The 288,358-nt window shown below is 41.0% G+C and overlaps 1 protein-coding gene across 2 annotated transcripts; it reads right to left on the bottom strand.

Annotated features, from left to right (window-relative positions):
• Positions 1-100,294: 100,294 nt before the first annotated feature.
• LOC126237280 (uncharacterized) lies at positions 100,295-257,469 on the bottom strand. 2 transcript variants are annotated; one of them, XM_049947217.1, is made up of 16 exons: positions 257,414-257,469; positions 236,882-236,950; positions 223,689-223,866; positions 216,894-217,062; positions 193,927-194,195; positions 184,050-184,525; positions 174,876-175,037; positions 170,949-171,124; positions 157,003-157,117; positions 147,325-147,457; positions 140,239-140,384; positions 127,091-127,297; positions 121,652-121,798; positions 121,288-121,442; positions 111,687-111,915; positions 100,295-101,179 (listed from the first exon to the last, which is right to left on the bottom strand). In XM_049947217.1, the coding sequence occupies exons 2-16, from the start codon at positions 236,919-236,921 to the stop codon at positions 101,037-101,039; spliced, it is 2,745 nt and encodes a 914-aa protein (XP_049803174.1). In that variant the 5' UTR covers positions 236,922-236,950; positions 257,414-257,469; the 3' UTR covers positions 100,295-101,036. The 2 variants fall into 2 exon arrangements, with proteins under 2 accessions (XP_049803174.1, XP_049803173.1); XM_049947216.1 differs by lacking the exon at positions 257,414-257,469 and adding an exon at positions 257,244-257,376.
• Positions 257,470-288,358: the final 30,889 nt, after the last annotated feature.

Raw genomic sequence — 288,358 nt, 5'->3', positions numbered from 1 at the left:
ATTTCATAGATTGCAGGACTGACTGTATTTCATTACTTAGGAAATAACATTCAATTCAATAGCTACAGTAAAGTACAGAAGAGCAATGGCAAATTCAAACCGAGTGGTGTTTAGTGAGTGACTGTGGCTGTACAATGAGTGAGAATAGATACGTAAGGTAATAATTATTGCTGGTAATTAAAGTATAATAAATCAAGCGTTTATTAAATAAGTGTTAATATCATTTAAGCTCATCGTTTTAAGGCTAGTACATATTATGCGAACAGAGGTAGGTGTAGACAGGACACAACAAACTTTCAATAGTAAACTGAAAAAGAATGTATGAAAGTCATCGAAAAGGAAGAAAGTTTTGTTGTTAGGCAGTTCTCATGCCAGAGGTGTAGGCCAACTTCTGCAGGAGGAATTAGGACCAGAATACCAGGTCACAAATTTTTTCAAACCAAGTGCTAGTCTGGATCAGGTGACAGAGGATTTAGGTTCACTCTGTAAAGGATTTACCAGGGAAGACACCGTGGTTATTGTGAGAGAGCCAGGGAACAGCATAGACAGAGATCCTGGGTACAGTATAGAGTGTGACCTGGTAAAGATTACGTCGGCATCGAGACACGCCAATGTTGAGTTTTTATCTGTCCTGAGACGCCATGACTGGCCCGGCCTCATTTGAACTCTTCTGTTGGGAGAGTTAATTTGGAGTTGGAACGGCTGCTTGAGTCGGGTGCGGGGGCTCATATTGGTGTGGTTCCTGTTGATTCTCTCAGTAGGTGGGACTATACCAGGCACGGCCTACATCTCAACAGGAAAGGGAAGGGGAAACTGGCTGGGGTAATAGCAGGAAATTTAAGGGGGGAGGCACTGCCATGAATGGTAAAATACCAGTGGTTATAGGTGTTGGAGCAGCGCCTTTTTTAGGATAGGTAAGACAGAAAGATGTCAAGTTCTACGAGAGGTCAGGATTGAAACAAATCTTCAGTTTAGGAAAGAAATTAAACAGCACAATTCTAGCACATGGATCACCAATCACAGCTGTCAATTATAAATTTTCACCAATCACCAGAAATTTTATCTCCACCAAGTTGTATCTCAGTCCTAGGTAATTGGATTGATGAATTAAAGTCACCCAACCCAGTTGACATAATCTGCCTCTCTGAACACCATGTGACCACTGGTATAGGAACTAGGCCTAACCACAATGAGAAACTCAGACAGGAGAGTACTGCAAATGTTAGAATAAGGAAAGGTTCTCATAAAAGTATAATTAAAAATAATGTAAATATATTTCATCAAAATATTGGGAGTTTAAAGAATAAAATAAATGAGCTTCTGGTGTGTTTAGAAGATTTAGAAGCTGAGGATGAAATAGATATACTATGCCTGTCTGAGCATCACATTGTTACTGATATGGATAAGGTAAACGTAAGTGGATATAAGCTCTCTGCACATGTAATGAGAGAAAATATGGAGAAAGGAGGAGTTGACATATATGTCAAAAGTTATCATTGTGCAAAAAGTATAGAAACAAAAAAGATTTGTGTAGAGAAACATATAGAAGCATGTGCCTGTGAGCTTAAATTAAATAAAGGCACATTTATAATTGTAACTGTATATAGGTCCCCATCAGGAAATTTTCATCTATTTCTGAAAAATTTGGACTCCTTGTTGTGCTATCTGTCAGACAGGGGGAAGCAAATTATTATTTGTAGGGACTTCAATGCAGATTCTCTGAAAGAGGGTAATAGGAAAAATGACCTTGAAGTATTACTTGGTTCTTTCAATTTGACACCCATTATTGATTTTCCTACTCGGGTGGTAAAGGATAGCAGCTCACTGATAGATAACTTCTTTATAGACCAAGATAAGTTTAACCAGATAAATGCTCAGCCTGTTGAGAATGGTCTTTCTGATCATGGTGCACAGCTAGTTACAATATATGACATAGCTCCATTCAGCAATACTAAACAGTCCTCCAAAGTAGTACGTTCAGTCAACGATTTAACAATTGCAAATTTCAGGGAAAGCCTACAGCAGTTAGACTGGGATGAGGTGTACCGTGAACCTGATGCCAATTTAAAATATAAATTATTTCATGACATTTTTGTAAATGCATTTGAAAACTGCTTCCCCAAGAAAATAGTTAAATATACTCGTAAGAAACCTTGTCAAAAACCATGCCTTACTAAGGGTATAAAAAATCTTGTAACCGGAAAAGGGAAATGTATCTGACAGCAAGAAAGAGTAGTGACCCAGAAACTATCAAACATTATAAAAACTACTGTGTTATATTAAGAAAAGTTATTAAAAAATCCAAAAGTATGTGTATCATGTCTGAAATCAGCAACTCTGATAATAAAATTAAAACAATTTGGAATATTATTAAAAGAGAAACAGGTCAACCAAGAGCACAGGAAGACAGTATTACCATCAAATTGAATGAAAACTTTACGAACAAAATGTCAGAAGTTGAAAATATTTTTAATAATCATTTTCTAAATGTTGTGGATATACATTCCTGGAAATGGAAAAAAGAACACATTGACACCGGTGTGTCAGACCCACCATACTTGCTCCGGACACTGCGAGAGGGCTGTACAAGCAATGATCACACGCACGGCACAGCGGACACACCAGGAACCGCGGTGTTGGCCGTCGAATGGCACTAGCTGCGCAGCATTTGTGCACCGCCGCCGTCAGAGTCAGCCAGTTTGCCGTGGCATACGGAGCTCCATCGCAGTCTTTAACACTGGTAGCATGCCGCGACAGCGTGGACGTGAACCGTATGTGCAGTTGACGGACTTTGAGCGAGGGCGTATAGTGGGCATGCGGGAGGCCGGGTGGACGTACCGCCGAATTGCTCAACACGTGGGGCGTGAGGTCTCCACAGTACATCGATGTTGTCGCCAGTGGTCGGCGGAAGGTGCACGTGCCCGTCGACCTGGGACCGGACCGCAGCGACGCACGGATGCACGCCAAGACCGTAGGATCCTACGCAGTGCCGTAGGGGACCGCACCGCCACTTCCCAGCAAATTAGGGACACTGTTGCTCCTGGGGTATCGGCGAGGACCATTCGCGACCGTCTCCATGAAGCTGGGCTACGGTCCCACACACCGTTAGGCCGTCTTCCGCTCACGCCCCAACATCGTGCAGCCCGCCTCCAGTGGTGTCGCGACAGGCGTGAATGGAGGGACGAATGGAGACGTGTCGTCTTCAGCGATAGAGTCGCTTCTGCCTTGGTGCCAATGATGGTCGTATGCGTGTTTGGCGCCGTGCAGGTGAGCGCTACAATCAGGACTGCATACGACCGAGGCACACAGGGCCAACACCCGGCATCATGGTGTGGGGAGCGATCTCCTACAATGGCCGTACACCACTGGTGATCGTCGAGGGGACACTGAATAGTGCACAGTACATCCAAACCGTCATCGAACCCATAGTTCTACCATTCCTAGACCGGCAAGGGAACTTGCTGTTCCAACAGGACAATGCACGTCCGCATGTATCCCGTGCCATCCAACGTGCTCTAGAAGGTGTAAGTCAACTACCCTGGCCAGCAAGATCTCCGGATCTGTCCCCCATTGAGCATGTTTGGGACTGGATGAAGCGTTGTCTCACGCGGTCTGCACGTCCAGCACGAACGCTGGTCGAACTGAGGCGCCAGGTGGAAATGGCATGGCAAGCCGTTCCACAGGACTACATCCAGCATCTCTACGATCGTCTCCATGGGAGAATAGCAGCCTGCATTGCTGCGAAAGGTGGATATACACTGTACTAGTGCCGACATTGTGCATGCTCTGTTGCCTGTGTCTATGTGCCTGTGGTTCTGTCAGTGTGATCATGTGATGTATCTGACCCCAGGAATGTGTCAATAAAGTTTCCCCTTCCCGGGACAATGAATTCACGGTGTTCTTATTTCAATTTCCAGGAGTGTAGTAGGATCCAGGTGTTCATTAGAAGAATCTAGGCTGTTAATGGAAGAGGCCATACCTACGCAATTTGATACAATTGAAATCTCACCCACTTCTCCCTCTGAAATTAGGAAATTAATAAACTTGCTTCAAAGCAAAAACTCACATGGAATTGATGGCATTTCCAGCAAAATGCTAAAAGCTTGTTCTCAACAGATAAGTAAGATTCTCAGCCACCTGTGTAATAGCTCTCTGGAACAGGGCATTTTCCCTGATAGACTGAAATATCCTATTGTTATACCTTTGCATAAAAAGGGGGATAGATCTGATGTCAACAATTACCATCCAATCTTCCTTCTAACAGCTTTATCCAAAATTTTTGAGAAGGTAATGTATTCAAGAGTAGCTTCACATATCTGTAAAAATGAAGTACTAACAAAATGTCAGTTTGGTTTCCAGAAAGGTTTTTCAACAGAAAATGCCATATATGCTTTCACCAATCAAATTTTGAATGATCTGAATAACCGAACACCACCCATTGGGATTTTTTGTGATCTCTCAAAGGCTTTTGATTGTGTAAATCATGAAATTCTGCTAGACAAGCTCGAGTATTGTGGCATGAGTGGGACAGTGCACAAATGGTTTAATTCGTACCTAACTGGAAGAGTGCAGAAAGTTGAAATAAGTAGTTCTCATAATATTCAAAGATCAGCACATTCCTCAAACTGGGGAATTATCAAGAATGGGGTTCCACAAGGGTCAGTCTTGGGCCCTTTGTTGTTCTTAATATATATTAATGACTTGCCATTCTATATTCATGAAGAGGCAAAGTTAGTTCTCTTTGCTGATGATACAAGTATAGTAATCACACCTGACAAACAAGAATTAACTGATGAAATTGTTAATACTGTCTTTCAGAAAATTACTAAGTGGTTCCTTGTAAATGGACTCTCACTGAATTTTGATAAGACACAGTACATACAGTTCCGTACAGTGAATGGTATGACGCCATTAATAAATATAGACCTTAATCAGAAGCATATAGCTAAGGTAGAATATTCCAAATTTTTAGATGTGTCCATTGATGAGCGATTAAATTGGAAGAAACACATTGATGATCTGCTGAAACGTTTGAGTTCAGCTACTTATGCAATAAGGGTCATTGCAAATTTTGGTGATAAACATCTTAGTAAATTAGCTTACTACGCCTATTTTCACTCATTGCTTTCATATGGCATCATATTTTGGGGTAATTCATCACTGAGGAATAAAGTATTTATTGCACAAAAGCGTGTAGTCAGAATAATAGCTGGAGTACACCCAAGATCATCCTGCAGACATTTATTTAAGGATCTAGGGATATTCACAGTAGTTTCTCAGTATATATACTCTCTTATGAAATTTGTTATTAACAACGAAACCCAATTCAAAAGTAATAGCAGTGTGCATAACTACAATACTAGGAGAAAGGATGATCTTCACTATTCAAGATTAAATCTAACTTTGGCACAGAAAGGGGTGAATTATACTGGCACTAAAGTCTTTGGTCACTTACCAAATAGTATTAAAAGTCTGACAGATAACCAACAAGTATTTAAGAAGAAATTAAAAGACTTTCTGATGACAACTCCTTCTACTCCATAGAGGAATTTTTAGATATAAATCAAGAAAAAAAGAAAAAAACAAAAAATATTTTAAAAAAATAAAAAATAAAATAAAAACACAAAAAAATAAAAAAGTTGTTATATTAACTTAAAATGTTGTTAAATTAACTTAATTGTGTCATGTATTGGAAAATTTGACTCGTTCCACATCATTACGAAATATCGTATTCATGATCCATGGAACCAGTATTAATCTAATCTAATCTAATTTAATCTAATTCGTATGCGCACGAGGAGAAATGTGAGGGAGGGGAAGAGATTTGCCACTCTAGCGGATTAGAAGAAGGGGTTCGAGGCGGCAGGAGCATACACAAAAAAATGTAAGTGGGTTTTATTTTGCAAGCATAGACACATGAAATGCATAATTTGGAAATAAATAGTAGCTTCACTGGTAAGAAGACGTTCACAGATCTTTTAAAGTACAAAGGGCGTTCAAAAACTTTTGCACAGTCGTTCCTATTTCTTTTATATTTTGCAGGAGGAGAATGAAATTTTTTATTAACATACTTGGAACATTTAACGATAAGATGGCATATAAAAGCATTTTCTTTTATTTACAGGTGAGCCATAATGGACCGTGAAGTAGATGTCAGGTTGCAACAACGGTCGGTGATGCAGATTCTCTTCAAGACCGGCGACGACTCTGCCACATTGAATCACAGGAAGTTGCTCCCTGTTTATGGGGAAGACACATCGAATCGCAGCAGTATACAGCGGTGGTTGCAGAGGTTTAAAGAAGGTGATCTCTCTCTCTACTGGACAATCCACGATGCGGTAGACCATCGATGGTAGTGAGTGATGTGAATAAGGAGACCATTGATCAAATCATCCAAAATGAGAGATGTGTGACGACACGACAGCTTGCTGAAATGCCTCGTTTGTCATTGGATAGTGTGGTATCACTGGTAGAGTCACTAGAGTAGAGAAAAACTGTGCACGTTGGGTGCTTAGATTATTGACAAGAGAAATGAAAACGATGAGGAAGAGTGTGGTTCAAAAAATGGTTCAAATGGCTCTGAGCACTATGGGACTCAACTGCTGAGGTCATTAGTCCCCTAGAACTTAGAACTAGTTAAACCTAACTAACCTAAGGACATCACAAACATCCATGCCCGAGGCAGGATTCGAACCTGCGACCGTAGTGGTCTTGCGGTTCCAGACTGCAGCGCCTTTAACCGCACGGCCACTTCGGCCGGCGAGGAAGAGTGTGTGCGAGGGTCTCATGAAGACCTTTCCTGAAGAGTGGAAACAGTGTTTTGACGGCGTCATTACCCAGGATGAAACATGGTTGTTTTTGTCCGAACCTGAGAGCAAAACCCAATCCATGGAGTGGCCTCATCCAGGTTCCCCTCGGAAGAAGAAACCAAGAGTTTCACGAACAACAGGCCGAAAGGTGGTGGCCTCCTTCTTCTGGGATCAGTGTAGTACCATTTTCATTGACTTTTTGGAAACTGGCTCCACAATTAACCGAGACCGTTACTGTTTGTCATTGGACAAACTGCGACGTGCCATCAAGACCTACAGACCACAGCTTCAGGGTCAGCTCATCAGACTACATCATGACAATGCCAAACCCCATACAGCCCTTATGATGCAGGAGAAAATCAAGAAAATGGGTTGGAAAATTGGTCCTCATCCTCCCTACAGTCCGGACTTGGCTCCGTCTGATTTTTACCTCTTTGGTCATCTCAAGGCCCACCTACGCGGTAAAACATTTGATAGTGAGAAAGACCTTATTTCCTGTGTCAAGCTATGGTGTAAACGTCAATCAACAGAATTTTACCAAAGTACGAGGGGCGTTCAGAAAGTAAGCTCCGATCGGTCGCGAAATGGAAACGACTATGAAAATCCGATAAAGCTTTGCACAGATGTGTTGGGTAGTGTCTCTAGTATAACCCCAGTTAGCATCACGTCGCTCTCCTCATTTCTGAGCTCACAGTGAGTGCGTAAAGATGTCTAGAAAATAGTGTCTGCCGCCAAGTACGAGGGCCTGGTGAGAAATTTCGCCTGAAGCTATGCAGCTAACATTACATAACTGTCGTGCTGTTTCTTCTTCAAGACAATTCTCAGCCGCATTCTGCAGGGGCAATGAAGATGCTCCTGCATCGTTTTCAAATGGAAATGTGAGATTACCCACAATACAGTCCGCAATTGTCCCCCCCTGAGTTTCATCTCTGGTCACATGAACCGCTGTCTTTGAAGACAACATTTTGACACAGACAACGAGGTGTAGGCCAGCGTGGAGAATTGGCGGAAAGCACTGGCGGCTGCCTTCTATGATGAGGCTATTGAAAAGTTGGTACAACGCTATGACAAAAGTCTAAGTCAGAACGGCGACTACGTAGAGAAGTAGCTGAAAGGTGTAGCTAATTGTTACAAGTAAAACATTTCTGATGTTCACTGTGGTTTCAATTTGGCAATCAATCGGAGCTTACTTTCTGAACAGGCCTCGTACATTTACATCATGGAAAGAACGTTGGGGCAGATGGAGGATACATTGAGTAAGCTCAATGTATAGCTATATGTTCCAAGTATGTTTCCTTCAGTAACGTGTCCATTCTGAATGTCACATTAGGTTCAGCAACCCCGTTCTTGACTCTTGCCCACATCATCTCTTTAAGGTCAACTCTGGGTGGTATGGAGGAAGTCGTAACGCTGTCTGTCCATGTTCTGTTAGAACATGCAGTCGTCAACCTACGCCTACGACGCGTCCATCGCTTCAGCCTGAGAATCACAGGACGTCGTGTCATCTGACGGTACATCACATGCGACATACGACGGTGAACACGGCGGTGTCGACGTATCCATCTCCTCCTTAAGGGGAGACTGTACTTTATATACTTATAATGTTAAATTTGTCAGTCCCATAGTGCTCAGAGCCATTTGAACCATTTTTTTGTTAAATTTGTCAGTTTTAAGTACATTTATCCGGTGAACGGTTCATGATCATGTTACAAAATTTTAATGGCTGGTGGAGGAAGAGTCTCTCTCCATTGATCTATTTTTGTAGATAAGTCGCTTGCATAATTTATTTTTTAGAGAACTTTTTGCAAGTTGTAAAATTTTTTCCACATATTTAAGCTTTATTAATTCATAATTTCTACAATATTAATCTGAACTTCTTTTAAAAATGCATAATTGATATTAAGCCCAGTTTCTGTAGGTTGTGTGAGTTTCACTACTCTATGATGGTAAGTTCCTGAAAAGAATTTACCTAATCATTAAAAATATAAAATCCCATGAATCCAGCTTTAAAGATGAACATAGTTTGTTACTGACCTTTGAAAATCCCTGCACCATATCCTGGGTCATCTGCATTTTCTTCATGCTCCCTGGATCTCTTTGCATTCCTTGGGTGGATTCTTGCCTTTCTAGCTACCATAGTCACATCATGATCTTCTTAGTTCACACGGACAGCATCCAGTTCGGAACATGCCATCACCATATTTTCGCGAGGTTGTATGACTAACTTTTGAAGCAGTCTAACTCTCCCCACATTGCCATCATTAAATGAAAGAACTGCATCATAAACGCCCAAGTTGAATGTATCTTTACCTATAAACACTGTTGTAAGAATTCTAGACCATATTACACTGTTAAATGATTCATTTGGGTTCTGGAAGGACAAGGAACAAGTGCATGTAGCGCACGAACAGGGCAGCCAACTGTGAGCTCGAAATATTTTCACAAATCAGCAAATAAGGTTTTTGAAGTTCAAGAAGTTAACAGAAAGCAAAAGGGGGGTGTGGCAATATGTGCTGTCCTTAAACTAAATTAATATTTAAAGCCTTTAATGGCTAAAATGCGCTTAGAAAACGTATTTCTCAAGTAAAATACACTCCAAGGAATGTTTAAGAGCCAAATTTTTTTTTATATATTTGCCCCCTACGAAGGTACAATGTCCCTTAACAGAGAAGCAATGACCTATATGACATCACTTGTCAAATGATAAGTGATGTAGCCTGGTTTGTAGATTCTGACCAGTGAATACAACTGGGGTCCCAGTATCTACCTGCAGAAAACAATTCCCATTTCGGTTCACCAGAACATCTTTTCTCTCTTCATGGAATTTAACATTGGAGCATGAGCCAGTTGGTCATTGTGGTAAGTGATATTATCTATAACGAGGATAGGTATTAACCACTCCTGAGCCATTTTTCATAGTTTAAGAAGTTCATGTCGCGATAATCCCTTGTTTTCTGGCCAGATTTAAACCTTATGTAGGCATTCGGTACATAACCGTCCTCTCTGCCAGCACGGATGATGAAAATTCTGCTACCTCTCGAAACAGGTTTCAACAGACCATGCAGTGAATCGTCACTCCATCCGTACGATGCTATCTGACAAATGTGATTTAAGGTCTCGTCCACACAGACTATTGGACGACACTCACGTCTAAATTCTCGGATACTTTTTAAGTAAGCAATTCGTTTTGCCCCAATATTACTTTGTTTCTGAAGAACTTTTCGACGTCTGCTTCCATCTAAAGCCTAGAGTGCGAAGAACTTTACGAAGTGTGTTTATACGTCCTTCAAAATGTATTAAATTCTGTAACTTTTTATGAATATCCCTCGTAATTAGTAGTTATTCAGCATGCGGCGAAGGACTTGCTCATTAATATTGTCTAATATGGCCTTAGAGCTTCCGGGCCTTTTCTTATGATGTGTTGAAAATGTCGACGATTCACTGCGTGGACTCTTACCAGTTTTCTCTTGATTCGCCGAACGGAAGTAAACGTTACACCCGTTGCTACGGTCACTCGTTCTTACGTGGATTTTAGTTTCAATGGAGCACAGGTTCTTTCTTCATAAACTGGTAGACTTTTGAAACTTATAAGTCGGCCGCGGTGGCCGTGCGGTTCTAGGCGCTTCAGTCCGGAACCGCGAGACTGCTACAGTCGCAGGTTCGAATCCTGCCTCGGGCATGGATGTGTGTGATGTCCTTAGGTTAGTTAGGTTTAAGTAGTTCTAAGTCCTAAGGGACTGATGACCTCAGATGTTAAGTCCCATAGTGCTCAGAGCCATTTGAACCATTTTTTTGAAACTTATACTCGATGTTTCTCTTTTTAGAAACGCTACTCTTGTTCCGCCCTGTCTGCATTTTATAGCCTCTCTACTTTGGCTTTTGTCAGCTATTTTGGTACCGAAATAGCAAAACTGTCTATTGCTTTTAGTGCCTCAATTCCCAAATTTGATTCCCTCAGCATCACCTGATTTAATTCGATTACATTCCATTAATCTTTCATTTACTTCTGTTGGTGATCACCTTATAAACTGCTTTCAAGATTTTATCCATTCCGTTCAACTGTCCTTCCAAGTCGTTTGCCCTCTCTGACAACATAGCAATGGCATCGGACAGGTTAATTTTTTTTCTTCTTTCTGGACTTTAATTGGTTCAAATGGTTCAAATGGCTCTGAGCACTAAGGGACTTAACATCTATGGTCATCAGTCCCCTAGAACTTAGAACTACTTAAACCTAACTAACCTAAGGACAGCACACAACACCCAGCCATCACGAGGCAGAGAAAATCCCTGACCCCGCCGGGAATCGAACCCGGGAACCCGGGCGTGGGAAGCGAGAACGCTACCGCACGACCACGAGATGCGGGCGGACTTTAATTCCCTTTCCAAGTTTGTCTTTTACTGCTGGCTCAATGTACAGACTGAATGGCATTGTGGATATGCTGGAACAGTATCTCTGTCTCCTTCTTAATTACTGCTTTATTTTCATGTCCGTCGACTCTTGTAACTAGTCTGGTTTCTGTACTTGTAGTAGACAACTTTTCGCTCCCTGTATTTTATCCCTGCTAACATTAGAATTTCAAATAGAATATTCCATTTAGCACTGTCAAAAAACTTGTCTAAATCTGCATATGCTATATATGTAGGTCTCTCTTCCTTTGGTCTGTCTTCTAAAACAGTATATCATGAAAATTTTTAATATGGGTGTGCTTCAGCAAATCTGCACGTTGAAATTTTATATGGCTCGATAATAACAGCCAACCAACTGCAGAATTAAAGGTTTATTAGTCCTTTACCGTGGTTTCGACAAATATTTGTCTTCTCCAGAATGGATTGAGCCTATTGAACAAATTATTACAACATAGTTACAAATGCAAATAGAAAAGAAACCAAAATCGATAAACAACAAACCCGTAGATTCACATATTGACAAACACAATGTGCATGTCAGCTGCAAATATCAACAGTTAAAATGCGTAACTGAAGGTAGTATTCAAATGCCGAAGGGCTTTTTCGCAAAGTTTTTAAAATAAAACACATGTACCATTGGATCTGGGCGACATTTAGTGTGGCACATACACTACGTGATCAAAAGTAACCGAACACCCCCAAAAACATACGTTTTTCATACTAGGTGTATTGTGCTGCCACCTCCTACCATGTACTCCATATCCGCGACGTCAGTAGTCATTAGGCATCGTGAGGGAGCGGAATGGGGCACTCCGCGGAACTCACGGACTTCGAACGTGTTCAGGTGATTGGGTGTCTCTTGTTTCCTACGTCTGTACGCGAGATTTCTACACGCCTAAACATGCCTAGTTCCACTGTTTCTGATATGACAGTGAAGTGGAAACGTGAAGGGACACGCGCAACACAAAAGCGTACAGCTCGACCTCGTCTGTTGACAGAGACCGCCGACAGGTGTAGAGGGTCCTAATGTGTAATAGGCAGACATCTATCCAGGCCATCATACGGGAATTCCAAACTGCATCAAGATCCACTGCAAGTACTATGACAGTTAGGCGAGAGGTGAGAAAACTTGGATTTCATGGTCGAGCGGCTGCTCATAAGCCACACATAACGCCGGTAAATGGCAAACGTTGCCTCGCTTGGTATAAGGAGTGTAAACACTGGACGATTGAACAGTGGAAAAACGTTGTGTGGTGTGACGAATCACGGTACACAATGTGGTGATCCGATGGCAGGATGTGGGTATGGCGAATGCCCGGCGAACGTCATCTTCCAGCGTGTGTAGTGCCAACAGTAAATTTCGAAGGCAGTGGTGTTATGGTGTGGTCATGTTTTTCATGAACGGGGCTTGCACCCCTTGTTGTTTTGCGTGGCGCTATCACAGCACAGGCCTACACTGATTTTTTAAGCACCTTCTTGCTTCCCACTGTTTAAGATAAATTCGGAGATGGCGACTGTGTCTTTCAACACGATCGAGCACCTGTTCATAACGCACGGCCTGTGTCGGAGTGGTTACACGACAATAACATCCCTGTAATGGACTGTCCTACACAGAGTGCTGACCTGAATCCTATAGAACACCTTTGGGATGTTTTGGAATGCCGACTTCATGCGAGGCCTCTCCTCAGTGCAGCATTCCGTGAAGAATGGGCTTTAATTCCCAAAGAAACCTTCCAGCACCTGATTGAATGTATGCCTGCGAGAGTGGAAGCTGTCATAAAGGCTAAGGGTGGTCCAACAACATACTGAATTCCAGCATTACCGATGGAGCGAGCCACGAACTTGTAAGTCAAATGGTTCAATGGCTCTGAGCACTATGGGACTTAACTTCTAAGGTCATCAGTCCCCTACAACTTAGAACTACTTAAGCCTAACTAACCTAAGGACATCACACACATCCATGCCCAGGGCAGGATTCGAACCTGCGACCTTAGCGGTCGCGTGGTTCCAGACTGAAACGCCTAGACCCGCTCGATCACAACGACCGGCTCTTGTAAGTCATTTTCAGTCAGGTGTCCGGATACTTTTGATCACATAGTGTACATGGCTTATATGAATGCGTGGTGTCTGTGCTTTTGGACATGTCTGAAAGAACAGACATCGCGTGGAATCCGCAGCTGTGATACGTATTATGGAAATAGAAGTTGGAAAGGGGAGAAAGGAAAGGAACGGGAAGGTACTTCTGATGTCAGCTGCATTGGGACTTCACGCAAATCAGCTGAAACGAGTTAAAATGCGTGTCGGACCAGGATTCGAACCCGGAATCTCCTCCTTACTAGCCAGTTGCATTAACAATTGTGCCGGCCGAAGAAACAGACGCCACACAATCATATAATTGATTCGCCTCGATGGGCAATGAATCCACGACCTTCAGTGCGGATGCACTTCTTCGCCCTCCTGTGGTAGTCTCAAAGTGGCGAGCATGGAGGACATGGACAGAGACTGCACGCAGGTGGCACTAGGTGGGAGTGTGGGTGCCGAGATAGTCCGCGCAGATGGGTAAACACTGTGTCCGGGTGGCGCAGTGCTTAATTAATGCATCTGCCTAGTAAGCAGTAGATCCCAGGTTTCAATCCCAGTCTGGTACACATTTTCACTCATCTCCGCTTATTCTACATTAAGTCCCAATGCGGCTGATATGAACAGTCGCTCCCCTTTCTGTTCCTTACCTCCTGCTCCACCTTCACTTTCCAATGTACGAAGGTCACTCCAAAAGAAAAGCATACTATTTTTTTAAATCCATCTTTTATTCTACGTGTTTGAAAGTTTTACAGTGTGTAGATACATCCGTTAGGAACAATATTTTCATTTATCCACATAGTTTCCATCCCTCTCAACTGCCTTGCGCCATCTTGGAACCAGCACCTTTATACCCGCACGGTAAAATTCTGGACCAACCTGTTGGAGCCACTGTTTGGCAGCGTGCACAAGGGAGTCATCATCTTCAAACCTTGTTCCACGAAGAGAGTCTTTCAGTTTCCCAAAGAGATGATAGTCACAAGTAGCCAGGTCAGGTCTGTAAGGCGGGTGTTTCAGTGTTGTCCATCCGATTTTTGTGATCGCTTCCATGGTTTTTTGACTGACATGTGGCCGTGCATTGTCGTGCAACAGCAAAACATCCTGCTTTTGCCGATGTGGTCGAACACCACTCAGTCGAGCTTGAAGTTTCTTCAGTGTCGTCACATATGCATCAGAATTTATGGTGGTTCCACTTGGCATGGTGTCCACAACCAAGAATCATTCGGAATCGAAAAGCACCGGAGCCATAACTTTTCCAGCAGAAAGTGTGGTTTTGAATTTTTTTTCTTGGGTGAATTTGCATGCTGCCATTCCATTGATTGTCTCTTCGTATCTGGTGAAAAATTATGGAGCCATGTTTCATCACCTGTCACAATTCTTCCAAGACATTCATCTCCACCATTCTAGTACTGTTCCAAAAGTTCGTTGCATACCGTTTTTCTTGTTTCTTTGTGAGCCACTGTCAACATCGTGGGAAGCCACCTGGCACAAACCTTTTTTTAACGCCAACTCTTTCAGTATTCTGCAAACACCTCCTTTCCCTATCCCAACGTAGCGTGACAATTCGTTCACTGTGAGGCATCTGTCAGCAGTCAGCAATTCGTTAACTCTCTGCACATTGTCTGGAGTGTGTGCAGTACGAGGCCTGCCACTGCGAGGACAATCCTCAATATTGCCGTGCCTGCTTTCATCACGTAACCTGCTTGTCCATCTAGTAAATGTACTCCGATCGACAGCAGCATTTCCATACACCTTTTTCAACCTCTTGTGGATGTTTCCCACTGTCTCGTTTTCACAGTACAGGAATTCTATGTCAGCACGTTGCTTCTGACGAACGTCAAGTGTAGCAGCCATCTTGAAGACATGCTATGCTGTGACGGCGCCACTCACGGGAACAGGTTGAACTAAGTTTGAAAACAAACGGGAAGGATGTATCTACACACTGTAAAACTTTCACACATGCAGAATGAAAACTGTATTTTTACAAAAATAGTGTGCATTTCTTTTGGAGTGACCCTCGTACATGCATGGCAAGTGACATGAGCTAAGTGGCTAAGATGTGCAGACACTCATAGCCGCTCTGAGCAGCCGATGTATGATTCAGCAAATAAAGTAATTAACAGCTAAAATTAAAACAGAATATAACTAATGAAAGTAGGGAAGGGGGGAGAGGGGGGGAGGGAGACATTAAAGTCATATGCCAGGTAAAAAGCAAGCAGTCTAATTATTTGTATGTGTGCGCGTAAAAAAGTACGAGAAGCTTGTAAATAAATTAAAACATGTTAATATGATGTAAAACAGGCATAAATACGTAGAGGCGTATTCATCTGTGCATAACGACCATGAGTGGACAGTTATTTATAAGAAAAAATGTAACAGATTGAAATCCAAGCAAAAAAGCCAATGGGGAGAGGGGGAGAAGGAGGGGGGATGGTTGTAACCAATGAAGTAGCATCCCGGGGATATTAGCCGTGAATGATAAAGCATGCTATGTAAATAAATGAAAGTCAGATGTAAGCAGCATTCTGAAGAAGGTAAACCAAACTGGAATAGTGAATGATAAAAAATGCATAAAATCGCATTGAGCATTACGTATGTACTTAGAAAAACAGAATAATCAAAAAGGATGTAAGCAGGTTAAATTATGATAGAAAAGGGAAAGGGGAAGAGGGGGAACAAGGTGGGACATTAAGTATGAGATATTAAAACAAAGAAAGTAGCTATGCATAGCTAAATATACTACATGAAATCGCAAAACTGAAAGTAGGCTTCACAAATGGAAATAGAATTCTGAGGAAAGCAAATATCACGTTGAGACCAACAGCGAGCAGTAAACTTGTCTACGCAGCCAGAAGTAGCAGCTTACAGCCTTCAAGGAAATGTCTACTTGCAAGCTGGAGCTGATCATTAAAACTATTGCTACCTTTTTTCCCTAAGTGTAAACCTAAATATCCGCCCTTTTACCTCGTAAGGCGACAAGATTTTACAACTATACATGAATAATTTTGACGCTTTCCTTCCTATGGCATCGTACTTTAGATGTGGTTATCGAAGTATTAATTATTCATTGGTTGATACTGGGTAGCCTCATACTAACGTTTCTGTAGAGTTGCGTGTTTGGAAAAGTAATTTCGGGCTGGTTCTGACACCAGGGATGAATCGAGGGCCTCGACAGTCTTCAAAAGAGACATGGTGCGCGATGGATAGCGCTGGAAGTAGGGCAGTTTTCTTGGCTTCGCAAGGAATGGTACAATGGGATAGTTTACTGCCTAGGTCCACAACACCTTCGAGAAGCCAGCGGAAGGGGCTAATGGCGGGGGCCAAATCATCACTAGAAAGAGTCGCGGACGAGGTAATGGCTGAAAGCTTAAGATGGTAGAGATAACATCTTACAGGCGTGGCCCCCAACCTCTGTAGCGCAAAATAATGTACGGGGGACACCTCCCGCAGATGTGAGCTAACGGCTGCGGAAATTCTGATGCAAAACGCCAATCCGTGTTCCTGTCATAAGACTGAGATATGAATCTGATTGGCTCTTTTTGTAGTTGTAGGAGGAGATAGAGAACGTTCTAGAAGGTTTTTCCACATTGAGTATGAGTTGAAGGTAGTTGGCTGACATTTCATGGCTTGCAGGTTGGGAGGCATTCTGTTTGGTATGGGCGCAATTATGGCCGCATAAGGATGTATGTCTCTTCTAACTTGGAGAACGGCGCATCAGGTATTCTCTGGTGGGTGTCAAAGGACACACATCGCTGGTGGGCTTTTTGAGACATTGCTGGAAATGCGCCAGTGAACATTCCTACTATTGTACTTCATAAAGTGCTGATTTCGTCAATAGAAGCGGAAGCATTCGTTTCTAGGTGAGCAGAGAAGCTAATCTGTGCTTCTTTGTGGAGACTAAGACTTTTGAAGTGCTTCTTTACAACCGCAAACGTCTCTGCTCCTGGCTTACGAACAAGCAGAATCCTTTATTCGTAGTTTCAACCCTAGGAGTTTTCGGACGCTATTTCACATCCTCTATGTAGTCTGAATTTACAGCTAACGCACTTCGTCTGCTCGGCGGCCGGCAGCACTGAGGCGCCTACAGACTTGCCCTTTCCAGCACTTAATACGGTGATACATGCACCGAGGCTTGGCACACACGGAATCGTTAATAGCAAATGTGCTAAGTTCCATTTCCTTAACCTCAGAGCTCTTTACTCTCAGTGGTAGTCAGCGTGGAGGCTTTCGTAACTTCGATGGTAATCAGTATCAACCACTTAGTGTTTCTGTCGAATTAAGAGGGGCTCGATTTCAAGTCACGTCGTGGATGTTTTGCCGATAACGAGTGGGAGTTAACGTTCTATGTCAAGACCTGTTCAATTTACATTTTTGAGTGTTTCTTTTTACAATAAAGAGCGTCACAGTAACCAGTTGTTCTGCTTTCCTAGGATTAGAGTCCAAGTGCCAAGTCTTATTAAGCTAAATATTATCACAACTTCGGGACTTATTCACACATTATTTTCAGTTACGGCTGGTCAATGGCAGGGCTAATTTAATTCATTTTTAGCTGTGAGCATTCCACTGCAAACGCAACACTGACAACTATCGCACCTACGCACGCAATATGTACGAGCACACCCCGAGTAGCACTGGAACCTCTTTGTGCAGAATTACGGTATCCTCTCAATTCCTCGGAGGATGATCAGCAATAACGAAATGTTCAGAAAAGTAGGAATTGTGAATATTACGACCTTATAGATGTTCTTCGTATCTCATTCCTGAAGGAGGTAATTTATATTTGTTGAACAAGTGGTAAACAGTTCATAAAACTTTACACGTGCATCTGTATGGCTGTTATTTTTCAGTCGTATCAATTTTCAGTACATTATTGTTATTGTTCACCCAGTACGTTGTCCTCGATGGTGAGTGTTCATCGGAGGTGACGGTATCATCTGGAGTGCCCCAGGGAAGTGTGGTAGGTCCGCTGTTCTTTTCTATCTACATAAATGATCTTTTTGCTGATGATGCTGTGGTGTACGGGAAGGTGTCGTCGTTGAGTGACTGTAGAAGGTTTACAAGATGACTTGGACAGGATTTGTGATTGGTGTAAAGAATGGCAGCTAACTCTAAATATAGATAAATGTAAATTAATGCAGATGAATAGGAAAAAGAATCCCGTAATGTTTGAATACTCCATTAGTAGTGTAGCGCTTGACACAGTCACGTCGATTAAATATTTGGGTGTAACATTGCAGAGCGATGTGAAGTGGGACAAGCATGTAATGGCAGTTGTGGGGAAGGCGGATAGTCGTCTTTGGTTCATTGGTAGAAGTTTGGGAAGATGTGGTTCATCTGTAAAGGAGACCGCTTATAAAACACTAATACGACCTATTCTTGAGCGTTTGGGATCCCTATCAGGTCGGATTGAGGGAGGACAAAGAAGCAATTCAGAGGCGGGCTGCTAGGTTTGTTACTGGTAGGTTTGATCATCACGCGAGTGTTACGGAAATGCTTCAGGAACTCGGGTGGGAGTCTCTGGAGGAAAGGAGGCGTTCTTTTCGTGAATCGCTACTGAGGAAATTTAGAGAACCAGCATTTGAGGCTGACTGCAGTACAATTATACTGGCGCCAACTTATATTTCGTGGAAAGACCACAAAGATAAGAAAGAGAGATTAGGGCTCGTACAGAGGCACATAGGCAGTCATTTTTCCCTCGTTCTGTTTGGGAGTGGAACAGGGAGAGAAGATGCTAGTTGTGGTACGAGGTACCCTCCGACACGCACCGTATGGTGGATTGCGGAGTATGTATGTAGATGTAGATTATTTATAACAGTAAACACAGAAAATCCGTTCACTGTTGGTTTCCGGCAACTTTTTCTGGCCCATGACCCCACTAATTCTTGCCACCGGCAGAGGGCCGTTTTCGCAAACGTTCTAGTGCTACCATTCATGGCACATCGTCTTTTTGCGACAGCTCAAGATATTATTATTATTATTATTATTATTATTATGCATTTGAACCCAATTGGAATATGCAGAGCCTAATAAATCAATTTTCCGTGTTTCTTGTGTCTCTGTCAACTCTCTTTCTTTCTTCAGTCCATTTTATTTCTGTTTCTTCGCAGTTCGTTCATCGTCTGCAGTTCTCAACTGTCAATTTATTGTCTGTACGAGTTTCTGTTGAAATTTTTGAAGAATTCGTCCATACCTTTTCTAAATATTTTTGATTTGTGGAATTCAGGGTGTAGTTGTCAGTCGTTCCTACATCTTCCTCTTCTTTTTCTTCTTGCGGATTGCCTACGGCTGGCGCCGCTTCTCTGCCATCACTCGCCGTTTTCTTCTGTCTTGACATTCCCCCTGACTATACTTACTGACGACTTCTTAACTTTAAAAAGAATAAATGCAGACGATGACTAGCCACAAAAAATAACATGGTTTTAGGAGAAGGTAGCCATGTTTGTATTCCAGACGAATCAGCCAGTGAAGTGCGAAAACATTTTGTTAGTGCAATGAAGCGGGCAAAAGAAACAGACGCTACAGTTTCATCAGTTTATGCTGAAAAAGTTGGGCAGCTCTTCTATCGAGGCCAGGACTTAGTAACATCGTTACCATCACACAGAAGTGGGACACAATCGCTACATCGCTTTAGGCCAAATATATGGGACCTACACAAGATCCCACCCATTCTGGAGGAATATTCTTCCAAGAAAATAATTTACTTTTGAGTGACAGTAGCAATTTTATACATGCAGATCACAACAGGGGACTCAATTACAGGATACTGATGTTTGCCAACGTAAAGGGAAAAGCATGTTCACCAAATTGCGAATCATTCTTTGTGGATGGAACGTACAAGAGTTTGTGCAATCAGCTTAGAAAGTTGTTTATACCCCACATCGACCTTAAAAGTGCTTGGGAGGAGACAAACACCATTCCAGTTGTTTACTCTTTGCTGCCAAATAAAAAGCGAGAAACATACGAACATTTTCTTCGAAACTCTTAAAACTAACGTGCCTGGATCGAACCCTTCATCTCTGACGACGAAATTCGAATTGCCATCGTCGAAGCAGCTAACAGTTTGTTTCCTGGAACGGAGATTACTGGCTGCAATTATCATTTTAATCAATGCTTATGGAAACAAGTTCAATGTTGCGGCCTCGTGCCGACCTGTAAGGGAAACAGGAAATTTGCTATCACATACGAATTTGTTCTGCTCTAGCACATCTTCTCTTGGCAATATTGGATCATGGTTGGCTGTGTATTCAGGAGAGCGCGCCTGAAAACCAGAAGCTTCAGTACTTTCATGACTATTTTGTGGACCAATGGCTCGATAATGAACATACGTCAAGAAAGATGTGGAATTGCAGTGGAAGGCGGTATCGCGCTAATAACGTCTCAGAAGGATGGAATCGAACAATAAATACATTAATATCAAAAGTTTATCCGAGAATGTTTACTCCTTAGCGAAAAATCTTCGAGAAGATGGAGAGTACAACGACCACCAGCTCGACCCACTAATTTTATACTTTGATGGGATAAAAGTCAGCAATGAAGACTGGCGAAACGATTGTAAAAGCTTTAAAAAATCGAAACTAATGGGAATTTAAAATCATTTATGACTTTGGTGGCCTACCCGTAGAAGTTACAATGACGAAAAAGAATCATAATCTTGGAAAAATTTGGAAATATTGAAAACTAGTTTGAAATCTTATAAATACTGTAGATAAATTAATGGGGGACGAAAAGGGACTACCTCCTCGTGATGTTCCCTGGAAATGACACAAAGTAGGCTAAACCTCTCTTGAATTTTGTAAAATATTCCCTAATGAACACTGACAAGACTATCTCAAGGCCAAGCCTTTTCTAGGAAGCATTTACTGCATTTTTATATTTTCTCCTTTCATCATTTAAATTCAGTATCTCTTCTGTTACTCAAGGATTTCTACTAGCTCCCGTCTTTTTACCTACTCGATCCTCTGCTGCCTTCACTATTTCATCAGTCAAAGTTACCCATTTTTCTGTTACTGTATTTCTTTCCCGTTCTTGTCAATCGTTCCCTAATGCTCTCTCTGAAACTCTCTACAACCTCTGGTTCTTTCAGTTTATCCAGGTCCCATCTCCTTAAATTCCCACCTTTTTGCAGCTTCTTCAGTTTTAATTTACAGTTCATAACCAATAAATTGTGGTCAGAGTCCACATCTTCCCCAGGAAATGTCTTACAGTTTAAAACCTGGTTCCTAAATCTCTGTCTTACCATTATATAATCTATCTGAAACCATCCAGTGTCTCCAGGCCTCATCCACGTATTTTCTTTTCTTTAATTATCGGTACATAAATATGATGATAAAATAAACAAATGATATTTCAGACAACATTAATGCTTAGAAGTACGCAAACACATCAAAACTACTTTCTGCAAAAATTTCATTCAGATTGGTTAATATCTATGATAAAGTTGGCACTGAACTTAGAAAAACAAACGTATGGTGAAATGGATTTTAACATTTTATCAAAAAATGATTGTTACTACAAGACATGTATTCATTAAAATTTACCGGCACCGGAACGATTGCCCTTCCTGCTTATAAGAGGCATCTTCTTGTAGTATGAAGATCAGGGTAGCCTTTTTCTTCAATTTTCTGAATAAAAGTCTACTCATAGTCTTCTTGAGGAGATGTCGTGGTAGGGATATCTGATTGTAGGTTAGTGCCTGTCCCTTGGAGCTTGTTGGCTGAACAGAACTTAGATGTACCCTCTAAATTTATATTTACACAGTCAACAGGTAAAGTAATTGATTTCCAACGACTGGCTGCCAATTGTTACGCTTCGGTTTTCCTGGAACTTTCGCAACATTTTTTCCCAGTTTCATTTTATCGCAAGTACAGATTAAAGATGGTTCTGTTTCTTGGTGATAGAAATCAGAAATTATTATTGGCATTTGTCGATGTGTCGCAGCCCCTTAAGTAGTCCGTATTCCAAACAGTTCTTAGACGTACTTGAGTTAGACCTTATATATCTACCATAGCAAAATTTGTCTCGTAGACTTCTGTTTGCTCAATGTATATTTTCACGACTTTACGAGTCTGCAGCTACGATTATATCGATGTTTAGACTTATACGTACATGCTGCTTTTTTATGCAATTATGGGAAAAAAATCCACTCACAAAGCTCACTGGCAGACTTCAACTTATGAGCTTGTCTGTGGATAAGGTTATTCCAAAAACTGCACCAATTATTGATCCTTTAGTGAAAAGCAACATAAGTAATATTCATCTATATTCTGTGTTTTTATGTTTAACTTTCAAATAAAATGTTAACGAAATTCAAATTACAAATTTATATTTATATTTGACAATTCAAAATTTTGTCCTAAAACTGTGATCATCAGGAGGCTGCAACAGTTGGAAGAATTACCATGTTTCTTACTTAGCTGCCCCCTGTTCTTTGCAGCATCCAAATTTTAAGAGAGATGTTGAATTGTATTGTCAGTTCTCATTAATACCACAGTCTTAAAAATAAATTTGCCATGAAACGCGATAATGAGTCTCCCTGAAGCGATACATGGTTTCTCACTGCTTTGTTGTGAGCGCGAGCCAGCTCACACGAGCATCTATGCTGACCTGCTGGGCTTCTTAGTGCGGCTGTATCTGCGAAAAGCCGGTTAGCCAGCAAGAGAACCGGGCTCCGTGCAAGCGTCTCTCCGTGCAAGTGTTCCAACCCATTGTAGCTAGTCCCCCTGATACAGCGATTGTTCAGAATATTTCAGTTTATAGTAACTGATGTGTTGGTGAATGTGCCAACACCTTGTAGATAGAGGAGGCCGAAAATGCACGCTATCTAACGCAGACGGGCGTGAATTCTGGAACAGGATAAGTAGTGAATTCTAATAAGAAAAGTACGTAGCTCCTTTGGTACTTATCTTTTAATCCATCCTTTGTATACATCGTTCTTTATGAGACATCTGGAGATTGTGGCGATACAAGTGCGACTCTTTAGATACAAGCTATCTAAGGCTAATGGCGCCTTGCTAGGTCGTAGACATGAACTTAGCTGAAGGCTATTCTGTCTCTCGGCAAATGAGAGCAAAGGCTTCGTCCGTATAGTAGCTAGCAACGTCGTCGTACAACTGGGGCGAGTTCTCGTACGTCTCTCGAGACCTGCCGTGTGGTAGCGCTCGGTCTGCGATACCCAGTGGCGACACGCGGGTCCGACATGTACTAATGGACCGCGGCCGATTTAAGCTACCACCTAGCAAGTGTGGTGTCTGGCAGTGACACCACGGTAACAGAATACATGCTGCTACATAGCGAAAAGAAAACAGTGCGTCTTTGAGAAATTTTTAATCCTTTCACATTTAATAGGATTTGTTGGGCATTGTTAGCACTTTAAAATCTATAAAACTGTTGAGAAACGGGATATCGTTAATTGAAAAATTTAGTTCCCAACAAGCAACAAACTACAGGCAGGTAAATGCCTCGATGAATAATTCATAGAAACAAAGCTACAAATAATACTCTTCTTGGGTTTGCCGTCGGATCGTATTGTGCATAGCCCACAATATTACATCGATACAAGTGTTCAAGATCTTCAGGTGATAGTAGTTGGTGTTGTCACTGCCTGATGATAATCCTGCAGAGGCATCGAAATTTATGAGGCCAGGATCAGGCAATATGAGTGCGCGGGAAGACGCTCGCAGTTGGAGGAAAGTGACGCTTATAGTGTCTACTGCCGGAAGCCGTAGAAAAGCCTACCGTTGTGGACAATGACTGCGCTGCTGGACGCTCCTGTAGTTAAAAGCGGAATTAAATCTCAGCAATGCGATGCGTCCTATCGTGAATCGAAAGTTCTTGTTTCTCCTGGTAGCCAGGCGGCGCTTAACTGAAAACCTGCATCCCTGATGACAAGATTGTCCCATTAAGAAAACAGTCCCAGAAATATTCCGATGAGGACAAAACGTCAGTCTTTTCGTAAAACGTGCGCTGCCCGTGTCCAGGCAATGTTCCGCTACCTGTGATCTGTCAGGTTGGTGCAGGCGTGTATGGCGATGGAGTTCAACACAACGCTCTTGCGCGGTTCGGCATGTCTGTTCAGTATAAGATTTCCAATTTGGCCTGGGATCTTTTATATATGTCTCGTTTCCTAAGGCCGAGATCGTCTATGACCGAGCACAACGGTTGGTGGCAGAAAAACAGTTGATATCGTGTCTCTCGAGGATTCTTTCTATTCTTGAAGACATGCCTCCAAAATACGGCAAGAACGCCGTTGCAATGGGGAGTCCTCTGTCTCGCATGCTAGCCAGCTATTTTATGGAAGACTCTGCGGAAATTATCCAATCTTTCTGCTTCTGACGGTATGCAGGCACTACAATAGTGGTGTGGCCCCATGGAATAGACATTACCTATGTTTCTCCGTCATTTGAACTCACTCCACTCGAATACGTAGTTCACCATAGAAAGAGGTGGAATCTTACCATTCCTGGATGTCATGGCTAGCAGAAAAGTTAACGGAACACTGGGACACAGGGCCAACAGAAAACGAACTCATGTAGAGTTATACCTACAGATCGCAAGCTGTCATCATCCTACACAACGCAGTAGTGTCTTCCGCTGTTTCCTACGTAGACCACAAGTCTCAGAAATCAACGGTCTGCCTTGTGAGCTACAAAACTCAAGAATCGTGTTTCAACAGAATGGCTATTCTGACAGACACGTACGCCGTGCATTCCGTTCCAGTCAAGTTCAATGTAGCGATGTAAGTGAAGATGCGGAGACACCCATTGCAACGGCGTCCTTGCCGTATTTTGGAGGAATGTCTTCAAGAATAGAAAGAATCCTCAAGAGACACGACATCAACAGTGTTTTTCTCCCACCAACCGTTGTGCTCGGTCATAGACGATCTCGGCCTTAGGAATCTGTTGTGCTAGGTCATAGAAGATCTCTGCCTTGCAACGCAGCGTACATATAAAATCCCATGCCCATGTGGGAAATTTAGAGCAAACATGTCGAACCCTGCAAGAACATTGTGTTGACCGTCAACGTCATACACGGCTGGGCAGCAGATGTGGTAAGGCCGCCTAGAATGGAGTCGTTTGTTCGTCTTCCACGAAGTCTGTTAATTGCTCTGAACTGGAGTATGTAGTGTCTACCTCGAAGAGAGAAAGCTGCGGGAGCTAAAAAACGTATTCCATAAGGTTACGTACAGAAGATATATAATGCATTGGAACCACCCACTTTCATTATTCCGTTTGCTTCGCCTCTCAAAAAAGGGGCTATTCAGAAAGCCGATCCCTCAAAAAATTGGTCAACAGTGCTGTCACCAGTACCTGCGAATGTAAGTGCTGTTGCAAAGTCTCTGTTATAGCGAAACCTACAACTTATAGCACTCCTGTCTGCTACTACTGTACCATAACCTTAAAACTGGAAACAGGTTATGAAATAAAACTATTTTGTTAAAGCAATTATGGTATATAGCAACAGAGCAGTGTTACCCTCTGAGAGGAATTTTGTTAGGCTGACCGTGCTGTACCTAACGGGAATGGCTTATCGAAAATGAAAGTCAGAATTACGTAAATATTTGAACAGTACGAACAAAATTTTGTCTATCTGTACTGTTCAACTGAGAAAGAAAACGGTCGCCAGCCTAACTAGGCAAGAGAATGATTAACATTCTCGTTTAAGAAAATAGTTATCAGTAGCTATAACGGATCCACACAACCTATACTTTGTCACACGCGAGTGCAGTGAACTATTACACTTACATATGTTTACGGTAAGATTGGAACTAACAGAGCAGCAGAAACAATTTGCAAAATTATAACAGCTACCGAAACACACTATTACTTTCAGGGCTTACACAAAGTGAATGGTCTTTATAACATTACTATTGATATGCACTTCTAATACACCAGAGAGACAAACACTTAGTGATCATGAACATATAATTTCCTACTATGCAGTTTTCCACTTTTACTACCGTGAGACATAAAATTAACACTTATGTAAGATACTGACTCACTTTCTGCGATTAACAACAGGCAGTAATGTGATCATTTACTAATCAAAACTTCATAAGCCTCAGTCTGGAGAAATTTTAATTTGAAGTTGGCAACAACACAATAAGCAGTTTTACTAGGAAAATTATTTCAGCAAGCATCATTAACTTTAACTCACTCTCTTGCCACATTAACTTTAACTTTCTCTTTACTATGTTCAAGGGGCATTAATTAGAAAACTGGACTTTAATGTATTTTCAGTAAGGACACTCGGTAATAACTTTAGTTCAAACGGAGAGGACCCTGAGAGGTGTTATGATGAGAAAAGTCAAGGTAGGTACATAAATTCAGATATAAATTACCTTATATTTCAGCACACTAACACATCCAGTAAACTGATCCTTCACTGTACGTCATTATAGTATTACGTTACAGTGATTGCGCAATGTGGTGGCAACTGCATGTAGGGTAGGTGGAATTGCAGGCAGAATTGCTGGACTCGGTCATTTCTTGGTGGCGATGATAGATACAAATTCCAGAATATTTCCAGCTATTTATCCATCCATCCGAGGCCTTGGAAAGAAGCAGGAAAAGCCTCTCTCGAAATCAGCACAATATGCCTCTTTTACATGGCAGTGCACGGACTGGTGGCTCGTCCCCGACTCGTTGCTCGTCCCCGACTGACTATCAGTTCCACCTTTTCCACCTAGGCCAACCACAATTTGCGCGCGCTACACAGTTCCGTTCCCGAGGGGAACCACACTACCTCTTATACACAAAATTACTAAGATTCCTAAGTGAGGATCAGCAGTTTACATAACAGCAAACAAATGCATTGAATAACACAGAACATTTGCACATATTAACGTTTCTACCAAAAATTATTCACACAAAATTACAATCATATACAGTAAGTTTTGTTCCCTCCAAATGGGACAAAGAATATAAATTGCAGATACACTACTTTGCATTGAACCAAAACATGACGTCAAAGTCTGTACAAAGAAAGGAGTATACAATTTTATGTTATCGATTCAATCACACACATTTACAGAAGCACAGCAATGTAACATTAAAAGAAACAAAAGCAAAATAAATCAGTACAGCATTAGAGCTATGGTGTTACAAACTCTGTCCTGATCAGAATAGGCAATGGATGTCAATAATGCACAGCTTTCAGTACCTCCACAGGCAGTCTCCTCCGACAAACAAACCAAAAGGTCAGTGTCAACCACAGAAGAAAACTGTCAGACTGTGCAGATCACATTTTTCCTGACAGTCCTAACGAGGCCGCTTTAGAGACGATGGAATATGACGTCTGCCTCAGCCAACCATACAGCGCTATTGAACACCCAAACATTACAGAATAGTCACCCTGGCAGAGAGACAGACTCGTGTGAAAGAACTAAAATCCTAGAATTACTGACGTCCCTGTACTGCAGAACTATATCACTATATCCTCCACCACAAGGATGATGCGACTGGGGGCTGAGCGAATGATGAGGTAGCTATGTTTGTCAATAACATTCACTACTCCTCTGATTACTTACCTGCAAGTAGTTGCAGCTGAAATTCGTGTGAGTCAAAGGGTCACTATATGCTCTCTATGCCTACCACCACAAGAAACAATAGTCTGACGCTCACGAAGGCCTTATAGAACAACCCTTCCGACAATTTCTCCTACTGGGAGATTTCAATTCCCATAATGCACTTAGGTCCTCGTACTCTATTTGTCTCAGGGACCTATGTTTTGAGTACCCCTTGATGTCTCGTGATCTGTGTATCAACAACATAGACAGTCCCACTCATGTTAAAGCTGCTAATGGTTCGTCCTCGCCTATGCACTTCTCTTCCTTCTCTCCAGCCTTCGTAGATTCTGACCACTTCCAATGGGTGCATCTACCAGATGGAGCCGTACTCGAAAGCAAGCCACCAACATGGATGGTAAGCAGAGCAAACTGGTTGTTGTTCAGCTAGCTGACTGTGTTTCAACACTGGGGCAACGTCCAGGAATGGCTGGACCACATCACAACTGTGATCCATCTGCCACTGACTTACTCATCAGAAAGTCGCCAGGTCTTCCTGGAATGCGGCCTGTAGTTTAGTGGACCCCGATGAATGCCGCTCAGCCATACAGGTCTGTCTTTGAGGTCAGCGACGGTTTAAATGCTGACCAAGACAACAAAGCCTCCCAGCTTTTCGATTAGTGAGAAGGAATGTTCGACGTATACTCAAAGAGCGCAAGAAAAAATCATGGCATGTGTTCCTGGACTTCATCAACGGCTCCACTTGTTATACCAAAGTATGGGAAGCTATGAGGAGGATTTACTCTAAATACCGTCAGTTATTTACAGCAGCGGTGCTGGAGCAGAGGTGAGACATCGCCTAGACAATGAGCTTTTTGCCAGCCAGGATACTTCGTTTCGCCGTTACCACATGATCACAGAGAGGGGTCAGATGGACTTCAGATCCAATAATTCTGAGCGTATAACTGCCCCTTCTCCACACAGAAGATGGTTTCGGCAGTGCCTCAGGCTCGTGAAACTGTGCATGGTCACGACCAAATCCAACACAGCATACTGCGAACTTTGCGAACTGAATCACAAGAAATCTTCCTAGATTGTTTTAATTAGATATGAGAGGGCAGTTCCCTAAATCGTAGAGTGAGACCACTTTGGTACCTATTTTCAAAGCAGGAAAGGACCGAAATTGTCGCCTCTGTAGGAAAGACCTTGGAGGGAATGGTCAACGTCGCCTGATGTGGATATTAGAGACCAGGCAGCTACTTTGACACTATCACTGTGGATTCAGAAGATATCGATGTACTGTCCACAATCTGATCCTGCTCTAGGTGGCTCTCCAGCAGGTTTTCTATGTGGACAGCATTGTATCATGGTTATTTTCTAACACTAGTTAGGAGTACGACGCTACCTTGGGGCACAGTATTCTAAAGAAGCTGCATTATTGGGGCTTTCGTGGTGACATACACATAGTCATTAGCCCTTTCTTGTTAAAACGTCTTTTTAGGTGCCGGATTTATGACGTACTGTCAAATAGGTTTGAGAAGAGAACGGCGTTTCAAGCGTAATCTTTTGTGCCGTATCCACAAACAGGGAATCAGCTACGGTAGGGAGCACAGTGCACTGCTTCTCATTTCTGGACGATTTTGCAGTTTTCTGTTCCTCCTCCAACACTGCAACGGTGGCTCGTCTGTTACAACTTACAGTTAAAACAGGTTGAAGGAGTGAGCATCAAAGACAGATTCTTAGTTTTTTGCGTTTTAGTGTGTGTGTGTGTGTGTGTGTGTGTGTGTGTGTGTGTGAGAGAGAGAGAGAGAGAGAGAGAGAGAGAGCCGTGCGCGGCTCATGTTCATGCCGTTTATATCTTGTCACCTTCTCTTGTGGTACTGCCACTCGTTTTCTTATTCCATTTACTGGCGTCACTAACTTCCTGCCTTACCTGCCCATGAGTGGCAGCAGCAGCGCTTATCAAGTGCACTGTCGTACCATCTCTGGAGTGACCGATAGTATTTTCAGCTCGTCGTGTGTCAGGAGTTCAGTTGAGAGCTCAGTCGGGACGCAGCAGCAGTGAGTCGGTGAAGGAGCCCCAGTAAGGTGCGGACAGACAGTGCTCGCCGACCGCTGGCGACACGCATGAACTGTCTGACGGAAGGAGATTGGAGTGGGACGACCGCTGATTGGTCGTCCGGTAGGTCGTCTCATTGAGCGACATGTATTGGGTCTTTTGATCATTTCTGGGCCTCGTTACTTGCTCATCGTGCCGGAAGTGAGTCGGTTCCTTCCTTGCGCAGAGATGTCGTGGTCAATGGGTAAGAGTTACCTCTGCATGGATGGGTCCGAGCCAGTGTGCCCTGGTCGCCGTGTCTTCGAGTTCCGAACGGACATCGAGTTGAGTCGGATTGGAGCTGCAGTCACCTTCGGACAGCCAAGATTCGCCTGACCGTTGCCGACACACGAGTAGGAACGACCTGGGTTGGTCGTCCCATCGGACGACGTGTATTTGGTCGCCAACCGCTTGTGGAAATTCTCTGTGTGTCGAATTTATTCATCTTTGTTGTTCCACAGTGATTGCTTTACGATTGTTCGGGTTCTCGTGCAAGTGTGTTTGCGCGGAACCGTGTGTAGCTTCTGTGATTTCCACTGAGCAGATGAATGCTGTCTGCGTACTGGAGTAGTCAGTCGCGCGGTTGAAATAGAGCAGCGAGTGTGTCGGGTGGAAGGGAATCGATTAGGCTGTTGGTTGGTTCCTCAGCCGTCCCTATGTCGTGTTGCCACCCGATTGTTCAGTGCTACGCTTGGCTGCCTGTCTCACCTAAACTGTGGTTAGTGTTTCTTCTCCAGGCCGACCCTTGGAACACTTCTGAATACCACTGTTTGTTGTTTGTGATTGTCGTTTTATTTGGTCGCAGGTAATGTGTCAGGCCTTCAGCCATGTATTAATATTGTCTGTTTATGTTTAGTATATGGCCTTTAACTGAACTTCATGACAACTATTTTAAGATTAGGCCTTCAGCCGTGTTTCATTTAAAATTCTTGTTGCTCCGTATTCAGGCCTTCAGCCGCGTTTGTTTCAGAATCTGTGGCTCTAATATGTAAATCCTTGTCTGTAAGGTTTCTCTTGAATTATCTGGAATTCTTGAAATGGCCTTCAGCATCCGTGTTCTGTAAATGTTTATCTTAAGGTGGTCTCTAATTATTCTTGAGTAATTGTTTGGGCCTTTAGCCGACAAGATACTTCAAGTTTTCTTAAGATGTTTTTCTGTTGCACTGTGTAAAGGCTTATCTTTAAAGCCTCTTTTATTATGTAAAAAAAAATTGGGCTATCAGCCGAACAATTAATTTGAATTTTCCTTAATATGGCCTTTAGCGGGAATTTGTAAATGCTTGACTTTTAAAGAATTTCCTTATTTGATCTGAAATATTATTTCGGCCTTTAGTCGAGAAGATATTGCAGTTTTACTTAAGTAAGGCCTTCAGCCTTTACTCTAAATACTGGAATTTTAAAAGAAATGATTTAAACTTATTCTGGAGAAGTTACTTGGGCCCTCAGCCTGAATTGATCTTGTTTTAAAGAGAAAACTGTGCATCGGTTTGAGGAATAAAGTTGTGTGTTCTTGTGTAACTAACAGTAATTGACCTTGGTCCCTTTCGACAACCTGTGCAGCCAAACACCGGGTTCCAGTGAGTGCTAATTTTAATTCTTCCAGTCTTAATTTTAATTTACCTAACTTGCTTATGAGTGACACCACTATACATCTGAAGACTTGGGTCTCATTATTTATTCAAAATTTTTGCAGATAAAACACCTCAAAGCAAGGATTCACAAAGCCACAACTCTTGGAGAGAGTACAGAACGGACAGGGCTTTGGTGAGACCGCGCCTAGACTAGGGATACACAGTATACGGATGAGCGAGGCTTTCTTACCTGAAGATTATCTACACTATCGGCCAAGGGGGGATCAGGCTGGCCACAGGTACCCCATACCCGGTCTCTGTGCTAAGACCGAATAACGGCCACTCACCATCCGGTAGCACATCCTCATAGTGCTTGAAGCGTATAAGATCATCACTGCTCCAAATTCAGCAGCATACCATACTGTTGCACGATCGGCTATGGAGCACCTTGTCTCAAATCTTCCACGAGCAACAAGGCCGTTAGCAGTCCGCGTGAAGCATGTCCTGGAGTCACTTGATGTGAAACCAACACAAATTTGAATCCAGGTTTGGATCCAACTGCCATCCTCGGTACTGCAAAGGCTCAGAGTAAGTTTAGATTTAGTGCGACTCAGGAAAGTTTGCACTCCAGTCTATGTCTCACTACATTTTTTTTTTTTACATTTTAAATGAACACCACGACTGTAAAGCTGTATTCAAGGATGTGCCTAAGCACGTGGACTCTGTTGGCTGCACTGAACGTGTTCTTAAGATCCCCGTACCTCAAAAGTTCAGTGTACGATGCTGAACTATACGCGCTGTTGAGGGCTCTGGACCAGATGAGATGCGTGGCCACTGCTAAATTCCTCGTCACTTCCGATTCGGTGAAGTATCCTTCAGTCTCTACACTTGTACCTAACAGATAGAGAAGAACAGAATATTCAGGACGCGCTTTCCCAACTACAAAGACCAGGGTGCCAATCTGCTGGGCAGGAGGGCACGTGAGTATTAAGGGAAACGAAGCAGCAGATGTTCAAATGGGTCAGAGCACTATGGGACTTAACTTCTGAGGTCATCAGTCCCATAGAACTTAGAACTACTTAAACCTAACCAACCTAACGACATCACGCACATCCATGCCCGAGGCATAATTCGAACCTGCGACCGTAGCGGTCGCGCGGTTCCAGACTGTAGCGCCTAGAACCGCTCGACCACATCGGCCGGCCGCAGGAGATGTAGCAGCCAAGAAGGCGTGTAGCGACAAGAAGATATTTCAGTGTGAAGCTGCCCAATATCCTCTGCGTTGAGGTACAGAGTCATGCAAAGAAGGAAAGACGAATGGAAGTGGCCGATAATAAACTGTGTGTAATAAAGTGAACAACTCGGCCTTGGCGTACCTTCTCCCAGCCATACAGATGAGATGAAGTTCTTCGCTCTCGTCTTCACATCCTCGATATCGAAGCGACGTTAATCTTCGTTCGCCTTCGCATACGACGCATCCCTGTGATACATGGCTTCTTGCTTCAGCGAGACGAGCCTCTGAAATGTGGTGATTGTGCACCACATTTGAGTTAACTGCATTTTATATTAGTATAAGGAGCGATCAAAACGTTTTCGTTCGAAAGCCGTGTATCTCAGAATCGGTACGCCATTCAGCTGTATTCAAGGATATGCCTAAGCACGTGGACTCTGTTGGCTGCACTGAACGTGTTCTTAAGATCCCCGTACCTCAAAAGTTCAGTGTACGATGCTGAACTATACGCGCTGTTGAGGGCTCTGGACCAGATGAGATGCGTGGCCACTGCTAAATTCCTCGTCACTTCCGATTCGGTGAAGTATCCTTCAGTCTCTACACTTGTACCTAGCAGATAGAGAAGAACAGAATATTCAGGACGCGCTTTCCCAACTACAAAGACCAGGGTGCCAATCTGCTGGGCAGGAGGGCACGTGAGTATTAAGGGAATCCCACCGATGCACAAGGTTGACGACGTTCGTTTGGTAAAACGCTGTGTCCTCCTACGTGAAGAAGTGCGTACTGCCAGCTGCACATCCTCGTCCGACAGGGACCGTGGACCATTCAAGGACGTTTTTAAGCCAGAGAAGGCGTGATAGTCGAATGGGGAGAAATCAGGACTACAGGGCGGGTGTTCGAGCGTCTGCCACTTGAGTCGACATAACTTCTGCGTTACGACATCTGCGATATGTGGACGTGCGTTTCACGAAGCAGCAGCATCCCTTGTCGCAGTTTTCCCGAACGTTTCGCCTTAACTACACACGCATTGTTCGTTCTCCGGTGTTTGGCCTTCGGCAACGAATAAAAGAATTACAGCAGGCTGGTCCTGTTTGGACGCATTTGGTACAACGTCGCCACAGTTCATGTTACCGCATTTACCACACGCACGTCGGGGAGTCATGAACGCCAGTCTACTGCCTTGCCTACATGTCAGAATCGTGCTACGTTGCACACACGTTGCAGCAACGCCCTCAGATAGAAACGTTTTGATCACTTGTTATACAACAGGGTAGCAGCCAATTTACCTACAGATTTTCCCTCTATTTCAAATGACAATGAGATGATTGCGGTAAGACTGTTAAGACTCTGTGAAATGCCCGACTTGTTTCCTAAAATTTTAGGGAGTATTTTTAATTTGAGCAACGGCCTTGCCGCAGTGGCAACACCGGTTCCCGTCAGATCACCAAAGTTAAGCGCTGTTGGGCTGGGCTAACACTTGGGTGGGTAGCCATCCGGTCTGCCGAGCGTTGTTGGCAAGCGGGATGCACTCAGCCTTTGTGCGGCAACTGAGAAGCTACTTGATTGAGAAGTAGCGGCTCCGGTCTCGTAAACTGACATACGGCCGAGAGAGTGGTGTGCTGACCACATGCCCCTCCATATCCTCATCCAGTGACGCCTGTGGTTGAGGATGACACGGCGGCCGGTCGGTACCGACGGGCTCACCAAGGCCTGTGGACGGAGAGAGAGAGAGAGAGTTTTTAATTTGGCTGGCTCTCCCACGTTTTTGCACGTGATCAGCAAGCCACATATCGCTATGTAATTACACTCCTGGAAATTGAAATAAGAACACCGTGAATTCATTGTCCCAGGAAGGGGAAACTTTATTGACACATTCCTGGGGTCAGATACATCACATGATCACACTGACAGAACCACAGGCACATATACACAGGCAACAGAGCATGCACAATGTCGGCACTAGTACAGTGTATATCCACCCTTCGCAGCAATGCAGGCTGCTATTCTCCCATGGAGACGATCGTAGAGATGCTGGATGTAGTCCTGTGGAACGGCTTGCCATGCCATTTCCACCTGGCGCCTCAGTTGGACCAGCGTTCGTGCTGGACGTGCAGACCGCGTGAGACGACGCTTCATCCAGTCCCAAACATGCTCAATGGGGGACAGATCCGGAGATCTTGCTGGCCAGGGTAGTTGACTTACACCTTCTAGAGCACGTTGGGTGGCACGGCATACATGCGGACGTGCATTGTCCTGTTGGAACAGCAAGTTCCCTTGCCGGTCTAGGAATGGTAGAACGATGGGTTCGATGACGGTTTGGATGTACCGTGCACTATTCAGTGTCCCCTCGACGATCACCAGTGGTGTACGGCCAGTGTAGGAGATCGCTCCCCACACCATGATGCCGGGTGTTGGCCCTGTGTGCCTCGGTCGTATGCAGTCCTGATTGTGGCGCTCACCTGCACGGCGCCAAACACGCATACGACCATCATTGGCACCAAGGCAGAAGCGACTCTCATCGCTGAAGACGACACGTCTCCATTCGTCCCTCCATTCACGCCTGTCGCGACACCACTGGAGGCGGGCTGCACGATGTTGGGGCGTGAGCGGAAGACGGCCTAACGGTGTGCGGGACCGTAGCCCAGCTTCATGGAGACGGTTGCGAATGGTCCTCGCCGATACCCCAGGAGCAACAGTGTCCCTAATTTGCTGGGAAGTGGCGGTGCGGTCCCCTACGGCACTGCGTAGGATCCTACGGTCTTGGCGTGCATCCGTGCGTCGCTGCGGTCCGGTACCAGGTCGACGGGCACGTGCACCTTCCGCCGACCGCTGGCGACAACATCGATGTACTGTGGAGACCTCACGCCCCACGTGTTGAGCAATTCGGCGGTACGTCCACCCGGCCTCCTGCATGCCCACTATACGCCCTCGCTCAAAGTCCGTCAACTGCACATACGGTTCACGTCCACGCTGTCGCGGCATGCTACCAGTGTTAAAGACTGCGATGGAGCTCCGTATGCCACGGCAAACTGGCTGACACTGACGGCGGCGGTGCACAAATGCTGCGCAGCTAGCGCCATTCGACGGCCAACACCGCGGTTCCTGGTGTGTCCGCTGTGCCGTGCGTGTGATCATTGCTTGTACAGCCCTCTCGCAGTGTCCGGAGCAAGTATGGTGGTTCTGACACACCGGTGTCAATGTGTTCTTTTTTCCATTTCCAGGAGTGTATTTTAGTTGCGTTTTAATTCAGAATTTAGGGTCATTTGACCAATGTTATCGTATCGTAAAGGATGTGAGATAGTGCCGGTGAAAGTGTGTAAGAGTGAGAATCAGTGGATTTCTTTAAGACTGCATCCACTTGAAGAAGAAAATTTTAGACGTCTCAAACGTATTTCTTTCTACCGATGTTAGTAAGGGTGCTGATAACATCCACACTTTTCAGGCCCATAAACTGCGAACCAAAATTTCTCCATCGTAAAATTCATGCATGGTTGAATTGGATTCGCCAGTTATATTTTCATCGTCATTAATCACTAAATGCTTGATTAATTAATGCTGCGCACACGTTCACCGATCCGCTACGATGTCATGCTGCCAGCAGTGAAAAACATGACGTCATAGTCACGAAGACTTGTGCCGGTACGTATTGGTTTACATTAAATCTTGTGGTTTTATTGTTTTGTTTACTTGAAATTATGTTTCAGAAACCCGATTTTCAGAAGAGTATTTCGTAAAAAATTTGTTCTCATTGTAAGCTTTATCACAAGCTTTCAAAAATCGAAAGTTGTGACTTTTTATGGTGGGGTAGAGAGAGGATGGGGCTGAGGGGGCCTGTACAGACACCTAAAATTTTAGAAATTAAGAGCAGCATCTACGTCTATACTCTGAAAACAGCTGTGAAAGTGAATGGCACAGTAGGCTACCATTTGTGTACGACGCGCGGGAATAACTATTGTATAAATGACTGTGTGTGCACAGTGTTGGTATAACCTTGGATTCGCAGTCCTTACGGGTGCGATAAACAGGAGGTTGTGGTACACCCCCAGTTTGTTCGCTAAATACTGGTTCCTGAAATTTTATAAGTAGAGTTATGTAGGATACTTCGCGCCTATCTTCAAGTGTCTCTCAGTTCATGTTTTCCAGTTTCTCCGTGATACTCTACCGTGAATCTACATCTACATGGATACTCTCCAAATCACACTTCAGTGTTCGGCAGAGGGTTCATCGAACGAGCTTGGCAATAATTTTCTATTGTTGCAATGACGAACAGCGCGCGGAAAAAACGAACATCTATTGTTTTTCCGTGAGAGCTCTGCTATCCCTTATTTTATTACAATGATCGTTTCTCCCTATGTAGGTCGGCGGAGAAAGTTAGTGATAGAAATTTGGTAGGTAGATTCCGCAAGAACTAAAAACGTCTTTGTTTTATGTTTACCTCAGACCCTGTATCATGTCAGTGACACTTTTTCCCATATTTCTCGATAACACAAAACGTGCTACTCTTCTTTAAACTTTCTCGATGTACTCCGTCAATCTTATCTGGTAAGGATTCCAGACACCACAGCAGTACTCCAAAAGAGGACGCACAAGCGTAGTGGAGCCAGTTTCTTTAGTACACCTTTGCACCTTCTAAGTGTTCTGTCGATAAAATGCAGTCTTTGGTTCGCCTTCCCTACAACATTTTCCGTGTGTTCTTTCCAATTTAAGTTGTTAGTAAATGTAATTCCTAGGTATTTAGTTGAATTTGCGGCCTTTAGATTTGAGTGGTTTGTCGTGTAACCGAAATTTAACGGACTGCTTTTAGCACTCATGCTGATGACCTCACACTTTTCATTATTTAGGGCCAATTGTCAATTTTCACACCATGCAAATATCTTTTCTAAATCGTTTTGTAATGTGATTTGACTTTCTGATAACAAGACGATGAACGACAGCATCATTTGCAAACAACCTAAGAAGGCTGCTAAGATTTTCTCCTAATCGTTTAAATAGATAAGGAACAGCAGTTGGCGTATAACACTGCCTTGAGGAACGCCAGAAATCAGTGTTTTTTTTCGATGACAATCAATGAACTACTACGGTCTGTGACCTCCCTGACAGGAAATCAGTCACATAACTGAGACGATATTCCATAAGCAAGGAATTTGATTACAAGCCGCATGTGAGCACAGTGTCAAAAGGCTTGTGGAAATCTATAAATGCGGAATCAATTTGAAATCCATTATCAATAGCACTCAACACTTCGTGTGAGTAAAGAGTTAGTTGTGTTCCACAAGAACAACGTTTTCTAAATCCGTGTTGACTGTGTGTCTGGTTCTCTTCGAAGTAATTCATAATGTTCGAACGCAATACATGTTCCAAAATCCTGCTGTATAATGATATGGGCCTGTAATTTAGTGGATTACTCCTACTGTCTTTCTTGAATATTGGTGTGACCTGTGCAAACCTTCCAGTCTTTGGGTATGGAACTTTCGTCGAGTGAGCGGTTGTATATGATTGTTAAGTATGGAGCAACTGCATCAGAATACTTTGAAACGAACCTAATTGGCGTTGTACTAACTAACTTGTGACCACTCGTGCTGGCTACTGACTTTCTTTGCGTGGGTCTACCCTGTCTGAAAGGGATGCTACAGACTTGACCAAAATTTTAGAATGGATCGCGTGAGCAGTCACATTAATCAAATCTTTGGTCACAGTTTACTGTGTTCCAACACAGTTGTGGTTTATTGTCTACTATGAAGAAAACCATTTAAAATCTAATAAGCTCCAATTACCATAAATCAATCTACTGACTGAAATACGGACGGTAAAACTTCCACCTTCGCTAAAAAATAATATTTTTTAATAATATGCACGATTTATTCGGACCATAAAACCTCATTTTTAGAGATTAACATCATAAAGTCGTCTCTCAACATATTACACATATAGAGGTTAGCGTTATGATAATATAATTATGAGAGAATCATCCTTAAATACTCGCGCTGGAGTACTGCATACACTACTTCTCCATTTCTGCGTATCATATGGAGAAACTGTGTTGTTCGACCGTGGCGATTCACCTGTCATATCACTGAAGTTTGCATCATCCTCTGATGATCGAAACCGGTCACCTTGTAATAAATGCGCCCTTGCGATCTATACTGTTTTATAATTAATTTCAAATATTCTGTTTTGATCCCTGACTGAGTCCAGCAACGTTTTTCAAAAATTCGTCCTGCGTACAACTAAACAGTTGTTAATACTTCTTTTCATGGTACCAACACGTACTAATCCACAATTACAAGGAATTTTGTATACACCAGGTTTTTTTATTATTATCGTATACATCAATTACAGTAATACACATTTAGCAAAACAAAGAAATATATATAAAAATGAACATGTGAAATTATATATAGTACACAAGTTTTAAAACGGCTCAGACCACACTCGGATGTTGATGGACTCGATCCAGCGGAGTGCCTCGTGGGATGCTTGATGGAGCTTCTCAATGCCACCAGGGAAGCGTCTGATTGGACAGTCATTCACAAAGTCGCTCATTGTTTGGGTGTCACCACAGTCACACACACTGTCACTAGAAAAGCCCCACTTGTGTATGTTGTATTTGCACCTACTTTCTTCGGTCCGATATCTGTTTAACTGCACCCACACCTCCCTTGGTTGGTGGAAGCGTGGAACTTGAACTGTTGGATTGTCTACAAGTTCGTGGTTTCGGGTTCTTGTAGCTTGCCACTCACGTTTCCACTCTGCGTCCTGGTCGAATCCTGTGGATAGCATTTGGATTCCCATTTCATATGCTGGTCTTCTAGATTTGAGGCATTTCAAAAATATTCAAATGTGTATGAAATCATATGGGACTTAACTGCTAAGGTCATCAGTGCCTAAGGTTACACACTACTTAACATAAATTATCCTAAGAACAAACACACACACCCATGCCCGAGGAAGGACTCGAACCTCCGCCGGGACCAGCCGCACAGTCCATGACCGCAGTGCCTGAGGCGTTTCCTGGGCAGTGATAGCAAATCGTCATGAAGAGGGATCGAGTTGTTTTCAGAAACTTGCTGACAGAGGTTGTAAAGAGCAGCCTTTCGGCGGAGGTCTGGTGGACATATGTTTGAAAGCACTGATAGCCAGCAAGTAGGTGTCGACCGAACTCGTCTGCCGCGCCGGTACCTTTGTGCAACACATCACCCTCCTCTGGCACTAACTGTAGTAAAGAACTTGGTGTTAAAGAGGTGCTCTTAGTTCATTCACAACGTACTGCGACGCCTGCCTTGTGCGGTTGAAACGTTTCTGATAGAAGGGAGACGAACGTGTTTTGAGTTTGGTCATACATTGTAGGCTTTCACGGCAGGCTGATACACCATGTGTAACCAGAGAGACGAAAACATCGCACTATCGTGCGTGCATGTTATAGAGAGGCTACTGAGATTTATAAACACCGTAATTATTTTAACAGGAAAGAGGAAGGTGTCAAATTAGATAAAATATGAGTGTCGATTTTTCACCGCCAGAATGACGATCGATTGCTTTCAGTCGAGAATTTTGGCACTACCAAAGATAATCGCATAGCCTGAGTCACTTGATAGACTGTGATGCCCTCTAAGCCACCTACATATTCGGCGCTCCCTCGAGTTCTGATTGCAGTTCGCCGCTTCGCCTCCGGCAACCGGAAACATTAGGGGAAAGCTTAACATATCGACCACGGCCTGTCAGCCCGTAAGTTTTAAGAGGGGTAGGATGTCAAACGAGCCGACTTGGAGCAAGAGAGGCACCACAGGACGTTTTAATTCCTACTGTCTATACTTTTACAAATACATTCATAAAACTTTGTCAGCATGACCAGAAAGGATTTAGGATTCACACTCGTACCAGTGGGAGTTCAAAAACATAAAAACATAAATTTTTTTTACATGTGAAACTTCATCATTTTTTTCATATGCTATTGCCAGCAGGTGTTGCTATAGGAACAGTTTTCTTCGTAAGTAAGAGATATTCTACGATGAATTTTGCACAGCACACAAACCATACTCACAGGTGTATGAAACTCTAGAATTTTCAAAATCTATAAAACCTGCGGTCAAAATTCAGATAATAAACTATAGAATTTGAGTTTTTTCTAAACATGAAGTTTAAAATATAACAGCTCATTCATTTTTTCGTAAACTAAAGAGATTCTAGAGTTTAATACCCCTGTAAATATGGTTTGTATGCTGTGCAAAATTCATCGAATAATCTCTCCTGTTTATGAAGAAAAGTGTACCTATAGTAACAAATGCAGCCAACAGTAAGTGAAAAAACGATGAAATTTCAAACATAAAAAAACAAAATGGTTACGTTTTTGAACTTCCACTGCTAAGAGTGTGAATCCTGAATCCTTTCTGGCCATGCTGACAAAGTTTTATGAATTTGTTTGTAAAAGTATAGACAGTGGAAGTTAAAATGTCCTGTGGTGCCTCTCGTTCTCCATGTTGGCCCGTTTGACGTCCTACCCCCCCCCCCCCCCCCCTTAAATGAATTTAACAGCGGCCCTGAAAGCCTAAAATGTATGATCAAACTCAAAACACGTTCGTCTCTCTTCTATCAGAAACGTTACAACCGCACAAGGCACGGGTCGAGGTACGTCGTGAATGAGCTAGCAGCACTTCTTTAACGCGAAGTTCTTTACTACAGTTAAGTGCCAGAGGAGAGTGTTGTGTTGCTGATGGTAACCGCAGCGCACAGTTACAGGCGCGGCACACGAGACGGTTACCGGCGCGACTCCAGGAAAGACAAGAGGCGCTCGTCCGCTCTCCAGCACCCCGTTCGTGTTCCCGGCAGAGCTGACGATGATTGTGGAGCAGGCGGCGCCGCCGCTCCCACCCTGAAAAGCGACTAATGGCCGCCAACTCGTCAAAGGGGCGCTGTGGCCTGCCAGGCACTGGGAGCAGACGGCACAGGCTGCACGCGTGCCCTCAGGGGCAGCCAGTCTTTTCCCGAGACTTTCGCCAGAGTAGAGTGAACACACTGCGCGACTCCGACGGCATTCATAGCTTCCGCACGAGAATAGTCGAAACTTGCCTCTGCGGAGGTCTGTGACGAAAAGGACTAGAAATAACGAGGGTAATACAAATTACAGCATGGAAAAAGGTGGAGTCAACGCAGCCAACTTGTAAATAGAAACGTGGACGACCAACGAGGTAAACTTATGTGCAAATCTTAAGGATTAAAGTAACTTTAGGATGGTGTATCACTGCCAAGTAACAAAGCTTAAAGATATGAAGATCCCGAAAGAAAAGATACCATTGATGACAGTGCAGCTTCTCTAGAATGAGTGATAATTAAATCGAAACCCTTAGCTGCCACCAGATATTGTTGATATACATCAATGGGGACAGCTGAAAATGTGTGCCCCCACCGGGACTCGAACACAGGATCTCCTGCTTACATGACAGACGGTCTATCCATCTGAGCCAGTGAGGGCACAGAGAATAGCGTGAAAGGAGGGACTTATCCCTTGCACGCTTCCCGTGAGACCCACATTCCCAACTGTCCACAACCTACATTCGTAGTGTTTCTAATAGATATTTGCCCGTTCACTCATTACTCGCGCCAGACTAAGCTCACGAGTCCCGTAAGCGTTGGGGCAAAGCCTGCGCATTCGCACAGAAAAAGGTCAATGGCCGGGTTGTTGTATATCAACATCTATCGGCAGCTAAGGATTTCTATTTAATTATCATTCGTTCTACAGAAGCTGCACCGTCATCAATGGTATCTGTTCTTCCGGGATCAGACATCATCTTCATATATGTAGTTAAAGGCTACCCGGCCATTGACCTTCTTCTGTGCGAATGCGCACGCTTTGGCCGAACTCTTACGTGACTTGTCAGCTTAGTCTGGCGCGAGTAATGAGTGAATGGGCAAATATCTCTTAGGAACACTACTGAACCGTGGTATTACTTTCAAAATCTTTTCTTAAAGAATTTACTTCACTTGCTAGCGATTCATCAAGAACATTAACACATTTAATCACACTAGGTGAGCGTGGAAGTAGTTGCCAGGGAGTAACTGATGAAAATGAAATTACCTTTAACAAATGGGAATTTTATTTATAAAAGCCTTTTTAAAAACAGATTTAAAATTTATAAGCAGTAAAGCACCCTCGAAATATCAGGTTACAATTTTATTTAGAAGCAGAAAGAACAATATTGACAGTATAAGCCTTCGGTCTGAGAAGCTTGCCGCTCCCTTTCGACATGGCCGTAGTCACGACCGCTCACAACAACCACTGAAAGACTACACTGGCGCAAATCTGCAACACACCAGACTACTGTAAACTAAAAATTTCAACAACTCACACAACACATTAACTATGCACCCCGTAAGAGGGATGGAAATGGTACAAACACTCACACTAAGAAATTATTTGCCACCGAAAGTGCAATTTGTTTTTAAAAGGACTCTTACGGTGGAAGGGTGGCAACTTTATAAAAATGACTATTTAAATAAAACCCATGAAATTCAGACAAACATAAAATGAACAACATGCTCTACATTACACATATACCGCCTCGCCAGATGATAGTCAAGATAAAAACATATTTCAGGAATTCGGCCTTTACACCTTAATTCTATATATTCGTTAACGCCGAATCCGACAAACATGACAGAGGCAGCTATTAACGTACGGCAGACCGACAGACAGACGGACAGACAGACACTAAATGCCTAACAAATGCGGACGAGAGACAAACGAGCAAGCTGGGGACGAGAGACTGACCAAGAAAACAGGTAGAATTTAATAAGTAAATGAAACAACATAGCAGCAGTCACTTAACTTCTAATAAACGGCGATGTCTGGCGAAGACCTGGCGCAGCACCCTCAAAACGGTCTCCCGAACCGTCTGCTGCCAGCCGCGTCAACAGACGCAGGAAGGCGCGCCGATCTCCCGTGTCACGGCGTCGCAGCTCGCGCCGGCGAGACCGATGTCGTGGGTTGACTCCCGTTGCTCTCGCGTCGGCCGCGAAGCCACTACCCCTCGCCATACGGCGCGGCCCACCGGACTCTCGCGGCGACCTCACATACGCCGACGCTCAAGGCGAACAAGTCCGCTTGTGTCCCAGTGCGCGACCGACCAACCGATCGACCCATCCGCCAATGACCACTGCCCGTACAAGCTCGAGCAAACTGGCGGCCCAACACATACTAGCACTGCGGACGACAGACAGACACTGACTGCCTCACAAATGCGGCGAGAGGCAGACCCAGACTGACTTGGCTGACCAACTGACTAGACTTCCTAGACTGCACCGACTCAGACTGACCCAGTCTCACTCCGACTGACCAACTGCCAAGGTTTTTTTTTGTTTTTTTTTTTCTTTATTGATTTTCAGGCGGGCTGGCAGCAGCTTACTACGCTGCTCTACAGCCTACAGACTTTTTTTAAAAAAAAGGAAGAAGAAAGAAACAAGAAAAAACAGGCGATAAAATGGTGATTTAAAGTGGAAAATGGCGTAAAAATGCGGAAAGTTAAAACAGAAAGCAAAAGGGGACGGCAATGTTGATAAAATACACAGGAATCAGACAAGTAACATAGTAGACACACAATTAAAAAACATGGCGACAGTCTAGTTTCTGTTTGCAAGTGATAAAAAGCACACCCAGCGACAGTATGATGGCTGTTCGCTACACTTCCCAAAAGACACAACACGGAGCACACACTGGAAAAACACACTGTAAAACACTGCACGAAAAAGGCGGCACTCCCGACCCAAGGCAGATGGGGTGGGGGGGGGGACCTGGAGTAGGGGGAAAAAACAAGGAGGTAGGAGAGGAAAAAACGAAAAGGGGGGGGAACCAAGGAGGGAGAGGACTAATAAAGGGGGAGAAGGGCAGACGCGAGACGGAAAGAGAGGGGGCAGAGAAGGGAAATGTAAAAGGACTCGGGGGAGAGAAGGGGGCAAAGAGAGGGGAGGTGTGGAAGAAAGAGGATGGACCGGGGGGAGAGGGAGCCCGGGAAAAGGACAGAGAAAAGGAGGGGGAGTGAGGATCAGAGTTGATATGAGGGATAAATGGAGGGAGAGATGGCATCATCCGGGAGGGGGAGTGGATGGAAGCCACCTTGGGAAAGGAACTGCCAAGCTGATAGCGCCCATTAAATGCACCTGAACAGGCAACCTTTCCGCTTTCCCACCAGAGGGAGACACCAAAGCTGCGATTGCCACAGCGGCGGCACTGCCAGAAACAGAGGGCTACTGCTTTACACTACGCGTTGCGGCGCGCTCTTCAAAACAGCAAACTTTACCACGGCTCACCTACGAATGTAGCGTAGTTGGGAATGTGGGTCTCACGGGAAGGGATAAGTCCCTGCAGTCGCACTATCCTCTGCCCTCGGTGGCTCAGGTGGATAGAGCTTCTACCATGTAAGCGGGAAATCCCGTGTTAGAGTCACGGTTGGGCCACACTTTCAGCTGTCCCCATTGATGTATATCAACATCTGTTGGCAGCTAAGGGTTTCGATTTAATTATCATTCTTGGACCATCCACAGAAAGAGATGCTAAGTATATTACAGATGGTAACCGAAATAAATATGCAACGAGACGAACAGAAATGACGACTTTATTCAAAGACCGTAGTTACATTGAAGGATCCGTGATTTATAACGGCCCCTCGGACATTTCAAAAGGCGGGACATCGTTCTTAATAGAGTGCGTGATCACCATGGACGGCAATGCTTGCTCTCCACCGTGCTCCTATGCTCGCCACAAAGTGGGTAGGAGTTCTTGTGGTCGGGCGTTTCATTCCTCCACCAGCGCAGATGACATCTACAGGATGGTCGTTCGTGAATGTGGCTGTGCTACAGTACGTCTCTCCGACTCATCCCACACGTGCTCCGTGGCATTTAAGTGTGGGGAACGGACAGGCCAATTCATTCTTCCCTCCGTGGAATTTAAGTGGGGGGAACGGACAGGCCAATTCATTCTTCCAACATCCTCTCGTTCCAAGAGCTCCTCCCACGCTGGTCAGCGCGTGCATGCAGTGTCATCCAGAAAAATTAATTTAGGTCCGAATACACCCCTGGAAAGACGCCCATGGGGAAGGCGTATAGTGTTACAATAACGCTTACCATGGAGCTTATAGTGTTCAAAGATTTAGCGGTCTGTAATTATTAATTTATTGCTTATTTAGAGTGACCAGAGTAGAGCCTTAAGGTCTTCTCTTACATCTGACCAGGAGCAACACATTCAAAAGATTTTACAAAACTTCCCAATAATAATAATAATAACTGTCATGAATGACAATACAAAATAATAAGAATTACAACAGTAAAGCGCATTTAGAACGATACACACTCCTGGAAATGGAAAAAAGAACACATTGACACTGGTGTGTCAGACCCACCATACTTGCTCCGGACACTGCGAGAGGGCTGTACAAGCAATGATCACACGCACGGCACAGCGGACACACCAGGAACCGCGGTGTTGGCCGTCGAATGGCGCTAGCTGCGCAGCATTTGTGCACCGCCGCCGTCAGTGTCAGCCAGTTTGCCGTGGCATACGGAGCTCCATCGCAGTCTTTAACACTGGTAGCATGCCGCGACAGCGTGGACGTGAACCGTATGTGCAGTTGACGGACTTTGAGCGAGGGCGTATAGTGGGCATGCGGGAGGCCGGGTGGACGTACCGCCGAATTGCTCAACACGTGGGGCGTGAGGTCTCCACAGTACATCGATGTTGTCGCCAGTGGTCGGCGGAAGGTGCACGTGCCCGTCGACCTGGGACCGGACCGCAGCGACGCACGGATGCACGCCAAGACCGTAGGATCCTACGCAGTGCCGTAGGGGACCGCACCGCCACTTCCCAGCAAATTAGGGACACTGTTGCTCCTGGGGTATCGGCGAGGACCATTCGCAACCGTCTCCATGAAGCTGGGCTACGGTCCCGCACACCGTTAGGTCGTCTTCCGCTCACGCCCCAACATCGTGCAGCCCGCCTCCAGTGGTGTCGCGACAGGCGTGAATGGAGGGACGAATGGAGACGTGTCGTCTTCAGCGATGAGAGTCGCTTCTGCCTTGGTGCCAATGATGGTCGTATGCGTGTTTGGCGCCGTGCAGGTGAGCGCCACAATCAGGACTGCATACGACCGAGGCACACAGGGCCAACACCCGGCATCATGGTGTGGGGAGCGATCTCCTACACTGGCCGTACACCACTGGTGATCGTCGAGGGGACACTGAATAGTGCACGGTACATCCAAACCGTCATCGAACCCATCGTTCTACCATTCCTAGACCGGCAAGGGAACTTGCTTTTCCAACAGGACAATGCACGTCCGCATGTATCCCGTGCCACCCAACGTGCTCTAGAAGGTGTAAGTCAACTACCCTGGCCAGCAAGATCTCCGGATCTGTCCCCCATTGAGCATGTTTGGGACTGGATGAAGCGTCGTCTCACGCGGTCTGCACGTCCAGCACGAACGCCGGTCCAACTGAGGCGCCAGGTGGAAATGGCATGGCAAGCCGTTCCACAGGACTACATCCAGCATCTCTACGATCGTCTCCATGGGAGAATAGCAGCCTGCATTGCTGCGAAAGGTGGATATACACTGTACTAGTGCCGACATTGTGCATGCTCTGTTGCCTGTGTCTATGTGCCTGTGGTTCTGTCAGTGTGATCATGTGATGTATCTGACCCCAGGAATGTGTCAATAAAGTTTCCCCTTCCTGGGACAATGAATTTACGGTGTTCTTATTTCAATTTCCAGGAGTGTAGATTAGTTCAGGACATTCGAAATCACGTTGATTAATCGGGATTCTGAAGGTTATTTGCGTCTTTCCTGTACGATATTTCAACTGCGTGACCCGCAGTCTTCTTCAGGTGCTGCCCGATACTGATTCCAGTGTGGAATCAGATTGTCGTCATTTGAGTCCTTCTGTGAATTAGGACGTTCTGTTACCGTGCTGTGTCGTGTTAGGTGTTCCGTCCGAAGTTCTTGCCCCCCACGAGAGGCTGCAGCGTCATTTTCAGGCCGATTGTCTTCAAGACGCAACATCCAGACCCGAGGGGACACAAGTATAAAGATGGAATTAGAGATGACAGTCCAGTACATGTAACTAAGGACGTACGTGAAATGGCACCTCAGACAATAGACAAGTATCTGAGGACGCTCTTCCCGAGTCTCGAACGACACAGCACGGTAACAGAACGTCCTAATTCACGGAAGGACACAAACGACGACAGTCTGAAGATAAAACGTCTAGCACAGCTTGGACGCCATTCAGAACTTGATTCAGCTATACTGACGACGGATAATAGCCACAAAGTACGTGCACAGCGTTCGGAACAGCCGCGGCTAGAAGAAAACGCTACAGCCGTTGCCATTGGTCGGCGAACACCACGGACAGAGCGCCAGACGCGGCGCGGACCGCAGAGGGAACGCCTAGCACAACGTAGGCATAAATACCGGACTCGTTCCACATTGTAATCAGTATCAGACAGCACCTGAAGACGACTGCGAGTCACACAGTTGAAATATCGTGCAGGAAAGACGCGAATAACCGGTGAAAACCCGATTAATCAACATGACAACGCATCGCCAGGGAAGCTTGAAGAATTACATTTGAAATAATGTTTAATGTTATCAGAAGCGGAATGGCTAAAGGAAAAATAGAAGATTGGAGTGACAGTGACAGTGGCTGTTAGGAAAGAACAGGGTATAAAAAGTGAGCTCTGCCGAAAAGAAGTAGGGACAACTTCTGGTGGAGGGGGACTGACGTGAATGAGCTGCTCAGAATGCAGGAGAGATGGCTTCTGTGATAGAAGGTGGACCATTAGCTGTCACTGGAAGGAAATTAATTTCTCTGATATTTTGAGGAAAAGTGTTCCAAAGACGGATTTCTGACACAAAAAATGATTTGGAGAACATGGCAGTGCTCTTTGATGGTACGTGGAAAATTTTACTTTGTTGAGAACGAGTATTTCATCTATGCTACTTAGATAGTGTAGTAAGAGTGGAAGACAAATAAGAGGGAGTGCAATGATAGAGAAGACGATAGAGCAACCACTGAGTGTTGCTTATCGGCACGTAGTCGTAATAATAGTGGTGTGGTATGGTCGAAAATGCATACATCACAAATGTATAGTACACGAGCATTCATCGCCAGTTACACGCTGCATGAGTTTCCATACGAAAGTTCTTGGAGGACGGCATCACCATGGTCAAGTAGAAGGACTATTCTCTCCAGGTTTCAAAGGAAATACCTTTTTGTATTTCTCTATTGAGTGAAGCAACGCTGACACTTTCTTACTGATTGCAGTTGTGTGCTCATTCCACTATAAATGATGGTCTTGAATTATCCCCAAGTTCGTTTCTGTGCCATTTAGGATTGGTGGTGGAAGACATACTCTCAACTGAGTATTTATTTATTTATTTGCTTATTTAACCTGACCAGATAAGGGCCTTAAGGCCCTCTCTTATATCTGACCAGGAACAACACATACAGATATATTACCAAAACATTCATGAAAATTATAACAATCTTAGAGATGATAAGAAGCATAATAATATAATAATAATAGTTGACAATAATAAAAGTAAGGATAAATGGCAATAATAACAGTAATAAAAAAGCAAAGTGCATTAAAAATAATATAGACTAGTTTAGAACAACTTAAATCATGTTTAGTATTGTCAGAAAAAGAAAGGATGAAGAACAAGAAAATTGGAATGACAGTAATAGTGGCTGTTAGGAGAGGACTTGATTTAAGTAAATACTCTGTAAGCGAGGAGAAGGCAAAAGTTGTGGGGGGGAGGGGGGATTGAAGAGTGTGCGCTGCAGACCAGTATGTGGGAGAAATAGCTATTGCGAGAGAAGGTGAGCCATTAGCTGCTTTTTTGAAGCCTGGAATTGATTTAATTTCTCTGAGATTTTGCGGAAGATTGTTCCAAACTCGGGTTCCGGATACAGAAAATGATTTAGAAAATATGACGGTATTGTGTGCTTGTACTGATAGGATCTTACTTTGTGGAGAACGGCTGTTTCTACTGTGCTGTTCAGATAGTAATGTCATGTTGAAGATAAGTAAGAGGGAGTCTGAGGATTGTGAAGACGATGGAGTAAACATAAAGTATGGTAGTCCCTACGTTTATCAGCACGTAGCCACGATAATTGTTCATAGGCTGCAGTGATATGATCGTAATAACGAACGTCACAAATATATCGTATGCATTCATTCATAGCCAGTTCTAGCCTGCGAGAGTTTTCGCACGAAAGTCCTTGAAGAATAGCATCGCCATAGTCGAGAATAGGGAGTGTTAGAGATTCTACGAGCTTCTTCTTAAGCTCGAATGGAGATGCTTTTTTATATTTCTGTAGACAATGAAGGGATGCAGAAACTTTTTGTTATAGACTGCAGTAGTGTGTTCAGTCCAGTCTAAGTGGTGGTCCAGGATTGTCCCCAAGTTCTTTTCAGAAGGAGAAAAGGTTATTTCGGCGCCATTTAAAATCAAGCATGGAAGAAATTCTCTGTGCTGTGTTGTAATAAGTCTTTTGTGGGCGACTAAAATTGCTTGCGTTTGGGAAGGGTTTAGTTTCAGACCTAAGTTCCGCGACCATTCTGATAAAGCAAGTCAGTCAGCATTTACATCATCGATGGCTGTGTGCAGGTTTGCCGGACTTGCACTGAGATATAACTGAAGGTCATCAGCCTATAGGTGGTATCTGACGGAACATAATACCTCCCTGCAGCACAGCACCCGGAAAACCAAAACGACCATGTTCGACAATGCTGGACGAACTCTCACATGGCCAAGGGTGGGAACACAGAATGCACCCAGGAGCACTGTCGAACATGATCGTTTTGGCTGTACAGCTGTTATGGCGTGGACAGGCATTATCATGTGTAGTTGCACTCACCTCCAGGTCTTCGAATCCTCTACACTGACTGGTCAACTAGTTGTGACACTGTATACATGTGCTTCTTCCCAGTGATGCATTCAGTCCTCACTTCATTTTTATGTATGACAATGCATCGAACAACGCAGGTGGAGGAATCTTTTGAACTAGAGGGTATTCGGAGAGTGGACTGACCTGTCCGTTCCATCGACCAAATTCCATCGAGGACGTGTGGGATGCGTTGGGTAGACGTATTGAAGGAAATCCACATGCAAGCCCCCCCCCTCCCCCCAATGAACCATGGACCTTGTTGGGTAAAACATTCCGGAGGTAAAATAGTCCCCCATTCGGATGTCCTGGCGGAGACTACTCAGGAGGACGTTGTTATCGGGAGAAAGAAAACTGGCGTTCTACGGGTCGGAGCGTGGAATGTCAGATCCCTTAATCGGGCAGGTAGGTTAGAAAATTTAAAAAGGCAAATGGATAAGTTAAAGTTAGATATAGTGGGAATTAGTGACGTTCGGTGGCAGGATGAACAACACTTCTGGTCAGGTGAAACAGGGTTATAAATAAAAAACCAAATAGGGGTAATGCAGGAGTAGGTTTAATGAAGAATAAAAAGTAGGAATGCGGGTAAGCTACTACAAACAGTATAGTGAACGCATTATTGTGGCCAAGATAGATACGAAGCTGATGCCTACCACAGTAGTACAAGTTTACATGCCAACTAGCTCCGCAGATGACGAAGAGATTGATGAAATGTATGATAAGATAAAAGAAATTATTCAGATAGTGAAGGGAGATGAAAATTTAATAGTCTTGGGTGATTGGAATTCGATAGTAGGTAAAGGAAGAGAAGGAAACGTAGTAGGTGAATATGGAATGGGATTAAGGAATGAAAGAGGGAGCCGCCTGTTAGAATTTTGCACACAGCATAACTTAATTATAGCTAACACTTGGTTCAAGAATCATAAAAGAGGTTTGTATAAATGGAAGAAGCCTGAAGATACTGGAAGGTGTCAGATTATATAATGGTAAGACAGAGATTTAGGAACCAGGTTTTAAATTGTAAGACATTTCCAGGGGCAGATGTGGACTCTGACCACAATCTATTGGTTATGAACTGTAGATTAAAACTGAATAAATTGCAAGAAGGTGGGAATTTAAGGAGATGGGACCTGGATAAATTGAAATATCAGAGGTTGTAGAGAGTTTCAGGGAGAGCATTAGGGAACGATTGAGAAGAATGGGGGAAAGAAATACAGTAGAAGAAGCTTTGAGAGATGAAATAATGAACGCAGCTGAGGATCAAGTAGGCTATTAGAAATCCTTGGGTCACAGAAGAAATATTGAATTTAATTGATGAAAGGAGAAAATACAAAAATGCAGTAAATGAAGCAGGCAAAAAGAAATACAAACGTCTCAAAAATGAGATCGACAGGACGTGCAAAATGGCTAAGCAGGGTTGGATAGAGGACAAATGTAAGGATGTAGAAGCATTTATCACTAGGGGTAAGATAGATACTGCCTACAGGAAAATTAGAGAGACCTTTGGAGAAAAAAGAACAACTTGCATAAATGTCAAGAGCTCAGATGGACACCCAGGTCTAAGCAAAGAAGGGAAAGCAGAGAGGTGGAAGGAGTATATAGAGAGTCTATACAAGGGCGATGTTCTTGGGGACAATATTATGGAAATGGAGAGGAGGCCTTACCTGCGTGAAGAGTTTGACAGAGCACTGAAAGACCTAAGTCGAAACAAGGCCCCAGGAGTAGACAACATTCCATTAGAACTACTGATAGCCTTGGGAGAGCCCGCCATGCCAAAACTCTACCATCTGGTGAACAATATATATGAGACAGGCGAAATACTCTCAGACTTCAAGAAGAATATAATAATTCCAATCCCAAAGAAAGCAGGTGCTGACAGACGTGAAAATTACCGAACTATAAGTTTAACACGTCACAGCTGCAAAATACTATCGTGAATTCTTTACAGACGAATGGAAAAACTGGTAGAAAACGACCTCGGGGACGATCAGTTTGGATTCCGTAGAAATGTTGGAACACGTTAGGGAATACTGACCCTACGACTTATCTTAGAGAGTAGATCAAGGACAGGCAAGCCTACGTTTCCAGCATTTGTAGAGTTAGAGAAAGCGTTTGATAATGTTGATTGGAATACTCTCTTTCATATTATGAAGATGGCAGGGGTAAAATACAGGGAGCGAAAGGCTATTTACAATTTGTACAGAAAGCAGATGGCAGTTATAAGAGTCGAGGGGCATGAAAGGGAAGCAGTGGTTGGGAACGGAGTGAGACAGGGTTGTAGCCTATCCCCGGATGTTGTTCAATCTGTATATTGAGCAAGCAGTACGCGAAACAAAAGAAAAATTCGGAGTAGGAATTAAAATCCATGGAGAAGAGATAAAAACTTTGAGGTTCGCCGATGATATTGTAATTCTGTCAGAGACAGCAAAGGACCTGGAGGAGCAGCTGAACGGAATGGTCACTGTCTTGAAAGGAGGATATCAGATGAACATCAACAAAAGCAAAACGACGATAATGGAATGTAGTCGAATAAATCGGGTCCTGCTGCGGGAATTACATTAGGAAATGAGACGCTTAAAGTTGTAAATGAGTTTTGCTATTTGTGGAGCAAAATAAATCACGACGGTCGAAGTAGAGACGATATAAAATATAGACTGGCAATGGCAAGGAAAGCGTTTCTGAAGAAAAATTTGTTAACATCGAGTATAGATTTAAGTCTGAGGAAGTCGTTTCTGAAAGTATTTGTATGGATTGTAGCCATGTATGGAAGTGAAACGTGGACGATAAATAGTATGGACAAGAAGAGAATAGAAGCTTTCGAAATGTGGTGCTACAGAAGAATGCTGAAGATTAGATGGGTAGATCACATAACTACTGAGGAGGTATTGAACAGAATTGGGGAGAAGAGAAATTTGTGGCACAACTTGACTAGAAGAAGGGATCTGTTGGTAGGACATATTCTGAGGCATCAAGGGATCACCAATTTAGAATTGGGGGGCAGAGTGGATGGTAAAAATTGTAGAGGGAGACCAAGAGATGAATACACTAAACAGATTCAGAAGGATGTAGGTTGCAGTAGGTACTGGGAGATGAAGAAGCTTGCCCGGATAGAGTAGCATGGAGAGCTGCATCAAACCAGTCATCACGAATCACAGTAACTTCAGTGTAATTGTTGCCTTGAATGAAAGTGTCATTTCCGTTCTTATCACTGAGTATTTCTTTCAGCTACCTCTTGTACTATATTGTAACAGTATTTTCTAAGTATGGCCCAAGTTTCTTCGAGATATGTTATTTGGTAGCGATATATGATGCGACAATTACTTTCGTCCTTAAGTTTTGCACACCACTATGTTTAGGACTTGAACCGAAAACAGAGACAAACGAGTGAATGGTAAAAAGATATTTTCAAAGAATGTAGTGTAGTTCTTAAGAAATAATAACCAATTTGAATAGGCTGTATTTTGTTCTTATCTTTCTTCTTCCATCAAGCAGTACATCCCGTGACTAGAGCTATGCTCGGATGTGGATATAAGCGAACATATCCACAGATTTCCGGAATTATAATTTCTTTCCAGGTCAGAACCTTTACCGTTGGGCACATCTGCGTGTGTGTAACACGAGAGTGAATAAACGGAAAGCCATAGTTATCTATTATTATCGAAATGAGGTAATACAGAAAAATTACAGATATATAATTTTACGATGTAGCCCCCATGATGTATAACGCACGCATTCAGCCACTTCGGAAGCGTGTAGATACCTCGGGAATAGAGTTATTTTGGTTTTTGTACGCATCCATTCGAAAGCAGCATTTTCACCTCTTCATCGCTTCTAATATGCTTGTTTCCCAACCGTTCTTTGTATCATCGGAAAACATCTGTTACTCGGGACGGAGTCTGGTGAGTAATCTGAATGTTCAAGATACTGAGATTTCGTATCTTGTCCTGTTGTTACGGTTGAATAGGCAGTAGCATTACTGCAGTTCATCATTTGACCTAAATCCGTTGTCAGCCACGAACCTAAAACTTATCAAATCGCGTGTCTGGTGGTATATTATCATAGAGATACGTGAATTTTGTCATCTGTTGTGGACTTTCTGTTTCCATCCTGTTTATTTCCACGTAATCTACGAATATCAAGTCAAGAGACTGGCATACTTAGCCTATGCAGACGACATCTGTTTACTCTCTAGGTCGGAAGAGGAGTTGGAGCAAATGACCAAAGCACTAAAGGAGACTGCCAGCAAATTTGGGCTAAACATAAACGAAGCTAAGACAGAGTACCTCGTTATGACGCGTGGTCATTGTCAGACTGCTGATCATCTACAATCACTGCAGGTTGGGGACCATTCCTACAAGATACCGAGCGAGGTGGCGCAGTGGTTAGACACTGGACTCACATTCGTGAGGACGACGGTTCAATCCCGCGTCCGGCCATCCTGACTTAGGTGTTCCGTGATTTCCCTAAATCGCTCCAGGCAAATGCCGGGATGGTTCCTTTCAAAGGGCACGGCCGACTTCCTTCCCCGTCCTTCCCTAATCCGATGAGACCGATGACCTCGCTGTCTGGTCTCCTTCCCCAAACAACCAACCAACCATTCCTACAAGAGAGTGCAAGAATTCAAATACCTAGGGGCACTTTTCACTGAGAACTCGTCATGTGAAGCAGAGATCAATGCCAGAATGCAAGCAGGAAACCGATCTTACCACAGCCTAGCACAACTGCTTCGGTCCAAATCTCTCTCCAGACAGTTCAAGATTCGACTGTACAAAACCCTGATCCAGCCTGTTGTTCTATATGGCTGTGAGACATGGAGTATCCAGAAACAGGACTTCCATAAGCTCCTTGTCTTTGAGAGAAAAGTGCTTCGGAAGATCTTCAGTCCGGTTCTGGATGCAGATACAGGGGAATGGAGGATCAGATACAACCAAGAGCTTAAGGAACTATACCAGCAGCCCAACATAGTAGGAACTGTCAAAGCCAAAAGAATGCAGTGGGCCGGCCATGTGGCCCGGATGGAGGATCACAGATGGCCTCGGAAGCTCCTGGATTTCACACCTACAGGAAAGAGACCGCCAGGGAGACCCAAGAAGCGTTGGAGGGATGGACTCCATGAAGATTTAAACCAAGTGTCAATAGCTGTGGACGAATGGCGGATAGCAGCAATGGACAGAATACAGTGGAGGAGGAAACTTGTAGATGCGTGCGGTCCACTGGGCCTGATCACGTAGTAGTAGTAGTAGTACTCTAAAAATATCTACGGAGCCAATATCATTTCTGAAAAATATCGATTCACAGCCTTTTGAGGAATGTTTGTCTCCAGAGTCTGCTTGAGTTATACACTCCTGGAAATGGAAAAAAGAACACATTGACACCGGTGTGTCAGACCCACCATACTTGCTCCAGACACTGCGAGAGGGCTGTACAAGCAATGATCACACGCACGGCACAGCGGACACACCAGGAACCGCGGTGTTGGCCGTCGAATGGCGCTAGCTGCGCAGCATTTGTGCACCGCCGCCGTCAGTGTCAGCCAGTTTGCCGTGGCATACGGAGCTCCATCGCAGTCTTTAACACTGGTAGCATGCCGCGACAGCGTGGACGTGAACCGTATGTGCAGTTGACGGACTTTGAGCGAGGGCGTATAGTGGGCATGCGGGAGGCCGGGTGGACGTACCGCCGAATTGCTCAACACGTGGGGCGTGAGGTCTCCACAGTACATCGATGTTGTCACCAGTGGTCAGCGGAAGGTGCACGTGCCCGTCGACCTGGGACCGGACCGCAGCGACGCACGGATGCACGCCAAGACCGTAGGATCCTACGCAGTGCCGTAGGGGACCGCACCGCCACTTCCCAGCAAATTAGGGACACTGTTGCTCCTGGGGTATCGGCGAGGACCATTCGCAACCGTCTCCATGAAGCTGGGCTACGGTCCCGCACACCGTTAGGCCGTCTTCCGCTCACGCCCCAACATCGTGCAGCCCGCCTCCAGTTGTGTCGCGACAGGCGTGAATGGAGGGACGAATGGAGACGTGTCGTCTTCAGCGATGAGAGTCGCTTCTGCCTTGGTGCCAATGATAGTCGTATGCGTGTTTGGCGCCGTGCAGGTGAGCGCCACAATCAGGACTGCATACGACCGAGGCACACAGGGCCAACACCCGGCATCATGGTGTGGGGAGCGATCTCCTACACTGGCCGTACACCACTGGTGATCGTCGAGGGGACACTGAATAGTGCACGGTACATCCAAACCGTCATCGAACCCATCGTTCTACCATCCCTAGACCGGCAAGGGAACTTGCTGTTCCAACAGGACAATGCACGTCCGCATGTATCCCGTGCCACCCAACGTGCTCTAGAAGGTGTAAGTCAACTACCCTGGCCAGCAAGATCTCCGGATCTGTCCCCCATTGAGCATGTTTGGGACTGGATGAAGCGTCGTCTCACGCGGTCTGCACGTCCAGCACGAACGCTTGTCCAACTGAGGCGCCAGGTGGAAATGGCATGGCAAGCCGTTCCACAGGACTACATCCAGCATCTCTACGATCGTCTCCATGGGAGAATAGCAGCCTGCATTGCTGCGAAAGGTGGATATACACTGTACTAGTGCCGACATTGTGCATGCTCTGTTGCCTGTGTGTATGTGCCTGTGGTTCTGTCAGTGTGATCATGTGATGTATCTGACCCCAGGAATGTGTCAATAAAGTTTCCCCTTCCTGGGACAATGAATTCACGGTGTTCTTATTTCAATTTCCAGGAGTGTACTCCTGCGAGAAAGGATATTGTGAGTATTCTGGAAACGATTCTTTAGAGTGTGCTTAAGCCATTTATAGAGAGTAGGAGCATGGTTCAAATGATTCAAATGGTTCTGAGCACTATGGCACTTAACATCTATGTTCATCAGCCCCCTAGAACTTAGAACTACTTAAACCTAACTAACCTAAGGACATCACACACATCCATGCCCGAGGCAGGATTCGAACCTGCGATCGTAGCGGTCACGCGGTTCCAGACTGAAGCGCCTAGAACAGCACGGCCACTGCGGCCGGCAGTAGGAACGTGGCCTCAACGGTTGTCGGGATAGCGTGGTGTGGAGTGAAGGGCTGGGCATCACTTGGATGTCCGGAGGCGTTAGTACGACATTGTAAACAGAATACACATTCACTGTTCACGGATACACAGTTGTTATTTTTATGGTATCAGAAGCCAGGCAAACAGGGAAGCTTACGCAAGACCAGTATGGACTAACGTCTACACGCCTAGTAGTCTCGGCCACTGCAGTGACGGAACTACACACGCAGCGAGCGCCTGTGTCACTGGATGTTGCTGGTGACCGGACGCGATGCGGATGTTGTCTGCGTGGTTCTGCTAGCCAGCAGTATAAGTACCAGTTTACCAGAGCGCTTTGGGTTGACATCGTAGATGGCGCCCTGGAAAGAAACCCAACAGTTCTACAAGAGGTCGTGAAGAGCTACACCATGGCCTCTCAGCAAGAGAACAGCCAATGACGCCTGTGTCTGCTTGTAACAGCTACTGTACTCCCCTGTGATGGTGATAGTTTGGCAGCTCACCCAGTCCACCAGCTAGGACCACTGAGGCCAGGTTTTAGGATACACCGAGGTCTTCTCATAAGCGAAGCGAAGGCAAAGACTTAGCAGCCCGTGGCACCCAAGTCCTTCGCGATGGGTTGGCTATTGCATCGTAGATCGGAGTCACCTGGGCAGACTGCAGGTGGAGTGTCACATGTCCGACCTCAGGACTGGTTAGCTGCATACTGGATTCGCAGTAATGCTGGCAACTAATGGGCTATGCATTGGGATCGTATCAACCTGTACCGCATCAAAACAGCCTGAAGAGAACGCAATGAAGCGTCGAAACTGGTAGCGACAAAATAAAATAAAATCATAAGGACGGTTGTAGGTGTTTTTATTTCTTATCACGATAGTAAACGACCGTCGTCCCAGAGACGTCTTTGCTAGAAGGATGGACATACAAAAGATTGCACGGAGGTTGTCTAAGTTGTCTAAGAACTGTGCTCTAAATCAGGCTTACGTTTGCGAATTACATCGCTAAATAAATAATATTAATAAATTTCTTAAGGCTTTGCAGATGTAATGATTTTCAATATGGTCCTTGCGTTTACCGACGTATTTTGTTATTGTATTTCCACAATAACTCGACGTAAAAACTGTTCATGTTCACCAGATGGTGTAGCAATTTTTTTTTTAAATCTCAGAAACTGCGTACACGAGTGAAAATTGGATTCACACTGTCACTGATTAATCTACAAACACTCTGAGTCGGCCGCCATCGTGCAAGCGTTCGTCTGTCGTCTGCGTTTCACTGTATTTTTTTTTTACTTATAAATTAGTCTATGTTATTCCTTAGAGTTCAGACAAGGTGTACATATCGATACTATCCCGTGGCGTCAAATTTGGCAACGGAACTCCAAGTTTCCGCCAGACGCCGATAGCCGTGGCGTGAAATCTGGCGGACCAAATGGTGTACGTGTTGTCAGCCACGCCTCCAGTGGCTCTGTACAAGGACCGCTGATATTTTCTAAAATATCAGGTCTATAATATATATCGATATTTATAGAAGTTAAATTATCCACTCTGCATAAATCGAAAAGTCTCGATATAAGGATCGAAAAAGTTTCGACGTACTGGCCTTCAAGAATAAAATGGTTCAAATGGCTCTGAGCACTATGGGTCTTAACATCTGTGGTCATCAGTCCCCTAGAACTTAGAACTACTTAAACCTAACTAACCTAAGGACAGCACACACATCCATGCACGAGGCAGGATTCGAACCTGCGACCGTAGCAGTCGGGCCTTCAAGAATATCTGCTGCACATTGTAAATTAACAGCTTTAGAGCTGTGTATTTAACTATTGATTTATCATTAGATATTCTACAATGAAATTTTCACTCTGCAGCGGAGTGTGGGTTGATATGAAACTTCCTGGCAGATTAAAACTGTGTGCCGGGCCGAGACTCGAACTCGGGACCTTTGCCTTTCGCGGGCAAGTGCTCTACCATCTGAGCTACCCAAGCACGTCTCACGCCCCGTCATCACAGCTTTAATTCCGCTAGTACCTCGTCTCCTACCTTCCAAACCTCGCAGCTCTCCTGCATACCTTGCAGAACTAGTACTCCTGGAAGGAAGGATATTGCGAAGACATGGCTTAGCCACAGCCTGGGGGATGTTTCCAGAATGAAATTTTCACTCTGCAGCGAAGCGTGGGTTGATATGAAACTTCCTCGCAGATTAAAACTGTGTGCCGGGCCGAGACTCGAACTCGGAACCTTTGCCTTTCGCGGGCAAGTGCTCTACCATCTGAGCTACCCAAGCACGACTTACGCCCCGTCCTCACAAACGAGGTACTGGCGGAATTAAAGCTGTGAGGACAGGGCGTGAGTCGTGCTTGGGTAGCTCAGATGGTAGACCACTTGCCCACGAAAGGCAAAGGTCCCGAGTTCGAGTCTCGGTCCGGCACACAGTTTTAATCTGCCAGAAAGTTTCATTAGACATTCTGTCCATCAACAAGCTAGCAGTCTGCTTATCCTCCTCACAGGAAGAACTGAAAGGACAACGATGCACGTTCCTGCTGGGCGATAACTACTTTACTAACAATGGTGACTGCGTGTAAGCGGCATAGTAAAAGGTGTCCGATGAGCCGCTGTTCGGTTCCGTCACATCGGACTTGTCCAAAACACTTAATGTCGACTTTCCTGTTCTCCCATTTCTGCCAACGCCAGCGACCTAGCAGTCGTATTGTCAAAATTGCGTGGTGAAAATAAACGTTGCAGTTTCTAACGGTGCCGTCGATCGCCGATTACGCAGCATTTCCCTTCACATGTCTCCGCCCACCACAAAGACCAGTCTTGTCATTGCGATTTTTGTTCATCATTTTCAGCAACTGTTTCTCAAGAATGCCGATGTGAAGAAATATTTTAACGCAACTGGCGTGCTATTTCTTCACATCGGAAATCTCGTTATTCCATTGACAGCGCCCCCCCCCCCCCCCCTACCCAGTACAATCGAACTTCTTTCGTGCCATCAATACTTGCTTCACACACTCAAAGAGAAAGATTGGACTGATTGGACTGATGAAAGCTCAAAAAGTAGTAGTACTCCATCACGCAGTGAAAGTAAAATTATGTTCTACTACAATTTCATCTGCATACGCATGTGACATAGTGCTCATTGAAAACAGTGAAATAGAGATTAGGCAATTATTTATGGAGCTTGCAACAGAAGCATCTAGACGTAAACGAAATACATGATGGTTCAAAGATGTAGAGATCAATGGGATAACCAATCACATCTGATAAATGGTGAACACAAATTCGAGCGTGTTGAACAGTCCAAATTTCTGGGATCAGTGATAGATGAACAGAATCAGAGATGGGTAGAAATCTTAGGGTCCAAACTGCTGGCTATGGAAACTGGAATGAAGTTATATAATACAATCATCAGATCAGTTCTAATCTACGGGCGGAAACATAGAGCCTAACGAAAACCGAACACCGCCATTTACAAGTGTTTGAGAATAAAGTTTATAGAAAAATCTTTGGTCCATATTATGACAATGAGTCACAATGCTGGAAGAGAAGACGTAACATAGAAACCCAGGAGCTATCACAACAAGCAACGATAGTAAACATAATAAATTCTAGAAGACTGCAATGGGCTGGACATCTGGTGAGAATGAAAGAAGACCAAATTGTGTTAAGAATATTCAGGGAGAAGCCATATGGCAAAAGACCAAGGGGGAGACCCAGGAGTACTTGGAGCAATGAAACTAATTGTATATGCGGAAGATTGGGAATAAATAACTGGCAAGAGGCAGCGCAAGACAGGAGCATCTGGAGGAATCATGTGAGATCGGAACGGGAGCTTCTAGTCCCTTAGAAGCCTACTACTACTACTACCACTACAATTTCAAAAGAACAACTTCAAATACTCACCGAAAATCATGAAAAAATATAATACTAAATAACAATATCGACACGATATTGCTGTTTAATATTGATATATCGACATGAAGGTAGAAAACTAGTCTCCGCACATGTCATAATTTTGAAAAAATATCGATTAATCGATATTTTATCAACAGCCCTACCCTGTACCACGTGCGCCTTCTGCTGATGCAATACGAGTATACGCAGCGACACGGCCCATTACACTTGGTGACTCTTCACTACTGATGCCTCCTAGTCACTGCTGCGACACCATCTTTCGTGCTTTATTTTCAGAGAGCCTCATCCTTGTTGACACTGAGAGCTGGACTCTATTTCTTCCTGCATTATTTGTAATAATTCTTCGTATACTTGGAGAAATACATGTTAAGCAAATCTTCTGTTTACTGTATTAAATTGTTTACTAATTATTTCTGCTCCTGTCCAGATTTCCTACAACGACAGTTTACACGCCACTTTCTAGCCCAGCTCTCCTTCCATGGTGTACAAAACATTACATAACAATCTCCGTACCAAGTTTCATCAAAATCGGTTTAGCCATTTAGTCGTGAAAATGTGACAGGCGGAGTTACTTTCGCATTCATAACAATAGCATGGATTAAAGGACGTAGTCAGTCTTTGCACCACTTTGAAATTTAATCATAATCACACTGATTTTTTGTGCAATAATTTTCAGACAATACTTCAATATAGATAACTACAAAATTCGCAAAATGTCTGATGTTGCTATTAATGTTGTGTGCGAAGTCATTGTTGTTGTTGTTGTGGTCTTCAGTCCTGAGAGTGGTTTGATGCAGCACCCCATGCTACTCTATCCTGTGCAAGCTTCTTCATCTCCCAGTACCTACTGCAATCTACATCCTTCTGAATCTGTTTAGTGTATTCATCTCTTGGTCTCCCTCTACGATTTTTACCCTCCACGCTGCCCTCCAATGCTAAATTGGTGATCCCTTGATGCCTCAGAACATGTCCTACCAACCGATCCCTTCTTCTAGTCAAGTTGAGCCACAAACTTCTCTTCTCCCCAATCCTATTCAATACCTCCTCATTACTTATGTGATCTACCCATCTAATCTTCAGCATTTTTCTGTAGCACCATATTTCGAAAGCTTCTATTCTCTTCTTGTCCAAACTATGTATCGTCCATGTTTCACTTCCATACATGGCTACACTCCATACAAATACTTTCAGAAACGACTTCCTGACACTTAAATCTATGCTCGATGTTAACAAATTTCTCTTCTTCAGAAACGCTTTCCTTGCCATTGCCAGTCTACATTTTATATCCTCTCTACTTCGACCATCATCGGTTATTTAGCTCCCCAAATAGCAAAACTCCTTTACTACATTAAGTGTCTCATTTTCTAATCTAATTCCCTCAGCATCACCCGATTTAATTCGTCTGCATTCCATTATCCTCGTTTTGCTTTTGTTGATGTTCATCCTATATCCTCCTTTCAAGACATTATGCATTCCGTTCAACTGCTCTTCCAAGTCCTTTGCTGCCTCTGACAGAATCACAATGTCATCGGCGAACCTCAAAGTTTTTATTCTTTCATTAATACCCAATATGAACACCAAGGGAGGCAACACACTTCCCAAGAGCTCTCCATCCAACAAGGTAACAAACTGTGTCCTCCCTTCCAAGAAATCCACCAATCCAGTCACAAATATCGTTTGATACCCCGTATCACTCCACAGATATTTCTAATCTATAGGTTTTTATCAGGTTGTTGTCCTTTAACTTTGCAGTTCCGAGAGAAGTTACTACGCTCCTATATCTCGGAACTTGCAACCAATGTGGAGCGCGTCCTGTGCAGGCTGCAGAAAATTATTCCACCTTCGCTGAAACTCGCGCGTTAAGCTGTTGCAAAAGCACGGTGACAGTTGAATAGCGCGGCGCATGCGTACGGGAGGGGAACACACGTGCTGCGGTAATGAGACGCTGCCGTATGTATTCCCGCAGGCCCGGCAGTTCCCCAAACAATGCCCCGAGAGCTCGCGCAATAACGGCCCCTAGAAGGCTGCGTTGCCTGAAGTTGTTCTCAGTCGCAGCGCCTCCGTTGCCCGGTTGCGCCTTGTTCAGCGATCAAGAAGCGACACGGCGTGCTGTTGGCCCGTAAAAACAAAGCACCCGTCCTCCTTGTAACGCAATTTCTCGGGCACCACACCGAGACCGAGGGCCGCCCTTACCTGCATTCGCAAGTTGCGCCGGCTAAAGCGTCATTTTTAAAACTACCTTGAGGCGCAGCAATCTCCCGGAGTGCTGCTCAGGAAAATGCGAGGGAAAATTCGCTCGTTTCTGCCGCCCGGTGGAGCGTTACGTATCCTCTGGTATTGTCTAGGTATTACTCCTCCCAGGTAACTTTCGCATCCGGGTTCCAAAACAGGAGACAGGAGTCACTTGCGTACAACTGTGCAGCAGGGTAGCTTGTTAGGGGAAAGGTGGCGGGGGGGGGGGGGGGGGGGGAGGCTGAGACAAGAGTGCCAGGAGCTTTAAAAAAATACATAAAAAAGACATTCTCTTCCAGCAGATCGGCCAGTACTTCCTAGTTCAGTGCAAAATTTAATTCTGTTGAATTCTCCGCTGTTTTCGTCAAAGATTTATCGCAAATACGAGATCTTCATCTAATTGTTTGCTTCAGACGGAAGGCTCTTCGTTCGCCACAACAGGGATTGGGGTCCAGAATGAGATTTTCACTCTGCAGCGGAGTGTGCGCTGATATGAAACTTCCTGGCAGATTAAAACTGTGTGCCGGACAGAGACTCGACCTCGGGACTTTTGCCTTTCGCGGGTAAGTGCTCTACCGAAAGGTAGGAGACGAGGTACTGGCAGAAGTAAAACTGCGAGGACGGGGCATGAGTCGTGCTTGGGTAGCTCAGATGGATGCCGGCATGGTAGCTCAGCGTGCTCGATCAGAGGGTTAGCTGCCCTATGTAATAAAAAAAACTGAGTGACTGGATCAATAATGAACTTCAACGGGCGTCGGGGGAGGTCCGCCACGAACAATTACAACGAACTATAACGAACAAAATGAGATTACAAAAAAAAGGTGGTAGAGCACTTGTCCGCGAAAGGCAAAGGTCCCGAGTTCGAGTCTCGGTGCGGCACACAGTTTTAATCGGCCAGGAAGTTTCAAGGAGCGGGATTTTTACGACCTAAAAAAAATTGGCCAAGTGAGAGTGGGACTTGCGCATTGAGGGTCCATACAAACTTAATTATCTATATAGAAAGCTTATTCATTCCGGGATTCGAAGATGTTGTCAGTTTTGGCCTTTTGTCAACAACGATGCTGGCAAGATATCGGTCCCAGGTATTCCAAGACTTTCGAGAATATTTTACTTTCAAATTTGAAGTTAAATAACAAACGACAAAAGAAATATGTTTTTATGTGATACTGTTTCAAATTAACAATTTGAGGTTTTTTCCCTTTACCTGTATTGCAAAAACTAATATCTTGCCAAATTTCATGATTCTATGTCAGTAGGAAGAACACAATGGGTTTTTATGAGTTAACGAGTATGAAAATATGACACATAAATGGCCGTATCTTTTGACTAAACCGACTTTGAAACTTAAAACTGTTACACCGCCAAGGACCATAGACCTTAGTATCCGACATAAATTTGAACTTGATACGCCGGCAGAAGTGGCCGTGCGGTTAAAGGCGCTGCAGTCTGGAACCGCAAGACCGCTACGGTCGCAGGTTCGAATCCTGCCTCGGGCATGGATGTTTGTGATGTCCTTAGGTTAGTTAGGTTTAACTAGTTCTAAGTTCTAGGGGACTAATGACCTCAGCAGTTGAGTCCCATAGTGCTCAGAGCCATTTGAACCATTTTTGAACTTGATACGCTTACATATTCCAGAGAAAATCTGGACATTCGTGTTAATAGTACATGGTTCCTCATTTGCACATATAGGCTTGTTATTAATTTATTGTCTTACATATTGACTACAATATAGCAGGTCAGCAACTGGAAGCAGTTAATGCAAAAAATTATCTGGGAGTACACATTAGGAGTGATTTAAAATGGAATGATCATATAAAGTTGATCGTCGGTAAAGCAGATGCCAGACTGAGATTCATTGGAAGAATACTAAGGAAATGCAATCCGAAAACAAAGGAAGTAGGTTACGAAAAATGGCTCTGAGCACTATGGGACTTAACATCTATGGTCATCAGTCCCCTAGAACTTAGAACTACTTAAACCTAACTAACCTAAGGACATAACACAACACCCAGTCATAACGAGGCAGAGAAAAGAAGTAGGTTACAGTACGCTTGTTCGCCCGCTGCTTGAATACTGCTCAGCAGTGTGGGATCCGTACCAGATAGGGTTGATAGAAGAGATAGAGAAGATCCAACGGAGAGCGGCGCGCTTCGTTACAGGATCATTTAGTAATCGCGAAAGCGTTACGGAGATGATAGATAAACGGCAGTGGAAGACTCTGCAGGAGAGGCGCTCAGTAGCTCGGTACGGGCTTTTGTTAAAGTTTCGAGAACATACCTTCACCGAGGAGCCAAACAGTATATTGCTCCCTCCTACGTATATCTCGCGAAGAGACCATGAGGATAAAATCAGAGAGATTAGAGCCCACGCAGAGGCATACCGACAATCCTTCTTTCTACGAACAATACGAGACTGGAATAGAAGGCAGAACCGATAGAGGTATTCGAGGTACCCTCCGCCACAAAGGTGGCTTGCGGAGTATGGATGTAGATGTAGAGCCTCAGTGTTCGATTCTTGCGTCTGGCAGCACTGGTTTTTTTTTTGTTTTTTTGCATTGTTTTATATAGTTGTGAGCTTACACTGAGGTAAGATTTGTAATTTTATTTACTTGTCTCGCGGTTTCCGCTGGTCAATTGCGAAGTACAGTACAACAAGATCGTGCCGTTTCGTGTCACAAGTAAGCTTCCGAATTGCATCGCTGCCAGTAAATGACGTACGAGTTCTTTACTAAATAAAGACTGTAAACAAAAGAAGAAGGTACAAAAGGAAAGAAACAGAAAATAAAAACAGGTTTTACTTGCTTACAGCGAGGATAATAATTTTTTAGCTTCTACTTTTACAATACATCACATTTTCAAAAGGTGTTCGAAAACCATAGCGTAGTGATGTGTAGCACTGTCCCCTACCGGAGAGGGTAGGATCGAAAGGCACGTGCATTGACGTATATTCTACGGTGACGTCACATGTTCCACATTTGTTATCCACTATAGGGGTACTTCTCGACAATCGCGACCCCATCTGTCTTATATTAAATTACTTGTCTCAGCGTCATCTACGTCGCTTCAGGGGTTTTCAAAAGTTAATAAGACTCATTCTGTATCCAAGCAGCCAACGGCCATCGTGCAGTGGTAACACCGGTTCCAGCCAGATCATCGAAGGCAAGCGCTGTCGGCTCAGCTGGCATTTGGATGGGTGACCGTCACGGTCTGCCGAGCGCTTTTGACAAACGGGGTGTGCCCAGCCTTTGTGAGGCCAATTGAGGGGTTACTTGACTCAGAAGTAGCGGCTCCGCTCATGAAAACTGACAACGGCCGGTACAGAGTTGTACTGACCGCATGCCCCTCTATTCCCGCATCCAATGACGCCAGTTGGCTGGAGATGACACGGCGATCGATCGGTCCTGGGCCTTCCGAAGACTGTTCGGAAGGAGAGAGTGGAACGTGATGTACGAAGAACTTGTGACGCTGTTTGGTTGCTTCCAAAATATTCAGATTCTGTTCACGTAATGTGAGTGTACTGTTCTCAAACTTTAAAGAGTTTATCTCTGGCATGTACGTGGCGTAGAATCATTTACATTTTCACGATTCCTTGGTAGTTGTGATATTATTTTCATGCTCAGCAGTGCACCTATTTCGTGGCCTAATTTTCCTATAAGTTTAGTGTTTAACCACGCCACCAGTGCATGAAGTAATTTCGGTATTCTGTCTCTCCATCTTTGCCTCTCTCTTTTGCCTGCCTCTAAAGACAAAAGGCCCATGCATCAAGTGCCGAACTGCTCAGCGCGGGATTAAGATGGGGTTGGGGCGCAATGAATCAGAGCTCCGCGCTCTCTCGCAAAACAAGAAAAAATAAGCGCTGTAAGGGGTGGGGGAGATGGGTATGGAGAGGGGGAGAGCGGAAAGGGGCGGCGCAACGACGAGGCGCCTGGGGAAATGAAAACACGATGGCCTGCGAGCCTACCCACACTACACCACACCTCGCAACTTTCGTCGCCCCCTCGTTCGCACTCCGCCTGCTTCCCATTATATTACTCCACACACCTCTCTGACTCCTTTGTCTGCCTACACTTACTCTTGTCTCGAAAGTACTGTTTCCTGTTAGCAATACTGGCTCTAGCCGTATGGGATAGTATTTGAAAACAATGTATAGTTTTTCCCTCCCCTGCCCCCTCTATCACTAGGATTTTAATAATAACAATAAAGAATGCAAAATCAACGTGTATAATAAATGTAAGCATGGTTTTTCCATGCATTTCCTTATAGCTCCGCAACCCACCTCCGCAGTGCTGTGGTTGTAGCGCTACAGTTTGGAACCGCGCGTAGCGCTACGGTCGCAGGTTCGAATCCTGCCTCAGGAATGGATGTGTGTGATGTCTTTAGGTTCGTTAGGTTTAAGTAGTTCTAAGTTCTAGGGGACTGATGACCTCAGAAGTTAAGTCCCATAGTGGTCAGAGCCATTTTTGTGGTTGTAGCATGGTATGGCAGCACTCCATCGCCAGTACGGACCATTCGAGAATAGTCACTTCATGCACTAGAAAGACTTATGGACGTTTATCTTACAGCACTAAGAGATATATGGAATTTGGATATTTTATTTATGTACAGTGTATCAGAACTACAACTTCGTGTATGCTGTATGTGTTTATGTTCATTTAAATTATCCTGTTCCACGAGTTAGTAATTTGCTAATGGAGGTTTAGTTTTTAGTCTGACTAATATGCCCCATTAGGATGTTCAGCGTAGTTTTTAACGGTGTTAACAGGACAATGAATGTTACATTTGTATATGTAGCATGACACATGATGTGTGAGCTATGAATCAGCTAGTACCATAAGACTTACAAGTATGACCTCTTAGTAAGAATATTTTCCTCAAAACTGTAGCTACAACTTCCATTTTGTATTAAGTTGTATAGTAATTTAGACGACAATCCAAAGTAGGTCCCTCCTCCTTCACATAACACCTGTATTTTCTAACATATTTACTGTAATATGTACTGACATGGTGTAAGCCAACTATGGCTTTCCAGTTTTATTATAACACTGTATAAAAGATACAATGGAGAAAATGCGCCTAGTATATATATAGTCTGTTATCGGTTCTAATTTACCACATGTCGTATTTGTTATTACACCACTATTATTTTATTTTATAAACTGAGTGGCACACCTCATTAAAAGGTATACTTTTTTGTAATCTGGACATTGTACTGTAATTTCTGATGTTACATGTGGCACGAAATAAGCTGTGTGATTTTCGATCCACTACTTTTAATAAGATAGCACATGTGAGAATAACGAACCAAACAAGCTTGTGAATACTGTGCCCGTAGCTTACTTAATGTTATCGACCGTCCACAGATAAACGAGTATTTTCCAAACTTCTTCAGTCGTACCATAACAGCTGCACCTATACTATAATGACATCTTTCAGTTTGTGTCGACTAATGGACGTAGTCATGAACACTGATGCATTATTTTCGTCACACATCCGCTCAGAAAAAAGATGTATATCTTTTCTCGTGTACCAGACATGTATTACAGTGTGAAATGAAGCTGGAAGTTTAAGATATGTAAATAACTTGTATTATAAAGTATGCGAGAGCTTGACAGCTGATGTATAAACCAATGTCACCATTTTTACAGGTCTTGAAAATGACCCACGGTTGAAACGGGTCCATTCGACAGATAGAAAAAGGAATACAGCCTCCTTGGCCGGTGTTTTCATTCACAAAGTACATTGAGGCTGTGAACCACCAAAAAGAAGTTCTAGAAAATTCCAAAATTTGAAATGTTCCAGAAGGTTCGAGAATGTTCTAGCATTTTTCAGAATGTTCTAGAATGTTCCATAATCCAGTTGTGGTGGGGACAATTTTCAGCCAGGAGGCTATACAAACGATTGCGAAACGCGTGTGTCAGTATGCGTTTGGAAATCAATTATAGCCGACCAAGGAAAAGTGAGCGTGAAGTGAAAATTAATTGTTTAAGGCAGTGAGCACAGTATTGAGTGAAATTTTAGTGTGGTGAGTAATATTAATTTATAACGGGACGGCGAAACATAAAAGATAGGTCGATCTTACGATGTCTTTGGAGGACGAAAATCTACTCCATAAAAATAGAATTTCGCAAACATAGATCTTTCGAAAGTCAAGCTCGTTCTGTTCTTCCATCAGACCGACGGTGGTATTGACATCAGCGCTCAGATTGACGCTGGGTTTCTAGACTTAAGGAAGGTATTTGACACCAACCCGCATTGCCGTTTAGTGGAAAAAATATGAGCTTGCCGGCTATCAGAGAAGAGTGGCGACTGTGTTCAAGACTTCCTTGCAGAGAGCACTCAACACGTCGCTCTTAACGGAACAAAATCAGCAGATTTAAAAGATAACTTCAGGGGTACTCCACGGAAGTGTGTTAGGACCATTGCTTTTTACAATACATATAATTGATGTAATTGGAAATGTCGTATGCTCCATAACGCTATTCGCAGCTGATGAGGTTGTCTACAAGAACGTAGAAACGGCAGAAGACCGTAGCGATTTGCAAAAGAACTTGCGGAGCACTGATGAATGGTGGAGGGACCGCCAGTGACTTGAACGTGAATAAATGTAACACATTGTGCATGCTTGGAAAAACAAAGCCACTACTGTACAACTGCGCCATTGATGACAAATTGCTGGAAATAGTATGTAACGTAAAATATCTAGCAGCAACCATCCGGATAACATTAAATAGAATGATCACATAAAACTCGTCAGGGTAGCCGAGAGCGCTAACGCGCCGCTTCCTGGACTCGGGTAGGCGCGCCGGCCCCGGATCGAATCCGCCCGGCGGATTAACGACGAGGGCCGATGTGCCGGCCAGCCTGGATGTGGTTTTTAGGCGGTTTTCCACATCCCGCTGGTTGAATACCGGGCTGGTCATCATGTTCCGCCTCAGTTACACGACTCGCAGACATCCGAACACATTCGCACAATTCCATGGATTACACTCCAGACAGCTGGGGTACACTAATTCCGTTACGGGATGGCGGCAGGAAGGGCATCCGGCCACCCCTTAAACATTAAGATGCCAAATCCGATCAACGATGGCTGACCCTGCGGGACAAGGCTCAAGCGATAGATAGATAGGTAGACAGAATGATCACATAAAACGAATAGGAGGAACTGCAGATGCTGGACTGAGGTTCACAGGAAGAAGCTTCAGAAATGCAACGCATTCTCGAAATAAAAGGCTTACAGATCACTGTTTGACCGGTTCTTGGGTATTGTTCATCTCTCAGTGACCATTACCAAGTAGGAATAATAGAAGATACAGAGAAGATCCACCGAAGGGCAGTGCGTTTCGTCACAGGGTCGTTTATTCGGAGCTAGAGCGTTACAAAAGGCTCAGCAAACTCCAGTGGCAGACACTACAGCAGAAGCGTTGTGGTTCACAGAGTGGTCTATGATTGCATTTCCGAGAGTGCACGTTCCATGAAGAGTCGGACAGCATACTACTTCCTCCCACATACGTCTCGCAAAATGCTGACGGCGAGAAAATTCCAGAAATTAAAGCTAATACCGAGGTTTACCGACAATCATTCTTCCTACGCGCCATTCGTAATGGAACGAAGAGGGAGGATAAGATAGCGGCACTAGAAGTACTCTTCGCCAAACACTGTCAAGTCACTTGCAGATGCAGAACTTGTGTGGATGCAGAACTTGCGAGTGGTAAATGGAAAAGAAGATAACGAGAAGAACAGCGAAGAACTTAAACAGTTGAGAAGCGAGAAGTGCATTTAGCTTCACAACGGAAGAGAACAAATACAGTGAGACAAAACTTAACGGATGAAATCAGATAACAGGTTCGAATGAGGCACTCAGCAAGCAGACCTAGAGAAACTTCTGAAGAAACATGATTACTACAGACCTATATCATTGACGTCGGCCGGCCGCGGTGGTCTCGCGGTTCTAGGCGCGCAGTCCGGAACCGTGCGACTGCTACGGTCGCAGGTTCGAGTCCTGCCTCGGGCATGGATGTGTGTGATGTCCTTAGGTTAGTTAGGTTTAAGTAGTTCTAAGTTCTAGGGGACTTATGACCACAGCAGTTGAGTCCCATAGTGCTCAGAGCCATTTGAACCATTTTTTGAACCATTGACGTCGGTTTGCAGTAGGGTTTTGGAGCATATACTGTATTCAAACATTATGAATCACCTCGAAGGGAACGATCTATTGATACGTAATCAGCATGGTTTCAGAAAACATCGTTCTTGTGCAACACAGCTAGCTCTTTATTCGCACGAAGTAATGGCCGCTATCGACAGGGGATCTCAAGTTGATTCCGTATTTCTAGATTTCCGGAAAGCTTTTGACACCGTTCCTCACAAGCGACTTCTAATCAAGCTGCGGGCCTACGGGGTATCGTCTCAGTTGTGCGACTGGATTCGTGATTTCCTGTCAGGAAGGTCGCAGTTCGTAGTAATAGACGGCAAATCATCGAGTAAAACTGAAGTGATATCAGGTGTTCCCCAGGGAAGCGTCCTGGGACCTCAGCTGTTCCTGATCTACATATATAAATGACCTAGGTGACAATCTGAGCAGTTCTCTTAGGTTGTTCGCAGATGATGCTCTAATTTACCGTCTAGTAAGGTCATCCGAAGACCAGTATCAGTTGCAAAGCGATTTAGAAAAGATTGCTGTATGGTGTGGCAAGTGGCGGTTGACGCTAAATAACGAAAAGTGTGAGGTGATCCGCTTGAGTTCCAAAAGAAATCCGTTGGAATTCGATTACTCGATAAATAGTACAATTCTCAAGGCTGTCAATTCAACTAAGTACCTGGGTGTTAAAATTACGAACAACTTCAGTTGGAAAGACCACATAGATAATATTGTGGGGAAGGCGAGCCAAAGGTTGCGTTTCATTGGCAGGACACTTAGAAGATGCAACAAGTCCACTAAAGAGACAGATAACACTACACTCGTTCGTCCTCTGTTAGAATATTGCTGCGCGGTGTGGGATCCTTACCAGGTGGGATTGACGGAGGACATCGAAAGGGTGCAAAAAAGGGCAGCTCGTTTTTTATTATCACGTAATAGGGAGAGTGTCTAGCAGATATGATACGCGAGTTGGGATGGAAGTCATTAAAGCAAAGACGTTTTTCGACGCGGCGAGATCTATTCACGAAATTTCAGTCACCAACTTTCTCTTCCGAAAGCGAAAATATTTTGTTGAGCCCAACCTACATAGGTAGGAATGATCATCAAAATAAAATAAGAGAAATCAGAGCTCGAACAGAAAGGTTTAGGTGTTCGTTTTTCCCGCGCGCTGTTCGGGAGTGGAATGGTAGAGAGATAGTATGATTGTGGTTCGATGAACCCTCTGCCAAGCACTTAAATGTGAATTGCAGAGTAATCATGTAGATGTAGATGTAAATTACGAGATGAACTAATTGTGAGCAGAATTACAATGAGTGATGTTTGTAAAAGACAACAATTGCAAGCACATACACTAACTTTAGTGTACGAGAAGCGCAAAACAGAAGAGGAAGAGCTTACAGCTTGTCAGGTGAAGCGTTTCGTTATATTCCCAGTAAAGAATACAACAAACACAAACACGTTTTCATTGTCAAAATGGATCATATCTGTCCACTCTGTACCAAGAAACTCGGCAGAGAAGCACCAAGAATGTTGTTGCTTTAGTGGAAAAATTCTATTAGCACCACTGGACGTCCGTCCACCAGAATTATTTTGTAATGTGGCTGGAACCAAAATGTTTTCCACAAAATATGAGAGCAAACAATGTCTGCTTTAAAATGACATCATTTGGTGCTACTTCCACGAACAGAAAAGAATAATCAGTTCAGGCCTGTCTTTCAGATTGTTGTGGAGATCTGAGTGAAGTGGTTTAATTTCAAAAAGGCAGACTGGCAGAATTTAAAGAGCAATTGGACGAAGAGATTGAGAAAATCCCTCCTCGACCAGATGAGTACGGTAGATTTATCACTCTTGTGAAAAGGATCTCAAGGAAAAACATCCCAAGGGGTTGCCGTACCCAGTACATCCAGGGTGTGACCGGCAGCAGCAAGGTCTTACTTGACAGGTACCAAAAGCTGTTCACTCAGGACCCCTTCAGCGAAGATACGATGGAGGCTTGGGAGGAACTAATGCAGGCTATTGCTGAGGATAAGAGATCACGGTGGTGCAAACTAGTCGAGAATCTTGACATGAAACAAAACAGCAGACGTGCATGGAAATTACTGAAAAACTTAAGTGGGGACCCAACTGACAACCAGCAGAAGAACAACGGGGTAACAGCAAACCAGATTGCTAGCCAACTTCTGAAGAATGGGAAAACCAAAGGGAAAAGAGAAAGAGAAAGGGAAAGAGTTATACCCCAAGAACAAAAAGATTACGGACTCCTCAATGCTTCATTCACAGCAACCGAACTGGAAGACGCCATTCAGAGTATGAAAGTGAATAAGGCCGCTGGAACTGATGACCTTAGAACGGAGCAGATAAAACAGTTTGGGGCCAAGGCTCGAAACTGGTTACTACAAATGACGAACACCTGTATTAAAGAGCTGAATATTCCAAAACTATGGCGGCAGGTGAGAGTGGTGGCTTTACTAAAACCTGGCAAGGAGATAAAGGGCCCCAAAAGTTACAGACCAGTGTCACTTCTATGCCATCTCTATAAGATACTGGAGCGGATGATTCTCAACCGGGTGGCAGAAACTATGGATGGAAAGCTCATAAAGGAACAAGCCGGTTTCAGACCAGGAAGATCTTGTTGTGGGCAAATACTTCATCTGACGCAACATATAGAAGACGGGTTTGAAAAAAAATTAATAACTGGAGCAGCTTTCATAGATCTTACTGCTGCATACGACACGGTAAACCACAGAAAGCTATTGCGCAAATTATATCACCTCACAGGGGACTGTAGGTTGACGATGGTTATTGGTAGCCTTCTGCAGAATCGAAGATTTTATGTCTCCCTAAATGGCAAGAACAGTAGATGGCGACTGCAGGAGAATGGCTTACCACAAGGAAGTGTACTTTCTCCCATCCTTTATAATGTGTACACTAATGACCAACCTATACCTCAAGATGCAAGACTGTTCGTATATGCTGATGACACAGCTGTGGTGGTCCGGGGGTCCAATTTTGATGCAACATCTGGAAATCTCTCTAGAGCTCTTGAAGAACTGGCTCAATACTACGACGCCAATCACCTCAAGCCAAACCCTGACAAAACCCAAGTATGTGCTTTCCACCTGCGCAATAGAGATGCTGGAGTTGAGCTCGACGTTACATGGCAAGGTAAGAAGCTAAAGCACTGTCTAACACCTAAATACCTTGGGGTTGTACTTGACAGAACGCTTTCCTTCAAGTAGCATTGCCAAAACACCAAGGCTAAAGTCTGCTCCAGGAATAACATCATCCGCAGGCTGACAAACTATGAATGGGAGCTCAACCATCAGTACTGAGAACATCAGCACTTGCTCTGTGTGTTTCTGCACCAGACTATGCAGCGCCAGTATGAGAAGCATCTGCACATGCTAAACAGGTTGATGTAAGTGTAAATGAGACAATGCGAATTGTTACAGGCTGTCTCAGACCCACACCAACGGGTAATTTGTACCTACTTGCTGGAATTGCCCCATCCAAGATCAGAAGGCAGGTGGCAGCAGACGCTGAGGGAACAAAGAAAGAAACAGATTCTCGACACCCACTGAATGGGCACGTCACTCAGGCTCGGAGGCTTAAGTCTAGAAATAGCTTTATTGCAAGAACCAAGATCCTCGACGGTTCACAGGAAGATAATAGAGTCCGTAAATGGGAGAATGAACAAACCGCACTGCAGATAATACCAAAAGAGCAAATGGCACCTGGAAACAAATTTCCTTATACAGTGTGGAGAACACTAAATAGGCTGAGGGCTGGTGTACCCAGATGCAAAACTAATCTGTGCAAGTGGGGACTGCTGACTAACGATGATGACGTTTTTTGCGGATGCGGAGAGGTACAAGACGAGGCACATCTGCTCATGTGCCGACTACTGCCGGAGCCCTGCAGTTTCAGTGACCTGCTACAAGCCAACGACAAAGCCGTAAAGGTGGCTAACTATTGGAAAAAAAAATTTGGTCTTGACACGGAGAAGTAAAGTAAAGTAAGTGAAGTGGTTACCATTACACTGCAGTGATCATTAGAACGTCTTCCAACTACTCGCATTAATGTATATTTCAAGGGAAAAATTTTAGATTTAACTATAACCTTTCTCAGCTACAAATATCAGTGAATGTTAACTAATGTTTTCGAATGTTCTGTAATATTTCCACTATTATCGAATGTTAACGAAAGTGGTTAAATGTTCTAAAATAATCTTGAATGTTCTGATTCCTACTCCAGAGCATCCAACATTACCTCAGACTGTTCCTTGGCGTTTTAAAATGTTCACGAATGTTTCAGAATGTTCTAGAAAATTCCAGAGTTTTCTAGAACGGTCTCGAATATTTGTGGATGTTTGGAATGTTCTGGAATGTTTTGTAAATTTGTGGTAAGATCTTATGGGACCAAACTACTTAGGTCATCGGTCCCAAAGCTTACACACTACTTAATATAACTTAAACGAACTTACGCTGTGTACAACACACACATCCATGCCCGAGGGAGGACTCGAACCTCCGACAGGGGGAGCCGCGATGACCGTGACAAGACGCCGCAGACCGTTCGGCTACCCCGCGCCGCGGAATGTTTTGGAATCCTCTCTGTGTTTTTCACGAAATGTATAAATGAGTAAGAAGGCACTTGATTTCAAATGGGGATTGTTGAATACTTAAGTGTTTTTAAGACTGCTGAAGAGTATTTTTGAACATTCAAGAGTATTTTTCAATGTGAAATACAAACATTTTACGACTTTTTTGATGATCATTTTTACGAGCTTCTCGAGTTACCTGGAACATTCTCAGCAAACAAATGAAAATAGATACCAAGAGAAGCTGTTTTTTTGCAGCTAGTTTTTTAATATACCCTTAATAACAATATTCTGGTTACCTTCAACTGAAGACAGCTGACCAACTGCGTGTCAGTACATGAGTCAGTTAATTTTGCGTTAATGTTTTTGGTCACATGTCTGAGCGGAGCGAAAACGAAATTCTCTAGGAATTACACAATAAACTTTTGCCAATATTTTTATAGTCAAACAAGGAGTGTAAAATGGACATGAAAGTAATCAGGGTAATTAAGAAAAAGTTATTTAGCGATTTCAGGGAAAAATTTTGTCCGTATTTTCATAGTGACACGAAGAGTGAGGAATGGACAAATTAGGTGTCAAATTCCCAGCGGTAGTTATAGTTTTGCAACAACAAAAAATAGTTCAAAGTAATCCATATAATTAAGAAAAACCTAATTAATGGCTTGAGGGAAAATTGAAATATTTCACGAACAACTGGTGCCAGGTATGTAAATGAAGTGCCAGAAACATGATAAATTGAAATTTCTCTGCTTTCTGTTGACCTATATATTTACTTCTAATAATAGTAGAATACCGATCAATATTTAAATTTATTATATTTCATGCTTTCTGAACAAAACTTACAGATTAAAAAGTTTAAAAAAAGGGTCAAATGTTTTGTGAAACGATTTGTCAAAAGTAAAAAATAGAGTAACTATTTCGCACGTTTGTATGAAGCTCGAAATCATGTACAGCAAATGAGGTGCCAGTAGAGACTTTAAAGTTCAGTGTTTAAGTTAGAATTTAAAGAGTCGTTGAGGACATATGTCTGCTGGAATTTCAGTCACTGGTCACCTTACGTCACTAAAATATGAGCATATTAGCTGCTGTACGTGATTTCGAGCATCATTCAAAGGGGTATCAAATGTCAAATGTTTCTCCAGTATATTATAATAATTATTTTTGGGCAAATCATTTCACAGAACATTTGTCCGTTTTTCTTTTCATTTTTTATTGAACAAGTTTTAAGGAGAGAAAGTGTCTTACCGAAGCTATGTTGGTCATTGTCGATAGGCTTAGCGATGCCACCCTGAGCTGAGGTGGTGTTGGGACAGCACCTTCCAGCTCGCTCGACCCGTACAGTCGGCGCTTACATGACGGTGAATCGCAAACAGTTGCGTGACCAACAATTTCTAGACAGAAGGAGATTGTGGGTACTCTACGCATGGCTGTTGCCTTACGTAGCAAAAACAGATTTTCACCCACCGCCGAAAGTACATGTAAGCCATCACGGTCGCCTCGTCTGTTGGGACTGGGGCCGATCTTCTGAAAGGTTCGGACAAGATAAGACGGTGGGAGCTTGAACTCTAGGCAGGTGATGGAGCTTCTTACACAAATAACGGGCGTGTTGGGAAGAAAGGTAAGTGTCCACTGCGTTTGCTTGTAAGATATGGAGGAAACTATGCCGACAGTGAGTGTCTCTCTGGATGCAGCCAGCTGCAAATCGTGGCTCGTGTCGATACGAATGGCGCCTGCCGCGTAGTTTAAAACGACACCATATGCTACAGGCCTGGGACAATCTCGAGAGTGTAACATGACATCACCTACATTAGGCTGGCTAAACCCTGAGATAGCGGTGCTCGTGGTGGTAAAAATAAGAACCTCTAGCGACACCAACATTATCAACGTTAGTAACCGATATTTTCTGAGGAGTACACGCACTGTTTGAAATTATTTAAAATATAAAACATTTCAATAAAAAGTAGTTTCCAACATACAAAGCTCCATTCAGCGGACAACTGGCATGAGAGAAGTCTGTGGTAGATTCCATGTTGTTTTTCTTTGCACATGGCGTATTAAACAGTGTTTTTCTTTTTCATGTTAGCGGCATGTACACTTCCGTTTGAACAGTGTGTCATCTGGCTTTGTTACGTGTGTGTGAAAATTCGGCAGAATAAATTTCGAGTTATCTACATATTTACTATACCTGGAGTACAGTGTTTCCGTTCCCCTAAGACGATGGTCTTAACCAGAAAGGGGTAGTTACCATGCAGTACAGCGAAGCTGTTTTCAAGGCTGTCGTTTTTACGCGACGACACTTTGGCACAAGAAACCATCCTAAAAATGACACGTTTTGGAGAGATCTTATGCCATGTACCACCGAAAGTGTATATTTTTGTAATTCGCAAGTGTAACTACGAATACCATCAAATACAGCATGTTAGCTTTTGCAAACACTGAACTCAACATGCCAGCTGCTCGGTTTTGCTTCTCTCAATAGTCGCAGCACAGAATACTTGATCTTGTAAGCAAACCACAGCACAGGATGCGTGACCGTGGTTGTAGCTGGGTTGGGAGCTAATACCACAGCTTAAACTAAATTAATGATCTTGGTTGTAACAAGTATTTGACTGCTTTTGCTCAGAGCAATTTAAGCTGTGCTTTTAGGTCCCATCCTAATGACAGCTTCGTAATTCGTGACGCATTCAACTCGGTCATGCTTTCTGCGCTGTGACTGGCTGAGAGAGGCAAACCTAGCAGCTGCAATACTAATTTCAGTTTTTGCAAAGCTAACATGCCGTATTTAGTGGTTTTCATATTTATACTTGCTTATTAGGAAGGTATACAGTTTCAGCAATAGACTGGATGGGAAATCTCTCCAAAACGCGTTTGTTGTGCTAAAGCGTCGAGAAATGTGATGTCCACACGCAGAAACGGTAGCTTTGTAAGTTAAACGAAATTCGAAACTAAGCTCCACTGAATTGTTCCACCTTAGGAATCCCTGGTCACACATCTTTAGCTAACTGCAACACAACATTCAAATGATAATTGGAAACGAGATTCATACTATCACATATCTTCAAAGGGACTTGTAGCTTCCATTTGCGTAGAGGATACTGTCTGCACTGACAGTACAGACGTATTTGGCTTTATTTTATTCGCCTCAGAGTAGGAACTGTTCCACCGATTTCGCCCAATTGCCAACCATCTGTCTGCCTTCATTGTGGTTATGAGTGGTGGGAACGTTTAAGAAAGAAGGACTTAGAAAGAGCTAGTGTAGCAAGTTTAGAAACTCAGACTAGTATGAACATGAAAAATACTGTGTAAACTTTAAGGGCTTTCTTCTGTGTTTAGAGAGCATGAAGCAACCCAGCCATTTAGGTATGATAAAATCAGGATCTGTCATTAATTTTGTGTTTATAGAAACAGATATTGCCCCGTTTTTGCATTCATTTGTGAAGAATAGTGAACTTGAAATGACAGTCCATTCGGGCAAAACTTAAATATCAAAGTTACATTCAACGTGAATGATGTAACGAGTGTTCTTGATATCTCGGCAAATTTCATTTGGATGAACGGTGATATTGATCTAACAGACCACATATAATTCATCACAAATTACTTGAAAAGTGTGGCATGGGTTTTTAGTGACATTCAAAAGAGCAAAATTACTCTTATATGTGAGCAGTTAAGTTTAGCAATATACAGAAGAATCACTGCAAATATTCCTCAATTTTTACTGCATTCTATAGTATTTTGTATTCGATTTCACCATATCTTTCACCACATCCCTACAAGTTCGTAAGAGACTCACAGGGTATTGTGGTACTTCATCCTAACAAGGTGGATAAAATCTGTTCAATCGTCCAAATAAAGACAGAAATTTAAATATCTCAGTCCATGATATTTCATTTATTGTTGATTAAATTCACTCGAAACCTTATTTAGATTTTCCCAGTGGTAACCCTTTACATTGGTGCTGCATCCAAATGAAAAAATTTTGCCACAGGCACTCAAGTAGTTACAGAGCAGTGTTTATTGTCACAGACCAAAGATGTGGGCGACATTCTTCCTATGAAAAATACGAATGACGAAGGACTCCTCATACACATTAGGAAATTCTGTTTAGAAACAACTGGACTATACAAAATACGCTGCTTAGATACTTCCGTTCGCTCAGTTTGAACCTCCCCCAAAAGTGCACAGCTGATTATGGCCAAGTTCTCTGCAGCGAAAAAGCTTCACGACAAAGAATGTGCACACCTATTAAAATAAGCCAATAAGCTAAATGTAAAGTATCTCTTTCCAGCGAACTTTGAAGGACTTGAATTTAAAGAGGTGATAGTTCAAGGTTTTGAGCCTTAGAGCAAGTTCTCCATATCAGCTATTTTCAGATTACTAATGACTTTATTATACTAATTTGTATATGGTGGAAAACTGTAAATAAACACTGAGGTGACAAAAATCATGGCATAGCGATACGCCCATGTACAGATGGCAGTAGTGTCTCATACACAACGTATAAAAGTACAGTGCATTGGCGGAACTGTCAGTTGTACTCAGGTGACTCATGTGAAAAGGCTTCCGACGTGATTAAGGCCGCACGACGGGAATTAACAGATTTTGAACGCGGAATGGTAGTTGGAGCTAGACGAATGGGACATTCCACTTTGGAAATCTTCAGCGACTCCATTATTCCAGGATCCACAGCGACAAGAGTGTTCCGAAAATACCACATTTCATGATATATCCCTCACCGTGGACAGCGCATGGCCGACAGCCTTCACTTAACTACGGAGATCAGGGCCACATATGTAGAGCTGTCAGTGCTAACAGATGAGCAACACTGCGTGAAAAAACCACAGATATCAATGTGAGACATACGACGAACCTAATGTCTGATTCATAAACTCTTAAACCTTACATTTGTGTTGTAAATGGTCTCACTTTTGGGTCTATGGAACGAAAACTGAATGTAATCTAACCTAATGTCATGTGCCAGAAATGGATTTTCAGTAGCACTTCTAAATTCCTTACCATCTACTACTTTTAAAAGCTGTAAATTAGAAAGGATCTAAATGCCAAAGTAAACAAATGTCAGTTAGATGGTGTACAGATACGAGCTGCGCGAAATACTTTTATAAAAGGTTTATAGCTTCTACGTTTTTCTTGTAGTTTTTAATGTCCTCGCAAGATGGCAGGAGCTGTATCTCCACCGGTATGTTAATACTCCGTTCATCATAAAAATAAACCTGATGTAAAAATTACGCCATGTATTCTTCCGCATTAGCTTGAACCTCATTGGATTTCGTTTCATGTGGAGCGGAAGCCAAGTTGTAATCAGTACAGTCAAGTACGATCACAAGGGTACGTTTTATACTGTTTTACACGCAAGTAGACTGGGCGGTAATGAGCGGGACAACAGCTTTACCGACGCATTAAACTTGGACACACCGGCCAACCAGCGGTCCAACTAGCCTGCACTGATGTGAGCAGTTGCAGTTCAGACGTAAAAAGTAACGGACAAAGAAACAATATAGCTTCGAATGACATTTAATTTTTAAAGAGAATGAAATAATAATCGCTAAAACCCCAGCACTACCGCGCGCTTCTTAGGAGACCAGAAGTAAAGTATAAAATGCTCTCGTTTTCACCTGACCTAGTATTCTAATAACAAACAAGAGTGATGAAAATTCCTAACTTAAACACAGGGTAATTTTTCTGAGCGAGCTATGTGTGATGCAAAAGCATACTGCAGCGATTACACCCTACTGTTGAAGGTATTAAGTACAGTCAGAAAGACATATTCGTGTAGTACGTAAAGAAATATGAATGTTTTAGTTGGACCACTTTATTCGCTTTGTGATAGATGGCGCTGTAATAGTCACAAACGTATAACTACGTTGTATCACGTAACATTCCGCCAGTGCAGACGGTATTTGCTTCGTGATACATTACCCGTGTTAAAATGGACCGTTTACCAATTACAGAAAAGGTCGATATCGTGTTGACGTATGCCTATTGTGATCAAAATGCCCAACGGGCGTGTGCTATCTATGCTGCTCGGTATCCTGGACGACATCATCCAAGTGTCCGGACCGTTCACCGGATAGTTACGTTATTTAAGGAAACAGGAAGTGTTCAGCCACATGTGAAACGTCAACCACGACCTGCAACAAATGGTGATGCCCAAGTAGGTGTTTTAGCTGCAGTCGTTGCTAATCCGCACATCAGTAGCAGACAAATAGCGCGAGAATCGCGAATCTCAAAAACGTGTTGAGAATGCTGCATCAACATCGATTGCACCCGTACCATATTTCTATGCACCAGGAATTGCATGGCGACGACTTTGAACGTCATGTACAGTTCTGCCACTGGGCACAAGAGAAATTACGGGACGATGACAGATTTTTTGCACGCGTTCTATTTGGCGACGAAGCGTCATTCACCAACAGTGCTAACGTAAACCGGCAAAATATGCACTATTGGGCAACGGAAAATCCACGATGGCTGCGACAAGTGGAACATCAGCGACCTTGGCGGGTTAATGTATGGTGCGGTATTATGGGAGGAAGGATAATTGCCCCCATTTTACCGATGGCAATCTAAACGGTGCAATGTATACTGATTTCCTGTTTAATGTTCTACCGATGTTACTATAATATGTTTCACTGTATGACAGAATGGCGATGTACTTCGAACATGATGGATGTCCGGCACATAGCTCGCGTGCGGTTGAAGCGGTATTGAATAGCATATTTCATGACAGGTGGATTGGTCGTCGAAGCACCATACCATGGCCCGCACGTTCACCGGATCTGACGTCCCCGAATTTCTTTCTGCGGGGAAAGTTGAAGGATATTTTCTATCGTGATCCACCGACAACGCCTGACAATATACGTCAGCGCATTGTCAATGCATGTGCGAACATTACGGAATGCGAACTACTCGCTGTTGAGAGGAATGTCGTTACACGTATTGCCAAATGCATTGAGGTTGACGGACATCATTTCGAGCACTTATTGCATTAATGTGGTATTTACAGGTAATCACGCTGTAACGGCATGCGTTCTCAGAAATTATAATTTCACAAAGATACATGTATCACATTGGAACAACCGAAATAAAATGTTCAAACGTACCTACGTTCTATATTTTAATTTAAAAAACCTACCTGTTACCAACTGTTCGTCTAAAATTGTGAGCCAAATGTTTGTGACTATTACAGCGCCATCTATCACAAAGCGAAAAAAGTGGTCCAACTAAAGCATTCATATTTCTTTAAGTACTACACGAATATGTAATAAAAAATGGGGGTTCCTATTTTAAAAAACGCAGTTGATATCCGTTTGACCTATGGCAGCGCCGGCCTGGGTGACCGAGCGGTTCTAGGCGCTACAGTCTGGAACAGCGCGACCGCTACGGTCGTAGGTTCTAATCCTGCCGCGGGCATGGATGTGTGTGATGTCCTTAGGTTAGTTAGGGTTTAAGTAGTTCTAAGTTCTAGGGGACTGATAACCTCAGAAGTTAAGTCCCATAGTGCTCAGAGCCATTTGAACCATTTTTTTTAACCTATGGCAGCGCCATCTAGCGGGCCAACCATAGTGCCATCTGGTTTCCCCCTTCAAGCTAGACAAGTTTCGTTCCTTGTAGTTTTTTCGTTTGGCGATTATTTCGTGAGATATTTGGCCCGGTCACGATCAATGGACCACCCTGTATAATGTAGTAATATTAGATCAGACGTCAGTATAGTTATAGCTATACTGACAGTAAACCTATTTTGTGGATTTCTGATTGAGGTATAGTACATTAAGGTATGAAGTTTATCATCCAGTAATCCATTTGAGGCGCTGACAAAGGAAACCGCCATCACAGCCCCCTCAGATTTAGTGGTGGGATGGTCCAGTGGATGGCCTGTCAAAAACTGAAGCTATTCCGGCTTCACGCGTCGGCCGACTAGGTTGTGCTATGAATTGCGCCTCTACTGTAGCGCTACGTGTTTCCCTCGTGTCCGTTTAGTGTCGTGTTGGTCTTCGTGCGCGTCGCATCGCTGGTTGTCGGCTAGTGTTTGGTGTTCGTGCTGCCCATCCTGTCGCGGCGTCGTCTCGCGCAGCGGTGTCCCACGAAAATTAGGCGTACAGGTACTGTCAGCTTCACCTTCGACAAATCCACGCGTCACGTCCAGCCCTGTTCTTTGGAGATACATGACTGGTTAGTCGATACAATTAGAGTCACTAGTGATCAGGTGCATACTGCAATGCGAATTATAAGTGTTTTTCGTTAAGTTTTTTGACCCGCTCCAGGTTGATAGGATACTTTCTCGTCGCTGTTCTCAGGTTCCCTTTACGCACCGTGATGGTTCCACTAGTATGGTTCTCTTGGCAAATGCAGAAGTGAAATATACGAATGTCCGAGTGTTTAACCTTCCGCCCGAGGTAGACGACTGTTTTCTGAGGCCCGTTTGGCTTCCTTATGGGGAATTACGTCATATTCGAAAGGAACACTGGTCTGCTCAGAACCGCTTACAGGTCTATAGTGGTATTCGGTCCGTGGAAATGGTGGTCAAAAAACATATTCCTTCTCTTCTTGATGCAATAAGTTACCAACAGCCGTATGTATTGCAGAAATTTATTTAATTTTATAAACTTCTATGTGCTACCAGTTTCAGCATTATATTGATGCCATCTTCAGGCCCCTGTACAATGAGAAGAAGAAATGTATTATTATAAGACTATGCAACACATCAAGTATATTTGATATGTTGCATGGCCTATTACAACTGTGTGGTATGGTTTTATGAATAATAGCGTATACATATGTTCATATATCATGCTATACTCGAGTAAAACAGTGAAAACTGTTAACAACAGTATGACATTGCCAGAAGCATATGTGCCCTAATGTTACATATCGTTTTAGTGATATACAATATGTATTTTTGAGCCACTTAAATAGTTAACATGATACCTGTCAATTGTTAACGTATGTTCAATATTTTTTATAATAGTACATTTCTTCTACTCATTGTACAGGGGCCTCAAGATGGCATCAATATAATACCGAAACTGGTAGCACATAAAAGTTCATAAAATTAAATAAATGTCTACAATACATACGGCTGTTGGTAAATTATTGCATCATGAAGTTCATGCCAGCCGTCATCCCACGATCCATAATGGATCAACGAAGAAATTCCATCTCATCTACAGGTGCGTGTGGTTATAGGGTCCATATTAAGTATAGCCAAGAAGGAACTTCAGTTGTGCCCCAGGGCAGCGTAATAGGTCCTCTGCTTTTTACGATTTACATAACCGATCTGGTTGGTGGTATTGACAGCGGCCTTAGACTGTTTGCCGATGATGCTGTAGTCTACAGGAAAGTAATATCACACGAAAGTTGTGAACAAATCAATGAGGATTTGCAGAAAATAAATGCATGGTGTAATGACTGGCAGTTATGTCTCAGTATTAGTAAGTGTAACCTACTGCGTATAACAAGGCGAAAATCCCCATTAATGTACGAGTACAAAATAAATGCCCAGTCTTTGGAAGCGATAACGTCCGTCTAGTATCAGGGTGTGATTATTCGAAATGATCTCAAATGGAATGATCAGATTACACAAGTAACGGGTAAGGCCAACTCTAGCAGTCCTTCAACAAGGGAAATAGCTTACAATACGTTAGTTCGTCCAGTATTGGAGTATTGTTCGTCTGTATGGGACCCTTACCAGTTGGGTCTGATTCAAGAGATTCAGAAAGTCCAAAGAAGAGCGGCAAGATTCGCGACTGGTACATTTAGCAATTGCGAGAGCGTTACCAATCTCATAGAAAGTTTGTAGTGGGACACACTTGCAGACAGACGGCGCGCTAAACAGAAGGCGCTGTTCACTAAATTCCGAAATCCGATCTTCACCGAGGATATATATTATTGCCACCAACTTTCAAATCGCGCAATGGTCACGATTCAAAGCTAAGTGAAATGAGAGCTCGTACTGAGGCGTTCAGACAGTCGTTTTTCCTTGGCGCGATCCGCTAGTGGAACAGAGGGGCGGGGAAAGGGGGGGGGGGGAATATGACTTCGGGGCGAATTGTGCCCTCTGCCACACACCGCCTGGCGGCTAGCGGAGTATATGTGTAGATGTAGATGTAGATGTTATTATTATAATCAAACCGGTCATTTCCGTACTAACCGTCCGCGGCGTGTGGTGGTATTAAAACCTACATACGAGCAACGTAAAAAATAGACTTTAGCTGATCCCGCAGGGAACTCAGACTGAATCGCTCCCTGTTCGAATCCTGCCTCGGGCATGGATGTGTGTGATGTCCTTAGGTTAGTTAGGTTTAAGTAGATCTAAGTTCTAGGGGACTGATGACCTGAGCTGTTAAGTCCCATAGTGCTCAGAGCCATTTGAACCATTTTAGCTCCCTGTTACTGAGGGACGCAGTGATCTGTTGACCGACACCACCCGCGATTTTCCCCTGCTATCCTTGCGCAGGGATGTCGATGCCGTTAATTCCGATGTGCCCGCCATGATTTCTCACAACAAGCGTCGCCGAACACAGGATGATGCCGCTGATGAACCTTCCCTATTGGCTCGCCCTTCCGAAGGGCCTCCAGTAAAGGACCCTCTTTCTCAGTCTGAAATCGTGGATGAGGACGCCACAGGTGCTTCCACCTTATCTGGCGTCGTTCCTGTCGTAGAGGCCGCCCCTTCGGAGATGCCCGTGGAGGAACCTGCTTCCGGTCCCCACGTGTCTTCTCCGGTTCTCTCGGACACTTCTCCTGTCGACTTTGTTTACCATCCCCCTTCTGCGACTTCTGTCGCCCCCTCTGGGTCACAGCCTCTTCCCATGAAACAACTGATTGATTCTCAAGAGCCAGTGGATCCCGTTGTTGCCGGCCGAAGTGGCCGTGCGGTTAAAGGCGCTGCAGTCTGGAACCGCAAGACCGCTACGGTCGCAGGTTCGAATCCTGCCTCGGGCATGGATGTTTGTGATGTCCTTAGGTTAGTTAGGTTTAACTAGTTCTAAGTTCTAGGGGACTAATGACCTCAGCAGTTGAGTCCCATAGTGCTCAGAGCCATTTGAACCATTTTTGGATCCCGTTGTTATTCACCAACCGTCCCTCCGTGAACCCATGTCTGCTGACGAGTGCAATGTAGAGGCGTCTCTCTCGCAATCTGAAACGGAATACCTACATGATACTCCCACGCGACCGAACGCGGCAGCGTCGGCGCCGCGGAGCCGCACTAGAATCCGTAAACAGCCACAGAGAGCCGCGTCACGGCCGGAGAATAAGCAGTGGGAAGCTGAGGGTTCTGTTTCGTGGTTCTTCTCTCTTTGGTCCAGCGATTGATTCTGGTATGGTTACTTGTATGTTGCTCCGTCAACTGACGGATCTCTTTTCTGGGTTAGAGTTCCATGCAAGCATACACATTTCTTTTTTTTTTTTTTTTTTTTTTTTTTGTCATCAGTCTACTGACTGGTTTGATGCGGCCCGCCACGAATTCCTTTCCTGTGCTAACCTCTTCATCTCAGAGTAGCACTTGCAACCTACGTCCTCAATTATTTGCTTGACGTATTCCAATCTCTGTCTTCCTCTACAGTTCTTGCCCTCTACAGCTCCCTCTAGTACCATCGAAGTCATTCCCTCATGTCTTAGCAGATGTCCTATCATCCTGTCCCTTCTCCTTATCAGTGTTTTCCACATATTCCTTTCCTCTCCGATTCTGCGTAGAACCTCCTCATTCCTTACCTTATCAGTCCACCTAATTTTCAACATTCGTCTATAGCACCACATCTCAAATGCTTCGATTCTCTTCTGTTCCGGTTTTCCCACAGTCCATGTTTCACTACAATTCAATGCTGTACTCAAGACGTACATCCTCAGAAATTTCTTCCTCAAATTAAGGCCGGTATTTGATATTAGTAGACTTCTCTTGGCCAGAAATGCCTTTTTTGCCATAGCGAGTCTGCTTTTGATGTCCTCCTTGCTCCGTCCGTCATTGGTTATTTTACTGCCTAGGTAGCAGAATCCCTTAACTTCATTGACTTCGTGACCATCAATCCTGATGTTAAGTTTCTCGCTGTTTTTATTTCTACTACTTCTCATTACCTTCGTCTTTCTCCGATTTACTCTCAAACCATACTGTGTACTCATTAGACTGTTCATTCCGTTCAGCAGATCATTTAATTCTTCTTCACTTTCACTCAGGATAGCAATGTCATCAGCGAATCGTATCATTGATATCCTTTCACCTTGTATTTTAATTCCACTCCTGAACCTTTCTTTTATTTCCATCATTGCTTCCTCGATGTACAGATTGAAGAGTAGGGGCGAAAGGCTACAGCCTTGTCTTACACCCTTCTTAATACGAGCACTTCGTTCTTGATCGTCCACTCTTATTATTCCCTCTTGGTTGTTGTACATATTGTATATGACGCGTCTCTCCCTATAGCTTACCCCTAATTTTTTTAGAATCTCGAACAGATTGCACCATTTTATATTGTCGAGCGCTTTTTCCAGGTCGACAAATCCTATGAAAGTGTCTTGATTGTTCTTTAGCCTTGCTTCCATTATTAGCCGTAACGTCAGAATTGCCTCTCTCGTCCCTTTATTTTTCCTAAAGCCAAACTGATCGTCACCTAGCGCATTCTCAATTTTCTTTTCCATTCTTCTGTATATTATTCTTGTAAGCAGCTTCGATGCATGAGCTATTAAGCTGATTGTGCGATAATTCTCGCACTTGTCAGCTCTTGCCGTCTTCGGAATTGTGTGGATGATGCTTTTCCGAAAGTCAGATGGTATATCGCCAGACTCATATATTCTACACACCAACGTGAATAGTCGTTTTGTTGCCACTTCCCCCAATGATTTTAGAAATTCTGATGGAATGTTATCTATCCCTTCTGCCTTATTTGACCGTAAGTCCTCCAAAGCTCTTTTAAATTCCGATTCTAATACTGGATCCCCTATCTCTTCTAAATCGACTCCTGTTTCTTCTTCTATCACATCAGACAAATCTTCACCCTCATAGAGGCTTTCAATGTATTCTTTCCACCTATTCTTTCCACATTTCTTACTCTGAATATTAACAGAAAATGTTCTGACCTTCGGCTCGCCGCTTTGCGACAGTTTATGGATCAGTCTGTGGCAGATGTTTTTTTTTTTTTTTTTTTTTTTAGAGGAAGTCTTATTCGACCAGTTTTCCATTCCTGGGTTCTCAACCTTTTTTAATGTCGCTTCCGAACTTTCTACGGGCACTGCCTTGTTTTATAGGAAAGGCATTCCGCTGATGGATTTCGAAGTACTGGACAGTGGAAGGGGGATCGGGTGCACATTTTGTGATAGTTTACTCCTTCTTTATGCCCCTACTGGCACAGGTCGCACTAGCGCACGTTCGAGTTTCTATAAAGAAGAAATCATTTACCTGCTTCGTAAATCTCCGACAAAGATTATCTTAGATAGGGACTTCAATTGTTTTCTACGGCCGGTGGGTCAGTCTCCTAATTTTAATTTCAGTAAAGAACTCGACGACCTGGTGCGCTCCTTTCGCCTGCGTGACGTGTGGGTTTCTCGCTACCCTACGCTTGTGCGACACACATACTTTACTCCCACGTCTAGCAGTCGCCTCGATCGCTTTTATCTTTTCGATTCCTTGTGTGGGCAACTTCTGGATGTTGATGTGGTACCAGCCTGTTTTACTGATCATTGCGCCGTATCCGTCACATTAAATTACGAGCAGCAACCGGTACAATTGTTTCGTCCTCCCTGGATGCTCAGTATAGCCTATTTGCAAGATACTTCTCTTGTTGTCGTCCTGGAGGACGTATGGGTTCGTTGTTCTCGTACTATTGGCCGGTACTCGTCTATTGTGGCATGGCGGTCAGTGCATGCTAAACCACAAATCCGTAGGGCCCTCATGCGCTTTGGAGCAGCGAAGGTGGCAGACCATCGACGAACGCTAGAACTTTACTACTCAGTCTTACGTCAGCTGTACGATAGTGCTACGCATGCTCCCCTACAGGTCACTTATATACAGCGCTTCAAAGCCAACTTGCTGCAGCTCAAACGCATTCAAATGGTGGAACTGCGGACGAGGTCTCAACCACGTTCTCTTTTACAAGACGAACTGACGTCACTAAACCATCTAGTCCGTTTACGGGCGCGCCGGAAACGTGTGTGCCTTGCCTCCCTCCCAACCGCTGACGGCCGCATGTTCACCTCTCACCGTGACATTTCCAACTTTATTTACACCTATTTTACTGATCTGTACGATACCTATGTCCCGGACGAAAACGGGAACTACAGAGACTACAGGATGATGGAATCGTATCTCCCACAGCAAGCAGTAGATGGACATCGCCAATCGTTACAAAGAGAAACCGAATGGGGCGATCAGAATCTGCGGTGACTTTAAACGCACCATCAACGCATAAACTGTCACAGAATCCTACCCTACTCCAACGATCGAAGAAATTGTCAAAAAAATGGTTCGGTTCTGAGCACTATGGGACTTAACTTCTAAGGTCATCAGTCCCCTAGAACTTAGAACTACTTAAACCTAACTAACCTAAGGGCATCACACACATCCATGCCCGAGGCAGGATTCGAACCTGCGACCGTAGCGGTCGCGCGGTTCCAGACTGTAGCGCCTAGAACCGCTCGGCCACCCCGGCCGCGAAGAAATTGTCACTCGACGTGTTGGAGGAAAAATCTTCCCGAAAATATACTTAAAAGACGCATTCCTACAGCTGCCGATCGACAAAGAGACACAAGAAAAACTAGTAATCAACACACCCTTTGGGTTGTTTCGATATAACCGCCTAGCATTCGGAATCTCTAGTGCTCCGGCGATTTTCCAGTGGTTCATCGAACAACTGATCCACCACATCCCGGGCACAGCATATTATTTGGACATCATTGTCACAGGCCGGAACACAACGGAGCTGATAAGGACCCTTTCAGAAGTATTTGCGGTATTTCAAGAGGCAAATCTCAAATGTAACGTGGAGAAGTGCGTTTTTGGGGTGCCACAAGTGGAATACTTAGGCCACATATTTAATGCTTCAGGCATACAACCCAATCCGGCGTACATAGAGGACCTCCAGAAACTGGCGCCACCCACGGATACCACACACCTCAAATCAGTGTTGGGGAAAATTAATTATTACAGGCGGTATATCCCGCACGCTGCTGCAGTAGTGGAACCATTACACCACCTTCTCCGCGGGGGGTTAAAATGGCACTGGTCATCCAAGTGTGATAATGCTTTCCAGGCTTTAAGCAAGGCGCTCCTTAAAAACTACATGTCTTTGTGCATACGATCCGACACACAAGCTGGTACTAGCAGCAGATGCCTCCGATTATGGGGTCGGAGCAATCCTTTCCTATGTGATCAATGGTGTGGAAAGACCAATAGCGTTTGTCACAAAGTCTCTCACGCCAGCTCAACGCAATTACAGCCAAATAGAGAAAGAAGCTTTGGCTATAGTATTCGGAGTAAAAAAGTTCCACGAATACCTGTATGGACGACATTTTGTGTTGCAGACAGACCACAAGTCTCTGGTAGTACTGTTCCGAACGTCGGCCAACATACCCACCAGGATGGCTCTCCGAATTCAGCGATGGGCCCTATTCCTTGCAGAGTAGAACTACGACATACAGTACCGCTCATCAGCATGACACTGCAAAGGACGATTCAGTATTTGACGCGGACCCGGTCATCTGCTGCCAACTAGAAGGGGACGAAGAGAACCCATTGCCACAGCTTCCGCTGGATGCAAAACTCATTGCCAAACGTACGGCTGAAGACAAAGTCCTATCAAAACTTCTCCGATTCTTTAAGACCGGCTGGCCAGGCAACAGGAAACAGATACAAGACGCAGACCTTAAGGCATACTGGGACAGGCGACATGAATTGTCTACCCAGCAAGGAGTCATACTTCTGCGAGGTGAAAACCACATCACTAGGGTAATTATTCCGGCTGCCCTGCAGAAGAAAGCACTGGACCTATTACATAAAGGACATTGGGGTGTGGTACTGACTAAACAGCTGGCCCGCAAACATCTCTACTGGCGTGGGATGGATTGTGCAATTTCTGACACCATTGCCACCTATACGACATGCCAGCAACACCAAGCAGCTCCCCCTAAGAAATATTTCCCGTGGCGCACGGCAGGAAAACCATGGTCTCGGATTCACATCGACTATGCAGGGCCTTCCCTCAGCTACTACTGGTTAATCGTCGGCGACTCCACAACGGGTTTTCCTTACGCATCACAGATGACGTCCACAACCTCAGCAGCAACAATTCAAGCATTAGCGCGAATTTTCGCAATCGAAGGGCTGCCCAACACGTTGGTATCGGACAAAGGGCCCAATTTTTCTCTGAGGAATTTAAGACATTTTGTACCTTAAATGGTATCCAGGTGGTACGCACGGCACCATTCCACATGGCCTCGAATGGTTTCGTAGAGCAGTTTGTGCGAACATTTAGGGCACAAATGGCAAAACTAACTAACCATTATGCTCTGCCTGCTGCTCTATCATTGTTCTTGTCGTCTTACAGATGTTAACCTAAGGAGAGTGGATCACCAGCAGAACAACTACATGGAAGACAACCGTGATCCACACTCTCTTTACTGCAACCACCAGACAGGCATGAGCAGCAGCCAACCCAGTATCGGACAAAATATCAGCCTGATCAGAAAGTCTGGGTCAATGTCCATACACGGGGGCATCACTATTGGATACCAGGCTTGGTCGCTCATACCAAAGGACGGACAATGTAAGCGGTCGTCTCATACATATTGGACGCCAGAACCAAATCCGGCCACAAAGGGACAACGACCTCCCACCTCAAACCCCACATGCTGGTGCAAGTCGCACCTGGAAGAACGTCCACAAACCAGCCAACACGGAGGCACCCCCTGCAGGACCCAGCCGATGGACATGGATTCTCGCCCAGGCTCGCCTTTCCCAGGCATCGAGGACATGGACACTGATCAGGACGAATAACTCAACCTCGGTGTCTCTGTCCTCAAGGGGGGGGGGGGGGGGGGGAGCAATGTCGTGGCGCCACACAGCCACACAAATGCAATGGTTGGCTACCGCGCAACTTAGTGCCGGTGCGTTCCACCAGCCGGCACTAGAGGCGTTCCCGCCTAACATTCAATCAGCGATGAACTACGCACGTGCACGAGCCTTTTTCCACTGTGGATGGTCACACTATGATATCACCATCCACCAGTCAGGGATCGCCAATGGCCGCCAATCATCACTCTGGAATCAGTGGAAGAAGACTGGAGCCGCCGTGTTAAATAGCCGGAAGAAAGGGAAACAGGCATCTTTCGACCCGCTGCGGACTGCTGCCCGGAAGATACTTTGATGCAGCTGGAACGTACAGGTGGCACGTCTTCACTACGCCAGAAATCAACCCCAGACTCTGCACCCGTCTACTTCCTCGGCATCCGCTGGAAAGCATCGAGAGAAAACCTGACAAAGGAACGTAAATGCTGTTCAGTTGCTAATATTTCAATTCAATAAGGTGTCATATTCTTTGGCTTGTTATAAAATTTTGGTAGGAGAAGAAGCCTTTTGTTTTTGAAGAAAGTTTATCTTTTTGTAAAATTAAGATGTGGTCTTGCTCCAACTAATAAAAATTTTTGTTCCAACATGGGTGTTAATCTGTGGATATAACAGTAGATATAGTTTTCTCCAACTTCTACTCAGTTCCGACCTTCATTGGAACGATCAATGTGCAGAGCTGCAGGGATGGTAGTGCAGAGTCTGAGGGGTAGTTGCAAGATGCATAGCGACTACCTAAAACCACGTTGGAATTTTACTGTAGCAGATAAGTTCGAGACAGGTGACTCATTTCGAGATATGAAAGGCCAGAAATATGATTCACTAGTGGTTGTAATCATTAAAGGACTTCTCCATTCGATACAATGCAGGTATGTGGTTAAATGGAAAGACTTGATTCTAAATCATAGACATCATTTCTACTGAAAGCGTAGCACTAGAGATCTGAAAAGCTTGTGTACATTTCTTATGACCTCAATCAGCATACCATCTACTATTGTTTGTGATCCCTCTCAATCAACCCTCGCCTATAACACAGTGGATATATCACAGAACCTCTGACACGGCATCGAGAAAGAATGCATTGCAAATACTGGATAAATATCTAGCAGTGTTATGAGGGAGTTGCAAATACCAGTTTCATACCATGCTCCTTAGCCGAATCACTTTCAAAAGTTCGGTAATTTAATAACGCGGATGCACCATTGGCAATGTTTGATGGCACTGCTGGTCTGATAATATAAACTCCTATGATCACTGTCTATATTCAGTGTCGCGGTATTTGTCTGGGAAAACCACGTCATTCAGAGGTAATGCCATACCTCGATTTACAAAGGCATGGATACTTGTGTGCACCTGTACAATCAAGACCGCTTGTGACAGAAACATACAGTAGTTGTTGCATTCTTTTTTTTTTTTTAACATCTGACGGTTTGTAAGACGATTAAGCCTCTGTTTCTAAGACATAGTGGTAGCAATCACAAGGAAAACTTATGAGACATATCCACCCACCGCTGATTTTCTCTCAGTATTACTTCATATCGTCAGTAGTCAGTTATTAGTACTAGGTCATAAGAATGGTACAGATATTTCTGTTTCCAGGCCTGCTGCCATCAGCAGGGTGAATTTCCGGTACTGCGCTCATCGTTGAATGTCATTCAATTAAGACCACAATCGTAGCATTTAATTGTAAGTATCGTGATCAAATATGTCTGTGACCAATTTCCTGGGACGATTCTGTCTAGGGATGCGTGGCGCACCGGCGGTGGCCTGTGGCAGGAATGATTCACGTTTCTGGCTAACGAAAGGAGCTGTCCAACTGGAGAGGGCTGTAGGGATGCAGGAATGTAGCTGACTTAACCGCATCGTCCTCTAGACAGCCAAATAGTGAACTAACACTTAATATGTGTTGGACAGCTTTTGTGCTCATGTGGAAATTTCAGAAGATTCAATATGGATGTGTGTTTGCGCTGCACTACTATTCCCTCCCAAGTAAATTGTTTGTTGACTGCTTCCACACATTTCGCACCTTTATGTAGTTGAGGGAACATCGATTGTGGTGTGTGCATCTAGCAGGTGAAAGAAAGGTGGAAGACACGTTTGCTGGTTCTCTAGACATGAGAAAAAACTTAGTTGACTTTGTAAGTTATAGGGATAGTTTCGAGTCTGTTACATCGCTGATATTGGTATTTACAAGTGGAAATACGTTTCCTCAATTTTTTTCGAGTATTCACATAAAGGTCTTCACATACAGGATAAGTATCTAGTTACTCAGTAGTTTACAGCACGCTACACCTCGCTAAGTTTTGGTTTTCTAGAGAAATAATTTCCGGTCTATATCTTTGGAATTATGTTGCGTGAGCGATACTGTTATGCAAGCAATATTGCTATGTGCTTGATATCGAGAAGTATCCTGAAAATGGTATGATATTCTGGCAAACCATGCGAAATTACGTATGTTCTTGTAATCCCAGAGGCTGGAGATGGATGTAGAAAAGCAAGCAAGCAAGCGGGTCGGGACCAGAAACAGTAATGCATTTGTGCCGAGGGGAGCCAACCTTGAAATTGTAGAACAGCTCTGAGAGTGACTTCGGTCCACTGAGGGCACTCTGGTCACACTTTAGAGGAGGATGACCACCCGAACTAGTGGGAAATATCTAGTGCAGCGAGGAGTATACCTATTATGCATGTGTTTATGCTCTCTGTCTTCATGGTATATGTATGAGTGTCTGGCGGTTGATAGCTATATGAATTTTGTAAAAGGAGCGATTTTGTGTGGTGCAGGGTACAAATTGTATGTTTAATGCATCGACATGGTATGCGGTGATATACTGCCGAGTTGGAGATCGAATTCACGCTCTAATATTCAAGCTCCCGCCATCAATGGCAGAGCGGTGTACTTGAGTAAGAGTGTTTCTGTATTTGATGATCTGTAGGCAACTTTGCAGGGTTTAATTGTCGTTGCAATATGGTGATATGTACAAAATAGTTTTTGCCACTGAAAGTCTTGTCTGCAGAAAGGAGAGTGCTTCCACACCAGTGGCATCGATAATTCAGCAGGTAAATTCAATAAGAGCCAGTCATAATGCTCCATTCATTCATAAGGCATCCTTTGTGCTGGGATGTAGGAGCCTCTACATAGCAGTGAGAACATTTGCATTTTGGAGATGTTTGTTGAAAGCAAGTCTATTTCCAAGAAGGGTATCAATTGATGGACAGGGTGCCACAAGGAATGTATTCGGCGTTATTCTGCGCTATTTTCGTAAACAGGTTCTGTTAGGTCAAGAATTTCCATGCAGTCAAGCTGAGACTTCACGAACGCTCCTACAAAAGCGACTGTTAGCTATTTCGGGGACACTATACAATTTCTGAGAGGTCGACTTGGCTCTTGTTTTACATAGCCATGTGATATCAGTATAACATTGAGAACCATTTAGATGCACTTGCGATGGCATGTATGTGAACATTTCCCGGAAATGTGTCAGCCACACTTGGCTGCTAAATCTGTGCATGGCTAGACGCAGCTCGCATGTCCCATTCGGATTGCTAGGAACAATACAACCTGTGCTATTGTAGGAAGCAAGGGAATGTGTTTCTGCAGTGTCTTCAAGGGTGAAACACTCAGCAATTAGGTCTTTGCTGGACCGCAGGTAGATAGAGGGATTGCTCCAGCAATGGTGAATAGGTGCGTGCGGTCCAGAGGGTGACTTGGCTCTTATTTACATAGATATGTAACGTCAGTAAACCACTTGAATAACTCTAACTGTATACCCGAAAATAGACATGACTTTCACCTGCCGTCGGCAATGACTCCCGCTTCAGTGCTTCTTTGCCTCCGACTGGCCTGCAAAGTGCGTGCACATGTTGGAACAGTTCGCTGATATGCTGCATTTTTACATGCACTGAGTGTTTGTGCAGTACATTACTTTCGGGTGTTTAAGCATTGTGAGTATGTTTGAATAACATTAAACATGCATTATTTTTTGACAATTTACGAGTTGTGTTCATGTCTGTTGCATTATTTTGTGAACAGGTGTGCAGGCTGTGCAATGTGTGATTTCAACAGTTCACGATTAGTAAGTGCATTAGGAGAGCCTCTTACATGCATTATTTTGACAATTTAGCAGTTGTTTGCGTGTCTGCACATCAGTGTACTGCATTATTTCAGTGATTTAGGAGTAGTTTGGTAGTTAGCAGGTCTGTAGACTATTTACTGCGACCTCAAGCAAGCCAGGTTGAGTGTTTTGTATGAGTGCAATAAATAAACTATGTGAAATCTGCCCCTAAAAAAATTGTATGCATTATTTCGACAGTTTATAATTAGTGAGTGTGTCTGAACATCAGTGAACTGTATTACTTCGGTGATTTACGAGTAGTTTGCAGATTTGTAGGCTGTTCAATGCATCATTTCGACAGTTTACAATCAGCAAGCGTGTTTGTAGAGTATTATTTTGACAATTTACGAGTTGTATGCGTGTCTGTACATTAACGTTTGGTATTATTTCGGTGATTTACGAGTAGTTTGCAGTTCTGTAGACTGTGAATTGCGACCCCAAGCACGTCAGAGCATGTGTTCTGTATCAGTGTAATAAATAAACTACGTGTAATCTGCCCCTAAATAAATTGTTTCAAAATAAGTAAAATACACTCCTTCCTCTCCCCAGCAGCCCAGCACAGGCTGTATCTTTTTCCCACCAATTCCTAGGAAGATGTGGAGGTCGGATGGCTTAGGTTAGTGGAGATAGCCCAACTGACCTATTTTCCTGCCAAGATTTGAACTTCCCGCCATGACATCATTGCAGTGTTGCCATATCTATCGCTGCCATCTTGGATCCCCCATCCTAAAAAAATTTGGCACCAATGTAGAGTTGGGTGACTCTCTCTTCATTGGACTACTGATGTGGTGTATCTGCCCATTGCAACGTCTGAAGTGACAACCACCAGTAGAAGAAGATTACACTGGCAGTTACTAATCTCTGGCTTTCACCGAACACCAGTTGTCATGACTCTAATTAAATGAAAATCTGTATATCTCTAATGCAAATGTAACATTGTAGTGAGTTAGTCCATCTGTTGACATATGCTGGTCAAGTTATGCACATTATCTACTGTACCAGAACGAAAATAAATGTACATATGCAGAATGAAGAGATGAGTGAAAATTTGTACCAGAGCCAGGATTCCGGGACTCCTGCTCACTAGGCAGATGTGCTAACCACTATGCAGTTTAGCACAGTGGCTTTGCACAACTGCTTGGGCTATCCTAGCATGCCTCCCTCATCAATCCAAATTTCCATTCACATCTCAACCCACTTGGTATCCTGGTTTTGGTATAAATTTTCATTTGTCACTTAGTCTGCATATATACATGACTAATGTAAATGGAGAATGAGATTTTCACTCTGCAGCAGATTAAAACTGTGTGTCAGACCGAGACTCGAACTCGGGAACAAGGTACTGGCAGAAGTAAAGCTGTGAGGGCGGGGTGTGAGTCATTCTTGAGTAGCTCAATTGGTAGAGCACTTGCCCACAAAAGGCAAAGATCCCAAGTCTGAGTCTCGGTCCGGCACACAGTTTTAATCTGCCAGGAAGTTTCATATCAGCGCACACTCTGCTGCAGAGTGAAAATCTCATTCTCCATTTACATTAGTCATTTGAAATTGGAACATAAGTGGACTTGAACTTTATTAACTCTCAAATCAGTGTTCTGCATCTACCAGTGTTCTGTACCCAAACTGGATGTCAAACTGCAGTTGTCCACACATGCTGGCCAAAGATCTGATACTTGCTGGTCACCATGTTGTAGTCAAGCTCCCTTTACACAAGCAACTTTCTTGTCTCGACCAACTCCATGTGGCAAGTGAGTCTACTGCAGCACATCTGGCATCTTATTTCTATACTGAGCTTCTCCTGTCATGATAGCTTGTTTCCCTTTATACGTCAGCACAAAAGTTGCTTGTGTTGTGAGAGCCATCTGCTGCAGCTTGACACATGAATGGTGAAAGTGAGATTATGAGGGACAATCCTCCTACCTTCCACACTGTAGTGATATCTTCCTAGTCCTCAGTTGACAGATATAGGACACTTATGAGAAAATAATATATTTGCTATGGCACCCACCTTTCATCCTATACAATCAACAATACTGTTCAAAGCAACGGCTCCTTTGCTGCACGCAAAATAGCCCTCGTGATGGTAATTATATGAATTGAGGGCAGTGTGGTCATTAAAATCATGTCAGGAATGCAGGTATTTCTCATTATCATTGTTACATTTTACCTTTATGGCAACTTTGGTAGAAATAGTGCTGTGACAGGAGAGGATATTTTTCACATTATTGTCCTAGGGAGAAGCTTCCCATTGATGTTTACGAAAGAAGAAAATACAAGAGATGAAACAATTTACATTCCTCTCCTTGTCACTGTTTTGGCTGCTTGGAAATTGTAAATCTAAGTGACATGTAACATCACTAACAATAAAGTTTTTATTTCATTACTGACAATGAAATGTGAAATTCTTAAAATGTAGAAGAAAAGGAAAGGAAGAAGAGAGGGTGGGTTATAGTTCTTGAACCTAACCCTATTACTATTCTGTTTTCCAGATAAATATCATCAATGATGGAGACTTCTGGCAGGTGGACAATAATGCCTTGGTTGAAGTCAAGAACATAGAGTTTATTAAAATATTAATGACAAAACAAACATTAATTAGACATAAGTAACACATATATTACAGCAATTTAAGTTTACATAATAATTACTTACACCAAACACTCACTTATAACTAAGGCAGGAATTACATTTCTCTATTTTAAACATAACTGACATAGTTTTACCAGTAAAAGGAGAATGTTTAGGGTCAACAAATATTTTTCTCTCTCTTCTCTTTCTCAGCTGTTCAGAAATGCTGCTTGAATTATTAGATGATGTAAAGGTTGGTAACACATTTCTAAAGAGGAGGGAGGAGGGTGGAATGGGGGTTGATGTAGTTGTATTCCTGACTACCAAATTTGCTTAAAATATTCATAAATTATGTCACATCACATGTCACATCTATTACAAATGTGATTCTGTGTATTAAACACCTTCATAATCAAATTAAATTCTACCTCTGTGAAACAAAGTTTTATTTGCCTCACAGGTAAATTCATAAAAAAATTTTGTATTGCGTGTTTAAGAGTGCATACAAACACACACACACACACACACACACACACACACACACACACACACACACACACACACACACTGATACACTGTCAGCTTATCTTTACATAACACTGCTTGCTTCTAAACAATTACTGTTCTTCAGTATGAACAGTTTATTGAACACCTGGACTTGGCCATTTCCATATGGCCATGAGTTTCTTGGAAACCAATTGCCACACTTTCAGTTTTATCTGTTGAGTATGGAACGTAACAACACCAGGAACACAACAGTAATTAACATCTTATTACCCAGTATGTGCGAGACACCACAAGTTAGCCCCTGATGGCTGATCTTCATCTGGATATCAGTAACATCTACACACCCTTTCACTGCAAAATAAAACATAAAAAAGTTAGAAGATTAGTAAATACAGAAATTATGTTCTCACAGGACAAAACAGTTGGTGCTTATGTGTAAAAATTTTTAAGAGGTTTTGAGTAGTTTTAAAAAGCTGGATGTTTTGCCACAGTATGGGGTAACTGGAAAAAATATACACATTTTGACAGTAAATGTTCACAGCTAGCTGAAAATAAATTCCTTTTCAGCTTTTTAGCAAGAATAATTTCTCATAATACATTAATGTTGTATAGACACTGTATATCAAAAGGAGATTTCAATTGAGGAAACTGTAAAGTTACAATAACAGGCTGGTATTCACATTTAGAAGGTGAAACTCTAGAATTTCTAATAGATCAAATGAAAGTAGAACAAAATTTACTGTAGTTTTTGGAACTTATCACTCCTTCATCAGGAAGAAAAGAGAGACAGGTTTAGGAAGGTTAGAAAGGAGGGGCATATCACTCTGATGCCAAGAAGTGAAGGCCCTACCTAATACGTCTTATAAGGTTATTAAAGGCTCTTTGGGTGTGGCACTGTGAATAAGAGAGCCTAGAATTGCTTTCTGTCTGCATTTCTGTATTGTTTTGTGTAGAGTCTCCATAAGTGTCTAAGTTCATCTGGTTTTTGGATGGTAACATGAATATGCAGAGCATCACAATCAATAAAAAAAATGGTCTTTCCAAACTGTTATAGACATGAAGAGATGGAATATTGTAAAACACACAGAAAAAGTTCTCCTCCACTTAAACATTACATTTTTACTTTGTACATAACGACATATCTTAAGCCTTTGTCTGTGCTGATTTCATTTCTTGTTGAGCAGTTTTAATGCTAGTCACTTCTACAGATATATGTATGAAAAAGCACTCAAAGCTGTTCATAAATATGCTCTTGCACTGCTTTTGCAGGCATTTGCTAGCAAAGCTGTGTTTCATATAATACAATTACAAAAATAGAAAAAAATTGTCCTATTAAACTTGTCTCTAACTGTAAATCTATCTGGAATAATTAAAACAAAATGTTTTCTAGAAAAATGTAGTGATACTTGTTTTACAAGGTGAATGTAAAACCCAGGAATGAAAAGTAATCATTTTCACCTGATTGTAATGGCAGGATCACATTCAAAGCTTTACTTTCTTTATAGATCAGTTGGCACACAAAAACTATGTAACAAAGAAAATTATAAAAAAGTTTATCAAAGTAGGATATGGAAGGTCCATTACAACACAACAGGGAGATAACTATGAAATTACCACTAGTTCATAAAAAATAATATAAAAAAAGACCTCAGTGGTACAACACTTGGAAAAATTAAGCTTTAAATCATATAACAGAGTCAATGTAGGTAAAGAGCATGACACAGAAACAAAATAGGAACGTTTACATTCAACTGGAATCATTATAACATTTTAAAAATTGAGTTTTTATGTCAAGGGAAGTCAGATTTTTCAGAATTCTTTCAGATCTAGTATAGTTTTAGCATGAAATGAAAAATTAAATGAATGCAGTAAATGATGTTACTAATAATAAAGTCATTGAACTCAGAACTTAGATCCAATTTGTGATGTCAAATATCATTCTGCTGGATTAGCTCCTTTATAAACACGTGTCATTCTGCATGTGACAAAATGCACTTGCAGATCAATGTACAGTAGATATGAAGGTTGACTTAAAAAGTAATGCCTCCACCTTCGTAACGATTAAACAGTTGGCAGCATTGGTATGCGGCAAGTACTGGCTTTTTCCGTAGCCTCTTCTCTACAGCTTCAGTTGCCAGGAAGCCTTAGCATTGAATGGTTGTGTTGTTACAGTGTAAAGTATGGAACCCTGCACAGGTGGTCGGTCAATGCAATTTAAACAATGTGCAGTCACTGAATTCTTCACAGCAGAAGGTGCCACCCCAAAGGAGATTCATCAGAGAATGACAGCAGTTTATGGCGATGGTGTTGATGTGAGTACTGTGCATTTTTGGGGAATAAGTTTAAAGATGCTGAGGTGGGAACATCTGACCTGCATCACAAACAAAGAATTTGACATCCTGTGACAGCAGCCACCAAGTTTCGCAAGCAAAATGTTGACAATTGATTCAGGACGATTGTCAGATCACTCAGACAGAAATTGCAAGCACAATTGTCATTCCACAAGAACCTTTGGGCCACATTATTGCTTTGCTTGGCTATTGGAAGATCTGTGCATGATGGGTACCCCGGATGCTGACTCCTGAAATGAAAGTGCACAGACTTGAAATTTGCCAGGAACTTCTCTCGCGTTACGAGAATGAAGGTGACACCTTTCTCAAATCAATTGTGGCAGGAGACAAAACATGGTTACACCATTATGAACTGCATTGATGAGGGGTTGAAGTGGAAAAAACACACAGAGGGTCTGCTGAAACGTTATTAGGGTCATTGCAAATTTTGGCGATATACATCTGAGTAAATTAGCTTACCAGCCTATTTTCATTCTCTTCTTTCGTATAGCACCATATTCTGGGGTAACTCATCATTGAGTAAAAGAGTGTTCATTGCACAAAAGCGTGTAATCAGAATAATTGTTGGAGTTCATCCAAGGTCATCCTGCAGACACTTATTTAAAGAGCTAGAAATCTTCACTGTAGCCTCACAATATACACTGCTGGCCACCGTAAATTCAACACCCTGAAGGAAGCATCCGAATCACGTGAAATTTACACCACGGGTTTGCAGCGATGTGATATGCAACTGATTAGAATTTCAGCGCAGACGCACATCACGCACGCCTCTGGCGCCACCTCATAGCACCATTTAAGGCTTGGCGATTTCAACGAGTGTACGTTCAGCATGTGTGTTTACCTTGTGGTTGTTTCACAAGACGATCAGTTATGCCTCGTAGACAACAGCGAACATCGTTTGATCAAGTATCCGAGTTCGACAGAGGAAGGATAGTGGCTTACCGAGATTGTGGATTATCATACAGAGAAATCGCTAGTCGTGTTGGACGAAACCAAACAACTGTAATGCGGATATGTAACCGTTGGATGCAGGAGGGTACGACGGACTGACGTGGTCGATCGCATTCACCTCGGTGCACCACTGCACGTGCTGATAGGCAAATTGTGCGCATGGCAGTGACGGATCGCTCAGTGACATCCCGAACCATAGCACAGCACATTGCGTCTGTAACGCATCATCCAGTGTCTGCGCGTACCATTCGACGCCGTTTACAGCAGAGTGGTCTGTCCGCAAGACGTCCATTGCTTCGTCTACCATTGATGCAGAACCACAGACGTCTCCATCGCCAATGGTGTGATGACAGACGGATGTGGACGGCAGAATGGAATGACGTTGTCTTTATTGACGAGGCACGCTTCTGTCTGCAGCACCACGATGGTCGGATTCGAGTGTGGAAACACCGTGGAGAGAGGATGCTGGACAGCTGGATTATGCACCGCCACACTGGTCTTGCACCGGGTATTATGGTATGGGGCGGTATTGGATATTACTCTCGCACGCCTCTAGTACGCATTGCCGGTACTTTAAATAGCCGGCGCTACATATCCGAGGTGCTGGAGCCAGCTGTCCTTCCTTACCTTCAGGGCTCGGCCACAGCCATATTTCAACAGGATAATGCGCGACCACATGTGGCACGCATTGTCCAAAGCTTCTTCGTCAATAACCAGATTGAATTGCTTCCCTGGCCGGCTTGCTCTCCGGATCTTTCGCCGATAGAAAACATGTGGTCCATGGTTGCTCAACGAGTGACCCAGATTACATCCCCAGCTGCCACACCAGATGATCTTTGGCAACGTGTGGAAGCTGCTTGGGCTGCTGTACCCCAGGAACACATCCAACTTCTCTTTGACTCAATGCCGAGACGTGTGGCAGCAGTGATCTCCAACAATGGCGGCTACTCTGGCTACTGATTCTGGCAGGAACCACATGTCACAGACGTCTGTAAACTTAATCATTTGATACTTGGTCAACATGTTATCTACAAAATAAATTTTGTTGTGCTACCTCTTGTCTGTCTTGGTGTTGCATTTACGGTGGCCAGCAGTGTATATATTCACTTACGCAATTTGTTGTTAACAATCCGAACGAATTCAAAAGTAATAGCAGTGTACATGGCTACAACACTAGGAGAAAGGATGATCTTCACTACTCAAGGTTAAATCTAACTTTTAGCTCAGAAGGGGGTAAATAATGCTGCCACAAAAGTCTTTGGCCACTTACCTAATAGCATCAAAAGTCTGACAGATAGCCATATAGCATTTAAAAGGAAATTAAAAGAATTTATTAATGGCGACTCCTTCTACTCATTAGATGAATTTCTGGATATAGTAAGTGGGTAATTTCCCAAACCCCACAAAAAAAAAAAAAAAAAAAAAAAAAAAAAAAAAAAAAAATGAGTGTCATGTAATTTTCGTGTAATGTAATATCTTATATAGACACCTTTTATTAACCTGACACGTTTAACATCATTGCAGAGTGTCGTATTCATGATCCATGGAACAAGTACTAATCTAATCTAATCTGCTCAGGTAGCTCAGATGGTAGAGCACTTGCCCGCAAAAGGCAAAGGTCCCGAATTCGAGTCTCAGTTCAGCACACAGTTTTAATCTGCCAGGAAGTTCCATTATCCATGTTGATTTCCTTGATCATGGAACAAAAATAAATTCAGAACATTACATCACAATGCTGCAATCTCTGAAACGATGGCTAACAAGGGTCTGAAAAGAAAAGGGAAATGTTTTTCTGCAGCATAACAATGCCAAACTATACATTTCATGTGCCACCATAGCAGAACTTCAGAGACTGAATCTCACCACCGTACAGCATCCTCCATACAGTCCCCATTTAGCACCACCTGACTTCCACCTGTTCCTGATAATAAAAGATGATCTGCAGGGACATCATTATGCTTCTGATGAAGATCTTGAGAGAACTGTGAGACTGTGGTGTGGAAACAGAGTGTCAACTTCTTCAGAAAACTTGTTCATAGTTGGCAGAAATGTATCCAGTTGGCTGGTGATTATGTGGAAAAGTGAATATTGGTAATTAAAGGTCACATTCTAAGGATTATTTCTGCATTTGATTTATTAAAATATTCCCATCCAAACCTAATTAATGAAGGTGGAGGCATTACTTTTCATTCAACCCTTGTATAATGAGAAGATATGTACAATACCTAATATGTGAGAATGTGCCTATTCACAGCAAGTTGCTAAATCTAAATTTCATGAGAAGGTACCAAAAAATAATTGGAATTTCTTTGTAAAAAGCATTTACTTTATTATTTTTCAAATACAGCCTCAATCTCCTTAAAAAGACTCTCCACAAACATTAATGCACTTGTCGAAACATTCATTTCAGTGTTGGAAGCACCTTTGAAATTCTTCCTCCCTGATATCTGCTGGCACCTTCTTCACACAGTATTTTACATCTTTGACATTGGCAAAATGCTTCCCTTTCTAGTCTCTTTTCTTCCTCAGGAACAAGAAGAAGTCCAAGTGTGCTAAATTTGTCAAATAGATTGTGTGGGTCAAGGTAGTCATCTTCGTTGAGGCCAAAAACTGGCAAACACTGAGAGTCGTGCACAGGAGCATTGTCGTGATGCAGGAACCACTCATTGGAATTCCACAAACCCTGATGTTTTCACATCAATCTTCTGAGCAGATTTGTCATAACCTCCAAACAGAATTTCTGGTTTACTGTCTGGTTTTGAGGAACAATCCCTTTGATGTAAAAAAAAGGATCAGCATTGTCTTCACATTCAATTTCACCTGCTGAGCTTGTTTTTGAATGAGGTGAGACAGTTGACTTCAACTGAGTTGACTGTTGTTTACATTCTGGATCATACCCATAGCACCTTGACTCTTCACCTATGATGATTTTGTTGAAAAAATTTGGATCGTCTTTGATTTCTTCCTTCATTTCATGACAGGCTTGAAAGTGACAATCCCTTTGGTCGCTGATAAGAAGTCTAGACAAAAACTCTGCTGACACTCTGCATCCCCAAATCAATGGTCAAAATGCACTGAATTGACCTCCAGGATGACCTGGATAAGCCCTTGAGATGGTCAATTGTCCTATGTCAATCTTCATTGACCAGGTCATAGATTTTGTCACGGTTGTCCTTGCTTTGAGCAGAAAGAGATTGATCTCCAATGGCCATTTCTCCCTTTCTACATGGAGAAAACCATTTGTACACTTTAATTTTACTAAGAGCACATTCTTTGTAAGTTGTTTGCATCATCACAACAGTTTCCACTGATTTCTTGCCGAATAGAAAACAAAATTTCAAAGGTGCCTCTTGATCGTAATAAGTATACCCATTTTCTCGTGTCAAGTCTGCACTGTACAGAACTGTGAGAGAAGCCACACTAGTTGCTGATGGGTGATGCCACCTGGTGGAATGACTCAGGAGAGGACCTACAACAACCCTCTGGTGGTGCAACCTGATACTACAAGTACATGATGTGAAACATTATGATTCTGGTTATTTCTGGGTCCCCCCTCATACATAGATACAAACAGTAATGAAACTATGTGTATGACATTACTGTCTGGGAGGTCTTGACAGGTAGTTTTTTTACATCTCATTGGTTAGGAGTTTCTTCCTCTACATGAGGGCGCTGATGACATTGATGTTGAGCGCCCATAAACCCCAACACACACTCCTCCACATGACACAGTGGCATCTTTCCTTTGTCATGTGAGATTTGTATGATCAGCATGTATGCAGAGTGTCAGTGTGCTCTATGGTGGTGAGAGAATTGAGAAAGGAAAAGCCAGTAACAAAACATAGCCTACTCTTCTCATATAGCACCAACGAGGGAACTGCTAAACTTAATGTCCACCTCCATTGACAGTAATATGTGCCCTCATTCGATGAGACCTTCAGAAAGATTTAAAATTTGATCCAGAAAATAGTTGACATAAATAGTCAAGGAAGTCTTCAAATTAATCAATTAATCAAAATTTTGTTCAACTACAGCTAACTCATTCGGAATTTCTATGACAGGTGCATGCACTCTGATAAAGACTCATTTCCATTTGAAATATTTCACAGTTTCTTACTGTTCATAATGGACCTATTTGAGAGTAAATATGTTAAAAATCCCCCCCCATGAACCATGGACTTTGCCGTTGGTGGGGAGGCTTGCGTGCCTCAGAGATACAGATAGCTGTACCGTAGGTGCAACCACAACAGATGGGTATCTGTTGAGAAGCCAGAAAATTGTGTGGTTCCAGAAGAGTGGCAGCAGCCCTTCCAGTAGTTGCAGGGGCAACAATCTGGATGACTGGCTGACCTGGCCTTGTAACATCAACTAAAACGGTTTTGCTGTGCTGATACTGCAAACGGCTGAAAACAAGGGGAAACTACAGCCATAATTTTTCCTGAGGGCATGCAGCTTTACTGTATGGTTAAATGATGATGGCATCCTCTTGGATAAAATATTCTGGAGGTAAAATAGTCCCCCATTTGGATCTCTGGGCGGGACTACTCAAGAGGATGTCGTTATCAGGAGAAAGAAAACTGGCATTCTACGGATCGGAGCGTGGAATGTCAGATCCCTTAATCTGGCAGGTAGGTTAGAAAATTTAAAAAGGGAAATGGATAGGTTAAAGTTAGATATAGTGGGAATTAGTGAAGTTCAGTGGCAGGAGGAACAAGACTTCTGGTCAGGCGAATACAGGGTTGTAAATACAAAATCAAATAGGGGTAATGCTGGAGTAGGTTTAATAATGAATAAAAAAAAATATGAGTGTGGGTAAGCTACTACAAACAGCATAGTGAATGCATTATCGTGGCCAAGATAGACACGAAGCCCATGCCTACCACAGTAGTACAAGTTTTTATGCCAAGTAGCTCTGCAGATGACAAAGAGATTGATGAAATTTATGAGATAAAAGAAATTATTCAGATAGTGAAGGGAGACGAAAATTTAATAGTCATGGGTGACTGGAATTCGATATTCGGAAAAGGAAGAGAAGGAAATGTAGTAGGTGAATATGGAATGGGTGTAAGAAATGAAAGAGGAAGCTGCCTGGTAGAATTCTGCAAGAGCTAACACTTGGTTCAAGAATCATGAAAGAAGTTTGTATACATGGAAGAAGCCTGGAGATACTGGAAGGTTTCAGATAGATTATATAATGATAAGACAGAGATTTAGGAACCAGGTTTTAAATTGTAAGACATTTCCAGTGGCGGATGTGGATTCTGACCACAATCTATTGGTTAGGAACTGTAGATTAAAATGGAAGAAACCGCAAAAAGGTAGGAATTTAAGGAGATGGGACCTGGAAAAACTGACTAAACCAGAGGTTGTACAGAGTGTCACGGAGAGCATAAGGGAACGATTGACAGGAATGGGGGAAATAAATACAGTAAAAGAAGAATGGGTAGCTTTGAGGGATGAAGCAGTGAAGGCAGCAGAGGATCAAGTAGGTAAAACCACGAGGGCTAGTAGAAATCCTTAATTGATGAAAGGAGAAAATATAAAAATGCAGTAAATGAAGCAGCCAAAAAGGAATACAAACGTCTCAAAAATTAGATCGACAGGAAGTGCAAAATGGCTAAGCAGGGATGGCTAAGAGACAAATGTAGGGTGTAGAGGCACATTTCACTAGCAGTAAGATAGGCATATCTCACTAGGGGTAAGATAGATACTGCCTACAGGAAAATTAATGGGACCTTTGGAGAAAAGAGAACCACTTGTATGAATATCAAGAGCTCAGATGTAAACCCAGTTCTAAGCAAAGAAGGGAAAACAGAAAGGTGGAAGGAGTATATAGAGGGTCTATACAAGGGCGATGTACTTGAGGACAATATTATGGAAATGGAAAAGGATGTAGATGAAGATGAAATGGTAGATATGATACTGCGTGAAGAGTTTGACAGAGCACTGAAAGACCTAAGTCGAAACAAGGCCCCAGGAGTAGACAGCATTCCATTAGAACTACTGACAGCCTTGGGAGAGCCAGTCCTGACAAAACTCTACCATCTGGTGAGCAAGATGTATGAGACTGGCGAAATACCCTCAGACTTCAAGAAGAATATAATAATTACAATCCCAATGAAACAAGGTGTTGCCAGTTGCAAACTATCAGTTTTATAAGTCATGGCTGCAAAATACTAACACGAACTCTTTACAGACGAATGGAAAAACTGGTAGAAGCCAACCTCAGAGAAGATCAGTTTGGATTCTGTAGAAATGTTGGAACACGTGAGGCGGTACTGACCCTACCACTTATCTTAGAAGATAGATTAAGGAAAGGCAAACCTACATTTCTAGCATTTGTAGACTTAGAAATAGTTTTTGACAATGTTGACTGGAATACTCTCTTTCAAATTCTGAAGGTAGCAGGGGTAAAATACAGGGAGCGAAAGTCTATTTACAATTTGTACAGAAACCAGATGGCAGTTATAAGAGCTGAGGGACATGAAAGGAAAGCAGTGGTTGGAAGGGAGTGAGACAGGGTTGTAGCCTCTCCCCGATGTTATTCAATCTGTATACTGAGCAAGCAGTAAAGGAAACAAAAGAAAAATTTGGAGTAGGAATTAAAATCCATGGAGAAAAAATAATAACTTTGAGGTTCGCCGATGACATTGCAATTCTGTCAGAGACAGTAAAGGACTTGGAAGAGCAGTTGAATGGAATGGACAGTGTCTTGAAAGGAGGATATAAGATGAACATCAACAAAAGCAAAATGAAGATAATGGAATGTAGTCAAATTAAGTCAGGTGATGCTGAGGGAATTAGATTAGGAAATGAGACACTTAAAGTAGTAAAGGAGTTTTGCTATTTAGGGAGTAAAATAACTGATGATGGTCGAAGTAGAGAGGATATAAAATGTAGACTGGCAATGGCAAGGAAAGCGTTTCTGAAGAAGAGAAATTTGTTAACATCAAGTATAGATTCAAGTGTCAGGAAGTCGTTTCTGAAAGTATTTGTATGGAGTGTAGCCATGTATGGAAGTGAAACATGGGCAATAAATAGTTTGGACAAGAAGAGAATAGAAGCTTTTGAAATGTGGTGCTACAGAAGAATGCTGAAGATTAGATGGGTAGATCAAATAACTAATGAGGAGGTACTGAATAGAATTGGGGAGAAGAGAAATTTGTGGCACAACTTGACAAGAAGAAGGGATCAGTTGGTAGGACATGTTCTGAGGCATCAAGGGATCACCAGTTTAGTACTGGAGGGCAGTGTGGAGGGTAAAAATCATAGAGGGAGACCAAGAGATGAATACACCAAGCAGATTCAGAAGGATGTAGGCTGCAGTAGGTACTGGGAGATGAAGGAGCTTGCACAGGATAGAGTAACATGGAGAGCTGCATCAAACCAGTCTCTGAACTGAAGACCACCACCACCACCACCACCACCACCAAAAAAAATAATTTTCAGAAATCAAAATGGGTCTACTGTGAAGAAGGAACCTATGTTTTCCCCACATGTAAGTAAAGCTGAAAGCACAAAATAGTATAATTTATTATGTCATGTTTATAGCTTACCTGTACATTCACTACCAGTTGATTGTTGCCCCAAAATTGCAATATATAATGGAGGGCAATACAGTATTTTTTCATATCCATTGCAAGGTGATGAAAGAGAAATTTCCTTATCTCCACCTTGGCCTGTTATGCATGTTACATCATTACCATTTGTTTGTGTATTATTCATTGGAAACTCAATCCTTCGTGAATAGCACACCTCAACTGTGCCATATTGAACATTTTGCACCTTAAGAAACAGAAGGAAAGAAATCAAGATTATATTTTCTAAACTGCCTTTTCACTTACAGTTTGAGATTCATAGAGTGAGTCAGAAAGAGTACAGTTAATGAAATAACAATATGAAGTACAGTTCATAGTACAAAATTATGATAAAATATAAATACCTGAGAAAAATGTAAAATTACGAAAAACCAGAATGGCTGGCCATTACAAACTTTCAGGAGGCAAAACACAAACTACTGCTAGTAGGTACATAACCCAGCTGTTGAAATTGTTGGTTAATTCCTCTTGGAGGAAAGAGTGATAAGTCTGGAAGGATGGTACAGGATCCATGTTGAAAGGAAGCCATCTGTTATGAGGAAATGGAGAAAAGATGGAGGCAATTTGAATTATCTACTCTTTCTTTCTAACTTTCCCCGATCTATCCCTCTTTCCTTCCTATAGAACAAACTGCTAAGTAAATTAACATTGTAGTGTCCAGTTGTGTGAAAGATGTCAGTAAGAAATCCTGACAACTGCAAGCTACATGGTGTGATCCGCTGCCCACTCACAGAAGGAATAACACCTACCAAATTTTTTCGTGAATCAAAACAGTTTACGATAAAGGTGTTATGAACAGAATCAGTGTGTTTACGTGGTGTAGGGAGGTTAGTGGAGGCAAAAAAAATGTTCATGACAAACAGAGGAGTGGAAGATCTTCCATTTTGACTGATGAATTGGTGCAAAAAAATGAGGAAACTGTTAATGAAGGCCCCACTGACAGTGGATGAAATTTGTGCAATGTTTCCACAATTCAGCAGAACTCTCTAAAAAAGAGGCACTCATAGAAACTCTGGGGTACCGAAAACTGTGTGCAAGATGGGTCCCATAACAGCTGACAGAGCAGCACTGGAATAATCAGGTCAGTAGCACCCATGTTCTTCTTGAGTGACTTGGAAGGTGAGTATTTTATGACCTCTATCATGACTATAGATGAAACACTGGTGACTCATTAAGTGCCTGGACAAAAAGACAGTCATCACAGGGGCTGATGAGGGGAGTGTGCTTGTTGCATGACAATGCTCATGCTCACACAGTCTTGGCCAGCAAGGTGCTCTTGGACTCATTTGGTTGGAATGTTTTGAACCACTTTCCACATTCCCCTGACTTGGTGCCTTCAGATTACCATCTTTCCACCGCCCTGAAAGCACAAGTGGGGGGAATTAAATTTTCAACAGGTGAGTAGGTGCAGAAAGAGGTTCTGAAGGGGGGGGGGGGGGGGGGGGCTGGCGAAAACGTTCTTTCAGGACAGCATAAAGAATCTTGTGGCATGGCTCATCATAAGCAATCAGTAGGATGGCAGTTATGTGGAGAAATAATCAACAAGTATATAAACAATATCCCGTAATTTTTTTTTCAAATACACTTTTTCTAAACTAATGTAAAACATCTAGTATACTTACTTTCTGAATATGCCTCATATTATCATGGTGTCACCACTCCCAAAGGAATTCTAAATCTTCTGCCAGCTTCCTCATGGGAGAGATAAATGTACCCCTTCTGTTTGCATCTGGTGTAACTGCATGTTCAAATGTGATAATGTTTTTCAAAGTGTTTGCTCACTTTGTATCTGCAGTGAGATGTGGGAACTAGACTGTCATTTACTTTAGCAGATGTGGAAAACTGCCTAAAAACCAGGCTGATAGCACATCAGAATCAGTGAGGCAAATTTGTGAGAGAGATTCGATCTGATATCAGTGTGTGAGGAAGGAACAAATGGTTAGGTAACAGTTTAATATTACTTCATATAATATACAGCTGTACTTCTTTATTTTTATTACGTAACAGTAAAAAGGTAAAATTAAAGAAGTATAGCTGTCTATTTACAATGTAGTTTTTAACCTTTATCAAAGCTGTCCAGCACCATCTACACAAAATAGTTACATAATAGATTTTTCTGCATTTAAATGTGTTTAGAATACTTGTATTTAGCCTCTTGAAGGTAAGTAATTATCAGGCCTTCAGCCAACCTGTAATTCTAAAATATAAATAGGCCTATTGATATACAGCTAACATTTACAAACAGACTGTCACAACAGAAAACATAACATAACTTACTAAAAGATTTCAAAGAAAAAAGACTATATCACTAAAATATCTAAGCTGTAATGTGACATTGGTAAATCTAAGTTTGTGTAATACCAAAAGAAACAAAAGATAAAAATCATTTACTAATATGCCACTTTATTTCATCAAAAATTGCTTTCTTGTCAAGCATTTAAGCAAATTATGGGGATTCTCTATCATATGCGGCATCAAACAATATATATCTTCGTAGCTCTATTGTGAACAAAAAGAAAGGAAAAAGTAATCTCGAAAAGGAAGATATGATGCACAAGGGTATATTTCATTTTCCGTAACTATTCATTAACGTGATGTGTCTTCAGAACATTCATTTAGTTAGTTTTCAGCACAATCATGACTGGTACTGGTATCCAGGTATTTTGTGAATGTTGGTGTGGACTTTATAATTCAAATATTGTAGAAATATATTATTTTCTCTTAGTCTCTTCTACATAAACATCGAGTGTGAAACTATGTCTTCCACATTGTTCTTAAATATTGAAGTACTTCTCCTTTGTTTGAGCTTGCAGTAATAACAGATTCTATGAAATTTGGGATGTGATTATTAAACTTATGAGTTATAATGTAAATAATTTAGGGGTAAAGGTAAAAACTCACAGCATAACAGACAAATTGAGTCGTCAGTACATAAATATGACTGAAAACATTGCTAGCTTCTGGACAACCCTCTTTTGAGTTACAGGACACCCACACACCCACATATGAGTTGTGTTGGGTGGAGTGGGTGAGAGAGGAAAGGAGGCAATGAATGAGAGGGAGAGATAGAGAAGGGTGGCTGATCTTTCAGAGGGGTCCAGCACATACATAGGATAGAAATGCAACAAACAGACACCGGCACCAGTGAGTTTGTGCCGCTCATGACTGCAATATATGCCTTTCACCAAAATATTAGATGAAATAGAATTTCTGCAGTTACATGACTAAAATCTAATTGATCATTCACTGTGCAATGAAAATATGAAGAAGCACATCTTCGTTACAGTGAACAGCTCGTTGGTGGTCACGCCCACATAAAATACTGTGCAAAAATTGCAGCAGAGCTGATATGTGACATAAATTCAAGGACATACCCAGAGTGAACCAGGGGATGGTAACTGCCCTCCTCCCCCAACTTGATAAAATAATTAAGATCCTTGCAAATTGAACTTAAACTTTGCAAATGATTAATGATAAATGTATTATCTTATTTATTTATTTTATTTACACATTAAGTACTGTATGACCAAATTGAGGAGCAAATCTCCACGTTGATGGAACATGTCAGTACATGAAATTAGAAAATAAAAGTAATAACAGATAAAAATAAAATGTTTATGAACCTGAAAAAAGTCAAGCCATAAGTTTAAGTAAATGCAATCAACAATACAACAAGAATCAGCTTAAGTTTTCAAGGAACTCCTTGTCAGAATAGAAGGAGTCACCCATGAGGAAACTCTTCAGTTTTGGTTTGAAAGTGCGTAGATTACTGCTAAGATTTTTTTAATTTTAGTGGTAGCTTATTGAAAAATGGATGCAGCAGTATACTGCACACCTTTCTGCACAAAAGTTAAGAAAGTCCGATCCAAATGCAGATTTGATTTCTGCAGAGTATTAACTGAGTGAAAGCTGCTTATTCTTGGAAATAAGCTAATATTGTTAACAAGGAATTACAGTAAGGAATAGGTCCGCCCCGGTAGCTGAGTGGTCAGCATGACAGACTGTCAATCCTAAGGGCCCGGGTTCGATTCCCGGCTGGGTCGGAGATTTTCTCTGCTCAGGGACTGGGTGTTGTGTTGTCCTAATCATCATCATTTCATCCCCATCGACGCGCAGGTCGCCGAAGTGGCGTCAAATGGAAAGGCCTGCACCAGGTGAACGGTCTACCCGACAGGAGGCCCTAGCCACACGACAAAAAAAAAAAAAAAAAAAAAGTAAGGAATATATATATATATATATATATATATATATATATATATATATATATATATATATATATATATATATAACAGAGGGAAACATTCCACGTGGAAAAAATATATCTAAAAAGAAAGATGATGAGACTTACCAAACAAAAGCTCTGGCAGGTCGATAGACACACAAACAAACACAAATATACACACAAAATTCAAGCTTTCGCAACAAACTGTTGCCTCATCAGGAAAGAGGGAAGGAGAGGGAAAGACGAAAGGATGTGGGTTTTAAGGGAGAGGGTAAGGAGTCATTCCAATCCCGGGAGCGGAAAGACTTACTTTAGGGGGAAAAAAGGACAGGTATACACTCGCACACACACACATATCCATATGTGTGGATGGATATGTGTGTGTGTGCGAGTGTATACCTGTCCTTTTTTCCCCCTAAAGTAAGTCTTTCCGCTCCCGGGATTGGAATGACTCCTTACCCTCTCCCTTAAAACCCACATCCTTTCGTCTTTCCCTCTCCTTCCCTCTTTCCTGATGAGGCAACAGTTTGTTGCGAAAGCTTGAATTTTGTGTGTATATTTGTGTTTGTTTGTGTGTCTATCGACCTGCCAGCGCTTTTGTTTGGTAAGTCTCATCATCTTTCTTTTTAGATATATTTTTTCCACGTGGAATGTTTCCCTCTGTTATATATATATATATATATATATATATATATATATATATATATATATATATATATATATATATATATATATATATATTGAGTGGCCAATGTCAAAATACCCAGACTTGTAAACAGGGATCGACAAGAGGTTCATGAACTTACACCACTTATTGCCCAAACTGCCCATTTCTGAGCCAAAAATATCCTTTTAGAATGGGAAATGTTACCCCAAAATATAATACCATATGAAATAATCAAATGAAAATAAGCAAAGTAGACTAATTTTTGTGTCGAATGATCACTCACTTCTGATAATGCTTGAATAGTAAAAATGGCAGCATAAAGTCTTTGAACAAGATCCTGAACATGGGCTTTCCATGACAGTTTACTATCTATCTGAACAGCTAGAGATTTGAAATGTTCAGTTTCACTAATCATATGCCCGTTCTGTGAAACTAAAAAGTCAGGTTTTTCGAATTGTGTGTTATAAACTGTAAAAACTGAGTCTTACTGTGATTTAGCATTAGTTTATTTTCTACAGGCCATGAACTTAGGTCATTCGAAATGGGGTCAGTGTTGCACACAACATCCTTTACTACCAAGCTAGTGTCGTCAGCAAACAGAAATATTTTAGAGTTACCCATAATACTAGAGGGCATGTCATTTATATAAATAAAGAACAGGAGTGACCCCAAAACTGATCCCTGGGGCACCCCAAACTTGACCATACCCCACTCAGACCCCACATCACAGCCATTCTCAACCTTGTAAATAATGATTTTTTTACTGTCTGTTGCTAAAGTAAGAGGTGAACCAATTATGAGCTACTTCCCGTATTCCGCCAAGGTCCAACTTCTGGAGCAATATTTTGTGATCAACACAAACAAACACCGGAGTTAAATCAAAAAATATGCCTAGCATTCAAAACCCTTTGTTCAACACATCCATTACCTCACAAAGAAAAGAGAAGGTAGCATTTTCAGTTGTAAAATGATTTCTAAAGCTGAACTGTACATTTGATAGCAAATCACGTAGTATAAAATGACCAATTATCCTTACACACACAGCCTTTTCAATAACTTTAGCGCTGATGGCATAGAAATAGGCCTAAAATTGTCTACAGTATCCTTTTCTCCCTTTTTATTCAGCAGCTTTACTACTGAGTACTTTAATCGTTTGGGAAACTGACCATTCCTAAAGGAAAAATTACAAATATGGCTAAATACTGTAGTGCTTCAAGAATTTCCGCATAAATTCTAGAACCACTCATCCTTCTACTGTCTTGAACAATGACATTTTAAAAATAAGTGTGAGAGAATGTACATACAGTGTGACACATGTTTGTGTGCAGGCTGAAAAGAAGTCATGAGCACAAGGTAGACGCGATGGACGAACGGCATCGACAAGTGTTTGCTGCTTGTGCCACAGAAGTCGTATTGGAAGAACAAGGAGTGTTTATGTATCTTATATTGTTTTATAGTGTTGACTATTGTAATGAGTAAAAAGAACAATTGAAAAAATATTAATTATAATTAATGTGTTGGACTTGCTAGAAGCAAGACGTGTTAATAAATTATGTGGCTGTAAAAACTATACTATTGTAAATGTATTTAATCAAGTCTAATGCTATATGAATTGGTTGACTTGCAAACATTCAAATATTTATGTGAGAAATGGTGACTTTGTTCTTTGTGGAAGTTGAAATATACCAAGACTAAACTAAAAGTATTCTCCGAGTATCCAATTATTTCATGGAGACAAAGAGAGAGAGAGAGAGAGAGAGAGAGAGAGAGAGAGAGAGAGAGAGAGAGAGAGAGAGTTATAAATCCTGTTAACCAGCAGTATTTTTTGGAGAAGAAGTTTTTTTGGAGGTCGGTGTAGCTGGCTATCCAGAGAAGAAGATCGGTTGTTCATACCACGTAAGTCAACTGATGTGAGAGAGGTGTGAATTTTGCAGGCAATACAATTTCGCCTCACACTCCAGGTCATCTAAAGTGTTAGAACACAGGGCTAACATGTGCAACACAGTACTTTAATATGCTGTTAGGCACTCCATCTATCCATGAGAGTCATTAGTCTTCAGTGATTTTATTATTGATTCAATCTCGCCCTTGTCTGTATCACAGAGGAGTATTTCAGACATAATCTTGGAAAGGCATTTGCCAAGAAAGTTATATGATTCCCTGTAGAAACTAATTTTTTTTAAATTCACCAGCAATGCTCAGAAAATGATTGTTAAATATTGTACATAAATCTGATTTATCAATAACAGAAATATTTTTACTATGAACTGACTTTATATCATCGACCTTGTGCTGCTCACCAGACACTTCCTTCACAATTGACCATATGATTTTAATTTTATCATGTGAAGTATCTGTTCTATTTGCATACCACATACGCCTTCCTAATAACATTTTTAAGCACCTAACAGCACTGTTTGTAATGGGCTACTGTAGCTTGAATGTGACTGCTTCTAATATTTTGATATAATTCCCGCTTTGTTCTACATGATATCCTTATCCCACTAGTCAGCCACCTGGGCTGCTTATTACTGCTAGTACCCTATTTAGAATGTTCTAATGGAAAGCAACTCTCAAAGAGCATGAGAAACGTGTTAAGAAAAGCATTATATTTATCACCTATGTTAACGGCACTATAAACATCCTGCCACTCTTGTTCTTTGACGAGGTTTAAAAAACTCTCTATTGCTGTTGGATTAACTTTCCATTTATTATTTTATTTATCTATTTCTTTTTGAATTCCAAGGATCCTTGATGTGAGTGTATGGATAGAATGTAGAACATGTCACATTAATAGCTACATGTAAATGGTCATGAGACTTATAATCTAAATCATATGTAAACAGATAAATGAGGTTCAAGTAATCAAATAACAACATAGATTATGTTAGTAATAATTGTTAAATAAAGGATATAGCTAACAATCTAATTCATATAAGATGGACTGTCAACAATTGATGTACAGCCTTACCCAGTCAGAATAGAAATAACTATTCAAAAGATACAGTTTTGGCTGTTTTTTGAATTTAGTCTTATCCCCAATCACTAATTTAACATGAATTGGAAATTCATTGTGTACTTTCATGCTTGAATAATGTACGCCTTTCTACATCATGCAGGGATTTGTTCATTTTTGGGAAGATCATGTTTACGTCTCGTATCATGATCATGATATTCACTGTTTGACCTGTACATTGTATGATTATTTTTCACAAAGTACATTAGTGAAAAAATGTATTGGCATGGCTTGGTGAGGATCTGCAGTTGTTTGAATAAATTTGTGCAAGAGCATCTAGGTTGCACTCTACCCATCCACCACTATCTACTACATAAACTGAGTTGCCATCCCATAGCTCAGATACTACATATGTTATTGTATAAATTCATTAAGTTTATAATTGTTGTCTGATCCATTATCTGTTATATGCATTACCGCCCTTAATATTTATTAAGCTCTTGCTAAAGCTGTTTGCTGAGAATCTAATGGTGTTTTCTTCCTAATATCCCAGTATCAGTGTCTGTGTTCTCTCTTGTGAGTGATTGTGAATAATGGCTGGGGGAGGCCATTTCTAAGTGGAAAAATGTTGTATTTTTATTTGTCTTGTCTGATTTTCTGGAAACACCCAAAATGTTTCCAGTGGGAATCTATAAATCCTAATTCTTATAAATTTGCTAACAGGCAATAGTATTTTGCATTTATATGCTTTTATGTAGTTGCTTGAGCTATGATAAGACAGCCTGTTTGTTGTTCATAATCATCTGGAGTCAAAATTAGAATTCATCTCCCTAAGATGTGTTCATCAGGGTGAAGTAAATAAATATCCAGAGGTTATAAGCAATTTGTATGTATAAGTAATTAAAATACAAGTTTTCTTAGCCTTACAGGACTGTTCACCAGTTGACATTCTACAACTACATCTATACTCTAAAAGTGCATAGCAAAAGGTAACATGGAATCCACATTCAACATCAGTTTATTTGCTTTTCTTGTTAATGTTATGAGTAGTTACTTGACTTCTTGTGTGTCATTAATACATCTAGCACATGGAAAGTTGTTCACATTGTAACAAAGAATATAATAATAATATTTTTAATAATAATAATAATAATAAGAGGAAGAAGTTGCCAGCCAGAAATACATAGTAATAATATTAATTCAAAAGAGTCTCATTGGTGTCCACCAAGATTGATTCAAGTTTTTACTAACAATAACTTAAAATCTGCCACCCTCTTACTATGTACTATTGTCCAGAGCCTGACAAACCCAAGTTTCTTAACAAGGTGTTACTCAACTGGGACATGATATAAGTGTAATCAGAATAAATGGCTCCAGGAAGCATGATTGGTGAATGAGTGTGAAGCAGCTGTTGAGTCTAGAAGAAAAATGCAGATCTGACAGACAACTAAGAAATAAAAGAAACTGAAAATATGTGAGACAGTGAGAACAATAACTGCCAAAATAATAAGAAATGCCTGGAGAACCAACTGGAATGAAAAGTTGGGAGACACCAATGGTGCACTTAAAAATTAAGTACGAGCATTCCACAATTAGACCATTTTTTCACTTGTGGCTTTTTTTAAGATAACAGTTAATACAAAAATACTTATTTAGAGAAACAAGTATTAAAATTACATTACTTAAAGAAACAAATAGTAAAATTACGAATTACCTTTATACGGACTGAACTTGCACCAAAAAGATATTTCGAGTTTACTTTGTAATAGCTGATATAACCTAGCTGCACATAATCAACAAACTCTGCAGATGAGTATGACTGTGTATTTTTATTATAGCTGCAGATGGAATTTGTAATCCTCTTGTGCACTAAAAAGAAAGAAATATAATCAATACTAAAAATATAATGCAATCAAAGTCAGAGTGTAAAATCTTATTAAGTTCACTGTTTCTGCAGTTTCTAAGTTCTAATAAGGAATTCATGATCAAGAACTAAGAAATAACATACTTGGGAAAGAAGGTGTTATAAATAGATCAGCAGTAAAAGTTTATGAGGTACAAATTGACTGCTAATTTACCTTTCTTTAAGCTTGTATCAAGAGCATTGAGATCAAGTTTTTCAGTTCTGGTAGTTGGCATCGTATAAGTAATTACATCTTCTTGTGACAGAACAAGTGACTGAACACGGTCTGCCCCACTTGTTACCATATACCGAAATGCAACATCTGAAGAAACAGAAAACAAACATAAATGCTCTATACTTGTCATTCAGGAAGATAAAGTGAATCAGTGAAACAGTTTCATACTTCCATAATGTTCTACAATACAACATAAAAATCATAACAAAAAGGAAAATTATAAAAATACTTTTTTCTTTAAAGGAGAATCTGGTTGTTTTAAATGCTCTGTAGTCAATTTCCTGAGTGACTCTACCTTTTCATAGCAGTGGCTCTCTAATACAAGTCACTGGATAAAGGCCACCTGTTCACTGCTCACTGTACTACTACCTTCAGCTACAAGCATTTAAGCTGCCCTGGCAAATGGTATCTACACTCGACCTGTTAGATAATCGGCCTTTGCTCATCTCACAGAATCCAATGAAGACTTCTTTGGTGTACCAATAATCCATTTATCTGGCTACATGTCCCATCCATCTCCATTCTATTTTCACACAATGATCATAGCTACTTTGTCCATACCAGTCGTTCTTTTAATCCATATGTATGCTTCCCTCCTTCTCTCAGTAATTCCTAAAATGCATCTATCTGTTTCTTGCACGCCAACGCTGGTTTTCCAATGGTTTTCACAATAAAAGTCTATATCTCTTTGCCTTAATTAAAACTGATAATACACTGAAATTGTAAGCTTTTTCTTTATGACACACTTGGAGCTTTGTTTTGAAAACCCTGTTTCATTTACTAAAAGTAGCTTGGGCTATTCTCACTCTTCTGTTTTCTTGCTGTCCACTGGTAGTTTAATTTCCACTATCTAAAATACAAACAAATTGTTGACTGGTCCTATGGTTTCATTGTTAATTTGTACTCTTTCTTTTCAATATGTTGGTTATTAACTGTTTTAGTCTGATTACAAATGACTTTCAGACAAACTTCTGTAGTCAAGTTTTTCTGTTTGTTGTTGAACTTCATCTGCAGAAGAGCCAATCAATACAGTATCAAAAAATATCATTCAAATATGTCCCATTAACCCATATACTTCCTTCTGAAAAAAACTCCTCTACAAAATAATCCTCTATGTCCACTGGAAATAGTTTTGCTCATATTTGTCTTTCAGCACTGGAATTTTCACTACCATAATGAATTTTGATGTAAGATGTAGCAATGACCCATATCTCTTTTGGTATATTCAGATTGCCTGGCTCATTGTCTTGTTTCTCAAGGGCTGTCAGTACAAATTACACTGAAACTGAAGCAAAAAACTTTTTGAAACCTGTAATCCAAACGAAAGTGGTAATTCGTAACCATCAGTTATAATTCATACTAAGTACTCCAGTCTATAAGTTTGTTAATACTTTGCAAATGGTCCATTGTGCTAACATCCATTTCCAGAACCAGATTTTTACCACTGTCTTGATATTTCTGGATCAAAAGTAATATTAATACTTTACTTTCCATGTAATCAAACTGTAGTATAACCAAATGTCAACAACCAATAAAAGCTACAATCTTTCACCTGTCTTGTTTACAGCCCTTTTCCTTAGCAAAAAATATAGGAGATAAACTAGGGCTTGCCTTCAGTCTGTATGAGGGAACAGACCAAGAAAAGTTTATCAGATGGACAACAATTAAGTTTAACATTCTACAAGCAGAGGCATGGGATGATACAAGCTTGAATAGTATGAATAAACTAGAAGAGAAAAATGGAGATGGTGAAATTAGTATGGCTTAGCTAAGTGAAGTGGGAGGAAGGCTCAGGTGATTACAGCACAACAGCAACAGCATTATCTATGGTATTGCAATTTCTTTAGTCAGAAGGCAGGCTATGGAATAAGTAACTTTTACCAGCATAATGACTAAACTAATCTTCTTGGGATTAATCTGAAGCCAGTGTCAACCACCATTTTATGAATTTAAATGTTCACATCTAAAGCTGATCATGAAATAGACAGAATTTAAAAAAATTAGAAACTAATAATATTTGTTAAGAAGCTCATGAAATTTTGGGTGAACTGACAGATGTTAGTATATTGCTGTCATGGCATTTCTGTTTTGGTGCAGAGTCTTCTGACCATCCTCAGGTGTATACTGTAAATAGTTCACTAAGTTCCCGTATTTAAGACCCCCACCAGTAGAATATCCAGTGGTCACTGGGTGTGCATTACTTTGAGTGGGTGTACTGCTGCTGCAGATCTCTGCATTGCTCTGAACAGTCTCCATGATGAAAGTTTGCCTCCTCAACATCAGATTGATCATCTTCATAAGGGAAAACTACAAAATTGTGATAATACGAGAGAAGGAAAGTTGCTATTCACCATATAGCAGAGATGCTGAGCCGCGATAGCCACAATAAAAACATTCACACAATGAGATGTGTGTGCAAGTTGTGCTTGCATAAGTGTGTGTGTGCGTGTGTATATGTGTGTCTACTGCTGACAAAGGCCTTAATGGCCGAAAGCTATGATTGTGTGAATCTTTTTATTGTGCCTATCACGGCTCAGCATCTCCGCTATATGGTGAGTAGCAACTTTCCTTCTCTTGTATTGTTACATTCCATCCTACAAAATTTTGATGTTTAACAGAGCACAAGGTTTTTCTATCAGAAGATCCATACAGTATTTAACAGTAACTCACCATCCTGATTGATAAGGGCCTCAGATAGTCATATTTCCACTGATTCACTGTTAATGCAGGATAAACATCCTATAGTGTTGGTAATCTGAACAGTATAATAGTGGCAGGAAAGAGAGGCAAACTAATTGGAGCTGATAAATGAACATGGAGAGAAGCTTTTGCAGTATTGTAATGGCTTCCAACTACTTGTAGTGAACGCCCATCTCAGAACTACAAGATAAGAAGATGTTGCGTGACATGGAAAGATATTATTGTTAGACAAAGATTTACTCAGAGAAGGAAGGCCAATAGCAGTAACCAGAAAACTCTAGGACAGGCTAGATGTGATCAGTAACTACACATGTGGCAACCTATACCTGAACCATGGTAGCTTGCTTAGCCAATTTCTGTCACTGGCTGAGCCCGCATGAACTGCTTTTCACACTTATGGCAGTGCTCTTCACTCCTGTGCTTTAACGCCTTCAAGCCGCTATCGATACTGTCTTCTGATGGGGATATTAAATTGCTACCTCCTGAAATCAATGCATAGGGCTGAAAATGTCCTGGTTTGTGTCAGAATCAGCAGCAAGTGATGGGTGGAATGGCAGAGCTCTCCAACATCAGACAGAACAATCAGTTTGGGGCTGGCCCCACCCAGAGGCCCAAGCCAGAATGATTGTAGCACAGGTGGCAAAATTCCCATGGCAGTAGACTGCTCTGGTGCCATGGGGTAAGACAATGTTGGGATGGAGGGAGTGGTTCCGTCTCCATGCACTCCCAAACTGTGAACCCCTTACCCACCCACCAGCAAGTGGGGGCATGAGGGCAGAGGACGTACTAATGTGTAAGAAGCATGTGGAGAGGTCAAGAGATCCATCTGGCAGTGACCTTGTTGTATGTTCCGGGGGTCAGAAGCAAACATGAGGGTGGGGATGCTGATTGTGACAGCAGTCATGGCTGTAGTGATGGGTGAGGCAGGTGTTCCTGGCCAAAACGTCGAACAGCTGAATTCCCGCATGGCCTATGATGAAACTTTGCATCCAACCTGGATGCCAGCTGAATGTGTGTGCCTACACACAGGGGGCCTACACAAAGGTGGACCCATATGGAGGATGAGCATGCTGCGTGAGACACAGGACATCCAACAGTGTGCAATCCTCTCACCGAGCAGGATTTTGGCTGGGCTGATCCTGGTGACAGGAGTGAATCTATATGTCACAAGGAAGCTGTACAAGGCATCCTTGCTCAATGATGCTTGCAAGGCCTTCTGCATCTGGGTCTTGAATATGTGGACCATCAGCTCAGCCTCCATGGTGGAGGTAGGGTGAAAAGGGGTGGTGGCCACCCTTCTGGTGATGGAAAGCCTCGAATTGAGTTGATGTAAATTGAGTCCTGTTGTCCAGGACCAGCGTTGTGAATGATAAGCACTGCTGTTATATTTTAAATATTTAATATTGAGGAAAGAATTCAGCTTTCCAGATTTCTGTAGCCTTTTCTCCTGCCAACAATTTTCTTTCAAAAAGAATTAGCCAAGCCTTGATTCTTCGACTTAGTGTTTGAATTTAAAGGTTGATGATCAATATTGTTATGGAATACAGTACATAAGGAATACATGCTAAAACACAAGACTGAGTTAAGATGAGACTGAGTTATAAGTGGCACAAGAAAAGGTGTCAGCTGGACCCTTTCATCACATATTGGCTCAGTCCAGAACACTTAAAGCTGACTGTCCTGTTGTTCCATTGCTGCTGCAACCTAGCAGTAGTTGTATCATGATTGTGCAAGGAAGCTAAATATTGCAACTTGTGTTGGCACTGCCAATTGTGGATTATGTCAGTATTTCCTCTCTCACGTCTTCCCTCTCCACAAGGGCCTAAAATATTCCCTTAATTCTGCCACCACCCATTGTTTGAACTGACTGCCTTTTGTGCCACTTATAGCTCATACAGTCACATCAGATGTCTATAAGAAGAAAACAGAATGAAGTTAAGTGATAGGTCAAGTAAGAACGTAGTATCGAGATAAACCGTACTAGGAAGAACTATAAAATCAGTGAATTTTTCTTACTGATCTTATGGTTTTTTCACAGGAGCAGCATCAGTTTTGAGTTTCATACAAGACATTGCCAAAATCAATTCAGACCAGTACCAGTACAAGGAGGATACACTCCAGTATTGAGTTTCATAGATGACATAGTGAGTTTAGCCAAATGTAAAGAAGACTTAATATAACTGTTGGCCTATTTACCACATATTTTTCTGTCATGGTTCAACAAAACTGAGATGAAGGAGATGAAAAGCACTCCATAAAAAAATATCTACTTTGTAAACATCAAATAAGGGTAAGTAGTCAAATATTTCTCCTGTCTCAGAAGCAAGTTTACATGTCCAACATATGTTTTAAATATTTTACTTTGCTTTCTTGCTTTTATCTTTCTAACAAGTATTATGGAGAAATACTACATTGATGCTGGATAAAGAACAGAAAATAATAATCTCCTATAAAAAGGATTCTGTTCATTATTATATTTTATCTTCAACGTAGTTGAGGTTCAGTCAGACAGAAATGAAGTGTAATATGCAATGTAATATTGCATACTCTTCTATACTATTACATGTACAGTGTAATATTGTATACTATTCTATACTATTACATACAAATATACAAATAGGGTTAGAGCTCAGAACAAAAGTACTGTAAATGCCTTCTTTGTACTCAGTTACCATTTACCTGGCATATTATTCCAGAAATTATTGACTGCCTGTTGAGCTGCATTCAGATCTGAATCACTTATGCTGACAGCACCATTAGGCACAAACAAAACTACAGGAGCTGGTCCTCCTGCTGATCCAGTCTCTTTCCATTCATCATACATGTTTTGGAAGAACGACTTGATGTGAGTCTCCAAAAGTGTACGGAGTTGAAATCCAGTATCCCCTGTGAACAGAGAGTACTACATTTGATTTAAGAAAGAATTAAACAATTCAAATAAAACATTTTCCTCAACACAGGCAGGAATATGGTAAGTCTGAAGTCTGTATGCATGTAAAAAACACATCTGTTACATAGTGACACTAAGAGAACAACAAATTAGGATGCCAGCTCATTATTCTGGGTACCAGTTACCACATTATTTATTAAATGCTTGGCTTCATTTACTAATAAAATGAACAATTTCATTCAACACTGGTGTACTGCACTTTTCAAAGAAAATCATTTCACAATGTTCTCATGCGTTTCTCCCTTTCTCCATGAAAAAGTTATTTATAATTAGAAAGAACGTAGCCTTTAAAGAACAACATCAGTTCCATCATGGCATTATTTTAAAACAATACTTTATTAAGTAGTAGTAACTTTCAATAATTCCTCATTCTCAGGTACATAAAAGATATTGATACATCATCATTGTGAGGCACATAAAACAGAAATCACATTGTCATGCACAATTACACATACGATGTTCAACAGTCTACATATCCTTGGAATGTTTATCCACATACCACAAATACATACAGCTATTTGAAGTTCCACTACATCTGTTCAAGTGTGTGTGGAAAAGTTTCCTGTGTCCACTTGTACACATGTTCCATAACTGCAAATGGCTGTGAGTATATGTCGTTTGTTGATACATAAGCCAAGTTTGTGTGCACTGAGGACCACGATATAATATGTAACTGTGCATGACATACGATTTCAGTTTTATATTTCTTACAAGGATAATGTATACAAATTTGTTATGCACATGAGAATGAGTAAATCTTGTAATTAGCTAGCAGAATGGTTAGTAAAGTATCATTTTAAAATAAGAGCCTAGTGTAAATTATGTTGTTCATTAAATTTATCGAGGTTATGGTGCCCATCCAGAAGAAATAAAATAAAAAGAAAAGGACTTAATGTACATCAAAAGGAAATAGGGAGATCCTCACTTAGTTTTTGGTATGTCTGAATCACTTTTGCAAGATTCTTGGACTTAATTGATTCTTATGTAATATTGTCACATCATACAAGTTCTCATAAGCATCAACAACAAAAAACCTAAAAAAAGAATGTTTGTGTGTGCATACGACGTGGAATCCAAAATTTTCAGGACTGGTGCTGCCTTCTGGAAAGTAGGAGTAGTACTTTGCACTGCTAGGTGGCAAGAGCTGCATACCTGATGAGTCAGTGTGTGGAGTGGCATTCAGCTGGGAGGATGTGTTTCGTGTCCACAGTGATTTCCATAACACTCTATGTTTGGTTGCATGGCAGTTTTGCAATGGATCCGCAAATGGAACAGTGCATGTGTATCAAATCCTGTGTGAATCTCAGGAAAAGTGCTACAAAGACCCTTGCAATGATTCAACTGGATTTAAGGCTATGACCCAGAGACAAAGCAACAATCGTCGCAGTGGAAGAGCCTGGGCTCTCCAAGACCCAAAAAAGCGAGACAGGTGCAGAGCAAAGTGAAGAGCATGATCATGGTTTTCTTTGATACCAAGGGAATTGTGCACAAACAATTCATCCCACCCAACCAAACAGTGAATTCTGTGTACTACTGTGATGTTTTGTGATGGCTCCATGAAAACGTGCGGCGACGATGGCCCGAATTTTGGCATCAAGGGAACTGGCTGCTGCATCAAGACAACAAACCCTGTCACATGTCCTTGCTCACCAGGACCTTTTTGGCAAAAAACAACATGGCGGTTGTATCCCACCCACTGTACTCGCCAGATTTGGCACCTTGTGACATTGAGCGATTCCCAAAGCTGAAACTCAAGTTAAAAGGCCATTGGTTTGACACTCTAGAGAGGATTCAAGAAGCATTGCTGGTGGTGAAAAACACCCTCAAAGAACAGGACTTCCAGAAAATGTTTGACCAGTGGTAGAAGCACTGGGAACTACTTCGAGAGTGATGGTGACCATTAGTCCAAAGGTAAGGTTTTCAACAGATGGCAGCACCAGTTCTTAAATTCCTGTGGCATAAGTCAACACATCCTTGAGATGCCCTCTGAACAGCTCTCCCTGATGCCAGTTGTTGTTGTTGTTGTTGTTGTGGTCCTGAGACTGGTTTGATGCAGCTCTCCATGCTACCCTATCCTGTGCAAGCTTCTTCATCTCCCAGTACTTACTGCATCCTACATCCTTCTGAATCTTCTTAGTGTATCAACAACAACAACAACACAAATAAGTATAATCATAATGAATGTCCACTACAAAATCGAAAAATCAGTCTCACAGGACAAGAATTGGAACAATTACTAGATTAGCTTTTAAATTTCTTAGTACAAATTTTGTGCAGAGCATTCATTTCCCCAAAACATATCAACAGTAGCTTGTAGGGTGGAAAATTTCAAATATTGCAAAATTTTGCAAGTCATTTATGTGACTCATCATTAAAACTGCCAATCACATTGCTCCTAGCAATAACACAAAATTCTGTCAGTTACCAATATAGGTATTTATAAATATGGGAGGACTCTCTGTGCACTATATATTCACATTATCAAATAGTTTCTATTAGAAAGTCAAACAGATTCAGGTCACCTATACACTTGCTTTCTCCTTCAAACAAGAAGAATGAAAATGTTGATTAAATTTTAAATATTATGCATGCTCAAATTGTTTAAGAGATTAAACCTGCATATTGCACTATGTTCTGAACCCAGACTCCTGCCTTATAAAAACAATACTCTTACTGACTAAGCTAGCTAGGTATGTTCTGTCATCATAGCATCAATTCTGTCTGTATCTTATTCCTTCTCTCCAAAATTTTTACAACTGAATTATTTAATCTATTTCTCCTTATAAGCATTTCACAGTGATTAGTTACTTTCATGTGTCACAAGACAAACATTTTTATTAATTCTGTCTTCAAGAATAATATTAATATACTAATGGCCTTGGCATTATACAATAAAGAAATTTGTTTCACCATTTCTATCATGATAAGACAGTGGCATAACATGTTACAAAGTAGACTGCTAGTATTCAAGAATAAACACTTTTATTTTAGTGATAATCACGGGAAAATAACAAATAAACCCCAAAGGAAAGCTACTAAAATGTAAAAATGAACATAAATACCAATATTCATGAGAGACAGCAATACACTTTTCTCACACCAGAAGAGGAAGCCTTATTTGAGCTGTAAAAGACATATCTTATGATGCACTTCTAAATATAGCATAAATGGAACAACAACCTTTTTTTGTGTTATGTGTTTTCAATATGTTTAAGAATTTGCATCACTACAGCCATTACATGAGAGAAAGAAGAAAGATTATCCAGTCATAAGCATTATCTTATTTCATTACACAGCGTAGCCCATGATTAAATTGGCCACCAACTATAACTAAGCAGCATTCTGCTCTCTTATGGTCTGTTTGATATAAATGAACCATTCAGTCTCCAGCCTTCACATATTCTCTTTGGGTTTCAATTACTTTAGAAATCCTGAAGACTTATAAAAGGACTTATTTAGTGTCACAATAAAAAACAGAGTAATCCATACTGTTCAGGTCTCCCTACACCTAGCTTGTCTACCCATAATGTAACATTCATGACTTACTCATTGCAACACCTTACTTACTGCAATGTTCAAAAAACAAAATGCAAGTGGCAGCTTTTGGAGACTCTAAGTGCTTCAGTATGTCTGAGCTTACAGCTGATACCTGTAATACGTAATGGCATGCAGTGTCAGGAAACAACTTTGACATAAATCATGAAATATTTAACTTCACTGAGAGACTCATTAACTTAGATGACAAATACACTCCAAAAAAACTGTAAGTGATGGGATAACCTGTACCATGGCTTACCAGTCAACTCAAACATCTTACTAGCATCAGAAAGTCAACACATAGGAAATATAAATGGCACCCAATATCTGAGAATCATCTCACTTACAACTGACTACGCAACCAAGTTAGTTAGCCTGTGAGAAAACCAAAACTCAGGTTCGCCCACTCTTTCACTGAGGATTTTCATGTTGTGGAAAAATCTACAAGATCTGGGAATAGGCAAATGCAAATTTACAGCTGAACCTCTAGCTCCTACTGAAGATCTAACTGAGCATTTTGCGACAGCAACATCTTTACTTGGCCAAGATGATGACTTCCTTCACTTGACCAAGGCACAAAAGCACAAACTATTGATTCTCTTGAAGAATTGGTGGTTGGTACAAAGGAATATTTTTTTTTACATAGCCTTTAATCTTTAATGCAGTCAGGAAATCAACTGCACAAGTTCCTTCGGCAGTTGCAGGACATATCGATATTAGAGTGCAAATGTCCAGTTTCCTCACTGATCTACTACTGCCTTTAATAACAGACTTTTTAACCATTCTCTGACCACCAGTATCTTCACAATAGCCCCAAAGTTAGGACTCATAAATCCTCTTCCCAAAAACAATTCTGCCAATGAAACCTCAGACTACAAGCTCATTTGCATTCTACCATTGCTATCTAATGCTTTAGGATACACAGTTCATGAACAGCTTACAAATTACTTAACATCAAATAATCTTCTAGATGAATACTAGTCTGTTTTCCAGGGAAAACACAGCAAGACAATTGTACTTATGAAAGGGACTAACAAACCGAAACAAGCTATGGAGGAACACGAGGTGACTATTATGTGTTTATTGGAATTCAGCAAAACTTTCAGCATTGTCAACATTGATATTCTACTTACTAAACTCAAAAGTCAAAATTTTTCTTCATTTGTGTATAATTATCATGGTTAAGTGCTGATAAGCATAGTGATTATCATACCCTGTGTTTGCTCTGCCATCTTCTCATTTGTTGCACTCCCTCTTTATCTTCTGCCCTTACACTACTATCTGAACAGCTCAGCAGAAATACTCATTTTCTACAAAGCAAAATCCTCTCATTGCCATGTTCTCTAACTTTGTAACATTCTTTCTCAAAATATTAGAGAAATTAAAATCCTTCCAAACTTCAACAGACAGCTAATAGCCCATCTTCTATCACTATAGCTATCTCTTCCACACACCTGTCTGCAGCTTACTCTCATCTACCCTCCCTTCCACACCACTTTTCCCTGCCCCATATCTACCTGTTGAAATTCTGTTCTTTCCTAACAGCCATTGCCACTTTCATTTAAATATTATCCTCTTTCATTATCCCTTCCACTTCCAATAATACCAATCAAGGCTTCAAATGTGTTATATTTTACCATTATTATTATTATTATTATTATTATCATTATTATTATTATTATTGCCAATTATTATTTTTATTTATACTGAAAATTGTCCGCCGCTCATTGTCTCGCGGTAGCATTCTCTCTTCCCGAGCACGGGGTCCTGAGACCAATGCCCGGCGAGGTCAGGGATTTTCAGTTGCCCCAAGATGACTGGGTATTGTTGTGTCATCTTCGTCATCATCATTCATGCCCATTATGGTCAGAGGAAGGCAACGGCAAACCACCTCCATTAGGACCTCGCCTAGTACGTCGGTGCAGGTCTCCCGCATTGTTCCCCTACGCTCTGTCAAGAAGCATGGGTCCATTCGACACTGAAAATTATTATTATTGTGGTTGTAATGCAATAAGTAATCAATATAATTGTTAATGCCCCATTATTTTATTGCTACTATTAGCATTATTATAATTATTATTAAACAATGGAAACTCCAGGTTGGAATATCAACAAAGAAAGTAAAAGATAGATTGCTACTTACCGTAAAGATGTCACATTAATTTGCAGACAGGCACTCTGGTCTGAGCTGCCAAAGATGGCAGATGTGAATGAACATGTGTGTGTGTGTGTGTGTGTGTGTGTGTGTGTGTGTGTGTGTGTTTCTTTTTGTGACTTTTTATTATTGCCAATTATTATTTTTATTAATAATGCAAATTATCATTACTTTGATTGTCATATAATATTTTTTGTTCCTTTTAGATTAATAGAGGGCCTTAAAGCACTAATCTGGTGAGGCTAAATAAGCAATAAAATAAAAAATTAAATAAATTCAAGATTTGCTGTAGAATTGGCTATGATAATAGCAATAGGCATTCTACAACTAATTCAAGAGGCTGATGTCATCTAGAATCACTAGAAAATGTGTAGCCAGCTGTTAAGAACACTCAAGTAGAAGTTCCATTTTTCTTACTTCTCTAAAATTTCATTCTCCTTCACATCACTTTCTTAGCCAGTGTGAGCCTCGGCAGTGGATTTTTTTAATCATCTACACTCAACAGCAACACATAAGAGACACTACACAAACTCAGGAAAGAGAAGGAACCACTATGTACAAAGAAAAAAAAAAGCCTCACAACTAAGTAGCTGGCTGAAGGTACTCCTTGGAGTGTCCTAGAGAACAATGCTTTTTATCTTCCATTTTTGTAAGTCATAATGACATCTGGCAAAGTTTCAGTGCCAGTGGATTAAGACTGTATAAGATACAGACCTGCATAGTGTAATATTAATACTGTTAAGAATTGCATTATATGATACACAAAAGGATCAGATGAAACAATGGAAAATCCAGGATGGAATAATTACAATATTATGAAGAGGACAGTTGCTACTCACCATATGCCGGAGATGCTGAGTTGAAGATAAGCACAACAGAAAGACTCATTTCCCTTTATATATAGAGATTAAGTATAGTTTCAGAAAACATTTTTTCACATAATTCATCCTTCAGAAGTAATAATATTAGAATAATTTTGTGGATGTGGTCGTGTACAGCTTTAATGAGTGTTAATAACTGTGTCATGCATATATACAGCTTATCAGCAAATCAAGGCTGGTAACATTTCTGATGTTCATGTTCAGTATGCTTTGTTACTGTTTTCTAGTATCCACATTTAAAAGCTGGTTCACTGATTTCAACCATTTTTCGGAACCTAATAGCTTTTTGTTCAATGTCTCGTGTAGATTTTGAGAAACATATTCATGTAATGTCTACTGGATTATCTTGAATAGCCTGACGAGACAGTAAACCAGCCACATAAACTCTGGTTTTCTGACCTACAGGGTATTAACAGACAGTGAACATTTCTGTGCTCAGATTGCAATACATCTTGTGCTGCAATCTGGAATGTGGATAAGTGTCTAACTCTCAACCACGAAGTTTAGGCTAGGTTTCATATAAAGTCTTATCATAATTTTAATGAGGTTCTTCACATAGTAAATTCATTTGCAATTACATCAGAGTTTACAGCATTCATTTGGCATCACCTCATAAGCTGCACAATGTGCATCTAACTTTGACTTACAAAAGACAACTACTCACATATAGCTGACTGATGTGTGACACATAGAAACACGCAACAGAAAATAATATTAACCCTAGTATTCAGGCTCTTATTCTTTCTGTGGTAGACATCCACACATTCACACACAACCACATACGCACCCAAATGTACATTCTTGCAGGCCCTGCAAGGCAATGTTGTTCTCTAAAGTCAACTGATGACAGAACAATATCATCATCTGAGGATTCTAAGGCACCATTACAGAAATGTGCAAATAAACACATTATGACTGTAGTTAGAAATTATCTCTCAATGTTGGCTCAAGCAAAAATGCAACTTCATGTAGATAGAAATTCCAGTAGCAGCAGTGTTAGTTGACATAGTGATGTATCACAAACTGGAGCAAAAACAAGGAAATCCTGCACTGACTGTTTCTGCAGTCACAGCTCATGCAATTATTTTCAGAGCAATGCTATGTGTTTTGAGTTCAATAAATGTGAGCATGTGGCTGCAGTCTGTCAAAGTTACCCTTGGACTTCACCACAGTGCATAACATCTTACCAGTGACCTTGCATAAGACCAAAACTCCATTAAAACTTACGGACACTGCTCATCAGTAACCTGAATGTGGATTTTCAAGTGGTTGTGTATCCAAAATTACTACTGAAACATACTGGTATATCAGTTTACCTGCAAGATGTATGTGGACCAAAAACATTTTTATTGGCATTTTTACCAGTAGCAATTACCATTTTCTGTCTAGGTACCTCTATCAGCTCTGGCTTTCAAATACACGATTCAGTCAACATCATCTCTAACAGTACTTCATTTAGTGATTTGGATGCTTTATGTAATGAATACTGTGGTTTATTTAAACTGAATGTGTGTTGTGAATAAGATTTTAAAATACATGTACCATTAAAACCTAATGCTGCTGCTTATTTTTATCTGTGCCAGAGTCATGCCTATTTCTACACAGAAAATAGATAAAATCAAACTTGATTGTCTAGAGGCATCATGTGTTGTGATGCAGCTATAGGTGACGCCCATTATTATAAATAAAGAGCCTAATGGCATAATTCAGAGTTTGTTGATTTCAAAGCATCCATGAATGCTGAATGTAATGTAAACAATCTACAGGGGTTGGGCAAAAATATGGAAATACCACAAGAAATGCACACTTGATCATAAATGCACATGCTAGCCAAACCTGTGGGTGGTGCTGTTGTATTTGACCATGAATAGCACCTGTGCATTGACCTCAATATGTTGCAAGTACCAGTAACAGTCAGAATAGTGTGTGTGTAGTTCCGATTGCAATGTGTCAGAGCTAAGTGTTTCAGCTGCAGGCAAATTGCTGATTCTCTTATGGTGGGTGTTTCCATAACCAAGATAGCCAAAGTGTTTGGTGTTTCAAGAGGCACAAAGATTTATTCCATGATCAGGGAGAGCAGAAAAGCACCATCTGCTAAGTCCCAACACAGATGAAGGATTGTGTTGAGTGATCGTGATCGTGACAGATGGTCAATGAAGAGGATTGCGACAAAAAAATAAGAGGCTGACAGCTGCAAAAGTCACCACAGAATCAAATGTTATACTCGCAAACCCTGTCAGCACCAAAATAACAAAAATAGGGCTCCATAAGTGGAGAATTGCCGGGCAAGCTACAGTTCCAAAACTGCACATCAGTGATGCAAATGTCCATAATAGGAAAATTTTGTGCCAGACACATAAAACCTGGACTTTGGAGGAATGGAAGAAATTCATTTGGTTCGATGAGTTTTGTTTCATATTTTTTCAAACTTTAGACATGTTTATGTATAGCATACACTGTCTTAAACCAATTATGTAGACTACTTTCTGCAAACAATTGAAAATGGCACAGGTTTGATGATGATTTGGGCAGCCATATCATGATATTCTACAGTGAGCACGGTTACTATACAAGGTCACATTACTGCCAAGGATTAAGTAACCATTTTGGCTTATCAGGTCTATTGCCTGATACAATATTTCTTCTCCAATGATGAGGCTGTGTTCCAAGACAACAGGACCCCTGTTCACAAAGCTTGCAGGACTGGTTTTGTGAACATGAGGATGAATTGTTGCATCTCCTGTGGCCACCACAGTCACAAGATCTCAATATTATCGACCCTTTGTGGTATACTTTGGAGAGAATCGTACGTGATTGCTATCCAGTTCTGTGATCATTTACCTGAATTTGCCATATTTTGCAGGAAGAATGGTGTAAGATTCCCTTGAAAACCACATGGGACCTCTATTCATCCAATCCAAGACAGTTGGAAGCTGTTCTGAATGCCAACAATTTTCCTACACTGTGTGAGGCATGGTAATGTGTTGTGTTTTTGGTGTTTCCATGTTTTTCTCCACCACCTGTAATTCCATGTCAAGAACAGCTTTTGGGAAAGTTATCGGGGAATCAGTTATTTTCTGAGGCACATTTATCTGACCATAACCTAAAGTTACCATTAAATCCATAATCAGTGCCTCTTGGGCTGTTTCATTATAATAAGGTAACCTTCTGGTATTTCAAAGGTTCCTGCAGGCTTTAAAATGCTTAAGGCAATGACATTATAGTTACATGATCTACTGGGGAGCATCATCTCAGCAACTTACAGCAGCTATTTAAAAATCTTAGATTTAGTGAGCTCGAATTTAAGTGAAGCAAGTGTAGCTTTTCCACCAAATCAAAGTTCAGTACCTCAACCACATATTGGACAAAGACAACCTCAGAATCCTTGAGAGACCACATCAAAGCAATACACCATCTCCACCCACCTAAAGGTTTGCAGAAACCTTGGACAATATGGGCAAAATAAATTTTTATAACTAACTCACAGCTGCCAACCTTCAGATGAGTCTATCACGTCAGTAATCATATGGCAAATATGAAGGGATCCACTCTACTCTCACCCCTCCCCCCCCCCCCCCTACCTGCGGCCAAAAAAATTAAAAGTTAGAAGTCTGATTTAGGTCTTTTAAGTACTACATTTCAGACATTTTCCTACCGTAAATAAAGAGGATATATTTAACTGACCATACATTTATACTCATATTAAAATCAATCCAAATTATCATTCATGACATAGAAAACGCCTTTGGTCACAGTTTCACCCACACCTACAATGAATGTGACAGATCACTCTCCATTTCATGACCCCCTGCCAAATCCTACATACATTGATTTCTGCCTCACACAAAGGGTCATATCCCCCCCCCCCCCTCCCACATCCCAACACCCTTTCACATGGTGGCAGCTTATGTAACTTGCTTGCAACTATTTTTTCCAAAGTCACATAATGAATCCTGTTATTGTTGCTGCTGCATTATTGCAAAATAAGAGACTTAATATTTTTATCTATATTACTGCTGATGATGTGAAGCCACACAGCAGTTTTTTGTAGGGAGTCATGTTTCTGATAACTATTACTCCAAACATTCTAGAGGTACTCCTCTGCCTCACAGACAGTGACAAATTCACTAATTTTCATTCTTGTCCACTCCATTTCTTAAAGGAACAAATGTAAAGACAATATGCAACACTATAGACAGAGCCAAAGCAAACACTACCACTGCATCATGATATTTAGTGGTAGCAGTCCAGCTGTGAAACACTGTTCTTGTGTAGCCAAGATGTTAACAATATGTTGCAAACATTGGTACTCCACTACTAGCTGCGAACAATACTACAGAACAATTTTCAAACACAGTGTATATAAGCCTTTAGTAAGTCATGGTGATGAAATCATTCATAGACAGGTTTTCTGTGTGCTCAGGAAGGAAATCACCACTTTCTAGACAGTATTCCAGATGCTAAAATAGTGTCTGAAGCCTGCTCCCTGCCCTGGCATATTTACACAAGGGAACTGTATAGTCCTTGTGAAAGGCACTTTGTAATTCTGGATTGGTGCTGTTCTGTCATATAAGTCTCCTGATAGTACAGAACAAGTAACTGCATACACATCTAACACACAAATAGTGGCACTGGCAAATTATAGCCAAATAAATGTTTGCTATTACTGAAGGTATCAAAAAATGCTCTGTTTTCATTTGGAACAAAATTCCACCACATCGCAAACAAGAGATTCATTATTGGCCCACTGCTCATCATTCTAATTCAAATGTCCTGTCATACCTACTGATGGGTCCTGATCACAAGTTTGATAAGCACGAGGAACTTGGCTTCCAGCATGAAAAAAATATCAGGGGCAAGCTGTACGAAATCCATGTGGCAGCCCAAGAGGTAGCTAGACTCACAGACTGGGACCTAAAGTTTCACAAATTAGTACACTATGTATGTTGCAGAATGGTGAGAGCACAGCCAACAGCCACATTCCTGTAGCCAGAAGTGGAAGAATCTACTGCTCAAACGCGACTCAACTGCGCATGTGCATGAGTCTGCTCATAACTGCTACAACGAATCTAATGTAAACAGTTGTGACTTCATGCTCATCAGAGGCAATTTGTTATTATGAAGCATTGCATAGCCTTCCTAAAGCCTTTGACACATTTTGCTGTTGGCACACGATTGCATGAGCACTGTGTGTTTTTGTTGTATATGGCACATTTCCTTTGCAATTTAATTTATTTTCGTTTTTTTTTCTCTCATTTATGTTTTATTCTTGAAGTGTTATTCTGCAGTAGTGGTATACAGTAATATCCTTTGTTAGAGTATCGGTTCTTACCAGTCAAAATTACAAAAATTTCTCAGAAAACTAAAACACTGAAATATTCCCGGAATTCTAAAAAATTCCCAGGTTTTTCCCAGTTTTCTCCCAGATGAAAAAATTCCCGGGTTGTTCCCATATCTCCCAGTTGTCCAGGCTTGTATACGCCCTAATAATGAAACAATGGAAACTCCAGGTTGGAATATCAACAATATTGAAAAAGAAAAGATGAAAGGCTGAGCTGCAGACAGGCACTACAAAAAGACTGTTACACATTAGCTTTTGGCCAAAGTCTTCTTCAGAAAAGAAAGCACACATACATTCACAAAAGCAAGCACATTTCATGCACACTTGCTCAAAATCTCTGGCAAGCTGCCACAGACAGCAGTCATGTGTGCGTGAGGTGTGCTTGTTTGTATGAATGTGTATGCGTGTTTTCTTTTCCGAAGAAGGCTTTGGCCAAAAGCTATATGTGTTACACTTTTTTCAATGTGCTGACTGCAACTCAAAGTGTCATCTTTATAATGAGTAGTGATCTATCCATTTCCTAATATTGTTATTGTCCTTAATGATTTTACTTCACAAATACATGTGCAAAAAAAAATGAAATTTAGACCAACTTGGCTCAAAAAATGTGAATAGCATATAGTAGCCACTACATAAATTATTATTATCCTGGACTGGAGTCAAATACTCAGTTTCTATACCAAAATTGTTTTTATCCGTACACATAGTCTCATCATGGTGAGTACTTTTTTAAGCACTATGCTATTGTCAAGTGTTCCAATATCATCATTATTTCATGAAATTATGGGACACAAATTTGTGAGAATGTGGAAATAATCTCTCAGGTGAGTAGCAAATTTGTCTCTATTTTTTTTATTGATTAATCTTTTAGGAACATTGATGCAAGAATGAGCAATTTGTCTGAAAGGAAAAAATATTACATAATCTTAGTGGGCAAAGTTCTGGTAAAGTAACAAAACTTACCAACTCTCACATATGATGACTGGTTGAAATTTTGATAGAATTCTATAAAACTCATTGTTCCATTCCAAGGTTTGAATGAATTGCCAGTAAACACACTTATTCTGCTTCCACGTATACTGTTCAGTTTAATCATTTCTGCTATTGAACTGAAATAAAACTTAATTGGTTACTATGTAAACATTATTTTAATTAAGAGTTTAAAAATTAAATATTAAAAAGTTGAACAAAAATACAAAATGACTAAAATAATTTTGATATATGAGGTAGCAGACACACATGGAAAATAAAGATGACAAAAAGACCAGCTTCTAGAAACAAATGTTTCTGATTCAGCCAAAATATAAAAATATTACGGACACAATGCCATTTAGCAATAGACTCTCTAGTAAGCCAGATGAAGAAATGGACAGGAGGACAAGATAAAGACAAATTGACAACAAAAATTAATAGCAACAGACTAGATTTGAATACAAAAAACGAGTAATTTGGTTCTACAATAACAGTTATTTAATACAAACACATACTCTGAAAAAGTCCAACAACAGAATCAAGCACATATGTAACATGACAGTATTTAGTGTATAGGTTTAGGTCATTCGACAGTGAGGTTATTACTGATGAAGGCAAACAAATGGAACGCTGGGTTGAACACTACCTTGAGTTGTATGCAGTCGAGAATGAAGTTAGCAAGGATGCATGTGACGCCATCAAACAAATGCCAGTTATGGAAGAACTAGATGCAATGCCTACTATGGAAGAACTTAGTAGAGAAATAGATTCTCTTGCTAACGGAAAGGCCCCAGGTGAAGATGGGATCCCTGCAGAAGTTATTAAGTATAACAAGTCTGTTCTTCTCAAACATTTATATTCACTTATCACAACCAGCTGGGAAGAAGGTTATGTCCCGATGAGTATGCGGAATTCGAGGATAGTTACTCTATATAAACAGAAAGGGAACAGAAGTGACTGTAACAATTACCGAGGCATTTCATTACTAAGTGTAGCCAGGAAAGCTTATGCAAGAGTCATCCTTATGCGATTACAGATCTTAGCTTCCAGAATCTACCCAGAATCTCAGCGTGGCTTCAGGCCCGGCCGATCAACCGTAGATATGATCTTCTCCTTAAGACAGCTACAAGAAAAATGTCGTGAGCAGCAGAGGCCACTTTATATTGCTTTCATTGACCTTGTTAAAGCATTTGATTTAGTGAGCAGAAATGGGCTTTTCAAACTGTTGCAGAAGATTGGATGCCCACCTAAACTACTGCAGATAATTGTCTCTTTCCATGAGAAAACACAAGCAACAATTTGCTTCAACGGTAAAACATCAGAAGCATTCCCTGTTAATAGCGGTGTGAAACAGGGGTGTGTGTTAGCTCCTACATTGTTTGGGATTTTCTTTTCCCTTCTGCTCAGATTTGCCTTTGGAGACTGTGAGGAGGGAGTGTATCTACATACGAGGTCTGATGGAAATCTTTTCAACATTGCTCGCCTCAAGGCCAAGACCAAAGTAAATACAGTCGTTATCCGTGAGTTGTTATATGCGGACGATGCAGCTCTAGTAGCGAACACAGAAGATGTGCTGCAGTATATAATCAACAAATTATCAAATGCCTGTGAAAAGTTTGGTCTACTCATCAGACTTCAAAAGACTAAGATCATGGCGCAGAGCACTACCAACCTTCCATCCATTAGCATTGATGGCAATCCTCTCCAGATAGTTGATGACTTTACCTACTTGGGATCCACAATATGTAGCAACTTGTCCATGGACACTGAACTTACTAACAGAATCGCAAAGGCATCATCTGTCATGGCTAGATTGAAAAACAGAGTATGGAACAACGGACTGCTTACCACAAAAACTAAATTAAAAGTCTACAACACTTGTGTTATAAGCACCCTTCTCTATAGCTGTGAGACATGGACAACTCTTTCTAGGCATGAATCTCGACTCAACAGCTTCCATCTCCGCTGTCTCCAGAAGATCCTTCAGATCTCTTGGGGAGATAGAGTACCCAACACTGAAGTCTTTCATTGTGCAAGCACAACCAGCATCTTTGCATTCCTGAGTCATCGACGTCTAAGATGGTTGGGACATGTCAGGCGCATGGATCCTGAACGGATACCGAAACAGCTGCTGTACGGCGAACTTCAGGAAGGTGTGAGGCCAGTGGGATGACCGCATCTTCGTTTCAAGGATGTCTGCAAGAGAGACCTGACCAAGACCAGAATCAATCCAAGTCGCTGGGAAAGCATTGCAGATGACCGTGTCAAGTGGCAAGTAACTGTGCGCAACGGCGTCAATCTCTCAGAGGACGAACGCACACAGGAACAAATCAGGAAGAGGACAAAGCGAAGAGACAGAGCGGCTTCTGTTCGAAGTCCCTCAAATTTCACATGTCCAAACTGCAGTAGGGACTGCCACTCTCGAGTGGGACTTTTTAGCCACAGCAGACGCTGCAGACTCTGAACCAAACATGCTACACCATCATCCCTCAAGGATGGACGGATGCCATTACCATTATTATTAATGTAAGACAGATAAAACAATAATGTTATAATGCATGTACATAAAAGTAAATGCTTTATAATATATATATCATTCATCATTCATGTTATGTTGCAAACCAAAATAAAAGTAAAAAACTAAATTTAGAGCAGAAGGCACTAGAGTTACCTACTGGCGTAATTACAACAACTGGAGGTGATAAATTTAAAAAATTCAAAATCTAATTAATTTTGAAGCCTTGTAACCTTAAGTTTCTTCATTAAAAGAAAGATGAAGAAAATAAATAAAAAGAAATTAGAGAGGGCAAAGGAAATAAATAAACAGAAATTAGAAGGAGCAAGATGGATGCTCCCAGATCTGGATCAAGAGTGTCACAGTGTGAAGTGAGTCAAAAGAGAAGGGGCATTAAATGTGAAGACATGTTATAATCAACTTATACTGAACTGCTGCTAATCAGTTAGCTGTAAGTGAAGACTTAAACTAAAAGGAATCGCAAAAAGTAAATGGGAATGAAAGATAAAAAAGTGAAAAAGGAGCAATAAAGGTTATGTTTGGAGCTGGGGAACAAAAAAAATAAAGAATCATATATTAATGATATTGACCTTATTATTTAAGACCTTTCCAATGTGATAATTGTTGCCCACACTTTTAGACATTAAGTTGCATAGTAGTCTAGAAAAATGTGGTTTAATTCAATGAACAACTTATTCACCATTTTCAGGAGAATATGCTAATTATGAGCAATTCCCAAGAGTCTCATCAACAACATGGAACTTGCAAAACAAATGTTCAGTGGAAGGAGAACTATGAAAGAGAATGAAGAATAGTGAAATATTTATGATGGAACTACTGTGGCCTGTTCTTGTGTGTACAAATTATCGTACTTGTCATTCAATCACTGAAACATTCATTTTTATAATTTTTTTGTTATAGTAATATCCTGTGAAATTCAGGTCACATTAAGAACCCTCTGGAGTCTAAATCAAACTTTTTACACCATAACAACCAATAAATTTCCGTAGTAGTGAATTATGTTTGTCTTGTCTGTTGAAAACTGTGCCCATGCTATATCATCTAATTTAGGGATGTTTTAGATCATAAGTGAACATAAAAAATTATTACTATGAATTACTCCATGTTGGTTTCCATGGTGTTGTAAACATACATGAGTCTGAAATGCACTGTTGAGATGGTGAACTAAGTCTTTTATGCTGTGCTATTGTAGTCTTAGTATGGACCAGAGAACCAGTTTTATGAAATGGAAAAATTAGGGCCCTTGAGGTTGAGCTGTAGAGAAGTAGGTAATACTGGAAAAGAAAGACATGGAGAAGAGTAAATAGATGTTAAAAGTACTAGCAGGCAAGACTAGATATGGAAGAGGGACATTATCTGACTGTTTTGTCATAACAAAATATAATTTTGTCCTGCTACCTCAACTGGAAGGCTTTTTGACAGATACAGTTATGATAATGGAAAGTCACTGGTGGAACATAAATAATGGAAAGGTAACTCACCAAATAGTTTAAGTGCTGAATTGTCAATAGGCACATAAACAAAACTGAAATCATTATTAGTTATCAGATGAATTCTTCTTCAGAACTATAGAGTACATATACACACACAACAACTGCATGGTTAATTTGTCCCAGCTGATTACACTATGCCAGCACTGCAGCTTGAGTGAGCTGAGGGGCTGTGCTAAGTGGTGAGCAGTTTAGAGAGTAAAAATTGTAGAGGAGAACCAAAGCTTGACAATGGTAAGCAGATTCAAATTGATGTAGTTGCAATAGTTGTATAAGGATGAAGAGGATTACTTGGGACAGACTAGCATGTTAAGATGCATCAAACAAGTCTCTGGGCTGAAGGCTATATCAATACAAGGATTTCCTTGTGTACATTCATTTTTATTTGACATAACAAGTGCTTTACTGTTAAACTATTCTTGAAAATCAATTTGACATACTTTGCTGTAATCAGATAGAACATATGATGTTCGTTTTCTCATTATCATATACACTGATAAGAAGTAAAAACTATTAATTAGCATAAGAAATTATCTCTGTTTATACACAAACTCTTTGAGAAGATTTTAAAATATGATTAGATTTTTATGGAATAAGCACACTATGACACAATACTTTTCTGTAGTGTTTTAAGATGGTCAGTTCCTATAGTGTCATGGGAAATGAGAGCAATGAATTCAAGATCTATTTAATACACACACGACTCTTGCATTTTGTCACCTGGATTTATTTTACTAAAAACAAATAGGTTGGGCACAACCAGAAAGCAGAACAGTAGTCTTACTTATTACAACAACAAGGAGATGGTCTTTCCTGGGATGAGAAAATCTTGGCTGTCAGACAAATTGTCGCAAATATTTGTATTACCTCCTTACGTATTATGTCAGTGGTTTTGTGCAAGTAAAAGAACAAGACTACAAAGATGATGTGACTTACCAAACAAAAGTGCTGGCAGGTCGATAGACACACAAACAAACACAAACATACACACAAAATTCAAGCTTTCGCAACCAACGGTTGCTTCATTAGCAAAGAAGGAAGGAGAGGGAAAGACGAAAGGATGTGGGTTTTAAGGGAGAGGTTAAGGAGTCATTCCAATCCTGGGAGTGGAAAGACTTACCTTGGGGGGAAAAAGGGACAGGTATACACTCACACACACACACACACATATCCATCCGCACATACACAGACACAAGCAGACATTTGTAAAGGCAAAGAGTTTGGGCATCTGGTGTGAAAAAAGGCGAAAAAGTGTTGGTTAAAGCTGGGCTATGTTGATCCTGTGGTGAACTTGGGTTGGTAGACGACGATGTGCACAAAGGTTAGGTGGTTGTGTTGCCGCCAAAACACGTAAAAGAGTGGAGCAATTCAAGAAAATTTCGAAAAAACTGCTTGTAAATGTATTAAAAGGAGTGGTTTTCTGGTGGCAGATTGTGAAAATGAGGCTAACAATTGTCTGACAAAGAAATAATGATGTTAAAACCTGTGGGAAGCTGCTAAAAATGATCAGTGATGTGGGAAAAACGGAAATGGAAAAAAAGCAAAAGTTATTAGAACTAGCTGTTTAATAGGTCAAAGGAACTGTTTGTGAACTGGAAATGGTGGATCTTATAGCAGCGGTAGTGTTGAAAGCGGTTTTTTTTTTTTTTTTTTTTTTTTTTTTTTTTTTTTTTTTTTTTTTTTTTTTTTTTTTTAAGTGGGTTACGTATTATTGAGTATATATAGGCGGGATAAAATTGTATGGTAGATTCGGTAAAAAGGGAGAAGGTGAATACAAAGTGAAACTACTTACAAAAACAGAAAGAGAAAATAAGATGACAGAAAAGATTTCGAAATGCAACAGTGACAATAACAAACGTAATTGTCGGGTTCAAATTAATTATATGAATATAATAGAGAGAAACATTCCACGTGGGAAAAATATATCTAAAAACAAAGATGATGTGACTTATCAAACGAAAGTGCTGGCAGGTCGACAGACACACAAACAAACACAAACATACACACAAAATTCAAGCTTTCGCAACCAACGGTTGCTTCATCAGGAAAGAGGGAAGGAGAGGGAAAGACGAAAGGATGTGGGTTTTAAGGGAGAGGGTAAGGAGTCATTCCAATCCCGGGAGTGGAAAGACTTACCTTAGGGGGGAAAAAGGACAGGTATACACTCGCACACACACACATATACATCCGCACATACACAGACACAAGCAGACATTTGTGAAGGCAAAGAGTTTTATACCTGAGTATAAATTTAATTCATTTAATAGCCTGGTGGGACAAGAGAAATATTGAATGTCACATTGCTCTCAACTTGACACAAGCCTTTTGGTTTGACATGATACAGTATTTAGTGTGTTAATATTGCCACTTGGTACCATTTAATTCAGGTTCATGAGGACAAGATGACTTCCTTCCAGATATTGACGTCCCGTAAAAATGTGAGTTGGACAGCAGGAATAAAATATATGCCTCTACAACAGGGGCCAGTTTATCTTGGGAACAGTCAGTAAGATGAAAATGTTAATCAGTTAGTCATATTTTCAAATTCATATCAGGTTCTAGGCTCCCCCTTCCTCCCCAAAAAAATAATTAAATTCAGTATTATAATTTTCTGAAGTCAAACTTTTCAAGTACCAGTTAACCACCAATTTAGTTTCTCTTAGAGAGTTAATTATTTCTTCTCATTATTGCCTCAAAATTTAGAATTTATTTACAGATTCTCTGAATATTTCCCCGTACGTCCATCACAATGCTGAACATTGATGACTAGTAGTGTGAGTCTTCAAGATAACTTATGAAATTATAAGTCTTTTAAAAATTTGTCTTTTCTGCTGTTAGCAATGACATTTCTTTCTTTATGATAATATATGTCTTGTGTAATAGCAAATAATGATTCTTATGTCTAAGCTCTAATAAACAAGCCACTAAAATTAGATCTGTATTTTCTTGCTTGTTACTCTAGTTGCTCCTGCTATCTTATATAAGTAGTCAAAGGTACAATATAGCCACTTTTCTTACTCCATAAACCTAATTAGTGAATCTTCGACTTACACTAAAATACGCTGAATATCAGTAAATTGCCATGAACTATCAATCACAACAAAAAGATCCACTTCTGCAGCAACAGATGTATTAGTTCCAGAATTTTGTGTTGTGGTGCTGCAAGATGTTGAATCCAGAGAAGCTGAAAAATATAGAAAAAAAAACATAACATGAGATACACTTTCAAAACTTTCAAATTACAGGGAGCAATAATGTGGTAGCACAAGCAATGTGGGGAATTTATAAAATCAATTATATTTTTGAATTATTATTAGTGTGAGAAATTAAATTACAAAATTTGGTTATGTAAATTAAACTCTTACATTCTATGAAGAGCATTAATGTCATCTTGAAGTAGTATTACATACACACAAAATGATAATTACTTTGACAGTTGATATTAATAATACCCTACATTTAAATTGGAATTCAACCTTTTTAGTGCTATTCATTTCTCAAACAGTCAGTAAAAAACTGCAATGGAAACTTTTGTTACATTTTTAAACATTATAAAACTTGCTAAAACTGAAATCATTGAGAAATGTTGCTTCATTCTCTTCCTCCCTTTGTAGGCAATATCTTGGGCGTCATTAATATATGAAACATTTTTAAACATTTTATGAAACATTTTTAAACATTATAAAACTTACTAAAACTGAAATCATTGAGAAATGTTGCTTCGTTCTCTTCCTCCCTTTGTAGGCAATATCTTGGGCTACAATAATATATGAAACTTTCATTATTATAATAAATATGTTCAGAAGGGAAAACATTTTAATGAAGAGCTTTAAAGAAAACATTTAAGACTTCTGATTTAATTGATGTTCATATGTATAGCGATATCTTTTGTTATTTGTTAAATGTATACTTTCTTCAGCTGGAAACAAATTATCAGCTTCTGTGTCACCCTTTTGAAAATTGGACTCAGAAGTAACTGGTGACAGAAACGTTAACAGTTATGCTGAGTCTTTCATGATTAAATATCACATAAATTAAGATCTGAAAGCTTATTTGCACAGTCACAAATTTTGTGCAACATACCTAGAATAGAACAGTTTTCTAAAGTGCACTCAATGTTCACCAAATATGTTGCTAGCTGATAGCTTGTTTCATACTATCTCCATTATTCCTTATTATACACTCATCACTCCAAGTAAAAAAAAGGCCAAGTCAACATCAACAAAGTGTATTCATAAATCAGAGCCACTCTTTACAATATTACAAATCAGGATGACTTGCAGTAATGTTCACATTATTATCAAAATATCATGTGATCAAATGAAATGTTTTGCCTAACAGTACCATAGAGTGATGCAAATGTAACAACAACATGAATGTTCGAAGGTGAAATCAATCAGTATCTCACACTTCAGTCAAAAAGAAGCACAGAGGAAGCTGCTTTTGATATCCACAATTACACTACCTACTACCTAAGATTTGTAGTCTAAGGAATTTGGAGGGGAGGACAGAGGTGCGGACTGAAAGAGAAAGAAAGAAAATGAAGTAAAATAGGCTGAGAAATGAGACAAGATTAGAGTGTTGCTAACACGTTTTGCAGAAATATTGTGCTTCACTATTTGTTGTATTCATCACCAAATGGTGAAGTAAAAGGCTCGTATTCTCCACCTTGCTCCTATGGTCTATGGAACAGCACCTTTGACTGATAATAAAATTGCACTTGGTCCTGGGTTTGAACTCATTGGTTGCTTATATCTTCAATAAAATCCTCAGCAATGGTGGCTCAATACTTCCAAAGTAAGTGGTTACCCTCATTCTACCAATGGCCTTGTCCAAGAGGGCAGAGGAGCAGACAGAGTTTCAGGGAAACCTCTTGCCCATGGGGTGGAAAATTGCCCTAAAAGACGGAAGAATCAGCAATGATCAATGGAATTAGGATGCAGAAGGCAATGTCACCACTAGATTAAAGAAATATAATTTGTATCCACACAATATGTGGCCTGTAATTGAAAAAGTGCCATGATGATCTCCCCATTGGCAAAAGTTTCAAGATTAGTTCCCATTTTGTGTCCCAGGGAAGGGAGTGCCATGGAGGTGGTAAGCATGAGAAAAAGATTAAAGAACCTATAAAGGGATAAGCTAGAAAATAAGAAAAGCAAAGTGGAATGGCTCAATCTAGATTTATTGGAGATCAGTGAAGAGAAAGGGAAAGATGATAAGAATTTATTGTCACAATAATATGGGGTAATATCAACAGCAACAGAAAATGGTACAATGGGAGTTGGTTTTGTTGTGGATAGGAAGGTAGGGCAGAGAGTGAGTTACTGTAAAGAGTGAGCTACTGTGGACATTTCAGTGATAGGCTTCTTCCCATCAGAATCAACAGCAAACATCAATAACATTAGTTCTGGTATACATTCCAAAATCACAGGCAGAAGATGAAGAGGAAAGGTATATGAGGACACTGAACATGTGATTCAGTATGTACAGGGAGTTGATACTCTAGTAACCATGGAGGATTGTAATGTGGTGCTAGGGAAAACAACAAAAGCCAGAGTTACAGGAGAATATGGGCTTCATGGTAGAAGTGAGAGAGAAGGAAGGCTCATTGAAATTTGCAATAAAGTTTAGTTAGTAACAGTAGACACACTGTTCAAAAATAGGTATACTTGGAAAAGGCTCAGAGACTTGGGAAAATTCCACCTGGATCACATCACCCTCAGGCAAAGATTATGAAATCAAGTACTGGATTGTAATATGTACCCAGGAGCAAATACAGGGTCAGATCACAATTTAGTAATAATGAAGAATAGACTGAAATTTGAGAGAATTGTATGGAAGAATTAAAATGGAAGGAAATTTGAAACTGAGTAATAAGGAATGATGCATGTTTGATGCTCTCTAAGGCTGTGGTACAAAAATGTTCAAAGGAAGATGGGAATATAGCAGAATAAGTTATTTAGGAATTAAATAAATAAGAAGTGTAAGGAAGCCAAGATAAAACGTCTGAAGGAAAAATGTGAAGAAACTGAAAAAGAAAAGCTCACCGGATGGACTGATTCATTATACAGAAAAGCCTTCATTGGAACTAAAAGCAAGGCTGTCAACATCAGGAGGTAAACTGGAATTCCACTGTTATCTGCGGAAGAGAGAACAAACTGGTGGAAAGAGTAAATTGAAGGCTTTTACAAAGCAAAGGTTGTGTCGAAGCAAGCTGGGATATTTTTCACTTCCCCTCTTGTTTTGCCATCTGCCTCCTTAAAATTCATTTTTTTCAGTTTTAACTAATTACCATTAACATACGTGACTACAATCGCCATTTTCATAAAAGAGAAAGGTTGTCCATCAGTTTTAAATAATATAACACCAGATCTAATTTTGTGCTTAGTTTTATGTATGTAATTGAATTTCTAATTTATTTTGATTATTACTAGTCAGTATCTTTCATTATAAGGTGAAATCAGTAATTGTTTCGTAACTTAAATTCTATTGACAAACTGCCTATTGGCTTCTGTCTCGGGTTCTTCGGCCGACGTTCATCTAATGATTTTTCTGACGTTTCGCCAGCACGAGTGGCTGGCATTGTCAAAGCTTCACCCTCCATTGCCGGTGGTGAACTGGCAATGGAGGGTGAAGCTTTGACAATGCCAGCCACTCGTGCTGGCGAAACGTCAGAAAAATCATTAGATGAACGTCGGCCGAAGAACCCGAGACAGAAGCCAATAGGCAGTTTGTCAACAAGTGGCCACGAAAGCCTTAACAATTTTGTATTAAATTCTATTGTTGAGTTATAGACAAATATAAATTCTACACTAATTATCAACATTTGGAAGACGAAATGCTAGTATTCTTAGAGGATCTATTTGGCTCTATTCGAAAACATGTTAACAAAACCAGCCCTTAATTAATTCCAAAGTAATTAACAGTTTTGTCAAAAGTATTGTTGGCATAACTATAAATATATTAATTACATGATTTAAACAAATAATTTGGCTTAACCCTTTTAGTAGAAGAAACTGTTAAAAAGAACCAATTTTTCGATTTATCCAGTTAATCGAATGACTTAAGTTTTAATTGTGATTTCTTTAAATTAAACATCAAACAATATGTAGTTTCAGCACCTATTATTGTGATGATATTATATAAGAGCCCAATTTTTGGTCCTGAGACAGTCAGTCCATGGCAGAGTTTCAAACGAGAAACCTCTGTTGGTTAGAACAACAACAATGCTTCAACTTAATTGTGAAATATGTACTACACAATTAGGCCATGTGTTAAAACAATGACAGTGCCTGCTCCGTATGTACCTTTCCTGTTCTTCAAGAACTGTGAACTTTGTGGTTAGGTTTTTACTGCTCGTAGATATTCATCAGTAAACTATTGTAGCAGTATTTGGATGTTCACCCAAACTATTAATGAGGCTTATGGAAAGTTCAATCAATAGAGCACTGGCCACATACAGGGTGGTCCATTGATAGTGACCGGGTCAAATATATCACGAAATAAGCATAAAATGAAAAAACTACAAAGAACGAAACTCATCTAGCTTGAAGGAGGAAACCAGATGGCGCTATGGTTGACCCGCAAGATGGCGGTGCCATAGGTCAAATGGATATCAACTGCGTTTTTTAAAATAGTAACCCCCATTTTTTATTGCATATTCGTGTAGTACGTAAAGAAATATGAATGTCTTAGTTGGACCACTTTCTTCGCTTTGTGATAGATGGCGCTGTAATAGTCACACACGTATAAGTACATAGTATCATGTAACATTCCACCAGTGCAGATGGTATTTGCTTCATGATACATTACCCGTGTTAAAATGGACCATTTACCAATTGCAGAAAAGGTCGATATCGTGTTGATGTATGGCTATTGTGATCAAAATGCCCAACAGGTGTGTGCTATGTATGCTGCTCGGTATCCTGGATGACATCGTCCAAGTGTCCGGACCGTTCGCCGGATAGTTACATTATTTAAGGAAACAGGAAGTGTTCAGCCACATGTGAAATGTCAACCATGACCTGCAACAAATGATGATGCCCAAGTAGGTGTTTTAATTGCTGTCGCAGCTAATCCGCACATCAATAGCAGACAAATTGCGCGAGAATCAGGAATCTCAAAAACGTCGGTGTTGAGAATGTTACATCAACATCAATTGCACCCATGCACCAGGAATTGGATGACAACAACTTTGAATGTCGTGTACAGTTCTGCCACTGGGCACAAGATAAATTACGGGCTGACAGATTTTTTGCATGCGTTCTATTTAGCGATGAAGCGTCATTCACCAACAGCGGTAATGTAAACCGGCATAATATGCACTACTGGGCAACAGAAAATCCACGATGGCTGCAACAAGTGGAACATCAGTGACCTTGGTGGGTTAATTTATGGTGTGGCATTATGGGATGAAGGATAATGGGCCCCATTTTATTGATGGCAATCTAAATGGTGCAATGTATGCTGCTTTCCTACATAATGTTCTACCGATGTTACTACAAGATGTTTCACTGCATGACAGAATGGTGATGTACTTCCAACATGATGGATGTCCGGCACATAGCTAGCGTGCGGTTGAAGCGGTATTGAATAGCATATTTCATGACAAGTGGATTGGTCATCGAAGCATGTTCACTGGAACTGACGTGCCTGGATTTCTTTCTGTGGGGAACGTTGAAGGATATTTGCTATCATGATCTACTGGCAACGCCTGAGAACATGTGTCAGTGCATTGTCAATGCATGTGCGAACATTACGGAAGGCGAATTACTCGCTGTTGAGAGGAATGTTGTTACATGTATTGCCAAATTCATTGAGGTTGATGGACATTATTTTGAGTATTTATTGCATTAATGTGGTATTTACAGGTAGTCACCCTGTAACAGCATGCATTCTCAGAAATGATAAGTCCACAAAGGTACATGTATCACATTGGAACAACCAAAATAAAATGTTCAAACATACCTACGTTCTGTATTTTAATTTAAAACCCCTACCTGTTACCAACTGTTCATCTAAAATTGTGAGCCATATGTTTGTGACTATTACAGAACCATCTATCACAAAGCAAAAAAAGTGGTCCAACTAAAACATTCATATTTCTTTACATACTACACGAATATGTAATAAAAAAGGGGGTTCCTAAATAAAAAATCACAGTTGATATCCGTTTGACCTATGGCAGCACCATCTAGCGGGCCAACCATAATGCCATCTGGTTTCCCCCTTCAAGCTAGACAAGTTTCGTTCTTTGTAGTTTTTTCATTTGATGCTTATTTTGTGAGATATTTGGCCCAGTCATGATCAATGGACCACCCTGTATATATAACTGTGTATTATTGGGGGGTTGTGAAAAGTGAAAGTAAAAGACTGTGAAACGCAACTGTGCATCTGATGGCTACATCATTTACAGTAGACAGTAGTTACATTTCCACCCCCTATATTTTTCAGCCAGTATGTCGACACTGAGGACAACAAACGAAGAAGAATTAAAGTGGGCAAGCACCATCACGAGGTATTGTCTAATGACATGGTAGATACAAAACAAAATGGGAGCTGAGATAAAAGACATTGTGAATCAAGTATAATTATAAGAGTTTAACTGAGCTTTGGAAGGACAGAAGGTCAAATAAAGCAGAAAGATTAAGATAACATACCTTCAGGATTTCTACAAATGTTGGGGGAACTGGCAGCTAACTGTTTATTCATATTGGTGCTTAGAATCTATGAAAGCGGAGACTTACAATGAGGCTTTCAGAAAAATACCATCCACATAATTCCGAAGATAGCAAGGGCAGATAAATATAAGAATTATCACAATATAAATTTAACACCTAGCCAAGTTGTTGACAAGAATAATATACAGAAAAATAGAAAAGAAAACTGAAGAGCTATCAGATGATGATCAGTTTGGTTTTCAAAAAGGTAAAGGAAGCAGAAATTCATTTCTGATTCTGCACTTAACAATGGCAGCAACACTTATGAAAAATCAAGACATGATTATTGGATTTATTAACCCAGAAAAAGTGGGCGACTGAGTAAAATAAGGCAAGATGTTCAAAATTCTGAGAAAAGTAGGAGTAAGGTATAGGGAACTACATATAAGATACCATACCAGCAACTACAAGGCATACATTGCATTACTCAAAGTGCTGTGCTAAATAAACCATACCCTGAGCAGTGTCAATATAAGCAAAATGAGTCTATTCCTAATGCCTTGGAATATGCTGTTCGCAGTTCTTGGTCTAGAGGTTAGCTTTGTTGCCTCTGGATCACGAGGTCCCGGGTTCGATTCCCGGTAGGTCGGGGATTTTCTTCACCTGGAGACTGGGTGTTTGTGTTGTCTTAATCATTTCATCATCATTCAGGAAAGTTGTGAGACTTGACAGTGTAAAGATTAGGAATTTGTGCAGGTGTCGATAATCTTGTCATTGAGTCCCCCACAGACCAACATAATCACCATGGGAATATGCTGTATATCCACCTTTCAGTGCACTTCTAGTGTCTGAATCATTTGTCATTCATTTAAATTCCAGGCTTACAAGTGTTAGCCAATTGGCAGACATCATTTTTTGTCAATTTTATTATAGTTCAAAAACCTTCATGAGTGTGTGTACAACTCCCCAAAGCTTCACTAAAGACTGGTGAACTGTATAGGCATGCATACAGGACAAACAAAGAAACATTCCTTACATATACAGGGTGTCCCAGCTATCTTGTCCACCCAAAATATTTCTGGAACAATAACAGCTATTGGAAAACGACTTTCACCGGTATCAATGTAGGGCTGGGGCCCATGAATGTACAAATTTGGAAACATTCTAAAACCAAAGCATATGTGATTTTTAACACAAATTTATGCTTTTTTAAATGAACCTCCTATATTTTTTCTTCGGCAATCCATAGCATGACAAAGCACATACACAATGGCGTTGATTGCATCGCAATATCCCATTACATCCCGAGATATTAAGACACGAAGTTGACGCTTGAAACACCCGACATGCGCTGCTAGCGCACGTCCTGAGGCTCAGGCGTGAACCCCATGCTGACCGTAATCGCGATGTGATTGACATGCATAATCACACTTCCATACTTATCAAGAGGTCCGAAACGAATAATACGGTCTGCTGCCATCCTGCTGCGATTACGTGCGGCATGGGGTTCACGCCTGAGCCTCAGGACGTGTGCTAGCAGCGCATGTCGGGTGTTTCAAGCGTCAACTTCGCGTCTTAATATCTCGGGATGTAATGGAAATATAGCGATGCAATCAACGCCATTGTGTATGTGCTTTGTCATGCTATGGATTGCTGATGAAAAAATATAGGAGGTCCATTTAAAAAAACGTACGTTTGGGTTAAAAAACACATATGCTTTGGTTTTAGAATGTTTCCAAATATGTACATTCATGGGCCCCAGCCCTATATTGATACCGGTGAAAGTCGTTTTCCAATAGCTGTTATTGTTCCAGAGATATTTTGGGTGGACAAGATAGCTGGGACACCCTGTATATGGAATTCCATTACCTTGGAAGCAAGATAACATGCTGAATGAAGCAAGGAGGACATAAAAAGCACACTACTAGAGGCAAAGAGAGCATTTCTGGACAAAGAAGTCTACTAACATCAAACATAAGACCTAATTTGAAGAAGAAATTGCAGAGAATGTATCTTAGGAGCACAGTATGTGTGGTAGTGGATCATGATCTGAGGGAACACCAGAAAAGCAGGGAATAGAAGTGTCTAAGATGTGATGATATAGAAGGATGTTGAAAACAAGATGTACTGATAAGCTAAGGAATGATGAGGTTCTCCACAGCATCAGGAAAGAAAGAAACATGCATAAAATACTAATACAAAAACAGTATGATAAGACATATGCTAAGCCATCAGAGAATAATGTCAATGGTACTAGAGGAAGGTTTAGAGAGTAAATACTGCAGGGGAAGACAGAGATTGGAATATATGCAACAAACAGTTGACGATTTAGAGTTCAAGTGCTTTTCTGAGATGAAGAGGTTGGCACAAGAGAGGAATTCATGGTAGGCTGCATCAAACAAGACAAAAAAAACCTCATTAAATATTCCCATCCTTCCCCTAAACTACACATGCACATAATTTATATCCCATACAACTGATGCATCAGTTCATCACCTTTCCATTGTAATATGGGTTCATATTGCTACCATTCATTCTGAGCAGTACACATATTCAATAAACATTGATGAGTATGGAAGGAAAATCAGTAAAGCCACTCATAAACATAATTTGTAGCTTCTGTGTCAATATCATGGCTATGCAACCTGCAGATCCACTTTTGGACTCTGTGTATCTTAACTAGAACTGATATCTCTGATATGTTACCCATCATGTATGTTTCATATTCTCAGAGATGGTGGAAATGTGTACACTAGAGTTGCCTCTGGGAGGATAAGGCCTTAATTTCCCATTCACTCTTTATTTCCCTAAGTTGCTTAAAGTCAATTCTTAGTATTGACATTTTGTATATTCCATAAGAGTATAATGTTTTAATGGTTTGAGAAGCATATCTGTAGTAAGGAACTGCTTGATGATTACACACTGAAATAAAAAATTTAGTAACAATCTGATACAACAATTTCTTTTGATGAAGATTATTATTATGAAAAGTTATTTGGGACAGCTACTCTGAGCCCTGTCACATAGTTACTTTTATGAACTTTATATTTAGGAGTACATTGTTACTTACTAATGTAAGAGTGCAGAGCAGAAATTGCGTCTGCTGAGAAACTTTTCACTGCTTCAAGTTTCATTGATGTTGCTAACGGTGCAGAGGTATATAAAGTATATGCAAATGCATCTACCTGTAACAAAAATTGAAGATCAATTATTACTTAAAATGCTGCACAGGGTAGCCATGCGGTCTGAGGCATCTTGCCACAGTTCACGGGGCTCCCCCCATTGGAGGTTCGAGTTCTCCCTCAGGCATGGAAGTGTGAGTGTTGTCCTTAGCATAAGTTTGTATAAGTTAGATTAAGTAGTGTGTAAGCCTAAGGACCAATGATCGGCATTTTGATCCTATAGGAACTTACCACAAAAATTACTTACAACGAAACATATCTATAAATACAGGCACTTTAGTTATACTGGTAAGTTTTATACTTGAACTGAACTAAAGACTTTTCCAATTAGTAACTACATGGAAATTCATGTCATGAGTAGACTTAGTTTCTCTCCTCTGTTAAATATGTATGGGATTTGTACAATACAAACATACATAGAAATTAGTGGTTCCAATTTCCAAGCAAGTTATTTTTTATTAGCAATGTCACAAATTTTATCAAAAAATAAAGAAAAAAACACAATTTAATTCTTGTCTGCTACATGAAACTATTGCATATTATTTGGCTAATCTAGTGCATTGCCTTTTGCATGGGCAGGAATACCTTTAAATCCCACATCTGAATCCTACACTCAGCTGTCTTAACATAATTTGACTCATGTGATGAGTAGCCACTTGGGCAGGGCTGCATAAATGTGGCAGAAATTGTCATAGTCTTGGGGTCCTCATTATTATCAGCTTCTCAGCAGTCATCATTAGTTTTAACTACTTTTGTAGTAGTGGGTACTAGTGGGATTCAGCTTCAATTTTGGTCCATTTTGTGTTTGTTTTATTGCCACAAGATCACCAGCTTTCTATCTAAAGGCTTTCCTCTGACATCAGTTGAAGGTAGCAAAGTTAGTAATTTAACATCTTCCCTCACTTCATTGCATCTCTCTACAAATCAATTAATAAGATCTCCTTCCAATAATTTTGATGTGAGGCTGTATGTGTATCTTAACTCTCAATCCTGATATTTACATGCTAAGTTGAATTCAAAGCACACTGAACTGTTAGTACCATTTTGTATCATTCAGTTGGCTTGTCCTACTAAGCTTAGCAATGATTATAGCCAAGGTAGAGTCGATTCTCTTAATCTCCCCATTTGCTCTAAGGAGTCCCATCATTATTAAAATGTGCTCAATTGCTTCTACCATGCTGTACTCCTCCAGTGCTTGAGATGCTAAACAATTACTTCTATCAGTGTTTACTTGGATTGGATTCTCAAAATTAATCTTCTGTAGTTCCCTTTTATTATTTGTTTCTATTGATTTCATAGTCCTTTAAGGATAAATCCAAAACCAGTAGTACTTCTGATGTGGCTGCACCACATGTGAGTTGATTGAAGTGGTCCAGATGATCCCTGTGATAAGTATAATGTGGCCCAGTCTCTTTGAAAAGGGATTGCATGAAATTTTCTTCTTTTTTGATTCAACAATGTAGAAAAAGATAGATTGCTGCTTACCATAAAAAAGGTATGTTAAGTTGCAGACAGATACAACTAAAAGACACTTATGTAATGCTTTCACCCACAGCCTTCATCAGCAAAAGAGACACACACCATTCATACACACAAGCAATGATATCTCATGACACATAATTGTCAACTCCAACATCTCGGCCTGAGATGCTGGAGTTGGTGGTCATGTGTGCATGTGGTATGGTTGCTTGTGTGTATGAATGCTCTATGTCTCTCTTTTGCTGATGAATGATGTTGCCGAAAGCTTGATATAAGTGTCTTTTAATTGTGCCTATCTGCAACTTAACATGTCTTCTTTATGGTAAGTACCAATCTGTCTCTTCCTACATTGTTCATATTCCTACATGGAGTTTCCATTGTTTGATTTTCTTTTCTGATTTCTTATTAATAGTTGAATGCTCTGTGTGTTAAATAACACACTCGGAAATCATTTGTTTCAAGTTATTGTTTAAATCTGATACATAATAATCATGTTTTAGTTCCTCTTTGGTTCACTTAATGGTGTAATGTACTTTCTCATGCATGTGAAATCACTGGAATCTCTCTTCCATCACTGAACTTGAAAAGAAGTCCAACTCTCACTAAATCACACTTTGAGGAAGTTTTGATCATTGCCAAACTAACATTCTTCTCTTGAGTTTTTCTGATTGTACCAATTAACATTTCAGCAAAAAGAAAAAAAAAGAAAAAAACCATCTACATGTTCCATATTTCAAAAAATCCTGATTTAAGATGATGAAACAATATACTTTAAAACTAACACACCCCTTGCTATTCTCAGTACTTCTTATTCAAGGTCTTTTGAAATGCAGAATAATCTATTGCAATTTTAATATGCATTTCTAGTAAACAAACACAGAATTTGTTTAAGGCATTAACAATTGCTAAGATCTTAAGATCATAACTTCTGCAACTTTTTTGTTGAGGTGTGGTTTTACTCATGTCAGAGACTAGATATAATATTGCCATCATATGGAGATTTCTGTAATAGCACAGCATCAAAGCCATCTTTGCTTGGAACTGTGTGTAGTTCAGTTTTGTATTTTTCACTGTAAATTTTTGAAACTGAATCTAAATCTGCATGTATACTCTGCAAACACCATGAGGTGCATGACAGAGAGTGCATCCAATTGTACCAGTTAATAGGGTTTCTTTCTCTTCCATACATGTATGGAGGGTGGGAAGAATGATTGGTTGAATACCTCTGTGTGTGCAGTAGTTATTCTAATCTTATCATCATGTTCCCCATGTGAGCAATACATAGGGGATTATAGTATATTCCCACAGTCATCATTTAAAGATGGTTCTTGAAACTTTATTAGTAAATTTTCTTGGGATAGTTTACATCTATTTTCAAGAGTCTTCTAGTTCAGTTTCTTCAGTATCTATGTGACACTCTCTCATGGATCAAACAAACCTGTGACCATTCATGCTGCTCTTCTCTGTATACTTTCAATATCCCATTATTCAAATTTGGTGTGGGTCCCACATACTTACACAATATTCTAGAACCAGTCCCTTGTGTGATTTGTAAGCAATCTCCTTTGTAAACTGATCACACTCTCCCAGTAGTCTACCAATAAATGAAAGTCTACCACCTGCTTTACCCACAACTGAACCTATATTATCATTCCATTTCACATCCCTACAAAGTGTTACACCCAGGAATTTGTATGAGTTGGCCAATTCCAACAGTGACTCATTGATATTAAAGTCATAGGATACTACATTATTCTGCTTTGTGAAGTCACACAGTTTCACATTTCTGAGCATTTAAAGTTAGTTGCCAATCTTTAACCCATTTTGAAATCTTACCAAAATCTGCCTAAATATTTATGCAGTTTCTTCCACATAATACTTCATTATAGATGTCTGCATCTTCTGTAAAAAGGTTGAGGTTATTGTTAGTATTGAGTGCAAGGTATTAATATACAACAGGAACAGCAAGGGTCTCAACACACTTCCCTTGGGCACTCCTGGACTTACTTCCACATCTGACAATGACTCTCAATCCAAGATAACATGCTGCACCCTCTCTATCAAGAAGTGCTCAACACAGTCAAAACTTTGACTTGATACCCCATATGATCATACTTTCAACAATAAGTGCTGTTGTGGTACTGAGTCAAATGTATTTTGGAAATCAAGAAATACTGTGTCTACCTGAATGCCTTGATCCAAAGCTTTCAGTATGTCTTGAGAAAAGTGTGCGTTGGGTTTCACATGATTGATGTAATCAGAATCCATGCTGGTTGGTATCGAGGTGGTCATTCTGTGCAAGATACATGTTTGAGCTCAGAATATGTTCTAAGATACTACAACAAATTGGTGTCAAAGATACTGGATCGTAGATTTGTGAATCCCTTCTACTGCTCTCCTTGTAGATGAGTGAGCCTGTGCTTTTCACCAAGAAATGAGTCCAGTTTTTTGTTCCAAGTTTATTGTTCTACAATAGATTATAGTTAGAAGAGGGACTAAGTCAGCTGCAAATTCAGTACAGAACCTGATAGAGATTCCATCATGCCCTATTGCTTTGTTCAGTTATAATTATTTCAGCTGTTTTTCAACACCACTGACACTAATACTTATCTCATTTATCTTTTCAGTGGTATGAGAACTAACTTGGGGCAATTCTGGATTTTCCCTTTAAAGGAGCACTTGGAAACAGAATTAAGCATCTCAGCTTTCGCTTTGTGACCCTCAATTCCAGTTCCTGGACACTAATTTTGGTGCCACTGACAGCCTTTACATGTGACTAGAATTTCTTTGCATTTCGTGAAATATCTTTTGACAATATTCTGCTATGGTAGCCACTGGAGGCATCACGCATTGCTCTCCTGACAGCCAAACGTGTTTCATTCAGCATCTCTCTCTATCCAAAGCCCTAACCTATTGTGCAGTAATCTCTGTTTCTTTAGAGGTTTCCTTACAGTGACTGAATACCATGAACGTTCACTCCCGTTACGAACTGTTCTAGTGAGTACATATCTATCCAGTGCATGATCAATTACTCTTTTAAACCTGAGCCATAGTTTCTCTACTTGTTCCTGACTTGTGCTGACAGTTTCAAGTTACTCACTGAAATATGACATAACTCAGTTTTTCTCTAGTTTACTTAACTTATATGTCTTTCTTGTTGTCGTAATTGTCCTTTGCACTTTGGTAATCATTGTTGCCACAACCGCACCATGGTCACTGATACCAGTTTTGATGTGAACATCCTCAAAGAGGTCTGATCTATTTGTTGCCATTAGATCCAATATATTTCCATCACAAGAGGGATCGTACCCACCACTAACAGAACTTTTTTCTCAATTGAGTTTTAGATGATTAAAATCTCCAGGAACTTATGTACAAGAGAACTGGGGTTTCCTCTAAAGTTTTCAGTTACATCAGGAGATGTGAGTTTCTTGTCTATTGTGACAAATACACCACCACCATTTCCCATTTGCCTATCCTTCTGATATACAGGGTGTTACAAAAAGGTATGGTCAAACTTTCAGGAAACATTCCTCACACACAAAGAAAGAAAATATGTTGTGTGGACATGTGTCCAGAAACACTTACTTTCCATGTTAGAGCTCATTTTATTACTTCTCTTCAAATCACATTAATCATGGAATGGAAACACACAGCAACAGAACGTACCAGTGTGACTTCAAACACTTTGTTACAGGAAATGTTCAAAATGTCCTCCGTTAGCGAGGATACATGCATCCACCCTCTGTCGCATGGAATCCCTGATGCACTGATGCAGCCCTGGAGAATGGTGTATTGTATCACAGCCGTCCAGAATACGATCACGAAGAGTCTCTACATTTGGTACCGGGGTTGCATAGACAAGAGCTTTCAAATGCCCCCATAAATGAAAGTCAAGAGGGTTGAGGTCAGGAGAGTGTGGAGGCCATGGAATTGGTCCACCTCTACCAATCCATCGGTCACTGAATCTGTTGTTGAGAAGCGTACGAACACTTCGACTGAAATGTGCAGGAGCTCCATTGTGCATGAACCACATGTTGTGTCGTACGTGTAAAGGCACATGTTCTAGCAGCACAGGTAGAGTATCCCGTATGAAATCACGATAACGTGCTCCATTGAGCGTAGGTGGAAGAACATGGGACCCAATCAAGACATCACCAACAATGCCTGCCCAAAAGTTCACAGAAAATCTGTGTTGATGACGTGATTGCACAATTGCGTGCGGATTCTCATCATCCCACACATGTTGATTGTGAAAATTTACAATTTGATCATGTTGGAATGAAGCCTCGCCCATAAAGAGAACATTTGTACTGAAATGAGGATTGGCACATTGTTGGATGAACCATTCGCAGAAGTGTACCCGTGGAGGTCAATCAGCTGCTGATAGTGCCTGCACATGCTGTACATGGTACGAAAACAACTGGTTCTCCCATAGCACTCTCCATACAGTGACATGGTCAACGTTACTTTGTACAGCAGCAACTTCTCTGACACTGACATTAGGGTTATCGTCAACAGCACGTAGAATTGCCTCATCCATTGCAGGTGTCCTCGTCATTCTAGGTCTTCCCCAGTCGCGAGTCATAGGTTGGAATGTTCCGTGCTCCCTAAGATGCCGATCAATTGCTTCGAACATCTTCCTGTCGGGACACCTTCATTCTGGAAATCTGTCGCGATACAAACGTACCACGCCATGGCTATTGCTCCATGCTAATCCATACATCAAATGGGCATCTGCCAACTCCGCATTTGTAAACATTGCACTGACTGCAAAACCACGTTCATGATGAACACTAACATGTTGATGCTATGTACTGATGTGCTTGATGCTAGTACTGTAGAGCAATGAGTCGCATGTCAACACAAGCACCAAAGTCAACATTACCTTCCTTCAATGGGGCCAACAGGCGGTGAATCGAGGAAGTACAGTACATACTGACGAAACTAAAATGAGCTCTAACATGGAAATTAAGCATTTCCAGACACATGTCCACATAACATCTTTTCTTTATTTGTGTGTGAGGAATGTTTCCTGAAAGTTTGGCCGTACCTTTTTGTAACACCCTGTATACTTACATTTTCACCAAAAAGCTCACTGCTAAAGATCTCAGGTTTCAACCAGCTATCTATAGCCAACAATACGTGTGCTTCATTGCTTTTCATGAGTACTTCAAACTCTGGCACTTTGTTGCAAATGCTTTGGCAGTTAACCAATAAGATTTTCATACTATCACCTGTGGGACACATTTCTTCCATACACTGACACTTCTGGGTTTCCTATAGCTGTCATTAATTGGATTGGATGGAGAGTCACCTAATCTAAATGACCCTTGTGTTTCCTGATGCACAGGTATCTGAGTAGCAGCCTCTGACATATAGTGCACATCTGACCCATTTATGTGGGCCCTACAGCTCTCAAGTGGTGCAAGTCCATGAAGTCACATCCAAGCTTGTCACAGAAACTTTAATGTCTCTGGTTTAGTCCTTCCTCCTGATTGAGAACCAAATGGTCACAGTCAGTTCTGGGGACAATACTGCAAATTGTGAGCTTCACTGAAACTCCACATCTCCGGTTGGTCTTCTCAACCTCCTCTGCCAGTCACTGGAATGACCTGAATATCACCTTGGGGCCCACAGTCTCACCACAGTCTGCAATTTGTTGCACTCTGTTCTCTCTATGGCTGCTGGAATAATCTCTTCAGTATGCTGAATGAGGCCCCCAGGCATACACCATGAGTGCCCCTGGTGCCCTTTCCTGTCACTTGCTGCAATTTCCCTAAGGGATACCATCATTTCCTAAGTGTTTGAACTGCTGACAATTAATAGACCCCCTACTTTTGCATTTGTCTCCTCTGGGGGCACCAGACGAAATAGTTTTCACCAAAAAAGTTGAGGTGAGTCCCACTGGCTCAGTTTCAGTGAGAGGCAGAAAGCACCTCAAACTTGTTGGTTAGGGGGATTAGTACAACACCATGACTCCTCCCTCGTCCCTGTCCACCCTATACAGGTCCCCTAGATCTACCATTGACATGCCACTCACAGTCAAGTGGAGACAGGATCCACAGGAGAGGATAGAAACTGAGGTACCTCTGGCACCAATATCACAGGTACATGACCCTTGGGAGCTCTTCCAACACACTTATTCACAACAGCTGAGCCAACTCATCCCATATTGAAGAAAAGCATTCACATTGGGGCTGTTTTGGCTAGTGTGATGCATTACAGGGCAGTGAACTAATAATACATATATATATAAACAAAGATTCTGTAACTTACCAAATGAAAGCGTTGGTACGTTGATAGAAACAATAACAAACACAAACACACACACACACACACACACACACACACAAATTTCAAGCTTTCACAACCCACAGTTGCTTCATCAGGAAAGAGGGAAGGAGAGGGAAAGACGAAAGGATGTGGGTTTTAAGGGAGAGGGTAAGGAGTCATTCCAATCCCGGGAGCAGAAAGACTTACCTTGGGGGGAAAAAGGGGCAGGTATACACTCTCACACACACACACATATCCATCCGCACATAACAGACACAAGCACACATATGTAAAGGCAAAGAGTTTGGGTAGAGATGTCAGTCGAGGCGGAAGTACAGAGGCAAAGATGTTATTGAATGACAGGTGAGGTATGAGTGGAGGCAACTTGAAATTAGCAGAGGTTGAGGCCTGGTGGGTAATGGGAAGAGAGGATATGTTGAAGGGCAAGTTCCCATCTCCGGAGTTCTGATAGGTTGGTGTCAGTGGGAAGTATCCAGATGACCCGGACGGTGTAACACTGTGCCAAGATGTGCTGGCCGTGCACCAAGGCATGTTTAGCCACAGGGTGATCCTCATTACCAACAAACACTGTCTGCCTGTGTCCGTTCATGGAAATGGACAGTTTGTTGCTTCACAGTGTAGGCTGGTCAGTTGGTAAATCACATTGGTGCTGTCATACGTGGCTCTGCCTTTGATCGTGTACACCTTCCGGGTTACAGGACTGGAGTAGGTGGTGGTGGGAGGGTGCATGGGACAGGTTACAAGGGGGCGGTTACAAGGGTAGTAGCCAGAGGGTAGGGAAGGTGGTTTGGGGATTTCATAGGGATGAACCAAGAGGTTACGAAGGTTATGTGGACGGCGGAAAGACACTCTTGGTGGAGTGGGGAGGATTTAGTGAAGGATGGATCTCATTTGAAATGAAATTAAGTGTGTTATCCTCATTTTAATTGGTATTAAAATAATATCAGGGTAAATAAATACAGTGTTCTATAGAGCTAATATCCAAGAAACATTTATAAAGCAGTGGAAAACTGCAGACACATCTAATAATATAAACTGAACTTTATTGCACTGGAACTCTCCTAAGTATGTCACAAACAAAGTAGGCTTATACTTTTGGCTCACCTCTACAATATCAATGTAAAACAATCAATTCTTGGAGTCTAATGTGCAAAACACAGACATACTGCAGTTTATCTAAAATACCTTTTATATGGGAAAATGGCTGACAAACTTTCACCATAATGTGGTCTTCTCAAAGTGCAAGACCCACTTAAATTGGATTTTACTGAGCAAAGTGGCGCATTGGTTAGCACACTGGACTTACATTCAGAAGGACAATGGTTCAAACCCACATCCAACCATCCCAATTTACGTTTTCTGTGACTTCGCTAAATAGCTCCAAGCAAATGTTGGAAAGATTTCTTTGAAAAAGTACAGTTGATTTCCTTCTGAATTTTTGCAGCAATTCGAGCTTGTGCTCCATCACTAATCACCTCAATGTTGACAGAACATTCTATCCTAATCTTCAACAAATGGAAAGTCCAGACTGGAATATCAACAATCATAAAAAGTATAGATTGTTTCTCACCATAATGGTGACACCCTGAGTTGCAGACAGGCATAACACAAAGGCTGTTTACACACTAAGCTTTCAGCCAAACAATCTTCAGAAAAGAAAAGAGAACACACACACATACCACAAGCAGGTAGACATCATGCGCACATAATTGCTGTCTCAGCTACTTGAGCCAGACTGCAATTGTTGCACTGAACAAGGGCAGCAGTTGGGAGTGGGGCACAAAAGGGGGAGGGTTTGTAGAGTATGGGTGGGGAAGAGAATAGTGCTTTCTGGCGGAGTAAAGGGACTACTGTAGAAACCAGCAGGACAAGACTTGGGCAGTGTCAGCAGACTATGAGGAAGGAGATGCTGCGTGGAGGGGGAGGGGGATGGGCACTGGAAAAGGAGAGGAGCAAAGAAGGGGACAGATGGGGATGGATGCACTGGCAGAGAGTGAGCACAACAAGGCTGAGGGGATATGAAATGGGAGGAGGTGTAGGAGCAGCAACTATTGGATAGAGAGTGTGGGGACAGTAGGTTATCATAGTTTGAGAGTAGAATAATTTCTGGAGTGAAGTATGTGATGTAAGGATAACACCCATCTGTCCAGTTCAGAAAAGCTGGTGGTGGAGCGGAGAGCCCAAACGACCCAGGTTGTGAAGCAACAATTAAAATCAAGCACATTATGTTCAACTGCATGTTGTGCCACAGTGTGGTTGACTTTGTTCTTTCGCATAATTTGACAGCGGTAATTCATCCTGTTAAACAGCTGGTTGGTAGTCATACCAATATAAAAAGCTGTGCAATTATTGCAGCAGAGCTACTATGTGAAATGGTTGCTTTTACAGGTGGCCTGGCATCTGATGGGGTAGGAAAAGCCTATGACAAGGACTGGAATAGAAGAGTTGGGTGGGTGGACTGGGCAAGTCTTGCACCTGGGTCTTCCACAAGGATATGATCCCTCTGGCAAGGGCTGGGATTTGGATTGGCATAGGGATGGACTAGGATGCTGTGGAGGTTGGGTGGACAACAGGACACAACTTTACGAAGGTTGCAAAGGATCATGGGTAGGATGTCCCTCTTTTCAGGGCTTTCAGAGGCCTGCAAAGGATGTGGTTAAATTGTTCCAGTCTGAGATGGTACTGGGTGACAAAGAGGGTGCCCCATTGTAGCTGGTTCCTCATAGTGGCGGGACGATTGAGAATGTGTTGGGATAGAGCTTGGGAAATCTGCTTGTGGACTAGGTCTGTGGAATAGTGCCTGCTGTGATGACTTTTTGAGACCTTCAGCATACTGTGCAAGGGAGTTCTTGACACTGCAGATAAGCTGAAGTGGTAGGTATCTTTGATGTGTGGGGCTAGATTTTGGGCAAATGGTTGGAGGTGGTGATCAAGGGGTACCAAAATTCTTTCCATGGGGACACAAGGACCAGCTACAATGGAGCACCCACGATTGATAGCTTTGTGGATTTTGGGGAACCTGTAGAAAGTTGGTGTGCAGGGTGTCATGGAGGTGAGGAGGGAAATGGATTCAGGAGAGAGGTCCTGGGAAGTTATGAAGCCTGTAAGCACGGATTGAAGTTTATGTTGACCTTTTGGGATGGGATCACTCTGGCAGAGTTTATAGGTGGAGGAGTCAGACAATCGGCAAAGGCTTTCTACTAGCTAGTCACAGCAATACATAATGAGAGGATCCATCATTATGAATTTCAGTCACCTCTGCCACCTGTCTGACTGCTCCACCTAGTAATCCTGCTAGAGTGATTCAATGAGAGAAGTCTTAAAGTCTTAGACCCTTCCCAGAACCTCTTCCCTGAACCCATTTCCCTCCTCACCTCCATGACGACCCATACAACCCTTTCCTACATGCTTCCCAAAACCTCCAAACCCAACAATTCTGGATGCCCTATTGTAGCTGTTATTGTGCACCTATGGTAATAATTTTGGCTCTCACTGACCAACACCTCCAACCACTTATCCAAAATCTAGCCTCTCACATCAAAGATATCAATGGCTTCCTTCACTGATTCTCCACCATCCTCACCCCCTTACCTCCTAGGTCCCTACTTGTCACTGCTGATGTAGCTTCCTCAATCCAGTGTGCCACTTTCCAGGATGTTGACCTCCTCTCTCTGATGGCTCCATCCACACCTCTGTCCACATTAAACTCACCAACCACTAACATTACCTGCATTTCGACAGCTGCCATTCTTTCCCATCAAAAATTCCCTCCCATACAGATGGCCACCAGAGGATGACGTATCTGCTGGAACAAGAACTCTCTTGGCCAGTATGCTGAAGGTCTCACAAAAGCCTTCGCAAATAGGCACTAAGCCCCAGACCAAATCTGCAAACAGATTTCCATCATACCTCCACACACTCCCAAACCTCTCACCACCCCCAAAAACTAGCTACAATTGAGTTCCCCCTTCATTACCCAGTATCACCCAAAACTAGAAAAACTGAACCTCATCCTTTGTCATGGCTTTGACTATCTACCATCATGCCCTGAAATGAGGGACATTCTGCCCAAGATCATTCCCACCCCTCCTGAAGCAATGTTCCGTCACCAACCCAACCTCCAAAATATCCTCACCCATCCCTATGCCATTCCCAGTCTGAGATCCTTGCCACAGGTGACCCAGGTGCAAGACCTGCCCAATCATCCACCCAGCACTTCCTGTCCTAATCCTGTGACAGGCTTATCCTGCCTCCTCAGAGGTGACGCCATCTCCGAAAGCAGCACTGTCATTTACCAGCTCCACTGCAATTATTGTAAAGATTTTCATATTGGTATGACTACCAGCCAGCTACCTATCAAGATGAATAGCACCACCAAACTGTGGTTCAACAAAAAAGTGGACCACAAAGTGGACCACACTGTGGCACAACATCTAGCTGAATAAAACATGCATGATTTTAATGGCTGCTTCACAACCCAGGCCATGTGGATTATCCCGTCCACCACCAGTCTTTCTGAACTCCACAGATGGGAGTTTTTCTTTACAACATATTCTTCACTCCCAAAATTATAATCTGTGATAACCTACTGTCCCTACATGCTTACCCAACAGTCTCTGTCCCTTCTGTCCTAAACCTCTTTACAATTCACATCCCCTCATCCTCACACTGTGCTTGCTCTCTGCCAATGCACTCACACCAGTCTTTTGCCCTCTCTGCTCCTCTCCTCTCCTTTCTCACTTGCCTTGCCCCCTCTCCCCCCCCCCCCCCTCTTCCTCTCTTCACACCCGTCTTGCCCACTGGCCAACAGCCTCCTGCTGCTGTCTGAGCCTTTTTATGCCACCTGGTACGTGGTCCTTGCACACTCCAACAGACAGAACTCTTCTCTCTCTCCCCATCCCTGCCCCACTTTTGACTGCTGCTTTTGTTGAACATAAATGTTGCAGTCCACCTAAAGGGACCAGAGATGGTGATTTTGTGTGTGTGTGTGTGTGTGTGTGTGTGTGTGTGTGTGTGTGTGTGTGTGTGTGTGTGGACATTGTGAAAATTATGCTCTGTTTTTTGCTTTTATCATCTGTCTGTGTGGCAGAATCTCTTTTGTTTTGTTTTTCTAAAAATACATTATCTTCTATCATTACACTATTTATTTCATGTAAATGATATGCTATGAATTTTTATGTGAATGAAATAAGACACTAAGGTCACAAATAGGTACAGACAAATCCACAGCTATGATATGAGGCATAAATGTATTTTCTATTGTTAACAGAAGATTAACGCTAACAGGAAAAAACCTTTATGTGAAAGGAGATACTTTTCATAATTTTATACCAAATGATTTTCAGATGTTGTGTGGAGGCACTTTTAAAATGTGACTTAAGCAGTACTTTATCCTTAAATGGTCATGTAACTTGAAACTAACATGCATAATAATCTAAGCAACAGTCCTGCCCTAGCAGTAATTTTACTGTTAATTTGTGTATAAAAAAACTGTTACACTAAGGAGTGAATTGTTATCCTGCCATATACATTAAATAATTATACAATATTGTAAACATATCTATATGTGTGCACAAACAATGCTGTAAATGTACATAGTTTGTATCGGTCAACATGTAACGATCGGTGTTACATGCAGAAAATAAATAAATTGAAACAAATAACATGCTGCTATGAAAAAGCACCCTTTTTTACATATTTTAATTGTGCAGTGAAAATATTTGTGAAACTGAAACAAGAAATCAAATTAGTCAGTGAAAAGACATGCAATTCTGCTAACAGCCATTATGAGAGTGGCAAGATCAGAAACAGGAATTTGAGGTTTTTCCTTTCTGCTTAACAAATCATCCATTAAATGAACACTACTCTTTTGCATATAAATAAATAAAGAAAAATTACAGTATTTCCAAAGGGTTATTAACTCTTGTGACTGTTTGCACAAAGAAACAATTTTCTTCTACAGGTTAGGAAATACATTCAAGTTTATTTGCAATAAGCACACATACATGTTTGACTTCAGAGTACCAACATCTTTAAATGTACTGAAAATGTTACTAACCTGAGCTTTCATTTCAGTTTCTGGTGTGACAGCTGCATACTGCTCTCGCCTGAAGCATGCTTTGTACGGTGTGTTTAGAACACCTTTCTCTGAGTAATACTGTTGTAGAATATGTGACAGTCTAAGATTTGGCTTCTGACTTCTCCACGATACAATATTCTTTGCAATTATTAAACCTGAAATTGAGAGGCTATATAAGAGGAAGACAGCATAGAAGAAAATGCCCTGAATACTAGTTTTATTACTGGTATCATGTACTTTGCACACTGAATTCAAGGAAGAACACAGTGAACAGTATGTAGGTTCAGTTTCTGTTGCTTCTTTTGTTTTCAAATAAAAAATGAACTTTCTAGCTGCATCAAGATTGGCAATCTTTTACAGAAGCTTGAAATTTAGTGCGGACTTCAATGTGAGATGCCTATAACAGTTTCCACTACGAAACTTTGTCTCGAAACCTGGCAGAAAATCCAAAGAGATTTTGCTTGTATGTGAAGTATTTTAGTGGCAAGAAATAATCAATGCCTTCTCTGCATGATAGCAATGGAGATACTATCAAAGACAGTGCTGCCAAAGCAGAGTCACTAAACACAGCCTTCCAAAATGCCTTCACAAAAGAATAAATATTCCAGAATTCGAATCGAAAACAGCTGTCAACATGAGTAACGTAGAAGTAAATATCCTCGGAGTAGTGATGCAACTTAAAACACTTAATAAAGGCAAGTCTTGTGGTCCAGACTGTATACCAATTAGGCTCCATACTTAACAATCATATGCAACCGTTCGCTCAATGAAAGATCCACACCCAAAGACTGGAAAGTTGCACTGGTCACACCAATATTCAAGAAAGGTAATAGAAGTAATCCACTAAATTACAGGCCCATATCATTAATGTCAATATGCAGCAGTATTTTAAAACATATATTGTGTTTGAACATTATGATTTACCTTGAAGAAAATGGTCTATTGACATACAGTCAACATGGGTTTAGAAAGCCTCATTCCTGTGAAACACAACTAACTCTTTATTCACATGAAGTGTTGCGTGCTATTGACAAGGGATTTCAGATTGATTCTGTATTTCTGGATTTCCGGAAGGCTTTTGACACTGTACCACAAAAGGGGCTCATAGTGAAATTGTGTGCTTATGGAATATTGTCTGAGTTATGTGACTGGATTTGTGATTTCCTGTCAGAGAGGTCACAGTTCATAGTAAATAACCGAAAGTCATCGAGTAAAACAGAAATGATTTCTGGCATTCCCCAAGGTAGTGTTATAGGCCCTTTGCTGTTCCTTATCTATATAAATGATTTTGGAGACAATCTGAGCAGCCAGCTTTGGTTGTTTGCAGATGATGCTGTCATTTATCGACTAATAAAGTCATCAGAAGATCAAAACAAACTGCAAAACAATTTAGAAAAGATATCTGAATGGTGCGAAAATTGGCAGTTGACCCTAAATAACGAAAAGTGTGAGGTCATCCACACAAGTGCTAAAAGGAACTCATTAAACTTTGGTTACACGATAAATCAGACTAATCTAAAAGCCGTAAATTCAACTAAATACCTAGTTATTACAATTACAAACAATTTAAATTGGAAGGAACACACAGAAAATGTTGTGAGGAAGGCTAACCAAAGACTGTGTTTTATTGGCAGGACACTTAAAAACTGTAAGAGACCTACTAAGGAGACTGCCTACACTATGCTTGCCCATCCTATTTTAGAATACAGCTGCGCAGTGTGGCATCCTTACCAAATAGGACTGACGGAGTGCATCAAAAAAGTTCAAAGAAAGGCAGCACGTTTCGTATTATCATGAAATATGGGAGAGAGTGTCACACAAATGATACAGGATTTGGGCGGAAAATCATTAAAAGAAAAGCGTTTTTCGTTGCTACGGAATCTTCTCATGAAATTCCAATCACCAACTTTCTCCTCTGAATGAAAAAATATTTTGTTGACACTAATCTACATAGGGGAGAATGATCACCACGATAAAATAAGGGAAATCAGAGCTCGTATGGAAAGATATAGGTGTTCATTCTTTCTGCGTGCTACACAAGATTGGAATAATAGAGAATTGTGAAGGTGGTTTGATGAACCCTCTGCCAGGCACTTGAATGTGATTTGGAGAGTATCCATGTAGATGTAGATGTAGATATAGATTAGGATGATTTGAAACCTACAGATGGAAATTCATGTCCAATAACAAAAGTAATAGTGTAACAGAAGCATACAACACTTAATAAAACATTCACACAGTACACACAATGTTGAGGAAACTAAACGTACCACATAGAGCAGTCTTCATCATATGATTACTTAAATCTTCTGTTATTAATGTGTGTGTGTGTGTGTGTGTGTGTGTGTCAGTGGAGATGAGAAGGGAGGGGTGGTGGTAGGGAGTATTTTATGCATGGTATTTTTTCATAGATGGACAAGTTAAGGAAGTTTAAAATTGCATTAATTAAGCATTCTGTGAACTCTTGACAGACTATCTTATACATTATTAATGAAAACACACACAACATTGGTGTAATGCTCTATGATGTTTAGTATTTTATATCACAAACTGATTTTCATTTGCTATGCCACCATCAGGTGCAATAACAAATATTTGTAGCTATAAAGTTTTTATAGGATCAAAGATATTAAAATAGTACACATACAGAATATTTCAGCTGGGTTCCAAAGATGTTAATGTTTGTTTTATGAGTACAGTGAGAAAAATTCTTTCAGTGAAAATGCAATGTAAAACTATTGAATGTAGATAAAATATGTGACACACGGTCATGTTTGTGTGAGTTGCATATACATGAATGTGTGTGTGCGTGTATGTTGCCTAATTCAGATGAATGCCTTTTGGCTGAAAACTTACTTGTTTAGTAGTCTTTTTGTTATGCCTGTCTGTGACTCAGCATCTCTACTATACGTCAAGTAGCAGTCTATCCCATTCATAATATTATCTTTATAGATGTCTTGTGGTGGTGGATTGAGGACATGGTAAAGAAGAGAGGAAACCTGCTGTTTCTGTTTTTTATGCATTATGGTGCTCACCAGGGCAGGAGTGTACCCACTGTTTGATGCTATTTGTTGGGTTGTATTTAATTCAGTTTGTAAGTTGTCATCACTCGTGGGGATGGATATTATGGCAATATATAACTGAATGATAATTCCCCATGTCAGTATTCCAGGTTTGTTTATATGACTGTATGTCAAAAGTAAAACAATTATTAGTGTATATGAAATTGATTACAAGAAAGTGTCAGTGAAAGAGGTCATATATTTGTAGTCAAGTTGGAATTTATTGAGAAAATTTCCAGAAGCAGAAATAAAATGAGATACCTATTAAAATTTCAAACAATAATTCTAAAGAGATGGCATTGATCATTGCAGAGTATAGTGTTTTCTACCAATGCAAAAATAGTTATGGCATTATTAAAGAAATAATAATCTTGTTTGTCTGCCAAACTCAACCTTAAAGAATTTGGTATTTACTCCATGCATTTGAAACAGATCTCGAAAAAAGCTTAATTTTGTCTTCCATCTGCAGTTTTACAAATTTTCACCTACCCTCCTAACAAACCTCGTTCTATCCTTTGTTTTAAGGTGTCTTTCTAGCATGGGTAATTCTTGTCAGTACCAGAGATCAAACCCTCTTACAAATTCTCTTATGTCTTTTGAAACCTTTAATACAACAAACACAATGACCCCCCCCCCCCTGAATGATAAAATGAAAATTTCTTGCGCACATACTTACACTATGTTAGGATAACACTAATATTTTGATTTTGATGACTTAGAATTAACTAAATAATATCTGCAACATAATCTAAATAGATTTTCAAAGTGATATGAACTCTCTCATGAGGTCCTGATTCCACAACATTAGTGGGAGTTGAAATCTGGTACATATGAAAGTACTTACCATCAAGACCACCTCTGATTTCTGCATCTGTCATTTGTGTCTGTTCTGCTCTGTTGATAAAATACCAATGTGGTATTACTGAATCATTCCAGCCTCCTGGAGTGCCAATTTTTATTGCCTCTGACTTTGGTCCCTGGTGTATGACAACTTCTGCCAGGTCACCTAATGAAATAGTAAATCTCTATTATTGGCAATTATAAAGCTACTTGCTTCAAATAAAATCTGTCTCATTTATACTACGTAAATATAAGTTCCTAATATAGAAAATAAGAAAAATTAAAAATACTTTTGCAATTCAAGAAGTTTTTAATATGCAGCTGGATAATATAGTCAGTGAACAAAATCACAAATGAAAACTAATTTGTCTAGTCCAAAGCAGTACACAAAATAGCAAATGAAAGTAAAAAATACTCTTCTTTATATATTGGAGTACAGGAATGTATTCATATGGAAATTACAAAATGAATATAGGGAAGCTACATGATAAGAGCAGTTCAAATAAGGAAACTACTCCAGATGCCAATACAACAACTGTATGTAGGTGAAAAGATGTGAGGTATAAATTACATTTTAATGATAATCTTCCCAGTATAATTCCCACAAAACCAATAGATCTCTTTTTATCTGCCCCTATTGCTTGTCATCTCATCACAAATTTTTCTCTTCATATATTTCTAATGCAAGGGTAAAGTAAGTGTGGGAGTCAGGAGTAACTCTGATTACAAAAACAAAATGTTCTGCAGCATTTTTAAATGTAACTAAAATCATGTTACTACACCACGTGATTCATTCTGTTTAAAACAGTTACACTTAGAGTTATACATATAATTAATGATTTGTGGCTCACTACTGTCATTAATTGTTGAGACAATATCTAAAAACAGTGCTAAAATAATTCACTCCATTAAAAGTGAAAATTAGTTCAGTGATACATTAGAAAGTTCTTTACAGTACTAATGTTACAGTATTGCTCTTCAGGCAAAAGTAAAGGAAATTAAAGTAAAATGAACAATGTTGTTTGTTTTGAGATAAGCCCTTCAAGCTGAAATAAGGAGAAAAATGTTGTTTGAAGTAAAGTAATGCCTGTGATAAATAATGTTTTGTCTTTTATAAAGAGAGGTAAAGTTTTGTCCATAATATGGTTGGTTATTGCTGTGAAGTGTCATTCTTTAAGATCAATTGTTGTAAGAAAGGAAAAGCAGGGTTCCAGCACTTTACTGTGATGAAATGAAGTAACATGTAATGAAGTATTAAGGACTCAATGAAGTGTTGAAGGGTAATGAGGAAGATGCAGTGACAAAGTGTAATGAGGTATCTGTAATGACGCTAATAATGAGAAATATAAAGGGTAGTTAAGGAAATTGACAGAGGTGCTGTCTCTGTGGTAGTTTATTTTGTGAACGAACTTCTTCAGTTAAAAAGCTTGTAAAACAAAGAACTTATTGATGTAACAGACTTTACTAAATCATAAAATGTGATTACATGCACAGCACGATTCTTGTTGTGATGAAATATCTAATTAATAGGAGGCAACAGATGGAAAACCTAAATATAATATTACATCTTCATGAAAGTAATGCTTATAAGGAAAAAATATAACAGACTGTTTAAAAATGATGAAATGAAATATCGATTTTCTTCTAACCACATGTGAGGACTCTACCAATTGGAGACGAATAGTGTATCATAAACTACAGTCTTTGACACTAATAACATCTTCGTTCATCTACAATGTGTGTGAGCAGGAGTACTCTCTACAGAGTTAGTCTGTTGCTGACTTCCAAGTTGGGTAAATGTGTTTTGTTGAGCTTGTGATTAAGGATGTGTAAATGTATCCTTCAGCAAATTTTATTTTCAAGATACTATTATGCTCTGTGCTGCAAATCTGTCTTTTAAGTTATTGTACTAATGAAGTCCCCCTATGAGCCATGGACCTTGCCGTTGGTGGGGAGGCTTGCATGCCTAAACGATACAGATAGCCGTACTGTAGGTGCAACCACAACGGAGGGGTATCTGTTGAGATGCCAGACAAACGTGTGGTTCCTGAAGAGGGGCAGCAGCCTTTTCAGTAGTTGCAGGGGCAACAGTCTGGATGATTGAATGATCTAGCCCTGTAACACTAACCAAAATGGCCTTGCTGTTTTGGTACTGTGAATGGCTGAAAGCAAGGGGAAACTACAGCCGTAATTTTTCCCGAGGCCATGCAGCTTTACTGTATGATTAAATGATGATGGCATCTTCTTGGGTAAAATATTCCAGAGGTAAAATAGTCCTCCATTCGGATCTCCGGGTGGGGACTACTCAAGAGGACGTTGTTATCAGGAGAAAGAAAACTGGCGTTCTACAGATCGGAGTGTGGAATGTCAGATCCCTTAATCAGGCAGGTAGGTTAGAAAATTTAAAAAGGGAAATGGATAGCTTAAAGTTAGATATAGTGGGAATTAGTGAAGTTCGGTGGCAGGAGTAGATTTAATAATGAAGAAAAAAATAGGAGTGCGGGTAAGCTACTACAAACAGCACAGTGAACGCATTACTGTGGCCAAGATAGACACAAAGCCCATGCCTACTACAGTAGTACAAGTTTATATGCCAACTAGCTCTGCAGATGATGAAGAAATTGATGAAATGTATGATGAGATAAAAGAAATTATTCAGGTAGTGAAGGGAGATGAAAATTTAATAGTCATGGGTGACTGGAATTTGACAGTAGGAAAAAGAAGAGAAAGAAACATAGTAGGTGAATCTGGATTGGTGCTAAGAAATGAAAGAGGAAGCCACCTGGTAGAATTTTGCACAGAGCATAACTTAATCATAGCTAACACTTGGTTCAAGAATCATGAAAGAAGGTTGTACACATGGAAGAACCCTGGAGATACTTAAAGGTTTCAGGTATATTATATAATGGTAAGACAGAGATTTAGAAACCAGGTTTTAAATTGTAAGACATTTCCAGGGGCAGATGTGGACTCTGACCACAATCTATTGGTTATGAAATGTAGATTAAAACTGAAGAAACTGCAAAAAGGTGGGAATGTAAGGAGACGGGACCTGGATAAACTGAAAGAACCAGAGGTTAGATACTGCCTACAGGAAAATTAAAGAGACCTTTGGAGAAAAGAGAACCACTTGCATGAATATCAAGAGCTCAGATGGAAACCCAGTTCTAAGCAAAGAAGGGAAAGCAGAAAGGTAGAAGGAGTATATAGAGGTTCTATACAGGGGCGATGTTCTTGAGGACAATATTATGGAAATGGAAGAGCAGGTAGATGAAAATGAAATGGGAGATATGATACTGCGTGAAGAGTTTGACAGAGCACTGAAAGACCTAAGTCGAAACAAGGCCCCGGGAGTACAAAACATTCCATTAGAACTACTGACAGCCTTGGGAGAGCCTGTCCTGACAAAACTCTACCATCTGGTGAGCAAGATGTATGAGACAGGTGAAATTCCCTCAGACTTCAAGAAGAATATGATAATTCCTATCCCAAAGAAAGCAAGTGTTGACAGATGTGAAAATTACCGAACTATCAGTTTAATAAGTCACAGCTGCAAAATACTAACGTGAATTCTTTACAGACGAATGGAAAACTGGTAGAAGCTCACCTCGGGGAAGATCAGTTTGGATTCCATAGAAATGTTGGAACATGTGATGCAATACTGACCCTACGACTTATCTTAGAAGAAAGATTAAGGAAAGGCAAACCTACGTTTCTAGCATTTGTAGACTTGGAGAAAGCTTTTGACAATGTTGACTGGAATACTCTCTTTCAAATTCTAAAGGTGGCAGGCGTAAAATACAGGGATCGAAAGGCTATTTTCAATTTGTACAGAAAGTAGATGGCAGTTATAAGAGTCGAGGGGTATGAAAGGGAAGTAGTGGTTGGGAAAGGAGTGAGACAGGGTTGTAGCCTCTCCCCATTGCTATTAAATCTGTATATTGAGCAAGCAGTAAAGGAAATGAAAGAAAAGTTCTGAGTAGGTATTAAAATCCATGGCAAAGAAATAAAAACTTTGAGGTTCGCTGATGACATTGTAATTCTGTCAGAGACAGCAAAGGACTTGGAAGAGCAGTTGAACGGAATGGACAGTGTCTTGAAAGGAGGGTATAAGATGAACATAACAAAAGCAAAATGAGGATAATGGAATGTAGTCGAATTAAGTCGGGTGATGCTGCGGGAATTACATTAGGAAATGAGACACTTAAAGTAGTAAAGGAGTTTTGCTATTTCGGTAGCAAAATAACTGATGATGGTCGAAGTAGAGGGGATATAAAATGTAGATTGGCAATGGCAAGGAAAGCATTTCTGAAGAAAAGAAATTTGTTAACATCCAGTATTGATTTAAGTGTCAGGAACTCATTTCTGAAAGTATTTGCATGGAGTGTAGCTATTTATGGAAGTGAAACATAGACGATAAATAGTTTAGACAAGAAGAGAATAGAAGCTTTCAAAATGTGGTGCTACAGAAGAATGCTGAAGATTAAATTGGTAGATCACATAACTAATGAGGAGGTGTTGAATAGGATTGGGGAGAAGAGGAACTTTTGGCACAACCTGACTAAAAGAAGGGATCCGTTGGTAGGACATGTTCTAAGGCATCAAGGGATCACCAATTTAGTACTGGAGGGCAGTGTGGAGGGTAAAAATCATAGAGGGAAACCAAGAGATGAATACACTAAGCAGATTCAGAAGGATGTAGGCTGCAGTAGGTACTGGGAGATGAAGAGGCTTGCACAGGATAGAGTAGCATGGAGAGCTGCATCAAACCAGTCTCGGGACTGAAGACTACAACAACAACAACTAATGAAGTCCAGTGTTAATGAACTGAGTAATTTGTTTCAATTTCAAAATCAGTGAAGGCTTGAAAACAGTTTCCATCTCTTTAACCAATAACTAAATTTTGTTGTATGTATGTTCTGAGTATTTCAATTAGTATAGGATTAATCCTGTCTCTTTCAGGTTTTCCACAAAGCATTATTATTTTACTGATACAGAATATGTTGTATTCTCTTTTTCATTGTATCACTATGGGAAGACACTGGAATAATGAAAACAGATAAATTCCCAAGGACATGGGTCCACAATCAGAAATGATGTTGGGGGTTGGACTAGAGCAAGCGGTATTGTCTCCCAGGGCTCCACAGTGTAGTGAGTGCAAAGTGTTTCATACAATAAAATATAATCATTTCCTTACAATTTTGCATAAAAAGGTTTACAAAAGGGAATTTAACATAAAAGGTGTGTATAAAATTGTAATGTTTTTAACTACAATATGGAAAATATTGGGTACAACTCACCACAAAGAGGAGATGTTGAGTCACATACACTCAAAGAAAAGAATACTAGGATTATTTAAGCTTTCAGGCATTGTCCTTCTTGAGAAGTATAGCTCTTGCACATTCATACTACACCCTTCACACACATATGGCTACTGCTTCCAAGTGCTGAAGCCTGACTGCAGCTGCATCTGAGATGAGTAGCAATTTGCAGCAGATTGCTCTCAGGTCAGATGCAGCCACAGTCAAGCCTAAGCACCCAGAGACAGTAGCCATATGTGTGTGTGTGTGTGTGTGTGTGTGTGTGTGTGTGTGTTGTGTGTGTTGTTTCATGTGAAGGTATGAGAGCTATATGTCTACGCCCACTACCCATCAAAGCAGACTGCGGCTCACATCAGAAGCAGCTGCAGTCAGACCTTAGTGCCTAGAGACAGTATCCATGTGTGTGAATGACTTGCTGTCATGTAAATGTGTGAGAGCTATACTTCTTAGGAAGAGCAATGCCAAAAAGCTTAAATATTTCTAGTATTTTTTTCTTTGTATCTGCATGCAAACCAACAGCTACTCTATGTGATGAGTACAACACAATCCTTTCTCCATCCTATGAAATTTATTTATGTAATGTTGATTATTTATTTGAAAATAGGTGTAATTATTTAAATATTGTACAGTAGCCTTCTTGTGAAAACCAATTTATTTCCCATTATCACACTGTTAGCACAATTACTGGATTACTAGTTTCAGCAATATGTATTGCCATCTTCAGATCCATTAAACCCAACCTCGACTTTCTTATCCATATTGTATAGTCGTAATGTGACAAGAGTGCCTTGATTTTCTTATGCATAATGTGACACAGTGGTATAAGCATTGCATGTGAGCCATAGTGGCTCAGTTTACTGGCGTAACTACCTCTGGCACTGGTTTTGGTAGTCAACTCCCTTGTGACTTATCTTTGGTTTTCCTAGTTGAAGTGTAGAGGCACAGCACAGAGGCAGTGAGTTGTAAACAGCACATGATGGAAGGAGGAGGGCTGGAGGAGCAGTGTCTGATGGTAGGGTTTGGTTGGGCTGATTTGGGTTTGACAACGCATGTACCCAGCCGGATCGCTGAGTGACTTGCCAAATGTTGGGTAGCCGCTAAAGAAGGGGACAAAGGTTGTGCTCTGGAGCTCTGGTGATGGGGCCCTCCTTCTGTTATTTGAAAAGGAGTTAAAAGGATAATTGACGGTGGGAAGAGTGCACCATAAGAACCGCCTATTGATATTCTTGCACTGTGATTAGGGGGAACATAAAGGAGAGGAGCACAGAAGGGAAAAAGATCGGTCGATGAGTGCACTGACAGAGTGTGGAGCACAGTGAGGGTGAGGGGATACCAACTGGGAAGAGGTGACAGGACAAAGCAGGTGGAAACTGTTGGATAGAGGGTGTTAGAACACCTGCAATTCTCTCACCACCACCAGGTACCAGTTAAGAAGAAGCACTCCCTTCATCACCCGATATCACTCTGGACTGGAACAACTGAACCACATCCTTCAGCAGGGCTTTGATTATCTATCACCATGCCCTGAAATGAGGGATATCCTACCCAAGATCCTTCCCACCCCACCTAAAGTAGTGTTCCATCACCCATCCAACCTCCACAACATCCTAGTCCATTCATATGCCACACCCAATCCATACCCTTACTACAGGGGTTGCATCCCTTCGGAAGACCTACGTGAAAGACCTGCCCAAACGCCCAACCTCCTCTTCCTATTCCAGTCCTGTCACAGGCTTATCAATCTCTTTGAGGCTGGGACACCTGTGAAAGCAGCCCTGTCATATATCAGTTCTGCTTTTAATATTTGTATGACTACCAACCAGTTGTCTACCAGGATAAGTGGTTCTCACCAAACTGTGGCCAAGAACAAAATGAGTCATCCTGTGGCATAACTTGCAGCTGAACACAACATGCTTGATTTTAATGACTGCTTCACAACCCAGGACCTCAGGACCCTCCCATCCAAAACCAGTTTTTCTGAACTGCATAGATTGGTATTATCCTTACAACATATTCTCCACTCCCGAAATTATCCTGTCTTCAACCTACTGTCCCCACACCTTCCACCCAACAGTTCCCACCTCCTACCAGTTCACATCCCCTAGACCTCATTGTGTTCTCAAGATAGTTAAACAATAGAAACTGTAAACACAAGAATCCTTGAGTCGATGGTGCTCCCAAAGAAGAATATTTATACAATGAAGTTAGTAATGTTACACAGTATGCGTGTACAAAGACTGTTGTGGCAGTGCATGGTCAACATAAGAGGTGGGATTTGAACAACACATTAAAACAAGCCAAGTTCCACAAAAAAACGTTCAACGGACGGAACATGAAAATTGTCCAAATCATATTCCAGAAGAAAGAGCCCAGGTTGTCAGTGAACTTAGCAGAAACATACCTCATACCAGAGACATTATAGTTGAATGCCAAACACACTTAAAGTATATAATAATGATTTGAATATAGCAGCTATTAATCATGATTGCTTTCTACAGGGCTGCAAAGGAAGAAACATTTATCCTGTCAGGGAAGACAGATAAAGGTGGATATTGGTCCATTTTATAATACTGTATTTTAACTATCAGGGTCAGGCATTTGCAAGAATTATGATAGGCTGTATTTTATCCTTGCCAGTCCAGTGGGTACTGAGGATGAAAAGAAAAAAGGGCTTAAAGTAAAAGGGCCGCACTTGAAGGAGCTGGAGCTTTGTGAACAAAATGTCAAGATCTGACTTCTGAAGTTAATAAAAAAAAAAAAACATACACACAATTTCTATCATCCTACATCAAATGCTACTCACAACAAAACTTTCCAGGGGACCTTTTTTACTTGAACTAGATTTGGTAATTATTACTTTCTGAACATTACTGCAGTACTTTCTTCTGTCTCATGTTTAGCATCTCTGGTATATAACTCTCTGATGTAAGACTGTAAAAATCATATATTTGTTGTAACAACTTTTCGAGGTACTTTTTAATGGAGACATTCCTCACCCACAATCGTGGGGACAATGCTACAAGTAAAGAATTTTCTAGGACTTATTTACAACTTTTTTACGCACATCACAAATTGAATTATTACAAAAATAGTGTACTAATTCAGGGACAAAGTTACAAATAAACCATTGTGATTTATGATTTACTAAATGGTTCAAATGGCTATGAGCACTATGGGACTTAACTTGTGAAGTCATCAGTCCCCTAGAACTTAGAACTGATTAAACCTAACTCACCTCAGGACATCACACACATCCATGCCCGAGGCAGGATTTGAACCTGCGACCGTAGCGGTCGCTCGGTTCCAGACTGTAGCGCCTAGAACCGCTCGGCCACCCTGGCCGGCTATGATTTACTAACTCAACTAACATATAACATGCAATAATACAAAATCGTGCTCTTGCGAATTAGCACTTTCTTCCTCTGACTCCTTCAATTACAGTATGGACAGAAGCATTTAAGAACTCATTTCACAAACTAAATGCATGAATGGAATGGGAAGAAACCCTAATACATGGTACCATGGGGAGTATCCTCTGCTACGCGCTTCACAATAGTCCACAGAATACAGATTAGGGGCAGATGTTTCTATCTTCCAACATCTCAGAGGAATCTGAAATGACTGTTTTATTCTATGTTTACAAGTTGGTATTTGTGTTTTAAACAAAAAATGAATAAAAAAAGAATGAATTTAACATCAGTAGCAGTTCAGATGAGTCGAGACTTAATTTTGAAGTCACAATGTATTAAGTTTAAAAACTGCAATTAACTTTTACAAATAATTAGTTAACAGCTGCAGAAAGTCATATGCTTTCATGTATCTGAGTCCTGCAACATAACAAAGAATTTTAGTTTTACCTGCAAGTGTTGCTGCCCATCTGTTGTCCATTACCAGTGAAGTAGTGTTTGCATTGGCAGAGTCTGGATATATGTCATTGAACTTTACATTCTCCATAGTCTGTATGCCTGTGGCTATTCCTGCTATTAGATTCGCAGCATTCAATGAACCCCATTTGTCATAAATAACACCATTTTCTACTGGACACTGACTTGGCTCCACTACAGTCATTTTGCCAAGTGTTAACTTAGCGCTTTGCATAGACTTTGCTTGTGGTTCCTTAACATCCAGCACTGGTTCTTTAACTTCTGCTGCAGGTTCTTCAATATCAGTAAGCGACTCTTCGAGTTTCGCTTTGCTTGACTTCACTTCAGAACTCTGACTCACAATAAATGGTGGTTCTTGGTCACCAGATGCCTGTCCAGTAGTCTCTGTTTTCAGTGGCTCTGTATCTGACTTAATGAGAGGAATATTTTCTTCTGCTGTGGTTACGTTACTGAAAGTCACAAAACTCAAAGTTAAAAATGACCAAAGGGATGTTTATATAACAGTGTGTGAATGCCAACTTTATACATACATTTAATACAACAGTATTTACTATTGTACATATGAGATTAAATTACATGGCAGTCCGTATGCTGCTTATATCACAGTGTTGGAAAAAATCATGTTTGTAGTATGTAAGAAAACATTAAGATTTCATCAGATATTTACACTGCAGAAAACTGAGTGTGGTAACTGCTCACTACCTTAAGACCTTTTAAAATGCTGGAAATCTTAACTGTTCTGTGCGAATATATTTTTCAGAGTGTTATGTATGTAAAAAGTATTTACCACTATGTTAAAAATCGTTTAGAACATATCTATGAAACCAGAAACAGTTATAATTTGCATCTGGCCAGAAAAAAAAGTTAAAAATCAGCAGAGTTTATTGTACAATGTTATCAAATTATGTAATAAATTACTACAACATATAAAAGTCACAGGTATGATCTGCTGTTTCAAAACACAACAAAAAATTATTTACAAAACAAAATTTTTAAAATGTAACAGAATGATTGAATTAAAAAGTAATGTAATGTACAAAGTTCTTTATTATAATGTATGTAGAAACAATAATTATATAAGATTAACAAACAAATGGAATTATAGAGTAAAAGAAAATTCATTGTCAATTACAGTGTAAGATATTAATTTTGCACAAAGCAAATTGTTTTATGGATTAATAAAGAAATCTATCACTCAAAGAGGGAACTGTGATATTCGTAACAGATTAGCATTCAGCTGTTACTATGCACACAAGCCAGGTGGCCATTTACAGTTCAACTGACATATCATTACCAGTGGCAACATTATGAATTAACTGTATAACTTGTGGACAGGGCAAGATTGATGGATTTAGGTGCCAAGAGTGCCAAGTACCGAGCTCAATATGGCACATAAGAATTATTACAACAAATCAGTCATATGAAAGATCTTACAAAACAGTATTATGAATAATAAAGGACTCAAAATATGTCCATCAGAGCACACACATACCAGTGAGGAAGTAGAAGACTCCTATTAAGAGTTGCATAAACTGGTTTATAAAATACTACTGCAAGATGATAATGGGGGAACTGAATGTGAAAGGAGTTCAAAAATTAAAGAATGGTTCTTCAATGGGAATACTAATACCTGAAATGACAAGAAGTAGAATTTACCAAAAAGAGTATGTTTGCCATTATGATACTTTTCTAGAAGAAATTAATAGAAAACAGGCTTACCATGGGCCAACTGAAACTAAAAGTGAAAATGAACACCAATTATCGTACAATGATGAATTTTCGCAGTATGTCTCAGACCTAAAACACTTTAGAATTTAAAATGATTACAGAGCAGTAACACAGAAAAGTAAATGCAGAGCTAGAAATGAATGAAATTAAACCAGCACAGATAGAAGGTGTATTTATTTAAGATTAACAAGATATTGATGACCAGGTGCTGTCAATACTATAAGCAGAAAGTAATAAATCATGATTCCAGACATCAATTTGACTGTGCCATCTATCAGTGTGTATTAGGGTGGTACCCAGTCATCCACAGGAATAGGGAGCCTACTTAGTTTTTCACAGAGGAGGTGAATATTGTGCATTGTAGCACTGAAAATGATACCAAATAAAGGAAGACATTTAAATACAGCTGAAGAATTCATACATACACAGTAACAACTGGTATCCCTTAGTCTGTCTAAAGATGGACAACATGTGTTATCACTATGATTTTGAGACAATGCAACAACTGCAGTAGAAACTTGTGGATTCACAGCCACCAGAAACAGTAATGTAACAGTCATCATCCAGCAACATGATGCTGTGTATTGTTTGGGATGGCACTAACACACAATGCTTATATCACTCAAACCATCACAGTAGCATACAACCAAAATGTCCTGATGTGGTTAAGGAAGACAGTCAAGCATAGTCGCACATGCTGCTTCTCTGGGGTATCAAATTTTGCCTTACTCCCCATATTCTCTTGACATCGCAACCAGTGACATCTTCCTCTTTTCCCAGAAGAAGAAACTATTGTGCAGCAGGCATTTCCAGAATGACAGTGAGGTTATTAGCAAGATGAATTGTTTTCTTGACTGCCCAAATGCAGATTTCTACAGTCAAGGTATCCATGAAGTCATAGATCAGAGGGCAAAATGTCTCACACTGAAAGGTAAATACATAGAAAAAGACTAACACCACCACCAACTTTCATGCTTACAAGTTCACTTTTTTCAAGGTTATACTTAAAACATTATGTCTATCTCTCATACTTGACATACACTGTCTCCTACATATCATTTTCTAGTTCAGAATAACTATTCAGGATTTCTTGCTGTCTACAGTTATCACAGAATGATTATCTTACAGCAAATGAACCACAATTGATTCAACACATGTTAAATTGGTAACATAGTAACAAAGCTGAGAGTCCAGGGATGGATGTAAAGAATTGTGGGCATTCTGTTGGGAAGCTTCTCTGAGAAAGACAAGAAGAATATTGTACAATACATGAGATTTGTTCCTCTAGCTCCTTACATACTTTTGTTGTATCTTTCACCCAGATGCTGAGACAAACCATTATTGTCAGTACAAATAGTTTTGGATCCAATAAAATGTAACTACTACATACTTATAATGGAGAATAAAATCTAGTTATTTTCTTTTATCATTATTGTATTTCCAGTGTGGTGTATTTGCAACTGATTTAAAACCATTAAGGATTCTCCTTCATGTACATTACATGGTAATCTAAATCCCATACCCAAGAGTATATTAGATCATCCTAAAGCAGCATTATCTGGTATGGTTACATGACTGGCAACTTCAGCTGAAGTAAGCCAATATACTTGCACATGTACAAGACATCAATTAGAGTGCTAAATTAAGCAATGGAAAATCTAGGATGGAGTAACAACAAGGAAATAAGATACAAAATGTTGCTCACCACAAAAAAGGAAGTGCTGAGTGGAAACCAGGCACATTTAAAGGAAATTTTAAAGTAAATCAACTTAGTAGTGCAAAGTCTTCTTGTACTACCTGCACTCCATCTGTAAAATCCATCTGCTCTGAAACTCGAATTCTTTGATGCCATCTCCCAAACTGAAACCTTTGACCTTCAGAAGCTAGAGCAGCATGTACAAAGCTACATCAAAAAACTATCCAATCTCTTCACCTCCTACTCACACCTTAGACTATCACAACCTATGATCACTACATGAGTCTTCCTCCTCCACATGCCCTCAGAGGGGTCAAATGTAGATCCTGCTACATATGCCACGTTTTTAGAAACTCCCTCCTATCACCCTACAGAACCCAGAATCTAAAAAGACTCACAAAACAGTCATGAACCTGTCCTCCAAAATCCTCACTCACACAGAAGTACTAGTCTTCTCCAAAGGCCTGAACTTTTACCCTTCCCAAATTCTACCATGCTGTCCTTGTTAATGACTTTTCTCCTTCTCTTGGTTCCTACAGTAGAAACACTTTTTTGCCACCAACCATACCAATCAAGCTCAAACTAAAATCAATACTGAACCATGCCTTAATTTGCTCCTCCGTCTTACCATGATCAGTCCCCCTTGCCCCCTGAATCATCATCTGATAACTGTACAGAACTTCCTAATCTCAAGCCTTGCCATCACCATCATTCTCCAAATCCTTCACCATGGAAAATAACATCACATTCATGGAAATAACTGCAATCCAGCAGCTGCCAGCTCACCCTGACCTTACAATCCTACCTGCTGAAAAAGGTTCTATCACTGTGGTTAAGAACCACAGGGATCACCTGGCTTGAAGGCTCAACCCACTGTCAGATACATCCACCTACAAGCCCCACCACACTGACCTCATTCCAGAAATCTAACAACCTCAGATAACCATCCAATCTCTTCACCTCCTACTCACACCTTGGATTACCACTACCCACCACCACTGCAAGAGTGTCCCCCCCCCCCCCCCATCTCCCATAGGTGTCAAATTTTGTGTTATAGGTCCAACTACATCTGCTACACCCTCAGAAACTTTCTCCTGTCACCCTACAGAAATCAGAACCGTAACAGTCCTCCTTTAAATCCTTAGATCCAACCCATAATTCTCTCCCCTGAGCCTGTCTCTCTTGTCACCCTCACCACTCCCAACACTCCTACCTTCTACATGGTGCCTAAAATATATCACCTTATGTTGATATATTGCCCTGCTGTAGCTGGATGTGGCACCCCTCCAGAGAGAATCCATGCCCTTGTGGACCAACACCTGCAGCATATCATCCATAATTTAACCTCCATGGGGAAAAAAAAACCACCAATCATTTCCTCTGCCGACTCTTCATAGTCCCTGGTCCTTTTACCACCAAACACCCTGCTTTTCGCTGTTGGTGTCAACTCCCTGTACACTAACTTTCACAACACGCAACTGACTCCAAACCTATGACCTTCTTTCTCGTCACCACAGCCAAATTAACAACTATGTCTCCCTCAAAGGCATTATCTACAAACTAACCCATGGTACAGCCAAAGGCACCCATGTGGTACATTCCTATTCATTGACAATATAGAGAAAACCTGCACAGTCACCTAGAATCTCAAGCCCTTCACCTGGACTAAGTTCACTTATGACACCCCCATAATCTGGACAAAGGGTGAGGACACACCATCCACATTCCTCCAGAATGTCAACACTACCTCTCACAATTGTGCTTCATTTTGTCCTATCGGGTCCTCCTCAGCCCAACAAGCCACTTTTCTTGACGTCGACCTCCACCATATAGATGGCTTCATTTGTATCTTCATCCACATAAAACCAGTCAATCACTAAAATACTTCCATTTTGACAGCTGCCATCCATTCCACACCATAAATCTCTTACCTACAGCCTAACCACTTATGGTCAAGGCATTTAAAATGACAACTGGTCCCTTTCCAAATATGCTGAAGGTTTCAGTGAGGCCTTTACAGACCAAAATTACCCTCTTCCACATTGTTCAGAAACAGAGTTGTCACACTTTGTTTTCCTAGTAACTTATCATCCCCCCCATATCAGATGATTGGCCATAATGGAACACCCATCTCATGACTCAATACCACCCAGGACTGCAGAAAGCCAACAGAATCACATTCTCTGCCAGGGTTTTGGCTACCTCTCATTGTGTGCTGAAATAACAAATATCATCCCCACATCTTCCACAGTGGTACCTGCTGCCCACCAAACCAACCCTTGTCTGTCACTATTCCAGCTCCATTCCTAACCATTTGCCTCATGGCTCATATTCTTGTAACAGACTTGTCTCCTACTTCCACCCCCTACCACCTGCTCCAGTCTGGTCACAAGTATAAAATGCAGTGCAACTTGTCAAAATTGCAGTGTTGTCTACCAACTTAGTGCTGACACTGTGCAGCATTCTAAATAGACTTGATGACTAACAAGTTGTCTATACACAAGGATGGCCACTGTCAGTCAGTGGCCAAGAGACAACTGGACCACACAGCTGTGCCACCTGAAGTCTTCTCACCAATACCCAACTTTTCTGAGTTGCACAGGTGGGAACTCTCCCTAAAACATACCCTTTGCTCCCATAACCCCTCCTGGTTTCAACATTCACTAGTATCTGGCCTCACCTGCCTTCATCCCCTCCCCTGTTGCCACTCTAGTATCACACACACCAGACATGCCTTCAGCACTCCTGTACAGCCCTCTTCCCATTCACTGCTTCTCTTCTGTCCTCTTCCCCTCACAGCATCCACAAGCAGAGACCCCAATCCTTTGAATAATTAAGGTTTCATAAACTGGCACTAAACCTCCCACCACTTTAGGAAGTGAACCCCAGAAAAAAATGCATTTTCGAAAGATCTTTGATTTGTAGCAACATGTACGGTGCATATTTTCATATTACGAAAGTATATAGTTGAATTCCACCAATCACAGAATGCTAGTTTCTGAAGCACTGAAATTGAGATTGTGATGCACCTTTGTAAGCCAATCATAGCTCAGGTCATGTAATCTTGCCAGCTGATGACAGCAGATATTCACCACATTTACATGGGGCTCCCAAAAGCAGATTTCATAAACCGATCTTCCAATACTACTTCTGGGTGGTCAAGCAAACACTTCAAAATTGATTCTGGAAATCTGCTTCTGGATGCAGGTTTTCCAATTCTGTAATCGATTTCCGCAGGCAACAGCCTTGCCGCAGTGGTTACACCGGTTCCCGTGAGATCACTGAAGTTAAGCGCTGGATGGGTGACCATCCAGGCTGCCATGTGCTGTTACGATTTTTCGGGGTGCACTCAGCCTCGTGATGCCAATTGAGGAGCTACTCAACCGAATAGTAGCAGCTTATGTCAAGAATACCATCATAACGGCCGGGAGAGCAGTGTGCTGACCTCATGACCCTCCTATTCGCATCCTCCACGGCGGTCGGATGGTCCTGGTAGGCCACTTGTGGCTTGATGATGGAGTGAGTGCAATCTATTTCTGCTCCATAATTATGTGAATGCATTTTAATTTACTTTATAACTCCCGGCCACAGAAATCCATTTTATTTTCATCTGAAAAGAGAGCTGTAAACCAAGAGGAAACAGCAAAATCACTAAACGTAAACACAGTTCACGTGGATACTGCCTTTAATCTCATTACAACTCATACTGCTCTGCATATGCACAAATCTGGCAGCTTGGACATGCCAGAAAAATTTTTAAAAAATGGTTCAAATGGCTCTGAGCACTATGGGACTCAACTGCTGTGGTCATAAGTCCCCTAGAACTTAGAACTACTTAAACCTAACTAACCTAAGGACAGCACATAACACCCAGCCATCACGAGGCAGAGAAAATCCCTGACCCCGCCGGGAATCGAACCCGGGAACCCGCAGAAAATTTTTTCTTGGTAGCATCTGGCTACTTGTTCCTACTTCTGATAGAGCTAACAGCTGCATTTCACGTGGACGAAACAGGAGAAGGTTCTGCTCATATGCAACTCAACTGCGCACATGCATAAGCCCACTGGCAACTGCTCAAATGAACCTAATATAAACCACTGTGACGTCACACCCATCGGAAGCAGTTTGTTGTTATGAAGTATCGCATAGTCGTCATTGTAAAGCCTTTGACACATTTTGCTGTTAGCAGATGTTTGTTTGTGCACCGTGTTTTGTTGTTGTAAATGGTACATTTCCTTTGCAGCTTAAGGTTTATTTGTTTTTGTCATTTATGTTTTATTGCTGCAGTATTATTTTGCAGTAGCAGGCTAAAGTAAAATTCTTTGTTAGAGTATCAGTTCTTACCAGTCTAAACTACAAAACTTTAACTGAAAACTAAAACAATGAAAAATTTGCAGAATTCTAAAAAATTCCCAGGTTTTTCCCGGTTTTCTCCTGGATGAAAAAATTACAGGAGTTTTCCCAGATTTCCCAGTTGTCACAGAGTGTATACACCCTGTGCACACTCCCACAGTATCTTTCCCCACCTCTACCCTGCTATCCCCTCCCATCCTCACCCCATACTTCTTATGTATCCAATACCCAGGCCAGCCAGTATCACTGCTCACCACATTCAGGCCTCAGTACTTGGATGCCAGGCCTCGCATCTGGAGGCTACAGTGGACGTGAGTGTGTGAGTTGTGGGGGTATAAAAGTGTGTGTGTGTGTGTGTGTGTGTGTGTGTGTGTGTGTGTGTGTGTGTGTGTGTGTGTGTGTGTGTGTGTGTGTGTGTTTCTACATCTGTGGAAGTACTTTGCTGGTAGCTTAGTCTACTTTTAAATTTACTTTTACACCTTCTCTATGTGGCAAGCAGCAGTTTGTCTTATTCCATTGTTGTCTCTACCATGCTGTGTGCTTGTAGGTGAAGCTTAGTGCTTTGAAGATAGTCACAAACAGGTAAAAATAAATATAGCACTTTAGAGATAAAATAATAATGAAGACAAAAAGCAGATTATTCTGTATAACAATATATATTTATCAGCTGAGACATTTATTCATAAGAAAAGAGAAAAGGAGGTGACTATAACAGTCAGTTAACAATTATTCTAGGAACTGAATCTAAATTCCTGTTAGCTTTTATAGTTCTCTTATATGCAGCATGCAGACTGAATCATTTATCTACTTTGTCAGTTTTACTTTACTTTCCCTTATTTTTGAAATTGTGAAAAAGAACCCTTTTGATTCAAAAAGATCAATTCTCAGAAACTGCCATTGATCTATTTTACCAGTCTCATAGCTGTTTTTTACTTTGACCATCTTTTTGCTCATTATGCCTCATTGCCTACACATTGCTTTATTCATTTCCATAAAATGAGGTTGCAAGAATTATTGTGACATACTAGTAGTGATCAAAGATAAACTGACAAATCCTTCCTCGAATTTTAGTTTTGCTATTTATGTGAGTACATTGCAAATATAACATTAATGAAAGTTATATGAAAGAAACAATACTAGCAAACAAGGATATATTTTGCAATAGGCTTAGAGTGAAGATATTCTTTTACAGTCAACATCTTGGTGGTTCACATAGTCTAAAACGGGTGATGCATTAATTTGAGGTGAGGAGAGGCCAAGTGCATTGCATATTGCAGTGAATAACCTCATGACTGACAGCAGCACAACCATTGTGATTGTAGTGTTGAATGAAACTGGATGAAATGATAAAGACATTGAACATTTCACCTGGTATCATGTGCACTATTTCAAATGATTATTTGCATGGGATAACTCTGAACAAGCACATGCAATAAATTTTAATGGCTGATTAGAAGTAAATGGGTGAAAATGAGAACTTCACTGACCAGTGACACAGAAGAGAGAGATGTATCTCAGTGTCATATTTACTGGTAATGAAAGCTGAACTCATCATTACTGTAACAAAATAAACATGCAAATAGCTTTGGAAGAAGACACTGTTCATCAACATATTAGGAAGCCAAGGCAGTTGATTCTGAAGTTACAGTAATGGCAGTGGTGAGCTTGGAAAATAATGTGGGCATTAATATTGCAAAAATGAGGTTCATGCCCAAATGGGACACTGAATGTCTGCATCCTTTAGGAAGCCCAAATCTCATCATCTGTATCTGATCACTCCCTGCTTGTTGAAACTAGACCCATTCAGAAAGAACTTTGAATGATCACAAGTTGTTTTGAAAAGTTTGATATGGTGCTGTTGTCAATGCCAAAAAGATGTTTACAGTATGTCTTCCAGGACTGGTAGATAATGGAGCAATATACAAAATTATTATGTGTTTTTAACTCTACATTCAAGTAATGTTTTATTTATCTGTTAAGTGAATATGGACAAACGTCTCTCTTGTTATCTACTACTTGTAACAGAAAACTTTACTTTAGAAGAATATTGTACATTTAATTGCAAATACTCACATTACTGTTATTGGAAATGGAAAGTCCATTTTATCAATAGATTCTTTTTCCACAGCTTTCTCCTGAGGAGGCTTAATTTCTCCAGAAGTGTTTGAAGGAGTAGCTTGCTTGGCAGTATCATTAGAAGCAAATTCATTAGCAGCTGCTGCTGCAGTAATATCACGCCTTATTCTTCTCTGTCTGTAAGACTGCATATTTGAACAGTCTGTACTTTCACTGCCTCTTTTGTGAAATTCAATTGAATCGGACAACATGAAATGGAGAGCACACTGTAAAGGGCAAGAAAACCAACAATACTTTAAAAAATTCAATAGACATTCAGAAACTTGGAAGGAGAAAAGAAATCTATTATATATCAACAGTACATTTTAAATGTAATTTTAAAAATAAACATATAGTAAGTACTTATTGTATTTCAATGTTGAAGAGTCTACCTGTCACATTTTGTCAAGAGTTGAAGCAAAGCAGCAGTTTGATATATGACTAATGTACTGTCACTTTGCAGTCAAAGTCCATGTCAGAAGAAAATATTACTACAGACTGTCTATGAATATTATGTCACTGATCACTGCTGTAGTGCACACATCATATAACTACATGCATAAAGGGAAAGAAAGAAATTAACTTCAATATTTCACACAGTTGGAAGAAAGCAGCATTAGATTTTCAAAAGAAGGAGAGTATTTTTTGTGAACAAAAACTGTTTTCAAAAGAAAGAATACAGGCGAGTATTTTTTGTGAACAAAAACTGTTTCCTTTCACTGACAAGGGAATGTCACCAATTTGATGTTATATTTTAAGGAGAAAAGAACTTGCTAGAAATAAGCCCCTGAAATCAATCCTGTGCAAATGTTTGGGCCATAATTCTGACAGTTTGCAGTTATGCTCTTCTGGACGTACAGGTCTTAAATGGATAGGCACACCAGTTGTTTGTAACTTTCCCTGCCCACTGCAACTACCAAATGCTCAAGTACGAAGTGCTGTATAGTGGAGTTACTAAGAGGTTCAGTGAAGTGAGTAAGAGTGTGTAGGCTTCCACAGTCGGTGTCATTTTGAATAAAATTATTGTGAGTGTTCAACCATATCATTTTAAAACATTAAAGCAACTGATTGCTGATGTTTTGGCTGACTTGCTACAGTCCTCTTCAGGACAGTTAACCACCCTTAAGAGGACCACTGTCAAGTCGATCAAAACATTAGTAATCAGTTGCTTTACTGTTTTAAAATGATGTGGCCTAGCATCCTAAATTATTTTATTTGAAGTGAGTAAGAGGTTTGTGTTCATAATGTTGGTGAACCAATCAGTGACAGTAAGGCTCGTCCACAAACAGTGTGGAAAGATTGTCAAATAGCAGTGTTTAAAAATAGAAGAACAAGGGTTTCTAACAGTCATGATTGGTAAGCATCATTAAATACAGCAATTCTACTAACATTTATCCAAGGCAAATGAAAGTGTATGGGGCTTCCTTCAAGCTTTTATTTATACATTTTAGTTGCATTGCAGAAATTTTATATAATTTCATGAATGAATATGTGCTGCTTAAAGAGCTGTGGTGGACTGAGTTTGATGTTTCTCTATATGAAGATCATGATGGTGAAAATGAGGCTTCCCTTTCACCACAGTCATATTCATCAAGCAGCTTCACTGGTGCAATAGGCCAGGATACAAAAACAGGGAAATAATTGGTGACAAAGCCTGCTGTGGATTGAGTGACAAATAACTGATGTGCCTGAGTGCAAGAGTGTTTAAAAGCTGTACATTTAGAAGGTCATAACTGCATGCTATCAGAAGTATGGCCTGATTTTTCATGTGGGATTGATTTATGGGACTGACATCTTGTAAGTGCACTTTTCTTCTCCTTAAAATATGAGGGTGAGTTTGTGATGTTCCCTCATAAGCTGTGCAACCGACTTCATAGATAAACTACCTAACAAACACATGAAAAGGAACATGCTATTTAGAAGATTGCTGCATTCACAAATAAGCAGGTGGACTAGTCAGTACTTTCCTCAAGGAGATGTAACTCACTGTACTGCTAATCATCAACACATGATAATAGGTAATAGATATCCTGTCCTTTGGAATCACATATATCTTTTTCAACATAGAAACAGAAATTGATTTGGGAAGATTTGTCAGGGAAATAGGTTACTCAGAACCTGGGTTAAAGGCAATTCACATTGTCTGAGGAGCAAGGAAGGCAAAGATCTTTGCTAAGAAGGACCCATATATTATGAGGAGAGTTTTGTCTCCCTGCCTCCTTACATATTATATGACTGAAAGTGCGTGTGCGGCGTTTCAGTTTTATTATTTCAGGTGAACATAGAGACTAAGTCAATAATGAATTTCACCAGAATTTTCATAAAAAAATTCCAAGATTTCTTACACAGTGCAGAATATTTCCTCTACTTGATATCCATTCACAGTTGAAGCACCAGTACATGTATTTAAAAATAAAAGTGCAAACTATCTCTAAGCACACATTTATAAAAACCATCAGTTGACCTACACATGGTTAGTTTTATTCTTTGGAAGGCAATCAAATAGAACAGCCACTTACACATCTGACAGCTACTAGCTTTAACCTGTTTAGCAGATGAGAAGGACTTTGTCTATTGTGAAGCACTTTTCTCCCACTGCTTCAATACTATTTCATTGTTGGTGGTGCCAAAGCTTATTGACAGTAATCAATCAGTGCTTAAGATGAGTTTGATTCTTTTTACAATACTCCTGAAGTTTTTTGATTATATATTGTTCCTTTGTTTTTGGTCAATACTCAACATTTGGGGAACCACACCATACCCAATATTTTTTCATATTTAATTCTTCAGGTCTATGGTATCAGTTATTTTGTGGGAACATAACAAATTATTATTTGTATTTCTATATGCCTGTAGAATGTTTGCCATAGTAATGTTGACATAATAGTGTCATTATCTTTGGCATTTAACAGCTTATTGACAGTTGTTGTTACTCTATTGTTGTTTTAATTTGTTCTCAGTTGTGTGCAAGATAAAAAAATAAACAAGTGGAAAGGTACATGTTAACCTGAGTCTTTAATGAACTCAGTGTGCAACAACTTCATGCAGCTATAAACATTGTCAGAAAATAAAATAGCATGACATGTTCAATCATCATTATGACACTTTCATAGTAATGATGAATGCTTCAAAATAATTCACCTTGATTTGATAGAGCCAATGCCTCCTTCTGATGAAAATACATATTATTTAACATACATCAAAGCAGTTACGAAATGGCATTTTTCATTTATTGGGACACTAGATTTGAAATATTACTTAACATGCATCAAAGTAGGTGTGGACCAGTGTTTTTCACTTGTTGGGTCACTAGATTTGGAATGTCATACCAACAGTGACCAACCAAGGAAGACAGTTTAACTCTGAGCTATTCCACGCAATTTCAAAAATATGTGGCTGTGTCCAGACCCATACTATGACATATCATCCACAATCAAATGGAAAAATTTAAAGGTTTTATCACACACTTAAAGCAGCCATCTATTCCCATGCAACAGCTAAATGGACTCAAATAATGCCTGTAATTCTTCTTAGTCTTCAATGCTCCACTGGAGAGAACACTAATGTTACAATTGCAGAAATGGTTTGTCTTGCCCATCAGATTACCAGATGATATTTTTCACAAGTATGGCACAAAACTATATGCAGTCTTACCTTAGTTTGTTTCACAACTGAAACAGTATATGAATCATTTGAAACTTGTACAATATCCCCAAAAGGCAAAGGAAAACCCATTTATAAACAAGGCCATCACTAACACAGCACATGTGTTTGCAAGGGTTGACCAAGTGAAGAAGGCATTAGAGCCTCCATATGAAGGCCCATCTGACGTAACTGAAAGGATCCCAAAATTTTTCACATAAAGGGCTGGATAAAGCATATCTCCGTTAACAGATTAAAATATGCATACCTGATTAATGAGAATGTTAAACAGCACGGAAACCCTCCAACTGTACTGTCAGAGCAGAGCAAACTATCAAACTCTATAGTGGGTGAAAAACCAAGAAACAACAAGATCTGGTCATGAAATTCGATTTCCAGAAAGATTAGTTGAAGTTCTAAACTGACGATGGTACTGAGAGAGGGGTGATGTGTAAACATGAAAAATTACTATTTGCATACAAATTACTATTTGTATTTGTGTGTTTGTAGAATTTTTGCCATGGTAATGTTGGCATAATAGTGTGATTATCTTTGGGATTTAACAAAAAAGATGGTTGTCACTTTATTGTTTTTGTAATTCAGTATTCATTGTGTGCAATATAAAAAATAAACAATGAATTTAGTGTGTAACAATTTCATGCAGCTATAAACATTGGTCATACAGAACTATATTGTACACTTTCTCAATATTTCCACTCATGATAGCAGTTTTGGAATGTTCTTTGAGTGGATCACCTTCAAAATAAGAAAATATCTCAGCTAATGTGGCCATTTCTTAGCTGTTGAAAATGTCTACATCTACATCTACATCTACATCTACATTCATACTCCGCAAGCCACCCAACGGTGTGTGGTGGAGGGCACTTTACGTGCCACTGTCATTACCTCCCTTTCCTGTTCCAGTCGCGTATGGTTCGCGGGAAGAACGACTGTCTGAAAGCCTCCGTGCGCGCTCTAATCTCTCTAATTTTACATTCGTGATCTCCTCGGGAGGTATAAGTAGGGGGAAGCAATATACTCGATACCTCATCCAGAAACGCACCCTCTCGAAACCTGGCGAGCAAGCTACACCGCGATGCAGAGCGCCTCTCTTGCAGAGTCTGCCACTTGAGTTTATTAAACATCTCCGTAACGCTATCACGGTTACCAAATAACCCTGTGACGAAACGCGCCGCTCTTCTTTGGATCTTCTCTATCTCCTCCGTCAACCCGATCTGGTACGGATCCCACACTGATGAGCAATACTCAAGTATAGGTCGAACGAGTGTTTTGTAAGCCACCTCCTTTGTTGCTGGACTACATTTTCTAAGCACTCTCCCAATGAATCTCAACCTGGTACCTGCCTTACCAACAATTAATTTTATATGATCATTCCACTTCAAATCGTTCCGCACGCATACTCCCAGATATTTTACAGAAGTAACTGCTACCATTGTTTGTTCCGCTATCATATAATCATACAATAAAGGATCCTTCTTTCTATGTATTCGCAATACATTACATTTGTCTATGTTAAGGGACAGTTGCCACTCCCTGCACCAAGTGCCTATCCGCTGCAGATCTTCCTGCATTTCGCTACAATTTTCTAATGCTGCAACTTCTCTGTATACTACAGCATCATCCGCGAAAGGCCGCATGGAACTTCCGACACTATCTACTAGGTCATTTATATATATTGTGAAAAGCAATGGTCCCATAACACTCCCCTGTGGCACGCCAGAGGTTACCTTAACGTCTGTAGACGTCTCTCCATTGATAACAACATGCTGTGTTCTGTTTGCTAAAAAATCTTCAATCCAGCCACACAGCTGGTCTGATATTCCGTAGGCTCTTACTTTGTTTATCAGGCGACAGTGCGGTACTGTATCGAACGCCTTCCGGAAGTCAAGAAAAATAGCATCTACCTGGGAGCCTGTATCTAATATTTTCTGGGTCTCATGAACAAATAACGTGAGTTGGGTCTCACACGATCGCTGTTTCCGGAATCCATGTTGATTCCTACATAGCAGATTCTGGGTTTCCAAAAACGACATGATACTCGAGCAAAAAACATGTTCTAAAATTCTACAACAGATCGACGTCAGAGATATAGGTCTATAGTTTTGCGCGTCTGCTCGACGACCCTTCTTGAAGACTGGGACTACCTGTGCTCTTTTCCAATCATTTGGAACCCTCCATTCCTCTAGAGACTTGCGGTACACGGCTGTTAGAAGGGGGGCAAGTTCTTTCGCGTACTCTGTGTAGAATCGAATTGGTATCCCATCAGGTCCAGTGGACTTTCCTCTGTTGAGTGATTCCAGTTGCTTTTCTATTCCTTGGACACTTATTTCAATGTCAGCCATTTTTTCGTTTGTGCGAGGATTTAGAGAAGGAACTGCAGTGCGGTCTTCCTCTGTGAAACAGCTTTGGAAAAAGGTGTTTAGTATTTCAGCTTTACGCGTGTCATCCTCTGTTTCAATGCCATCATCATCCCGGAGTGTCTGGATATGCTGTTTTGAGCCACTTACTGATTTAACGTAAGACCAGAACTTCCTAGGATTTTCTGTCAAGTCTGTACATAGAATTTTACTTTCGAATTCACTGAACGCTTCTCGCACAGCCCTCCTTATGCTAACTTTGACATCGCTTAGCTTCTGTTTGTCTGAGAGGTTTTGGCTGCGTTTAAACTTGGAGTGAAGCTCTCTTTGCTTTCGCAGTAGTTTCCTAACTTTGTTGTTGTACCACGGTGGGTTTTTCCCATCCCTCACAGTTTTACTCGGCACGTACCTGTCTAAAACGCATTTTACGATTGCCTTGAACTTTTTCCATAAACACTCAACATTGTCAGTGTCGGAACAGAAATTTTCGTTTTGATCTGTTAGGTGGTCTGAAATCTGCCTTCTATTACTCTTGCTAAACAGATAAACCTTCCTCCCTTTTTTTATATTCCTATTAACTTCCATATTCAGGGATGCTACAACGGCCTTATGATCACTGATTCCCTGTTCTGCACTTACAGAGTCGAAAAGTTCGGGTCTGTTTGTTATCAGTAGGTCCAAGATGTTATCTCCACGAGTCGGTTCTCTGTTTAGTTGCTCGAGGTAATTTTCGGATAGTGCACTCAGTATAATGTCACTCGACGCTCTGTCCCTACCACCCGTCCTAAACATCTGAGTGTCCCAGTCTATATCTGGTAAATTGAAATCTCCACCTAAGACTATAACATGCTGAGGAAATTTATGCAAAATGTATTCCAAATTTTCTCTCAGTTGTTCTGCCACTAACGCTGCTGAGTCGGGAGGTCGGTAAAAGGAGCCAATTATTAACCCAGCTCGGTTGTTGAGTGTAACCTCCACCCATAATAATTCACAGGAACTATCCACTTCTACTTCACTACAGGATAAACTACTACTAACAGCGACAAACACTCCACCACCGGTTGCATGCAATCTATCCTTCCTAAACACCGTCTGTACCTCTGTAAAAATTTCGGCAGAATTTATCTCTGGCTTAAGCCAGCTCTCTGTACCTATAACGATTTCAGCTTCGGTGCTTTCTATCAGCGCTTGAAGTTCCGGTACTTTACCAACGCAGCTTCGACAGTTTACAATTACAATACCGATTGCTGCTTGGTCCCCACATGTCCTGACTTTGCTCCGCACCCTTTGAGGCTGTTGCCCTTTCTGTACTTGCCCGAGGCCATCTAACCTAAAAAACCGCCCAGTCCACGCCACAGAACCCCTGCTACCCGTGTAGCCGCTTGCTGCGTGTAGTGGACTCCTGACAACATCATTATAGCTGTCTGTCAACTAGATATGAATTTCTGTTTGTGATGAACTACTGACAGCAAAGAATTGTATGTTGGCATAAAAATCCATTTTATCCACTTGTATGAAACACACATAAAAAACTACTTTAAAAATCTATGGAAAATTATTCCTTAGATAAAACTGACGTTTTGGTTGTTCCCCAATATTTACCAACATAACAAACAATTGGATTTCATTGATGTTAAGCCCAGCTGGGTACTAGCAATTTTCTCCTTGCATCGGTGCCTCACAGAGCCAGCTCCAGAAATTTTGCTGACACGTGGAAAAATTTCAAGTGCTGCCCCCCCCCCCCCCCCAAACGCAACCTTGTGTTTTCAAACAAAGTCAATGTTTTTCATAAAGTCATTCATCCATGACATCTTATCTTCACATATCACACTTACTCATACATCTTTCTGATTTGAATACATCTTTAAGACCAGCACCAGGTATGGGGAATTATTACAAAGCTTTTAATATTAAAGCTTGCTTTTGGTGTTACAGGTTGCCCTATAGGAACTGTTAAGCTATCATATACCAACATATATCTTTATTCATTTATTATACAATTTTTCTCTTCTTTAGGGGTTTTCAGGCTGACATAGGTACGTTTTAATGTTGTGTAGGTGTATGGTAGAAACTGAACTGGCAACACTGCCACTAGCAAGATTTGCTGTTTTGAAAGATGCACCTAGGATGATCACATCCAGCACTTCATTTGTCAGCTGTTTCATAATTCTGTAGATAATTTCCAGTAAGACACTATGAGGTGGAATGCAAAATTTTCAGGAATGGTGCTGCCATTTGTAAAGTAGGAGTAGTAGATCTTTGTACCGGTAGGTGGCAAGAGCTGCATATCTGATGAGTCAGTGTGTGGAGCGGCATTCAGCTGGGAGGACGTGTTGCGTGTCCACAGTGATTTCCATAATACTCTGTGTTTGGTGTGTGGCAATTTTATGATGGATCAGCGAACAGAATAGCGTGTGTGTATCAAATTCTGTGTGAATCTCAGGAAAAGTGCTACAGAGACCATTGCAATGATTCAACAAGTGTTTGGGAGACAAAGCAACAATTGTCCCAGGTTCTCCAAGACCCAAAAAAGCAAGACAGGTCAAGAGCAAAGCGAAGAGCATTATTGTTTTCTTTGTTACCACGGGAATTGTGCACAAAGAATTCATCCCACCCAACTAAACAGAAAATTCTGTATACTACTGTGATGTTTTGCAATGGCTCCATGAAAACGTGTGGCAACAACTGCCTGAACTTTGGTTTCAAGGGGACTTGCTGCTGCAGCACAACAACGTGCCCTGTCACACGTCCTTGCTCACCAGAACCTTTTTGGCAAAAAACAACATGGTAGTTGTACCCCACCCACCGTACTCACCAGATCAGGCACCTTGTGACTTCATGCTATTCCCAAAACTAAAACTGAAGTTGAAAGGCCATCAGTTCAACACTCTAGAGAGGATTCAAGAAGCATCGCTGGCGGTGATAAACATCCTCAAAGAACAGGACTTCCAGAAAACATTTGACCAGTGGCAGAAGTGCTGGGACCAGTGTGTACATGTGGATGCAACTACTGCAAGGGTGATGGTGACCATTAGTCCAGAGGTAAGGTTTTCAATAGATGGCAGCACCAATCCCGAAAATTTTGGATAGCACCTCAAGACTCCATGAATGCTTTGTATTTCAAACTTATTCCCACACTTCTTATTTTAGGTTAAAAATTTCATTGACTTGTTTAATTCATTGTTGGAACCATATCAAAATGTAAGATTTTTCCACTCGCAAAAACTTGCCGCCCTGAACAGTGGAACTGTTTGCTACCCCATACAGCTGGCCGTTGAGCCTCATAGGACTAAATTAGTAAGCACAACAATTTTAAAACTTTGGTCCAAGTACATGGCAGAATAACATCATAGTCAGAATGTCTATTTTTTATTGTGAAGAACTGTTTGTTTTGGTGTCACTTTCTTTCTTCCTTTTTATTTACTGATATCATCATTTTCCCTGATACTATACCTCAATACCTTCACTCCTGTAACAATGATCTTGCTATAATCAAACAACAGTCCCACATACTTCCCCGTCAATCCTGCTCAACCATTAATATAACCCTTGACAGCTTCATCTTAAGAATTTCCATTACTGGCTGCAACCCACCTATCCACCAATTTCTCTTTAAATTCCAAACTGATCAGCCATCAGCCCTTCCCAATTTATCCTTGAACTACACACCACCACTCTCAACCAACACTTCTTGAAGAAAAGTGTTCACACAACTTCAGTTATTACTAATACACCAAGACAAGTACAATAACAGGAATTATAGTCTCATATCAGTGTAGCATAAGAAAAATGGTCACAAAAGGTTTTATGTGATAAGAATGTAAATTTGTTTGTAATTTTGAATGTGCAAATAGTTAACCGAGATGAATAGTTTGGTCATACGTGAAATCTTCAAATCGCAAAGGTTTCAGCTCAAACAGCAACAAAAATGAAATCTTATCATGAGGGAAATTCAACTGAGAAAACTAATACATCATGATACAGAATTTTAACCAGTACATACCTTCAGCAGGTGAAATTATTAGTACTTCTGACAGAGGCATATAAAAGTAAAACTGACAAGACTCTCCTAGCTTTTGGAACTAATAGTTTCTTTCCCACAGAAAAGAGAGAGAGAGAGAGAGAGAGAGAGAGAGAGGGGGGGGGGGGGGGGGAGAGAGAGAGAGGTACATTGGGGAAAGCTAAAAAGGAAGGGCAAGTCACTCAGACATTATGGCTAGATGGCCACGAGAGTAGAAGTATGTTATGCTAACTTGAGAAGTAGTTACAGTTATGCGGTTAAAAAAGGAGTTTGTAAGAATTGTAATGTTGAAATAACAATGCTAAAAGAATGAATTGCAAGCTTACAATTCACAGTCAGTGTTTTAAGAAGCGATATTGATTCACTCAAGAAAGAAAATCGAGATCTACGATCAAAGTCAACACCAAGTGAAGTGATGCAAGTCAAAAGTAATAAATCATCCAAGTGGATAAAAGTGTCATATAAAGATAGTTTTCCAACTGCAAAAAGAACAACAAACTCTGCTAAAACTGTCACATTTTCTGATAAAAACAAATATCATGTTTTGCAAACAAATAATTGTGAACTTGTAAAAATCAGTGAACCGAAAATGAATAGTGTTTTTGCAAGAAATGCAAACAACAAACACATATCATCATGGAAAAAGTGTAGTTTGCTATTACTATCAGACAGTCATGGCAGAAATCTGTCCAGCATGCTCCATGAGAAAAATCGTGACATAGCAGTTACTAGTGTAGTGAAACTAGGAGCGGGATGTAAAAATGTTGTAGACACTAACTCTCACAGAAAATTAATGCAGGAAAATGACTTTATCATCTGTATAATGGGTTCAAATGATGTGGCAAAAAATGAAGAAGAGGTTTGCATGAAAACGCTGCAGAATTTTCTACATGCTAACAAATGCAGAAACACAGTAGTTGCCGCCCTGCCTCATAGGCGTGATCTAATTTATAGTTCATGTGTAAACAAAGAAATTCGGAAAACAAACATTAAAATAAGGAAACTGTGTTATTAATATACTAAGTGCAATGTACTGGATATAAGCAAGCTGCATCAAAATCTGCACACGAAGCACGGAATGCATTTCTACTATGAAGGGAAAAGGTTTATTTGTGATCGTGTTAATGAAATAATTAAAGAAAGACTTCTAAGGAATAGAACAACCTATCAACTTCCTGTACATCCTTACAACAACAGTGAGCGGACACAACCTGCTAGAGCAAGACAACCACCATCAAGAAGTGAGGATGTTTACTGGCCACAGATGAAGAAATCACCTCCATAGTTCATCCCAGAAGTGTTCAGATTAAAATGAAAGGCTTTGTAACCTGGGTTGTGAGTAACTGAATCCACTTTCCCTTCTTCTGCTTTTCCCCCCTCTCTCCGCCCTGACGAAGGAACAATGTTCCGAAAGCTAGGATACGTAAATTTTCTGTTCTGTTTTGTTTATCTATCAGCTGTACTGAGCTGAGGTAAGTACTGGCCAACCCCTCTATCTCTTTGTTAGTATTTGTTAAAATGAAAGGAAGGCAGAGACAAATAAAGGTAAGTGATGAACCAGTTATGCCAAGCAGAAACCCCAAGTTTATAATTGTCCATCAAAATGTGCAGTCATTGCAAAACAAAATTAATAAGCTAGAGGTATTACTGTCAGATCAATTAAAACAAGTATCTGTAATGTGTTTTAGTGAAAATTGGCTAACTGATGAGATGTTAGCAATCACAAGTATACAAGGTTATGTTATGACATTCGTTTCTGTAGAAAAATATCTACACATGGAGGAACATGTATATTTGTGAAAGACAGTAACCGCTATTGCTGCCTAAAATCTTTTGAAAATTTAGGAAAAGAAGGCGAATTTGAAATCTCTGCTGTAGAACTAACCTCAATAAAAATGATCATAAGAATTATAAGAATAATGGAAGGTGTAATGGAACAAAACCTGTAGACCACTCTTTAAAATGCTAGAAATCCTACCACTTCCGAGTATATATGTGTATGAGATAACCATGTTTGTGAAAAAATATTCAATGGAAAATCCTACTCTCTTCCATAAAAATGAAAATATCCACTCCTATAACACCGGGAAAAAGGAGACTTTCATCTAAGGCCCACCAACACCACCCTGAATAAAAAAGCAACCTTGTATTAAGGGCAAGTTATTTATAACAAACTTCCCCCACAAATTACATCAATAAATGACCTGGCAAATTTCAAGTCAACTGCTAAGGCATATTTGACTCATCACTGCTTCTATAGCGTCCATGAATTTCTTCAGAAAGTTCACTAATGATTTCTGTCTTTACCTTAGTGATGTATCATATAAATGTTACTAGAATTTTAACGATTTATGATGTAAATGTTACTGTAATACAAATATTAATCTGCCAGTACAGTACATGCTCATTATTTTTGTACAATAATTGCTCTGATATTGTAACTCAGTGATCATCTAATGTAGAAATAATGACATTAATGCTAATTTAATATTATATTTTGTTATACACTGACTTTTCCTACATCAGAATGTACTATTTGTGTACTATGTGATTACCACGACTAATAAAACTCTACTCTACTCTACTCTGTGGCAGACAAAAGTGAAGAGGAAGGCATCATATCCACAAATAGTATATTAGTAAACACTGTGTCAGCTTGAGTCCAGAGAAGATAAGGAAAGAGAGACAAGTAAAGTGGATTAGAGGGAAGAGAAATGAATAGTGCTATTAAGAACAAAAATTAAAAAGAGAGGATGGAGGATAACATAGACGAATAAGTAATAGTAATAAAGAAAATAAATGAGGCATAATGAATAAAAAAAAGTAAGAGAATAATGAAAAAGTATTGATGGAGGGGGGGACAAAATAATCAAGACTTAGTCCAGGAGGGTTTAGGGGCAGGAGCATGTGTTGGAGAGCAGAAAAACTTGTATTTCATGAGAGGAACCAAACAGACCAGGTGATTTAGTAGGCACTCAGGTCCGTTGAGTCATGCTGTATGACATGTTCAGCAGCACGGTACTGGGTTTCCCCAAGGTGGACAGATATATTCCCATAGGCATGACCACCACGAAACTATCTGAAAACATGAATGGACATTTATGGGCAAACCTTAAATTATTATCTCCTTTCCATTAATTTAATCCCTTCCTATTTATTTATTTATTTATTGGTCCTGTGAATCTAGGACTGTACAGTGTACGAAAGATATTGGACCATTCATTAATTACAATACACATTCCTTGATTTTTTTTTTCTTTTTTACAGGCATCATTTTAACAAAAGGTAAAATCATACAATATTTTCTGACTCTACACATTTTATAAAAACGGTCTTAATCAGTGAGGCAGTTTTGTTATCCTGGGTATTCCCTTACTGTATAGAAACAGTGCTCAACCAAGTAATCCTTCACAGTTGATTTGAATTTGTTTAAGTTCATTATTATTTCTGTGGATTTGGGTAGTGCATTATACAATTTGATGCCAGGGTGGAGTATGCCTTTCTGTAATAGTGATGTGTTTGTCTGTTGTACATGTACATCATTTATTTGTCTTATGTGGTAGCTATGTACAACAGATTCATCACGGGTGATGCTTGGACTGCTATTGTTTAGTTTTTCTTACATAATAATTACTCTTTTAAATACATAAATACATGGAAGTGGTTTTATTTTATTTTCCTAAATAGTGGCTTGCATGATGATCTTTGATCTAACCCTTCCATTAATCTAATATCTTTTTCTGCAATCTAAATGATTTCTGACTAGCTCCACAATTTCCCAAAACACTACACCATATTTCAATATTGAATGAACACAAGCAAAATATATGGTCCAGAGATTATCGTATGATATACAATTTTTTATTACTCTCATTACAAAACATGTTTTGCTCAGTTTTCTGTATACATAGTCCACGTGTGTATCCCATTTCATGTTTTCTTGAATTCATATACTGAGAAATTTTGTACTCCCTGTTTTTTCGGTTTTTGTCCACTTATTTCTACAGGAGGATTAGCTGGTGTCCTATTCTGGGTGGTGAAAATATCCATTGCAAAAGTTTTTTCCAGATTTATAATCAAACTGTTGACTCAAAGTATTATACCACCTTCTCTGTGATGGTCTTAAAGTCATTTTCAAAGGCTTCTTTGCTACTTCCTATAATTATATAATTATGATGCTGGCATCATCTGCAAATTGATATAGCTTATGTTTTTACTGGTTATACGTAAAATGTTGACAGGCGAAATACCCTCAGACTTCAAGAAGAATATAATAATTCCAATCCCAAAGAAAGCAGGCGTTGACAGATGTGAAAATTACCGAACTATCAGTTTAATAAGTCACGGCTGCAAAATACTAATGCAAATTCTGTACAGATGAATGGAAAAACTGGTAGAAGCCGACCTCAGGGAAGATCAGTTTGGATTCTGTAGAAATATGGCACCACGTGAGTACTGACCCTATGACTTATCTTAGAAGCTAGATTAAGAAAAGGCAAACCTACGTTCTAGCATTTGTAGACTTGGAGAAAGCTTTCGACAATGTTGACTGGAATAATCTCTTTCAAATTCTGAAGGTGGCAGGGGTAAAATATAGGGAGCGAAAGGCTATTTACAATTTGCACAGAAACCAGATGCCAGTTATAAGAGTTGAGGGGCATGAAATGGAAGCAGTGGTTGGGAAGGGAGTGAGACAGGGTTGTAGCCTCTCCCCGATGTTATTCAATCTGTATATTGAGCAAGCAGTAAAGGAAACAAAAGAAAAATTTGGAGTAGGCATTAAAATCCATGGAGAAGAAATAACGTCGAGTATAGATTTAAACATCAGGAAGTCGTTTCTGAAAGTATTTGTATGGAGTGTAGCCATGTATGGAAGTGAAACATGGATGATAAATAGTTTGGACAAGAAGAGAATAGAAGCCTTTGAAATGTGGTGCTACAGAAGAATGCTGAAGATTAACTGGGTAGATCACGTAACTAATGAGGAAGTATTGAATAGGATTGGGGAGAAGAGGAGTTTGTGGCACAACTTGACAAAAAGAAGGGATAGGTTGGTAGGACATGTTCTGAGGCATCAAGGGATCACCAATTTAGTATTGGAGGGCAGCGTGGAGGGTAAAAATTGTAGAGGGAGACCAAGAGATGAATACACTAAACAGATTCAGAAGGATGTAGGCTGCAGTACGTATTGGGAGATGAAGAAGTTTGCACGGGATAGAGTAGCATGGAGAGCTGCATCAAACCAGTCTCAGGACTGAAGACCACAACAACAACATGTAAAATGTTTACATATAGTAAGAACAGAATTGGACCCAATATGGAACCTTGGGGAACTCCACGTTTCACCCCTAATAAATCTGACTGATGAGTTTTGACTGTCCCATTCACTTCATGTGTGCCATAGAGACAGTTACAAAATTGTGTTACATGGTTGGTTGAGGTGTGTGAAGCTGCCATGCTCAGCCCTCTGCAACTATCAGAGAACTACTAATGCTGACTCAACATGGTCTTGCCTCCCTACTTAATCACCAAATCCTGACAGATCGCCCATCCAAATCCAACAATAAAACTCCGTATCTTCACCATTCGCCCCCCCCCCCTTGCCCTTCCCTCATATTCAAACCAAAAAGTTCATATCAAAATCATCCAAAATCAATAAATCCTGTAATAAAATCAAAACAGTCTGGGATGTAATAACTGTGTCAGCAACTCAAAAGCATTCTTTTCAGTACTGATGATAAACATATAAACAATCAACTGATAACTGCAAAAAACCCAGTGACGATCTATAAGTGCAGCTGAGTGAATGGGCTGCAATGATTCCTTGGAAAATGATGTGGGGATACTGAAAACACCATTTATAATATCATATATGAGATAAATGAGGCCCCCTTAACTGGAAATGATGCAAAGAAAACCATTATCTGTTAAAAAGCAAAGGATCATGGGGCAAAATCATACAATGGAATAACAACAATATGAAAATGATAGACTGCTGCTCAACATGTATACCGTATTTACTTGAATCTAGGCCGCACTCGAATCTAAGCCACACCTGGAAAATGAGACTCAAAATCAAGGAAAAAAAAATTCCCGAATCTAAGCCGCACCTGAAATTTGAGACTCGAAATTCAAGGGGAGAGAAAAGTTTTAGGTCGCACCTCCAAATCGAAACAAAGTTGGTCCACTGTAATATGAGACACAATTTAGTTTGAATGAATGACAATGCAGCTACAGTAGTTTGGTTCTAGTCTTAAGCTTAGCAGTTAAGCTTTACCATGTAGCCATTGCTATGCATCAGGTGCTCCGTCCGTATTTATAAGGGTACCATTCCTTTTTCACGTGCTTCGTCTGCTTTGAATTGATTGCTTTTCTTTGATCTGATAAGTGCCGTTCTCTTTGTTATAGGTGCTTATGTCACTCTAAGCTGAAAATGCATTACTGTACTGTGTCATGCATTGTTTGTAGCATTCTGATAATGAGGGTTTACGACCTGTCGCTGCTTGCGGCATGGATTGCTTTTGTGCGCGCTACCGCCGCTTTTTTTTTTTTTTTTTCTTTTTAAAAAAGAGAGGAATCATCTCATTAGCGAAACAATGGCAAGAGACTGCTATTTGTTGTTACTTACACTGCTGCTTTCTTTATGATAGATGTTCTGAATGAGAGTTTAGCGAAAATTTTTCTCCGTTTTAAAATCTTTGCAGACACCTCTGTAGCACATTACATTCTGCACAGTAATTAGTCATCTTAGATTTAAAAATCTTGTCAATTGCCATGCTTCATTTCTGACTGTATCACTATTAGGTGTAAGAATAATACGAATATAAACATGACATGATATGTATATTATTCTGCATTTGCTGTTGTCTCACTCTAGTTTCGTAGTTTATTAGGCAGGCAGGATTTAAATGAGATAGCAGCAAACATGAAAGAATACATGGAAAATGTTTATATCCGTATTAATTTTATGGTGAAGAGAATACTGCATGTGATTCACGATTCATAAAAGTTCTTATTAGCAACGATTTCTTGTCACAGGTAGGTAAAAATTTAGAATGTAGAGTTGGCCATATTGACAAACATCCCAAACAGTCTTGCCAGTCGGATTTTTGTAGTACGTTGAAATGCTGCTACATTTGAAGATACGGAATTTGTATTTACTTCATTGGATAATGTATGAAAATGCAGTGGTCGAAACTTGGGGCAGAGACGCCAGTATTTATCTTTGTACCTGCAAAGCATTCTTGTGTAGCGCTACATAATTCGACGGCAGAAGTTAGTAGTGGCGGCACCTACCAACATTTTTCAGAACTTCCGCTTACTTTACACTCGATTCTAAGCCGCAGGCGGGTTTTGGGATTACAAAAACCGGAAAAAAAAAGTGCGGCTTAGATTCGAGTAAATACGGTAGGAGCACTGAGTCACAGACAGCCACCATGAGAAAGATTGCTAAACATTTAAGCTTTTGGACACAAAAGTCATTCTCCTGAAATAGAAAACATTTGCTGTCACTCGAATACAAATAATACACACATGACCACTGCCTCCATGTGCTGCAGCCTGTCTATGATTGCCTCTGCATCTGACATGGGCAGAATTTGCTGGAGTGGTCAGTGAGGGTAAGCAGAAAGGGGGAGGAGGGGGGGGGGGGGGAAGAGATAGCAGGGTAGGGATGGATAAGATGCTATGCTGCACACAACACTTGGCTATGTGATTGCACAGATTGTTGGTGCAGCATCTCATGTCCCATGTCTTCCCACTCAAGTATTTATTCCTGACCTGCAAACTGATCACACTTCCTCCCTCACCCTGGCGTATTTTTGCGTGTGATTTTCTGTACCTTTCTTTGTTGAAGTCTGTACCTAACCAACAACCCCCTCCCTTTCTTCCCTTGTTCCAGCATGCACATACTGACCTCACCTAATCCAGTTACATCCACTGCCTCCTCTCTTCACACATACCCAACTAGTGACTTGCATCCCATTATTAATGTCTTTTACTTTTCTCTTTGACCTTATGGTGTTTACATATTGACTTTAGTTCATTTTCGACTTTCACTATAAGCGCTACTCCTCAGGTTTCACTTTTTTTCCCTACACTTCATCCATTTAATAGTTTTTGTGATTTTTTCCCACATACTTCTGTGCATTTTTTATCCTCCTTCTTGGATCCTTGAACATGCCATCTGCACCGATAAAGAAAAGTTTTCTTATCTGCAGCCAGAATGCAGTCCCACATGCTGTTCCTTCATGTTGCCTAGCTTATGAAATCCCCCAAAAATCATCTCACTATCAAATTACCTATATTCAGCTGCCACCCTCCTTCCACAATGACCACTACCTGTCTCTATAGTCCTCACCAACTTAGTCCTGCAAAACCTCCTTGCAATACCTCCTCTCCTTCCATTAAAATTCTGCTGCTCTGCAATTACAAATTCCTGCATCCCATCTCCCAGACAGAAACTCCTGTCCTCCAAGAATTAGAGTAGTATGTATAAAGCCACCTCAAAAAAGCTCTCCAACTTAAGTGTCTCCTATTTCTGCCTTGGAGTACCACTATCCACTACCTTTAGAAGAACTGCCATCAAACCTCCCCTGCATCTCCTCCTAGCAATCAAACTCTGTCTAGCATACCTACTATGTTTACCATATCCTCAGAAACGCCCTCCCACCACTAAACAGAACTTGAACCTAGACAGATCTGAATCACAGTCATTACCTTTCCTCTAACAGACTCAGTTCCATATTAGTATCAGTCCTTTCCAGAGGCCTTATTGTCTGCCCCACACCAAAATTTAATCATGATGGGCTTGTTTAAGACCTACTCTCCTTCTCCAGCTCAGTGTGGTGGAAACACTTTTTCTCCACCAACAGTACTCACACCAAAACCAATACTGAATCCTCCAACCAACCACTAACCACTCCCACTGTCCCCAGATTGACCATTGTTAATCATCCATAATTTCATAATTTTGAAACTTCCCTTAACATAATTCACCAAACATCTCAACATGGAAACCAACTTTACATCAGCAGAAAAAACCACAATCCACCTCTTAAGAACTGATCCCAAACTTCTAAACCTATGTGCTGAAAAAGGCTCCACCACTGTGGTTACGAACCGCAGGGTTACCTGGTGGAAGGACTCTGTCGGCTATCTGTTATGTCAACCTACAAACACCCACAGTGAACTCTGAAATCCAATAGGATCTCCAGTCTCTCTTCAATCTTAGGTCCATTCCAGAACCTCACCTCTGAGTCTATCTCTTTCCTCACGACCACCACTCCCTGCACACCTAACTTCTATATGCTTCATTAAGTCCATAAACCGAGCCACCCAGGATGCCCAATTGTGGCCCATTATTGCGATGAGAGAAACTCTGCTCTGGTGGACTACCACCTTCAGCCTATTACCTACAACCTACCCTAAGACAACAACTATTTTTTCCACCAGTTCTCCACAGTTCCTGTTCCTTTACCACCTAGCACCCTGCTTGTCGCTGCAGATGCCATTTCTCTCTACACTAACACAACCACTGCCCATCGCCTTGTCACTATAGTACATTACCTATCCCAGTACCCAACTGACAATGTCATCCGACCCCCACCTCTTCCTTGGAATTGGTGGGTAAAGGGGCAGTGTGTGTTAGGCTGGTGGATAGGGTGGATGTAAGTCTTTATTTTGCATGCAGTCTTTATTTAAACAATCTGAGGCAGTAGCTCCATTCAGTGTGTTCACCATGAGGTCTGGAGTCCAACTGACCTAATACACAGTACTTTCACAAGAGGGTGCCCTCGTCACAAGGTCTGGGGAAAAATGGTGAGAAAAGGACTCAGCCTGTGTCCAGCTCCTGGAGAGAGGAAGGAGTTCACTTTATTTATTTTGAAACAATTTATTTAGGGACGGAAATCACGAAGTTTATTTATTACAATGATAAAAAACACTGACATGCTTGGGGTCACCACCTCCTTCATCACCATCACCAGCTATATCCTCATCCACAATTATTTCTCCTTTGAAGCCATCGTCTACATTATTTTAAACTAATTTTTTACTACAGTTTATATTTTTTGACGAATAGCTATTTTGCAGCAATTTTATGATGTATTTTACCTATAACTCTTCTTCAGATCTTATAATACAGACTATTGTAATACATTTTATGCTAATAGTACACACTGTACTCATGATTGGCTAACACTGATGTCATGCACAAGATGGTGAGTGGGACTAGTGATATTTAAGACCACTCCTTGCCTATACATTTAGCAGTTAATTCAGTGTCGTGGATCGGTGCAGCCTGCTCCATGGAAGTCCACCTGCTGTTCTGGGTATATTTAGTTTGCAATCTTATTTTTGTGTATATACGTTACTGTAAGGATCCCTCTATCTGTACGTGTGTTATTTCAGAGTCTCAAGATGATCCTTAAGGATTGAAACCAGCCACTCCGATTAAAGGAAATTTGCGATCAAGACTGTTTTTTAATTATCATTTTAATATAAGATTGCTGATAATGTTGTCAAAAATTTTAAAGACTACTTTTATATGTGTATTTCTTTTTGTTTATTATGTACTGTTGTGCAACGTGTGCAAATCCTTGTGCTATGCCTATTATAATATAATTTTGGGTTGTTAAAATTTTTGTTCTAGTTCCATCTTTTCATTTTTTGTTTTCATTTTCTGTGCAGTTTTTTTTTAATTAACTGTACTTAGCAGCATCTGTTACATGTTCTATGTAATTTGAATTGATATATTTTTTGTTTTTATCCACATCCCAGTGTCAAATATGTATAAAAGAATTACTGGAATATGTGTATAACCTCTTATCCAGATCCCACTCCAATCCTGAAATATCAGTTCCTTTAAAACCTTCATTCACTCCCACACCCAACTCAAATTATAGTGACCCAGTGAAGGATTACCTCTCATTCTCCCATAATCTTAACTGGCAATTCTGTTTCACTAACTAGTCCCACGCCATAACAACAGAGCATTCATCAAACTCTGCTAGAATAGTTCCAATACAAAACTCAAAGAGACACTTCTACTCTTCACCAAAGTCACCATCTCCAGGCATTCCAGAAATTCCTCAAAAACATCTCTGAAATTTATAAACTTCATGAAACTGAGCCCTGAGCTATTTTTGACCTAAAGCCAGTCCACACTGTCATCACCCTCCTTGTTCCACTGTTGCGGATTTTGACTGTGAGGAGTATGTCCCAGTGAGCTTCATCAGCTCCTTATCACCATGATGTGCAATACTTTTCTTAATGGTCACATTTCTACCACCCAGATTGAGCTGTGGAAACTCTTAAAAACTGCACAGCCCTCGCAAAGACTCACATCTGCCTCAACAGACATCCTTGACCATCCTGACCTCTACTTACTGCCCATACACATAAAAACAACCATCCTGGCTGCCCCATTACAGCAGGTGTCAAAGCTCATATCAAAGATATCTCAGCTCTGGTAGACCAACACCGCCAAACCATTCTACACAGAAGGTGCCAATTGCTTCCTACAATATCTCAAATACATTCCCACTCCTCTACCACCTGGGAACCACCTCACTATCAATGCAAACTCTCTCTATAGCAACATCCCACAGTTTCTCCTAATGCCTTGTGACAGTGTACTATGTCTTTATTGTCACCCTAGACAACAAAGCCTTACTCACTAGCTACTTGACATTCAAGGGCCAGATCTACAATGAAATCAGGTGAACCACTACAAGAATCAAGAAGACCACAGCCTATGCCAACCTTCTCATGGGCTGCAAGGAAGCAGCATTCTAAAAGCTAGCCCACATGGCTGGGTACAGATTCATCAATTACATCATTGTAGTCTGGACCTGATGTGAAGAAAAATGCCTCCACTCTCTGGAACAACTCAACTATTTTTCCAGAGTCAAATTTGCATGGTTCTTTCTCAAGTACAAAACTAACTCCCTTGACATTGACCTCCATCTCACCGAAGCTCGCATCCAAACCTCAGTTCACATAAAACCAATCAATGCACAGCAGTATCTCCACTTCAACAGCAGCCATACCTTCCATACCAAAGGCTCCCTGTCCTACTGCCTAGGCATCCTTGACTAACATATTGGCTCCAATACTGAATATTTCATCACTTATACCAATAACATCTAACAGACTCTCCTTTCTTGCAGCAACCCCACAGATTTTGTTTGCAGACAAATCTCCTTGACAGCCCTGTAATTGTATACTCTCAGAAACACAGCTCCTGTTTTCAAAGAAAAAAAACTTAGAAGTATCACCTTTACACCCAGAAACATGACTAACCTCAAATGTGTATACAAGCCTAACCTCAAATGTGTATAAAAATTACTCCACTGGGCTCTGAAATCAGATCACCTGTACCACATATCTTTTACATACCACCCACTGTTGCCTGTTATCATCCTCCTCCACTTGTAACATACTTGTTAAACCATTCGACATTCCCAGACCATTATCATTACCCCAAGATCCCATTACTGTACTATCTCTGGCATCCTACTCTCTTTCACACTTTCCCTTCATGTTTGCCTCCTCTCAACCTCACAACAGATGGGTCCCTCTCATGCTGGGGTCCAAATGAGGTGCTTCCTTTTCCCAACTTTCCTAACCTATTCCTGTTTTCTCTATGAGGAGGGAACTAATAGTTCTGAAAGCTAGGTTATCTTTTTTTCTGCTCCTAATGTATCTATCAGCAGCACTGGAATTTTACCTCCTGAAGAGAAGAACTGTTAGCAATTCTGTGTCACCTTATCTTTTACAGTTTCCACAAATAAATTCTCCTTTCAGTACTATCTGCACAATAATTTATATAAAATCAATTATAAATGGAAAATTTTTCATTTTATTAATCTAAAGTTACTTACCTTTTCAAACGGTGTAAGTATAGTTACATCAATTGACTCTGTATTTTCTGGTAAAAATGACTTCATAAGTAATGCATGTTTCTCCTTCTGAAATCCTTGAATTCCATATGGGGAAACGCCGTTTGAAGGTTGTATTTCTGGATTAAATGTAATTCCATCAACTCTGAACCTATTGGACATGATAACAATTTGTATGTAGATAAGAGATCCATAAAGAAAGGTAAAACACACACACACACACACACAGACAGAGAGAGAGAGAGAGAGAGAGAGAGAGAGAGAGAGAGAGAGAGGAGGAGGAGGAGGAGGGAGGGGGGAAAGAGAGAGAGCTATGTTATGACTTTTTAGTGTTTAATTTAATATTTAAATATGATCCTACAATTCATTAATTTGTCATCATTGTACAGATTTAAAATTAATACTACCAGTTTACAGCTTAGCAAAGATTTTATTTAATTTTAAAACTTCAGTCAGTATCAAAAGCATGACCATTTGAGATGGGTTACCAACAGAGTCACACAAAAGCTTTGCCAAAAGTAAGCTCATATCTTGCTGACAATATCTTCCTGGTATTAATGTGCTACGATCACAGTGATGTGAAATTAGCCTCATACTTAAGTGAGGCTGTGACAAAGGATGAAGAGTAGGTATATATATTAAAAAAAAAAGAAGGTAAAGAAGGCTGCCCTACTGGCACTAGGAGGGGAAACAGTTTTGTGTTATTCACATTTTGCATCATGGAGCTATGAAAACTACAGGACTTTATTGCAGAAAAGTAGTCAAGTATGATGATGCATATTTGCCTCAGCAGCATGATGATGAATGACTGATTGAGTAACAATTTTTGGAGCTGGAATTTGCAAGTGGTATGATATTAGTGACAAAACCATCTTCCAAACTATGCACATCATGCTGTAGCCACAGAGAATATTTCTGTCTTTGATGCTATCAGAATGGGAAACAACAGTGTGGTAGTGGATGAAATTTCACTGTATTAAGCATTACATGGTAGCAAAAACATACTTGACCTCTTATCAACAAATAATGTGATTGCCGTAAGCTTATTGACACCAGTGCTTACTAATTTAAGTTATATAATACAGCACTGAAGATGGTCACTCAGTGACAGAAAATTGATTTTGCGATAATAAAAATATACGACTAATGCTGTCTCTCTTTTCAAGTATACCCATTATCTGGTCATAGTGCACAGGACACTATGGAGTTGCCAATCAATAAATAATGCTAAGCAAATTGTACCATCATGATGGACACAGGGATTAGTGACCACAAGATTGTCACAGTTAAGCTAAATATCATAACAGCCAATTCCACAAATAATAAAAGTAAAATAAATATACCTATAAAACCAAATAAGAATTTTCTTATACCTTCCTAGGAGACAGTCTCCACTCCTTCAAAATTAACTATGTCAGCATAGACCAGATGTGCCTTAAATTCAGAGAAATAATATTCTTCGAAATTGAAAGCCTTACACAAAATAAACTGAAAAGAGATTTAGCTAATCCTCTTCCATGGTACCCAAAACAGGTCAAAACACAGTTGCAAAACCAACAAAAAACAGTGTGAAAAATTGAAAACAATGAAAAATTTGTGAGAGAGGTGATGTCTGACAGAAGCTCAAAATCTAGCATGAGCTTCAATGCAAGATACTTTTAATTGTTTCCACAATGAAGCTCTGTCTTGAAATCCAAAGAAATTCTGGTTCTACAGAAGAATCAATACCTTTACTGTGCAACAACAGATGTAATGTTACCAGTGAGAGTGTCACTCAGGTGGAGTTACTAAACATGGTTTCCTAATTCCTTCACCAAAAAGACAAAATAAATACTCCAAAATTCGAGACAATAGCAGCTGCCATGGGTAATTGGTCCAAATTGTGTAACAATTAGGTTTTGTTCAGAGTATACTCCATAGTTGGCCAGCTGGTGTTGCCGAGCAGTTCTAGGCGCTTCAGTCTGGAACCGTGTGACCGCAACGGTCGCAGGTTCGGATCCTGCCTCGGACATGGATGTGTGTGATGTCCTTAGGTTAGTTAGGTTTAAGTAGTTCTAATTTCTAGGGGACTGATGACCTCAGATGTTAAGTCCCATAGTGCTCAAAGCCATTTCAACCATTTTTTTACTCCACAGTTAGCAATCAAATACAATCACTTGCTTGATGAAAGATCCATACCTAAAGCCTGGTAGACTGGAAACTTGTGCAGGTCACATCAATAACCAATAACCAAAAATGGAAATAGGAGTAATCTACTGAATTACAGGCCCATATCACTCACATTGATCTGCGGTAGCATTCTGGAATATATACAGTGTTTGAAAATTACGAATTACCTTTAAGAAAATGATCTATTGACACATAGTACACACTCAGAAACCATCAGTCTTGGCTGTTTACTCACATGAAGCAATGAGTGCCACTGAGAGGTATTCTCAGTTTGATTCCATATTTCTAGGTTTCTAAAAGACTTTTGACTCTATCCCTCACAAGTGGCTTCTACTCAAATTGTGTGCCTACAGAGTGTCATCTCAGGTATGTGACTGGATTAGTGATTTCATTTGAGAAAGATCACAATTTGTAATTATTGGTACAAAGTTGTCAAGTAAAACAGAAATGTTATAGTTTCCCTGCTGTTATTAATCTACGTAAATAATTTAGGAGATAATATGAGCATCACTTTTAAACTGTTTGCAGATGATGCTGCCATTTACCATCTCGAAAACTCAGCAGGAGATAAAAGTAATTGCAAAATGATTTAGACGATATATCTGATGGTTCAAAAAGTGGCATTGACTCTAAATAATGAAAAATGTGAAGTCATCCATGGGAGTACCAAATGGAATTCATTAAATTCCAGTTACACAGTAAACCACACAGACCAAAAGACTGTCAGTCCAACTCAATACCTAGGAACTACAATTACAAACAACTTAAACTGAAATTATCACATAGAAATTGGTGTGGGGAAGGGGAACCAACGACTGCATTTTACTGACAACACTTACAAGACACAAAAGATCTACTAAAGAGACTGCCTATACTATGCTTATCCATCATTCTTCTGGAGTACTGCTGCATGATATGGGATCCTTACATAGGATATATGGAGGACACTAAAAAGGTTCAAAGGAGGGCAGTTCATCTTGTGTTATCAGGAAATGGGGGAGAGACTGACACAGATATGATGCATGAGTTGGGGTGGTAATCATTAAAACAAACACATTTTTAGATGCAGTGAGAGATCTTTTCATGAAATTTCGGTCACCAGCTTCCTCCTCCAAATGTGCAAATGTTTGTTGACACCCAGCTACATAGAAGAAAATGATCATTGTAATAAAATAAGGGAAATCAAAGCTCATACAAAAGATTTATGTGTTAATTTTTCCAGCACACTTTTGACAGTGGAATGGGAGAGAAATAGCCTGAAGATAGTTCAACAAAGTCTCTGACAGGCACTTAGGTGTGACCTGCATAATAGGCATGTAGATATGCATCACCACATATGATCAACAATGGGTTTCAGTTTCAGAGGTGTTTACACGAGGGTTGCATCAATTTATGATGACTGAATTGAATGTGTAATGTGTTTCTGTATTTGTGAGGAAATTCTCCAGCACATTGCCAAAGAACTATCATTGAGGATACATCTTGAGTCTGCTGTCACTGATCAGAGGAGAATGAAGAAAGAGCTCAGAATGGTTCATACATTATCATCCAAACTGTAAAAATTTCAAACTGGATTTGTGAAACAGACCTTACACAAGATAACATATAACTGAAAAGCTTTGTGACAGTTAGATATTGATACAAGTATTTTATGTGGATTTCATTATTTCATTCAGTCACTGTGTAGTTCAGGGAAGTATTTTTATTGCATATTTGTTGCTGAATGACTGCTCAACAGCTTGGTAATGAATATGCCTGTAAAACTGTTCTTCACGTCACTCCTGAAGAGGAAAACAATAATTTGTCAAATGTTAATTTAAGTATTTTATATAGATATTCTTATTTTCATTTTGTACCATTAACTATATCTGTTAAACATGTTGCTATTTGGGATTGAAGATAACAATAATTTATTGTTTTACTTGTAATACTGCAATATCTGCTAAGTAGTAAATTGTAATTTAATATTCATGTAATTATATGTAATCATAATCTTTACATGTTCTACATCCATGTCAAACTCATCACTGTATGGATCCACAGAACATGAAATAAATAAATACTACCAGGAAAGATTATGCTGACACTGGTTTGGGATGCAAACAGCAATGTCTTGTAGAACATCCAAGGTGGCACTGTCATCAGCGCAACACAGTGAGACCTCTTAAAAGCTATAAAATCATAATGCAATGGATATTTTTCTACAGATGATCATGACAATGCCTGATAGGTCACCAAGGAAGGCTTCACATAGTGTGCTGTGTGATATGAGTCGTGGTGCTACAAGTGAGCAAAAATGTAATTATGGATACAGAGGGCTCCATCTCAGTATGTGCCATATCTGTGGTGTCATCATGACATAATCTAGTCAATCAGATGTCCTCTGAGCATAAATGTGGGAGACTTGCCCATATAATAACAATCAGACTTAGCCCTTGATGATAGTAATGGAGACAGTATTCAAAGGCTTAGGATTTTATCAGAAATTTATGTGGTACGTTAACCAAGAACTTTTTATTGAAGGACACAATTGCAAAATACTTTGAAGCCATTACAATTCATGATCTGTTTCAGTAGATAATGCAAGACCCCATACATTGTGTGTTAATGGTAGTGACACTCACAAACCTGTAGTCTGAATCCACCACACTGATCAGAACTTGTTCTGAGTGATAACTCTATGCTTGGAACATTTAAAGAAGCAAGTAATTCCATTTTAAAGATGAGGTATGCTATTCTGTCCCTTGGTGCTTGTGTAGACTCTGAAACAATAGTTTTCTTTCCTAAGAGAATTCTGACAGTTTTTAAGCTCACATGGGCTGCCATGTGCTTACAGAAAACTACACCAAAAAGCAATTCAGCTTTAAACTGTGTATCCACAAGAGAATTTAATAAATATCTACAGTTCTCACTTGATTTGTTCTCAAATCAAGTAGTGTGATTGGGCTACACTTTAAGGCCAGCTTTACCAAAGTAATGAGTCACCTTAATGTGTTTGCTCATTATGTATTTACTGCTGATAGCTATATCATCACATAAAAGTTATAGGAACAAAAATTAGTTTGTAGATGGAATCAAGTACTGATATCTGCCTCTAATATATCCATCTACCATCCAAAAATATATTCTGGGTATAACTATAACAACATACAGAGGGTACTTTTCATTGTACAAGCCATTTCACAACTCTGTACATTGTTACTTCCTTGTTTCCATTACAGACTAACTGTGATTCATTAATCATGTAGTGCATGGTTTGTGCTGTTTTACTTTTCATGATTAAACAATGGAAAATATAGGATAGAATAACAGCAATATGAAACAGAATAGACTGATATTCACAACAAGAGAAACACTGTGTGGAATAAAGCCAGATCTGAAAGTGGACCAAGCTACTGGCCGGGGTTTTTCAAGTATAGAAAAATGCACACAAATGCACATAGTCACTACTCTCTTCGGGCATTAAGACCCAACTGTGGTGAGCAGCAATCTCAGATAGGATGGGTAGAAAGGTAAAGAAAAGGCAGGAGATGGTGAGGGAAAGTAGTGGGGTAGGGATGAAGGAACTCCTATAGTGTTGCCTGTGGAAGTGAGCAGGGATGACTGGCAGTCTGCCAGATACAGCATCAGAATGCTGTGCTTTTATGAAGTATGCAGTTTAACCAATCTCTGCACTATGAGGTAGTTGCCAGTCTTCATGATAGGTTCACGTTTTTCAAGATCTACCTGGATGTTGTTAAAATTTTTATTGAATAAATTTTCATCATGGACGGCCACCTGTCATACATTAAGTTGTAAAGTGTAGTTTTTTTGTGCAGACAGAGATCATCTAGATCCAGATAACTTCAATAAACCATTTTTACAAACGATATTTCAGATAGTTCTCATTGTACAAATCATCTTCATGTTTGTATGGTTAGTTCCTATAGACAAATTTCTAGTGACCAGCAGTCATCAGCATATCTTTCACAGTTATCACCCATTCATTGTGCATAAAAACTGCCATATTTTCTGCATCCAAATTAGGACAAAATGATACTATACCAACAAATTTTATTGGATGACAAGAAGTACAGGTGTATAATGAGAAAAAATTCTGAAAGGAAAATGTAGTTAGCTTTTATTGGGAAAGTTCTTATCTACTCAGAAACTCAATTAAGTATCAGGGTACTGGTTTTTTAGTTATTTAATCACAATGTGAATAAGAATACTTCAGAATTTGAAAATGAGGTGTGCAAAAATTGTCCACTCCTAATCATTTTGTTTACAAATGCCTGGTGTTACTATAGGTATGATATTTTGTGTGATTTTTTCTTCCCTCAAAGAAGTTACTCTTTCTCTTACACTGCATGATGAGATTTAGAAAACAAGATTCAAATGCATTTTTAAATTTTTGTGTGTATCAGCCCTCCTCAAGTTATTTCTTCCTAAGTGACCCATAGGTAAACTCTTCTATTCTCCATTTCCCATTGTTGAAATAGGTGCTACACAATAATGTTTCATATTGTTCACCCTTCTACATAATTACTCTCAGCTATGTGTTTTAGTAGATTAAGTAATTGTGACAAGTAAGTGCATAACTTAGCAATATTTTTAAATGAAACTTACGTATTAAGAAGAGCAGTACTCAACACTCGCACATCAGAGTTATGCAGTAACTCTAGTTTACGAATTATATCTATTAGTGTTGTAAGTGTTGCTGGCAGTCGATTGTCTCGTTCCATCAGTGTTTGATTTGTGTAGCAGTCGATGAGATTGCTCGGTATATTCCTTGCAAACACTCCACCTAAATAATAATGAAAAGTAAAAATTATTATACAGTCTAAATCTTTGGCTGTGTGGAAGAGAGGCAGTTGCTTTTGTGCAAAATATTTATGACTACAAAGTATGTATTACAATTAGCATATCCAGTTGCAAAAATGAATAATATAAGCCAAACTGTGTCTAAACGATAAACAGAGAATCTGAAATGAAACAAGTTATGTTATCTTCTACTTTTTCTTAGCCATTTTATTGTTTTTGCATCTCTGAATCAATAGTAGCACTATTTAACATTTTTAACTTGCAATGTCTTCATATCTCAGATATTATATTCAACGGTCAACTTTGTTCGAGTATTACCCTTTAGTGACTATTTGTAACAATGATTTCTGATTTTCTTAACCAGTTCCCTAATATTCTTACACCTTCTTCCTATCCCCCATTTTCATATGAGGGTGACAATTTTCTTTCAGCTTAAAATATCATAAGCAGATATTTAATGTCTATTTCTCTTTTTAGACTTAAAACTTGCTACTACAATTATTGTCTATTACAGGGGTGGGCAAACGTTGCACGCAGTGCACGTGTGCTGCTCGCGTGCAGTCGTCGACTGGGGCAGTGGCGACAGCCGGCAGGTTGCGGCAGTGTAGTACCAGGCTAAGCTGCGGACGTTGATGCGTAGCAACCACTGCGTAGTCAACATTGTATTTCAAGAACCGGAAAATGCAGAGTGAAACAAGGTAACGGAGATGTGGAGATTTGCTATCTTTTAAAAAGTAATGGGAGAATCATTTTTTCTTTGTGCAAAAACGTGAAAATTCAAAATGTTTAATATGTGGCAGTATTTTCGATGGTCAGCGGAAGTTTAGTATTGAAGGCCATTATAACAAATTTCACAAGAACGAGTACAATTTATTGTCGGATTTCTGAGCGGATGGGGAAATTGACTGAGCTTCAGAAGAGTGTCCTGACGATACTAGATGAATCTGTCGTAGTTGCTGTGGTCACGAGAGATCTGCGACTTCCTTTCATCATGTCTCTCATGTAACTGATTTAACATTTTATGGAGCACCGTTTTCAATTTTTTAGGATGACAACAATAATAGCCCAGTGGTACAAGCTTAATATAGCGAGAGCTGGAAAACCATTTGCTGAATTAGTAAGTGTCAGTTAAGAGCAAACATCAGTGATGAAAATTTAAGTAACTGCTTGCGTTTGTCTGTATGTAGAAATTTTGTTCCATTCTACCTGTGATAATTAAATAAAACGTATCGTAGGTAATAGGTACTCTTTCAAAACATGACATCTTTCAAGCACTACTACTACTAATCTTATTCCTACATTCAATATAGCCAGCTAGGAAACAAAACGCATTGCAGAGGAAGGAGCGGACAGAAGGTATGGTGGGGAGGGGAGATAAGTGGGTGACCAGCTTGCCCCTGTGTGCACACAGAACATCTGTTAACTGCACGCGTGCAAGTGCACTGCACACGTGCAGGATTCCTGCCCGCCCCTGGTCTATTACATTGTTTTGTCTATTTACCATTCATCAGCTACATCTGATACACATGTCTCTCATTTCTTGATCTTTCAATTAACACCCACAAAGCAATGAATACCATATCATTTTTTTTTCCATCCCCTGTCCTCTTTTTGTACATAATGTTCCACATCTACATCTAACTCTGCAAAACCACCATGAAGTGCATGGCGGAGAGTAAGTTATTAAGAAAAAAGGAACAAATGGGAGTCAGTATCATACAAGGTCCATATCAACTTCAGAATAAAAACTGTCTCAAACATTGTTCATTTTTGTAGGTAGCTATAACAATGACTTACCACTGTTTAATAAGAGAATTAAATACCAGAATCTACATTAAAGACACTTCGTGAAGAGAGCAGTACATAATAGAACAATCTGCTAAAATTATGCATATGAAGTTTCAACAAAGCTCACAATTTGCAGCATTGTCCCCAGAGCTGACTGTGGCCCATTGGTTCTGAGTTGATTGGAAGGACTGAACCAGAGACTTTGAAGAAGGTTCTGTGACAAGCTGGGCTGCAACTTCCTGAACTTGTGCCATGGGGTTGAGAACTGTAGGGTCCCCATAAGTGGGTAGGGGTGTGCACTACACGTCAGAGGCTTATACTTAGGCAGCTGACTGTGTGTGGGGTGCACACAGGAACGTTTTAAATTATGAAACTCTCCCTCTGATCCAGATAAGGATAGCAGTAGGAAACCCAGAAGTATAAGGGAATTAAAATCCTAGTTGTTAACCCCCAAAGCATTCACAACAGTGTGTCAGAGATTGGAGCACTCATGAAAAGTAGTGTATCTCACATGTTATCAGGTACAGAAAGCTGGTTGAAATCTGAAATTGATAGCAGTGAGATTTTTGGGGAAATTTAAGTGTATATCGAAAGGATACACAAATAGGAAATGGAGGTAGTGTATTTGTCACAGTAGACAAGAAACTCAAATCCATTGAGATAGAAACTGAGGCTCAGTATCAAGGGCGGGCATAAAAAGGTAACTGGATCCTTCTATTGCCCCCCAGACTCACCTCCTGTTGTAAACTTAGTTCACTTGTACTTAAGTTCCCCATCATACTGTAATCATCAATGGAAACTTTAATCATCCAACAGTTAAGTGGGAAAATTACAGTTTTCTTAGTGGCAGGCATGATAAGGCATGCTGTGAAACTTCACTAAATGTCTTCTCTGAAAACTATATAGAACAGATAGTTAGGAAACTCACTCATGGTGGAAATACACTGGATCTAATACCAACAAACAGAGCTGACGTCTTTGAGGATGTCCACATAGAAACTGGTATCAGTGACCATGACACAGTTGTGGCAACAATGATTACCAATGTACAAAGGATGGCTAAAACAAGCAGTACCTACGTTCTGTATTTTAATTTGAAAAACCAACCTGTTACCAACTGTTTGTCTAAAATTGTGAGCCATATGTTTGTGACTATTACAGCGCCATCTATCACAAAGCGAAAAAAGTGTTCCAACATTCTTATTTCTTTACGTACTACACAAATATGTAATAAAAAATGGGGGTTCCTATTTTAAAAAACGCAGTTGATATCCATTTGATCTAAGGCAGCGCCATCTAGCAGGCCAACCATAGTGCCATCTGATTTCCCCCTTCAAGCTAGACAAGTTTTGTTCCTCGTAGTTTTTTCGTTTGATGCTTATTTCATGAGATATTTGGCCCGGTCACTATCAATGGACCACCCTGTATACATATATTCAGTAAACTACATAAAAAAATCAGTAGTGTCATACCTAAATGAGTAACTTGAAACTTTCAGCAAAGGGAAGGAACATGTAGAGGGATTCTGGCTCAAGTTTAAAAGAATACTTGATCTTGCACTGAATAAATATGTACTCATTAGAACAGTTCATAATGGGAGGGAACCTACAATGTATACAGTCACTGTTAAGAAACTTCTAAAGAAACAGAGAGTACTGCATAAAGATGTAAAACAAAGCATAGGGCTATAGATAGACAGATACTGAATGAAATGCATTTGGCTGTCAAGAGAGCAATGCGTGATGCCTTCAATGACTATCGTAGCAGAATATTGTCAAGTGATCTTTGACAGAACCCAAAGAAATCCAGGTCATATGTAAAGGCTGTAGTGGCACCAAAGTTAGTGTCCAGTCCCTAGCAAATAAGACAGGAAATGAAACTGATGGTAGCAAAGCAAAAACTGAAAATGCTTAACTCCATTTTCAAGTGTTCCTTTACAAAGGAAAACCCAGGAGAACTGCCCCAATTTAATCCTCATACCACTAAAAAGAATAATGAAATAAGTATTACCATCATTAAAATTGAACAAAACGCCAGACCCCAGTCAAATCCCTATCAGATTCTGTACTGAATTTGTGGCTGAGTTAGTCCCTCTTCTAATTATAATCCCTCAAACACATGCACTTTCCGGAAAAAGGCACAGGTCTCACCCATCTCCAAGAAGGGTTGTAGAAGTGACGCGCAAAACTACCATCCAATATCCTTGACAAAATTTGTTGTAGAATATTAGGACATATTCTGAGCTCAAACATAATGAGGTATCCTGAACAAAATCACCTCCTCAATGCCAACCAGCATGGATTTTGAAAACTTTGATCATGTGAAACCCAACTTACACTTTTCTCACATGACATACTGAAAGCTTTGGATCAAGGAAATTAGATAGACGCTATATTTTGATTTCCAAAATGCATTTGACTCAGTACCATGCCTAAATTTATTGTCAGAAGTACAGTTATATAGGGTATTAAGTGATATTTATGATTTGATTGAGGATTTTTTGGTAGGGAGGATGCAGCATGTTATCTTGGATGGAGAGCCATTTTCAGATGTAGAAGCAAATTCAGTTTATTGATAGCATACTGGGCAAGTACAATCAATCTGCAATGGACATTGCTTACAAGTCACTTGTGTTTCTGGTTCTAGATTATTGCACAAGTGTGTGGGACCTGTACCACATAAGTCTAACAAGGGATACTGAATGTATACAGAGAAGAGCAGCACGAATGGTCCCATGGCATAGTGTCACAGAGATACTGATGGAACTGAACTGAAAGACTGTTGAAGACAGACATAAACTATCCCAAGAAAGTCTAATAACAAAGCTCCAAGAACTGGATTTAAATGAAGACTCTAGGAATACACCACAACCCCATAGTATCTCCTTCATAGGGATTGTGAGGATGAGATTAGAATAGTTATTGCATGCACAGAGACATTCAAATACTCATTATCCCCACACTCCATATGTGAATGGAACAGGAAGAAACCCTAATAACTGGTACAATGGGACACACCCTCTGCCATGCACCTCACAGTGGTTTGTAGAGTGCATACATAGATGTAGATGTAGTGTAAAAGTGGAATTAAATAAAGGTGGAAACAATAATACATCCACAAACAATGTAAAGTTCACAGTAATTACAGAAACAGAGAAATATGAATTTTCAAAATATACAGATGAGCCTAAATACACTGAGGTGACAAAAGTCATGGGATGCCTCCTAATAACATGTAAAATCTCCTTTTGCTCAGTGTAGTGCAGCGACTCAACTTGGAATGGACTCAGAAAGTTGTCTGAAGTCCCCCTAGAAATACTGAGTCATGCTGCTTATATATCCATCCATAATTGCAAAAGTGCAGGGTTTTGTGCATGAACTGACTGTTCCACAAATATTTGGTGGGATTCATGTTGGGCAACTGGATGGCCAAATCGTTCACTCAAATCATCCAGAATGTTTTTCAAACCAATCACGAACAACTGTGGCCAGCTAACATGGTGCACAGCCATCCAAAACAATTCCATCACTACTTGGGAACATACAGTCCATGAATGGCTACAAACAGTCTCCAAGAGGTTCAGCTGAACCAGAGGACCCAGTCCATCCCAAGTAAACACAGCCCACATCATTATCAAGCGACCACCAGCCTGCACAGTGTCTTTTTGGCAACTTGGGTCCATGGCTTCATGAGATCTGCACCACACTAGGACCCTTTGACCCTACCATCAGCTCTTAGTGACTGACCAGGTCATAGTTTTCCAGCCATCTAGGGTCCTACTAATATGGTCACAAACCCAGGAGAGGCAGTGTAGGTGACACTGTGCTGTTAGCAAAGACACTTGCATTGGTTGTCTGCTCCCGGAGCCAATTAATCCCAAATTTGGTATCTCCACTATATGGTGAGTAGCAATTTCATTGTAATAATATTGTCAACAAAAGAAGAAAGAAACACAACAAAAAAATTCTATCACATAAAATTAATGCTGCCAAAAGTAAAATTTACTTGAGAAAATAGTACTTATCTTCGATAGGTGAAATTCTGAGTCGGTAGTACACAGAATTACACTTCCTGGAGGTAAGTACTGGCAAATCATTCTGTCTTTTTGTAATTTTATAAATAAAATACCAGATTTAAACCCTTATGGAATGAACAAACCATAATTTAGCTATATAAATGATAGTATAAATAACACAACATTGCAAAATGTTATAGATTTTGAAGGAACAAACTGAATTTAAGAGTAATTAATGTCAGTAGTGTTAGAATATTTATTTAAATATTTGCATTAAGTGTCATAGTTACTGACATGGTAAGAACTGTCTTCTTGCTATTGTCATACATTATAGCAAATTACCAGTTGCAAGGAATTAAATTACTCACAAAAATCTCTTGACAAAATCTTCTGTCCTGGTATGAATTACCTCAAGCAGCAAAGAGCATACTAGACAAGGTGCATGTGTTATAACCTTGTATACAATACAAAGATATGCACTGCTTCACCAGGCTGCTGACACACAACACTTCAAATATTCTCCCAAGAGCATATGCAGGGGCCAGCCACCAGAGGCCGCTTGTGGTGGGTCACATGACTCGTGCACACAGCATAGCATCTGCCACGTCATCTACCGGAGCCCTCCTCTTTATACATGCAATGCAGCAGGCACTTGATCTTACATTGTGGAAACACATATTTCCAGCAGCTGCGATTATCGATAGCTGGACTGTTTCTATGTTTTTGTCTATGTCCTTCATTGTTGTTTTCTTGTATGTGGAAGAAGAATAAACTCAGGTTCACCATGGCTGTGCTGTTGCTTGCATCTTACAGTATGATACAATTGGTGACAAGTGTCATGTTCTTTTCCCTATGCTCAGTCTGTCTGGCTGTTCCTTCAGTTCTTCTGTCATGGAGGCAGTGGTCCAATGTCTCTGCAAGCAGCAGTAGGCTCTTACAGTTGCTGTCATGAAACTTTAGCCACACTGACAATGCAGGCTTTTACACTGTTGGCGTACCCTCTACCCTTTCCCCCTTATGAAGACGCGGCCGAAGACTAGGAGGCTTATGAGAAGTGGCTTCGGCAACACTTCCTTGCTTTTCTTTTCACTGATGGAAACATTTGTAAGGCTTTGTTCCTTTCTCGGATTTATCCTCGGATCTACCAGTTTGTGTGCCAGTTATCCTCACTCCAGGAATCTGCGCCACTTTCGTTTGATGAAATATATGAACTGTTGTCCAGTTATCTTCATAAATGCAAGCATTTCATTGCAGCACTGTAATTCTACTGTCATAAACAGCCCCGCCAGTCCAACTGGGCTTGGGCATCCAAACTCCACAGCCTCACTCCAAATGTCAGTTTGTTACTGACAGTCATCATGATTCCTATGTTGCTTGTATGGTCCATGAAACTAACATTCAGTTGGCTACTGACATGGAGGTGCATCAATGCACACTACAGTGCAAGAATCCACCTTTGGCTGAAGCATTAAATATTGGTCAATCTTTTGAGGCACCTCATGCTACTGCTGATTATACTGAAGCTTGGTGCGACATCGCTGTGGTGGCTTCTGTTCCTGGTCATTGGGTGTCAGTAAGTTCTCAGGAGGAAAACAATATGGCAGCTGTACAAACACAGCGTCTGCACTGCACTGACAGTGGCATACCAAACAACAACCACAGCAATGGCAACAATCTGTGCTCCCATCTTGCCCATACTGTTTCATGCAACTTGATAGGTCCCTGTTCCCTAAGTGCTGGATGAATTGCAACAACTACAGGAAAAAAGGACATATTGTGTCCATGTTTTGTTCCCAGTACCTTCTTGCAGAGATGGACATGGACATTAACTGTATATCTCCAGTGCTTACAAATCCTGACAAACTGTTTATCGAAGTGTGAGTGATGGACAAAGTGCTCAGACTAAAAGTGGATGGAGGTACATTTGTGACTTTACTGAACACACAAACTTATGTGGATTTTGGTATCTCTGGCATTGTCTCTGGTTACTCAACATTTGGTGAGTTATAACAAGCAGCACATTCCAATTATGAGGCAATTTATAGCTCCCACTATGTATAAATCTGTGTTTCGTTCCTTGACTTTTTTGGTAGTGGATGATGCTGGTGCCACAGTTTTGTTTGTTCTGCATGCTTTCAGTGGTTTTGATTTTTCCATTTCAGGTACAGTGTGCCTCGTTTTGAAACAGATCCCTTATCAATAGTTAGAGTCTCTGTGTGTTGAGTTCTCATCTCTTTTTTCAAGTGGGTTAGGTTGTGCCACTAATTTTGCAGTCCACATTACCCTGAAACATATGGCATGGCCACACTTTTTATGTGTGTGCCTTATTCCAGTGGCTTTGCATGATCAATTTAAATCAGAATCGCACAGGCTGATTTCGATGGGAGTCATACAGCCTATTACATGATGTCAGTGGTTCCCCCCCCCCCCCCCTCCTGAGCCTGTTAAAAAAATCGACTGGTTGGCTTCGCCTCTGCAATGACTTTAATGTTTCAGTTAACACACAATCTATCATTAACACCTATTCCTTGGCCCATTATTGGCTAAACTCACTGGGGCTTAGTTTTTTTTTTAAACTAATTTATGTAAAGCCTTTTCACAGGTTCTGTTGGATTAGGATTCTAAATGGCTCTTTGTGATTAAAGCACATTTTAGGTACCTTCCATTCAGTGTGGCTAGTGCCCTGGAACAACTGATGATGTCCGTTCTGTAGTAAATCAACTATGTCGATGATATCACCATGCTGTGTGCACCCACAAATGAGCATTTACATACCTTATGCACCTTGTTCACAGTCCTGCATACAGCAGAGTTGAAATGCAACTTTTCAAGTTACACTTTTTACAGCCATATAGAGTGAATTTGGTGTTTGAGGGTTCTCGGGATGGTGTTAAGCCTTTACATCATCATGTCACCATGGTCACAGCTCTGCTTCGCCCTACAAATTTCTAAGAACTCCTAGAAATTTTAGGTAAAATTCCTTACTACTAAAAAACTTATTCTGGGTGCCCATCCGCTACATGAGTTGCTCCACAAGAATGTTCCTCTTCAGCGGATGCTGGCCTGCAAGTACACATACATGCTTTTGAAATCTAAATTACATTCTGCTTCTTGTTTGGCTTCTTTCCATCCTGGCCAGCACACGGTTTTTGCTACAGTATGGACTCAGGGCCATTCTCACACACTGATATGAGGATGTTTCGGGATGTTCAATGGCTTACATGTCAAAAACACTCTACTCTTCTCAGCAGCACTACTCCATAGTTGAAGAAGAAGTGCTGACTATTGACTATGCCCTCAAAAAATTCATGTGTTCTTGTATGAAAGTTCCACCTCACTACTGACCACCTGCCCTTAGTTTCATTGTTTAATTCTTCTGCTTCATTACCCGACAAAGCAGCATATCACCTGCAGCAGTGGGCCTTGCTTGTGTTGTTACAACTGTGAAATACGTTTTCAGTCTACTCCACAACATGCCAGTGCTGGCATGCTGCCCCCAGCTTCCAATAGGACCAGATCCTACTTTTCATCAGGACGAACTTTTTTTTCACTTAGATGTTGAAGTGTAATGTACAGTGGAAGGACTTACATTACGGGCTCCAGAATCCCAGCTGCTGTTGCTGCCAATCCGGTTTTGCATCAAGCATGGTTGGCCAGAAGGCCTATGCAGGGCTTCTGATTCTTTGTGTACCTATTTTGCCCTCTATCACTGCCTTTCAGTATTTGATGGTGTTGTTTTGTTAGCTAAGAGTGGCTGTCACCTAGGGTTATGATCCCAACTGCCCTTCAGTGGGATGTGCTTCAGCTCCTACAACATGAACATTTCAGGGAGTGGGGGGGGGGGGGGGAGGGGGCCTCACATACCAAGTTTCTGGCCTGTCGGCAAGTGATTTGGTCCGGTATCAACAGTGACTTTGTACATCTTGTTGCGGCCTGCTCTCTGTGTGCTATGCAAGAGGTTGCACTGCAGTTGATGCTCTCTCCCTGGCCCACACCACAGTGCCTCTGGGAACACATCCATGTTGATTTTGTGGAACCCTTCCAAAATTCTTCCTGTTTGTAGGTTGTTGATGCTTTCTCTAAATTTCCATGTGTTATCCGCTGTCCTTTCAATGTCAGCTGCAGCTATGAGTAAGTCTTTCTCCGAAAATTTTCCTATTGAAGGACTGCCTTATATGCTCGTGACAGGTAACAGTCCTCCGTGTGCCTCAGGCCTTCCATAATTTTTATGCCCATGAAGACATTCACCGAGAGGCTGCTCCTCCTTTTCACTCTGAATCTACTGGTGAGGCAGAACAACTGGTCCACGTGTTGAAAGCTCAAACAAAAAAGGTTTGTCGCTAATTCCTCCATGAATGACGCCTTAACACACTTCTTAAGTTCCTACAGGTTTATACCCATGGGGGATTGGAAATCCAGCTAGGATGCTCCATGCTCATCAGCCATGCACCCTCCTGAAGGTGCTCACACCACTTCACCAATGCCCGTCAGTGTGACCCTCGTCATGTTCACTCCTGGCTCTGTGGTCTAGGCTTGGGGGTTCAGCCAACAAAGTGAATTCCAACCACAGTCCACAGCAGCTAAGGCCACTGTCTCTGCATGGTGCGTACCAGAGATGGGCTAGTGGTGCACCATCACGACTGGCTACGTCCTCATACCACAGTGAGGCTGCAGGTCTGACACTGTGCCTCCACCTCCTCCCTCAGCACGTGTCCTGGACTCATGTTGTGTCCCTGTTGTGGGAATGGACTCATCCTCCTTGTGGATGTTGCTGCCTTCTGCCTCTTCTGCATGGTCAAGCCCCCTGGTGCCTGCTGCCTGGCCTTCGCATGATGATGCATCTCTCAAAATAAACAATAATGCCATATATCCCAAGATTTCGTGAATTCAAATCGCTTCACAAGTGCTTCATTAGAAAACTTGTGAAACGGTTTGAATTCATGAAATCCAGGGATATATGGCACAGTATAGCAATATTGCTCATTTTGAGAGATGCATATGTGGCCTGAAGATTACATAGTGGAATGCCGACACTGGTTGTAATCAAAATAAAAAAATAACATCTCAATTACAAGGCTCCCCTTTCACAGGAGAGGATGGAGAAATTATCAGCAGGGCACAAAATGTATTAGGAATGGAAGAGAGCATCGAAGAACTAGTCATAAGCACGCATTGGAGGGCTTAAATCAATAATAAAAATACACGGCTGTTGGAGAATTTCATAGATATTGACAATCATGGCTCATGCCACGTGATTTCGCCAGCCAATGACAGCAGATATTCAGAGCATAGGACGTCTGATGTAGTTAGCCAATAGCAACATCACTGTTAAGTAGCGTGAACACACAAACAGGAAAAGTTAATGGTTTAAATTAATGTACATAGTGTAGCTACAAGAAAAGCTAAGCTTTCGCGTATAATATTCGTCTTTTTGCGTTTGTTACATTTTAAGATACAGCACACAAATGTGGCAGTAAAATTTTAAATAATGACGTTAATCTGGTCTTCTGGGCTTGAAATTCTATTAAGAGGCTGGTCCTCAAAGCGTTTAGTTTTAAATGAGAGTTAAACGCTCTGTAATTTAAGAAATTCATTTCGCATTCTCACACTGCATTTTGCGTAAATGGAAATTTACTTTGAAAGTAACGCTTTTCAAAGCACCATTCACAATATCTTCCCGCGACCTGTTAGAGATAGGTTCACTTGCGCGCCAGAAAACAGACGTTACTGCCCATGGGCAGCTCCGAAAACGTGTGTGTGTGTGTGTGTAAAGAGACCTTACATGGCGTCATAAAAGAAATAGAACATCAAGGGCTTCTGGAGCATCGGAATTTCGTAAACCATACAAAAATGCGTAATTCAGTTTAAATTGCACATTCCTACGCCCAGATTCACAATGACGTAGGCCCAACCTGATATTAAGTTTTTCAGTGCGGTTTTCGGGATGCAAATTTTCTTGGAGTACCAGTACTGTATCATCTCATGTTTGGTTCTTTATGATGCCAGAATGCCATACGTGCCAGACGATGAAAATGTGCATTTGAAATTCAGTGAACAGTTGAAACTAGCTAACAGTGTGGATTGAAATACTTCGTTTCTAACAAATTGACCGCCTCTGCGGAAAAGATTAATAAAAGCCACATTTGTTTAGCAAACTGACAAAAATAGCTTCATTGTTCTGCAAGGCGATTAATGCTTGTCTGCGTGGAAATAAAATAAAATCAGAAAACTGACACTAATAACATATTTTAGCCTTCCGTAATTATGTGAATGTATTTTAATTCACTTGACAGTTCCCAGCCGTTTTGTTTTGATTTGACGTGAGAACTGTAAACGAGGAGGAAACAGCAAAACCACTAAACGTAAACACGGCTCACGTGGAGACTAACCCCCTCCCCCACTACAACCCATATGGCTCCACGCAGGAGCGAATCTGGCAGCTTGTGCGTGCCAGAAAAATCTTTCCCGTAAGCATCTGACTGCTTGTCGCTACTACTGCTACAGCTAACAGCCATACTTCCAAAAGTTTCAAGCAGCCGGAAGCGGGAAGAGGTACTGCGCATACGCAACTCAACTGCGCATGCGCGTGAGACCGCTGGCAACTGCTCAAACGAACTTGATATAAACAGTTGTAACATGACGTTCATCGGCAGAAGTTTATTGTTACGCGGTATTCCACAATCTTCGTCCTAAGACCTTTGACACATTTTGCTGTTTATCAGTTCTTATCAGTTAAACCTACAAAAAATTAACTGAAGACTAAAACAAAGCTCTAAAAAATTCACAGGTTTTTTCCCGGATGAAAAAATTCCTCGGGTTTTCCCGGTTGTCCCGGAGCGTATACACCCCGCTTTAGCTGCAAAAAAGATTATCCCACAGAACCTTGATCCCACCCATGCATCCTGCGAAAGCCAAATTTTAGCTCCAACTGCAGCAATTTGACTGTTCAAAAGATCAAGAAACACTTTACAAAGCGGAAGAAATACTTTGCACCTGATTAAATATGGCACTCCACATTTCTGCTCAGTTAAAGAAAAGACAAGACAATGAGAGACATGGGTTATGAAGCATTTAATGACTGGTGTACAGAAAATTGTCCTATAAGGAAAGAAACTCTTTAATGTAGACTACAGTCTTAGATATTTTATTACTTTTGTGGAAAGACTGAAACAAAAACAATGAAAAATATACTTACATGATGAAATGAGCAGTAGTAGTAATGTAAAACACTTCATTACGGGAAGATTGTTTTCAATTGATTGTCCTGCAACAAAAGACTTAATAAAAATTCATGCTTACTGTTAGAAAAAACTTTCATGGGAACAATGGTTTATAATAAAATCAAAATAAATATTAACACTGATTATTTATCAACTGCTGATACAGAAATGAGTAGAGCAGGACTGTGGTATAATCACAGACTAAAGACTCATTAACTTTTGGAACTTATAACAGGAAAGGAAAAAGGGAAAGGAGTGGTGAGATAAAAGATGCTTGACAGAAGTAAAAACTCACTCCATATCCTAATCCAATCTCAATATTTTTTAACTATGAAAACTCTCAAACGTTAATAAGGCAAGCTGAAAAAATACTATGACACCAGCTTTGCATCCTTCCACAATATGCCCATTGCCACGTCCCATTGCTTCCTAGTCCAAGCACATATGGAGTGCAGGAAGAATGATTGAATGCCTTTGTGCATGCAGAAACTATTCTAATTTTATCCTCACGATCCCTACATGAGCGATATGAACGGGGTTGTAGCAGATTCCTAAGAGTCATCATTTAAAGACAGTTCTTGGTATTTTGTTAGAAGACTGAGCCATGCTCCGGCTCGCGTTTGTGCCGTTGACAGGTTGGCGTCGTGTATTCTGATTGTGACCCCTCGTTTTCTTAGTGCGTTCAGTGGCGCCACTACGTTTGCTCGTTTTGTCTGTCCATGAGTGGCAGCAGCGGCATTTATCTATAGCGAGTACTGTGGCACTGTCTTTGGAGCGACCTCTAGTATTTTTGGGTCGTCGTGTGGGAATTCAGTTGAGACGGAGGACCAGTGAGGTCCTCACAGACCCAGGACTCGCCGGGACAGCTGGCAACTCATGCACTACCCGATGGAAGGATGTGGTCGCGAGAGTGCACGACCACGCCAGGGACCCGATTCAGCTAGTTTAAGTTGAATGAATCGTTATATCCGAGTAGTGAAACCGCCACCATTGTGTGTGTATGCGTCTGCCGAAGTCCTCTTGGTAACAAGCTGTTAGTTGGCGATTCATACTGGGACGTTTGCCGTGCCAGACTTGATCGAGAGTGACCGTTGGTTGGTCGTTCGGTCACTCGTCTCAACGGACGTCGTATATTTGGTCTTCCCACGGCTTCTGGGTTCTCTGAGTTTGTGTCGACTTGCAATTCGTCCTTGTTGCTCCACAGTGACTGGTTATAGTACTGTTTGACTTGTTTGTGCAATTGTTTTCGCGGATCCGTTTGTATCTAGTGCGGATTTGAATGAGCAGTTATTTTAACGCTGTCTGCGTACTGGATTCGTGGAGGCAACTTGTGATTACCTTGGATTATTCTTGCGTTTGAACATGTTCTCTTGTACAATGTTTGTCGTTTTACGATGTCAAGAGTGTAGTCTGCCTGTCTGCCTGGCATGGGTTATTCTATCGTGTATTGGACATCGCACGTTAGGTAGATTTTGTGAGAATGTTGGTATTGCGTTTAACTGTGACTGGTTTGAGTTGCCATCCTGTTAAGTGAGTATAGCACTTGGTTGCCTGTCTCACCTTACTTACGTTTGAGGGTCTTTCTCAGGTCGATCCTTGGAGCACTGTCTGTGGATCACTCTCTTCTTTATTTGGGCTGATTGTGTCAATTGTTTAAAAAAATAATATTGCTTGTGGCCTTCAGATGACAAATAATTTGAATTCTTCTTAATAAGGCCTTCAGCTGTGCGTGTAGGTCGTGTTACAGTCAATTTTTTTATTCGGTTGTTTAAAAATTATTTTGGTATTTTTGACGTGAAGTTGTCTTCCTCATTTGTAATTCAGGCCTTCAGCCGCTAATTGTTCTGAAGTACTGCTTGTGGCCTTCAGCCGGCAAATAATTTTGAATTCTTTCTTAATAAGGCCTTCAGCCGTCAGTGTAGCTTGTATTACAGTCAATTTTTAAAAATGATTGTTTTTAGAAAATTATTTCCTTAAATAAAGTGTACATGTTTACTGAGCAACCAACGGTAACTGAGCAAGGCCGCGTCCACACCTTTTCCTGCCTTCCCTGAGTCCCACATTTCAGACTTTCTTGGGGGTAGATTATATTTATTTTCCAGATTCTGCCATTTCAGTTTCTTCAGAATCTCTGCAGCACTCTCCCATGGATCAAACAAATGTGTCACCATTCATGCTGTCTTTCTCTGTATACATTCAAAATCCCCTCTACAACCAGTTGCGCAAGTGATATGTAAGCGATCTCCTTTTTAGACTGATAGCACTTCCCCCGTGTTCTACCAATAAACCACCTGCTTTACCCATGACTGAGGCTATGTGATCAATCCATTTCATATCCCTACAAAGTGTTACACCCAACTATTTGTATCAGTTGGCTGATTCTAACAAAGCCTCAGTGATATTATAGTCATAGGATACTATGTTTTTTCCTTTTGTGAAGTGCACAATTTTGCGTAGAGAATAGAGCTCAAACAGCAAAATTGTTCACATATTTCATGACAAATGGCTCTGGGTACACTTTGTACAAGTCAGCATCTATGTTCTGACTTCTTCACGTCAACACATCTATTAGTTTGAGGGAGGGAGAGAGAGAGAGAGAGAGAGAGAGAGAGAGAGAGAGAGAGAGATTTGGGGGGAGGGGGCTAGAAGAGGGGGCAGCTGCCTCCCCTGAGTATGCCCTTGAACACGATTAGTACTATTATGAGTACTCCTCGGAATACATGTAACTAAAGCAGCAAACTCCTATTTCATGGTAAGGGTAAGTATAGTGTCACTGACTTTTTTAAATTCTCAGTTAAGATTTTTACCCTCCACCTTGTTTTACACTTTTCCATTGGCCTTGCCCATATTCCAAAGCAATACAAATGAAGTAAAGCAGTCATCAACACACATTGAGATATGTACACCGAAGTTCTGGTATGGGTTATGCTCAACACTCTGAGTGTTTCATAAATAGCTCTGGATTGACTGAAGCTGCTGCCAGTGTTTTATGTTTGGCCACTGCCAATACTGTCATTTTCCCCTCCCTGTGTGTACCATGGCCGTTAGGGATTGTCATGCCATAAAGTGTCATACCATGTCAAACCAGCAACCACATGTGTATAGTGCCACAACTATGTGAGACAGGAGCAGCTTGTCCCCTCTGCAGTGGCACTCTCAGCACAATAATCAGGGGTCAGGGTGTTGGACTTTGGTAGGTGGAGCTTGCTTTCTCTGCTCCGTTGCTGCCTGCAACCTTCCCCCCCCCCCCCCCCCCTATTCCCCTTTCCCGCATGAAAACCGATTCAGGACATCAACAAACAGTAGGTGTGGTCCTATGAATCTACTTATCCAAATATACGCGCAGAATCCATCCAAATATATGCACAGAATGGGGCAATAGGCCACAGTTTACCAGGTAATTTCTATCAATTTTTTGCATACTAAAAGTGTGATTGCCGGAAGTGCAGAAAAAACTGAAGGCTGATTGTAAATTAACATTTTGACCTGAGGATGTGCATTCTGATATTCATACCATTATGGCATGTTGTCCTACAAAGCAAACAAAAGTCCAACGTTTATCTCATCTGTGTAGTAGGATGCAACATAGAGCATAACACGCACCACTAATCTGGCATTGGAGAAATGTTCTCTTCGCCACACAAGTATAAAATAATTCATTAGTTAGCAAAATGATGGAACAGTAGCAAAACTATGGGTACTGGACCTATTTTCCACTTAGAACAATGTGATGATGTTGAACAGCTCAATAAAGATTTGTAGTTCTACAAACATAACCATGCAGAACAGTACTCAAAATGAAACAATGGATGTTAGCTGTAACACTCTAATACATGGGAGTAATAATACAAAGGAGTATGCGGACACAGCGGAACAATCACATGAGCTCATTCTCAATTAAGGAAAAGCGTAGTCTGTGGATCATTAGCAGGTTACTGGGAAAACATAATTTGTTTATGAAAGCTTTCATGATAAATACTGTTATTATCTTAAGGTCTACTGGAACACACTAATGAGAAACTGATTTAAAAAATACACTCTAAGACAAAAAAGACACACCATAAAGGAATTACCTGATTGTGACAGAAATCATAGATGTAATGTACATACCGGGTGATCAAAAAGTCAGTATGAATTCGAAAACTTAATAAACCATGGAATAATGTAGATAGAGAGGTAAACATTGACACACATGCTTGGAATGACATGGGGTTTTATTAGAACAAAAAAAAAAAATTGCTAGACGTGTGAAAGATCTCTTGCGCGCGTCGTTTGGTGATGATCGTGTGCTCAGCCGCCACGTTCGTCATGCTCGGCCTCCCAGGTCCCCAGACCTCAGTCCGTGCTATTATTGGCTTTGGGGTTACCTGAAGTCGCAAGTGTATCGTGATCGACCGACGTCTTTAGGGATGCTGAAAGACAACATCCGACGCCAATGCCTCACCATAATTCCGGACATGCTTTACAGTGCTTTTCACAACATTATTCCTCGACTACAGCTATTGTTGAGGAATGATGGTGGACATATTGAGCATTTCCTGTAAATAACATCATCTTTGCTTTGTCTTACTTTGTTATGCTAATTATTGCTATTCTGATCAGATGAAGCGCCATCTGTCGGACAATTTGTGAACTTTTGTTTTTTGGGTTCTAATAAAACCCCATGTCATTCCAAGCATGTGTGTCAATTTGTACCTCTCTATCTACATCATTCTGTGATTTATTCAGTTTTAAAATTTATACTGACTTTTTGATCACCCGGTATATAGACAAACAAATGATTTCAGTTTCAGAACAACCGTATCATCTATTCAAGTGAATGAACTTCACAAACTGAGAAAGTCAATAATGTGTTGGTCCATCTCTGACCCTCATGCAAGCAGTTATTCGGCTTCTTATTGATTCTTATTGATTGACAAGAGTTGTTGGATGTCTTCCTATGGGATATCATGCCAAATTCTGTCTAATTGGTGTGTTATATGTTCAAAATCCTGGGCTGGTCGCAGGGCCCTGCCCACGATGCTCCGCATGTTATCAATTGGGGAGAGGTCTGGAGATCTTCCTGGGCAAGACTGGGTTTGGCAAGCAAGATGGCATGTAGTAGAGACTATGTGTGCGAGCAGGCATTATCTTGCTGAAATCTAAGCCCGTGATGGCTTGCCATGAAGGACAACAAAACTACTCATATGACATCACTGATGTACCGCTATGCTGTAACGGTGCAGGGACGACAGCCACAGGGGCCTGCCATGAAAAGAAATGGCACTCCAGCTCACTGTTAGGCTGTATGGCAGGCAACAATCACATTGGTATCACACTGCTGTCCGAGGCACCCCCTGACACGTCTTTGCTGGTCATTGAGACACCATTTGAAGTGAATCTCATCACTGAATACAATTCCACTCCAACCAATGAGATTCCAAGCCGAAGACGCGCCTGGAGAAGCCCTGGGCAGTGGTGAGATACCACGCTGACAACAGTGGGGGCCCTTTGGTTGTCATTCCCGGTACCCTTGCCGCACAGTGGTATGTCGACGATATTCTAGGCCCCGTTTTATTGCCCTCCATGGGAAGCCATAGTCAGCGGACATTTCATTACGATAACCAAATGTTTCTAAAACTGAGGTAAGCCTGTTCCACCTGTCTAATTGCCTTTCATCAGCAAATATCAGTCCACAGTTCGGCCCTCTTGGCACAGTCAGATACAATGAAAGCCCAAAATACCTGAGAGTCACTCTGGACAGAACTTTAATATACAAAAAACACTTTTCCAACTTAGGCAAGAAGATAGCAGAATACTGTGCACCAGTTTGGCTCCGAAGCACCCACGTAGCGATAGTAGACGTCCAACTGAACTCAGTTATGAGAGTAATTAGTGGTACAGCCCGGTCGACACCTACTTGCTGGCTACCAGTGCTTTCAAACTTCTGTCCACCAGACCTCTGTCGAAAGGCTGCTCTTTACAACCTCTGTCAGCAAGTTTCTGAAAAAAACTCCATCGCTGTTCATGACGATTTGCTATCACTGCCCAGGAAACGCCTCAAATCTAGAAGACCAGCGTATGAAATGGGAGTCCAATTGCTATCCACAGGATTCGACCAGGACGCAGAGTGGAAACGTCAGTGGCAAGCTACAAGAACCCGAAACCACGAACTTGTAGACAATCCAACAGTTCCAGTTCCAGGCTTCCACCAACCAAGGGAGGTGTGGGTGCAGTTAAACAGATATCGGACCGAAGAGGGTAGGTGAAAATACAACATGCACAAGTGGGGCTTTTCAACTGACAGTGTGTGTGACTGTGGTGACACCCAAACAATGAGCCACATTGTGAATTACTGTTCAATCAGACGCTTCCCTGGTGGCATTGAGAAGCTCCATCAAGCATCCCACGAGGCACTCCGCTGGATCGAGTCCATCAACATCCGGGAGTAGTCTGAGCCGTTTTAAAACTATATATACTTTCACATGTTCATTTTTATATACATTTCTTTGTTTTGCTAAATGTGTATTACTGTAATTGATGCATACGATAATAAATAATAATTACGATAATTCCCACCCTCACACGGCGACAGTTCCTTCTACTTGTAGTCGTACTTACCAAATGTTACTTTGACCAGCAGTCATCGAATCTCTCCCTAATTCAGAATTTTAGGAGCATTATGGGCAGGACACTCCAACTGGTTGGCGATTCTGACGATCTAACGCGCAAACTGGATGATATCTCTCAAGAGGGCATCCAGCAACTGTGTCAATCAATGCCAGGCAGAATAGCTGCTTGCTTAAGGGCCAGAGGTGGACCAACGCGTTGTTGATTTGCTTGATGGAGACAGAGCAGTATTTTCACCATGGCTAATGGAACAGTGTGTCATGACTGCTACAGACAAATATAACACAAAATAAAATAAAACAACTCTCTATCCCAGGTACCAAACTCGATTGTTGTATAGTGTATATTTTATGTGCCCTGTATTATTATTAGTACGTGTACAGTAATTATGCCAACAAAATTTATTTGTACAACATAATTATATAAACTGCCTATGACGACATCAGCTGCATAAAAATGCCCAATGATGGATCAAAATAAATAAATAAAATTCGATCGTGACCTGGCTTGCTTCTTACCTACAACAGTATAACTACTTCCCAGTCACAGTACAATTCAAAATATATAGTTAATGCTTCAGTGTTGCGGTATCAATAAATGGGCCTACTGTGGGATTACAGAGGTTAGAGAAATAAGGTGAAATGTATGAATTTTCATGTCTCATTCCATTTGACCGAGCGAAATCTCCAAAAACTTATAGAACTGACAAAATATATTTAAAAACTGAATTTCGGCACTTTTGGGCGTCTCGAAACAATTTTTCGGGACACCGTATGTTACAATAAAAGCCGGACAATGCCGGTTTTCTGTGACGTTTGGTCAGCCTACTCTTATCTCGCCAGATAACACTTCATGCGTTGCGATATACCACGAAGGAGGAGAGCGAGGTGTGACTAACACCACCTATAACCCCAGATAGCGTTTATTTTATTTTATTTATCGCATCCAAGACATCACTTTTACAAAAATCTTTGTTGTTCTTGTGGTCTTCAGTCCAAAGACTGCCTAGAGGCAGCTCTCAAGACTATCCCGTGCAGGCTTCTTCATCTCCGAGTAACTATTGCAACCTACATCCTTCTGAATCTGCTTAGTGTATTCATCTCTCGGTCTCCCTATACGATTTTTACCCTCCACACTTCCCTCCAATACTAAATTGGTGACCCCTTGATGCCTCAGAACGTGTCCTACCTACCGATCACTTCTTTTAGTCAGGTTGTGCCAGAAGTTCCTCTTCTCCCCAATTCTATTCAGCACCTCCTCATTAGTTACGTGATCTACCCATATAATCTTCAGCATTGTTCTGTATCACCACATTTCGAAAGCTTCTATTCTCGTCTTGTCTAAACTATTTATCGTCCATGTCTCGCTTCCATACATGACCACACTCCATACAAATACTTTCAGAAAAGACTTCCTGACGCTTAAATCTATACTTGATGTTAACAAATTTCTCTTCTTCAGAAACGCTTTCCTTGCCACAGCCAGTCTCCATTTTATATCCTCTCTACTTCGACCATCATCAGTTATTTTGCTCCCCAGACAGCAAATCTCATCTACTACCTTAAACGCCTCATTTCCTAATTCCCCTTAAAATCTTTAAGTTTACATGTGATAAATATCGTATAAACAAAACTCGCACTTCCGAAACCGATTTTAGTTTTGTGTTAGGTCTGAATCGAATTTGCTGGCCCAATAATTTACCATATAGTTTCTCCGAGCGTCGGCTGGTTTTACACGTACAGTTAATTTGTAATAGGCTACAGCTGTTCTAAATAGGGCCGCTTTAACGTCACGTGGTGCCGTAGTACTGCAATGTATACCCTCATTCTTTCATTGTGTTATTTCACATTGTGTAGTACATGAATGTAACGTCCCTTAAAATTTTATTTTACCAATTTAACCATTAACAGACGTTGTGCAGTTTGATTCAAGAACCAATATCTAAGCCAAACAATGAACATTGCTAAAGACACTAAAACTACCCGTCACAAAAACAGAACCTTGTAGGACCAGTAACTCACCCCACCGTAAAACTGAAATAATATTTTCGAACCATTACCTAGTTAGGACGTATACACACGGCAACTCGCTTTAATTACGCCAAACAGTGAAACAAAGCGACACATTGATTTGGAAAGCCTGGTCTATGATATTTTCTAGTACTGCTTAGCTGAAGCCGGGAAACTAACATTGCGTCAATCAGTGAGAGAAAACGATCAGACTGGAGCACGTATTTGATGAGTTAAACATTAAAATATGTATGAAAACTTTTTCAGACATGTGTTGAAACCGGATAGCCAAATATACTGTAAAGGCACACTGTGAATTAAGTATTAGTGAAAGGAACTTAAAATAGGACAATGGAAACGATACGTAGTGGGCAATAACGTCACTAACCTTAATTGAAACGAAAGACAGTCGGACTTCGGGAGTAATCACTGTGTTCCTCGGAATGGGCGATGCCCGGTACGAAGCCACAGGAAGTATCTACAAGCGATTGTTACGCGAGATTTGTTAACACTGTAAGCCAAATAACCTCTGTCGACAATATTATGGTGCAACTTCGTACTAATTCACATCACACCATGTCACTACAGTGGCCGGCTGGAGTGATCGAGCGGTTCTAGGCGCTACAGTCTGGAACCGCGGGACCGCTACGGTCGCAGGTTCGAATCCTGCCTCGGGCATGGATGTTTGTGGTGTCCTTAGGTTAGTTAGGTTTAAGTAGTTGTACGTTGTAGGTGACTGATGACCTCAAAATTTAAGTCCCATAGTGCTCAGAGCCATTTGAACCATTTTTTTCACTACAGTGTTTTGTAAACAAAGCTCTTGCGTCAAATTGTAAAACGCCGAATGTGGTTCAAAAATGTAGAACTACCTTCAGATGTCTCAAATACGCATAATTCTCTTATTGATCTATTATTTACTGCACAATCATCCGCAAAAATCCTAAATAGTGTTATTATTTTCAACTGAAAACTTATAACTGTTCATTTTCTCCCAAAAATATGACAATGTGTGCGACAGTGTTTCATTACACGTACCCAAATAGTTCAAGCGCGTTATGATAAAAAGTGCGACGTGACCACTGGCGGTAGGCTACATTGTTGTATTCCAACATTTTGAAGGCTTAGAATGGCTGGAAAACTTCAGAGTGAGTAAAAGCATACAGGCTCTATATTTCCAGCGAATGTTTTATCACCAGGCCAGCCTTTGGCATTAAAAGAGAGAGTGTGTATAGCAGTTCAGAAATGAACCAGGTACGCAGGATACAAAGTTGTTAAAAAGCAGTTCGATTTTTCCATAAAAATTAGTTCAGCATACACATGAGCATTTACGGCCTATGTATCTCTTTCCGTCTAATAATTATCAAACGTTCTGCTCTCCAAGTAGGAAACGTGTAACATCCGCATCAGTCCGATATTTCTTTTTCTTTTCCTTGAGTCTTGACAACATCACTTCGTCCACATCAACCAATATAAAAAAAGGTACCAGTCGGTCGACTCAGTCACGACTCAGATGCTACAGTGCCTTTATATGGAGTTACAAGCGATTTTCGGAGCTGAATTCCGACAGCCATACCGTTTTTCCAGAACTGACACTGGAGTGTTCATAAGACTAGCGAGAATCAGTAGCGGTATATCGATTTACGCAAAACACTAGAAGGAATCGGCGATCCGTATGACAATTATGTCAATTCTGCTTTTGCAGGAGTAGACAACATGGATGTAGACTGTCAAACCTGCGAGAGGGAGGCGGGGCTTGTTCCTCCGATCGCCTCCTCTACCGCTTTGGAGATAAATTCTTGTTTGTTTACGCTCCGGCCGACTGCTACGATATAGTGTCGCATTCTAAACATGATAGTTCATTTTGCATAGCAGAATTTCATGACACAGTGGCATTCGAAATTCTGCTCTTAACTGCTTGGCAAATCGCTCGGGTGTAGTACAGTCGAAGCGAGCGACGGATTCTAGGCGACATCACCAGCGATCTGTCGCTAGCGTGTGGGGCCCTTTAAATCCAGGAAGACACTCGCTACAGTGGATGGTGGGAGTGCCGGACTCTACGTTAGTCAAAAGACGGTGTACGATATCGCGCCGATGGTCAGTCTGTCTATTTCTTTGAGTTCGCTACCAATACTAGCCTACCTGTGATGGAGCACTGTGGTTCCACTTCGGACTCGCTTTCAGGAGGACAACGGTCCAAATCTGCGTCCGTCCATATAGATTTAAGTTTTCCGTGATTTCCCTGCATCGCTCCACGCAAATATCAGGGTGGTTCCTTTGAAAGTGCAAAGCCGATTTCCGTTCCCATTCTTAACTTGTGTTCCGTCTCTAATGACCTCGTTGTCGACGTAAACTTAAACCCTGATCTCTTTTTTCTTCCTTCGATCTTAACCCGACATGTAAAGCAGTATACACTGACACTGTTTTCGCTGTTCTATGATGACCTCTCTGCGCTGAGTTTTGTTTGGTGCGTCCTTAATCGCATTTGTAAAGCGAGTTACATGTTCGGTGAACAGCGGTTGCATTTGTTCTACGTATGCCGACAAACATCGTAAAATAAATTAGAAAAATAATGGAACTTAACTTTGTTTTGGTGGTCTCTTCTTTAGGGACTTCCGGCTTTGTGAGAGACTTTATAGACTGCATTAGATTTTTCAACAACGCAAAGTGTGCTGTATACTTTACAGTCTTTCGCAAATACATCTTAAAGACCTCAATTCTTATCAGTCTTGTAGGTTATCTGCAAGTGTCTGTAGTATGCTTTGCAATCTCGACATGTCAACAGAAAGCGAAGAACTGGTATAGCCGACTGAAATAAGTGACTATCGGCCCAAAGTTACCCCGTTGTCACGTGTCTTTTCGTGCATAAAAGCAGACGGTGTGCTAAACTCAATGCTGTCAGCTAACTAGGAATGCCCGAAAATTATCGATATTTACGAAATGTCGATGTTGGAAGATTGAACATCGATGATGCAATATCGATACTAAATTCTTTACACATCGTTACACTTACGTAAAGGGCAAAATATCGAAAGTCGATGTTTTTTTGTGATTTAAACGACAATTTTTCTGAACATATGTCATAACTACATCAGCGCATCGGTCAAAGGAGAAGAAACATTTGGATGAAAAAGCCGTGTAGACCTATGGTGTTTTGCAGGCATGTTCAATTTGGAACAAAAAAAATCTTGCATGAAGACAGGACAGATTATTGGAGAGAGTCTGAGGAGCAACATCAGAACAGAAATAAAAAAAAAAGCGATTGCTATTAACTGGTATGTTACATAACATACCAGCCATATCGACAAAGGGAGCCCATACGATAGTTTGTAGGGGGGAACGAGATCTGGGGGTATAGAGTATTTTTAATATTTTGGAAGGGGAATGGCGACTTGTAATTAGCCATAAAAAAGTCCCATTTCCAGCACTGTTAAAAACCTGAATAATCCCGTCTTTTAAATCTTTTTCTTGAGGAAAAAACAAGTGACTGCATTATATTTTTTTCCTTTACCTGAGAAAGGAAGGGGAGGGGGAGGGTCGCCCCCACCCTTGCCCCGAGTCCCCTCACCGCCCCCCCCCCCCTTTTCACGGGTCCACCCACTTATCACCAGTTATGGGCAGCCTTGGTATCAACTTAGCTCGATCTACGATTCTTGAACACTCACTTTCAGAATGCTTTTACGTTTCGAAAGCAATCGAAATCATCAAGGCTTTGCTTACAGCTACTCAAACACCTTTCAATGAAAGTGAGCAAGATGTTGATACATTACTTGAAAACAGATAGACCAAATGTGATTATCGGACTGAACATTATAAAATACCACAAGAAAAGAATAATTTTCAAACCGGAACATGAATGGAGCTACCATCGCAGTTAAGTTATTATCTTAAAGAGAGCCTAGATTTTAAACAAGATCAGTTAAAAGAATGGAAGCACAACATTGGTAGGTAAATCTAGTACCTACTCAAGGCTATAAAAAGCTGCACTAAAATATTGGAGCTAAACTGTCAAGTCAACAGCTTCTGATAGATTGTTCTCAAAAGCAGCACAATGGAATAAAGGAGAATAATCTATCAAAAATGTTATTTTTACAGTCTGTTGAGTAAAAGTCGTTAGATATGTAATATTAATTATTGTTGTAGTTATTGGTTAATTAATTTGATATTAGATGTTTTTATATGTTGCCTTTTAGGCCATTCTATAAATTTATCATTTATCATCGAAGGGGTCGGTTGTTATCGGCCATCGAGGTTCAGACATCGATATGAAATCGAAATCAACATTGATGATACACCAACCACGTCCAACCCTACTGCTAACTAAGTCAGGCTGGGTTGACAGCGACGGAAAACTATCTGTCAGTGTTGGCAAGTCAGTGGTTTTCCCACTAAATCGGGTGATTTTTATAGCTGTCTAGTGTGCGAATTTTGCATCAAGTGGCTAGTGAGAATTGTGTTAATTTAAAAATATTTGAGTATTATTATGATATAATTATTTTTAAAAATCACTTTATTCACTCAAAATACAACACTCACCATTAATTGCTGACGTCTAGCAGTACTTAAAATTCATCATCTAAACATTTGTAGCACACGGTATTCTGTCTTCGTTCTGTATCGTTATGCGGGAGTGCCGTTAGTATTAATACAGCTGCAACTGCATGCATAGTGCGTACTTGTAGTGCAGGTGTTATTGTGATGTTGTTTACGTCATTGGATACTGTTTTAGTGCTGAACATCGGCAAAGTAACGGCACAGTATACCCAGATATTTCGTGCTGCGTGGATACGTGATAGTAAATTTGCATACTTGCTAGAAAGAATTCAAGGCGATCACACAACAGCACATTGTAAATTTTGTGGTAGTACTTTGTTAGCGCGTTATGCTGACATATTAAGCCACAGTGACACACACACACACACACACACACACACACACACACACACACACAAACAGACAGCTTCCACATCATTTTCTGGAGTAAGACAAATAAAAATATCTTTCAAAACCTTGAAAGAATATTCAGAAGTGAATCAAGCTGAAGGTTCCGTTGCATTATTTGTTTCCAACCAATGTGCGATCATATCATACGACCCCTAAGTGATTTGTGCAAGAGTAAGTTCACATTGATGTTGCCAGAAAAGTTCAAATACATATAACAAAGCGTAGTGCAGTTATGAAACATTATCTAAGGCCCTGTTTTGTGGAAAATTTCCAGAATGATATCGGCGACAGCATGTACGGCATTCCAACTGATGAATCAACAGACGTCAGCGTGACAAAAATTTTAGAAATAATAGTAATATTTGCGGTTGGGAGGATACTGTAGTTGGATAGTCTGTGCAGCGACTATAAGTATAGGAGTGTTGTGATGTAATGGTCAGCATTTCTGCCTAGTAAGCAAAGGTTCCTAGGCTCGAGTCACTGCTATGGCACATTTATTCAGCTTCCATCATTATCGTAGATAACAATAAGAATGTAGTGTGTTAACATATAAGGTGAGAATGTGGGTCTCGTGGGAGACGTGCGCGAGATAGTCCCTGCAGTCGCACTATCCTCGGTGGCTCGGATAGAGCGTCTGCCATGCAAGCAGGAGATCCCGGGTTCGAGTCCCATTCAGGGCACACATTTTCACCTGTCCCCGTTGATATATGTCAACGCCCGTCAGCAGCTGAAGGTATTAATACATAATTCTAATTTCATTCCGCATTTGATTCTTATAAAGCGTATATGCCATTCAACTCAACTTGCAATTTCTGCTTCAAGCGAAACACTGCCAAGAGATTCATCAATCGCCAATAGTTGTATCGTGATATTTATCAGCCTGTCAATGAAGGAGCAACAACCCCTGAAAATTCCACATGTGTGATACTTGTCCAGAGAGACTGTGGTAACTACAGACCAGTTGTTAGGGTTTAGGACGCACTTCGCAATAGCACGAATCAAAGACAAGTGTCATACTGCAGAAATGCTTCAGGCAATGTTTTCTGACGAATGCAGTTTGACGTGTTTAATATTTTTAAAGTCGATTCTTTCCGATTTGTACATGGTTAATAAACATTCGGTGCTTCATGCATACTGTTAATTGACCTCACTGTGCTAATAGTCATTAATAAATCGTGTTGTTGTCCTCACGTATTCTGGGCAAAGAAAATTAAATTGGACTTTGTGCAAAGAACTTAGGTCCTAAAGCGTATCTATGACATGAATTCGAAAAAAAAATATTGGTGCACTGAGGAAATCTCAATTACACCCAGAACGAGAGCACATCCTACGTCAGAGACGCATCCAGCTTGTCTGCCAACTAATTATTCAGTTGTTGCAAGGACTTCAAGACAATATCAAATTTTAAGAGCAATTTCACTTTTTTCAGTGACCGAAGATCTTCGGGTCGCTAAAGAGCCATTGATTCCTCTCCTTGAATCGTGTAATTTTGACCCTGGCACAATAACAAAAACTGATTTTCAATAGAAAAATTTAATTCTTATCAAATTGTTGGAAAATACAGACGCTATTGATTTCTAGCGCGAAGTGCTTAAATGTAGAAATGCAAGTGACATCAACCCATTTCACGACTTGGTAACGTTTGCATTGCATGCGGAAGTGGAAAGACTTTTTATCCAGGATGAACGTTATTAAAACTAAAGCGAAAGAAAGGATGAAATGTGAAATGATGGATTCGCTTTTGTCGATTCGAGCAGGAATGAGAAGGAAGAAACAATGTTGTCACAATTATGAACTACCAACAAAGTGCTGTAGCAGACAGGAACTGTTACGGGTCTCGCGTGGTAGTCGCACTGTCTTTGGCGTCGTGCCACGGTTCGCGCGGCTCCCCCCGTCGGAGGTTCGAGTCTTCCGTGCGCAATGTGTGTGTGTGTGTGTGTGTGTGTGTGTGTGTGTGTGTGTGTATGTGGGTGTGTTTTGTCCTTAGCGTAAGTTAGATTAAGTAGTGTGTAAGCCTAGGGACCTATGACCTCAGCAGTTTTGTTCCACAGGAACTTACCAAAATACCGGTGAACTGTTACGGCATATGAAGCATGTACTTTATCCGCCACTACCTCTGCCTCTGACGTTGAACTTCCTGTCGAGAAACGCGTTGATGAACTCGAGCTGCTCATTTTTTCTTAGATAACTATGCTGTGACAAATTTCATAATACTACTCCAGCTTTAAACACAAGGGGTAAATTGAAAAAAAAAAGGTTCAAATGGTTCTGAGCACTATGGGACTTAACATCTGTGGTCATCAGTCCCCTAGAACTTAGAACTACTTAAACCTAACTAACCTAAGGACATCACACACATCCATGCCCGAGGCAGGATTCGAACCTGCGACCGTAGCAGTCGCGCGGTTCCGGACTGCGCGCCTAGAACCGCTAGACCACCGAGGCCGGCGGGTAAATTGAATTGTCTCATATTTTTCGCTACTGTACATACTCAATGCCTAAAAAAATAACTAGCTAATGATTTTGTTAAACCCACGAAAATAAAACCTAGTGATTTCTGGTGGCTTTGAATGAGATTTTTAGTGGGAAATCCCATTTCACTGTTGGCAACGCTGCTGTCAGTGCCGCTCGAGTACGTCCGAGTTGTATCCATTCAGCTAGTTTCTATCAGTCAACGAGCAAAGGAACTTCACGGTGGGTGCGATTTAACCATCTCTTTCGCGGTGCTGTAATAGTAACTTTCTGTTTTGTTATTCTACGAAAGCAGAAGTGGCAGACATGTTCTTCTGTTTCGGGATCGGTGGCGCACTAGACAAAACAAGCGACGGAACAAGCACCGCCTCTTCACTGATTTAAAGATAGGGAAAGACAACAACACGAAAATATAACGCGGTAAACTGACTGCAGTTATGGGAACGTGTTTACCGTAAGTTGTTAGCAACAAACAGAAAAAAAAATTGCATGTCTGTCGACGTCATCCGATCTGTGCCGGTTTTTTCCGCTAACGACAGCGCCGAGATTCTTACAGTGAACAAACTGTACATACGGATTAAGAAGGGTAGACACCTGACGGTCTAGGTTCTAGGGCCTAGGCACACTACATGCCAATAATTCCGAAGTATACTGTCACCCTTCCAGCAATACACCTTACTCATATAGTGTGTCACGTTTAGAGCGTCTTTTTTTATGAAACTAGTAGGCAAACCACTCCTGTGCCCGATCGGGATACGAAACGGAACCTCGAGTTTCGAGGGCAATGCTGTTACCGCGTGAACTACGATATCCAGTCACGTCTCACAACCCGCTTCTCAGCTGTAAAGGGAAATGAAGGGTCGTGTTGGTAGCACCGTCGTGCCGGCGCCTCAGTATTAGAGAAGAGATACCGTTAACAGAGTTCACTCCAGTGGTCCTTCAATTGAAGCGCTGTTACGTGCTGCCCGTCTGCACACCATTGTCATGGATAGCACAATAATTAGTCATTGACTGGCATTTTTGCATGATAATACTCGTCACACACTACCACTGTGACAACATTTAATCACAGCATAATGTGTATGAATCTACACTGCAGCGGAATAAACCACTAAGAATTGATGCAAAGTAATATTTTTATCCATAGTGTCAGTGGGACATTTGTTGTGTACGCTTTGCTTCTTTTTCTTTGGGACTGATGCTTCAATGGCACACCGTCATTACTTCTTCCTTCCGTCAATAAATTTAATGTTGGTCACAACAAGTTGTCGCGACTGCCGTAAGGATAATTTTCGCGACCGTCCTCTGTGACGCAGAAAAAAAAAATTTTTTTTTTAACTGGAACGTGGCTGTCACGTGACCAACGCTACAGCAGAGACTACAGTTCTCACTGTAGAGTAATACCTCTTCCGTCTTTTAAATATTTGGTAAGCTGGCATTTTGACATGTCATCTTGTTTAGTACATATCCTAATCTAAAGCTGCAATAATTATAACAGATTTCTAATATTTTAAACATCTCTCTCTCTCTCTCTGTCTGTGTGTGTGTGTGTGTGTGTGTGTGTGTGTGTGTGTGTTTCTCATACAGGATGATTCCGCGATGATGTTACAAACTTTCAGGGGTGATGCAAAAGGGTAAATGTATCAGTTTGAGGTAAGAGACATGGTTTAGGACGGCCAAGTTCAAAATGGTTCAAATGGCTCTGAGCACTATGGGACTTAACATGCATGGTCATCAGTCCCCTAGAACTTAGAACTACTTAAACCTAACTAACCTAAGGACATCACACAACACCCAGTCATCACGAGGCAGAGAAAATCTCTGACCCCGCCGGGAATCGAACCCGGAAACCCGGGCGTGCGAAGCGAGAACGCTACCGCACGACCACGAGCTGCGGACGACGAACAAGTTGAAAGTTATAAGCGAAAAGCGTTCAGGTAACTGATACATGTATCGGTGCTATTGTTGTTAAGATTGTAGGATACGTAACTTTCAGAGGTGGTAGTACAGAACAAAACAAAACAAAAAAAATGTGCAGTAAATACGGGCGCTAAAATACATACCATAAGAACTATGAGCACTTGCTCATCTTCCACACTGCGTAACACATCTCTTCTACTGCAAGCTCCTTTTCTCCGATGTTTTTGGAGGAGGTAGTGTGGACCAAAACCAGTAAAAAAGGCAGAAAGTATGGCTTCTAAAATGCATACCTCAAAGGTTATGGGCACTCGTTCAGCAGAAGAGATGTGTTTCACAGTAGCGAAGATGAACGAGTGCTCTTAGCTCGTGAATGTGTGCATTTTATAGCCATTGTCTACTGGACATCAATTTTTCTTGTTTTGGCCCACAATATCCCCTGTGAAAGTTGCCTACCCTTCAGTCCAAATGGTTCAAATGGCTCTGAGCACTATGGAACTTAACAACTATGGTCATCAGTCCCCTAGAATTTAGAACTACTTAAACCTAACTAACCTAAGGACATCACACAACACCCAGTCATCACGAGGCAGAGAAAATCCCTGACCCCGCTACCCTTCAGTCTTAGCAACAATAGTACCGGTACATCTACACCGCTTCAGTGGTATCAGAACGATTTTCGCTTATAACTTTTCACTTGATCGTCCTAGACCAGGTTCTCTTACATCAAATTGATACATTTACCGTTTTCAATCATCCCTGTAAGTTTGTAACATTACGGAATCACCCTGTGTCACTTAATGTCATATTACGGAATAACCCTGTATAAATGACATGATTAAACATCTATATGGGGCATACATTAAAACAGCCAATTTCAATCCCACAGCAAGTACAGGTGGGACGAACAACCTCCACTCGCTAATGTACTTACAAGGGAACCTCCCTCAGATTTAGTTATAAGTTGGCACAGGGATAGGCCTTGAAAAACTGAACACAGATCAATCGAGGAAACAGGAAGAAGTTGTGTGGAACTATGAAAAAAAATAAGCAAAATATACAAACTGAGTAGGCCATGCGCAAGGTAGGCAACATCTTGGAGAGTGTCAGTTTGCGAGCGCCATGGTCCCGTGGTTAGCGTGAGCAACTGCGGAACGAGAGGTCTTTGGTTCAAATCTTCTCTCGAGTGAACAGTTTAATTTTTTATTTTCAGACAATTATTAAAGTTCAGGCACTCACACATAATCAACTTCGCTCTCCAAAATTCCAGGACATGTTTAGATTTGCTTGGACATATGCAGGATTTGACGGTCTACACACGGAAACATTTGAAAACGTAAAAAACATATGTTTTGACAGAGCACAGGGAAAACTGTGCGACTGTGAAACTGTTGCATTCATTTGTTGCAGTTTATGTGACAAACTCTTATGTTTTCATCACTTTTTTGGGAGTGATTATCACATCCACAAGAAAACCTAAATCCGTAGAAGAATCTTTTTACCCATTCGCCAAGTGTGCAAGTTAGGTGGGTCGACAACATATTCCTGTCATGTGACGCACATGCCGTCACCAGTAGCGTATAGAATATATCAGACGTGTTTTCCTGTGGAGGAATCGGTTGACCTATGACCTTGCGATCAAATGTTTTCGGTTCCTATTGGAGAGGCACGTCCTTTCGTCTACTAATCGCACGGTATTGCGGTGCGGTCGCAAACCACAGACACTAAACTTATTACAGTGAACAGAGACGTCAATGAATGAACGGACAGATCGTAACTTTGAGAAAATAAAGAAAGTAAAATTTTCACCCGAGGGAGGACTCGAACCAAAAACCTCTCGTTCCGCGTTTGCTCACTCTAACCACGGGACCACGGCTTTCCTCAACTCATACTGTCCTTGATGTTGCATATCTTGCACATGGACTACTCAGTTTGTATATTTTGCTTATTTTTTCATAGTTTCACACAACTTCTTCCTGTTTTCTCGATTGATCTGTGTTCAGTTTTTCAAGACCTATACAGTGTGCCAACTTATAACTAAATCTGAGGGGGGTGCGATGGGGAGGTTCCCTTGTTAGAACGCATCAACGGAGGCTGTCTTCTGCAGAGTCTCTGCAAAGACAACTTTGCGAAATATTTCTGCCACACCGATGGTCTGCCTGTAATTCTGAGTCTGAGCTGAAAATCTGATCCGCTGGCCTCCGGTATTAGGTTCTAAACTTTTACGTACACCGACAACTGGACGACACTTCGAAAATATGTTGTTTGGTTTGTAAACCATCTAAAGTGAGAAACGCAAACTTTTCTTAGACGCACGATGTAAGGCGAGGAACGCACCACAGAAAACGACCGATGCCCACCAGGAGACACGCCCACATGTTAGCTTTACCTGGTAAACTGTTCGCCCGATGCACTAGCGTCGTCTCCCAGCTTCAGAATAACTTGAGATGCACTAGGTGGTCTTCACTAGGATATGCAGCACTTGAGTCAGCACCAGAAATGCGAGAATCCTCGAATAACGCCAAAATAATTGGGAGGAAGAGCGCCAGCGAGACTTACCTATACGCTGCCGACGCAGATAGTGGCGCTCTGGGCTTGATAAAGCGCCCACATCTTATCTGATAAGGCCGTGCGTTAGTCGCCGCTGCTGGAACACTGAACTTCCAGGTAAACGCTCGCTTTCATCACAAACAGCGTCACCCAAGCTGACGCTAATGGCCTACTTGCTTGTTCGACAATGCCGCCTCTTTCCAACAATTGGAGTCTTCATTGCAGCCGTGGTGGCAGTCATTTCCTGTTAGATTTAAACCCATGTCTCCGTATCAGTGACTCCCAAAGTGGTCTATATCGATCCCAAGTGACCGACTCCAAACTGTAAGGGACCCATGTTAGCAGAGAAAAAAAAATGAAGGGAGAAGTTCGCATTAGATGTACATGGGGGTCCACGAGAGTGGATCCCATTTAGAGATGTCGCAATCACAATTCCAAAACCTTCTCACAGAGCTGAAACTTGCTCCTGTGTACATCGTTCGTCTCAATTGGCTGTGAGAGACGGTGGAACAGCTCTCTATTTCCGCTCTTATGCTCGCAACGTTCAGCGACATGATTAATTATTATTCTGACTCCACTCCGTAGAGTGCTATATATTTTCCTTCTCCAAAGGACGAAAAAAGTCTCTGGTGCTGCCGGTGATGAGCTAGGAACCGCTACGTCTCATCAAGAGATGTGGTAATTTGCGACACAAGACGCTCGCCCACATACCGCTGTAGTAACTCAACATGCTTTACAGAATGTTGAAATATTGTCTTCGCCTGCTCGATCACCAAGTCTGTCTCCAATCAAGCACATATGGGACATCATCAGACGACAATTCCAGCATCTGGAATAGAACTCCTTCCCACAAACCGACATCCGACGCCTGTACGACACAATGTATGCACGTTTGCATGCTTGCATTCAACATTATGGCTGTTACATCGGTTATTATTATGCAACCAGTTCACAATTGGAATGGCTTATGTCACGCCTACATTAATCTGCTAACTTGCAATATTAATCACTTAAATATGTTTCCTAGACAAATGTATTCCCGAAATTTCATTAAGTACATTAATTATTTTTTAATATTGCCATTTTTTCGCGTTAGTGTATATTCTTGGCAGCTGAAACCTGTTTGGTATGCTAGACTTTTGCACCTAGCCTGAACTACTGTCTGCTGCAGTCGGACCTCGTAATTCGCGTTCTGCGGACTAAGGAACTAGAGGTTGATCATGACTCCATTTTAATGACCTGCCACATTCGTGGTATGATCCGTGAATAACAACCTTCTGTCGTCAATATTGAAACGGTACTTTTCAGTTGCCTGTATGAAGGCCTGAGCAAGTAAATGGGATTACGACCTGGCCGGTAACATTCTAGTCAGACAAAAGCGTATGTTCCGTGGCTGAGAGGGGCTTATTTGCTTTCAACAACAAATCCGACACTGAGTCATTACCTCCAGATTATACAGTAGTCGCAAAGGGATCTGTAGTACGAGTACTAACCGCACACTTTCAGGTGGCCCTTTTCTGATCGGTGAAATTCGGTTGAATTCCCACTAGGGAATGTTTACGCTCGTTGCCAACCTTTGCTACGTAACGAAATTGTATGCCTTAGCAGCGAAGTATCCATTGTGAAAATAGCTCTGATTCATTTGCGGTTTGCGCATAGTGGTTATTGTCATTATTATGTAGAATAATGAGCGAAGAGGCTGTACCTGGTCCTTCTACCAGCTCACCATCGACACTCATGCCACTTCTGTGAAGCATTGACGCATTACATGTTCGTATCTTTTATAAGCTGTTATCTCGATGCCCGGGGAGAAGGATGCGGGAATTGTCCCAGCAGCAAATGTGCTACGAGCCAATCGCAAGCTTACGCTCCCAGCATCCTCCACATAAGTGCCTCTTTAAAGTCTACAATTTCTACCTAAGTCATGTAGAACGAGTATGTACGACTAATAATGTACTTCCATGTGGATGAATGGTTTAACTAACCAACGAATCTTACCTTCTGTAAACACAAGGAAGTCGGAAATATGGGAACCAGCACCAACTGCCGAGTAAGAGGAGGCAGCCATCAAGAAGCCGAAGAATAATATGGTCCCTGGAATGGATCTAATGCAAGCAGAACTGGTAAAAGTGCGGAAAAGAATTTGTCAAAAATTTCCACGAGCTTGTAATTAAGATCTGAACAAATGAAAGTATCCATGATGAATGAAACATAGGTATCATATGCCCAACACACAAGAAAGGCGATATCATGGTGCGCTCTGACTGTAGGGGAATCGCCTCTTACCTACTGCGTATAAAATTTCTCCAACGTCGTCTTTAGTTCGCTTGCACCCTATATTGAAAGTAATGACAATCAATGTGGATTCCGTCAAGGAAGATCGAAAAGATATACACAATAAGGCAAATACTAGGAAAATATAAGGAATTTAGGACTGATACACAGTTACACATCACCTCCTTATAACTTTCGGATGGGACCACGACAGTGTTGACGGAAGGGAGCTGTATATCGGATGGGACCACGACAGTGTTGACGGAAGGGAGCTGTATATAGGAATGAAAGACTTAGAGATTCTTAATAAATTGATCATCTTGGTGAAAGCTACGATGAAAAATAGCCGCCGGCCGCTCTGGCTGAGGGGTTCTAGGTGCTCTTGAGACCAATTCTTGGGCCATTGGAAGGAAATGGTGTCTGGAGGAGGAGATTTTTTAGACTATGAATTATCCACATAATGAACAGATGTTGTCAGATATATTAAGATTAAAAGACTGGAATGGACAGGACATGTACTGAGAGCTAACGACACAATGATTAAGGATACGTTCAAGCAATGCCTGAAGGAACCATCTCCTGGGACAGCCAAAGTTGAAGTGGGAGGAAGATGTCAGAGAGGACATAAAAAAAGTGGAATCCAGAATTGTAGAAGTTCTGCAATAATCAGGAAAGAATGGAATAGTCCTCTACAGAAGACCAAGGCTCAGAAAGAACTGTCGTGCCAATGATGATGATGATGATTATGATGACAGATGAACAGAAATTAAATGTAAGGCCCAGAAAGAAAAATGGAAGAATTTCGTCCTTAAAAATGTATTTGAATGTGTGATAAATCTCTAATTTCATTGATCTAAGTACGTTATTTTTCGGGACACTCTCACTTTGGAGTACCAGAAATCATTTCCTAATGGCGCCGGAGCATAATTTACAATGACTCGACAATGCAATCAAGAATAGTGGGAAACCTAAAAGGAATTGGTGCCTATCCGTTTTTTTCCTACAGCAAAGAAGAAAGCGACATACTAGTTGAGACGCTTTTTGCAAACAATTGAAATGTCCTTGGATTTACATTTACTAAAAGTCAGTTTATTCCAAGTACTGAATGCATGTTGTTAAGTCCATATGAAACGCGTGTACAAAATTACAAAATTATCGATGTTTGTGCCAGCATTGTAATGACATTTATCATTCTCAGGGCCCTTACGGGCAAACGTTTTTCAATAAGTTAAAAGAAGTTCTAGATAAAGTCTCTAGTACAAAGGTCAACATAATTCTGTGTGGAGACATTAACATCAACACTAACATCAACACTAACATCATAAATGAATCCAGCAGCACCTTCATAAACATCCTTCAAAGTTTTGGCATGTCTCTATTGGTCGATAGTGCAACAAGGGTTAGCACAACGAGTAAGTGACCTTGTGGCCACAAATATGGACAGGGAAAAATGTGATGTAGCTGTAAAAGAGTCGGACTATCGGACCATCTCTGTCAAACAATAACAGTAAAGTCAGGCATCGAACCATTCCCTAAACTACAAGCCTACAAACGATATCTATCAGAAATCAAAATAAAAGATTTTCCAAAGAACTAGAAAAACAAAGCTGGGATGAAGTGTATAAGGAAACAAATGTGAATATGAAATTCTCTAAATTCTCCACATTGTATAAATTGAACTCTGAAAAGACATTTCCAAAAGTATGCATGTCTGTATCAACATCTCACAAAAACAGATGGAAACAGCAGGTATTAAGAACTACTCCCAAACACTTAAACACCTCAGTTCCATGAGAAAGATTCGCAATGTTCCAGAATTCTTAAATTTCTGTCATAGATACAAAAAGATCTATAGGAAGGTGCTGATTGCCGCAAAAAAGTCATTTAATGACAAAATAATATGTAATGCAGAGAATAAAAGCAAAGCACTCTGGGATGTTATAAAAAAGGAAACGGGGACAGACAAACAAACGCAGAATAACATACTGCTAAGGGAGGGGGATAAAGTAATATATGATCCGCAGTACTTAGCAAACTTCGTAAACGAGCATTTTTCAAGTATTACAGAGAAGTTATAGCAAAAATTCCCCCAAACAAATATAACACCTGTAAATAATGTTGCACTAAATACAATGATCTTACTTCCAACCACAGAGAATGAAGTCAGTAAAACAATTCAAAAACTACAAAATAAAAAGTCAGTAGACTTAGATGAAGTACCAATGTGTGTACTGAAACAATGCATGGGGATTATACAAGGCCCCTTAACAAATATAATAACTGAATCCTTCACATCAGCGACATTTCCAGAGCAGTTAAAACAGGCAAGGATTGTACCTTTGCTTAAGAAAGGTAATGCGGAAGACATTGAAAATTACCGACCCATTTCCCTGCTGTCAGCATTCTCAAAAATAATAGAAGCAATGATGAAAGACAGATTAATGAATTACCTGAATAAATACAATCTTTTAAGCGAATCACAGTTTGGTCTCCAAAGTAGCAAAAATACGGAATCAGCCATAGCAGAATTCACAAAAGTTGTACTTGATGCTCTTGATAAAGATGAGTGTGTCACAGACATATTTTTCGATCTTTCTAAGGCGTTTGATACAGTCGACCACAAGATTCTATTAAAGAAATTAGAAGCATTAGGAATAGGAGGGGTGGCTAATGACTGGTTTCGATCATACCTAACAGATAGGGTACAAAGAGTAGAGATAACACATACTTCAAATAGATCTAAATATTTAGTAAAACACTTATCAGAACCAAAATACATTAATATAAGGGTTCTGCAAGGTAGCATATTAGGACCAATACTGTTCTTGACATACATCAATGACTTTCCCAGTAGTGTTACTCATGGTGAAAAAATCCTCTTCACTGATGACAGCAATATTATAGTCACTGAGAAAACAAGAGAACTTCCTGCTGAGAAAGCAAATGAAACTCTCAAGGAAGTTTATGATTGGTCAATAAGTAATAAAGTGACATTGAACATAAAGAAACTAATGCCATGAATTTCAGTTTGAAGAGGAAAAATGACAATGTTAAATTAAATGTAGATGGCACCTGTATAGACTGTGTAACAAACGCAAACTTTCTAGGAATGAATATTGATTCTCAGTTGAAATGGTGTGAACACACAAAGGTATTTGCAAACAGAATGTCATCAGCATGTTACGCCTTTAGAATCCTATCATCAGTGTGTAACATGCAGTGTCTTTTAGTCACATATTATTCATATGTATACTCAATTCTCAGCTATGGCATTCTTTTTTGGAAAACAATTGCACAAAATATGAATACAATTTTCAAACTCTAGAAAAGAGCCATAAGAATAATAACCAAAAATACTAGTCGAGCTCATTGTAAAGATCTGTTCAGAACACTGGGGATTTTAACTGTCCCATGAGAATACATTTACCAGTCAGTTGTACACATCAAAAATAACATTGGTAATTACTGCACAAACAGCTCTGTCCATGACCATGTAACAAGAGATAGACTCAACTTACATTTACCACGAAAAAATAAACATAAAACGCAAAATATCTTTTTCTACCAATGAATAAAACTGTATAATAAATTACCAAAAGAGATTAAAGAAATTTAAAATTACACTTATTTAAATAGGCAGCTATAAAGTACCTGTTATGCAATACATTTTATTCATTGAAGGATTACTTAGATAAAACAGAGTAGTGGTTTTATAAAAATTGTTATACAAACAAATAATAATAATAATGATTATAAAATAGCCAACATTTCACATAACACCTTCATTTTATGTTTTTTCCTTCTTTTTTTCCTTTCTAGAAATACTTACTCCCCAAGCTGTGCATAGCACAATACTAACACCTCTTTCTGAACTCAGAATCCCACTCATTATGGAGGGATGCTGACTAAGTTTTTCAGGATAGCAAATGAGAAGTTGCGATACAGAAAATGGCCCAGAGATCACCAGTGTGTATGTGTGTGTGTGTGTGAGTGTGTGTGTAGTGTGTGAAGTGTTATGAAACAATGGGTGTACAGTGTGTGCAGTGACTGATAGTGAGATATGAGCGAACAATGTAGCACTACATTATTTAATAAGTTGTTGTAAAAAAAAAGTATTGTATACCAGGAGTAAATCTAATGATTGTCTCTAACTAGAATTCTGTAAATATATGTGTATACGAAATAACTTATTTTAAATTGATCTAAATATGTAAATACTTTGACATGTCCTATATCCTTGTTAAAAGAGATCTACAGATGAATAAAGCTACTACTACTACTACTACTACTACTACTACTATGCCATAATCCATGTCTTTTGAAGGCAGTGTATGTTGGGGCCAAAAATTCTGTTCAGCACATATGAACTCTACGGCTCTCTACGTGGCAAGAAAACCGAGAAACCTTTATCCAAGAACGTATTTTGGGCAGTTGAAGACAATGACCAATGTACTGCAAAAGAAATAAACAGAAGAGTAAAAATGGCATAGGGTGGTTTTAGGGGTTCGAAAACTAAGCTCCTACTGTGTATGAAACGGAAATTTTAAAATCGGTATGTACTACCAATTCTGACTTACGGACTATAAACGTAATAACTGTTAGAAATGTCAACATTTTCCACTTAAACTGTTATTAAACGCATTTACGATAGCGCTTTCGGCAAGATGCATGTGAAACTTGTAAACGTGATATACGTGAGGACAGAGGGATTCGCGTATGTACTCATTGACGCATATATGGTTGGATCTTCCGCTGGCCGATTCGTCAGGTTATATGAATATACTTCACGCACTTCGTAGTGTGGTAGGAAATAGTATAAAGCTCAAAAAATATGATTTTGTTGTCACAAAACATTTTCAGAAGAGAATGATTTCTAAAACTGAACTGGCCATTTAATAATTTGTGTTGTTACAGCCGTAACATGAGAATGTTGGTAACTTTTCTGCATCAGTATTAAGTATTCGGAAACAAGAGTTTTCTGACATTAACATTTGTTTTGATTTCCCTGCTTATTGAAGGTTGAAAAACATTGTCTTCGTACACTCCATTGTTTTCCTGTCAGTAATTCTTTTGTGTCTGGCGCAGATTGTGATACTGATAAGTGTCACATCCGCACTATACGCGTGAAACAGAAATGAGTGTTTACTTGAATGTATTGCTTATTTACTGTGCATTGATTTAACCCAGTAATGTACACGTTCACCCTGTATGTTATTTTTGTTGTTGTGACTCTTCGTACTTTCCGTGACATCTTCAGCACTTCGCTATCAGTTACTTTGTGCTGATCGTTTTTATGTGTACCACACATCGTTCCGCTTGTCGTAGTTCCTGATGCTATGGTAGTTTTTCCTTTTGTATCAGTTGTGTTAAATTCTTACTTTCTTAACAGCAAGACTATCTCACTCAGTAATGACATACAAAATAATAAAAAAAAGAGAATCAAGGAAACTGTGCGTCAGGGATCAGTCTTAATGCAAAGTCAATGCGCTAATGAACAGAAGCTTAAAACTAATGAGAACAACATTTAAAAATTAACGTTTCCACTTTGCAACGATCTACACTTCATATATTTTAGAATAAATAAACCCACTGATGGTGACGAGTTATTGCCGAAATAGGTTGGGAGAATAAACGAAATATTTTAGATTGGGACTTAAGAGGCGCTTTCACCAGCAGAGCTCCTTGCAAGAAAACCATTCACAGGTTGTATGACCAATTTATATGGGAAGGACCAAAACTGGAAGTGAAGCGACCTAGGCCGAAGCCTGTTTGTTCGCCAAGCAGTGCGAATTGCTCTACAGAGAAGCACCAGCAAATCGTACAGAAACGCAGCAGTGGAATTGCGCATATCCAGGAGGCAGTGGAATTGCACGTATCCAGGCGCTTTGCTCAACGGATTCTTGAAAGTCACCACCTCTGCTCAGAAGCTCACTGCCGACGACAGGCGGCAGAGAATAATGTTTGACCGTTGGATGGGGGAAAGGTAACAAACTCTCAACGACGTCTGATTTTCAGACGAGGCGTATTTTTATTTGGACGGTGTGGTTAACAAACAAACAAAGCGTACGCTTTTGGGCTACTGAAAATCCGCAAGCGCATCATGAGCTATAGCACCATGTACAGTGTGGGTCGTAATTTCCAGTCACGGACTTACTGGACCTTTCTTCTTTGAAGGAACTGGGAACAGAGAGCTTTATTTGAGCATGCTCCGCAATAGCCTCGTTCCACAGTCTCTTGCTACTGCGTTGCCCTTCAATACGAATTGGTTCATGCGAGATGGAGCAAGGCCACATACTGTAAGCACTGTGTCGGATTTCTTACAGGAGCGTTTCAACATACTGGTCATGTCACTCAGATTTCCAGGTAGTTTGAACGACGGATAACTTGAGCGCCCCCCCCCCCCCCCCCCAATAGTCAAGTGCTCAAGCCATAAAGCAAACAACATTCCCGAAACGTCCGTGTGCTGTAGTGTTGTCACTTGTAAGGTGGCAGATTTTAGCACCTTTCATGATATTTATTCAGAAAATAATCATGAGGACAGAGATAGCCATTTGACAGAACGATACTAGTGTCAAAATACGGCCCAGTGCTCCTTGTTTGTGGACGATTTTGCTGTTTTCTGTTCTTCCTCCAGTCTTGTCACTGCTAGTCGGCAGCTGCAGCTTACGATAAAGCGATTAGAGGTATGGACTGCTAAGACGGGTTTTACCTTTTCTGCAGACAAATGTGTGTGTGTTCATTTTAGTCGTTCTCGACGTGCTTTTACCTCCCATGAATTGCGTCTGAGGGACACCATTCTTCCTTTTAGAGACACTGTGAGGTTCCTGGGCTTCACTTTTGATTCCACGTTGTCGTGGTTGCCGCACCTTAAAGATCTCAAGGTGCGGGCCCTGAAGGCACTGAATATTTTGAAGTGTCTGAGCCATCGGTCCTGGGGAGCAGATCGGGCGCGTCTGCTGCAGTTTTATAGGGCTTTCGTCCGGTCGCGTCTTGGCTATAGATGAACCGTGTATGGGTCAGCGAGGCCTTCGTATCTGAAGATTCTTGACGCAGTACACCATGAGGGTATCAGGCTGGCCACTGGTGCCTTCCGTACCAGTCCCATCCCCAGCCTGTGTGCTGAGGCGGGGGAACCGCCGCTCGCCATCCGGCGGAAACCCCTCATGGTGCGACGGGTGCGTCAATTCCTTGCCTGTCCTACCTCCCCTGCGTACCCTACTGTTGCCCGACCGCCTATGGAACGTCTCTTTTCCAGTCGTCCCAGGGCAACGAGACCATTTGGGATTCGTGCCAAGCATTTGCTTGAGTCCCTTGGTGTGGAGCGTGTGGCAACCCAACTCCACGGTTTTACCCGCCTGCCTCCCTGGTTGCTCCAGAGGCACAGCGTCCTTTTAGACTTGCCAGAGTATCGGAAGAGCTGCACTCCTGCGTTTGTTTTTACCTCCTTATTTTACGATATTTTAAACCAGCATCCCGACCATGTACCAGTATTTACGGATGGCTCTAAACAGGGGGACTTTGTTGGTTGTGCTGTTGTTTTCCCTGATCGAGTCGTTAAGTTACGGCTTACTGCGGCGTTTACCATCTTTAATGCTGAATTGTTTGCGATCTTGCGGGCATTGGAGCAGATGAGATGTATTCCCAGTCTTAAGTTTCTCATCTGTTCTGACTCCCTGAGTGCCCTTCAGACCATGCAACACTTGTACCCAGCGGATACGGTCGTCCAGAACATCCACGATGCCCTACTCCACCTGCAACGGCAGGGGAAGGAGGTTTCTTTCTGCTGGGTGCCGGGGCACGTGGGTATTAGGGGAAACGAACTGGCGGATGTGGCTGCCAAAGATGCATGTTCCCTCCCTCACGTTGTTGAATGTGCCGTCCCCCTCCATGCTGTTACCTCTGTTTTGCGTTTTCGTGTTATGCGTCAATGGGAAGAGGAGTGGCTGGCAGTCGGTGAAAATAAGCTGCGTTTGGTCAAGGCCACCACGCGGCCATGGCGTACGTCCTACCAGTCATGCAGGCGGGATGAGGTTCTCCTCACTCGCCTTCGCATCGGGCACAGTCCCTTAACGCATGGTTTTTTACTCCGGCGGGAGGACCCCCCAATCTGCAGTGCTTGTGGCGTCCAGGTTACTGTCCGCCACATTTTACTTGACTGTCTTTTATTCTCTGACCAGAGGGCGGTGGTTTCCTTGCCACCGGATTTGCCCTCTATTCTGCAGGACGACGCAACGACTGTGGTTAAGGTTTTGTGTCCTGTCCAATTTGTTGCCTCGGATTTTAGGGAGAGGATTTTAGTGTGCTGCTGGATGACTGGCTCACCCAGGTTTTAGGTAAGAGGTCCGCCAGTCACGATTACCTACTTGTTTCACTTCGATTTCTGTTCTCTTTTCCTTGTGTTTCCTTTCCTTTTTAGTGCGTTTCTTCTCCTCTTGTTTTGCCTCTGTATGTGAGGATTTGGAACTGCGTCAGGTCTGTGTCTTTTAGCCGTTCTCCTTGTTCACTGTCCGTCTTCGTCCCTTCACCGCACGTGTTCCTGTTTCTATGCGTTTGGGCGCTGATGACCACGCTGTTTAGCGCCCGAAAACCTCAAACCACACACACACACACACAAGGTTAATACTGGTACATAAGGTTTTTAGAATTGTGCATTTTATCACTGGGAAGGCGGCTTAGAAAGACACAGGAAAGAGTTGTTTGTGGTGAACAAGCGAGGTGGCCGCCAGCTGGCCGGTGCTTCACACGGTGGCTGCTTTGTCGGTTGAGTGACACTTGTGACCATAGGGGGTATTGGGGGAGCCTGAGACCTCAGAGGTGGAAGAAGAGAAAGAGGACGTACGTGCGAGACAGAGAGGGACTGTTTCCCGCCGTTGCGGCTAACGGGACGCAAATACGGCGCGCCCATGAAAGGTGGGAGATCCGCGCGAAATTTTAGAGTCCTGATTGGCCGAAAAGCGTAGGAATACATGTGAGTGGATTGGCAAAGTTTGGCGGCGACAAGATCGGGACTCTGATGTTGGCGGTGGTGCGAGCAGGACGCTGAGGATCTGCTCAGCAAGAGTTCTTACAGGGGAAAGGTGACATCACGTTGGTGCCTAGGACGACTGTCTTAATCTACGTGTGGAATTATGGTGATATTAGAACAAACAACTGGAAAAGTAGGGCATTGTAATTGAAAGTGCGTACGCGTTCCGCTAGCTCTTTGCTTGAACTCTGATTCTGTGTCCGTCTAGGTGGAACTTCAGTAAAACCACTTGCGTGGCCAATATTATTAACCTAAGTAAGTTAGGGAAACGGACGATTAGGGATCGAGTCTCCATTGAGCCAATGGTAGGATAGTTAGTTTAGGGAATTAATTTGCTGCAATGTTTTAGATTAGAAACATTGCTCATCCTGTTTTTAATGAATAAATGTAAGATTTAATAACAGACCATACTCAAAGCATTATCACTTCCGTAGGTAGCGAACTACTGATGGAGTAAGAGTTTTGTTAATAAAATAAATCATCGTATTATTTCGATGCAGACGATACTGGGGGTATATTCGCGCATTTAAACAGAGCCGAGGTCAGACAGCAGTAATGAAACAAGAAGTTTGATATTCATTATACCCCCGTGCGTTGCATCCCCACATCGATGTCCGTGTAGTTTACGGTTGGAATCAAAATGGTAGACACCCTGAATACACACTGAATTAGAACAATTTTTCACAGAGTATTTCCCGTGATAGCGTGTGTTACTTTGAGTTTGTCCTGACAGAACAGTGTTTATTCAAAAACAAAATGGTATCACATTTCGTGCGCTACCCTGTAAATCGAGAGAGAATTATTGTCTTCGGACCGTGCACAAGTCTGTACAGCTACTGCAACCTAGATACACGTGAATCTACTTACAGTACTCAATCAAGCCTTGGTCTTCTTCTACAAGCGTTACCCTCCCCCCTGGCCGGCCTGGGTGGCCGAGCGGTTCTAGGCGCTACAGTCTGGAACCGTTCGACCGCTACGGTCGCAGGTTCGAATCCTGCCTCGGGCATGGATGTGTGTGATGTCCTTAGGTTAGTTAGGTTTATGTAGTTCTAAGTTCTAGGGGACTGATGACCTCAGAAGTTGTCCCATAGTGCTCAGAGCCATTTGAACCATTTTGAACCCTCCCCCCTCTTCCGCAAGTTACAGAACTGACTGTTCGTTGATGTCTCAGGATGTGTCCTGTCAATTTACCTCTTCTTTTGGTCAGGTCAGGTTGTGCCGTAAATTTCTTTTTTACCCAGTTCGGTTCAGTTGCATCATGTTATTTATTTCTGTCTACCAAATTTTCAGCATTCTTCTGTAGCTCTAATTTCAAAAGCTTGTATTCTCTGCTCGTCCGAACTGTTGACTATCTGCCTTTTACTTCAGTACGAGGCTACATTCCAGACAAAATACTACCAGAAAAGACTTACTAACATTTATATTTATATTCTGTGTTAAAAAATTCCTCTTTTTCAGAAACGCTTTTCTTGCTATTGACAGTCTCCATTTTATATCGTGTCTACTTCAGCAATCATGCTGCGTTATTTGTCTGACTAAAAAGCAAAACTAATCCACCACTTTCAGTGTATCATTTTCTAATCTGATTTCTTTAGCATCGTTCGGTTTACTTGGACTGCATTCAAGATTGGTTTTCCTTTTGTTGGCGTTCGTGTTTAAACCTCTTTTCAAAACGTTATTCATTCCGTTCAGCTGCTCTTCCAAAGTCCCCAAGTCCTTTGCTGACTCTCACAGAACTGCAATGTCATTGCCAATTCTCGAAGTCTTTATTTTGTCTTCCTGACTGTAATTCCCTTTCGAAAACTCTCACTGGTTTCCTTCATAGCTTGTTACAAGTACAGACTGAATAACACCGTGGATAAGCTACAACATTGTCTCATTTCCCTTTTAACTATGGCTTCCCTGTCAGTTTTTTTTTTTTTTTTCCTTTATTGAGTTTCGATTCCCACCGAAGGGGGCGTGCTGGCAGCAGCTTAGTACGCCGCTCTTCAGCCTACAGAATTTTTAAACCATAATAAGAAGAAGATAATAAACAATAAAAGCAAACGATAAAAACGCTGACTTAAATTGTAAAATGGCGGAAAAATTGTCGAAGTTAGAACATAAACAAAGGGTTGGCAATGCTAATAAAATACACTGGAAGTAGACAGGTAAAATAGTAGATAGACAATTAAAAAAAAAAGCACGGCGAGAGTCTGGATTCTGTTCGCAATAGATATAAAAATCACACCCAGCGACACTATGATTTCCGTTCGCAACACGTCGGAAAAGACGCACAACACTTAACACTCACGTGAAACACTGCACTAAAAAGTTGGCATGAAGATGACACACCACAGCCAAGGGCAGATGGGGGGGGGGGGGCTGCACAGATGAGGGGAAAAGAAAATGGGGGAGAAAGGAAAAAGTAAATGGGGGGAGGGAACCGGCAGAGGGAGAGGTCACGTAAGAGGGGGGGGGGGCAGACACGAGAGGAAGTGGGGAAAGGCAGAGGAGAGGGGAATGCAAAATGACTCGGGGGAAAGAAGGGAGGCAGAGAGAGGGCAGGCGGAGGAAACACAGGATGATGGGGGGGAGGGGGGCAGGAAGCCTGGGAAAAGGACTGAGGAAGGGAGGGGGAGGTGAGAATCAGAGTTGATAGGAGGATTAAAAGGAGGGAGAGAGACATCTTCCGGGATGGGGAGTCGACGGAAGCCACCTTGGGAAAGGATATGAAGGGTGTAGAGGTGGTGGCTAGGGGGGCACAATGGTGAAGGCACGGTAGAGGGCGGGGGTTAGAGAGGAGAGGAGCAACCAGGGGATGAGGGGGATCAAGGTGGCGGGAGGTCTAGAGAACGCAGATATGTTTGAGGAATAGGAGCAGATGACGGAAAGGAAGCAGGTTGTAGAGGATCCATGTGGGGGATAGGAGCCATATACGGAAGGCGAGGCGGAGTGCATGGCACTCGAGTATCCGGAGGGACTTATAGAATTTGGGGGGGGAGGGGGCAAATATTCAAGTGGGACTAGCATAACAGAGGATGGGACAGATTAAGGATTTGTAGGTGTGGAGGATGGTAGAGGGGTTCAACCCCCATGTCCAGCCAGACAGGAGTTTGAGGATTGGAGGCGGTTGTGGGCTTTGGATTGGATATAGCGGAGATGAGGAATCCAGGTAAGGTGGCAGTCAATGGTGAGGCCATAGTAGGTAAGGGTGGGGGAGAGGCAGACAGGACAGGTGCAGATGGTGAGGGAGAAATCAAGGGGCTGGAAGGAGCAAGTGGCATGACCTATGACGATTGCCTGGGTCTTGGAAGCATTGATTTTCAGGAGCCACTGGTTACACCATGAGGCAAAATGGTCAAAGTGATTCTATAGAAGGTGTTGCGACCGTTGAAGCAAGAGCAAGGGCAAGGAAGGTGGTGTCATTGACATACTGTTGGAGTTGTACTGGAAGGGGGGGGGGTTGGGGCATATCTGCCGTGTACAGAAGTTAGAGGAGAGGGGAGAGGACAGAGCCCTGGGGCACACCTGTGGAGGTGTAGAAGGTACGGGAATCAGCTTTATGCATGGTAACATAGGAGGGGCGGTGGGAGAGGAAGGAGGTAATCAGATGGACGTAGTTGACCGGAAGGGAATAGATCTAGAGTTTAGAAAGGAGACCGGGATGCCAGACACGGTCATAGGCCTGTTCGAGGTCTAGAGAGACAAAAATGGTGGAGCGACAGGAATTAAGCTGGAGGGAGAGTAGATGAGTGAGGTGTAGGAGTTGGTCATCGACAGAGAAGGAAGGTCAAACCCACATTGGGTGTTGGGGAGGAGGTGGTGTCGGTGGAGGTGGTGATGGATGCGCCGGGTAAGGATGGATTCCAAGAGCTTGCTGAACACCGAGGTGAGACATATAGAGGGATAGGAAGAGGCATCAGATGTAGGCTTCTTGGGTTTGGAGAACATCAGGATATGGGAGGTTTTCTACAGGTCAGGGTAGAAGCCGGTGGCAAAGATTACATTGTAGAGGGTGGAAAGGACTGCAAGGAAGGAGGGTGGGCAGTGTTTAAGGTGGAGGTAGGGAACGTGGTGTTGCGTTTAGTGCGGAGTGTGAGGCTGATGTCCTATGTAGTGATGGGAGCGTTAAGTTCAGATGGTGGTGTGTGGCCGCAGTACTGGAAGCTTCCTTTTCATGTCCATCAACTCTTATAACTGCAGCCTCGTTTTTGTACCAGCTATAGATAATCTTTCGCTACCTATCTTTCCTGCTGCCATCATAATTTCATAGTGTAGTCCAGTCAACTTTGTCATAAGATTACTTGAAACCTACAAATGCTATAAACGTAGGTTTTCCTTCTTTTAATCTGCCTTCTAAGATACACAGCCCGTTCACATTAATATGACGATCGCATATATTCGACGTCAACATGTAATAACCACTCACAGACGACAGGTGGCAGCACTAGCAGTGGACGGCATATAAATCATGTTGGGGGGAAGCGGAGAAAAGTGCAGTCGGCGCACAAGTAAGTGGTGCACCATGGACCATACATGGTTCAAAGTGGTTCAAAAGGCTCTAAGCACTTTGGGACTTAAACATCTGAGGTCATCAGTCTCCCAGACTTAGAACTACGTAAACTTAACCAACCTAAGGACATCACACACATCCATGCCCAAGGCAGGATTCGAACCTGCGACAGCAGCAGCCGCGTGATTCCGGACTGAAGCGCCTAGATCCTCTCGGTCACAGAGGCCGGTCAGACCGTAAATGACAGGGGTGAAAACATCTGTGGGGATGTGAACGGGCGAAAAGATGTGGAACTGTTAAGCAAGTGGCCACCGAGATGAACTGAGGGCCAACAACAGTGTCCTCTGAATGACAGTTCAGTGAATGATGTTGTCTGTGAGCCTCTGCAGCAGGCGCCTAGTGATTACACCCTCACTGATTGCTGTTCATCTGCGACAAATACGTCAATACTGCCACTGGATGTCCACTGTGTGACGATAGGTGGCCTTTCCCGGTAAATCACGTTTTATGCTCCATCGAACAGGTGGCCACTGGCGCGTACAGCGCGAAGTATCAGAGAGCAAACAAGCTGCAACAATCGTCAGAGCGTTATGGTCTCGTGATTGTTTTCGTGACATTCCATGGATGATACTATCATTCTGGAAGGCACAATGGATCAGCACAAGTATGTATCTACCCTTGGAGAGCATGTCCACCCCTATTTGCAGTTTGTTTTTCCTTACCATCTACCAGAAGGACAATGCAACATATCACACAGCTCGAAGTGTACGTGCATGGTTCGAAGGGCACCAGGATCAAAAAACTGTACTCGCCTAGCCACCAAATTCTCAGGATTTAAACCCAATCGAGAGTCTGTGGGACCAACTCGACGGCGCTTTTCGAGCTACGGATCCTCAACCGAGAAACCTCGTGCAGCTGACCACTGCACTGGAGTCGGCACGACTCCACTTTCCTGTCGGTACGCGCTTCAAAAGGTGGTTATTCGCACTTTTCACAACTGGTCACCTTAATGCCACTGAACAATCTAAGTTTGGAAATTTGTGGGACCAAACTGCTCAGGTCATCGTTCCCTAAGCTTACACACTACTTAATCTAACCTAAACTAATTTAAGGTAAGGACAACACTCATACCCATGCCCGAGGGAGGACTCGAACCTCCGACGGGGGGAGCCACGTGAACCGTGACAAGGCGCCTCTAACCGCGTGTTTTTCCACGTGGCACAACAGTGTAAATCGTGGGGTCAGTACTGCCTCACGTGTTCCTGCGTACCTCGTACATTTCTCCGGAACCTAAACTGATCTTCCACGAGGTCGTCCTCCACTACTTTTTCCATCCTTCTGTAAGTTATTCGTGTCACTATTTTGAATTCTTGACTTCATAATGACTGTGTGTAAATAAAGTTGCCTACAACGCGAACGTTGGCTTGAACACCACAACGCTTTACTAGGTGGTCCTATTTTAGGGTGGTATGCTCTCCTATTACTCCTACATTGGAACTGTGGGTGGACTCGTAATTTATCATGGTCTCCGAACCATGGGGCAGCTTAGCATATTTCACATTAACAAATCGTTGCCAGAGTTAAAAGGCACTTTATGAGACACAAGAAATCCTAAAGTCGACTGGAGAACCGTCATTCCTTTGGATATGTAGTTTGGCTTTTGTCTGACTAGCCACTGAACTTCATTTATTCATTTCTCACTTGAGCAGTTATTAATACACTGACGCAGACACAAAGATTTGTATTTAATATTTCATCCGCTTACGAAGTCACATTCTTCAGGAAAAAGTCAGCAGTTCGACTATCAGCTCAGGGAGAGTGAATCATGTACGAGAGCTTTACAGCGGCGATAAGGAGATTAGGCGGTCGCAACAGTCAGTGTCGCAACTGGCACTGTGGCGAAAGAAATTCTTCGATATCCGTTCGGAACGAATGTGGCTACATTTCCGCAGCTTCCTTATCACACGCGTGACCTGTAATATTGCGTTTTACAACAGTGTTATCTAGACCTGAGTAGTATGTAGCGAAATATAGTTCTCAGAAGGGACGTACATACTATGCATGGTAACAAAGCTGACACTTGGCCCGGTGGCTGATGGGAGCGAACGTAAATGGCAAATGCTTAAGCCGTGTTTTCGTAGGAACAGGAATTTTGCGCCGAGGGGAATAAGTCATGGCGCTTTGCGTCTGCACGGACACTAAACTAAAATACAGAGCAAAGTTGTGTTTTCCCAGGAAACGAACTATAAGCGCATCGACTATTCAGTCAGGACGTACTATGGGGACGTACATTGTATAAGGATAGTTTTCTTATCACTGTTACTAATAATTTTTTATTATATACAAGAAATTCAATGAAAAAATAAACGATTTACAAGGCTAACACATAATAAAAACTTCATCTACATACAACCGCAAACAATTTTCATAGATTCCGGTGATTTCTTTATAGCATATAACGTATAGGACCTTTTAAAAAATATTGTACTGTTAATCTTTTAACGTAAGATTATACCTCTTAATGAGTAAATTATCACAGCATTTTATTTTTTAAATTTTATGAGTTACTGAAAATTAAATCTCTGTTGCCCTGGAAGTAATTAGACAGGCAATCTGCAACAGGGCTCGGGTCACCATATCAACCGTTGCTAATATAATTTTACTATTCAAGTTACAAATACGAATATTGGTTGGAGAATTCCAGACGACCTAGGCTTACACCAAGGTGACTGAGAATGACAGCTGTAGCTATACGCCTCGAAAATGTTGACACCAAAAGAAAAGTTTTTCGGTTTAGCCATTTATGTAATATTGTTCTTTTCGAATATTTTACTTATTACAAATAACTTTTTACTGAATTACAACAATGAAATACAGGTTATAGCTCCCTCATTTTTGCGACAGTGATTCGATTTTCTCCCACAACGTGAAAGTGTTTCGTATAAACTGATAAAAAAATCACCGTTTACAAATTTATACTATAAATTTTCCAAGAAGTATTTAGGAGACTAAAAGCGTTAAAGTAAACAATACTTTATGTCAAAATTTGTATTTTATGCATCTTAATCCTAATGAATTACGTAGTGAAGTTGTAGTAAAACTGACAAAGCTTTTTTCATGCACATACATATCCAGAGAAATGAGTATTGTTGAACTAATGAACACATGTTTAGTTGTTTTCGTCACAGAACTAATTTTGACAATCAGTTGCGAATGAGATTATCTTTTTCTTACCTTTGTACTCGTTGCACAATAATGTGAATATAATTTTGAACTACTTATTAGTTTGGTTTACACTAAAAAGCAGCTGGATTGTGTGTCTTTCATTCCGACGGGTAAACTGGAATACCACGCCACCAATAATGATGTATTTCGAATACTTTTTCGCCAGCGAAGGTTCTCCTAATCCTCCGAAGCTGTCGAAGCTTTACAAGGAGCTAGCTCTTTTGTCTTCAACGGTTACGAAATGGGCAACGGATTTCAAAATAGCCATTCTCCTTTTGACGGTCATCAAAGTGAAGGACGCCGCTAAACCACAGCCATGATTACCACCGTCCAGAAGTTGCGTGACGTATCACTGAACAATCGACAACGAAGGATGAGTGACTGAATATGCAAAACTGTAATTTTGTTCGTTTTATTTGTTTTGAATTATTCACTTGATGAGTATAACCCGGGCAATGTGCGCTCCGCTTTTACCTTTAATATGGTCGTCAAAGGCTCTACATAATTTGAGCAGGTGGGTCCCACCGACCACTCTATTAATTTTTTCCCTTTGTCAGTTGCATGGAACATGTTAAAAGTATTTTATTTAAAATTGGTTACATTTTATTAGAACAAATTGTTAAAGACAAAATAATAAACCATAGATAACATTTATATAGAAACTTTTTTCATGTTTCCTTTCATATTGAAAAGTAGATTAGGTAATGATAGTAATATAATACCATTCTCCTCAAAATACTACAGTTTACATACGAAATGGTAACAACAAGAGAAAAAACTTTTTTCTACTTCACACTGTTTCTTCAAATGGTTTGGAGATACGTATTACAAACAAGTGTTTCACATTTCATACAATATTGCGAATTTTTCCTGTCTGGTTTTGGTGGGCAAACGTATCATCTCTTCCTTTGAGGTATTAGCTATAAAATCGGGGAAACGAAGCTTATTCAAAGACACTTTGTCAGTGTTGTTAAAACTGGACATTGTCAAGTAAAACAATTTAAAATTAGCTTTTACAGTACACAGTTCTGTCATTTAAAAAATTAAATAATATTAAATAAGTCATAAGAGTAGATAATTATGTTATTAAAAATCTGTATTCATTAAAAATATGAACACAGAAAACTTACTTGGCCTGGAGCCGCTGGTACAATGACAACGTTCTGATCTTAGGTAACGAATATATGATTCATAATCAGAGCGTCGGCTCCTCTTGATTTGGACTGCTCCACTTAAAGGTTAGAAAAGCCAGATTTTCAGGCATCTCATTGTTTATGCCGGTGTATCTCATGAGCCACGTGTCGTACAGTGATACACTATTGCAGGAATATTCAGTGGCATGTGCAGATACTGCCTACAAAGTGTGTTGCAACTGGAGTTAGTAGAAATGAAGTAAAAAAATAAAGCACCATATCTGATGATGAAGTTTTTCTGCATGACCAGCGAAGGTGCACTAAGCGATAAACTTCTTTTCTTTCATTATTTTTACTAAGATGACATGTCCGAACATGCCCGAAAGAACAGATACCATCGGTGATCAAGCAGCTCGTTAGAATGAAATTACAATGAAATGAACACCCTTAGCTGCTTACAGGCGTTGACATACGTCAACGGGGACAGATGAAAATGTGTGACCCGACCGGGACCCGAACCCGGGATCTCCTGCTTACATGGCAGACGCTCTATCCATCTGAGCCAGCGAGGACACAGAGAATAGTGCGACTGCAGGGATTTATCTCTGGCACGCCTCCCGCGAAACCCACATTCTCATCGTATTGTCCCGCACTACATTCGTAGTGCCCCCGCCCATTATACTCATTACTCGCGGCGCGTTGCCGATTCCCGTAAGAGTTCGGGCACTCTTTGTGCATTCGCACAGAAGAAGAAGATGGTCAAGTGGCCAGTGAGCCTTAACTATATATTTACTAAGATGGTATCTGTTCTTTCGGACATGTCCGAAAGAACAGATACCATCGGTGACCAAGCAGCTCGTTAGAATGAAATTACAATGAAATGAACACCCTTAGCTGCTTACAGGCGTTGACATACGTCAACGGGGACAGATGAAAATGTGTGCCCAGACCGGGACCCGAACCCGGCATCTCCTGCTTACATGGCAGACGCTCTATCCATCTGAGCCACCGAGGACACACAAGATTGCGCGACTGCAGTGATTTATCTCTGGTACGCCTCCCGCTGCTGCCATATAAGCAGGAGATCCCGGGTTCGGGTCCCGGTCGGGGCACACATTTTCATCTGTCGCCGTTGACGTATGTCAAGGCCTGTAAGCAGCTAAGGGTGTTCATTTCATTGTAATTTCTTTCATTATTGTTTGGGAAGTGCCAGCGAGAAAAAGTTTGCGAAAATGTTTGGAATTATGTGTAGTTTATCGAAAGTTGTTACGTGCTCTCATTCTCAAATACTGGATGACCACCAGGGTAGTGAGAAACAGCCTGGAGAGTTTGTAGGAATGTTGCAGGGTACGTTGTACACAGAAATAATTCTTAAGAAAAAAATTCGATATGTTACGACGTTTTCGAGCTGTCAAACGTGTTCTTCGTTTCGTTTCCTAAAACCGAACAAGAGAGCGATATTAAAATTGGACAGGCGACCATTGTAAGAATTGAACCCGAGCCAAAGGCTAAACAGTCTCGTGCGCTATCATCTACGCTACGAGAACAACTGACATTAATTGTATCTGGCGAGCCGCTTGAATTTGAGAGCGCAACAGCCTGACTGGCTAACTTCAATGCTAATTGTTAGCCAATCGGGCCGTTGCGCGCGCCCATTCAAGCGGCCCGCCAGAAACAATTAGTGTCAAAAATGGTTCAAATGGCTCTGAGCACTATGGGATTTAACATCTGAGGTCATCAGTCCCCTAGACTTAGAACTACTTAAACCTAACTAACCTAAGGACATCACACACATCCATGCCCGAGGCAAGATTCGAACCTGAGACCGTAGCAGTCGCGCAGTTCCTGACTGAAGCGCCTAGAACCGCTCGGCCACCGCGGCCGGCCAAGTAGTGTCAGTTGTTCTCGTAGCGTAGATGATAGCGCGTGAGATTGTTGAGCCTTTGGCTCGGGTTCAATTCTTACTGCGGTCTCCTAACCAATTATAATATCGCTCCCTCGTTCAGTTGCAGGAAACGAAACGAAGAACAGGTTGGCGACAGACTTCTGGCGGACCGATTGGATTTGCGTGCTCAACGACCTGATTCACTAACTCAACGACGCAACGCATCGAATCTTTTTTTTTTTTACGGTTATTTCTCAGCACAACCCACCCTGCAACACTTTTACAAACAATTTTCAGACTTGATTGGCGACTCCATGGAGTGCTGTGTGCACAACGACCATATATGTTAAATTAAAAGGAAGGTCAGCGTTGGCCGTAATATTGATGTTTCATTGATGGGAAAATCGATTTTCGATCACATAGTGATCATCTTCAGTGCTGATATGTACAAATTAAACTCAGACACTGGTATCAAGTTATCAATAACCAAAACTGAGAAGCGATCGCAATAACTTATTGTGATCGCTTCTCACTTTTGGTTATTGATAACTTGATACCAGTGTCTGAGTTTAATTTGTACATATCAGCACTGAAGATTATCACTATGTGATCGAAAATCGATTCTGCCATCAATATAACATCAATATTACGGCCAACGCTGACCTTCCTTTTATTTTTCGGACTGTTTCCGACCACCCTGTGTAGTCTAGATAGTTTGAGCGCCGTGAGTTTCACTATTTCAAAAAATACACACAGTTCTCAAGTTCAAAACTTGTCGTCTTAAGCCTTCAACGTAAGGTCAGATCTGTTAATGAGTAGATTATGACAGCATTTTAATTTTTTTAATAGGTCAGTAATTATACGAAATACTGAAAATGAAATTTTTGTTGCCCCTTGCAGTCGTTAGACAGACATGTTGCAAATAGGACTGTGCACCGTGGTAGCCCCTTAGAAATGTAAATAAAAAAAGAGTGCCTTCTTCTATAGTGCAAGAATCATCTTTGTGAAAGATTTGCACCACATTTGAAGAATGATGACCGAAACTAAATGTGAAAAACAATTTATGTCCAATGTTTGGACTATTTTGAAATGTATCGATGGTTTCTTTGCGTTAATGTGGAAATGACGAGCAGACACATTACGCCAGGAGCGCTACAAAGAAACTTACATCTGCTGCATTGTATTCGGCCAGTGCTTCGCGTGGTGGATGAGAAATATTTGTAATCAGAATGAGATTTTCACTCTGCAGCGGAGTGTGCGCTGATATGAAACTTCCTGGCAGATTAAAACTGTGTGCCCGACCGAGACTCGAACTCGGGACCTTTGCCTTTCGCGGGCAAGTGCTCTACCAACTGAGCTACCCAAGCACGACTCACGCCCGGTCCTCGCAGCTCTACTTCTGCCTGTATCTCGTCTCCTACCTTCCAAACTTTACAGAAGTTCTCCTGCAAACCATGCAGAACTAGCACTCCTGAAAGAAAGGATATTGCGGAGACATGGCTTAGCCACAGCCTGGGGGATGTTTCCAGAATGATTCACTCTGCAGCGGAGTGTGCGCTGATATAAAACTTCCTGGCAGATTAAAAGTTTGTGACCGACCGAGACTCGAACTCGAGACCTATGCCTTTCGCAGGCAAGTGCTCTACCAACTGAGCTACCGAAGCACGACTCACGCCCCGTCCTCACAGTTTTATATCAGCGCACACTCCGCTGCAGAGTGAAAATCTCATTCTGGAAACATCCCCCAGGCTGTGGCTAAGCCATGTCTCCGCAATATCCTTTCTTTCAGGTGTGCTAGTTCTGCATGGTTCGCAGGAGAACTTCTGTAAAGTTTGGAAGGTAGGAGACGAGATACTGGCAGAAGTAGAGCTGTGAGGACCGGGCGTGAGTCGTGCTTCGGTAGCTCAGTTGGTAGAGCACTTGCCCGCGAAAGGCAAAGGTCCCGAGTTCGAGTCTCGGTCGGGCACACAGTTTTAATCTGCCAGGAAGTTTCAATATTTGTAATGTCCTCGCAACTAATCACCTGAGCGGATGACCGTGCTCCTACCGATTTTTGGGTGCAACGCAGTCGATTCCGAACGCAATGGAACGAGAACAGGATCGTGTAATATTCGCCGTCAACAATGACAATGATTCCACACTCAACTACGAGAATTTAACATATGAAGCGTTCCTCAATTAACTAGTCAGTTGTAGTACTGGTCGCAAATAGAGCACAAACGATTAAAACGTGCTTATAAAAAGTTTTTGCGTGACACAATATGACGGATTTTAAAATATAACTGTCGCTAGTCCAGATGAACTAATCGCCACTTCTTGCAGTAACGTATTTATCCTGAACCAGCATGTATAAAGCGACTGCGTGATTCCGAAACATGACACAAAAGCTTCTCTGCTAATATGTATATCTGATGCACTCAATCACTTTGCCTACTACTTAGAAAGTCACTCAGTACCAGATTACGAACTGTAATTATTAAACTCTAGTTACATTATGAAAAATTAAATTAGCGAAGTTGAGTGATTGTGCGTTGCTACATCAATGCAGTAATATGTGCAACTTCATTAAAAGTATAGTGCATATGCTACTGACGTTAAAACGTACTGCACAGGAAACGTCGAAAGATGCAACTGTTATTCCACATGATCAAATGTAAACAGGAATGCAGAGCTGCCTATCTGTTGTGGAACTGCATCAGAAATCATACAAAGTGTTATGACCAGGCGAAACTACAATCCTCTGCAATAACTGTGGGTTCTTTGATTGCTCCTGGAGAGAGCTCATCGAACTTCAGTGTGTGAACTATTAGCTCGCCCGCATCTCGTGGTCGTGCGGTACCGTTCTCGCTTTCCACGCCCGGGTTCCCGGGTTCGATTCCCGGCGGGGTCAGGGATTTTCTCTGCCTCGTGATGGCTGGGTGTTGTGTGCCGTCCTTAGGTTAGTTAGGTTTAAGTAGTTCTAAGTTCTAGGGGACTTATGACCACAGCAGTTGAGTCCCATAGTGCTCAGACCCATTTGAACTATTAGCTCCCTTTATTACATGAATAAAAGATTTACTTAACTTGATGTAATCCTGTGTGTCAGGAGTGCGTAGAAGTTTCCAGCTGTCATTGACAATTACGGCATCACTTGATGCACTAATTAACAAACTGTTCTCTTGCTGTTCAGTGTTCAACATCTACGAAAGTGCATGTCGATCTGTGACTTAAAAAGCTCTTTAGTCCTACTCGATGATGCTGATTGCTTCAAATGAGGTCACGAAGTGTAGGAGAGCGCATCCATGCTCGGCTCTAAATTGACCTCCGTGTGAGGGCGCTGCTGTGCTGCGAGAGAGAGGGCGTATCATTTTAGTCTCATTCCTCGTTGCGGATTGCAGCGATACATCACTAATGTCTGTGGTACTGGTATGTATTGCTGAATGTGGTGTGGCACCGCGATCTTTGGACGATACGACTCAAATGTATAATGGTTTGTACACGAAAATTTAAAATAATCAGAAATAAGCTTGCCTGACAAAATATTTAAAAAAAGGTCTTAATGGTCGCTGTAGAGCATGGACTCGCTACCAGGTGATAGTGTTGCTCTCCATCGCTAACGTAAGTCGTGGATGTGAAGTGACATATCGAATCAGATCGACATGATGACGTGCAGAATAGCGGAAGGGACCTAACATACAAAGGGCGTTCAAAACGTTTTGCACAGTCATGTCTAATTTCTTTTATTTTTTGCAGGAGTGGAATGCAATATTTTGTGAACATACTTGGAACATTTAGCAATACATTGAGCCTAATCCATCAGCTGTGAGGCATCAGGCCCAACGTTCTTTTCATGATGTAAATGCACTTTGGTAAAATTCTGCGGATTGACTTTTAGAGCATCACTTGACGCAAGAAATAAGGTCTTTCTCACTAACAAATGTTTTACCTCGCAGGTGGGCCTTCGACGACCAAAGAGGTTGGTTCAAATGGCTCTGAGCACTATGGGACTCAACTGCTGAGGTCATTAGTCCCCTAGAACTTAGAACTAGTTAAACCTAACTAACTAACCTAAGGACATCACAAACATCCATGCCCGAGGCAGGATTCGAACCTGCGACCGTAGCGGTCTTGCGGTTCCAGACTGCAGCGCCTTTAACCGCACGGCCACTTCGGCCGGCGACCAAAGAGGTAAAAATCAGACGGAGCCAAGTCCGGACTTTAGGGAGAAGGACGAACAATTTTCCATCCCATTTTACTGATTTTCTCCTGCGTCGTAAGGGCTGTGTGGGGTTTGTCATTGTCATCGTGTAATCTGATGAGCTGACCCTGAAGCTGTGGTCTGTGGGTCTTGATGGCATGTCGCAGCTTGTCCAATAACAAACAGTAACGTTTCCGGTTAATTGTGGAGCCAGGTTCCAAAAAGTTAATGAAAATGATACCACACTGATCCCGGAAGAAGGAAGCCATCACCTTTCAGTCTGCTGTTCGTGAAAGTCTTGGTTTCTTCTCCCGAGGGGAACCCGGATGACGCCACTCCATGGTTTGGGTTTTGCTCTCAGATACGGACAAAAACAACCATGTTTCATCCTGGGTAATGACGCCGTCAAAACACTGTTTCCACTCTTCATTAAAGGTCTTAATGAGACCCTCCCACACGTTCTTCCTCATCGTTTTCATTTCTCTTGTCAATAACCTAGGACCCAACGTGCACAGATTTTTAGGTACCCTAGTGCCTGTACCAGTGATACCACACTACCCAATGACAAACGAGTCATTTCAGCAAGCTGTCATTTTGGATGATTTGTTCAACGGTCTCCTTATTCACATCATTCCCTGCCGTCGATGGTCTACCGCATCGTTGATTGTCCAGTAGAGAGAGATCACCTTCTTTAAAATTTTGTAACCACTGCTGGATACTGCTGCGATCCACTGTGTCCTCCCCATAAAAAGGGAGCAACTTCCCGTGAATCGATGTGGCAGTGTCATCGCCGGTCTTGAAGAGGAACTCCATCACCGACCGTTGTCGCAACCTGACATCTACTTCACGGTCCATTATGGCTCACCTGTAAATAAAAGAAAATACTTTTATCCACCTAATTATAGCTAAGTGTTTCAAGTATGTTCAAAAAAATTTCATTCTTCTTCTGCAACAAATAAAAAAATTAGAGACAACAGTGCAAAACTTTTTAACGCCCTTTGTATTTGGTCGTGCTCATGTCTACACCGTTAATGAAGTCGCTCTATTTGTTGGTATATCAACCCAGGATGTCCATTGTGTCTGCAAGAGATGGTATAAAAAATGGTTCAAATGGCTCTGAGCACTATGGGACTTAGCATCTGAGGTCATCAGTCCCCTAGAACTTAGACCTACTTAAACCTAACTAACCTAAGGACATCACACACATCCATGCCCGAGGCAGGATTCGAACCTGCGACCGTAGGGGTTGCGCGTTTCCAGACTGTAGCGCCTAGAACCGGCAGAGATGGTATACCACCCCAGCCACGTAACACGACGGAAGAACAGAGCTTGTAAAATAATCTTAACTGAGAGGAATTAGAGACGAGTGTCACGTTTAATCAATGACAGTTGGTGTCAACCCACACGGGAATTGCTGCTGTCAGTGAATGTAAATCTGTCCAGTTTCCGAAAGAACACTGTGACAAGAACTCTGTGCAATGGTTATTTAGAGTCGGATACCAAGAAAAAAGGCCATTGCTCACAGCGGCACATTAAGACTGTCCTCGTGTAGTTGCCCAAACAGCACAAAAACTGGTCGCTAGATGACTTGTCATGTGTAGCGTAATCTGGCGATGCGCGGTTTTACCTTTTTCCAAATGATGCAAGGCATCGAGGACATCGAGGGGCCACCGAGGCCTTTACCCCGGGGCAAACTGTAGTTCAGGGTGGACGTGGTTCCATTATGTTTTGTGGATGTTCCTAGTGCCATACTTGGGTGTAACCATTCACGTTACCATGAAGATGAACCAGGATCTCTAATTCAACATTCTCGTTGGCCCAATGTTGGCCTTTGTTTTACTCCTTCATGATGATAATCCTGTGGACACTACCATCTTCCAAGATGACAACATTCACGTCCACAGCGCTGAAAGTATACATTGCCGGTTTGACAAACACTTGGGCGTGCTATTGCACCTTGGCGGGGTCACTAAATCACTCGATCTTAATCTCATAGAAAGTGTCTGAGACTATACTTTGGAACAACAGCGTATCAGATGTAGGAGTCAACATCCCCGCAATTCGGCAGCTCTGCGGGATCCAATTACGAAGTCTGGCTTTTTTTCATTTCCGATCAGTTGCGAAATAGAAACCACAGTGAAATTCAAAAATGTTTTATTTGCATCATTTAGCTACACCTTCCAGCTACTTCTCGGCATGGTCGCCGCTCCAGCTTAGACATTTCCCTTAGCGTGGTACCCTCGTCGTAGAAGACAACCGCCTGTGATTTTAGACAATTTCCTAAGCTGGTCTGCAGTTCATTGTCTTTATCAAAATACCGTCCTCAGAGTCAGCGGTTCACGTGAGTGAAGAGATGAAAATCAGATGTAGCCTAGTCCACGTTGTAAGGTGCGTGATAAACACTTCCCATCGAAAACGCTGCAGGAACGCCTTCGTTGCACCTGCAGTGTGCGGACGAGAATTGTCAAGAACAAGGAAATGAGCTGCATGAAATTAGGTGAAATCTCTCGGTAGGCACATCTCGCTTGGCAGGAGACATTACGCCTACCCGAGTCCAGGAAGCAGCGCATTAGCGTTCTCGGCTAACCTGGCGGATAGTGACCTCTCAGTACGTAACAAGTTTATTTGGTTCCTTAAATTGCTGCAACCCACAAGACCGATGTGTCTCCGGGGAAAGGGAAATACTCCTAGACGGGGAAACAATGTGCCATCACTGGCTAACCGGGGTGGCCGGGATGCGTTTGTCATTTTTTGTCCTTTGGTGAATTCCTGTATCCAAATGAAAAAAAAAATTTGCATGAAATGCAGTTCTAATCATATAGGTGACCAATTTCACTATGGACGTGCTCTGCAGACAGTCCTTCTGCTCAAAAAAAATCACGTTGTACTAGTCGGGTACACACTCATAGCACACCTGCCATCTTTGTCTGCCTGCAGATTATTAATCGTTGGTCGCGGAATGGTGCGTATTGGCTACCTTCCACGTGACACGTGCATAGGCGCGAAATTTTAAACGATATGCCATATTACGCAGTTTGAGACTTATTTGTTGACCCACCCTCGTGTATTACTATTATTGGTCGAATAATTAAATTTCTCCGTTAATACAGAAAGTACGTAAGGCAGAATAGTGATACAATTCTGGCGTCTATCTAGATGGAAGTGGATAATTCATTTATTGTTCACATAATTCAAATTTTACAAAGTCTAATCTCCTTAGTCTTAAGCTAACAATTACGTACAGTTTCGATCGCTGTTTCTTTGCTTCTCTGTCTCTTGCTGTCCTCTACCAGCTGGAGCTTGCGGCTTTCTTCAGTTCTTTATCGCATGGATCGGGTTGTCTGCCTTGTGGTCTTCATATTTTCCTGGGACGCTACTGCCTTTGTATACTTTGGGTCAATTTCTTGCGCTATGTCATACCCATATACGTTTTGGAGTCTTTACTATTTCTACACAACTCTGAACTCCTGTTATTGCTCATTCTTTCGATCTTTCTTACTAAGACCTAGGAGTGAAATTTCCGTAGCACTCTGAGATATTCGAAATTCTCTTTTCAAAAACTCGTTTAAAATGCAAATTGCAGAGCCGTATATTAGTACGGAAAGAACACACTGATCGAAAAACCCTTTCTTAAGTTAGTTGGTAAACTTCTTAAGCTCATATTCAGAATGAATGGTTCACAGAAATAAGACAGGAGTAGTTACGATTCTCCAGGTTCAAGAAGTATCAACCTGAAGCTCTTTTTCTAATTGAAACGGGCCTTCAATGCGACATACACTGCCAGAACTTAGTCCGAAGTCCCTCACATAGGTGTTAATTGTGTGTTTTAAGTTCGATGGGAGCAAAAGCCCTTTAAATCAGGAGTTACAATTTCATCTCTTTCTTTCCTCGTTCAACTGTGCTACAACAGCAACTGAGCTCCTCAAATGAGTTTTCTAAAATATGTTTAACACATTAGGAGCATAAAATTTAGTGACTGGAGTATAATTCTTGATTACCACTGCTTTAGCATCGATTTGTCAAACTACTTTTAGTCGTATTGCTGAACATTGAATTACTTGTTGTTTATGTAGTAATTCACAAACGAATACCTAGTGTCTGGAAAAGTTATTTTATTGAGAGTTCGGTGAAAACATTTATCATCTACTTGTCAGCAAATTATCGGTGACGCAGATAAGATAAAACAATCGTGACTCATGTGAGCTCACAGCGATAACTTGGTCGCTTGGTCGAAGATACCTCTTTCGACGAACTGAAGAGAGTAGCGACAACTACGATGTAACGTGCAATAGCCCTGGAGCTTAGTATGTTTCTATGAATTTAGAGTAGCAGTGATGTCACTTTCAACTAATACGTATTTTTAAAACGTTGGACATAAAGGACGACAAACAGTAGATTACATCTGGCTTGCTTCCTCGGCAGATAGTTGCAACCACAATCTATGTGTGTCATACTGCAAGAATGGGCGTCCACAGAAATTTATCCAAGAAGGACAAGATTCTGAAGTTATTATTTTTTATGAACCAGATCTGTGAAACTAAATTTGACAAGAAGTACACTGAACGTATTATATCTTGAACGATTTGTAGCTATCCACTATCTGGCTCAGCATGTAAAAAAGTCAAAACAACCTTCGGTGAAATTAAAATCAAGGGTTGTAAAGTTAAGAGTGCAATGGGAACTCCACTGTTAAATGCGGAGGAGAGAGCAGATAGGTGGAAAGTGTACACTGAAGGCTTC

The sequence above is a fragment of the Schistocerca nitens genome, chromosome 2 (genome assembly GCF_023898315.1).
Source record: "Schistocerca nitens isolate TAMUIC-IGC-003100 chromosome 2, iqSchNite1.1, whole genome shotgun sequence".
Lineage (NCBI taxonomy): Eukaryota > Metazoa > Arthropoda > Insecta > Orthoptera > Acrididae > Schistocerca > Schistocerca nitens.
Note: the sequence above shows the minus strand (reverse complement) of the source record. Positions and strands in the feature narration are given on the sequence as shown.

What these genes read in the sequence shown, in the direction of transcription:
- LOC126237280 (XM_049947217.1), bottom strand. Translation starts at nt 236,921, where the DNA reads ATGAAGTGTTTTACATTACTACTACTGCTCATTTCATCAT. An exon ending in AATCAGAGGTGGTCTTGATG is followed by an intron (nt 171,125 to 174,875) that starts GTAAGTACTTTC and finishes TCTCAATTTCAG; the next exon opens with GTTTAATAATTGCAAAGAAT. An exon ending in TTTCTGGAATAATATGCCAG is followed by an intron (nt 121,799 to 127,090) that starts GTAAATGGTAAC and finishes CTGTTTCTTCAG; the next exon opens with ATGTTGCATTTCGGTATATG.